At 33.5% G+C, this 227,331-nt stretch overlaps 2 protein-coding genes across 2 annotated transcripts; one reads left to right on the forward strand and one right to left on the reverse strand.

Annotated features, from left to right (window-relative positions):
- Window positions 1–36,239: 36,239 nt before the first annotated feature.
- Window positions 36,240–196,824, reverse strand: LOC114329050 (actin-binding protein WASF2). Its single transcript, XM_028278062.2, has 8 exons — window positions 196,670–196,824; window positions 158,466–158,678; window positions 143,297–143,489; window positions 69,759–70,108; window positions 60,932–61,288; window positions 50,193–50,376; window positions 48,076–48,351; window positions 36,240–36,756 (listed from the first exon to the last, which is right to left on the reverse strand). The coding sequence occupies exons 2-8, from the start codon at window positions 158,606–158,608 to the stop codon at window positions 36,619–36,621; spliced, it is 1,641 nt and encodes a 546-aa protein (XP_028133863.1). The 5' UTR covers window positions 158,609–158,678; window positions 196,670–196,824; the 3' UTR covers window positions 36,240–36,618.
- A 4,850-nt stretch (window positions 196,825–201,674) lies between these two features.
- Window positions 201,675–213,946, forward strand: LOC114329051 (U3 small nucleolar RNA-associated protein 14 homolog A). Its single transcript, XM_028278064.2, has 3 exons — window positions 201,675–202,459; window positions 209,430–209,841; window positions 212,453–213,946. Exons 1-3 carry the CDS (start codon window positions 201,981–201,983, stop codon window positions 213,893–213,895), a joined length of 2,334 nt encoding a protein of 777 aa, XP_028133865.1. The 5' UTR covers window positions 201,675–201,980; the 3' UTR covers window positions 213,896–213,946.
- Window positions 213,947–227,331: the final 13,385 nt, after the last annotated feature.

Here is a 227,331-nt window from a genome sequence, read left to right on the forward strand (position 1 = left end):
CATATCATTGCGCCAACTCTTAATGTTGATTAATAACGGCGCAAATTGTTTCAAGTTTATCGAGCTCACATTTTTAAGTAGGTACATAAAAATGTCTAAAACGAACCAGTTGTAATGAGCAGAGAAGATAAAAAATACGAAGAGCTTTTATTTCGAACAGAAAGTGACGGTACCACGACAGATGAAAACGACAAGAAGAGAAAAGAGGAAGAATTGGAACGGGCTTTTAACAAAAGTCGAAAAATAAGCAGATCTCCCTCCTACAGAAAGGAGAAAATAAAGGAGAATATACAAAAAATTATGGAAATGATGGCAGGAGTAAGTCTAAAAATCGAGGAACAATCAAGAGAACTTAGCGAGATGCGTAGAGAGCAGAAAGAATATAGAGATGAAATAAGAGAGCTACGCCAGGAGAATGTAACATTAAGAGAAGAAAACACGAAACTAAAACAGGCAGTTTATCAAATAGAAGAACGGCTTGAAAGTTTAGAAAATCAAAAAAGGCGGAAAAATATAATTATACAGGGATTGAACATAGATACAAATGGGCCAGATATCCTAAAACATGCAATGAAAAATTTTATGCAGACAGAATTAGAAGTAGATGTACAAATAGAGAAGGCTCTGAAGTTAGGAGAAAAAGTTTGTCTGGTTGAGCTTGAAAGGGAAGAAGATAAAAGAAAAATCATGCGAAACAAAACCAAATTGAGAAATCGAGAAGGTCTAGTTTATATCAACGATGACCTATCAAAGAACGACAGAATTGTACAGAAACGTGTCAGACAAAAAGCGCAAGAACTAAGAAAGGAAGGGAGAAAAGTGAAAGTAGGGTATAAGAAAATATATGCCGATCATGAAATATGGCGCTGGGATGGAATGAACCAAACGTTGGTGGTAGAGACCAAAGCAAAAAACTAAGCAATAGCAATGAAAGGAAACAAATGACGACGAAAAATGCAAAGAATAGGATTACGAACTATGGAAATAAAACAAATCAAGACAGCAATAAAAAAGAAAAGCCGAAAAATGACAAGATACAGTTTGCAACAGAGATAAATAAGACGGAAACGACGCAGGCAATGGACAAGGCAATAAGTAAAGATAACAAAAAGAAAACTAAAGTCAACTTGGGTACATGGAATGTAAGAGGCACATACGAAACAGGAAAACTCAAAGAATTAATTAGAGAAATTAAAAGATATAATGTAGAAATAATAGCTTTACAAGAGACAAAACAATTGGAAACAGAAATAGTAGAAATTGAAGACGTGGTATTTTTTAAAAGCGGGGGAGAAACCAGAAGGTTAGGAACAGGTTTTATAATACAGCGAAAATGGAAGGAAAGAGTAATGGCATTCCAACCAATATCAGATAGACTATGCACAATAAGATTAAAAGGGGACAAACGAAACATAAGTATAATAAATGTACACGCACCGATTGAAGATGCCACAGAAGAAGAAAAAGATGAATTCTACGAGCAATTGGAAAGAGAATATGATAAATTACCAGTGTTTGACATCAAAATAATAATGGGAGACTGCAACGCCAAAGTAGGAAGAGAGAATATATACGAACACATAATAGGGAAATATAGTAAGCATGAGGTGTCGAACGATAATGGCCAAAGAATAATAGGCTTTGCAACAGAAAGGCAAATGGTGATACGAAGCACACAATTACGCCGAAAAGATATATATAAAGGAACGTGGATTTCCCCTGATAAGAAGACAGTAAATCAGATAGACCATATTTTAATAGAGAAGAAGCATGCAAACAATGTAATAAATGTAAAGAGCATGAGAGGAGCGGACTGTAACTCTGACCACTACCTGGTGAGAGCAGAATATAAAATCGAGCATAACATAAAGCGAAACAATAAAACAACAGAAAAAATTGGAAAACAATTTAACATAGGACTACTAAAAGATAACAACACACAGAAGAAGTATGAACAGGGAATAACCAACAGACTAATCAGGGAACAAGAAACGTCAAGCCCAGACAAACAATGGCAAAATATCAAAGAAGCAATCTTGGACACAAGTAAAGCAATCCTAGCGAAAACCAAAAGAAAACACAAAACAAAAGATTGGTATGATGAAGAATGTCAAGAAGTAGCAGAAGCAATAAGAAAAGTAAGACTCAAAAATCTCACAAATGACGAAGAAAGCACTAGAGAAGAATACAGAGAATTGAGAAAAATCATGAAAAGAAAATGTAGAAGCAAAAAGAGAAAATACAACGAGAACAAACTGAAAGAAATAGAAGAAAAATTTCAAAAAAAAGAAATAAGATCATTCTACCAGGAAGCAAAAAAAAATGGAAAGAGGATATCAAAAAAACAGCCCTAGGCCTACAAGGCCTGTTGCGCTTAATAAATATAAATACATAAAAATGTCATTCATAAATACTATTAAGTCTAGGTGCTCTTCAAAACAGCATAAACGATTAGAGCTTAAGCCGTTGTCATTTATTATCTACATATATTTATTTATTTACGGGCAAGCCCAATTCAGAAAATATTATTACAAAAAAAATATTACAAAGACAAAAGCAAAACCATAAACAGTGTCAACACAAAGAACAAATATTATAATATGTATTGGATAACCCTACACGAAAAAGCTAATAAGTTAAAGGAAAGAAAGAACATTACGATATAAAAAACAAACAAAGTTTAAGCTTAAAAAATTGCTGATAGAAATTATATCACTAACATTGTATGTTCAACAAGTTATATTCATAATAAGAAAATACCTGCAGAAGATTTATGGAGTAATGAATTATTAAATATTTTTTCTCTGTCTAACTTACCTAAGTACCCATTTGATTTTAGATTTATTTTTGATTAATTATTTATATGGGAAATAAGCCACAATTAAAATGAAAAAAAAAATGTATTAACGTTTCGACGCCCAAATCGGGTACGGTTGTCAAAATACAAAATATTGTATTTTGACAACGGCACCCGATTTGGGCGTCGAAACGTTAATAAAATTATTTTTTCAATTTAATTGTGGCTTATTTCCCATATAAATAATTAATCATAAAAATGCCACAAGGAAATAGCTTCAGAACAACATTAAGATTTATTTTTATATCAGTTTACGCCGCAATTAAGCAAAATTCAGAATTAGCGCAATGATATGAAATGATCGTAATTTCATGTAAATTTTATTGAATTTGAGTGACATATTTTCCATAAGGTGTGTGTGGTGTCCTTTACTTTTACTTACCCTTGTTGTAAACTCTCTCTTATTTGACCAAAAAAAAAGGAAAAGGATTAAATCATGTTAAAATGAAAATCAAATAGTTAACAAAATTTGTCGATTTTATTAACATTGCTCAAAAGAAAAATTAAATATAAAGGTTACAAAAAAGTAGGTTTACAGTTTGAATACCTTTTTGCTTTACTAAGCTAATTATTTGTTATAGTATGATACAGTTCATCCAGATATCCAAAAAAGGCATAACCCAGACCTCCAAAGTGAAAATTATCCTTCAACACCAAATTGTTCGATATTGTTCAGTAAAAAGTCACACCATTTTGAGTGTCGGGTTTGGGAGGTGGGGGAGAAGTCGGTAAATTAGGAGTTTATTACGTTTTCCGTCAATATTTCTAAAACTATGCGTTTAGCGTGAACAATGTTCTATACAAAAATGTTCTACATTGCATTTTAAACAGAAAAAGTCCTATGTATAAATCTTCTACAATGAACGGTTCCGAAGTTACGGAGGTAGTATAGTATAATTGGTCCAAAAAAGGCCTAACCCTGTCATCCTAAGTTAAAGTTTTCCTCCAACACCAAATTGTACTATACGGTCCACATATTGTTCAGTAAAAGTTACACCATTTTAAGCGTCGGGTTTTTAGGGGGGGAGTCGGTAAATTAGTAGTTTTTTACGTTTTTCGTCAATATTTCTAAACCTAAACGGTTACAATGTAAATAATATTTGATACAAAAATGTTCTACGCTAAATTTGAAACGAAAAAGGTCCTATGCATAATTGTTCTAAAATCAACGATTTCGGAATTACGGAGGGTGTAAAGTGGAGGTTTTCCATATTTTTTATATTGTTTGGGCAAATTATAATATTATTACTAAAGAAATTAATTTTTTTAACAGAATTGTGTTTTCTAAATATAATTTGATATTTCATTGGCCGGTAATATGCTACTGATCTGAACTTTCTATGGACAATGTCGCATAAATATCTTTCCAACAGTAAAATTTTCGTTTCAGATTTAATGTAGAACATTTTTGTATAGAATATTGTTCACGCAATACCGCTTAGGTTTAGAAATATGGATGAAAAACGTAAAAAACTACTAATTTGCCGACTTCTCTCCTCCGCCACCCCCTAAACCCGACGCTCAAAATGGTGTAACTTTTTACTGAACAATATGTGGACCATATAGAACAATTTGGAGTTGAAGGATAACTTTCACTTTGGATGTCTGGGTTTCAAACCATTGGGGTGTATACAGGTCGCCAATGGTGAAAAAAAATGTTTAAATGTATGTCAAAAAAATTCAACATGCTGTATCTCGGAAACGAAGCATTTGCGTACATAATATGTTTATAAAGCAAACGGTCATTATTTTTTAATTCAGAATTATCCCTTAAAGTTTGTCGCAGTTATTTAGAAACATCCTGTATTGATGAAGAACATGGATAGTTGTTAAAGTACCTATTATACCTTTTTTTATTATCGAACATGCAAGTTGAGTCTATGGTGGTTCTTTACCCGTGCGTCTTCATTTAAAGCATACGAAATAAGTCGATGATAAGTCGGAAATTGAAATTTACTAGACGCAACAGCAAGTGACAGTAAGTAGTTACTGCTCCTATCACGGGTTAAAATTTGAGTTATCAAATATGTGTTTTATCTCGCTTGGTATTATTGACGCACGGGTAAAGAACCCTGGAATCAAGGGTAAGCGAATGAATAAAAAACAGACTATTAAGAAAACCTGAGGCTATAATTTTATAAGTGCTAGAATATTTCACAGGGTGTGGTGAACTTTGAGAAAAAACACAGTTTGATTGGTACACCCGTTATAAAATGACAATGTATATGTCTAGCAACAATATTATTACACCGATATTTTTATAGAATAAGGCTATAACGGGTCTAGGACGTTTCATCGCCGGCCGATTCATCGCCAGTCATTTAATCGCTAACTGATTTATTTTCGACAGTTACATTTATTATTTATTTTTAATATTAATTAGAAATTCTAGGAAATGACCTAATAGGTCTGGATCCCGCGTATGAAAAAAAAGTTGATTAATAGCAAGCTGAAAATTAGTTAAAAGCTTAAGGGTGTCTAGTCGGACAAACTTTGGTATTCGCGGTGTGCAAGTACTTGGAAGGGAAACGAGAAACGACCGTGCGCGAGTCGCGGAGAAATATTGCAACTATCTTAAATAATTCATATTGTCAATTGAAATTGTCAAATTGACGTATATTTCATACCTTCTGTCATTGAAGCAGAAAAATTATATATTGCTCCACAATATTGATATGATATGCAATTATTATATAAAGGTAAATTTAATTAATTGTATTTTGCTTGCAGTACTGCATTTTAATAACTAATTTTATTTACTACATACAATTGTTTACGTTTTGATAGCATAACCTGAATCTTATTTTTTCTTATTATTTTTTGGGCTATGGCCTTGACAATTATCCAGTAACCAGGACTAATATAATTGGCCAATATAATTAAAAGTGCGAATAAAGTTGCAGAGCGTAGAAATAGGGGTTGCTTTACCGAACTTGCACGGTCCCAATATGGGAACACTGGAAAAGGGGAAGTTTTAATTGTGGAACAGGTTAAAAATTTGGGACGGTCAGACCACGAAAACGCCACATGTATTTTGTCCGACAGAACAGACTTAGGGCCGGTTGTTCGAAGGCTAATCAACAATGATCACTATCAAATATTTAATTACTGTCACAATTGTCAATGTCAACTTTGGTTGGGTTGCTGAAAACATAATTGACCATAATTATGAGACTAGTTAATCAATTAACATAACAATTATTAACATAATTGATTAACTAATTTCATAATTGTAATCAATAATTATGTTTTCAGCAACCCAATCAAAGTTGACATTGACAGTTGTGACAGTAATTAAATATTTGATAATGATCATTTTTGATTAGCGTTCGAACAACCGGCCCTAAAACTCTCCGAATAGAGATCAAACTCTCATGTAAAAATCAGACTGCTATTTATCACCACATGGGCGTTTTAATGAGTGGAACGTTTAGAATATGTCAAATGACAGGTGATAAATAGCAGTCTGATTTTTGCATGAGAGTTTAATCTCTGTTCGGAGAGTTTAAGGGCCGGTTGTTCGAACGGTAATCAACATTGATCACTGTCAAATATTTAATTACTGTCACAACTGTCAATGTCAACTTTGGTTGGGTTGCTGAAAACATAGTTAATTATAATTATGAGATTAGTTAGTCAATTAACATAATTCATTAACTAATTTCATAATTGTCATCAATAATTATGTTTTCGGCAACCCAACCAAAGTTGACAGTGACAGTTGTGACAGTAATTAAGTATTTGATAGTGATCAATGCTGATTAGCGTTCGAACAACCGGCCCTAAGTCTGTTCTGTCGGAAAAAATAAATGTGCCGTTTTCGTGGTCTGAGCGTTCCAAATTTTTAACCTGTTCCACAATTAAAACTGCCCCTGTTACAGTGTTCACATATATCAAAGTTTATCCGACTAGACACCTTTAAGCTATCAACAATTTTTTTGATTTTAATCAACTTTTCTTTCATACGCAGGATCCAGACCTATAACCTAATGTAACACTACATAAATTTAAACATATATATTTCTAACAAAATCAGTGGGAAAATCCCAGTAGCTGGCTGTATACCATAATTAAAAATCATACAGAAGTAAAAACTTCGTTTGTACAGTGGCATAGCCACCTTTACTTTACAAGCCATGAAGAGAAAAAGGCAACGTCGCAATTGATGACGTCGGTAGTCTGACTTTCGGACGACCGCTTTCGAAACTACGATTTTAAAGTACAAATTCTGGTAAAATTTATAGTATTTTTTGAGTCGAACAAGAAAATATTATTAATTAGAAGTTTGTACAACATAATATTAAAAGTAATTGCTTGTAAGTAACGTTTATTATACAAAAAAAAACCAATAACAAGAATATAAACGGGATTCATTTTTTTCGAATCCTAAGAAAACTAATAAGTATTTTTGAAAAATTTAAACGCAGGGTTAAAGATTACGTTAGGATCGAGGGCCCAAAGTCCCTGAAAAGTTCTATGTTTATTTTAATAAGTTACAGGGGTGAAAAACTAAGAAAATTTAGTGTGATTTTTAGTTTCAAATATGTCATTAAAAAAACCTTTTTATTCATTCTAAGGGACTTTCGGCCCTCGGTAATAAAGTAATCTTTTATTTTGCGTTTAAATTTTTCAAAAATACTTATTAGTTTTCTCAGAATTCGAAAAAAATGATTACATTTAAAATACAGGCGTCAAAATTTTGCAATTTGTTCCTTTCCCCTTAAAGTTTGTCGCACTTATTTAGAAACACCCTGAATTGATAAAGAACAAATCTAGTTGTTAAACATAAGCGAATTAATCAAAAAAACAGAATGTTAAGAAAACTGGAGTCTATAGTTGGGTTTTAATTTCAGTATTTTATAAATGCCCGGTACACCATAAAAATTTAAATGGTTAGTAACAATATTATTACAGCGGTATTGTTAAAGAATTAGGCTATAACATATTAAAAAAATCACTTAAATCTGCCAACAGGTTTAGGAAATATTAAGACATTAAAAATGACAACATTTTTAAGTGGACGGATTTCTATATGCACGCAAGTTTATATAAAAATATATTATATTGAACTAAAATCATCTTAATAACATACCTTTTAATGTTCTTTATAATTTGGAGCACGAAATATTGTAAAATATTTCAGTTTCTCTGTAAATACAGTGAAAATTATTTAAAAACAAATGAGAACTGTCAGAATTAATCGGTCTACCAATAGATGTTGCCAAGTTTCAACTTCATGGCTTGTTAAGTAAAGGTGGCTATGACAGTGGTATAAAAAGAAAAAAAAGTTTTTAATAGTTTCTCAATAAACTTTTTATACCATTGTACAAACGAAGTTTTTACTTGTGTATGATATATTATATTTCTACAAAGGCCATTTAACACTACAAATTTAGTAGGTACTATTTAGTATAAAATTTAGGGGAAGTAAAAATAGAACAGTAAATATAATATTTTTTATCTTTTTAATCGTCATAAGTTTTGAACTGAATCTAACATCGTGTCGTGTTATCTCTATTTCCCATAATACAAAATCAACTGGCGATGAATCGGCGGCATCGATGAACCAGCGGTGATGAAACGTCCCATTCCGGCTATACCATTAAAAAAACCACTTAAATCGGACAACAGGTTTAGGAAATTCGAGGCATCAAAAATAACTCATTTTGTGGGCTGTCCATTTTCTCTGACGCGCAGTGTATTACTATCTCTGGACGAACTGAAAAAATCCAACCACCAAAATATGTAACATGATATGGATGGCGACATACACTCTTTGAAGAAAGCTAAGGATGATGAAACCGGTTAGAGTGTTTGTGAAGCTCTCTGAACGAACTGAAATATAAGATGTCTCTTGATTTCTTTTTGCAGCGAAATTATTATTTTTTTTCGACCAGTACTCGAATCTACGTATAGATTTACGATGTTTACGAGGAGGCAACATCAGCGCGCGGAAAACGCGTTCGAAGATTGCAGCTTTAATTTTGAATATTTTGTCGAGATATTTGCAAACATATTCGTAATATAGTAAAGAATTGCGGTACAGAGTCCAATTTGAAAAATATGTTAGTATGTGGAAATTACTCTAAATAAACTAAATAAAATATTACAAAAACTAGTATGTACCGCCATTAAGAAGAACAAAAAAATACACTTTCTTCAAATAAACTTTTTTATCCCATGCCTAAATTTTGTGTCCCATTGGAATTACTAAAAATCGATTATCTATAACAAGAAATCGAACTTACTGGCTTGGCAACATTTAGCGCGCTTATGAGGATAATGATCATTGCTATCACAATAGGGCTTTTCATCGATTGTCATTTGTTTCGAGCTTCTGTCATGTGTCACATAATATTAATATATCTACGTCATACGTCTTTGGTTTGTATCATTGGTTATATCAATAACGTATGACGTAGATATATTAATATTATGTGACACATGACAGAAGCTCGAAACAAATGACTGTGAATGAAAAGCCCTATATTGTGCCTTCGTTTTTGATAGTATAGTCACTGTCGTACTGCCGACGCACTGTTGCCGTACTGTTGAAAGTTCGCAGAACTTTCGAAAGAAAATTATTGATGACGCGCTTATGTACCCTCTTAAATAACGGGAACACGATAAATCTATGGTGCTAAGGCAAAACCCGATATGTCAAAAACGTGATTTTTCTGTAGGCGAGTTTTAAAGTTTGAGGTGTTGTAATTAAGTTTTGATTTATAGGAACCTCAAAATCCTACTAATGTGTTTGTAACCAATTACTATTTATCTTTTGTGACAGATAGCTGTCAAATTTTCAAGAAAAACAAAAATATTTAGATAATAGGTACATATCGGGTTTTGTCATCTTCAATTTTATTTGTAAGACTGACATGTCTGTTATGAACACTCCATATCGCATCGGTATTAGCTACGTAACTACTGTTAATAGTTCAATGTCGATTTTATTGGGTTCATACACCTATATTTAACACAAAAAAATGTGTTGAGTTTGTTAAGGGTTTATTAAAAATATAATACAAAAAACAATAATACTTTACTTAGTTGTTTCCTCACAATCGTCTTCTAGTAACTCAGGTTCATTGGCGTTTGTTTCCAGTGTTACATAAAAACTGTGACACTCAGAAGGAATCAATGGAAGACGACTGAGAAGATCCCTTTTCTTAAGAGGGTTGATGTGGCCCATTGTAACATTGGGTAAATATACAGTGTGTAACAAAAATACGAACGCTAAGTGCACTTAGCGTTCGTTGACTGCGAAAAAGCATTTGACAGCGTGGAAATGTGGGCAATAGAAAAAGCTATAAACAACTGTCGAATAGATTCCAGATACAGAATGCTAATACATAATATATATAATTAATTATTTATATGGGAAATAAGCCACAATTAAAATGAAAAAAATAATTTTATTAACGTTTCGACGCCCAAATCGGGTGCCGTTGTCAAAATACAAAATATTACTAAAATAAACAAAAGTGTTGTTGCTAAGCAAAAAAATTCTTCTAATAATTTATTTAATCTCACTCATTTATATTGGCAATTCAGACATATATTATACATTTTAAAGTAGAAGACTTTAAAATGATATTGCCAATATTTATGAGTTGCGTTCCTGGGACGACTTACTGAAAGATAGTTCATTCGATTACATGAAATTAACCCCAACTCAAGAATATCCGTCATAAAAAATTATAGCATGTGATATGTCTTTAAAAAGACAACCAAATGCAACGACAGTAAAATTCTCGAGTTAGAGATTTCATAGTAAATCACAAGGGAAAACCAGGAAAAACCCTGTGATACTATCCCGACATCGTAAGTATTTGGTCTTACATTAATTTACTCTCAAAAAATAATACCAAATTCTGACTTGTAACATGTTTAAATTATAAATAATATTAATAATACTAGATATATAAGTAATACTAAAATATAAAATATGTACTAGCTCGATTTATTGACTTACTAATCTTGGTATTTTCTTTCTATTGACTTCCTCTTTCAGTATGGGTAACCACATCCTACTGCATTCTACCGAGGAATTTGCGACACAATTGGTTTCATTTAGCATAATTAGAGCCGCTTCTTTGATTTTTCTCTTTTTACTATCTGATTCTTTCAGGACTATACTTGAATCTCTCCACTGAAAAATCAAAGAAGCGGCTCTAATTATGCTAAATGAAACCAATTGTGTCGCAAATTCCTCGGTAGAATGCAGTAGGATGTGGTTACCCATACTGAAAGAGGAAGTCAATAGAAAGAAAATACCAAGATTAGTAAGTCAATAAATCGAGCTAGTACATATTTTATATTTTAGTATTACTTATATATCTAGTATTATTAATATTATTTATAATTTAAACATGTTACAAGTCAGGATTTGGTATTATTTTTTGAGAGTAAATTAATGTAAGACCAAATACTTACGATGTCGGGATAGTATCACAGGGTTTTTCCTGGTTTTCCCTTGTGATTTACTATGAAATCTCTAACTCGAGAATTTTACTGTCGTTGCATTTGGTTGTCTTTTTAAAGACATATCACATGCTATAATTTTTTATGACGGATATTCTTGAGTTGGGGTTAATTTCATGTAATCGAATGAACTATCTTTCAGTAAGTCGTCCCAGGAACGCAACTCATAAATATTGGCAATATCATTTTAAAGTCTTCTACTTTAAAATGTATAATATATGTCTGAATTGCCAATATAAATGAGTGAGATTAAATAAATTATTAGAAGAATTTTTTTGCTTAGCAACAACACTTTTGTTTATTTTAGTAATATTTTGTATTTTGACAACGGCACCCGATTTGGGCGTCGAAACGTTAATAAAATTATTTTTTTCATTTTAATTGTGGCTTATTTCCCATATAAATAATTAATCATAAAAATGCCACAAGGAAATAGCTTCAGAATAATATATATAAGAAAGCAACAATGACAGTACAATTGGAAGAAACCACAAAACCCATACCAATTAACAGAGGAGTGCGACAGGGAGATGTTATTTCTCCTAAACTATTTACATTAGCACTGGAAGATATTTTCAAAACAATGGAATGGACAAACATGGTAATAAACATAAATGGAAAGAAACTAAACCACCTAAGATATACAGACGATGTAGTAGTCATAGCATCAAGTTTTGAAGAACTACAAACCATGCTAACCGAACTAGCAAATGAATCCGAACAAAGGTCTAAAAATGAATTTTGCCAAAACAAAAACAATGACAAACACACAAGACAATAGAAACGTAATACTAAACGACACCACAATAGAAGCGGTTAATGATTATATATATTTGGGACAGATTATAAAAATAAATAAGGAAAACCAAACAGCGGAGGTAAACAGAAGGGTCAGATTAGCCTGGGCAGGATTTGGAAAATTAAAATGGGTCCTAAAGAATAAAAAAATACAACAATACTTAAAAACAAGAGTGTTTGACCAGTGCATACTCCCAATTCTCACATACGCATGCCAAACATGGACCTTGACTAAGGCAAACATGGATAAAATAATAAAGACACAAAGAGCCATCAAGAGAGCAATGTTAGGAGTAAAATTGACAGACAAAAAGCAAAACAACTGGGTCAGAAATAGAACAAAAGTCAAAGACGCAGGCCAACATATAACCAGGCTAAAATGGATCTTCGCAGGTCATAACGCTAGACAAATGGACAATAGGTGGAATAGCACGATACAACAATGGAGACCATGGACAGGAAAGAGAGCAAGAGGACGACCCCAGATGAGATGGGGAGACGACATTAAAAAGATAGGAGGAACGCACTGGAAACAGAAAGCACTAAACAGAAGCGAATGGAGGAAACTGGGGGAAGCCTATGTTCAGAATTGGACTAATTAAAGGGCAAAAGAAGAAGAAGAAGAACAAAAATACAGGTCATAAATTTAATCACATATTCTGGGACCAAAAATAGTTCGATTGAACCTAACTTACCTTAGTACAAATGTGCACATAAAAAAAGTTACAGCCCTTTGAAGTTACAAAATGAAAATCGATTTTTTCCAATATATCTAAAACTATTAGAGATCTTTTATTGAAAATACACATGTGGCATTCTTATGGTGGTGGTATCTTAAGAAAAAATTATAGTGAAATTTGGACACCCCATAAAAAGTTTATGGGGGTTTTGTTCCTTTAAACCCCCCCAAACTTTTGTGTACGTTCCAATTTAATTATTATTGTAGTACCATTAGTTAAACACAATATTTTAAAAACTTTTTTGCCTCTTAGTACTTTTTCGAAAAGTCATTTTTTATCGAGATATTTTGAATATTTGTCAAATCCACCACATATTTGTATATGGCTAAGTACGATTATGGAGACTAGGAAGTAATATGAAAATTTATTTATGATTTACATTTTTAGGTATATTTTGAACCATATTAAAAAAGAAGTAATATCTCGATAAAAAGTGCCTTCTCGAAAAAATACAAAGAGACAAAAAAGTTTTAAAAACACTGTGTTTAACTAATGGTACCGCAGTAAAAGTTTAATTGGAACATACACAAACATTTGGGGGGTTTAAAGGAACAAAACCCCCATTAAATTTTTATGTAAACGTATTAAAAAAGAAGCCGCAACTCGATAAAAACGGCTTTATCAAAAAAATACTGAGAGGCAAAAAAGTTTTAGAAATATTGAATTTAACTAATGGTACCATAATAATAATTTAATTGGAACGTACACAAAAGTTTGGGGGGGTTTAAGGGAACAAAACCCCCATAAAATTTTTATAGGGTGCACAAATTTCACTATAATTCTTTTTTAAGATGTTCCTGCAATAAGAGTGCCACATGTCCATTTTCAGTAAAAAATCTCTAATAGTTTTCGATATATTCGAAAAAATCGATTTTCATTTTGTAACTTCAAAGGGCTGTAACTTTTTTAATGTGCATATTTGTACTAAGGTAAATCTGTGGCTTGGTTCTAAAAGGGCCAATGTCAATATTTTACTTTTTTGTACAGCTTTATTTAAAATTTAATATTGACCAAACAAAACGCAAAAAATTGACATTGGCCATTTTAACACCAAGCCACAGTATCTCATTTGGTGCTAAAATGGCCAATGTCAATTTATTCCGTTTTATTTTGTCAATATTAAATTTTAAATAAAGCTGTACAAAAAAGTAAAATATTGACATTGGCCCTTTTAGAACCAAGCCACAGAAATTAGGTTCATTCGAACTATTTTTGGTCTCAGAATATGTGATTTAATTTATGACCTGTATTTTCGTTACACCCTGTAGAAATAGGTCGTTTTTCCATTTTTAATTTTCTTAAATTAAGTGTTCTAAAGTTTTCTTCATCCAGTGCTGTTTTGAATTGAATTAATACAAACGCTTTTTCGTACCCAAACCAATTAATTTCAAGCCAGCTCTTCTGCCGTCAGTGTCAGTGTTTCTTCGTATTAAGTGATCATGAACAACTTTTGAAAATGAGAATATGTGATTTTGTGTCATCTCGTGAACCTGAAATGGCTTTTTGCCCCTGACAGTTCGAATAAATTGGAATCAGTCTCGAGGCACCATAATTGGAATCTCAGTATTTTTGCCTTTTAAGACCTTTTAATACGAGCAAGATCTGCATCGCATTATAGGTGTGCATTGTACATGTCCTGGTAAAAGAAACTTCTGATCTACACAATTATGGCTGCTTTTACTGACGAAATAAAAAAACATAGTGGCCATGTTCATGTTTCTATTTTGACCCCCACACGTATCTGATTAGGTAATATCGAGGTTCACAGTTTGAGGCAGGGTTTTGAGTTTTCTTAAAATACAAGAAGCAATTTCTTCAGATCCTCTTCCAACTGCTTCATGCCACATATAGGAACCAGTTATTCCTCCATCTGAAGTGCAGTCACGGATCGTCAAGTTATAAGTTGAAAGGAGACGCTTATACAAAGAAACGTTAGTCGTCAATGAAGGTGTGTCCAAAACTTGCTTCAAATCAAATACCAAGATTCTTGTTGCGACTTCTTTAGCTTGGCTTTTGTCAATATCTTTTAGTTTGTATCCTAGGTCTGCTATGTTCTTGTGTTGGTTGTGTTCATTGGTTAACTGAATCTTTTCATTTGCGTTAGTGCTTTGTTTCATCTTTAATATGAAAGAATCACACGTCTTGCATATACCGACATGCGGTTATTTAAACGAGCACTCTGTCGATTTAAAAACTTCACGGAATAAATCATAAGAAGCTGCATTTGGCTACTCAGTTTTATATTCATTATATATAATTTTTATATTGAGATGGCTCTGTAAATACGATTTTTGTGATGCATATCAGAACATGCTTCAATACCTGGTAATTAATAAATTAATTAAAAAATGAAATATACTTATCTATAACAACTTACGATTTAATGCTGTGTACTTATCTATAACAACTTGCGATTTATTGGCATGTTGAAAAGCTTACTCGCCGTGGTATTTCCAAACTTTTTATTAATTTTTTCTATTTGTAATATCCTCGCAATGATGTAAAAACTCACCATTTGAATACAAACTACTACTAACGCTGCTTATGAGAACAATACAATTATTAGGTAAGCAACTAAATTTTAAATCCCGTTAGGATTAATGTTAAGACGGTTGGAGCCAAACGTCTAAGGCCGATGCCACATTATGCGTTTTGACCGGATGCGTTTCCGACGCATCCGGTGAAAACGCATAGTGTGACAGATCGGTCCGGTTGCGTTGGAAGCGGATGCGTTTTGAGTCATCGGTACGCGCTTACTACCTGCACCAGACTAAACGCATAGTGTGACAGGTCGGTCCGGTTGCGTTGGAAACGGATGCGTTTTCACCGCATCTGTTCAAAACGCATAATGTGGCATCGGCCTAATCGGATAAGTCAAATCTTTACTTATTGGGACCGTACAAGTTCGGCAAAGCGACCCCTATTTCTACGCTCTGTACTTTTATTCGCACTTTTAATTATATTGGCCAATTATATTAGTCCTGGTTGCTGGATAATTGTCAAGGCCATAGTCCAAAAAAATAATAAGAAGAAAAAATAAGATGCAGGTTATGTTATGCAAACGTAAACAATTGTATGTAGTAAATAAAATTAGTTATTAAAATGCAGTACTGCAAGCAAAATACAATTAATTAAATTTACCTTTATATAATAATTGCATATCATATTGATATTGTGGAGCTATATAAAATTTGTCTATCTTCAATGACAGAAGGTATGAAATATACGTCAATTTGACAATTTCAATTGACAATATGAATTATTTAAGATATTTGCAATATTTCTCCGCGACTCGCGCACGGTCGTTTCTCGTTTCCCTTCCAAGTACTTGCATAAAGCGAATACGCAATATAATTCGTAATGCGTATACAATTCTATACGCTCCGAGCGTTAACAAAGTGTCAAAGCAAAATCGACCGACCTGCTCATGGTGGCGGATTTTTGAAATTTTATCAGGACGCTTTGTGTATGTTCCAATGAGACATTTAAAAAAAATGCCGTGTCACGCTAGTGATATTATGTATTAATATAAACAGAAAATAAAAACGCACTTAATGTGATATAAATTCTTCACTTTCCAATATTGATTATCAGTTTGATTTTGTATACATAACCTCACTATCGCATTTTATGTCAATAAATATTTATTAACGAAAAAGAAAATATTTTGTTGCACTATAAATTACATTATAAATTAATAACTAATGAATTCTAACAATTGTATTCGGTTATTATCACTACAAAATAAAATATTCAAGTTTAACAAAATAATCCCATAAGACTCAATGTTAAAACGTCCTGACAAAATCTGACAGCGTGTCACGTGACTGTAAGTAGAGGGGAGACGCACGGAGCCAATAGACGACGCCAGAAGCCGATATGTTTTCATATCGGGTTTTGGCACCAACCAAATGCAATGAAACGGACATATCGGAAACTAATTTTATCATCTATTGGTTACATGGATGCGTTTAGCCATGTAGGGATTTGTCATCATATTGTTCATCGCTCAATGTACATATTAGCATTAAAAACGAAAAATCGATAATTTTTGACATATCGGGTTTTGCCTTAGTACCACAGAAATAATACATTCTATAATAGTATATTATGCAAAGAGATTCTATAATAGTATATTATGCAAAGAGCTTTTAATTATGGTCATTATGAAGCGAATATTAGGGATACGAAACGAGCCGCCTAGCGGCAGAGTACGAGCTTCATAATGATAATTAAATGCAAGTTGTATACACGATTTTTTCTATGATCATTTACAACAAAAATGTATTCAAATTTATTAATTTTGTAACGCAAACAAATTAAGTAGTTTGACAGTTTGTTTACATATTGAGAACTGTCAAAGCATATGTATTTGACTCGCCATTGGTCACTGCTCGTGCGCCACTTTTATTGCGAATATATCGCCACCATATCGCGATTCTATTGGTTAAAAATCATCTTTATGGTACAAGTAGTGAAATCATAATTGATATAGTATGAGAATAGAAAAAATATACTTACTAAACACTTGTCAAAGTACTCAGAAATACCTATCAATTGAGCCCCAAAAGGAGATGGTGGCATCAAAATTTATGCTACAAAAATGGTTCCTAAAGTAGCTTGTTCAGGTTTTTGAAAGTTTGTTTGATGAACTCGTATAAGTCTGAAAGCTGACGATCATCATGTAACATTATTATACTTGACTCTTGCATTATTTACTCTGGTCTCTTTACAATGTTGATTTTATCGCCTAATCTTTTTGTTTTTACAGCTGATCAATAAAAATTCACTTACCCGTAGAATTATGCACTAACAACCGTATGTTACAGATATCTCCTTCTTTAAGTGCCATTTCTGCGACGGAGGGCGGCAATCATCATAGCTATTCGAACTTTTTACATCCGAACCATTCTCAGATTTCGCAACCACGATATTTTGCGTCTCCCTATGCTTCTTCTTCCTTTAATCTTTTCCTGCATAATCAATTGGAGCAAGTTATATCTCTCTCTACGGGTAATATGTCAAGAGATATTCTAATTTTCTTGTTTTGATGCTATTTAAGATTTCCATTTCTTTATTCACCTTTCTCAGAACCTTTTTGTTGGTGACGTGTTCTGTCCACGATATTTTCAGAATTCTTCTGTACAGCCACAGCTCTAACGATTCTAGTTTTTTCATTGATGACGAATTTTCAAGGTCCAAGTTTCCATTCTATAAAACAAAGTCAAAAAACGTAGCACCTAGCCAACCTAACTCTTAGCTCTAAGTTCAAACCTATCGTGCAGAGCTTTTCTCATTTTCTTAAAATTTGCTCTAGCCTTTTCTATTCTGTTTTTGATTTCCTGGAAGTAATCACCTGTGGAGTTGATCATTGTTCCAAGATATGCATATTGGTCGATCGTTCGACGTTGTCTTGATATTTCTTATCGTTTTTTTTTTTGTTCTTTCTTTCTATGATATAACGCAGTACCAATATTTATGGCTCTGGAGAATGGGAATAGGGTTTAGATAAAAACAAGCTATTAACTTATTAATTTAATTTACCCATTAAATATTTTTACAAACATTCTCGACGTGTATTTGACTGCAGGTAAAGTATTAAAAGAGTATTAGAATAGTACGAGTTATATATAACTATACATCTTATAATAAAAATAAACAAAGCTGGTACGAACTTTACAAAATTTTTCATTCATTACATTATGTACACAATTTATTTCTAAAAAGCTCTACAACTTACACACTCATATCACCAGTGGAAATATAGTAAACGTAATAGACCTTTGGTTCTTTTTAATACAATAATAATATATCTATATTCTTTATAACCTTTAAAATTATTCAATATTTACGTTATAGTATAAAATTATTTATTAATTACATATTTGTACCAGAAGGTTGGATGTTTAGATGTTTTTATTATTGTTTCCAGCTGATGTACAATAAATATTTTGGCTATACTGCGGGAGATACTGGAGGGTGAATTAACAAGATTAAAAAAATAAAAATTAAAAAACTAGATTAGACTAAAATGAGAGAATTTAAGTTATGACCATCAGGACAATTTCAACGCCAAAATGATATCTAATACGAAAAACCTAACACCAAAAATCGTTGAAGTTTATGCAGAAGTAGGAAAGGAATAGGAAGGAAGAACAGGAAATTTCCTTCAAAACGACAGCGGGCAGCTTATCACTGATGACAAGGAAATCCTAAAAACCTGGAACTTAAATCCACAAACATGGACATAACTGAATTACAAGAGATTGGATAGATTGGAGAAGGCACACTAAAAATTAATAAATCCGTAGTATTTTCAGCTGAAGTGAACAGGAGCGCCAATTCGGCACTGGCTTTTTAGTCAAGGAAAGTCTTGTGGGGTCAGTCTTAATATTCAAACCCTTTAACGAAAGGCTCTGTTATATCAGATTAAAAGGACAACTATAGTATTTTTACTACAAAAGCGATATTACGTAGGTCAAAATTTTTGACGTAAGAGAATTGTCAAAACATTAGAATGTGACTTTTCATTATTGCCATGTTTATTATACTTGGCACTTATACTGTTTATAATAAACATGGCAATAATGAAAAGTCACATTCTAATGTTTTGACAGTTCTCTTACGTCAAAAATTTTGACCTACGTAATATCGCTTTTGTAGTAAAAATACTATACATAACTATTCCCTAGTTGCTGCCCATGCACCAACAGAGGAAAAGGAAGAACATGTAAAAGATAATTTCTATGAGAAACTAAAGGAACTGACAAATAATCTCCATGTCAGCAACGATAATGGAACAAAGTTAATAGACTACAGCGTCCCACAACCTACTAATAAAATCAACAATGTTCGGACACAAGAAAATACACAAAGGAACGTGGGTCTCCAACGACGGCATCACAAGAAATCAGATCGATAATGTTCTAGTAGATGCCAGGAGAGGTAGTAACTGCCTAGACGTAAGAAGCCTAAGAGAGGCGGATGAGAGACGGATCATTTTCTGGTAAAAACGAAGAGAATAGCGTCCCAAAAAATCCACAAGAATATATCGACACTGGGCAGCTTATCACTGATGACAATAAAATCCTAAAAGCCTGGAAGGAATACTTCTATCAACTGTTAAACGAACAATCTAGCAGAAATACATCAAAGATAGAAGTACAAACAGCTTAAATAGAAGACCAATATCGCACCAGGTAGCGATGGTATACCCGCAGAGTGCTAACAGGGAGGAGAAGCGTTATACAGTTCTATATTATAAGCTAATTCAAGACATTTGGCGAGAAAAAACAATGCCAAATGAATGGAAAGACGGGGTTATTCTAAGGGGCTAAGGGGTTCTTCTAAAGAACCAAAACATACACAGAAGAAATCGTTGGGGGTTATCAATGCGGATTTAGACCGGGCCGCTTTACTACTGATCAGATATTCACAATAAAGCAGATAATGGAAAAATGCTGGGAGTTACAAAGGGATAGGGTAACAATGTCCGATTATTTTAGTAATCGTATGTTGACCAATAATCATCTCGGTCAACATACAATTACTAAAACAATCGGAAATTGTTAGCCTCTGATCATTTTCCTTGATTATGTAAAGTGTAAAGTAATGTTCTTATCGGTTAAAGTTAGGCCACTCTGGTTCTCACTACCATTTGACGTTCACAAACTGGAATTATAGGTTCCTTTAGTATTGGCTCCACACTGAATTAACTGAATATATCTGTGCTCTGTGCGTAAAGAGAGTTAAGTCCTAAAACACCGTTTCGAGATAAACGCGTTTAAAGTTTGCAACGTCGCGTGGTGCACAGAGAGTCAACTTAATAACTCATTAGTCTTCCTGTTTCTTAAGTAATCATGTGTCTAAGTTCAGGACTTAACACGCTTTACACATATTGTTTTTCATTTGTGAAAAATGAATATTTCAGTTTAGAAATGCAATTGGACAAATTATACACACATGTAGATATCAAATTCTAACATACAGATAGTGCATTAGCTAATTTCGACCATTTTTGGACTTAAATCGCTTTACGCATAGAGCACAGATATAAGTGCCTTCATACACGGGCAGCTTAAAGCGGTCGCGGCTGGGCGAACTGCAGTTTGTAAACAAAATTGTATGTTCGCCATACACGTAGCATTCGAGTAATTCAGCAGCAAGAATGCAGTTGATGTGCAATCGAATTTTGGCGTGCTGTTGGCAGCTTGGAGCTGCCGAATCCACCATACACGGAGAGCTCAAAGCGGTTACCTCCGCTTTCTCTCTTCGTGTACCCCTCTCGAATGCAGATGGCACCTCGTCCTTGTTTTGGTTATTTATCGATCACTGTCGTACCGTTCAAAATGAATTTGGAAAATTTTGATAAAGAGTTTTAGACCCGCCATACACGGGCAGCTTGATGTTGTCGGTGCGGGCAGCTTGATGTTGTCGGTGCGGGCAGCTTGATGTTGACGGTGCTGACATCTTGAAGCTGGAAAGTTGCTATTGAAGTCGACCGCAACCTTGCAACTTTAAGCTGTCGCTTAAAGCAGCTCGACTGCTTCAAGCTGCTCGTGTATGGAGGCTCTAAGTGGCACCAATACTGAGTGACTCATAAGTGAGTGGCAGCTAAAGTGTTTAAGTGTCAGTAGATGTGGAACGCAGCTAAGCTTTTGACTCCAAATTTTCTCATATATATTAAAAAATATTACCGAACCGACATGATTTCAAAATAAAAAGCAGTGATGTAGTTAAATCAGCTGAAGCTCTCCATTGAACCTCAAAGGTATGTAATAACTACATTATTTTAAATTTATATAACAAAATAGGCTAAATTTTTGGTAACAAGTCTAATACTATAAAATAAGGGTTTTAAAAGATATGCAACATTTTCTATATTTTCACTGGGTGATTCCTTTGAAAAAAAAATAGGTAGCATAATACTGAAAGTTTGGCATTGCTCTTGGAATATTTGTTTAAACACTATTTGATTTTAGGAATTGTTTACTTTATTTATATCTACAATAAAATACGGAGGTCTGACTGTTTTATAACATTTAGTAAACATCTATGTCCTAAATATGTTAAAAGGGTATTTTGATTTTATCGCGAAATGTACATCTTTTTTTTTTTCACAAAAAATATATTTTTTATTAAAATGTTATGCAAGCGACTTTAAATAAGTTAATAAATATTATATCTATAAAGGATTAAAACAAAATGTACAGAATAACTGAAAAATTTTATTTTAAATTGGTCCACTATATACGAAAAGACTATTTCAATTTATTCAAATGTTAAGAAAACATTGTTTGGTGTAAAAATTGCACGTTAGTGAAAATGAAACGTGGCGGTATAATAAAAGAATAAGACATAAGTAATAATAAGGTAGAGTAAATGAGGGGTCTACATTCAAAACCGGACATTTCCACTTTATGTCATTTCGAGTAAACTGAAAAAAACAATTTACAACTTTACTGTTCCCTATCTCAAATTGGAGGAAAAGTCCACTTTTGCATCTGAACCAATTCTTTCACACTGAATTACTACTAGGAACTGTCCAATTTTGTTCTTTATCAAATTGTTAATATATGGATCTTTAATCACAGATTACAGAGGTGTATTCAACTAATTTTGACCAAAAAGTGTAAATGTCCGGTTTTGCATCTAGACCCCTCAAATAGTGTCACATCATCACCTACATCGTCTTACCTACAACTTTCTAAATGCACGTATCTATTTGAAAATCGACTTTATGAAACCGTAATTTCCTGTCCGTGAACACGATCGTGTAAACTACACTGTGTACAAGAAGAATGGCAGATATATATAAAGTTTTACTGTTTCAGTCTAAGTTGATGCGTTGTATAGTCTGATTTATTAATTACAGAGTGGTGCATACTAACCGACATGTGGTGACTGTCCAAAAACTTACATTGGTCAAACTGGCAGAACCTTTAACAAACTTATAGCAGAACACAAAAGGTATTTCACCTTCTAGCTAGATCATAATGATTCGTTTAATAAAGAGTTTTAAATTCTTCATATTCAAAATAAACTTAATATGAGAATATCAGTAGAAAAAACTAAATGTATAAGTAAAGAGCCGCGTAGATGCATGTTAGAAATAGACGGTTAAATTGTAAAACAAGTAATGAAATTCAATTACCTAGGAGTCGAGATCACTAGTGACAGGGATATAAGAACAGAGACCACAACACCAGCAACAAAAGCGGCAAGAGTAAGTGGTTGCCTTCGAGAAACCATATGGAGAAACAAATATCTGACCACGGAAAGCAAAATAAAAGTATACAAGACAACAGTAAGACCTATCCTAACATATGCAGCGGAGACAAGGACCGATACAAGAAAGACGAAACAACAAATCAACAATATCGAAATGAAAGTATTAAGATCAATAGCGGGCATATCATTAAGAGACAGACAAAGCAACAGAAGTATACGAGAATGATGCAAAATTCAAAATATTAACAAGTGGATAAAAACAAGAAAGAAAAACTGGAACGAACATGTAAACCGAATGGAACCAGATAGATTAGCGAACATCTGTAAAAACAACAAGCCGTATAGCAGAAGACCCAACAACAACTGAAACAAAATAAGAGGCAGGCAAACAGGAGTAATCCTAGTCGCGCGAGAAAGACCAACTTGAGGACAAACAGCTCTCGACTCCTCAACCTATTCAGTAAAAGAAATTAAAGTGCAGACACACAAAATACATCACTGGGACAGCACTCTGCCGAAACAGCTATAGTGACATTAACTTATAAATAGAGCAACTGCTGCAGTCAAAGGGGTGTATTCTGTAACACATCCGCTAAATTTTAGAAGCCTCTAAAATTTTAGCGCCCGTTAAAAATATTTTGGTATTCTGTAAATCATACATCCGTTAAAATCATAACCTAAACCGTTAAAACTCCCTCTAAATAAAAATATTTTAGAGGATGTCAAAACGTACCCGCTAAATTTTTAGCAGTCCGTTAAATGTGGTTTAATTATTTTTGTTGGGTTATGTTTGTATGAATAGTAGTTTATTCTTGTATTATACTGGAGATAAATATTTAAAAATGGCAAATGGCTTTCTATAATGTATTTGGTGAAGAAGTACTTAATAAATAATAATGAAAAGTAAGTCTCATTTTACTTTACAATCGACAAAGTACACCTATAAGCAACAAAATTCAAATTTTTGTTTCTTTTTGTAGAGCTGATTTTAGATTACAACAAAAACAAAAAGTAATTGACCTAAAAGTAACTACAATTACCATTTCAAAGGAAGTAGGTACCTATCTACCTAGAAATGTGATTGAAAAAGTGGTGGAAGTCAAAGATGTTTGTCAAAGCAATTAAATCCTATTAATGTGGGTAAAATTATTTAAAGTTATTGTGGAACATTACAAAACGTACCAAATGTTTATAAAGGTGACGTTTCAGAAGGTTTATAACCAGATACAGATTAATAAGATGACCTTACTGTTATTGAAAATAGACCATTTGACCAAAATTAGTGTCGGAAGGGGAGAAGAAATAAGATATGCAATTTTTCAGCAATATTTTAATGTAGGTATAACTTTATAAATAAAAATGTTTAATTGGAAAATATGAGTTTTACTAAAAAATAATTAAATCCAAAATCCAATAAATATTATTTTCTAGGAAACTGTCAATTTCTTCTTCTTCTTAAGGTTTTTGGCCTCGGTCAATTTCTAGGTTAAAAGTAGTTCAAAAACGATCAACGTGCAACGTTGCCGTATTTGTTCCAAAACCTTTTAGAGGATTCCTCTAAAAAATATTATTTTAGCGGTCCTCTATAATATGTGTTTACAGAATGTCAATCTAACCCAAAAGTTTTAGAGGACCGTTAAAAGTTAAATTTTAAAGGCCTCTTAAATTTAAAGGAAATGTTACAGAATACACCCCATTATGTGCTATTACAACAAAAACATATTTCCCTTGAAGAAGGGTATCATGCAAGGAAAAAATAACTGAACAATTATTGGACTCAACATAAATCGGTTGTTTCTTAACAACTTGAGGTTTGTAGATGACATAATCCTTATTACAGACCGGGTAGGTAATGCATGCCAACTTTTTCAAGCTCTACAAACTTATGGCGAAAATCATTTCAATGAATGGAATGCAAATTGAATAAGTGTATACTTATAAGGATCTAGGTCACTAAATGAAATTGAAAAGAGACAACCAAATAACAGAGTTAAATGGGAGAATAAGACTAAAATTAGCAACTTACGGAAAACTGAGGGATCTAGATTAGGTATTCCCATGTGCTTGAAAAGGAGGTCTTTGACCAGTATGCTTTCGGTTCTAACGTATGGAGAGGTCAATATTGAATATATCCCCTAGAGACAGAGTTTCAAATCAAACAGTTACGATAAAATCTGGTGGTAATGGACAAGTGATAACAGTTAAGAGATTTCAACGCTGAAATGAAACTGAGCAGTCCATGCTGCCAGAATCAGAGGTGAAAGATGGACCATGAAAATTTTAGAATGGAGTCCTACACACAATGCTTATCGTAATCGAGGACGTCCTCCGACAAGATGGTCGGACGACATCTAGCACAACTTAATGGCAGCTATGTACGCCGTTGCTCCCGCTTGGCGGCGCTAGTATACTTGGGAGTCAACATTTTGTCAATTCGTGAAGTTTGTATATGGTGTTTTTATTTACGATTTAATAAATAATAAATTGTGACAGAAAAATACGGATCTTGGACTGTTTGTACGTTGAAAAACGAATTGAGCAGAAGAAATGCGAGAGTTACTGGAAAAAATGAAGCCCTTTAACAGCCTCCACTGTTTATATAGCCATCTATTTCCTAACTGCCCTGTCCCAGTTTCTTAGCCTCTTGTTGCCACAAGATCAAATTTATATTTTTGGCTTCGTTTACTAGATGCTTCAGTTCTCCTTCCTGGAACGATCCTCTTATATTCCACGTCGCTATTTTAACTAGTTCTTCTTTATTGCCATTATCTCGTTTATTATTTTTCGATTTTTGTTTCCGTTTTCTTTACCGGGTCATCTTTGTTGGGTCTCCTAATACTGTATTAAATTCTAGTTTTTGCTCTATTCTTTCCAGCTGCTCCTTTTCTTTATTCCATTTCCATAATTGATTGTTTATTGTCAGTGTTTGGTATCCTGTTGTTGTGCTATTTCCTTTGATTTGCTCTTCCTTGGCAATTCTTCTTATTTTGGCCATTATTTCCCTATGTATATTATTTTTCTCAGTTGCTTAGGTTTCATCTTATTTTGCATTACTTTGGTCTTTTCTGTCTTGCTATCCATCTCTACCAAATATATTTTGTCTCCCAGCTTTCTTGCTTCATTACCGTTTACTTTTACTCGCATTTCCTTTTCTATAAATTTTTCTACCTCATTCGCTAGCAAGAGTGGTTGATCGTTGTCAATCTGCAGCCCTTGAATCACAATATTTTTCCTTCTTCCCTCTCTTTCTAATTTTTGTACTCTTTCGTTGGAGATCTTTAATTCATTTCGTAATTGATTAATATCTTGAAGCGCCTTTTCATTAATAAGTTTCAGTTCTTCCATTTTTTTTCGATATTCTTTTGCTGGAATGCGAGACTTACTGGAAAAAAGGAAGCCCTTATCGAAGAGTAAGCTATATTAATCATCGTCTTAATATTATATTTCTATAGCTCAGATCAAAATAAACATATTTATGTTTATCTGAGTTTTATAGTGAAGTATTCGATTTTTTACAGTCGAATCCAGGGGCAATACGTAATATGTTTCAACAAAATGTTTATTGCAGATACATGCATTTATTGTCAGAAGATATTTATCCCTTCTCATTGCTACAATCCACTTTTTCTCATCAGAATATCTTTGGGAAACCTGTATCCTGATGTTCTCAATAAGCACAAAGGCACAGCACAACATTGAGGCATTTTATTTTCTCAAATTAAATTCACACAGCGAAACAAATATGCAATATTTACTTAGAAATAGATTGATTTGAAAGTTGACGTAAGTTGACGTGACCTCCAACTACACAAGCGCCATCTACGTTGAGCTTTCCAGATTAGCTGCCATTCATTGTGTTCAAGACCGGAAGCAATGGAATTACTTACGGTAACCCTATGTTCGAGATGTGGTGACTAATGTTCAGGTCCTCCATAGAATAGGCAAGGAATGCGAGATAATTAACACCATCAAAGAGTGCAAACTAGAATATCTTGACCATGTTATAATTAATGAACAGAGATATGGCTTGTTGTGACTCATTCTCCAGGGCAAGGTATTTGGAAAGAGGACAAGGGAGAAGAATATCTTGGCTTCAAAACCTGAGAAAGTGGTTTAATACATCGACAACCGGACTATTCAGAACAGCAGCAAGCAAAGTTAGGATAGCCATGCTGATCGCCAACGTCCGGAACGGATAGGCACTGTAAGAAGAAGAACCCTATGTTCAACAATCGACCGCCAACGCGCTACTGATGATGACCACAATTACCTCAGCCATTTTACAAATGAATGATGATAATCTTTTAAAAGAAATTACATCACATGCATAGCACAAAAATTTGTTTTCATGGTTATTACGGTTTTCTATTTTTTACCAATGGGGATTACCATAGCTCAACATATCTCTGTTGCATTTTGAGTCAAAGGCGCTCTGTTACTTTATAACTTTCTTTCCTTAGTTTTAATCTATTTTGTACAAAATATATATCAGTCTTAACATTTTTCGGTAATCCCCATGACTCACAAATGTGAAAATTGATCAAATATAAACCGAGATTTTGGTTTACTGTCATTTTGTATATAATGCATTTATTAGAAAAATTCGGTTTATATTTGATCTGCCGCTATTACTTAGAAGACAATTTTTCCTTGTTCTTTTTATTAGATTGCATATAGTGTTACAAGTCAACTTGTAATCAGTTGTAATGTTTTTGTGGTGGAAAGATTGTCTAATGTCACAGTAAATTGCCGACATGTGATTGAAATTTATAAAATAAACGACTTTTTCGACATTCGCTGTGAATGGTAGCGACTACTGCACAAATGACTGTTGGTGTATGTTAAAAAAACATTTCTTTTCATACATGTTGGACCAATTTAAAGATACATTATTAGCTACTAATTATCATACGGCGTGAAACTATTTTTCAATTATTATTGCGGCATCTCTCTATAACTAACTTTCTGGCTCAAATAATCGACGCTTTCTATTTACATTATCTCAGAAGTGAGAAGTTAAATACATTTCTTATTGATTTCAAAAGATATAAACACATAGCATAGTAGGTATTATAAAACTTCATTATTTCCAGCAAAAAAATTATAAAAGACTTTAATACAGTTTTCTACAAATGAGGATTTGTTTATAAAATAACGAGTAAACTTCTCTTATTTTAATAATAAAATCTCAGGTTGTCAATTAGAGTTGATAGCAAAACATATTATTTTGCAAAATTATATTTTCGGGTTTTTAGGCAAGTCATATTTTCAAATAATCACATAGTAGAAATATCCCAGAACTTGTGTTTCATCCACTTCGAGAAGGCATTCGACCACGCACAACACGATACACTTTTCGATTGCCTGCGGGCAGCAGTACTTGGCCGAATATAAGACTTGCGATAAACACTGCTAAAATCCTTATATTACAATCAAGTACACACTATCCAAATTGGAGATAGTCGTACTGAAAAAAACTACCTCTAACGTGGAGTATGAAAGGGTTGTGTCTTGTCACCCAGTCTTTTTAATCTATACTCTGAAGAATTTTTTATGGATACATTGAATGACAGACAATAGGGAATAAGACTAGGCGGATAAGTAATGAACAATATTAGATATTGTCCTTTTCATGAGCATTTTTCAGTGCGTAACAAATGATAGGAAAAAGGGTAAGAAGTCCGTGATAATACACATTTATGACATTTATTCTAACATGACATTTTAGTTATCTCTGACAGTTGTCACATTTTATTTTCAATTTGGAATAAAAACAAATCAAATGTGTTCCTTGCATTTATAAAATGGTATTTTCTTTGATTTGTATAGTCTTATAAATTATACATATTATATGTGTAATATTATTATCTAATTAAAAAAAATATTATGTTTTTATTATGGCGCCATCTATCGACAACTAGAATAACTAGAATAAATTTTGTAAATGTCTGTAATCACGGACGTGCCTTTTTTTCTGTCACATACAATTTAATGCGTTAGAAAGAAATCGAAAAACTGTGACGCACTGAAAGATGATCATGAGAAAAAGAATACGCTGACGATCCAGCTGTTCTTGCAGAAAATTTACAAGATCTCCAGATGTTAACGTGTAAATATTTTAAATACCTTGACAGCTGGCTAAATGAAATTGTGGCTCTGACAAAGAGAGAACTAGGATCGAAATTTCACGAAACGCTTTTATAACCTGGAAACCAGTTGCATGTAACAGAAACCTACAAGGAAAAGTGGGAAAGAGATGGATTGGCTGAAAGAAATTTTGGCTTTGGAAAGAAACTATGGCTACATAATATTAGACAATGGTATGGTATCACAGCAGAATTATTTGGCGCAGCAGCCGATAGGGCATTGTTTCTTTCAAGAAAAATGAAAACGTAATGACGATCAACGTCTGAACATGGACACGGACACGGCACATAAAGAAGAAGAAATAACCCAGAATATCAAAGAAGAGCATAAAGTATTTTGTAAATACAACTAACTCATCTGAAAACAAACCGCAAAGATTCAAGAATACACAGAACAGGACATATTATTATGCGAATGATACCTACTGTTGTTAAAGCAGTTCATTTTTAAATTGACAATATATTTTAAAGAAAGTTATATGGTCTCTAAGTGTTTTTTAAATTGAATTCATTTGCAGTTAGTTCTAATTAGCTTTACCCGATTCAGTATTTCAAATTAGAGCTTTCGTTTTTTTATAACATATCCCATACTTGCTTTTAATCAGCTACTAATATTGGTAATTTTTAAACGCCGTAGATAACGTAACAATAAACGTTAAAGCAAAATACTGAAATTTTCCAAAATATTTTAGTATATTTATCTTATCCCATACTTATTTCACAAAAAAAATGCGACGGCTAAATAAAAAGTATTGTTAGTGTGTTACAAACAAAAAACTAGCGCGTCTTTTCTGTCTTTCAGTAAAAATTTGCTACTTTAATTTACGTAGTGAATAAATAAACTATAAAAACATAACAAAGAAGCCTTACCATGAAATGACTCTGATTAGTTTGAAAATGACATTTCATTCTGTGACGATGTGATTTTTTTTTCTTGCTTGGTCTTACCGGTTTTACTCGAACCTGACATTTATAAAAAAAATTGACTTGTTTACGGCTGACCATCGTAGTTCTGAATAAACATCACATTTTCAAATATGTTCAAACATAAAGATGGACAATCGAGATCTTTTCGTTCTTATATGATGGAAGTAATTATTGACTAAAAAAAGGAACATAAGGAACAATATGCGTTGATATGGCAATACTAGGGCGGTCTGATAAGTACTTAGCCTCACCGCCCGGTGGCGCCACTATCACAAGAGAAATATACTATTGGCTGTGAGTTTCGACGGTAGCGCTATCTCGCGGTTTGAAACTTATACTTTTCTGATAAAATTTATGTATGTGAAATATACAAAACGAGAAAAATAGATACTTATCTAGAAAGACACAAATTATGAACTGAAATATTATTGTTACCTGATTACTAAACGAATACACAGAATTAATAGTAAAATTAATTATGTTTTTTTATTTTATTCATTATAATTATAATATTTAATATATAAGTTCGTGAGACTGGATGACTGCTTACGCAAGAGACCATTGAGAAAAAGAATAAGTTTATATGAATTATTTAACATTTTAAAGGTTACCTCTGTTTATGTTTGTGTGCTTACTGCTTTGATTATTAAAATTTGCAATTTGTATGAATTGTAATTTGTTTGAATTCTATCAAAATGGATATTAAACATTATACTGGATTCAGTCTTATTTCCCATGATATCCAATTTCAATCAGCAACACCAAAAAAGGAAAGGATTTAGTTGATACAGGACATGTACGCAATGTTTCCGAATATAATAACTGCATCCAGTACTGTTATATTCAATATTTTTACATGAATCAATACAACAGATGCAATATCTTGTTTTCTTTTTTGAAAAATCCATATTACCCGCCATTTCAGTTTGTGAAGTTTATCAAATGCACAAAACAAAACTGCCAACTGCCACTAACACAGCGTTGCCACATTTTATTTATAAAATCTACTGTAAGTTTAGCTTACTAAAATCTACTTATCAAAAACTAAAATATACTATAAAACTTTATTAATATATTTGTATATAATTTATGACTTTTTATAATAAAAATAACAGCTGACTAACTAGAAATTTTTTTTATTTAGCTAATGCCTCGACAACTAATGGGCATTGGCATGGTGATGGTACAGTGGATTTTATCAATTAGGTAGCTAGTGTTAAGTCGACTTTACATTACATGATTTATCATGTGATTTGTCATATGATTTGGTCATGGAGTAAAATTTACATGTTTACACTGTGTGATTTGTCATATGATTTTGCCATAAGCATTGTGTTTTATCATAAGCATTGTCATGCGGTTCGTCATGGGCAAAATCATATGATAAATCACGTGATAAATCATGTAGTGTAAAGTAGACTTTATGTGTAGTGTGTGTGTTGAGTAAGTGTCTTGTTACTTTGGAAAGTCGATGTCATTGTCTTTGCAGAGACGCTAATTGTATCCGAACGTCTGCGGTCCCTCCGGTGGGTACCGATCCCCCAAGGATAGAAACTATTTTCATTTATTAATTTATAATAAACGAAAAATTCTCTACCCTGGTGAAATTCAAACTCACGACCATTCGGACCTTTCGATCCAAAAGTAGGCGCTCTTACTACTGAGCCACAGAGGGAGTTTAACTAGAAATTAATATGACTGTTTGTAAACAAAAACCAAACTTTTTTATATTTTAACTGGGGAACAAAATGACCAACTATAATTAATTTTTATCAGTTTCATATTTAATATTTATATATAATATTTTGTCATCCACTGATTTTAACATCTGCATATCTGGATCACATTCTTCAAACAATTATTTCGCATTTTACATTAGAAACACGCAAACACAACATTTGTTGTTTTGCAAAGTTACATATATTATAATTAGGCCCGGTCTTTTCACCTCCGAATAAATATTTATTAGGAAGTTTATCCGGCAGATTACATGTAAATCTGTCAAATAACCTCCGAATAACTTTTATTCGGAGGTGAAAAGACCGGGCCTTAGATATTTTAGTTTTCCATCGTTAGCTTCTAACAGGCTCACCGACCACCGAATACCAGAACTCTTCAATAACACCTGAAATAGGTACTGATTGCACTGCTACTTGAAATCTGCAAGTTTGTTACACCAGAATCCAGTTTCATTTCTGTTTAATATTCATCATCTACGTCCTGGGGCTAGATTCCGTGCACTGTAGATATCTACACTTCGCTTTCTATCGATGTCAATTGTCGTGAAAATATTTGAATTTTTAGTTTTAATTGAATTATTTTCTAGTTTTGCTAGTTGATGCTGAAGTGACACTTGTAAAACAAGAAAATATTTGAATTCAAACTAAAAATTCAAATATATTGACATTGATAGAAAGCGGTCGGCGGTAGGTTTGTTCCAACATGAACTTTTGGACGGCCCAAAAACCGTCACGAAACTGCTTGTACCGTTTGTTGTGCGCATGTTCGTAATTGTATCGCCCAGTTATCGTCCCATGACGGTAATCATATATTTGTCATTTTTGTTGGTGACAGCTTGTGTGCTTTTAGTCGATCAAAGGCTCAAAAAATTTAAAGAATTAAATCCTAGTGCTCAAGTCAGTCCAACCAGCACATTATGCATTGCCCGATTACTGAAATGATCATCACGAAACCGTCACCGAAAGATCACAATTCTTGTTGGAACAGTGGGAAGGACGATCCGATGACGATCATATTTTTGTTGGAACGGATTTTCTTTACTGCGCAGGATCGTTACCGTTTCCTGACGGTTCTCGGTCGTGTTGGAACAAACCTGGTGTTAGCGATTGTACACAGAATCCCACCCCTGAATCTTATTTTCGGTAATGACATTGGGAAATTGTAACAAAATGTCTAAAAATTAATTTAGAAATGGGGTAAATACTATTAAAAAGCAAATTTTATTTTAGTCATAAGAAAATGTTGAAATATACCAAAAATCTACTAAAAAATATTGCCTACTAGAATTTTTTAAAAAATATCAAAAATCTACCAAAAAAGTAGAAATCTACTAAATGTGGCAACGTTGCACTAACAGCTGTGGCGAAAACCGTCAAATCCCCTCTCCTCTACCCATGGCGCGCCATTTAAATTTATCAGATAAATGCACAAAACTGCCACTAACAGCGCTGGAGAAAGCTGTCAAATCCCCTCTACCCATCGGCTCATGGCCAATCGAGGAGTATTTTCTAACGAACTATCTAATAGACGAAGAGGCAGCGCTGAAAAATCTCTTTTAATTTACTAAAGCTAAATTTTTCACAGTTGATTACTGTGATTGTGTAGAGAAACATACTGCGGTCGGTCAAGCGAAACGTAGAACAGGGGTTACCGAGAGGGTATCAAAGTTGCTTTCCTACGAAGGTAATTAAATCCATTTACTAAGGCTGAAAATCAGTACACAGATTCTAAATTGAATATAAATAAAAGTTATTATAGTCGGTCAGCTGTATGACGGGACAGAGCCGGTCGGTCGGCCCCAATGAATGTACAGGGTTATTCACTATATTTTGACCCCATTGTAAACTGCTTTATTTACAGAATTAGAAAAAAATGTAAAATACAAAAGTTATTCGATTTTTTAATTATGATTTTTTGACATATATATCCTACTAGTGACGTCATCCATCTGGGCCTGATGACGTAATCGACTATTTTTTAAAATGAGAATAGGAGTCGTGTGCTAGCTCATTTGAAAAGTTACTCAATTCTCTATACAGTACTATAAACATTAAGATCATTATTTATACAGGGTGTCCAAAAAAAATTTGAATTATTAATTAAACAATTAATTTAATTTAAAAAAATTTTTGGACATCCTTTATAATTAATCATGCTAATGTTTATATTACTGAATAGGGAATTGAATAACCTTTCAAATGAGCTAGCACTCGACCCCTATCCCCATTTAAAAAAATAGTCGATTACGTCATCACGCCTAAATGGATGAAGTCACTAGTACGATATATATGTCAAAAAATCATAATTTAAAAATCGAATAACTTTTGTATTTTACATTTTTTTCTAATTCTGTAAATAAAGCAGTTTACAAGGGGGTAAAAATATAGTGAATAACCCTGTACATTCATTGGGGCCGACCGACCGGTTCTGTCCCATCATGCAGCTGACCGACTATAATAAGTTTTATTTATATTTAATTTAGAATGTGTGTACTGATTTTCAGCATTAGTAAATGGATTTAATTACCTTCGTAGGAAAGCAACATAACCTCTCAGTAACCCCTGTTCTGCGTTTCGCTTGACCGACCGCAATATGTTTCTCTACACAATCACAGTAATCAACTGTGAAAAATCTAGCTTTAGTAAATTCAAAGAGATTTTTCAGCGCTGCCTCTTGGACTATAAGAGAGTCATTAATATTCAGCTGAGCTGGTGCTATTGTCTGAGTTGTGAAATTCCATAAACAAGGGATCTACCTGTTTTATGAAATGATCCGTCGTTTATATAAATTTCACAACTCGGAAAATAGCACGTTGCTCAGCTAAATATTAATGACTCTCTTATGTACTTTGGCAGACTCTACATTCTTGTAGACAGCTACTGTCAAAATGTTAGCCGAATCAGCTGAAAAAGCCGAAAAAGAGCAATAACCGTAGCCAAATCATAGAGAGCTTGGTTGCTGTGCAAGGTGACTCCTTTCCTTCGATGACGACCGTCAAAAATTGGTTTAACGAATTTCAACGAGGTCGCACGTCGTTTTTTGATTAGCCACGCACAGGTGCCTCGAAGACGGTTACCAAGGAGGATAATGTGACAAAAATCCACGATCTCTCATTGGTAGACGTCCAGTGCAGATACCCAAGAGAGTAGTGTCAGTAGGCATCTTAAAAGACCGAGTGGGCCATATCCTGCATGAAATTTTGAACATGACAAAGCTGTTGGTGCGATATGAGCTATGTGTGCCTACTGAACGCAACCGTGAGATCAATTCAAAGTAGTATTTGACGCTGTTTAATCGCAATCTGAAGGGGTTTCTGCGTCGTTTCGTGACCGTCGATGAAAAGTAGATCCACTGGTGTACAACAGAGACCAAGCAACAGTCCAAACTGTGGACTTTCGGTGAACATACATTAAAAAAGGCGAAGATTGTTCTACCAGCCGCAAAAGTGATGACCACTTTTTTCTAGGATTCACAATTCGATCTTCATCGACTATCTAGAGAAGGACAAAACGGTCACAGGGTTCTAGTATGCCGAATTATTGCGCTAATTCCACACCACATTTGGCAAAGAAAAACATGATATTTCACCATAACAACGCACCCACCCATACTTTCGCCGTTATCACGGCCAAATTGGTCGAATTGGGATACGAACTCATGCCCATCCTCCGTATTCTCCAGATTTGGCTCCGTGTGACTTATTTTTGTTTCCCAACTTGAATTAAAATCACTCGCCGGGTTGAAATTTGACTCGAATGAAGAGGTCATCGCCGCCAGAGATCTACTGTACAAACTTCGAGAAAATTTATTTTTCACATGGGTTAAAGAAGTTAGAGCATCGCTGGATCAAATGTATGAGCTTTAGTCTTATCGGACTTAGGTTAAGTACTTAGGCATGACTCTGTGTACAATTAGTCGTATGAAGTTGTTTCAATTAGTAAAATATTTATGAAATGAAAACAGAACTAAAGGGACCAGCCCAACAGGAAACTTCACACGAAATACATCTGAATTCCCACGCCAACAGTAATAACGGTGATATGGCTGTTGCCTGGAATTATTTTTTATTGAAGTTTCGTCTGTAATTGCGGGAGACATTATCAAAAGCAATACAGTAACAGTTTGGACTATCTTCTCCCATAGTTTAAGACGCAACGTCAGCAAGAAATATTTCCATGCCACTGACTACACATCCTAAATATTATCAATATAGTAATACAATTATGTAAGGGTTATTTCACTACCGTGATAACTCTGGATATAATCTTCTGGAAGACAGACATTAAGAAAGTATCATCGGCGGAATACAAAAATATATTGCCTGGAAAGTGTTTTATTGGACAAGGACAGTTTTATATTTTATGCTTTAAAAAAGTTACAAAAATCTCGATATCCACGATATCCTTTGAACATTATTTTCTATTACAGTTACAGTTTTGGCGTAGAATGCAAATTAAACATTTTTTAATAACAAAACAGTTCGACGTTAGTAAAACCTACAAGACACATGTTTAAATGACATAAAAACATTACCAGTTCTTTCTCTCTCTGTCCATTCATCAAAAATCTCACCATCTCTTCCTTTCCACATACGTATTCGTTGTCTTCGAGACCAATCAGCCAATCCAATCGAAGTCCAAGTGATCCAAACCGACAATCAATACACCTGGCTAGCAGTGCTAGCCTTGCGTCTGTGTCACGCTGACGTCTCGTTCTCGCCCCATCCCTCGCTGTCGCATTCCGAGTCGCTACCAGATTCGGAGTCGCTGAATTCCACCGCTACTCGCCTGGCTAAGATGCTGGCGACGTCGTGTAAGCCGTTGCCCCTTTCGACCTGTCAAGAGAAAATGGATTAGGCACTGTTTATCAAACAATATGTTACAAAATACAGAGAGGTCCTAAATTATGGAATAAATTCATTTTCTCTAAAATGGACGACTATAGAGAAAAATCCTGAAACAGGTCGATTTTTGTTTTTAAATTAGAACTTTTTGGCATATATTTCATACTAGTGACGTCATCCATCTGAGCGTGATGACGTAATCGATGATTTTTTAAATGGGAATAGGGGTCGTGTGGTTCCTCATTTGAAAGGGCGTTCAATTCTCTATTCAGTAATAGTGTAGGAAACAGAGGTTGAACCTTGCAAAATGGACACTAGTCCGGTTTTATTTTTTTTTCTGTTATATCAAGGGGTGCTTATTATAAGACTAACTTTTTCTGAAAAAATTTCGCCCCGGAACCCCCATTTTCACCCCTTTAAAGGGGGTAATTTGTGGTTTTTGCGGAACGTAGCCCTTCCTGTACCTTTTACAAAAAAAATTTTTTATAGAAATATGAAGAGGACTATATTTTCTACGATTTATTTCCCGACAGCATATGTCTATCATCCACCGTTTAGCGGGGGTGGAATCCCAAAGTTGACAAGTTTTTAAAAAAGATGTTTTTAAAAAAAATATATTTTTCCCTAACTGTAACGGAAATTAAGAAGAAACCCTGCGACGATTATTCACAAATAAGTAACTGATTTTTTGGTATAGGTTTGACTTAAGGGTAATTGCCCTATTTTTAATTAAAGGGTGTTACATTTTAAAAAAACCCCTTTTTATACCATCTCAACCGTTTATGCTAGAGTAAAAAGACTTTCAGCGATTACCCATATACTGGTGCTATTTACAAATTTGTATAACCCATTCCCATTTTTCCCGGAACCACCCCAAAAAAAGAAGAATTAATAAATAAAGTGATTTTCTTGGGATCCTTCACACACAATGCCCTTTATTAATATGCTTCATATATAATTTTGTGCACGATATTATTACCCATGCAGAGACATCAAAAGCGATTTCCTAGTGCAACCCCTGTAGCCAAAAAAAAATAAATAAAATGGGGGGTTGAATTTTTTTTTTGTTTTTTTGCTTTTTGATCCATATGGGCATATGCTTCAGCAATAGTGTTTTTCAAAAATATATGATTATTGCAACATCCCTGCGGAAACCACCCCTATCCTTGAAAATATACTGCAGAAACTACCCCTATCCCTTGGCGAGCATGTTTTTACGATTTTCTCATTACCTATGCATTCTTTTTAAACAAAACTTATACAAGGTTAAAGAGCACTATTTACTCTAAAATTAGGTCCTATTCATTTTTTTCGTATAAGCAACCGTTACTGCGCAGTGGCGCCGTTAACCTCATATATGCTTTGGCGGGCTCCAGTTTTTGTTTTTTTTTTCGTCACCTGTTCGTTTTCTTAATAAAGTACTTATGTAAAATAAAACAACACAGTGTAACCTACAAATTATGACCTATGCACATTTTACATTCTTTGCGCCCCAAAGCCACAGTGGTGGCCCAAAATCAATTTTTGCATATTTTCGCCACCTACTCGCATTTTATTGCATTAATGTTACCTTAATAGCACAATATTCACCCTTAAGTGGTCTCTAAGCAGTGGCGGATCCAGGGACGGGTGATCGGGGCGATCACCCCCCCCTCTCAAAACAAGTGATATTCTATTTTAAGATTATAAAACTATTCATTTATTTTTATAGAAATACTTTTATTATATTATTATTTTTAAAAGAATGGCGTACTTTTTATGCTTTAGCGACAGTGGCGGAACCAACATCGTTAAGAGGGGGGTGCCAATTGGCTAAATTTTTATAAAAATAAATGAATATTTTTATAATCTTTAAATATAATATCACTTGGTTTAAGAGGGGGGTGATCGCCCCCATCACCCCTCCCTGGATCCGCCACTACTCAGTGACCACTTACGGGTGAATATTGTGCTATTAAAGTAGCATTAATGCAATAAAATGCGTGTAGGTGGCGAAAATATGCAAAAATTGATTTTGGGCCACCACTGTGGCTTTGGGGCGCAAAGAATGTAAAATGTGCATAGGTCATAATTTGTAGGTTACACTGTGTTGTTATATTTTACATAAGTACTTTATCAATAAAACGAACAGATGACGAAATAAAAAACAAAAACTGGAGCTCGCCAAAACATATATGAGGTTTACGGCGCCACTATGCCGTAACAGTTGCTTATACGAAAAAAATTAATAGGACCTAATTTTTAGAGTAAATAGTGGTCTTTAACCTTGTATAAGTTTTGTTTCAAAAGAATGCATAGGTAATGAGAAAATCGTAAAAACATGCTCGCCAAGGGCTAGGGGTAGTTTCTGCAATATATTTTCAAGGATAGGGGTGGTTTCAGCAGGGATGTTGTTATAACCATAAATATTTTTGAAAAGCACTATTGATGAAGCATATGACCATATGGATCAAAAAGCAAAAAACAAAAAAAAATTTCAACCCCCATTTTATTTATTTTTTTTTTTTTGGCTACAGGGGTTGCACTAGGAAATCGCTTTTGGTGTCCATGCATCGGTAATAATAACGTGCACAAAATAATATATGAAGCATATTAATAAAGGGTATTGTGTGTGAAGGATTCCAAGAAAATTAATTTATTTATTAATTCTTCTTTTTTTTTGGGTGGTTCCGGGGAAAAAATGGGGGTGCATTATACAAATTTGTAAATAGCACCAGTACATGGGTAATCGCTGAAAGTTTTTTTACTCTAGCATAAACGGTGCAGATGGTATAAAAAGGGGTTTTTTTAAAATGTAACACCCTGTAATTAAAAAAAGGGCTTTTACCCTTAAGTGAAACCTATACCAAAAAATCAATCAATTATTTGTGAATAACTGTCGCAGGATTTCTTCTTAATTTCCGTTACAGTTAGGAAAAAATATATATTTTTTTAAAACATCTTTTTTAAAAACTTGTCAACTTTGGGGCGCGACCCCCGCTAAACGGTGGATGATAGACAGATTCTGTCGGGAAATAAATCGTAGAAAATATAGTCCTCTTCATATTTCTTTAAAGGAAATTTTTTGTAAATGGTACAGGAAGGGCTACGTTCCGCAAAAACCACAAATTACCCCCTTTAAAGGGGTGAAAATGGGGGTTCCGGGGCGAAATTTTTTCAGAAAAAGTTATTCTTATAATAAGCACCCCTTGATATACCAGAAAAAAAATAAAACCGGACTTGTGTCCATTTTGCAAGGTTCAACCTTTATTTCCTACACTATAATACAAACATTAATATCATTATTTATACAGGGTGACCAAAAAAATAATTTTTGAATTAAATTAATTGACGAAAAAAGAAGAATGTATGCAATTTATTTAACTCAAAATACATTTTATCGCTGTTACAAAATAGAAAAAAATGTTTATTTGGCAAATAAACCTTGCTTTTCGCTTAAATTAAATGTTCAAACTGCCAAGTGGTAGGTGGGAGGCTGTTTGTGATTTAATTTAAGCGAAAAGAAATGTTTATTTGTCAAATAAACATTTTTTTGTATTTTTTGGTCACCCTGTATAAATAATAATATTATTGTTTATATTACTGAATAGAGAATTGAAAACCCTTTCAAATGAGGTGCCACATAACCCCTATTCCCATTTTAGAAAATCATCGATTACGTCATCACGCTCAGATGGATGACATAACTATAATATATGTCAAAAAGTTGTAATTTAAAAACAAAAATCGACCTGTTTCCGGATTTTTCTCTATAGTCGTCCATTTTAGAGAAAACTCTAACATTTACTCTCTGTATAAATGGTTAAGAAATAATAATAATAATAATAATAATAATAATGAGATCAAGTCCCTGATGCAGGTCTTGATGAGCAGATTCCTGAGATTCCTATAGCAGAAACTCAACCTGACAATACAGAGCAGGAAAACAACGAGTTGCGCGATAGTCTAGCAAACGAAATGGCTCGTGCTGTACAAGAGTTTAATGGAACAAATCCACTTAGCAGACCACCGCTACCACGAATAAACTCTTGTAAGAAACTAGGTGCGCTGTTACAAATTGTAAACACTGAAGTCCTACCCAACTATGTCGTAGAAGCCCACTCATTGGAATATCTGCATATGCTAATCTACTGTGCAGCAACAGCAATTGCTAATGTAATGGGCGTTAAGATCAGAACAAGACGGGGTACTAATAACGGAAGGACTTGTAACAGGACTGCGCCTTGGGAAAAAAGACTTCTCGGAAAAATTGAATTACTGCGTAGGGATATTGGTCAAGTAACAGAATATATAAGAGGTGTAACAAGTAGAAAAGTCATTAAGAGAGCTGAAGAAATAATGCGGAGCACTGCAAGACACTCGAGATACGATCCGGAAAATAACACAGCCCAACAGTGTCTGGATACATTAAAACAAAAACTCTCCGTCTATTCAGGTCGATTAAGAAGGTATAAAGTTAGTAACAACCGAAAATGTGACAATGCACTTTTTGAGAACTCTGAGAAGGCGTTCTACCGAAAACTCAATTCCACCGTAGAAAGTGTCGACAAGTCTTACCCAAGCCAAGAAGAGATTCATGAGTTTTGGGGAAATCAACTTTCCACACCAGCTGCTCTTAACAACAATGCTGGCTGGATAGAAGATACGACGCAGAACTGTCGCCACTATGTCACAGCTAACTACGAACCATTCACTACCGATGAGGTCTCAAATATCATCAAAGAGCTTCATAACTGGAAATCTCCTGGACCAGACGGAGTTCAGAACTTCTGGCTTAAGAAGTTTTGGAGTATTCATGAGTGCTTGTCAACATTAATTAATCATGTTATTTCTAACCCGCAGGAAATACCATCATTTCTAACTCAGGGAACCACTTATTTAATACCGAAGGACCAAAAGAACACCCAAGATCCAGCCAAGTACAGCCCAATTACTTGTCTTCCAACTTTGTATAAACTGGTCACATCCTGTATAACCCGGCGTATCTACCAACACTGTGCTCTAAACAATATCATAGAGCCTCAACAGAAAGGATGCGCTAAGGGTTCTATGGGTTGCAAAGAACAACTGATCATCGACTCAGTCATTTCTAACCAGGCATTCACCAAAAAAAGGAACCTCTTTACTGCCTTTATTGACTATAAAAAGGCCTTTGATTCAGTGCCGCATGAATGGCTTATAGATATATTGAGAATATACAAAGTCGATGATAACATAGTGACTTTTTTAAGGCATATAATGACAAGTTGGAAGACTAAAATTCACCTCCAAATACCTGGTGAAAACAATATCGAAACGGAAAATATCGCAATCAACCGGGGCCTGTTTCAAGGAGACTCGCTGAGTCCATTGTGGTTCTGTTTGGCTATGAACCCTCTATCACAGCTATTAAATTCCACTGACTCAGGTTTTAGCATTAAAAACAACAATACTGTAGTAGCGAAGCTTAATCATCTGTTGTATATGGATGATTTGAAATTACTGGCTTCTACTCGAGATAATCTAGAAGAAATGCTAAAAACAGTAGAAACATTCTCTAATGATATTAATATGCACTTTGGACTAGACAAGTGCCGCGTTTTAAATATAGTCAGAGGAAAGATACAGCCCGGTGGATTCGATATGCAAAATGGCCAGAACATCGAGGCCATGGGTGAAAATGATATATACAAATATCTTGGAGTAAAGCAGGCGCGGAAAATTGACCATAAGCAAATGAAAACTGAGATAACTACTGAGTTTATACGAAGGATAAAACAGCTGCTTCGTTCACAGCTTAACAGTAAAAATTTGTTTAAGGCACTAAACACCTACGCTTGTTCCGCGCTTAGCTATTCATTTGGTATTGTTAAGTGGACAAAAACAGATATAGAAAATCTTCAGCGAAAAGTACGAACACACCTCACAAAGGCACAAAAACACCATCCTAAAAGTGCAGTAGAAAGAACGACTTTACCACGGAATCTAGGAGGAAGAGGACTTATGGATATAGGTGAGCAATTAGATAAACAAATTGCTAATTTAAGATCTTATTTTCAGATGCAAGCTGAGACATCTACTCTACATCGCGCTATTTGCGCAGTAGATGACACAACACCGATCAAACTGAGGGAACCAGAAATGCGCATAAACCACCTCACTAAAGACGAAAAAATGCGCGCCTGGATGGGTAAACCTCTGCACGGGCGACATCCCAATGAGGTCAGCCAAGACTATGTCGACAATACAGCGTCGAACTATTGGTTGACAGCAGGAAAGATGTTCCCTGAAACGGAGGGTTCATTACTGGCCATTCAGGATCAGGTTATACCAACCAGAAATTACCTGAAATATATCATCAAAGACCCTCAGGTTCAAAACGACAGATGCCGATATGGATGTCAAGCCCAAGAAACCATCCAACATCTTACAGGGGGCTGCCAGGCATTTGCTGCAACTGAATACAAGGAACGGCATGACGCAGTTGGAAAAATACTTCATCAAGAGATAGCTATCAAGCTGGGACTTCTCCAAACGGACCATCTCCCGTATTATCAATACGTCCCCGAGAGTATGCTTGAGGATGGCAACTACAAGCTATACTGGGACCGCACTGTGCTCACAGACCAAACAGTGGCACATAATAGACCAGATCTCGTACTAGTTAATAAATTAACAAGACAAACAACACTAATTGATGTGGCGATACCTAACAACAATAACCTACGTAGTAAATTTACTGAAAAGATCGCCAAGTACAGAGATCTGGAAATTCAAATACGAAGACAATGGAGAATGCAAAGTACCCAGACGATACCTATTATTATGTCTACTACTGGAGTCATTCCGAAGAACCTCCTCGAAAGCATAAAAAGGCTGGGTCTAAATGAACATATTTACAAGACCATGCAGAAAGCTGTACTACTCGCAACGGCCAGATGTGTACGAAAATTTCTGGGAGATACACCTGCATACCAAGTCACCTAGGGCTCGATAACACGGAAAGAGTCCCACCAGAGCTCAATCCTTTTGATACCGTAGGTATCTGGGATGAGTCAATTTTCCCCTTAGAGGGAGTGTGAGCCGTATGGCTAAATCTGGATAATAATGGAGTTTATTCGTAGCAAATAAATTATACATATAATAAACTCAGTTCCTCACTGAAGTTGTACGTACAACTTGTGCGTGAGGGTTCAATTTTGATTGTCTTAAACAACACTAATTAATTTTAAAATTTACAAAAAGGAATCAATTAAAGTTTTTTTGTTCATTTTTCTCGAAATTTGGGCTCCTCTTCTCACTAATTCAGTTACTATTACATGTTGTTTTTCGGACCTACGAAAATTTCTCATAAAATTCAAGAAATGATTGCAAAAATTTTTCTATGGGACTTCTCTGGTGGGACTTCGTTTTTTATGAGAATTATCATTACTTTTTTAATGTGTTTTATCTATTTTTACAATAATTTTTACAAATTTAACACTTATAAGTGACATTTCAAAAAAATCATTTTTGACAAATATCATTCAATATATATGACAAATATACAGTAAGAGCACAGTATATAGAGGTTCCACAGTAAAATCAATCTTCTGTCGGCGCTTTGATCTCAGGAAGTAATAGCGGCAGTACGCAATTGGTAATTCACCAGTGGTGGATGCGGGTTTTCCCTGTTAAAAGCCATACGTTTCTATGCGAATAGCAATGAGAGAGTGGGGCAAAAGCGACTGCCAACATTGCGCAGTCGCCATGCGCGACTACAGATTTTACTTCCAATTTTTCGGAGAGTGGTTCTACTGTCCCTCTTTATACTGTGGTAAGAGCATAAAGTCTTACTTCCGCCTGTCAACTACTTTATTTTAACGATAAAACAAAATGCTCGGACACGTCGATTTTCATGGAAATTTTGTTATAACTTTTTAAATGCCCAGTATAATAAAACATAAATATGTAAGTTTGTTTTCTTGTACTGAAGAGGTGAAACGGATTTTAAATTGATAAAATACAGTGTGTTTCATTAAAAAAACATATATTTGATGCGGTACAGTGTTACGAAAGACTATATTTATAACTAATTTTAAAATATGTAGCCTATAACTACCCTTATTTTTGTAAATCACTTTTTTGGCATCTTTTTTGGGAACAGGTTGGTTTACAGTAAGAGGGGAAAATTACAAGGTCCAGATAAAAAAATGAAGATATTGAACAAGTGGACAAAATGAAATACTTAGGAGTGTGAATTACGGAAGATCTAAATCCGAAATGAGAAATTCGATCAAGAACAGAGCAATCAAGAGAACTTTTTTGAAGATAAGGAAATTTCTGAGTAGCCAAAGACTCAATCTGTAAATCCGAGATATCGGATGGTAAAATGTAATATCCACTCTATAGGGCTTTTCATTCACAGTCATTTGTTTCGAGCTTCTGTCATATGTTGTATTATCCGTGTATATTAATATTATACACAGAATATACAACATATGACAGAAGCTCGAAACAAATGACAATCGATGAAAAGCCCTATTCTTCTTTATGGTGTCGAAGCCTGGACTGTTAATTTTGACTTAATAAGAAAACTAGAAGCTTTTGAGATGTGGCTTCTTAGGAGAATTTTGAAAATACCATGGACCGATCATATTACAAACGAAATGGTGTTGCACAGAGTGGGAAGACACAACTTTTGACAACCATTAAAAGGCGAAAGATAGCATATTTTGGGGCACATACTTAGAAATGATACGTACGAGTTATTGCAGTTGATTATGATGAAGGGGAATATCGAAGGAAAAAGGGGTCCTGGTAGATGACACGTAATATCTTGGCTGAAAAACATTCGCGACTGGACCGGGTTGAACACATAGACGCTTTTAAGGAAAGCAGAAGATAGAGAACAATTTTCAGTGGTTATAGCCAACCTTCATTAGTGGAATAAGCACTAGAAACAGAAGTTATCTTTTATAATAACAGTGTTACAGACTGTCACAAAAGTTGATCACCCTGTATAATATATATTATTGTGTAACATATTTATGAAATCAGATTTTTACAACCTATCATAGGAAGTGTCACATGACCCCTTTGATTTAAAAAAATGAGAGTGAGGCTGTCACCTGAAGGTGGTTCATCGAAATACCGAAACTCTGATACCATCAGATATTAGAGAGAGTTTAAAAATTGATGTATTCAAGCGATTTTAATTTATTGTTAAGATAAACCAGTTGACGAGGAATAAGACTTTATCTAAATGTATAAACAAACAATTAATTCCTACATGCATGCAGTTTTTTTATACTGAACACCACTGGAAAAAACTTTATTGTAAGTATATATTTTACAGTAGTTTTATCCTAAGACAATATGTCATTAAAAGTTGCTGTAAATTTATCTACGCCGGATACTTTTCTCTTTTCTTTCATAGCTTGCGTACCTTCTGTTGCGTATAGACAGTTTCTGAGCTATATGTATTTGTGATTGTTCTGTTCTTTGATCGCTCGTCAAATATATCTTTCAAATACTCTTCCTCTATTTTTTTCGGTCTCCAATTAAATGTTTCTGTTTTTATTTGCAACGATGTATTATTCGAATATTTATTTCTACAGCGTTTTTTTATGGCATAGACTTGGGTGTCAATTAGCCAGTCACAACTTTTTGTTTTCTATTCATACATACAGAAGGCAATGAGGTCCTTAAAGTTCCATAGCAAACTCTTCCACAGCTCTCTACTCAGTTCAAAAGCTGCAGCTGGCCGCTATGGACTGTCCAAGTTACTCACCACATTTTCTTCCATTATACATCTTCTTCTTCTTTTTTCATATGTACATAATATATCAAATTATCAGGATTAAAAGTTTAGAGGTTAATTTTAGTTTCACAGATAAATTTCATTAAACAATCATATATATTTTTGCTATTCAGAGACAATAGATGGGATACATTGAAAGGTAGAAAAACATTACATTTTATTAAATCTTCGATTAAATTATAGGTGTATGGAATGTATTTTGTGCACTCAAAGAAAGTGTGATTCAAATCACCCACTTTCTGACATTCAGTACAAAGATTTGAATCAAAAACTTTAATTCTTGATAGATGAAGAGGGAAACAAGCATGTCCAAACTTCTTTCTAATTAATGTTGTTATATATCTTCGAGGTACTACATAATTTTTAAACCAATATATATTTGGAACAGAAGGTTGAATCAGTGAATACTGAGATTTGGATTGTTTACAAAAATCTCGCCATGATTGACTCCACTGATTTTTAACTCGATGCTTCTACATTTTTAAATCGATTCTACAGCGTTAACCAAAACTGTTTATACACTAGAAGGAGTAAACTCAAAAGACAAATTCACACCCAATAATGTCACTAGAAAATCACCAGATTCATCTTATTTTTTGGTTGATCTTCTGGTTGCGGCCTTCGACGGTAATCCATAAATATTATATTATATTAATACGTCGCTAAAGACTTCTAAAAACAAATGTTTTTTTTATATAAATGCAGACCAAAAATCTAAAAATTAAAGGAATCACGTAGAAAATAACGAGCGATCCACAATTATTGGGATCAAAGCTATCCGTGCAAAAAATTACGTATGTCTTGTTTTAATTTGAATTAGCGCCGGAGTGTGACGTCACGGCCAACTGCGGCTATATTCAGTGTTGTTATGATCACTTTTCCAAACAAAGAATACAGATTGAAAACACGTTGAAAAGATACCCAATCTCAAGACCTTTTAATTCGTATAAAGTTAAAATTTTGCTTCCTCTGCTACTTTTTATGTTCAATTATAGTGTTTTTTAAGTTGACGTAGGTACACTGACAAGTATCTGTCAAAGTTGATGTAAACTGGAAAGTATATTTGAATTAATAAGAGACATGCACTGTATAGCTCTATCTCTGTCGTTCAGGGCCAGCATGGTGTCCGATACGTGTAAAGGTGGGAAACAAGCAATACAATGCAAATTTATAGGTTTTTATCGCTAAATTTCCCACCTCTACAAGTTTCATCTCTTTTTATCTCGCAACTTAATATGTTTTCCATCTTTTGCGTTATTTTGCCGGTTATTAGCGCCTCATCACTGTATTTCTGATGATAATATTTTCAACTGAAATTGTGGTCAATTCCCACTATAGATAGTAAATAATATAGATATTAGTAAATAATAGCTTCCGATGAATAAGTTCTGATATCATCATATATCTGAGTTCATCTAGGAGTTCCTGAAGTTTGATTCCAGTAATGTATATGCGACTTTTCACAGATTATGCTATTACAAAACAAAATTACGTCTCAATACTAGCTAATAAAATAAATCAAAACTTACCTCTTTTTGTTCGATCTTTTCTACTTTCCTCAATTTAATTCCATCTCTAATGGCTTTCAAAAGATCGTTCCTAGGGTCGACCATCGGCGGCTTATTCATCGGTCGATCTTTGACAGGTGTCAATTTTGGTGGCGCGGAATTCAGAATTTTGGCTAAATCTCCATTTAACATCGGCGTCGGAGTGGACGTCGGACCGTTCACCACCATCGGCATCGGCATTGGTGGTGGAGGAGGCGGAGGCGGTGCAACAGGCGTTTGTTGTTTTGGTGGAGAAGCCTAAAATTTGATATTTTATAAATAATCATATAAAAGTAAGTGATATATTAATTGTAATTCGGATTTTCATAACACAAGGTAGTTTCATAGCCATAGCTCATAAAGTAGAATGTCACTATGACGCAGGATCGGAGTTCGATCACCAATGATAGTGAAAATATCTAGATATTTTCAACGAAAACTTTTCGTTTATAAATTTGCAAAGTATGTTCGTTCGTGCGTCGCCGCCCCTGCAATATTTAGATACCACCTATCGATGGATTCCTATGTAGTTTTGTCTTTGAATCCAAATCTGAAAACGGCATTACGCTATCTCTAACCATCTTCGAGATATCCGACCTCAAAGTCGTCATTGTGACATCACAAGCCTCTTTAAATATTTATTTTCTTCCGACATAGAAACGTCAACTCAACTCGTTTGACGTAACTAAACGTCAACATAAAATTGAAATGTCAAATAAATAAATTTTATTTATTTATGTTAAATTACAGTTCACTATTTTCAACGAAAACTTTGTTTATTTTGTATTTATTTATTTTTTTAATAAAATAATTTAAATATTAATTTTCTGGCAAATATTTATATAAATAGATATAAATAATATGGTATATCCGCTTCAACATCACATTCGGCTATAAACGCCTGTAGTCGTAATCATCACAGCCTGCCTGAGATGCTTGTTTTATTTGAGCTGTCTACTCAATGATATATATGATATAATATGTAGTATAATATTTATTTATTATTATAAATTAAGTCTACTTAAGTTGGACACATATTATGGGAAACTTTTTTATTTTTAATTTTACGAAAAAGTTATTCTTCATAAAAAGTTCTGTATGGTCTAAAACCGAATATTCAACCATCAGATATCAAATATATATTAGGTATACGAGAATGTCAAAAAATATGAAGATCGATCAAGATTAAAAGTATCTTTATTTTTCACAATATTGAAAAGTGTTATTATAAAAAGTTGTTTGGAGTTAAAAACTATGTTCTAATATATGCAATTACTTGCACATCCTTCTAACGAAAAAAAAAAATATTTGAAAATTTTTCTCAAATTACGGATACCAATATCATTGTCATATATAACTTTTATTATTAATTTTACGAAGAAAGTTTTATTCTTCATAAAAAGATCCGTATGGTCTAAAATCTAAGATGTAATCATCATATATCAAATTTTATCAATTTTATTCGAAGTATGTCAAAAAATATGAATTTCGCTCGAGAGTAGAGTACCTTTATAGTTCACAATATTTAAATTAGGATATAATTGCATATTAAAACATAGCTTTTAATACTAAACAACTTTTCATAATAGAAATTTTCCTTATTATGATTTTAAATACGTAAATAAACAAAGTTTTCGTTATGATATTGCTCGCATTTTCAGCTTATTAAAATATAAAGGCCCCAGGTCGACTCAGCCTGAACAAAATGAGTACTTTTGGTAAAATCAAGGGTGATAATAGGAGTGCGAAGCATATTACTGGACCTGTTACTAAGATGACTGAACTTCTATTGAAATCCAACGGCCTACTTTTTTCCTTTAAAAAAATATTTGTAAGAAGTCACTGTAAGATGTTAACCTGTTGACTCTCAATACAATTCTTTTGTTTTTCTTTTAAAATAAAAAATTCCAAGAAAGTGGAAACTGAACCACATCCTCTTCAGCATAATTCATAGTCTCTTCAGACTAACATCTACATCTCTCACTTAACAAATAATTTAAATATGGTGATTCTGTTTCTTGGGTAGACTAATAAATGAAAATGTGTTATGTTATAACCAATTATTAAAATACACAAGTTAAAAAATAAAATCAACTCACCTGTTTAACAGGAGCTGGTGGTGGTGGAGGTAAATCTTGAGCAGGTTCTGGTGTAGCTTGGTGTGAATGTGGACTATTTGACCGTGACTGGCTGGCCTGCCTGACGATGTGTGCTGGAATGCCGTTTGGTGGGGGAGGTGACATAGTCGCCTCTGGAGGTGGTGGCGGTGGTGGTAAATTATCCCTAAAAAATGTCGACTCATTTTAGAAATTTGTTCTCCGCATTAGTTCACATTCATCAATAATCCTTTATTTTAAATACTGCAAACATTTGTTCTAATGTAATCTAATGTAAATACGTGATTTTAGATAACCCAAAAGAAAAAAATCTAACGGATTAAGATACAAAGTTTCATGAATGTCGTCTTTTTTGTTTCAAAGATATTTATTTGGTTCCATATTCTATGGCAACCCTGCATATAAATTCTAGGGAAGCCAATTTTTTATTTTCAATTGAATTGTGTTTCTTAAAAAGTCCACTAATCATACGTGAATATCTAGGAGCAACAATCACTAATACGCCAGGGAAATAATGCAAAAATATACCATGTTCGGGACACTTGAGCAGCCAGGTTGCAAATAGGTTTTGCCTTCGTCACGAAAAATGCCCGTCACAGTTCGGACGAGAATATTAGTTATTAACAAATAAGGATCAAAAATGGCAGTTTTCTCGTTTAAATCGCTATAGGTAAAAATAGAGTAATTAGATATCTTATTTATAGTAGTCTTATTTATAGTACTACTCTATAGTAGTAGTCTAATACACCCAATACGAAGAATAGCTGAAGTGCAGATTCCTGGAAGGAGTAGGAGAGGAAGACCAAAGAAGACCTGGGGGGAGACGATAAGGCAGGACATGTTGGTAAAGGGGATTAACATTGATATGACCCAAGACAGAATTGTGTGGAGAAATGCAATTAGGGAAGCCGACCCCGCATAGAGATAAGGCAAAGAGAATGATGATTTATAGTAGTCTTCTTTTAGTAGATGATCCAAGGTTTAAAATGGTAGTTTTTTAATTTTAAAACTAAAAATTCGAAAATAAAAAAATTGCTATAAGTATCTTTTGTGAAAATGACCTTAAGATTTTCATATTGCACAAAAAGTTGAGTCAAACAGTCCATATGATGTCCAAAAAATTTTAAGACGATTCGTCAATTAGTTTAAATTTTACTCAATTTGTTTATCCCAAAGAGCTTATTTTTCGCAATGTTATTGTTTAGAAAATAATAATGATATAGCAATTCTGTGGAAACCACATGAAAGAAGAATAGTCATATTTTCAAGGTATTTAAAAAAATCATTTATATCACTCCGAAAACATTTTACTAAAGTAGTCATTTTTGGCTTATAAACAATTTGAATAACTTTGTTAATACTGACTGAAGGCTAAAACTACAATGATTTGAAAAATGATTTTTACACAATTTTCAAAAAAAGAACTTTTCGCCTAGGTTCATTTCGGTCAAAGTTAGCCATTTTTTGAAGTTATACTTTACGATCGAGAGTGAAATTTTATAATTGCCTGGCGCATGCGCACACATACAGTGTGTAGTTCGTTGCTAATCTTTCAAGATAGGTATGCATATATCAGCGCAAATAAGTCATTAAAAGAATATATTAGTGTTTTTAGTAAATATATTATTTATTATAATTTTTGTGTCTTTGGATTTGTCTTCCTCGGTAGTAAGATAATAAAATATCTAGGTATAACATTTTTATACTTCATTTCTTGATCTATTTGTCTTATAACCGTTGTGAATTCTCCGTTGTGTACTTATAACCGAGACGTCACTTGAAAGGGCTCGATAGCTCAGTTAGTAGAGCGTTGGACCAGAGATCGAGAGGGTCCCGGGTTCCAATCCCGGATGATTCATATTTTTTTTTTAATTTTTGGTTGTTTTAATAAAAAAAATTTGAAAGTGGTAGGTAAGAAAGTTAGTTTATTATTTAAATAAAATACAACTAACCTGTTAAGTATATTATTTATTTCGTTGAAATTATATAATAGAAGTATAACTTCTTACGTGCGTACAAAGTACACACACATTCTTTGTTTATTCAATTGACGGCTACTTTGTTTATAACAATTAAGTAACCTAACTAGTGCAATTTTGAAGATGAATGTATATAGTTTATGTGTACAAGTTTGAGTAAATTTTGAAGTTTAACAGAATGACGTCCTAAAGAAATCGATTCGTGGTAGGTGGAAGGGAATTATTAAAATCCGTGCACTCAAAAAACGAAACTGATTCTTCAAACATATGCTGCGATTAATATCTCCGGAGCTTGTTGATGGATTTTGATCATATTTTTTTTTAATTTGTATGTACTCGTAGTCTTATAGAGTATGTTATGTACACAGATCCCCACCTAACATTACAAAATGTTAGGGGGAACCCCCCTTATCACTCAGGAATATGAAAAATATATTACGACCGATTGTAAGGCCTACCAAATATACATATATAATTTCATAGCAATCCATCAAGCGGTCTCGGAGGAGTATGGCCACTTAGACTGTGACAGGAGAATTTTATAGATGTAAATATACAGGGTGTAACAAAAATACAGGTCATAAATTTAATCACATATTCTGGGACCAAAAATAATTTGATTGAACCTAACTTACCTTTGTACAAATGTGCACATAAAAAAAGTTACAGCCCTTTTAATTTACAAAATAAAAATCGATTTTTTCAAATTTATCCAAATATATTGGAGATTTTTGATTGAAAATGGACATGTGGTATTCTTATGGCAGTAGCATCTTAAGAAAAATTTTTTCGAAAAGTCAGTTTTTATCAAGATATTTCGAATATTTGTCAAATCCACCACATATTTGTATATGGTTAAGTACGATTATGGAGACTTGGTAATAATATGAACATCTATTTATGATTTACATTTTTAGGGATATTTTGATCCATATTAAAAAAGAAGTCACATCTCGATAAAAGGTGCCTTTTCGAAAAAATATAAAGAGGCAAAAAAGTTTTAAAAACACTGTGTTTAACTAATGGTACCGCAGTAATATTTTAATTGGAACGTACACAAACATTTGGGGGGTTTAAAAGAACAAAACCCCCATAAAATTTTTATGTAAACATATTGAAAAATAAGCCTCAACTCGATAAAAATTGCCTTATTGAAAAAATACTAAGAGGCAAAAAAGTTTGGGAGGGTTTAAGGGAACAAAATCCCCATAAAATTTTTATGGGGTGCACAAATTTTACTATAATTTTTCTTTAAGATGTTCCTGCCATAAGAATGCCCACATGTCCACTTTCAATAAAAAATCTCCAATAGTTTTCGATATATACGAAAAAATCGATTTTCATTTTGTAACTTCAAAGGGCTGTAAATTTTTGTGTGCATATTTGTACTAAGGTAAGTTAGGTTCATTCGAACTATTTTTGGTCCCAGAATATGTGATTTAATGTATGACCTGTATTTTTGTTACACCCTGTATAGATGGCTATTAACAAATAGGGGTTGGTGATAAAAAAAGTGAAAATTAAGGGTTGTATGTATTTTTTAATTATACATCATATAAAATTAACGTAAATAATTTTGTCCAAAAAAATAAAAAAAAGTGTCAGGGGGCAACCCCTTTATAACTTATGGGTATGAAAAATAGATTAAAAACTATACTCAGTCCTATATGATATAGGTGTAAAATTTCATAAAAATCGGCCAAGCCGTTTCGGAGTAGTATGGTAACTACCACTGATACAGGAGAATTTTATGTATATAGAAGTAACTGTGAATTAAATAATAAAAGTGGCTAACTTTGACCGTAATTAACCTAGGCGAATTTTTTTTAAATTCGTGTAAAAATACCAGCTTTTGAAATCCCAAAGAAGATTTACTCTACAGTCAAGATTAACAAAGACTATTTTTCTTTCACGTGGTTTTCACAGAATTGCTATATCATTGTTATTTTCTGAACAATAACATTGCGAAAAAAGCTCTTTGGGATAAACAAATTGGATAAAATTTAAACTAATTGACGAATCGTCTAAAAAAGTTTTTGTGCATTATATGAACTTTTCGTGAAATATGAAAATCTTAAGGTTATTTTCACAAAAGATATAGCAATTTTTTTATTTTCGAAATTTTAGTTTTATTTTACAATTTCCGAAGCAACAAATGATGTAACCAAAATTCAAAAACTGCCATTTTAAACCTTGGGTCATCTACTAAAAGAAGAATACTATAAATAAGATTATTTAATTACCCTATTTTGCCTTTAGCGATTTAAACGAAAAAACTGCCATTTTTGACCCTTATTTGTTAATAACTAAATTTCTCGTCCGAACTGTGACGGGCATTTTTGTATTTATAATGTATTAGGTATATAGTACCCAAAAAACCCACTTGCAACCTGGCTGTTTAAGTGTCCCGAGAAAAACCTTATTTCTCTGGGCTCTAATGATACCGAAACAGATGGAGAAATTGAAACACGAATAATGGCAGGAAACAGACCTTTCTTTGCAGTGTAACATCTAATGTCAAAACTTCTCTCACGAGGTGCAAAAATCCAAATATATAAGAACAACGAACAGCGATCGCATATGGAAGCGAAACGCGGACGCTAACAAAAAGAGAAGTAAATAAATGTGCTGGTGTGCGAACGTAAAAACCTTCAAATTATATAATATGACCATTGCAGAGACAGCGTGACAAACGAATGGAGGCGCAGATACAATAACCTTCAAAAAGGAAAATCTGTCAGATATAAAATAAAGGCCAATAGACTCAGATGGGCAGGGTATGCGATACGCAGTAACGACAATCGCCTTATAAACAATATGTTTTGGGAAAGGTCAGATGGGAGGTCTGTAGGACGGCCGAGAAAAGGTGGGAAGATGCAGTCAGAGAAGATCTGGAGAAAATGGGAGTGAGACAATGAAAAATAGTAGCACAGGACCGACAAACACGAAAGGCAATAGTAAACGCAGCAAAGACTCACGAAGAGTTGTAACGCCATTGATAATGAATGATGGATCCTACGTAGCAACTTGGGTAATAGAACTGACAATGCTACAATTTAAAAAAAGTTACAGCACATCATTGCTGTTGGACAAATGAAGATTGTGTCTCCATAGGGCAAGTCATTTAAGTCTAAGGATTATATTGCGCCAGTGGTCAAGAAAGTTTAATGAACTCCAAATGTTGGTTTCCAAAAACGTGCAGATTCTATTCACTTTTTGACTCATATTTCTACGACAGAACAACGTGTGTTAGGTCAGCTACTTTACAATAAAATTCTCGCACGATGGGGATAAGCATATTATCATCGATAAAAATCATTTTTTCGTCGATTTCTTCAAAGACACAATTATTCAGTGCGATTTTCAGAATTTATTTATCTCCATACGCAAAATGATTCATCACACTTAACGTACGTGTACAAATAACATTCTCGTTTACTTTTTCTACGTAATTTTCCAGTAGCTTGCCCGAAAAAGTTATTTCTTCTTCGAGCCACACATGTTCTGTTTCTTCTTCTTCAGAATGAGTTGTAGCTCGTTCTCGTCCTCCGCTTGTAGGTTCCATTTCCTGTTGTTAAAAGCCGATTCCATATTCTATCACTAGCCAAATAGTACCCGTCCACAAAAAGGAAGATAAACCTGTATTTAAGAACTGTTGAGGAATATTATGAATTCATACAACCTGCAAAGATATGTCGACTATTCTACTTCAAGATTAATTCCGTACGCAGAAGAAATAATATGTGATTACCAGTTGGCTTCCGACACAATAACAAGTTAGAGTGTTAGAGTGTCTCTTCGGAAAGGAAATTCTGGTCAGATATATAAACGCCAATAGACAGATGGGCAAGGTATCTAATACGCAGTAATTATAATATAAACAATATGTTTTGGGAAATGCCAGATGGGAGAAGGTCTGTAGGACCAATAACAGCCTAGAAAAATGTGGAAAGATGCGGTTAGAGAAGATCTACATTAAATGGGAGTAAGACAATGGGAAATAGTGGCACAGGACCGACAAACATGGAAGGCAATAGTTAACGCGGCAAAGACTCACGAAGAGTAATAACGCCATTGATGATGAGTTGGCTTCCGACCGGAAAGGTCAACAATAGATCAGATCTTTACCTTGCGCTAAATTTTAGAAAGGAGATAGCAATACAACAAAGATGTACATCAAATTTTTGTTGATTTTACACAAGCGTATGACTCTGTAGCATTTGACTGTGGAAGGTAATGGTTTGGTTTAAATAAACACTACATCAGATGAGTTTCAAATTGAAACGGGTCTAAGACAAGGCGATCCACTTTCCCCCTTTGTTATTAAATTTCGCTTTAAAGAATGCAGTTAAGAAAGCACAACCAGAATTAACAAACGGCTTCGCTACCCAGGGAGTGAAGGCACTGTTAGCTTTTGCTCAAGATGTCGGCATAATCGCACAATCCACCAGATATGAGAAAGAAGTTTTTACCCTTTTTGAAAGCGGGCCAGGCAAATTGGTCTTAAAGTCAACAAAGATAAGATTAAGTACATATATGGTAGTTACCAAAAATCCAAGACAAAGAATTAGACAAAACGTTTCAAAAAATGAATACAATTTCGAAGTTGTTAAAGAACTCAAATACTTGGGAGCATTGACAACAACCGAAAACAGTCATGAAAAAGATGTAGCAGCTACAATCATGTCAGGAAATAGAGTGACTACTCTAGTCAGGGGATATAATTATTCCTTAGTGACGCTACTTAAGTCAAAAATGCTCTTAAGGGCAGCTAAAACAAATGTATATAAAACAATAATTTGCCGCATAATAACGTATGACAGCGAGACTGGGACGCTGAACCAGCGTGAAACAACAAAATTATTGGTCCTCGAAAGGAAGATCCTCTGGACAATATTTGGGCCTTGTAGAGAGGAAATAACAGGGGGGTGGAGCCGAAGACACAACCAGGAAATTCAAGTACTCTATGGAGACGAAAACATTACGATACATCAAGGGAAATTGTATAAGATGGGCAGGACATTCACAAAGAGCGACTGATGGAAGATTACTACATAAATACTGGGAAAGGCCAGGTTGCAGGTCAGTTGGTCGCCCAAGAAAAAGATGGAAGAATTCAGTAACGAGTGATCTACGTAATATGGGGGTACAAAAACGGGAGGTTATTGCACATAAGGACAAGGTAAGAGGTTACACGCGGCCAATACTCACTTACGAGTTGTAGAGCCAAGTCAAATATAAGTGTAAAAATAAAAAAATAGTCAAACTCAAGACCGCCAGTTGTTTTAAATCTTTCCTGTATATACAGGGTGTAACAAAAATACAGGTCATAAATTACATCACATGTTCTGGGACCAAAAATAGTTCGAATGAACCTAACTTACCTTAGTACAAATATGCACATAAAAACAATTACAACCCTTCTAAGTTACAAAATGAATATCGATTTTTTCGAATATATCGAAAACAATTGGAGATTTTTTATTGAAAATGGACATGTGGCATTCTTATGGCAGGAACATCTTAAAGAAAAATTATAGTGAAATTTGTGCTCCCCATAAAAATTTTATGGGGTTTTGTTCCCTTAAACCCCCCCAAAGTTTTGTGTACGTCTCAATTAAATTATTATTGTGGTACCATTAGTTAAATTAACTATTAACTTAAAACTTTTTTGTCTCTTAGTATTTTTTCGATAAGGCAGTTTTTATCGAGTTGAGGCTTATTTTTTAATATGTTTACATAAAAATTTTATGGGGGTTTTGTTCTTTTAAACCCCCCATATGTTTGTGTACGTTCCAATTAAAATATTACTGCGGTACCATTAGTTAAACAGAGTATTTTTAAAACTTTTTGCCTCTTTGTATTTTTTTCGAGAAGGCACCTTTTATCGAGATGTGGCTTCTTTTTTAATATGGTTCAAAATATACCTAAAAATGTAAATTATAAATACACTTTCATATTATTACCAAGCATCCATAATCGTACTTAACCATATACAGATATGTGGTGGATTTGACAAATATTCAAAATATCTCGACAAAAACTGACTTTTCGAAAAAGTACTAAGAGGCAAAAAAAGTCTTAAAAACACTGTGTTTAACTAATGGTACTAAAATAATAATTTAATTGGAACGTACACAAAAATTTGGGGGGGTTTAAAGGAACAAAACCCCCATAAAATTTTTATGGGGTGTCCAAATTTCACTATAATTTTTTCTTAAGACGCTACTGCTATAAGAATGCCACATGTTCATTTTTAATAAAAAATCTCTAATAGTTTTCGATATATTGGAAAAAATCAATTTTAATTTTATAACTTCAAAGGGCTGTAACTTTTTTTATGTGCACATTTGTACTAAGGTCAGTTAGGTTCAATCGAACTATTTTTGGTCCCAGAATATGTGATTAAATTTATGACCTGTATTTTTGTTACACCCTGTATAAGATGTTCTTTTATATAAAATGTAAAATTTAATCTTTACTGTCTAAGAAATATAGTAAAAGACTATATTATCTGTTAAAACCAGGATTTTTGTTACAATGAACGACCTTAACGTAGCTCACAACAAATACTGAAACCACTAACTCTTCATAAAACATGACGCTATTTCGTTTACGTCGTGAACAGTAAGTTCACGATACACAAAAGATGAAAAATGATGAAATGACTTGAGAAATTGAGGGACACCACACTAATCAGCTCCGACGACTAAAAATATGTTCGAGTCATACTGTATTTTTTTCGATTTTTTTATCGTAGATTAAGAACAGAACAGAGTGTAAAACGGTATATACAGAACAACTTGAATACCGTTATTCAATCGGATATAATGGACCAGGAGATAGAAAAGTCGCATAACAGTTTCACAAGACATACGTGAGAAATTCCTCAAACCACCAAAAATAAAGAAGAAATCGTGGATGACAAACGAGATTTTAGATATGATGGAAGAGAGGCGAAAGTCCAAAGATCAGGACATGTCATTATACAAAAGAATAGATAAAGAGATCAAAAAAGCAATTAGAATAGCTAAGGATACACGGATAGCCAAGAGAACAGTGTGCGGAAATCCAGCAATTGCAACATAAACACGATTCATTCAATATGCACAAAAAAGTTAAAGAAGCTGCAGGCTTATACAAACCTAGAAGAGTTGGGTGTTTGGCAGATAACCAGGGCAAACCACTGTTAAGTGTGGAAGAAAAACTAGACACGTGGAAGAAATATGTAGAAGTAACTTTTGCAGATAAAAGGCAGAATACCATTGAAGACACTGAATGCCAAATAGGACCCCCGATTACAATTGAATAAGTCACGTCAGCTATTAAAACAACTAAGATTGTAAAGCTGTTGGGCCTGACCAATTTTATGTAGAATTCGTAAAACTTATGGATGAACAAGGAATAAAATGGATAACAACTGTATTCAACAAAATATACGTAACTGGAAAAATACTCCAAAGTTGGTTAAAGTCGACCTTCGTAACTTTAGCCAAAAAAATAACTGCCAAAACATGTGAAGACTACAGAACAATTAGCCTAATGAGCCACTTACTCAAAACGTTTCTGAAAGTGATACACGGCAGAATATATAAAAAATGCGAAGAACAGGTATCATGGACGCAGTTTGGATTCCGCGATGCCTTAGGCACCCGAGAGGCTCTATTCGCTGTCCAAGTGCTTATGCAAAGATGCAGGGATGTTGACTGTGACTGTGATCGACTACAAAAAGGCGTTTGATAGAGTAAAACATGATAAACTCATAAACATCTTGAAAGAAGCGGGAGTAGATGATAGAGACTTGAGAATCATATATAATTTGTATTACAACCAAACTGCCAATATTAAAGTGGATGACCAATTGACAGAGACAGTCTCCATAGATAGAGGAGTGAGGCAAGGATGCATCCTGTCCCCGGTGCTGTTTAATTATATACTCTGAATGTATCTTCGAGCAAGCGCTGGGAGAACTACAGGAAGGCGTATTGTCAATGGAATCAGATATAAATAGAGAATATGGACTTGATCTCAATACGAAAAAAATAAAGTACATGGTAGTCAATAAGCGCGAAATATTAAATACACAGCTTTTGGTTAACCAATAACTAATTGACAGGGTCGACAGCTACACATACCTTGGTACCAACATAAACAGCCAGTGGGACCACTCAAGTGAAATAAAACAACGCATGGGAAAAGCCAGATCAGCGTTCATAATTCTTTTCAGAAGCTAATCAGCGTTCTTTTCACAAGCCACGATTTACCTCTTGCTACCAAAATCTCTATCATCAGATGCTATGTATTTTCTACGTTATTATACGGACTAGAGGCCTGGAAACTTTCCGAGGCTTCTTTGAGAAAACTCGAGGCATTCGAGATGTGGTGTTACAGGCGCATTTTGAGAATTTCGTGGGTGGATCGTGTGACTAATGTTGAGGTTCTACGTAGAATAGGCAAGGAATGCGAGATTACTAACACAATCAAAGAGCACAAACTAGAATATCTTGGCCATGTTATGAGGAATGAACAAAGATATGGCTTGTTGCAACTCATTCTTCAAGGCAAGGTATTTGGAAAGAGAGACCAGGCAGAAGAAGAATATCTTGGCTTCAAAACCTGAGAAAATGGTTTAATACATCGACAACCGGACTATTCAGAATAGCAGCAAGCAAAGTTAGGATATCCATGCTGATCGCCAACATCCGGAACGGATAGGCACCTTAAGAAGAAGAAGAACCTTACCTTCCTGTGGACATACTCCTCCCTCTCGTTGGTGTACTAGCGGAAGGTGTGCTGTTATTGCTAGGGGGCGCAGGTGGTGGTTGAGAAGGTCGTATTTTCACACCTCTCGTAGGCGTTCCACCCGCATACAAAGATTCCGAGCTCAACGGGCCTTGCCCATAGAGGCCGTGTTGGTAAGGATTTTCTTCGTAAGGAGGATAAGCTGGTGACATGATACCGTCTGGAACTTCTTGTTGGTAAGAGCGACGAATTTCGATAGAATTGGGTCTGGGTGGTCGCGGTTGCATTTGCTGTTGGGGAACCATCATTTCTTCAGGTGGCATCTGCTGTTGAGGTTGTTGCAGTTGTTGAGGTGTCCTACAAGTGTAATCATTTCGTATTAAGTTTTGATTTCGAATAATTTTGTCATTGTTCATTTTATTTTAAATTCTTAACATTAGGTAAACAGGGCTGTTACATTTAGAAGCCTTTTAAAAGTGAATGGTTCAAAACTTTGTTTACTACCTGTACTTAATCTTGAAAAATTAATTGTTTGTACACTTATAATTTGCTATGTATATGTTACTTGGGAATGTATTCGACTTCATTAGACTCGTAAGTTATGTCTGTTAACGTATATAGTTATAAATTTTGATGAACTTTAAAATTTGTTGAAAATGAATAATGACAAGTGATTTGTAGTACTTAAATAGAATTATTTGACAATCATACAATGTCAGTGTGACATAATTTTGGGCGTTTTTAAATGAGTATTATGATAATGTGTATATCACGTCATATTCATTACATTTTAATATATTCTGTAATAAAACCTTTACGATACAGAGGTTACTGGGATCATACCCATTAGTGTAGAAAACAGAGGTTGAACCTTGCAAAATGGACACAAGTCCCGTTTTATTTTTTTTCTGATATATCAAAGGGTGCTTATTATGAGACTAACTTTTTCTTAAAAAATCTCGCCCCGGAACCCCCCTTCTCATCCCTTTAAAGGGGGTAATTTGTGGTTTTTGTGAAACGTAGCCCTTCCTGTACGTTTTGCAAAAAATTTACTTAATAGTAAAATGAAGAGAATATATTTCCTACTATTTATTTTCTGACAGCATATGTCTATCATCCACCGTTTAGCGGGGGTGGCGCCCCAAAGTTGACAAATTTTTAAAAAAGATGTTTTTAAAAAAAATATTTTTCCCTAACTGTAATGAAAATTAAGAAGAAACTCTAGGGAAATTAATCACAAATAAGTGACTGATTTTTTGGTATAGGTTTCATTTAAGGGGAATTGCCCATTTTTTAATTACGGGCTGTTACATTTTAAAAAACCCCTTTTTATACCATCTGAACCGCCCATGCTGGAGTAAAAAAACCTTCAGCGATTATCCACGTACTGGTGTTATTTACAAATTTCTATAATGCACCCCTATTTTTTCCCGAACCACCCCAAAAAAGGAGAATTAATAAAGAAAGTGATTTTCTTGGAATCCTTCGCACACCATCCCTTTATTAAAATGCTTCATATATCATTTTGTGCCCATATATCGTTCTTATTGCCCATGCATGGACAACAAAAGAGATTTCTTAATGCAACCCCTGTAGCCAAGGGTTGAAATTTTTTTTTTTATTTTTGACCCATATGGACATATGCTCCTTCAATAGGGTTTTCCATAAATATACATCTATCTTTGAAAATAAACTGCAGAAACTACCCCTATCCCTTGGAGAGCATGTTTTGCCGATTTTCTCATTACCTATGCATTTTTTAAAACAAAACTTATACAGAATTAAAGACCACTATTTTCTCTACAAATAAGGTCCTATGCATTTTTTTCGTATAAGCAACCGTCACGGCACAGTGGCGCCGCAAACCTCAGAAATGCTTTGGCGGGTCCAGTTTTTGTTTTTTTTTTTCGTCACCTATTCATTTTATGGATATTGTACTTATGGAAAATAAAAGAACACACTGTCTGCTACACATTATGACTTATGCATATTTTATTTTCTTTGCACCCTAAAGCCACAGTGGTGGCCCAAAATCAATTTTTATTATTTTCTTTATTAATTCTCCTCTTTTTTTGGGGTTGGTCCGGGGCAAATATGGGGGTGCATTATACAAATTTGTAAATAATACTAGTACATGGATAATCGCTAAAAGTTTTTTACTCTAGCATAGGCGGTTCAGATGGTATAAAAAGGGGTTTTTTAAATTGTAATTAAAATTAATTAATTAAAAAAAATTTAAAAACTGTAATTAAAAAATTTGCAATTGCCCTTAAATGAAACCTATATAAAAAAATCAGCCACTTATCTGTGATTAATTGCTGCAGGGTTTCTTCTTAATTTTCATTACAGTTAGGGAAAATAATTTTTTTCAACATCTACAGTGGGTGATCATATTATTAGAGCCACCTAGTAAAATTCAATGTTTTAGAGGAAGAGTATATAATTGAGCTGTATCATATATTAATGTATTTGTTACCATTTGGCTGTCTTGTTACACTTTATGAAAGTGCAAGAAATAGTTTGACAATAGTGGCAACACGCATGTGTGCATGACTCAGATGTCATTGTTTGTCAGTGCTGCCCACCCTAGCTTGTAACTCGTGTGCCTATTATTTAGCCATTGACACCGTATAGGCCAATACCCTAAAACCGATGTGTCAGCGCCTGAACTATGGTCGACCTTATTTCCAAACTGCAACTTGTGTATTATTGCTTATTTTTCAAATGTGTAATGTATTTCATTTCATTGATTATAATTCAGTCTGATATATTTCTTTGTAGAGTAAAGTCGCATTTTTTACATTGTAACTATTAGATCGCAATAAGGTCACTTTCTCGCACTTGTATTTTTAAAAATTGTTTTTAAAAATCGTTCCGAAAAGGCAGAAACTATTAGTCGCGTTCGTTACACTAGTGGTACCAGAACATCATGGAAAATCCAAAGACATCTACCAAGGAAAATAGCAGAAATAAAAACTTTAATATTCACTACTAATCACTCCAACAGAAACAGCATCCATTTCTAAAGTTTCAAAGGCAACGTGGACCGTATAAAGAAAAAAACTTACATACCATTATTAAACAAAAGTAAAATTTTCTGAGGTGGCTCTAATAATATGATCACTTACTGTATTTTACAAATTTGTCAAGTTTGGGCGCCACCCCCGCTAAACGGTGGGTGATAGACATATGCTGTCGCGAAATAAATAGTAGGAAATATAGTCCTCTTCATTTTACTATTAAAGTAAATTTTTTGCACATCGATCCAGTTATTGTGAAATTCAGTGGCGGCTCGTGATTTTTACAATAGGGGAGGCTATACCTAACTGTAAAATATCTAGACAAATTTGCACTAACAAAAAAATGCGCCAAAAAATGTAATTTAAGGCCCCATCTTTTGACCATTTTTTATTTACATTTCATAATATCATCCTAATTCATAATTTCATGATATCATCATTTTAAAAATAGTTAGTCTAATAGTAAAAGTTTAATACCAAAGTTTGTGTCGTTTATTTGTTAACAATTCCATCTATTTGTAAATAGATACCTATGCATATCAAAATAAATACAGATTTGAAGTTTTGCAGTCCATACATAATGAAGCTTCAAATTTTTTAAGATACTCAACTGAATTTTTTTAATTCTAAACGCGGCCTACTGCGAATTCAAAAACACGATAAATTACCGATATTTTGCTTTGAGTTAGAGATATCGGAAAAAGTTATTTGAGCAAGTTGTTCCAAATATTATTATAACCCCACATACCAAATTTCATAACAAAATTCGCACTTTTAGATTTTTAATTATTTTTAGTCAGGACCCTAAAATTCGTTGTCCCGAGACGCACCCAACCACCCAACGGAGCTGAGAAGATATTCTGCCTCCCTTGGTATATCTCCAGGCAGCGTGTGATGGCGCCGTAGATGCCACTGTTAGGAGACCGGGTCTCCGTAAACGCCTGCTGCGCTGCACGGAGCATTAGCAACGGCGAATGCTGGGCTTCTCGGCTCCGTTCGTGCATCTCGGGATAACCCAGGGTCCTGCCTACAATAATATGTAATAAAACTGAGACGTGATCATGCGTTCTAATGCTAATGCTCCGTACGTATGGATAATTAGTGATAATATGGAATTTACACGTTGTATAATAGTGAGAGTAATTGTTGTTTTCGCGATTCATGATAAACAAAACAGTATAGTGTGTAAAAAATTTATGGGGAGGCTGAGCCTCCCTTGCCTCCTCTGACGAGCCGCCACTGGTGAAATTCGTTAAAGTGCAGAGACTTAGATGGGCTGGACACATTGCTAGGATGTCAGATCACGAATACACTAAGAGATTAACATTTTCAAAACCAGAGGGCACAAGAAGTAGAGGATGACCACGAAGAAGATGGATTGATGATGTGGAAGAAGACCTAAAGATACTAGGGGTCAGAAGATGGAGGGAAGTTGCCACTAATCGACAGGAGTGGCGACTTCTTTGTGAGTAGGCCAAGATCCACAACGGATTGTCGAGCCACTTATGATGATGATGATGAAATTTTTTGCAAAACGTACAGGAAGGGCTACGTTTCGCAAAAACCACAAATTACCCCCTTTAAAAGGTTCCGGGGCGAAATTTTTTAAGAAAAAGTTAGTCTCATAATAAGCACCCAAACACAGCAACACCACAAATCGTAGAAAAAATACAGGATGTGGTATTGGAAAATCGACGGGTGCCTGAAAGATATATAGTACAAGTCCTAGGCATATCATTGGACAGTGTAAGCAATATTTTGACTGAAATATTGGGTTTTAGAAAGCTGTGTGTACAATGGGTGCTGCATTCGCTAACAACGGAACAAAAACACATTCGAATGCGACTTTTTCAGCAACATTTAAAGCGTTTTCGAAAGGATAAAGTAGATTTGGTGAGTTGATTTTTCACTAAGGATGTGACTTGAGTCTATCACCATGATCCTGAATCAAAACAAGAGTCTAAATAGTGGTGTGAACCTAGTTCTTCGGCTCCGAAACGAGTTCGTATTCAGAAATCGGCCAAGAAGGTGTTAGCATCAGTTTTTTGATATGGGAGTGGAATTTTATTTGTTTGTGGATTATAGACCTTGATCCCGCGTACCAAAAAAAGTGTATTAATAGCAAGCTGAAAATTTGTTAATAATTTAAGGGTAAGAACAAAACAAGTGGGTCGCGGTGGAGGTGGAGGTAACGGTCGATGTCAATATCCATGTAAAACAAACGCATTGTGTTGAATGGAAGAGAACAGAGCAGGTAAGTCGCGGTGGAGGTTTAGCGCGATGCCATCTAGGAGGGTTACATCGATGCTTTTGAAAATCAAATGAGTTTGTTTTACATGGATGTCTACTGCGCGGCCTACAAGGATGCTTCCCTGTGATTGGTCCGTTCGAAGCCAAGTTGTCATTACCTGCGCTATCTGAGTTGATACTTTTTATATAATGCCTTTTTTTGTATTCAGTTTATTTTTGAATTTCTAAAGTAAATAAATTCAGTAAATTTTTGAAATATGAAGGAGGATCTGATTATTTACAGCTGACATTTCATCACTATCATCACTTGACTGACACAACATCGCAAAAGCACAGTCTTTTTGTCATTCAAATTTCATTAAACTACTTCATTTGATAGTGGTTGTAGCTGGACTGACAGAGCAGGTGACCTCCTTGCTATGTGCTGTTGACATCGACCGCGACGTAACTAGTAGCATCCACCGCGACCTACACCTCCACCTCGACCCACTTGTTCTGTTCTTACCCTAACGATGTCTAGTCGGACAAACTTTGATGTACAGGAACACTGGAACAGGGGAAGTATTAATTAATTGTGGAACAGGTTACAGGTTTCGAGTGTCAGACTAGGAAAACGTCCTATGTATTTTTTCGGACAGAACTTCCAATTGATTTGTTACCCTTTCATTAAACTCTCACACAAAAATCAGACTGCTATTAACCACCAACATAATTCCTGTCATTTGACAGGTTCTATTTGTCGGACTTTAAAATGCCTAACATATTTGTCCGACAAACATTTTTTCATATGTTATATAAACTTTGCTATTGCATATTAAAAACAACCTGCTAGTTTTCACAATCATAAACTTGTCAGGATGACACGTTCCACAATTAAAACTTCCCCCGTTCCAGTGTTCCCATACATCCAAGTTTGTGCAACTAGACACCGTTAAGCTATAACCAAATTTTCAGTTTGCTATTAAAGTAAAAGGGCAGCAACAGTTCTGGCTATTTGGTGGAGGCGCCCCATGTTATTTCTTATGGGAAAACGAATAAAATCGCCAAGGTCCATTCTGGTCATTTTTTGAGCGTTTTGTGGTGGAGGCGCAACTGCTCGTCCGATCGTGGCATAAGAGGGCTCGTTGGAACGGGGAGGGGGTAACGAATAGGTTAACACAAAAAACAAACGCAAATATGTTGCAACAAGGCAAGCCAAAATCGCATTATCACATCTTCGTTGTTATTAGTCTGATTCTAATGATTAGAACGTTAAATGAAAGAGGGGGTAGCGAATATGATAACATAAAAAACAAACATGACAACAGTGCCAAAACGTCACTATAGGATCCTGGACACTCCATATAAAAGCATGAAAAACTTAGTCCACCTTGGACAGTGGAGTCCTGTGGTGGACATTTAAGTTAACCTTGGACAAAAATTCAATACAAATTAAATGAGTCAATTTTGTGTTAGACATTATAGAGTCTAGCTTGGACTGAGCTATTCTAAATAAAGTTTTAAGGATTCTCGCATGCAAAAAGTGTTTTTATGTTACAAAATAAAACATCAAGATGTTCGTATTATTTATTTGAAAAACTATAATAGTTCTAATAATTTTAAAATTGTTTCTCTTTGCAGTTCTGCCTTTTTATTTAAACCTATATTCATTAGGTCACTAATTATTTTACGTTTCTGAAGCCTTTTTTCTTTGTATGATTTTCGTATCGCCATCCCACGTTCAGTTTTGTAAAATTTTCTTCTTTCATTTGCTTGCAACTTTTTTTCTAATACCTTCCTCTCCTCTTTCACACTTGCACGTTGATTTTACGTGTAGTTCATGCTCTGACACTTTTTGAATGCGAGAATCCTTAAAACTTTATTTAGAATAGCTCAGTCCAAGCTAAACTCTATAATATCTAACAGAAAATTGACTCATTTAATTTGTATTGAATTTTCTCCAAGGTTGACTTAAATGTCCACCACAGGACTCCACTGTCCAAGGTGGACTAAGTTTTTCATGCTTTTATATGGAGTGCCCAGGATCCTATGATTGACTAATGAAATATAACAAAAGTTTCTCTTTGTGTATTGTCATTGTACACTACACCATCCAGTATTTTAAAATGTTCTTTGCAAAGAGCAATCTATAATTGCAGGGAGATCCATGTACTCAATCAGAGAAGATAATATCGAGGATGTGTGTTGGTTTGGCCATACTGTAAGAATGGTATATGTTATTTGATTTGTCATATTCTATTTCTAGTAATACCTTACACGCTGCTGTACGATATATCGTTTTCAGCGACACCTCGCCTGTATCATTCATGAATTGTTTCGTGTGTGAGAGAGAGAGAGAGAGAGAGAGAGAGAGAGAGAGAGAGAGAGAGAGAGAGAGAGAGAGAGACGAAGCGATATGCTGAAGGAGTGTCTGTTTACGATGGCAGATAGGTGCTGGATCACTTGGACATAGTTAAAGGTTGCAGCCGGTAGGGGGCATGATTAGGCGATTTGTTTGACTTTCTGACTACACCCTGTATATTTTAATTTGCAATAGACGAAATAAAGAGGCGGCCATCTTGGGGACGGGGCTTTGTGACGTAGGTGGGCATGCGAAGGCGATTTGTTTGACTTTCTGACTACATCCTGTATATTATAAGAAGAGACAGAAAATGAAGAGTCGGCCATCTTGGCGGGCGGAGCTTTGACATACGTGGGCCTGGCTGTGTTCCCATTGGTCGTTGGGCGGGGCTTTTGGTGAGCGGGGCTTCGTTCTCATTGGTCGGTGGGCGGGGCTGAGTTCTCATTGGTCGGTAGGTGGGGCTGAGTTCTCATTGGTCGGTGAGCGTGGTTGTGTTCCCATTGGTCGGTGGGCGGCAAACATCAAAGGATGCCGCTCTTTCCCACGGTTGGCAAAATTTTCCCAGGCTCAACCGGCCCATACTCTACTTATTAATAAACTTTTTTGGTAGGCGGGATCCAGGCCTATAACTTTTGCCTTTTCGGCAAACCGAAGGAGAATATTCGTGAAAAAAGACCTGGTTTGCAGAAGAAAAAAATCCTTATTTATAAGGACAATGTACCGTGTCGTATGAGGATTTTAAATTTGTCTAAACTCTATGTAAGTTCTGATTATTGTAGGTTCCACCGTATTCATCAGATTTGGCCCTTAGCTACTTCCACCTTCTTCAATACCTAAAAAATCATGCGTAGAAAGCGTTTTTATCAAATGATGAGGTCACAACAGCTGTGGAAGCGTATATTGCAGCCATTCCAAATTCTCACCCAGGGATAGAATTTATAAATTGGAATCTCGTTGGACCAAGTGCAATGATGTTCAGGGAGACTATACTGAATAATAAAGTTAATTTCAAACCACAAAATTGTGTTTTTCTTATTGAACCGCAAAACTTAATGAACAGCTTAGTATGTAATGAAAACACGATAAATAGCTATCAAAATTCGTAAGGGATAGTTTCCTTGATCCCAATATGATTTAACCTCATTCTGTGCATAATTTTAAACGATTCAGTTAATCGTATTAAAATGCAAATCTACTAAAACCATAAACGACCTACCTGTAAATGGTATTTTGCGGCATAATATACTCTCCGTGATCTCTAGCTATCTGCTTCTGCCTCTCTCGAGTATTATGCGGCTGCCTGACTCTCCTCTTATGCCTATTCCCTTGTCCGCCATCCTGGGTGCGGGGTCTGTGCCGGGTCTTCCCCCTGTCGTGCATCACCCTTTCGGTATCATTCAACATCTCTTGTCTCCACAATTCGAAGAAGTAATTAGGATCCGTGTAGAATTTGAGGCCGTCTTTGCCATCGTCTCGGTAACAATTTAATTTGTCTAAAGGTGGTGGTTTATCGCACACGTTGTACGTTTCTAACATGGCGGTGGGCATCGTATCTCGAGAAAATATCTGCAAAATAAAAATATGGCTTAGATAATTAAAAAAACAATATCTCGATATTTTCAGCAAGAATTTGTTGACAAATTTATATTTTTATACTATTATCTTTTGAGTCAGTCTCATTCAATTACCAGATTTTTATTTTGTTTTTTTTTCTAATTAGTTCGGATCCAAACCCATCAGTACAGTAACGGCATGTAAGCAAAATAAGCAGCACCGAAAGATCAGAAAAAGTTATAGAATTGGCACAGTGGAGAAGGCTGGCGTTTCGAAATCATATTAAGGGTGAAAAAACATACGTTCAAGATAAGACCGGAAATGGATAAATTGCCTAATTTTAAGCAATTTTTGTTCTATACAGTTTTTTACGTAAGTCAATACTATTTGAGTTATTTGCGATTGAAAATGTTTATTTTTCGACAAAAAAACTACGTTTTCAGACGGTTTTTTGCAAGTACATAACTCAAAAAGTAAATATTTGATCGAAAAAAAATATCGTTAGCAAAAGTGTAGCTTATAAAAAACTGACAAAAATGGTGTATCAGTAAAGTAAAATAAATGGTCTATCAATCGAGTAAAAGCAAAGTTGTAGCTCATGAAAAATACGTTCTTATTTTTATTGCACATTTTTTGACATACAATTAAGAATTTAATATTCACCACCAGCGCGCATACGTGTAATATGACCGATCATATTACCCGTATGCACGCTAATGGTGAATATAAAATTCTTAATTTTATGTCAAAAAATCCGCAATAACTATCTCTTAAAACCTGACAAATTGCATTTGCATGTCGGAACTGGTTTTAAAGCAATAAATAAATCGTCAGTTTGTAAGAAAAAATTCAACATCCCGTATCTCGGTAACGAAAAATTTGCGGACATACTTTTATAAAGCCAAGTGTCATTATTTGTTTATGCAGAATTAAAGTTTGTCGCACTTATTTAGAAACACCGTGTATTGATGAAGAACATGTCTAGTTGTTAAAGTACCTAACTTTTTTATTATCCAACATAAACGAATGAATCAAAAAACAAAATATTAAGAAAACTTGAGGCTTTAGTTGGGTTTTAATTTCAGTATTTTATAAATGCTAGAATCTTCCACAGGGTGATGCGAACTTTAAGAAAAAAGCACAGTTTGACTGGTACACCCGGTAATGCCCGGTATATAATGAAAATTTACATGTTTAGCAACACTATTATTACAGTGGTATTGCTAAAGAATCAGGCTATAACATGTTCAAAAAATCACGTAAATCGGCCAACAGGTTTGGGAAATATGAGACATCAAAAATGACCAAATTTTTAAGTGGGCCGATTTCTATGCACGTAAGTTTAGTACCTTAACGGCTCGAAATATTTTTTTAAAAATAATACGTCGCATACACACTTATATAAATTAATAAGACTTAAACTTTAAAGTATAAACCTGAATTATATTGCCATGTATACTTGGATGTGATTGGTTAAAACGACCAGTTTTGTACAAGAAAAATATAGTTAAGTTCGGAAAACTTAATTGTTTTTGATAATTGATGGTCATTTAGTGACAGGCTACGTCCACTCGCACATCGCCTTCGATAATGTCGATGTCTGTCGCAGGACGAAAGATAAATTCCAGATCACGGCCTACAATATCCGAATATAACTACAAAACACACGGTCTACACTCTACACAGTGCTGGGTAAAGCGCTGGTTTCCTCGAAAGCGGTGCCGACAACCTGCGATCGTAACACTGCGATAAATGACGTCATAAAAAACTGTACCATGCAAAATAATAGCGTTGGTTTCCAAGGATGCGTTGGAAGCCACCGCTTGCTGAGTTTGCACATTCCATTGCCCCAGTGAAGAAACCTTGAATTTATCACCGTAATCTGACGTAATTCATCGCAGTGCTACGGTCGCTGTTTGTCGGTGCCGCTTTCGAGGAAACCCAGGCTTTAGACCATAGACTAAACACAACATTCTGATTGTGTTCATATTGAAATGAATAGCAGCAGGTTGAACAGAGCAAAGAGCACCATAGAAATGAAGCAGGTTGAATAAGATATTTAGGCGTTCAATTACATCCTAAATTAAATTTCTGTACCCATTTTGAATATATTAACAACGACGCATTTAAAATATTAAGTTTCATTATAAGAACTTCTCGATATTTGTATAACATTGATTTCATTGACGCTGATTTACATTTATCTAGTTAGATTTATTCTTGATTATTACTCGGTGGTCAATCATCAAATACATATGAAATCTGCATTTCCAATCTCGAAGGAGTTCAAAATAAATTTATTAAACTACCTACTCATACATACATGCGTAATTAGAAATACATTAACACGTTCGCTGCATACAGAGAGAGTCTGTAAAGTGGAATAAATTCAATATCTCAAATACTAATTGTTTTTTTGGAAAATGCTCAGACCCGTCGATTAGTATTTCAAATTGTCCTTTTTGACATTCAATAAAAATGTATACAGGGTGTCCCAATTTAGAGATATGACGTCATCGTCGATTTTCTTAAATGGCAACACTGTCATTTTGATAGCTAATTTGATAGGGTTTGTAAAGTTATACATAACTGCAAAATATCAAATTTTTATTCTCTACCATTTACAAGATAATAGAAAATAACAAAGTTATATCTGTAATTTGGAATATATTCAATAATTAAAATACTAACTGTTTTCTTGAAAAATGCTCAGACCCGTCGATTAGTATATCAAATTGTCATTTTTGACATATAATAATAATGTATACAGGGTGTCCCAATTTAGAGATATGACGTCATCGTTGATTTTCTTAAATGGCAACATTATCATTTTGATAGCTATTTTGATAGCGTGTGTAAAGTTATACACATCTGAAAAATTTCAAAATTTTATTCCCTACCATTTACAAGATAATAAAAAATAACAAAGTTATGAAGAACAAGAATGAATCAAATAATAATTGAATTTATTTATTTCAATTAAGCAAATGCTCATAACGTTGGCCATTGACAATTTGACAATAATTGAGGGCAACATTATGAGTTTTTGCTTAATTTATTGAAATAATTAAATTCAATTATTAGTTGATTACTTCTTTTTCATAACTTTGTTATTTTTTATTATCATCTAAATGGTAGAGAATACAAATTTGAAATTTTGCAGTTGTGTATAACTTTACACACCCTATCAAAATAGCTGTCAAAATGACAGTGTTACCATTTAAGAAAATCAAAGATGACGTCATACCTCTAAATTGGAACACCTTGTATACATTATTATTGTATGCCAAAAATGACAATTTGAAATACTAATCGACGGGTCTGAGCATTTTTCAAAAAAACAATTAGTATTTTAATTATTGAATTTATTCCAAATTACAGATATAACTTTGTTATTTTCTATTATCTTGTAAATGGTAGAGAATAAAAATTTGATATTTTGCAGTTATGTATAACTTTACAAACCCTATCAAATTAGCTATCAAAATGACAGTGTTGCCATTTAAGAAAATCGACGATGACGTCATATCTCTAAATTGGGACACCCTGTATACATTTTTATTGAATGTCAAAAAGGACAATTTGAAATACTAATCGACGGGTCTGAGCATTTTCCAAAAAAACAATTAGTATTTGAGATATTGAATTTATTCCACTTTACAGACTCTCTCTGTATATTTTTAAGTACTTCTCCCAGGACCGGAGATGGAAACCGAATGTCGCCTATGAACATACTCATCGAACGTGTTAAACCTTGCTAAATTGTTATGCTAAGACTTCTGGTGCTTAAATCATAGCCTAAATTTCAAAGCAATTTATCAAATAGTTTAAAATTATTTAATTTGTTTATTCCAAATTCATTTTTTTTGTAACACTAAGTCAGAAAATGATAAAGTTACAGTAATACTTTGGATAGTTTATGAAAGAAGAAGATTTACACTATTAATTTAATTAAAAAGAAAATGACAAAAAATAATCCTAAATATTGCAAAATTATTTTGCAAGAACATGTGATTACGTATTTTTTATGGGAAATAAGCCACAATTTTACTAAAAAATGAATTTATTAACGTTTCGAAGCCCAAATCGGGTTTCAATTATATAAGTATAGTCCTGAAAGAATCAGATAGTAAAAAGAGAAAAATCAAAGAAGCGGCTCTAATTATGCTAAATGAAATCAATTGTGTCGCAAATTCCTCGGTAGAATGCAGTAGGATGTGGTTACCCATACTGAAAGAGGAAGTCAATAGAAAGAAAATACCACGATTAGTAAGTCAATAACATATCGAGTTAGTACAAATTTTATATTTTAGTATTACTTATTGTATATCTATGTAATATTAATATTATTTATAATTTAAACATATTAAAGTCAGAATTTGGTATTAGTTTTTTGAAGGTAGATTAAATGTAAGACCAAATACTTACGATGTCGGGATAGTATCACGAGGTTTTTTCCTGGTTTTCCCTCGTGATTTACTATGGAATCTCTAACGCGAGAATTTTACTGTCATCGTTGCATTTGGTTGTCTTTTTAAAGGCAGATCACATGCTATGATTTTTTTGCGACGGATATTCTTGAGTTGGGATTGATTTCATGTAATCGAATGAACTATCTTTTAGTAAAGTCGTCCCAGGAACGCAACTCATAAATATTGGCGATATCATTTTAAAGTCTTCTACTTTAAAATGTATAATATACGTCTGAATTGCCAATATAAATCAGTCAGATTAAATAAATTATTAGAAGAATTTTTTTACTTATCAACAACATTTTTTTTTTTTATTTTAATAGTAGGTATTTTGTATTTTGACAACGAAACCCGATTTGGGCTTCGAAACGTTAATAAATTCATTTTTTAGTAAAATTGTGGCTTATTTCCCATAAAAAATACGTAATTATAAAAATGTCACAAGGAAATAGCTTCAGAACAACATTAAGAACATGTGAATTAAAAAGGGGGGGGGCTAACTTCGTCCCTAATTGTCCTAGGACAATTGTTTTTTTTTTTCTAAATGTGTATAAAAATTCAGTCTTTCTAAATATGACAAAAATAATTTTTCTACGGGTAACGGTTAAAAAGTTATTCTAATTGTTTATAAGTAAGCAAAAATCGACATGTTTTTGCAAAATAATTTTACACTGTTTAAAATTACTTTTTGACATTTTTTTAATTAAGTTAATAGTATAAATGTTCTTCTTTCATAAACTGTCCGAAGTATTACTGTAACCTCATAATATTGTGACTTATAGTGTTGCAAAAAAAATGAATTTGGGATAAACAAAATAAATAACTTTTAAACTATTTTACCAATTGATTTGAAATTTAGGGTATGATTTAAGCACCAGAAGTCTCAGCATTCCGTGTAATAAGAAGGTTCTAAGTTAATTTTTACATAAGTTATGAATATTTATAAAAACTCAAAATTTATGATTTATTTTGCAATTTTCTAAGCAACCAATAAGGATAGACATATTCAGCGAACGCCATATTGAAGTTTTTTATACGATTTATGAGTTTCTTACTCTCAAATTTGTTTAAAATGCTTAACTTTTTGGTAATAGACGAAAAAAGCGAAAATTTACCGTTTTTTGATCTTCATTTGTTTATAACTATGTATATCATCAAAATCGGCTGCAGGAAACATATAGGTTATTAATATATATGTCCATGTTACTCAAAAAATTTGGTTTCAGCCTGGAGGGGGATGTGTCACGAGAAAAATCTTATTTCTCTAGACTACGATTTCCAACCAAATCACCCTAACATAAGCGGGTTCGATACCCGATGCAAATTTTTCTTTTTTTTATACATTTTATGAATTTAATATTTAAATAAAATATAAATAAACTGTTTAAAGTATATTAATTTCGTTGAAATCGTATAATAGAAGTATAACTTCTTACGTGCGTACAAAGTACACACACATTCTTTTTATGTAATATATTTTTATTGTTACTTTAACTGACCCAGGTAGAAAAATGCTCCTTGATAGACCTATTGGTCAGAAGAGGAAGATCCAGAATAAGGTTCCTTGATAATATCGATGAAGACATGAGAAATATGGGAATACGTGCTTGGCCGAGAAAGAGATGGATAGAGATGACTGGGAAGAAATTCTTGAGGAGGCTAGACCCCACACAGAGTTGTAGTCAGAATGATGATGTTACAGGTGATGGATTTTGATAAGAGCTATGACTCATAGCTCTTGCCAAAATCCAATATTTTGTATTATACTATTTTTTTATGCAATGTATAGTTTTATAGTTCTAACACTTTCGCTGCGGATAACGTCGAACGACGTCATTCGTTTTTTAAGTTACAGGCGGATGACGTCTTTCGACGCCATCCGTCGACACGCCGACGTCTTTAGAGTCATTAGCAGCGAAATGGTTAATGTTTTATGTGTATTTGATTATGGAAATATCTAGAGGAGGCCTATATTCAACAATTGACAAATCAGGGCTGATTGATAGTGTATATTTGAGTGGTACTTGTAAATTAATTTTAAAAAAGAAGACCTATTACTTTAAAACACTTAAAACTAAGCCCGAAACAAAAAGTCAAGTTAGCAAAATTCGCATTTTTCGAAATGATCGAAAGATTTGCATAATGCAATGGACATATGAATAATATTTTTCTTACACGACAATATCTTAAAAAAGAAGAGAAAACTGATTTAAAATAGCAGTTTTATTATTACAAAAACAATTTAGATACACGATGTATATTTAACAGGATGAATTTGAAAAACCATATTATGCACTTAACACGCAACTGTTTCTAATTACTTAATAATAGTTAATGAGTGTACTTATAGTTTACTTTTTGCGTTGTGACGTGAAGTTTAGCATTCACTCTCTTCTTCGTAAAGTTGTGATCAAATATAATTATATACAAGCTAAGTTTTCTATTCATTATTCATGTATTCTTTGGTTTGTTGAATTACTCACAACATTAAAATTTATAATATACTTTCCAATTATTTGGAATAAAGAAAAGAGCTAACTGTGCATTTTTGAATCAGTTTAATGATTCTATTGTTCAATCCTTTATGAACTTATACTTCTCTTGTACTTGCACCTTCTCTTAAAGAGGATGATGAATACCCACACGAATCATTTAAACAAGACATGGTAAAAACCCGGAATACAAAAATTTCTAATCACAACTAGGGATGGACTCAAGCTGAGCTTTTGACAATTTGACAAGCTTGAGCTCGGCTCGAAATTTCGAGCCGAGCTCGAGATAGAAGCTCGGCTTGAACTTCGAGCTGCAGGTTGAGCTCGTGGCTCGTATCGACTCGGCTAGAAATATTAGAGCCGGGATCGGCTGAAACTTATTTCATATTTTACGGACACACTGTATATTGAAAATACATATTTGTAGTCTGAATTACATACTTCATGTCCCACTGGTATATTATTTGACAAATAATGACATGATTTCGCAGTTAAATAATATAATGCCATAGGGCGTTATTTTGAAAAATAACGCCCTTAGGCGTTAAATTTAAATAACTAGTTAAATACTGTCAAGTTGAAAAATAAAACTCTAAGTAAAACTATGGTTCCCACAATATTACGTTACGACTATTGCTGCTAAATTCATTCAAATTTTTTTTCATATAGGGTGAATCCAAGCCAAGTGGACCAAAGGTGGTTGCTTGACTATTTTTAATATTTTTTATTTTTCTACCTTTTAAACTTCATGTTGTTCTGAAGCTATTTCCTTGTGGCATTTTTATGATTAATTATTTATATGGGAAATAAGCCACAATTAAAATGAAAAAAATAATTTTATTAACGTTTCGACGCCCAAATCGGGTGCCGTTGTCAAAATACAAAATATTACTAAAATAAACTAAAGTGTTGTTGCTAAGCAAAAAAAATTCTTCTAATAATTTATTTAATTTCACTCATTTATATTGGCAATTCAGACATATATTATACATTTTAAAGTAGAAGACTTTAAAATGATATTGCCAATATTTATGAGTTGCGTTCCTGGGACGACTTACTGAAAGATAGTTCATTCGATTACATGAAATTAACCCCAACTCAAGAATATCCGTCATAAAAAATTATAGCATGTGATATGTCTTTAAAAAGACAACCAAATGCAACGACAGTAAAATTCTCGCGTTAGAGACTTCATAGTAAATCACAAGGGAAAACCAGGAAAAAACCCTGTGATACTATCCCGACATCGTAAGTATTTGGTCTTACATTAATTTACTCTCAAAAAATAATACCAAATTCTGACTTGTAACATGTTTAAATTATAAATATTATTAATAATACTAGATATATAAGTAATACTAAAATATAAAATATGTACTAGCTCGATATTATTGACTTACTAATCTTGGTATTTTCTTTCTATTGACTTCCTCTTTCAGTATGGGTAACCACATCCTACTGCATTCTACCGAGGAATTTGCGACATAATTGGTTTCATTTAGCATAATTAGAGCCGCTTCTTTGATTTTTCTCTTTTTACTATCTGATTCTTTCAGGACTATACTTGAATCTCTCCACTGAACTCTATGTTCATTATCCCATGCGTGTTGACATATTTGAGATCTCTCAAATTCTCTATTTTTAATATAAGATTGATGTTCACTTATTCTAACGTCTAATGGTCTTGATGTCTCACCTAAATAAAATTGTTCGCATTCACAAGGTATTTTATAAATGCAATTTTTTGTTCTTTCTTGATCATTGTTAGGTTTAGTTTTAGATAGAATAGATCTCAATGTGTTTGTTGTTTTGAATGTTGTTGAAATGTTGAATTTATTTCCTATTGTTTTAAGTTTCTCGGATAGTCCTTTTATATATGGTATTGATATTTTCCTCGTATTATTTCTGGTGAATGTTGTAGGATCCCGTTCTAAGTTGTTCTGTTCCATTCGATCCAATCTTGACAATTCCTTATTTATAAACGATAAAGGATAATCATTTTTTAATAAAACAGATGTTAACAATTGTTTTTCTGCTAAAAAGGAATTTTCGTTAGAACAAGTAATTTTGGCTCTATCATATAAGGATTTAATGATTCCCTTTTTAACGTTGATGTTGTGATTTGACTTGTAATTGAGATATCTGTTGGTGTGTGTTGGTTTTCTATACACTTGAGTCTCATATCCAATATCCTTCTTTGAGATCAAAACATCGAGGAAAGGTAGGCTGTTATTGTATTCCTTTTCCATTGTAAATTTTATTGTCTCTTCTTGATCGTTTATAATATTCAGGAATGTATCCAACAATTCTGATCCATGAGGCCATATTGAAAACACATCATCTACATATCTCCACCATACTGTGGGTTTTAAATTTTGTTTAGAAATAATATTAGTTTCGAAATCCTCCATAAATATATTAGCCAATAATGGAGATAAAGAAGAGCCCATTGCTAGACCAAAATTTTGTTTATAGAATTCATTGTTTAGTTGAAAATAGGTATTATGGGTACATAATGTCAATAACTCCATTATAGCTGATACATTTAGTCTTGTCCTAGTTGCCAATGTATTATCATTCTCTAATTTCGTTTTGATTATGTTTAAAGTTTTATCTAATGGTACATTTGTAAATAAACTGTTTATGTCAAAACTTACTAAAATATTATTTGGATTAAATTCAATAGTTGATAATTTGTTTAAAAAATGTTTTGTGTTTTTTATAAAAGTGTCATCATTATTAGCAAATGGTTTTAGAATGTTTAATAAGCATTTTGATAGTTCACTACAAGGAGAATTGATGGTACTACAAATGGGTCTAAGTGGTATGTTCGCTTTATGAATTTTCGGCACTCCATAAAAATGTGGTGTCTTACTGTAGTGAGGTGTCATTAATTTTCTTTGATAGTATGTTAGATCATTTTTAAATTTGAATAAAGCTCTATATATTTTGTTTTCCAGTGTCTTCGTTGGATCCTTCGTTAATTTGCTATAAGGTCCATTTGTAATTAGATCTGTAATTTTGTCCTCATATTGTATTTTATTCATTATTACAGTTGCATTGCCTTTATCCGCTGGTAGGATTGTTATGGAGTCATCATTTCTTAAAGTTTTTAAAGCCTTCATTTCCTCTTTGCTGATGTTCTGTTCAATTTGATTAGACTTTTCCAATTCAAGTTTACATAGTACCCTATATTGTTCTTTTTCATGAGTTGGTAGGCACTGGGATATTTTCTCCACTGAGCTGATTATGTCTAATTTTGGAATAGATGGATGAGTAACAGCATAGTTTAAACCTTTTGACAATACCAAATTTTCCGTTGCATTTAAATGTCTATTTGATAGATTGACAACTGTCGTTAATATGTCATTATTTCTATTTAGGTTATCAAAAGTATGTAAACTATTTTGTTCTAAAAGATTATTAAATTTATTTAAATGTATATTTCTTTGTTTCTGATATGAATTTTCATAAATTATATGTAAACTAAAAATAATTCGATCAAAATCAGAATTTGATATCATTCCGAAAAGTAAATCTTCAATACTTACGATGTCTTGTTCGATAAAAAATAAATTTGACCTGTGAAATTGCAACCTTTCCCGGATCATCGACAAACTGGCTCTATGTAGAATATTTTGAAGTCTTCTGCTTGAGTATGCTGGCCGTAACCTCAAGCCCTTTGGTATTATGTTGTTATTTCTACATCTTCTTAAAAATTTTATTGAATTTTGACAATGTGCCAGTTTCTCGTAGAAGGTTTCCAATTTCCTAAAATTTTGACACACGATAGGCCCATACCGGTTTCTTAATGTTGTTCTGAAGCTATTTCCTTGTGGCATTTTTATGATTAATTATTTATATGGGAAATAAGCCACAATTAAAATGAAAAAAATAATTTTATTAACGTTTCGACGCCCAAATCGGGTGCCGTTGTCAAAATACAAAATATTACTAAAATAAACTAAAGTGTTGTTGCTAAGCAAAAAAAATTCTTCTAATAATTTATTTAATTTCACTCATTTATATTGGCAATTCAGACATATATTATACATTTTAAAGTAGAAGACTTTAAAATGATATTGCCAATATTTATGAGTTGCGTTCCTGGGACGACTTACTGAAAGATAGTTCATTCGATTACATGAAATTAACCCCAACTCAAGAATATCCGTCATAAAAAATTATAGCATGTGATATGTCTTTAAAAAGACAACCAAATGCAACGACAGTAAAATTCTCGCGTTAGAGACTTCATAGTAAATCACAAGGGAAAACCAGGAAAAAACCCTGTGATACTATCCCGACATCGTAAGTATTTGGTCTTACATTAATTTACTCTCAAAAAATAATACCAAATTCTGACTTGTAACATGTTTAAATTATAAATATTATTAATAATACTAGATATATAAGTAATACTAAAATATAAAATATGTACTAGCTCGATATTATTGACTTACTAATCTTGGTATTTTCTTTCTATTGACTTCCTCTTTCAGTATGGGTAACCACATCCTACTGCATTCTACCGAGGAATTTGCGACATAATTGGTTTCATTTAGCATAATTAGAGCCGCTTCTTTGATTTTTCTCTTTTTACTATCTGATTCTTTCAGGACTATACTTGAATCTCTCCACTGAACTCTATGTTCATTATCCCATGCGTGTTGACATATTTGAGATCTCTCAAATTCTCTATTTTTAATATAAGATTGATGTTCACTTATTCTAACGTCTAATGGTCTTGATGTCTCACCTAAATAAAATTGTTCGCATTCACAAGGTATTTTATAAATGCAATTTTTTGTTCTTTCTTGATCATTGTTAGGTTTAGTTTTAGATAGAATAGATCTCAATGTGTTTGTTGTTTTGAATGTTGTTGAAATGTTGAATTTATTTCCTATTGTTTTAAGTTTCTCGGATAGTCCTTTTATATATGGTATTGATATTTTCCTCGTATTATTTCTGGTGAATGTTGTAGGATCCCGTTCTAAGTTGTTCTGTTCCATTCGATCCAATCTTGACAATTCCTTATTTATAAACGATAAAGGATAATCATTTTTTAATAAAACAGATGTTAACAATTGTTTTTCTGCTAAAAAGGAATTTTCGTTAGAACAAGTAATTTTGGCTCTATCATATAAGGATTTAATGATTCCCTTTTTAACGTTGATGTTGTGATTTGACTTGTAATTGAGATATCTGTTGGTGTGTGTTGGTTTTCTATACACTTGAGTCTCATATCCAATATCCTTCTTTGAGATCAAAACATCGAGGAAAGGTAGGCTGTTATTGTATTCCTTTTCCATTGTAAATTTTATTGTCTCTTCTTGATCGTTTATAATATTCAGGAATGTATCCAACAATTCTGATCCATGAGGCCATATTGAAAACACATCATCTACATATCTCCACCATACTGTGGGTTTTAAATTTTGTTTAGAAATAATATTAGTTTCGAAATCCTCCATAAATATATTAGCCAATAATGGAGATAAAGAAGAGCCCATTGCTAGACCAAAATTTTGTTTATAGAATTCATTGTTTAGTTGAAAATAGGTATTATGGGTACATAATGTCAATAACTCCATTATAGCTGATACATTTAGTCTTGTCCTAGTTGCCAATGTATTATCATTCTCTAATTTCGTTTTGATTATGTTTAAAGTTTTATCTAATGGTACATTTGTAAATAAACTGTTTATGTCAAAACTTACTAAAATATTATTTGGATTAAATTCAATAGTTGATAATTTGTTTAAAAAATGTTTTGTGTTTTTTATAAAAGTGTCATCATTATTAGCAAATGGTTTTAGAATGTTTAATAAGCATTTTGATAGTTCACTACAAGGAGAATTGATGGTACTACAAATGGGTCTAAGTGGTATGTTCGCTTTATGAATTTTCGGCACTCCATAAAAATGTGGTGTCTTACTGTAGTGAGGTGTCATTAATTTTCTTTGATAGTATGTTAGATCATTTTTAAATTTGAATAAAGCTCTATACAGGGTGGTTCATCTTATTCGCCTCGGTCTCTGTACAGAAAACCACTTGATATTTTAAAAAAATTTCTTCACAGAAATATACAGGGCCTTTAATACTACAACCTAAAAATAATGTGAATTATACAGGGTGTTCCAAAAAAGAGTGGTATATCAAAGTTATATTTTTTCTTATGGAATGCCCTACATCTGATGACATTAATGAATTGACCTTAAAAAATAAGCTATACTTTCATAAGGGTTACCTATACCTAAATACAGGGTGTTTTGATTTATTCCGATTTTTATAAAAATATAAGGTTTTAGAAAAAAATAAATATCTACGAATCTAAGAAGCAGTAACAAATTCTTTCTTGGATCTTAATAATAAACTATTTAGCATACTTAAACAGATGCTTATTGCAACAAAATTTCTTACAGGGTGGTCAAAATATGAGATTGTTCTATTAACAAATTCAAGCTGTAATAACTTACTTATTTTAAATGGAACACCCTGTATCTTACTAGTCTATCGCGTAGAAAATTTACTTAGCTTTCAATTTGTACTAGGGTTTACTATACCTATCTTTTTACAGGGTGGTCAAAATATTAGATTGTTCTATTAACAAATTCAAGCTGTAATAACTTACTTATTTTAAATGGAACACCCTGTATCTTACTAGTCTATCGAGTAGAAAATTTACTTAGCTTTCAATTCTTATTAGGGTTTCCTATACCTATCTCCCTTTATTTTTTAAATATTTAAAGATTTCCTACTTTGTAAGCTTTAAAAATTAGAATTAAGTACCTATGTCGTGGTTATGTACAACACATCACCAACACCGGCAATATACTTAAATTTCTTAGTCAAGATAGTTTCATTAATAAAATTCACATTTTATCATTTAATCACACAGAGTGTTCTTATTTTAAATGACACACTCGATATTCTATTCTTTATAATGGAAGATATTTAAAATCTCTTCAATTCCATGTTAACATTCTCAATATACATGTTATTCTGTAGATATAAATTCCCATGTTATTCTGTAAATACCCATGTTTACATATTTTTGTACAATAGGCTCGTTTTCGTCAAAGTAGCCGTTGCATTTAATTGTTTGTAATTGCGATTTAAAGATTCAAACAAAAAGTGGCGTTCTTAAATTTACTTAATAACCGTTGGGGTAAGATATGGAAAATACTTATAAGGAATGAAATATAATTTAAATATTTTCCAGAATACGGCATCTAATATATGGTATGCAGTTTAAAATAAACGTATTATTCAATTTCACATGTAGGCCAAAATCAACTAAAATAATACAACACTCTGTGTGACTACATGATAACACTGAAAATTTCATTAATGACAGTATCTTGTCTAAGTATATTGCCTGTGTATTGGTGATGTGTTGTACATAAACACGACATAGGTACCTACTTAATTCTAATTTTTAAAGCTTACAAATTAGGAAATCTTTAAATATTTAAAAAATGAAGGGAGATAGGTATAGGAAACCCTAATAAGAATTGAAAGCTAAGTAAATTTTCTACTCGATAGACTAGTAAGATACAGGGTGTTCCATTTAAAATAAGTAAGTTATTGCAGCTTGAATTTGTTAATAGAACAATCTAATATTTTGACCGCCCTGTAAAACGATAGGTATAGGAAACCCTAGTACAAATTGAAAGCTAAGTAAATTTTCTACGCAATAGATTAGTAAGATATAGGGTGTTCCATTTAAAATAAGTAAGTTATTACAGCTTGAATTTGTTAATAGAACAATCTCATATTTTGACCACCCTGTAAGAAATTTTTTTTGCAATAAGCATCTGTTTAAGTATGCTATATAGTCTTTTATTAAGATCCAAGAAAGAATTTGTTACTGCTTCTTAGATTCGTAGATATTTTATTTTTTTCTAAAACCTTACATTTTTATAAAAATCGAAATAAATCAAAACACCCTGTGTTTAGGTATAGGGAACCCTTATGAAAGTATAGCTTATTTTTTAAAGTCAATTCAATAATGTCATCAGATATAGGGCATTCCATAAGAAAAAATATAACTTTGATATACCACTCTTTTTTGGAACACCCTGTATAATTCACATTATTTTTAGGTTGTAGTATTAAAGGCCCTGTATATTTCTGTGAAGAAATTTTTTTAAAATATCAAGTGGTTTTCTGTACAGAGACCGAGGCGAATAAGGTGAACCACCCTGTATATTTTGTTTTCCAGTGTCTTCGTTGGATCCTTCGTTAATTTGCTATAAGGTCCATTTGTAATTAGATCTGTAATTTTGTCCTCATATTGTATTTTATTCATTATTACAGTTGCATTGCCTTTATCCGCTGGTAGGATTGTTATGGAGTCATCATTTCTTAAAGTTTTTAAAGCCTTCATTTCCTCTTTGCTGATGTTCTGTTCAATTTGATTAGACTTTTCCAATTCAAGTTTACATAGTACCCTATATTGTTCTTTTTCATGAGTTGGTAGGCACTGGGATATTTTCTCCACTGAGCTGATTATGTCTAATTTTGGAATAGATGGATGAGTAACAGCATAGTTTAAACCTTTTGACAATACCAAATTTTCCGTTGCATTTAAATGTCTATTTGATAGATTGACAACTGTCGTTAATATGTCATTATTTCTATTTAGGTTATCAAAAGTATGTAAACTATTTTGTTCTAAAAGATTATTAAATTTATTTAAATGTATATTTCTTTGTTTCTGATATGAATTTTCATAAATTATATGTAAACTAAAAATAATTCGATCAAAATCAGAATTTGATATCATTCCGAAAAGTAAATCTTCAATACTTACGATGTCTTGTTCGATAAAAAATAAATTTGACCTGTGAAATTGCAACCTTTCCCGGATCATCGACAAACTGGCTCTATGTAGAATATTTTGAAGTCTTCTGCTTGAGTATGCTGGCCGTAACCTCAAGCCCTTTGGTATTATGTTGTTATTTCTACATCTTCTTAAAAATTTTATTGAATTTTGACAATGTGCCAGTTTCTCGTAGAAGGTTTCCAATTTCCTAAAATTTTGACACACGATAGGCCCATACCGGTTTCTTAATGTTGTTCTGAAGCTATTTCCTTGTGGCATTTTTATGATTAATTATTTATATGGGAAATAAGCCACAATTAAAATGAAAAAAATAATTTTATTAACGTTTCGACGCCCAAATCGGGTGCCGTTGTCAAAATACAAAATATTACTAAAATAAACTAAAGTGTTGTTGCTAAGCAAAAAAAATTCTTCTAATAATTTATTTAATTTCACTCATTTATATTGGCAATTCAGACATATATTATACATTTTAAAGTAGAAGACTTTAAAATGATATTGCCAATATTTATGAGTTGCGTTCCTGGGACGACTTACTGAAAGATAGTTCATTCGATTACATGAAATTAACCCCAACTCAAGAATATCCGTCATAAAAAATTATAGCATGTGATATGTCTTTAAAAAGACAACCAAATGCAACGACAGTAAAATTCTCGCGTTAGAGACTTCATAGTAAATCACAAGGGAAAACCAGGAAAAAACCCTGTGATACTATCCCGACATCGTAAGTATTTGGTCTTACATTAATTTACTCTCAAAAAATAATACCAAATTCTGACTTGTAACATGTTTAAATTATAAATATTATTAATAATACTAGATATATAAGTAATACTAAAATATAAAATATGTACTAGCTCGATATTATTGACTTACTAATCTTGGTATTTTCTTTCTATTGACTTCCTCTTTCAGTATGGGTAACCACATCCTACTGCATTCTACCGAGGAATTTGCGACAAAATTGGTTTCATTTAGCATAATTAGAGCCGCTTCTTTGATTTTTCTCTTTTTACTATCTGATTCTTTCAGGACTATACTTGAATCTCTCCACTGAACTCTATGTTCATTATCCCATGCGTGTTGACATATTTGAGATCTCTCAAATTCTCTATTTTTAATATAAGATTGATGTTCACTTATTCTAACGTCTAATGGTCTTGATGTCTCACCTAAATAAAATTGTTCGCATTCACAAGGTATTTTATAAATGCAATTTTTTGTTCTTTCTTGATCATTGTTAGGTTTAGTTTTAGATAGAATAGATCTCAATGTGTTTGTTGTTTTGAATGTTGTTGAAATGTTGAATTTATTTCCTATTGTTTTAAGTTTCTCGGATAGTCCTTTTATATATGGTATTGATATTTTCCTCGTATTATTTCTGGTGAATGTTGTAGGATCCCGTTCTAAGTTGTTCTGTTCCATTCGATCCAATCTTGACAATTCCTTATTTATAAACGATAAAGGATAATCATTTTTTAATAAAACAGATGTTAACAATTGTTTTTCTGCTAAAAAGGAATTTTCGTTAGAACAAGTAATTTTGGCTCTATCATATAAGGATTTAATGATTCCCTTTTTAACGTTGATGTTGTGATTTGACTTGTAATTGAGATATCTGTTGGTGTGTGTTGGTTTTCTATACACTTGAGTCTCATATCCAATATCCTTCTTTGAGATCAAAACATCGAGGAAAGGTAGGCTGTTATTGTATTCCTTTTCCATTGTAAATTTTATTGTCTCTTCTTGATCGTTTATAATATTCAGGAATGTATCCAACAATTCTGATCCATGAGGCCATATTGAAAACACATCATCTACATATCTCCACCATACTGTGGGTTTTAAATTTTGTTTAGAAATAATATTAGTTTCGAAATCCTCCATAAATATATTAGCCAATAATGGAGATAAAGAAGAGCCCATTGCTAGACCAAAATTTTGTTTATAGAATTCATTGTTTAGTTGAAAATAGGTATTATGGGTACATAATGTCAATAACTCCATTATAGCTGATACATTTAGTCTTGTCCTAGTTGCCAATGTATTATCATTCTCTAATTTCGTTTTGATTATGTTTAAAGTTTTATCTAATGGTACATTTGTAAATAAACTGTTTATGTCAAAACTTACTAAAATATTATTTGGATTAAATTCAATAGTTGATAATTTGTTTAAAAAATGTTTTGTGTTTTTTATAAAAGTGTCATCATTATTAGCAAATGGTTTTAGAATGTTTAATAAGCATTTTGATAGTTCACTACAAGGAGAATTGATGGTACTACAAATGGGTCTAAGTGGTATGTTCGCTTTATGAATTTTCGGCACTCCATAAAAATGTGGTGTCTTACTGTAGTGAGGTGTCATTAATTTTCTTTGATAGTATGTTAGATCATTTTTAAATTTGAATAAAGCTCTATATATTTTGTTTTCCAGTGTCTTCGTTGGATCCTTCGTTAATTTGCTATAAGGTCCATTTGTAATTAGATCTGTAATTTTGTCCTCATATTGTATTTTATTCATTATTACAGTTGCATTGCCTTTATCCGCTGGTAGGATTGTTATGGAGTCATCATTTCTTAAAGTTTTTAAAGCCTTCATTTCCTCTTTGCTGATGTTCTGTTCAATTTGATTAGACTTTTCCAATTCAAGTTTACATAGTACCCTATATTGTTCTTTTTCATGAGTTGGTAGACACTGGGATATTTTCTCCACTGAGCTGATTATGTCTAATTTTGGAATAGATGGATGAGTAACAGCATAGTTTAAACCTTTTGACAATACCAAATTTTCCGTTGCATTTAAATGTCTATTTGATAGATTGACAACTGTCGTTAATATGTCATTATTTCTATTTAGGTTATCAAAAGTATGTAAACTATTTTGTTCTAAAAGATTATTAAATTTATTTAAATGTATATTTCTTTGTTTCTGATATGAATTTTCATAAATTATATGTAAACTAAAAATAATTCGATCAAAATCAGAATTTGATATCATTCCGAAAAGTAAATCTTCAATACTTACGATGTCTTGTTCGATAAAAAATAAATTTGACCTGTGAAATTGCAACCTTTCCCGGATCATCGACAAACTGGCTCTATGTAGAATATTTTGAAGTCTTCTGCTTGAGTATGCTGGCCGTAACCTCAAGCCCTTTGGTATTATGTTGTTATTTCTACATCTTCTTAAAAATTTTATTGAATTTTGACAATGTGCCAGTTTCTCGTAGAAGGTTTCCAATTTCCTAAAATTTTGACACACGATAGGCCCATACCGGTTTCTTAATGTTGTTCTGAAGCTATTTCCTTGTGGCATTTTTATGATTAATTATTTATATGGGAAATAAGCCACAATTAAAATGAAAAAAATAATTTTATTAACGTTTCGACGCCCAAATCGGGTGCCGTTGTCAAAATACAAAATATTACTAAAATAAACTAAAGTGTTGTTGCTAAGCAAAAAAAATTCTTCTAATAATTTATTTAATTTCACTCATTTATATTGGCAATTCAGACATATATTATACATTTTAAAGTAGAAGACTTTAAAATGATATTGCCAATATTTATGAGTTGCGTTCCTGGGACGACTTACTGAAAGATAGTTCATTCGATTACATGAAATTAACCCCAACTCAAGAATATCCGTCATAAAAAATTATAGCATGTGATATGTCTTTAAAAAGACAACCAAATGCAACGACAGTAAAATTCTCGCGTTAGAGACTTCATAGTAAATCACAAGGGAAAACCAGGAAAAAACCCTGTGATACTATCCCGACATCGTAAGTATTTGGTCTTACATTAATTTACTCTCAAAAAATAATACCAAATTCTGACTTGTAACATGTTTAAATTATAAATATTATTAATAATACTAGATATATAAGTAATACTAAAATATAAAATATGTACTAGCTCGATATTATTGACTTACTAATCTTGGTATTTTCTTTCTATTGACTTCCTCTTTCAGTATGGGTAACCACATCCTACTGCATTCTACCGAGGAATTTGCGACACAATTGGTTTCATTTAGCATAATTAGAGCCGCTTCTTTGATTTTTCTCTTTTTACTATCTGATTCTTTCAGGACTATACTTGAATCTCTCCACTGAACTCTATGTTCATTATCCCATGCGTGTTGACATATTTGAGATCTCTCAAATTCTCTATTTTTAATATAAGATTGATGTTCACTTATTCTAACGTCTAATGGTCTTGATGTCTCACCTAAATAAAATTGTTCGCATTCACAAGGTATTTTATAAATGCAATTTTTTGTTCTTTCTTGATCATTGTTAGGTTTAGTTTTAGATAGAATAGATCTCAATGTGTTTGTTGTTTTGAATGTTGTTGAAATGTTGAATTTATTTCCTATTGTTTTAAGTTTCTCGGATAGTCCTTTTATATATGGTATTGATATTTTCCTCGTATTATTTCTGGTGAATGTTGTAGGATCCCGTTCTAAGTTGTTCTGTTCCATTCGATCCAATCTTGACAATTCCTTATTTATAAACGATAAAGGATAATCATTTTTTAATAAAACAGATGTTAACAATTGTTTTTCTGCTAAAAAGGAATTTTCGTTAGAACAAGTAATTTTGGCTCTATCATATAAGGATTTAATGATTCCCTTTTTAAATACCAACACACACCAACAGATATCTCAATTACAAGTCAAATCACAACATCAACGTTAAAAAGGGAATCATTAAATCCTTATATGATAGAGCCAAAATTACTTGTTCTAACGAAAATTCCTTTTTAGCAGAAAAACAATTGTTAACATCTGTTTTATTAAAAAATGATTATCCTTTATCGTTTATAAATAAGGAATTGTCAAGATTGGATCGAATGGAACAGAACAACTTAGAACGGGATCCTACAACATTCACCAGAAATAATACGAGGAAAATATCAATACCATATATAAAAGGACTATCCGAGAAACTTAAAACAATAGGAAATAAATTCAACATTTCAACAACATTCAAAACAACAAACACATTGAGATCTATTCTATCTAAAACTAAACCTAACAATGATCAAGAAAGAACAAAAAATTGCATTTATAAAATACCTTGTGAATGCGAACAATTTTATTTAGGTGAGACATCAAGACCATTAGACGTTAGAATAAGTGAACATCAATCTTATATTAAAAATAGAGAATTTGAGAGATCTCAAATATGTCAACACGCATGGGATAATGAACATAGAGTTCAGTGGAGAGATTCAAGTATAGTCCTGAAAGAATCAGATAGTAAAAAGAGAAAAATCAAAGAAGCGGCTCTAATTATGCTAAATGAAACCAATTGTGTCGCAAATTCCTCGGTAGAATGCAGTAGGATGTGGTTACCCATACTGAAAGAGGAAGTCAATAGAAAGAAAATACCAAGATTAGTAAGTCAATAATATCGAGCTAGTACATATTTTATATTTTAGTATTACTTATATATCTAGTATTATTAATAATATTTATAATTTAAACATGTTACAAGTCAGAATTTGGTATTATTTTTTGAGAGTAAATTAATGTAAGACCAAATACTTACGATGTCGGGATAGTATCACAGGGTTTTTTCCTGGTTTTCCCTTGTGATTTACTATGAAGTCTCTAACGCGAGAATTTTACTGTCGTTGCATTTGGTTGTCTTTTTAAAGACATATCACATGCTATAATTTTTTATGACGGATATTCTTGAGTTGGGGTTAATTTCATGTAATCGAATGAACTATCTTTCAGTAAGTCGTCCCAGGAACGCAACTCATAAATATTGGCAATATCATTTTAAAGTCTTCTACTTTAAAATGTATAATATATGTCTGAATTGCCAATATAAATGAGTGAAATTAAATAAATTATTAGAAGAATTTTTTTTGCTTAGCAACAACACTTTAGTTTATTTTAGTAATATTTTGTATTTTGACAACGGCACCCGATTTGGGCGTCGAAACGTTAATAAAATTATTTTTTTCATTTTAATTGTGGCTTATTTCCCATATAAATAATTAATTTTAAACTTCAGTCTATTAGAGAGTACAAAATTGCATTATTTTATTTTTAAAAAAATTAGTTTGCCGATGACGGCCATTTTTGTTAAAGCGTATCGATCATTTTCACGGAAAACATGGCTTCACTCTTTAGCCAATATTTTTACTGAGGTTTGTCCTAGAACAATAAATCAAAAACCAAATTTTTAGAAAAGTACTCTAAAAAAATTGCCTGTAGCATTATTTAATTTCAAACTACCCTTAAGTCCTTAAATGAACCTCAAAGTTTGAAAAGGTAAACTGATAAAATTCCATTTTCAGCACTTTTTAAACAGCATAAGGCAAGCCGGTAATGGTTTGTAATTTTTTATGCAAAAGACATACGTACATTCTTTAAGTAAAAAAAGTTTGAGCTTTGAGACTTACGCAAATTTTTTCAAAAAAAAAATCTCAAAAATGTAATTTTTTGAAAAATCCCAAAGTTTGGCCCCTTATATCCCTGACGGGCACTAATGAACAAATTTGAAATTAGGCTGAATGTTAGCCCCTAGCATGTAGAATAAGAAGTAAAAGTTTGGAGTTGCAGACTTACGTCATATAGGAGTACAGGCCTGAAAAAATGGTCAAAAATCAAAATGTTCAAAATTTGAGCGTTTGCATGCAGGGTAATTAAAATTCAAATAAACTGTCTAATGAAATAAAAATTAATGTATTTTCACCAGATTTCACAACGAATACAAATTTATACAGGGTGTGCCAAAGAAAAGAGTCCACCTCGATATTTGGCAATAGTTACCTATTAGATTTTAAGGAAATGCTAACATAGGTCCATTTTTATTATATTGCAACTTTTTGGGATATATTTCATACTATGTGACTTCATCCATCAGAGCGTGATGACGTAATCGATGATTTTTTTAAATGGGAATAGAGGTCTTGTGGCAACTAAAAATACATTGTACTGCTATCAGAAAATAGAAAAAATGTTTAATTCACGAATAAACATTTCTTTTCGCTTAAATTAAATCACAAACAGCCTACCACCTACCTCTTGACAGTTTGAACATTTAAGCGAAAAGCAATGTTTATTTGTCAAATAATAATTTTTTTTTTATTTTATGACAGCAATAAAATATATTTTGGGTTAAATAAATTACATACATTCTCTTTTTGTGTCAATTAATTTAGTTCAAAAATTATTTTTTGGCCACCCTGTATAAATAATTATATTACTGTTTATACTACTGAACAGAGAACTGAACACTCTTTCAAATGAGATAACATACGACCACTATTCCCATTAAAAAAATCATCGATTACTCATCACGCCCCGATGGATGACGTCACTGACGATGACACGTCATGCAGACGTATGAAATATATATAAAAAAAATTGTAATTTAAAAATAAAAATCGACCTGTTTCGGCATTCCCTTAAAATATAATAACTGCCAAATATCAAGGCGAACTCTTTTCTTTGGCCCACCCTGTATAAATTTGTATTCATTGTGAAATCTGGTAAAAATAGATTAATTTTTATTTCATTAGACAGTTTATGTGAATTTTAATTACCCTGCCTGCAAACGCTCAAATTTTGACCATTTTTACAGGCCTGTAACTCCTATATGAGGTAAGTCTGCAGCTCCAAATTTTTACTCCTTATTCTACTTGCTAGGAGCTAACATTCAGCCAAATTTCAAATTTTTTCATCCGTGCCCATCAGAGATATAAGGGGTCAAACTTTGAGATTTTTCAAAAAATTATATTTTTGAGATTTTTTTTGAAAAAATTTACTTAAGTCTCAAAGCTCAAACTTTTTTTACTTAAAGAATGTACGTATGTCTTTTGCATAAAAAATTACAAACCATTATCGGCTTGCCTCATGCTGTTTAAAAAGTGCTGAAAATGGAATTTTATCAGTTTACCTTTTCAAACTTTGAGGTTCATTTAAGGATTTAAGGGTAGTTTGAGATTAAATAATGCTGTAGGCCGTTTTTTTAGAGCATACTTTTCTAAAAAGTTTGGTTTTTGATTTATTGTTCTAGGACAAACCTCAGTGAAAATATTGGCTAAAGAGTGAAGCCATGGTTCACGTGAAAATGATCGATACGCTTTAACAAAAATGGCCGTCATCGGCGAACTAAATTTTTTCAAAATAAAATAAATGGCATTCTGTAGTCTCTATAGACTGAAGTTTAAAAAGTAGAAAAATAAAAAATATTAAAAATAGTCAAGCAACCAACTTAATTTATATTGGACCACTTGACATGGTTTGACCCTATAAAGAAGAATTTAGTCGGACAATAAACGTTGAAGGCAACACGGGTATTATAGATAATAACGCTTTCGGTCAACGTATATACCTCAAGCGTTATTATCCTTATAATAACCTGGGTAAATACCTTAATAACTATATTCTCAATTAAAAGTATCAGTCTAGCAGAAATAAATGAATTAGAAAAAGTATTAGAGTATTAGCTAAAATAATGACAAGATCGTTAAGGAAGGCTCGGCTCGTTTAGAATTCAGGTCGGTTCGGCTCGAAAAAAATTTGATTCGGTTCGAAGCTCGGCTCGCAAGAACCAAACCGGGTTGAGCTCGAGTTTGTGACCATCCCGAAGCACAACCATAGGTTTGTTCCAACTCGATACAAAACCCTTCTTGAATCGTTACGCGCATGCGCAATGGCGCATAATTATGTGCAGTAACACATTTTTCGTTACTGCGCATACTCGTAACCGTTCAAGAACGGTTTTTGTGATGGGTTGGAACAAAATAATATAACATCTCGACAAAATATTCAAAATTAAAGCTGCAATTAGTCATTCAAGATAAACCTCGGACAATGCCTTCCTTTCCATTGACAACTGATCAATCTACAGTATCTTTACAATTCTGTGGATCACTAAAGCTGTCAAAAATGTTGACCATAATTATTAATCATTGAAGAAATTAATATTTTGGAACAGTTAATAATTTGAATGAAATCAAGACGCCTACAATTAGTCATTCAAGACAAACCTCGGACAATGCCTTCCTTTACATTTACAAATGATAAATCTAGAGTATTTTTAGAATTCTGTAGACCACAAAAGCAATCCAAAATGTTGATAATAAATAATCACTGACGAAATTCATATTTTTGAACAGTTAGTCGTATGAATGACATTATGGCACACCTGCAAAGAGTCATTCATTATAAACCTCCTCTTCTTTCCATTGACAACTGGTCAATCTAGAGGATCTTTACAATAATCTGTAGACCACTAAACCTCTCCAAAATGTTGATCATTAATCATTGGCAAAACTAATATTTTGGCACAGTTAATAATTTGAATGAAATCAGACGCCTACAATTAGTCGTTCATGATAAACCACAAACAATGCCTTTCTGTACATTGACAAGTGATCAATCTAGAGGATCTTTACAATTCTGTAGACATCTAAAAAGTTGTCCAAAATGTTGATCATATTCAAACATTGGCGAAATTAATATTTTGGCATAATTAATAATTTGAATGAAATCATGACGCCTACAATTATTAGTCCTTCATGATAAACCTTGGATAATGCCTTCCTTTACATTTACAAGCGATCAATCTAGAGGATCTTTACAATTCTGTAGACCACAAAAGCAATCCAAAATGTTGATAATAAATTTAATCATTGACGAAATTAATGTTTTTGAACAGTTAGTAGTATGAATGACATCATGGCACACCTTCCATTAGTCATTCATAATAAAGTTCTGACAATGCCTTCCTTTCCATTGACAACTGCTCAATCTAGAGGATCTTTACAATTCTGTATACCACTAAATCTGTCAACAATGTGGTTTTTACCGAAATAGAGAGTATTATCATTATTTTAAATAATGTTGGTTAAAAGTGCCGGACATAACGTATTTTAAACTTACGTACAAACATATTTATTTATATTGCTTAATATTACCTCAACAACAGTAATTATCTAATGGACAACCACAGAGTGTTGTAGTTGATATTCAAAAGACAACATTTACTTTCGTATTCATACCAAATACCGAACACCTGCACGTAAAATGTATTACAAGGACTGTTCTATATATTCTTAGTTAAATAGAAGTACATACTTATTATTTTATAAAAGTAAGTTTTGTTGTTGTTTTTTTTAATATCCTCTTTTAACCATTCTCTCAAATCAGTTTTAAGTAATTGGGATCGGTATGACAGAGTAATGGGGAAATAGATGGAGATACATGTAGTAGAATTAGGGTGGAGTGGATTAAGTAGAAGGAAGGAAGTGGTGTGTTGTGTGACTGAGAGATTCCAATGAAACTTAAGGTCGCTGCATATTATCATGCATGTAGCGTTTCCAGCATATAGCGTTTAGTTTCCGAAAAATATGATTTTACTGAACGGAAACGTAAGGTGTCTGATACGATACGTTCCAGATAGTGTGAATTGTTCATATTTAAAACCATTAAATCATATTTTTCGGAAACTAAACGATACGTGCTGGAAACTCTACTTGCATAATAATATGCAGCGACCTTTAAACGTTAAAAAGAACTATTAAGGGTAACTAGCCGAATAATGGGTGGCCAACTGAAGAACAGGAAAAGGACAATTTTGAAGTGCCCTTGATTACGAGATGCTCAAGATTCCTGTAGACTGACTAAAAGTGTTTTATTTGAGGTGATTTGAATGGGCATATTGGTAGACAAAGAGCGGTAATAGATAGAGTTCATGGAGGTTGCTACCAGTGGCGTGCTGGAACTTTTCAAGCGGCCCGGTGATTTTATATAAAAGCGGCCTCCCATCCTCATTTTACCTTCTATTATCAGGATGTTTTATTCGTTATTTAAAAAAACAAAAAAAAACAAAAATATAAATTATTTTTGAATCAAATATAAAACTTCGAATTCAATGATTTTTTAATTTGCTGTATTTTTTCATTTAAGAATAATAATCTTACAAATAATAAATGACAAATAATAAATGACATGTATGACAATATTGTATGCAGTAACGTAGAAACCATAATTTCCTGAATAAATATAATATGAATTTGATGTAAATTAAGATAAAAGTAAAATAAAATTTTAAGAATTTTTCAATTATGTATTAAGCTCAATTTTAGTAAATTAATTATACAAGAGAGTACAAATGCAAGTAGAGTGCAAATACTTTAATTTAAAAATATTTAAAACGTTAATACAACGCAATAATCTAAATATTCTTTTGCGATTATTTTATAAAATAATTACTTAACTCTTGATCAATAATTTCCGCATTAATGTAGATTGTTGAGCAAATACGTCAATTATTCCATCATTTTTAAGCTCATACAAAGCTTCTTTTCCTATAGCCATTAGCATAAAAGTGATCTTGTGTTAAAGTACCTACTTCTTAACCGATTTTTTATGCCTTTCAATGTTGAAAAGCTTTTTTTGCAAGATACTGGTGTCACTGAAAGAGTTAATATAAATGCTTTATATTATATTATACTATTTAAATTTGGATAAGCACACAGCACACTGATATAAGTTGTACTTATGCAAAACAGCGTACTTAACAGCAAGCTATACAATCTTTACACTTTTTAGTACCACACGGAGGTGAAGTTTTCACGATATCAATATTGTCATTTGTTACTTCATGTTCATTATCACTTAGATTAATAATAACATATTATTATCATCCTTCATATTTTCTGTAGACTGAACATATTCATCATTAACTCGATCTTGTATAATCTCAGTATGTAATTTGCAAAATCCTATTTTTAATACAATCCATTTATCAGAAAATCCACGAGTTCTTCTCTAATAGCAGTCGCAGAAATGGTAGGATAAAAATTTCTTAATTTTTCAGTATACCATTTTTTATTGTATTAAAATTTCTAGGATGTAGAGTGCTTAGATCATCATAAAACGATTTGATTTGTCTTAATCAAATCGATTTTCGATACTTCCAATAATTCGGTCAAAAATGTGCAAGACGTTTTTCCATTTTTATTCTGCAGAGTACATACATGTTTGAAGGAAATTGGAAAACCATAAATATACTTATATGTATGAAAATAAATAATATTATCTGTAGCAATCTACTTATGTATATAGACTATAGAGTCTTATTCATTTACTTAAGCTGTATTTCACAATTAAAAAAAAAATAAAGTTTTTTAAAATGTTTTATTAATATTATCAGCAAAATTAACATCCGATTAGAAATTAAAATTTTTTTCGTACTTCCGGGCCTAAAGTGACAACTTCACTCCCTTGTGACAGGTACTAAAGTGTCACGTTTAATCCCTCCGGGATTAAATATTGACGAAACTCCCGGAACGATTAAATCACAAACAAACGAATTTAAGGGATATTTTATTGAAAAATATAATTAATTAGAATGGTAATTAACGTTAATATTCAAATTAATATTGTGACAGTTCGTCATATTGACCAGTCTTTCCTGGGTTAATGCAGCAGGTAACTGACGAGTAACAGATAGGTCCTTTTCATATTGAACTGGTGTTTGTTTCGAAGATCCTGCGGAAACAGGAAGCGAGAATGAGGACTGTGGCATAACTATAGTGGACGAATCGGCGACTTGACCAAATATTTTATCTGAAATTTTTTGTTTATTTTTAATAGACGATTCAATATATCCCTCGGCCACGTTGGAGGATTTCCATCCTCCATGTCTCTTCAGCACGTCTATTGTTGCTCCCGAATCAGCTAACAAAGACGCAGATGTGCGTCTAAAACAATGTCCCGTATAAGACGTCGCATTTTCTAATTTCAAGAAAGCTGCTATTTGCCGTGGAATTGTACCAAACATGTTTTTTCCTACTACTCGCGTAGTACATTCTTTGTTGATGTATTGAACAAAAAATTTTGAATGAGTTGTCCCTGTCTTTCGCAATGCCACATATTTCCGAAATATCGCCACAAAACTGATGGCACTGTTTTCTGAATTTTTGATCACAAAATTTCGGTCAATTTTATTTTTGGTGTTTCTAATCGCAATTAGGAAGGAATCGCCCAAATCTCTCACATCGTCGATTTCTAAATCAACCAACTCTTTTCCACGACAAGCTCCCGCAACGCCCAAAATAAGTGCAACCTACAAAAAAATTGATTTCTTAAAATTTCTGAATATAAACAAATTTCCAAATTTACCTTAAGCATTAAATATTTATCATCCGGAGCCTCCCGTAAGAACTGATCTACCTGCTCAGACGTGAGAATTCTTGACTTCTTTGGCTTAAATCCCTCATTTCTTCTCTTCAAAAAAGCTAATAATTTTGGAAATTTACTTATATCAATATCTTCTCTAATGTTAATAACCGATTTCAGCATTGAGTAATGTGCCCAGAGAGTTGAGGCACAAACCGCTTTTGATTTATCATCGAAGTAGACTAACAGCGCATTTTCAGTAGGTTGTCTCACATTTTTTAAGCGGCACCACTTTTTAAAAGCATCGTACTGCTGCTCGTATAGTTTTCTAGATTTCGGTGGTAACAATTCTTCACCTACTTCGGCTGCTCTTTTATCAATATCAGATACACCTTCTTCACTCATGATACCAATAATTATCAATAACAATGTTTCTTTACAATGACACTAGTAATGACAATGTTTCTAAATTATAACTGTCACAACGCAATGTTACTATGGTAACTTATTTTAAAGACAGTTTATTAAATGAGTTGAAGAGAGAAAAAACTGATTGAAATTATTGAAATAATTAATAAAATCATACCGGAAGTACGAAAAGTATCGTATATACCTTGCGACTGAAGTACATTTAATCCTTCAGGTAAATTATGGCCCTCCCTGCGGTCGGGCCATAAACTTTACCTTCAGGATTAAATGTACTACTTCAGTCCCGCGGTATATAATGTACTATTTTTTTATTACATCTAAAAATTTTTGTGAAAACCTATTTGACCGGCCTCAAGAGGCCGCGGCCTCTCGGTGATTGCACCGATTTATTTATATGGTTGCTACCTATAATAACGGGGGAAGGGAATGACAGATAGATTTTGTTCTGTGTAGAAGAAGCCAACTATAAAGTGATAAAGCGATAGCGTGTAGAAAAGAAACTTGGTGGTGGATCCAGGCACGGATCTAGAAATTCATAATAGAGGGGGGGGGCAGACTTACCTCAAACTCAAATATTATATTTTCCAGATTTAGCCGACTCACACTTACTCTAAGGATAAAATACACTATATAATCCCAGATACCTACGGTATCAAAAGGATTGATAGACAATTCACGACTATTAATCTCACTGGTCGTTCTTTACCATAAAGATTAACCTTTCTACCATCAGTGGGTAGGTACGCATGGATTATCTAGTAAAATACAAATTTTTATATGTTTATTGTATCGCAAATTCGAAACGTGACTTTTCATGAGATAAGGTTTATACCCAGTGTAATGTATTTGCATTTTAAAATATAATTTTTGTTATTCTTTGAATTGAGAAAAATATTTCCGTTGTTTATGGTTGTTCCACCGCACAGTGGTTCCAAATGCCGAAAACGTGGTCATGAACATTTAAAAACGTATGCTGTTTATACACTTAGGAGTTCTTAAGGGTTTTTGGCATCGCTGATTACGAATCTGACATTACTTTTTCTGAAAAACAAAATGGCGGATCCAACATGGCGGGAAAAAATTTAAAATATCAATCAAAACGCAAATTTTTTCGTCAAATTGTGTAGTTAAAGGACGCTGATTACAAATCTAACATTACTTTTTGTTAAAAGAAAATGGCGGATCCAATATGACAGAATGTATAACTGCCCATACATACTCAACAATGGCCAGAATCAGGTAATATGCGTCATTTCCCACTTTTGCATCCAAACAACAGCCAGAAACGCATAGGCAGTTATAGGCAGCTAAACCAAAGTGATTTTGTATCTTAATGCCATAAATTTTAAGATTAATAAACATTAGTCGCAGAAGTATGCAGAACTTTGTACTTTTTGGATGTATCTTTACAGAGTTTTGATTATTTCAAGTATATTTTCACTATTTATGTATTAACAAATTTAAGGCGTTTATTGTTACTAAATCTTAAGTTAAATTACACCTTACATTACTACATAATTAAAAAAAGAAGAATCTGCTTTACAGCAATAAAATTGATAAACCACAAAACGTTTTACAGCGTTTTAAATATATGCGTTCTTTTTCACTTTCTCTGCCTGTCAAAATAATCTTGGACAGGGCTCACTTGTTCCTGCGTTATAAACCAGAATACATCCAGTTCGATCCTTATACCTGCGTATTACGACTCTACGATAGTATCAGAAAACAACTGTAACTATGAAAATCCCTAGATAGAGACTTTTTTCCCCTTATTATGACCACGTTTTCAGCATTTGGAACCACTGTGCACCGGTACCCAAACAAATGCGCCTGCAGATTATTTTTCAGAGAAGGGTGTTTTATTAGATTTTATGGCTTCTTTAAATTCTTTGGAAAGCGGGTGTCGTGTAATTTAGTGTTGTACTGATGGCTTAAAGTTTAAGAGTTAACAGAAAAAAATAATAAATAATAAAAAAATACTTATAGACTAAATACAATAGGGGGGTCCATGGACCCGTTGACCCCCCCCCCCGTATCCGCGCCTGGGTGGAACGATGAAGTGCAACAGAAGGTTAGGTATTACAAAGAGGCTAGAGAGAGGAAGGCAGGTCTAAAAGGATACATACAAGATAGCAAAGAGGGAAGCGAAGAGCTCTGTATCTACTTCTTGCAAAGCTGTATGAAGAGCTGAAAACACCCGTGGTGATGATGAAAAGGTTATACAGCATTGCTAAAGCAAGGAACAAGTCATCAAAGCACCTGACTTACGTGCGGCAGATTAAGAGTGCGGATGGAAGAGTTAAGAGCCGATGTTGAAATAAAGCAAAGATGATATGAGTGCTTTAACGGGCTGCTAAATAATAAAGAACAGCAGAGGATAGGGAATATCATCATCATCATCATCATCATCACGTAATGCTACAACCCTAGGTGTGTCTTGGCTGACTGTACAACTTTTTTCCAATTTGTTCGGTCTTCCACCAACCTAGGGTCAAATGGAATGTTCATTTTCCGGAGTTCTGCTTGGATGTTATCTCTCCATCGCATTCTGGGACGTCCGAGTGGTCTTTTGCCTATAGGAATATCCTCCCATACCAGTCTTACAAGTCTCTCATTATGAAGTCTGTGCACGTGGCCTGTCCATCTTAGTCGCTGTGATTTAATTTCTTGGACAATTTCGGCGTCATTGTAGAGTGCTTTTAATTCCTATGCTTTTAATTTAACCTATACTGGTTTGTGGTGATATCGTGGTGAGGTCCGAAAATTGTTCTAAGTATTTTTCGTTCAAAACGTCTGAGCTTATCTTCGTTTGCTTTGGTCATGGTCCACGTTTCGCATCCATATGTTAGTACAGGTCTGACGATGGATTTATAGATTTTGATCTTTGAACTTCTTGAAAAACTTATAGAACTATAGAAAGATAAAGTTTTGTCGCATTCAATGAAAATTTGCAATAGAAGGTTAAGGAGAGAGTGATCTCAGATAAATTGTCAATTGTGAATGATTTTGTGTTTGTTCTGGTGGCAACCCTTAACCCACTAAGAAAAATACATAGAACAATCCTCGTATTGTGCATTTTGCCGCAAGCGGCATGTCTCAGGTGTGTAGCTGAGTCGATGTCAACGTCTGAAAATAGACAATTCCCCGGCACAATCACGGAGAAGAGACGCAGGTGATTTAGTCCTTCTTGAAATTAATCGATACCAGCTTTGGGATAGATACAAAAATAACACCGGCAACCGTCACGATTTCTGGCGCTGTGACAAATCGGAAATAAGAGTCGGTTTGTTTTATCGCTTGTCAGTTTATGTATTTATTACGCTCATTTATACGCCAAACGGAAGGTTTTAGAAAGCACACTAAGGTGTGTTAAAGGTTACGTTAACTGCAAGAAGCGCTGCCTTATAATAAATATTCACATTCATACCACACTACCACACAATAAACTTTTGAACTAGCTATTACATACATATTAGGGAATTTCTTAGTGTAGGTAAATAATATAATAAACAAGAAAGGGATTTTCGTGGAGACTGCGGCGAATAAATTTTAACCCTTGAAGGAAAAACTTTAACAAAGACATTAATGTATTTATAGTCGAAGCAATAAAGCACTGAACCTCCGAAAAAAAAAGACAAGACGGATCTAATTATTTTTGCATTCGATTCGTGAATGCGCCAGGAAACTTTGTGAACCGGAGCCATGATATAATATTGTAAAACTGCATACAAAAAATGGATTCTTAAAGTGCATCTCAAACAGACAATAAAAAAAATTCAGAACTCGTCAATTATCGGCGGAAATGAGTTCAATTTTGTTACACAAGGGTTTTTGGGATCGCTGAAAACGAATATGACGTCAAAAGTGATCTCCGGAGTACCTGGTGCCCAGGGTAACTACTGTGTACCTCGTCTTGTGGAGTTTTCGGCAAATTCATTAAAAATTAGTCAAAAATCATTACTCGGGGGTTCTTGGGGCCTCTAACGACGAATATGACATCGGAAGTAATTTCCGGAGTACCTGGTGCACAGGGTACCTACTGTTTACCTCGTCTTGTGGAGTTTTCGGCAAAAAATGTATTAAAAAATTAGTCAAAAATAATTACTCGGGTGTTTTTGGGGTCGCTCACGACGAATATGACATCGGAAGCGATCTCCGGAATAACTGGTGCTCAGGGTACCTACTTCTTATGGAGTTTTCAGCAAATTCATTAAAAAATTAGCCAAAAATCATTACTCGGGGTTTTTTGGGTCGCTGACGACGAATATGACATCGGAAGTGCTCTACGGAGTACTTGGTACCCAGAGTACCTACTGTTTACACCGTTTTCTGGAGTTTTTGGCAAATTCATTAAAATATTAGTTAAAATTCATTACTTAGGGGTTTTTGGGGTCTCTGCAAGGAACCCGCAAGGAATTATTTTCATTGAATATTTGAAACATGAGAAACAATCAACAACGATTACTATATTGATTTACATGAGCGCCTGAAGACCAAAATTGCAAAGAAAAGGCGTCATTTGTTAAAGAAAAAATTATTAAGTATCACAAGTCAATGAAAACGATGGAAAAAGCACGAATTGGGCTTTGAATTGCTTCCGCACCTACCTATAGTCCAGATCTGACCCCTAGCGATTACCACCTTTTTTCCAATCTAAAAAGAGGTCATTGGGAAGAGAAATCGCTTTGATAAGGAAATAATCGCCGAAACTGAAGCCTATTTTGAAGGCAAAGATAAATCGTTTTACAAGGGCGCCATCAAAAAATTAGAAAATGTTGCAATAATTCTATCTTCGCTGGAGGAGATTGTTTAGATAGATTATTTTCATGAATAAAGAATATTTTTGCAAGAAAATGTTGTTTTACTTTTTCCCGGGTTAGATACGTAATAAAAACTGCACTATCAATAATTTTTCGATCGGATTATGAAAACAATCTGACCAAATTACCGAAGTGATACTGGTTCTGTACTGGAACGACCCGTTTAATGCCTTAAAAATTAACTGCAATGGTTATGGACGTATTTATGATAGAGATAGATTAAATTAATAAATTTCCTTGGACATTTACCAACCAAAAATAACCTGAATACCTATGACCTATACCTTGGCCTGGCCATTAAATCATTGAATGTGATTAAGATGCAATAAATATCGCCATTATCTAATAAATATTCGCAACGAAATAAATACCTTAGCACAACAAATGTATGCAATCATCTAATGCATTTATTATTATTATTGCCAAGCTTGGCATTTAACTTCAATCAACATCTGTTTATATCATTACTGTACTCGAAAGAATGCTGCAAATGATTATCGGTTGCGGAAGAGAAAGAAACGTAAGTGCCAGTGGCGTACGATGAACAATAGATCGGTTTCCGGTTCTTTGCACGAGATAATTGTGAATAAATCAATATGCCGCTAGAAAATCAACAAGAGGTATTAGCTTAAGTCTGAGCATATTGAATTATTCACCATGATTAGACCAGGGCATCGAGCACTAAAAACACCGGAATAAATTGATTTGAAATACAGTACCTAGAGACTTGCAACTTTTTGCATTGTGTTTAGGATGATGTCAGGAAAAAAGTCTACGATAGAAAAATCGGTGGAAATGCATATTTGCATTTTAAAGTACATAAAATGCATCCAAAAGTGCATATACATGTCAAAATAAGCATATTAAGGGCCCGATTTTATTAATCGGGTGTTTTTGGGGTCCCTGAAAACGACTACGCCATCAGAACCGACCCCCGGAGCACCCCGGTGACCAGGTTCACTGCTAAAGCACGTCATCTGAAGTTTCAAGGGTTTTCAACACTAAATTGATGCAAACAGATTACTCGGAGGTTTTATGGGGTTGCTGAACACGTATACGTCATCAGGACCTACCCCTGGAACACCCTGGAGGTGTTCAGTGTCACTGCTTCACAGGCACGTCATCTTCTGGAGTTTCGAGGGTTTTTGGTATTAAATGATCATTATTAGTATTAATATTAATATTAAATTATTAATATTAATATTAATATTAATATTAATATTAATATTAATATTAATATTAATATTAATATTAATATTAATAATAACATTAATATTAATATTAATATTAATATTAAATGATCATTATTAGTATTAAATGAGTATTATTATTAAATGATCGAGGGTTTTTGGTATTAAATTAAATATTAAATGATCGAGAGACAGATCTCTCGGGAGGTTTTTGGGAATGTTGGAAACGAAAATGCCATCAGAACGACACCCGGAGAACCTAGTGTCTAGGGTCACGTCATCTTCTGAACTTTTTCAGGAGTGATTTCGGCACTAAATTGATCGAAACAGATTACAGGGCGGTTTTTGGGGTTGTTGAAGACGAATACGCCATCAGAACCGACTCCAGGAGCACCTGGTGCCCACGATCATTGCTAAGGACATCATCTGCTGGAGTTTCGAAGGTTTTACTATACGGATTTTGGGGTCGTTAAATACAAATACGTCTTTAGAACTGACCCCCCGGACCACCTGGTGCCCAATGTCACTGCTAAAGCATGTTATCTTCTGAAGTTTGGAGGGTTTGTGGGCACCAGGTGCACCGGATGTCGGTTCTGATCGTATTCTTGTTCAGCAACCCCAGAAAAGCCCCGAGCAATCTGTTTGGATCAATTTAGTGCTGAAAACCCTTGAAACTCCAGATGACGTGCCTTAGCAGTGAAACTCCTTAGATGGCGTATTTGTCTTCAGCTACCGCAAAAACTAAGTAACAAAATCTAGCCTTTAACCCGGGAGTAGTCGCGCTCACTTCTGTAACGTCGGTAGTCGCGTGTGAGATTCTCAAAATACGAATTTAAAACAAATTTTTATTTTGTACTATTTTTATCTACTTTTTATATTGAAAATATATATTTCTAACGATTTAATTAAAAAATCCTGCTTTAACGGCCACCTGCCAACATCGGCCACCTGTCCTAACGGCCAGTTTAAAAATTTCCCAAACAAATTATATGTAGACTACAAAAACTAGCAATAGCGGCCACCTTTCTTTATCGGCCAATCGTTCTTTCATTTTTAGTGGCCGTTACTGACAGGTTTTACCGTATTACGAAAAAGGATGAAATGTGAGATTCTATCTAACGGCGCGACTACTCGCGGGTTAAAGCTAATTGGCTCTCCCCAAAGCCATAAATTCCACAAAAAGAAGAAGAAAAAAATTCCTACGCATTACTACACCCTTCCTCGAGGCACTTACGAATTTTTTTCAAAATTGCAAAATTTTTTATCAAGTTATCGCGAAAAAGGATAAAAATTGAGATTATATCTCACCGCGCGACTACTCGCGGGTTAAGAAGCTATCCTAGTGTAAAAGTACGAAATTCATATACATTTTTTGGGAATTTCTAAAATAAAAAGTTCTATACCAATTATTTTGAAAATTTTCATGAGCATTTACTATAAAAAGAAGTACATGTATAACAATTTTCATAAAGAAATATTGAAAATATAACGATTTATGCGCCATCTACTGGCACCGTGAAAATAAAAACATGGCTCCACTGCTGTAGTGATTGGGGCATAATAAAATTTCAAAGTGATTATTGAAATATAAGTTATTTCCTATACCATCAACTAAGATTTTTGAAAAATATTAAAATTTAGAAAAATGACGAAGTGTTGAAAAAAAATTTTAAAATTAGCTAAAACATTTTCAGTTTCAAAAACTGCCAAACTGACATTTTTTATCCAATCAAAAAACGCCTAGTTGATGGTATAGAAAATAACATATTTCAATACTAACTTTTATGTTTCAGGATCTCTGTTAGTCCCAATCACTTCAGCAGTGGAGCTATGTTTTAATTTTCACATTTAAAATGCTCATGCAGATTTTCAAAACAATTGGTACAGTACTTTTTATTTTAGAAATTCCCAAGGAAGTACAGTAGAGCGTCGATAATCCGGACGTCAAAAATCCGGACCGTCAATAATCCGGATTTGTATCCAGCAAAAATATCTGATTCTTTTAAAATAAATTAAGAACTTCGCTGCGAAAAACGAACCTCTACCGCAGTTCAAAAATATTTTACACATTTTTTTAAAGCCCAAATAGTGTCTGATGTTTTTACTGTAGACATGGTGCTATTATAAATTAATTACAATACAGTGTTTAAACATAAAAAAATGTTTTGATTAATTTCACCTCTAGACACTTTACTGTACAAGAGAAAACATAAAATTTTAAAAAGTTTGTTGTACTTTAATGTGTATACTGGCCTTTTTTTGAGGTAATTTCGATAATCCGGATAATTTGATAATCCGGATGGGGTCCGGTCCCAATTAATCCGGATTATTGACGTTCTACTGTATATGAATTTCGTACTTTTACACTAGGATAGCCCCGAGATCATCTTGAACATAATGCAAGTTGCAAGTTTCTAGGTGCTGTATTTAAAATCCGATTTATTTTGTGCTAAATGCCCTGGTCTATATCAGGGACCTAGAGGGATAGAAACTTATTTGTATAGATATGCAAACATAACAGTCTTTCGATATCGGATAATTGATATAAATAAATCTTTGAAGCAGAAATACAGCAGAAATGCAGGTAACATGCATAAATAAATATACAATATATGTATGTTTTCATATCAAATTGCAGATATGCCACAGAGATTTTAATTAATATAATTTTCGACTTTCAAGTCAGAAAAATTACACAGCCTACAGAAAAAAACTTTTGTTTTGGTGCCGTGAATCTTTAAGCTCTGATTTTTTTAGGGGCGATAAATCGAAATATGGATTCCGTTCTTTTGTATCAGCTCTAGTTTTATGGATATGGCACATTCCGAAATTAGTAGTTTTAATATGTGAGATAATGAAGAATATGTTATTCAAAGGAATATACATTGTTAATTAAACTTCTTCCTCGGTATATTTGTTGTTCTAATTGTATTATGCTTTATTTATGCAAGAAAGAACATTATTGTCCAGTCTTTAGTCGAACCAGAGAAAATAATCTTACCACCCCTCCATATTAAGCTAGGCCTATGAAGCAATTCGTTAAGGCACTTGATTCTAATGGACCATGCTTCGCCTACATAGGAAGGAAGCTGTCCCTAGATAAGTACGGAAAAACTTAAAACTGGTATCCTTGATGGACCACAGATCAGAATTCTTACAAAGGATCCGTCTTTTGTGGGGTCAATGAATGAGGTAGAGAAAAAAGCTTGGCTTTCTTGTGGACATTATGAAAAATTTTCTGGGAAATCACAAAAGTGAAAACTATGCTGAGCTGGTAAACCGTTTGCTGAATAATTTCCAATTACGGATGTAATATAAGCATCAAAGTCCACTATCTTTACAGCCACCTGGACCGTTTCTCTGAAAACTTAGGTGACACAAGTGAAGAGCAAGGTGAGAAATTTCACCAAGACACAAAAACCATGGAGGACCCGTTCCAAGGAAGATGGGACACCCGTATGATGGCAGGTTTTTGCTGGAGTCTGAAAAAAGACTGTTTAAAAGTTCATTCCAGGAAATCGCGCAGGAGACTCTATTGTTACGTCAAGTAAAGATTTTTTTCTATTTTGTTAGTTTTTTTCTCAAAACTTATTGTATATCTGTTTCATTGTACAAAGGGTTTTATTGTAGTTAAATACCTTAAACTATACTTTTTTTCTAATTGTGTGATTTTTATTCCAATTTAGTAAATCCATATCAGCATATTTGTATTTTAATGCATCTTGAAAACTAGAGCTGGTAGGGCAAAACTAAAGCCATATTCGGAATCAGCACCCCAAATATACCTAAAATCAGCTCTAAACACTTTGGCACCAAAAACACTGTAGGCCTGTGTTATCATTGCAAATTTTACCCCATTGAATTTGGAGGCACCTTAACCCATTAACGTCTTCTTCTTAACGTGCCCTATCAAGTCCCCTTGACGTTGGCGATTAACATGGCGAAACTGTCTCTGTCTCGAGCTATTCTAAATAGGTGTTCTGCTTTCTTTATTCCTGTCCACTCCCGGATATTCTTCAACCAAGAGGCCTGCTTTCTACCAATTCCTCTGCGTCCTTCGTTTTTACTCATCATAATAAGTTGAAGAATATTATACCGGTCTCCCCTTACTACGTGTCCAAAATAGGCCATCTTTCTATATTTGATGTTATCAAGCAGCTCGCGGGTAGCATTTGCTCTCTTAAGGACTGCCACATTTGTCAGAATAGCCGTCCATGGTATTTTCAGAATACGTCTGTGCAGCCACATTTCAAAGGCCTCCAAACGGTTAATGGTGGATATTTTTAATGTCCATGCTTCGACACCATACAAGAGGATTGACCAAATGTAGCATTTAATCATGCGCTTTCGAAGTTGAAGTTGCAAGGTATCATTACAGAAGAATGACCTCATTTTTAAAAATGTCGTGCGGGCTATCTCCATTCTACATTTTATCTCTTTATCTGGATCTAGTTGTTCAGTAATATGGCAACCAAGATATTTAAAACTGGGTACTCTTTGAATTATATGACCATCAACATATAACCGTGAATCTTGATGGGCCAAACGGCTAAATACCATGTATTTTGCCATTAACGCCTACGGGTACCATATGGAGCCACCAAACATCGTACCCATCGGAGCCTATTTGCCATATTGTTAGGTAAAATTTCGCAGAGAGATTTAGCCTATTTTGTGGTTCAAGGTTCTTGAATGAACAACTCAAATTTAGTTTAACACATATTTTCCAGTGTAATAAGTTTTTGGATTTACGGTTGGTTTTGTTTGTACCAAAATATGGACATTCGTTTGGTGTAAGTGTTTTATTTATTACTTTTTTCACTAGGATCATCGTTTTTGTTTTTAAAAGATTTTCTACAAATAAACTTCAATAAATAAATTGTACAGGTTTTCATAATATTTCATTTTCTGTTGTTTTCGTAATTAGGTACGCCAAAAATATGTGTGTTCCCAAATGGAACCGCTAGGCGGTTTGCTGGATATGTCGTTTTCACTATTCCTTTTTTACTTTTCTTTTAGAGAAATTTCTTTGAAAGAAGATCTCGGTATAGCTTTCGAGGAAGCCGAAAGAAATGTTAATTTTGTGAGATTTAAATTACGTTTATCTACTAAAAATAGCATTATTAATGTATAGCGACTTATATGTAACAAAAGCTAGACATGTTGCAAACTTCTGTTTCTTAGATTTGTTGCTAATCGTTATAGTTTGTACTATTTTTTACGTTAAGACATTTTTTTAAATATGTGCCTACATTTATTTTGTACAATACATGTATTGAAAATACCTATAGTCCAGAAAGCCACTGCGCATCCGCTAGGAAAAATATTCTGATTCGGATTTTTTGCACAATCTTACTCAAAAAGGACACCTTTTAACAAATTTGCATGTTGCCAAGACCAAAAGGTGGTCAAACATTTTTTAAACGTTTTTTTCCTAAAATTATTTTTTTGCATGGAATAAAGTTTTTTTTAGGTGTTTTGGATCATTCCAAACAGAAAAGGTCTTTAGTGACTTTTCTCTAAAAATGACAGTTTTTGACATATAAGCGATTAAAAATTGAAAAATTGCGAAATCGGCCATTTTTAACCCTCAAAAACTATGTGAAAAACTGAAAATTTGAATGTTGCCAAGGTAGGTAGATATTCTTTAAACATCGATTGATGAAATCCCTAAGAGGTTTTTGCAATACAATATTCAAAACTCCTTTGTTTTTTAATTGCTAATCAAGCGTGCGCGACACTATTTTCCACCGACAGTATGGTGCAAATGAAAGGAATAAATTCGCTATTTCGTAAACCAGTGACTTTAAGAAAAAATCCCGAAACAGGTCGATTTTTATTTTTAAGTTATGATATTGTGCCATATATGGTATACTAGTGACGCCATCCATCTGGACGTGATGACGTAATCAATGATTTTTTTAAATGAGAATAGGGGTCGTGTGCTAGCTCATTTGAAAGGTTCTTCAATTCTCTATTCAGTAATATAAACATTTACATAATTATTTATACAGGGTGTCCAAAAAATTTTCATTAAATTGAATTATTTGACAAAAAAGAAGTAGAAGGACACCCTGTATAAATAATTATGTAAATGTTTACATTACTGAATAGAGAATTGAAGAGCCTTTCAAATGAGCTACCACACGACCCGTATTCTCATTTAAAAAAATCATCCATCACGTCATCACGCCCAGACGGATGACGTCACTAGTATACCATATATGCCACAATATCATAACTTAAAAATAAAAATCGACTTGTTTCGGGATTTTTCCTTAAAGTCGCCGGTTTACGAAATAACGAATTTATTCCTTTCATTTGCACCATACTGTCGGTGGAAAATAGTGTCGCGCACGCTTGATTAGCAATTAAAAAACAAAGGAGTTTTGAATATTGTATTGCAAAAAACTCTTCGGGATTTCGTCAATCGATGTTTAAAGAATATCTACCTACCATGGCAACATTCAAATTTTGAGGTTTTCACATAGTTTTTGAGGGTTAAAAATGGCCGATTTCGCAATTTTTCAATTTTTAATCGCTTATATGTCAAAAACTATCATTTTTAGAGAAAAGTCACTAAAGACCTTTTCTGTTTGGAATTATCCAAAAAACCTATAAAAAACTTTTTTCCATGCAAAAAAAAAATTTAGGAAAAAACAAAAAAAAAACGTTTAAAAAATTTTTGACCACCTTTTAGTCCTGGCAACATACAAATTTGTTAAAAGGAGTCCTTTTTGAGTAAGATTGTGCAAAAAATCCGAATCAGAATATTTTTCCTAGCGGATGTGCAGTGGCTTTCTGGACCACTAGTTGTGGCTTTAATTTGCGCTTTTAGTCGTTGGTGTACAGAATACACCGCGCACTTAGTTATGTCTAATGGACGGGCGCCCGTAGTTAACGATTAACTAATGAATATTTAACTTGTTTTGTCATCACAATCCTCTTAATATTACGCTATTAATTATTAAACGACTTAAACGCTGCCACTGATATGTACTTGTATTTTAAAAAATATCAAATGGTATAATGTAGTGCAAAAACCAGTTGTGGACATTTTAAATTAATAGCTGCACTCAAAACAGATAAATTAATGATCATTGAATAGTTTAAAACGGGTTGCATAGAAAACACCGTGACGATTGTAATATAAAATCACATCGCGACCACTTTCCCATTTTCTCTATTTAAGGTTGCTGAATTGGTCAAAGTTTATCTCGAAAGAGCAAATAGTAATAGAAATATCAAACGAAAGATCACGAATAGAGCAGATACTGATTTATTTTCTTTAACTGCAAAATTTGTTACATTTTTGAAAAAAAAATTGTTGCTGTCTGTGCCTGTTACGGAGCAAATTGCAATTAAAGTTTATCGAAATTACATTTTTGGAGTCCATAAAATGTTAGTTTACAATCATTATTGCTCTGAGTGCTATTCATAACAGCTTAAATCCCGCTGGGCCTAAGCGGATTAGTGAAACTAATCCGCTGATTTATGGAGTACCGAAAAACTGGGTATTTTAAAATATTTTTTCTCTCTCTAACTTATGTACCTACCCATTTGATTTCAGATTTATTTATATCAATTTCTGCTCTTATTTTTGAAAATAGAGAGTTGGCGCAATGATAAGATTTGATCGTTAATTTAAAACGAATCTATTGGTATAAATTTTATTGAATTTGAGTGACATTATATTTTCCATAAGATGTGTGCGATGTCCTTTTGTTGGTTAGTTACATAAATGAATTAAGTAAAAATGAAAAAATGAGTTATTATTTGAGGAAGGTGGAAAAACCATATGTATAACATGGGAGTAAAGTGCCTTTTCTCCCCTTGAATGATTACTGCCCTCCGCTACACGTCGGGCAGTAAACTTCATTCTCGGGAGGAAAAGTATCACTTTCCTCCCTTGTTATACAAATAGCTATTCCCACCTACCTCTACCGAAAGTATACTTTTCCGGATCTAATTGTAGGGAACAAAATCGTACTTTATCTCCCTAGGGAGTAAAAGTACTTTTCCTCCCTAGGAAGTAAAAGTAAAAGTGACGTCATGGTATGTCATTGATGAAATAACTTATTGACGCCTTATACAATATTCTGTTATCTATTACGTAAGAATCTATATATTTTAACGTTTATTTATAGAACACCTTGTATTTTGCAGAGTGAAAAAAAAAACAGGAAATTGTTATTTTGATTTAAAAATGTTTACATTATTAATTTGACTTATATTTGACAGTTCTACTGTATCTACTTGTTAGTTTTAGTTCTCTAATAAATTTTGTTAGTTACATAAATAAATTATTTAAAAATGAAAAAATGACTTGTTTTTTGAGAAAAGTGGAAAAATCATATGTATAACATGGGAGTAAAGTGCCTTTTCCTCCCTTGAATGATTACTGTAAACTTCATTCTCGGGAGGAAAAGTAGCACTTTCCTCCCTTGTTATACAAATAGCTATTTGTTGCCCTCCAATGCACAAGTATTCAGTTTTCAGAACACAGACAGACAACACCCTTGCTTCAATCTCTTTGATGTTACAAACCCTGTATTTCAGTTTTTTATTTTTGTTGTGGGTTTATTGTATCGTACTTTGACAGATTTGATTAATTCCGTACGTTTTCCGTAGGTCGACAAATAACATGCTTTTGCATATAAATATTCCTTTTCAATTGTATTATTCAAAATCTTCCCTATGTTCCATAATTTTCACCGTCTGAGCGGACTGGAACATAACAGACGCAATTGGAAGAAGATGAACATAACACAAAAGACAGATAAAAGAAAATCAAGGAACAACATATTTCTGAAACTTTTTTCTGGTCGTTTCCTAACGGTAAATAAAAACTTTAACAAATAGTTTATTTTATATGTCGTTTATACCAAACAGGAGAGATGCAAGAAAAATATTACTAAAACCAGTAGAAGAAACAAATGAAAAAAGAAAGAGAGCTAGAAATTAAATCAAATTACTTACACAAAAGTATTAAAATAATGTTGTTCTGAAGCTATTTTCTTGTGGCAGTTTTATAATAAATTACTTTTACTGGGAAATAAGCCACAATTTTACCAAAAAAATGATTTTATTAACGTTTCGAAGCCCAAATCGGGTTACAGTATTTTGTATTTTGACAACGAAACCCGATTTGGACTTCGAAACGTTAATAAAATCATTTTTTTGGTAAAATTGTGACTTATTTCCCATTAAAAGTAATTTATTAAAATAATATACAGTTGAGTCCGCGAGTCTTTACCCGTGCGTCATTAATACCTGGCGAGATAAAACACATACTTTTTATTTAGCATCATTCTCTTTCACGCGGGAAATTATTGACAAATCAGCTGCCGCCTGTTATTAAGTAAAGACACATGTTATTTTTATGAACGATTTAGACTCAGTGCATTGAAAAGAGATAGGTACAAAGAAAGACGATTGGGGATGTCTTCACATGTTTTAAGTACAATTTCCGAAGTTTTGGTTTGTTTACTTTTGTGGGTGTCAGTTTGTTGAATTTTTTGCTGTTATTTTGTCGAATTTTTGCATTTTGAAGTTTTTTATAGTATACTAACAGTTGTTTTCACAACTAATTTTATATTGGAGTTAGAAATGTTGTAATAAGTTTATGTTATTTTACGATAAATTTTGACAACGTACAAAGCTAACCTCATTGTTGACACAGTTGAATGCTTGTGTTTAGGGTTCCGCCAAAGTGAATAAAATAACAAAAAGAAAATATGTTATCGATTTTTTTTATAAATTGTTTATTTATTTATTAATCAATGATAATAAAATAATTTATTAAGCTACTTCAAATGTAGCTGTAATTATGCACCAAAATTTTAAAGCAAAACTTACATTTGACATTCTATTTATTTGATAACGTCAAATTTTATACTATAGCCCGTGATCGGAATAATATCCACGTGTCGTTGCGTTTAGTAAATTTCCGACTTATTTCGTATGCTTTAAATGATGACGCACGAGTAAAGACTCGCGGACTCGACTGTATTTTATAAAAAAAAAAACAAATGCTATGAATAGTTTAAAAGCATAAACATTAATTTAAAATGCCAACAATTTCAAACATTATTATCTCAATATAAATATCACGTTTATCACGTTGATATAAACGACAGTTGGAACGCAAAATAATTCTCCTTCTGTAAAACAAAATCAACAAATGATCAAAATTCGCCGGTGTTGAAAAACTGATACAAAAAATGCATTCAATTGCATAATATTATGATAATCTCCCGCAAAATCAATGTCCTGTATTGTATTTATTCCAAAATATTAGTAGTTCCCTGTTGACGTAAAAATATAACACATAAGACATCCCGTTTCATGACAATTTTGCATTTTATGTCAACAATGATATCAATTGTTTGTTTCGTAAATAAAATGATTTTGCGAATTGCCTGATAAAAGTACCATATTATTATAATTCAGTTCATCCTTTATAAAAGTAAACCGCGTGGTCGAACCAATTTTGTAGCACAGATGATTCCGCGTTACCCAGGTTATACAGGGTGTAACAAAAATACAGGTCATAAATTAAAGTACATATTCTGGGACCAAAAATAGTTCGAATGAACCTAACTTGCCTTAGTACAAATATGCACATAAAAAAAGTTACAGCCCTTTGAAGTTACAAAATGAAAATCGACTTTCTCGAATATATCGAAAACTATTAGGCAGGCCGCACATCAAAGAAACATGAAACGTAAATTACGTTTCATGGAAATAAACCACTGCTAAACAAATATATGTCCGGCCATTTATTAAACTCTCCGAAAATAAAAATGTGTCATGAGCATGAATCACACTCGTTTCATTGGTAGGCGGACTTTGAGATTTGTTTAGCAGTGTTTTCTTTTCATGAAACAAGTTTTTCGTTTCATGTTTCATGTTTTTCGCTTCATGTTTCTTTGGTGTGCGGCTTGGCTTAGAGACTTTTTATTGAAAATGGACATGTGGCATTCTTATGGTAGGATCATCTTGAAGAAAAATTATAGTGAAATTTGTGCACTCCCTAAAAATTTTATGGGGTGTTGTTCCCTTAAACCCCCCCCCCCCAAACTGTTGTGTACGTGCCAATTAAATTATTATTGTGGTACCATTAGTTGAATTGAATATTTTCAAAACTTTTTTGTCTCTCAGTATTTTTTCGATAAGGCAGTTTTTATCGGGATGCGGCTTCTTTTTTAATATGTTTACATAAAAAAATTTATGGGGGTTTTGTGCCTTTAAACCCCACAAATGTTTGTGTACGTTCCAATTAAACTATTACGGCGGTACCATTAGTTAAACACAGTGTTTCTAAAACTTTTTTGTCTGTTTGTATTTTTCGATAAGGCACCTTTTATCCAGATGTGGCTTCTTTTTTAATATGGTTCAAAATATACCTAAAAATGTAAATCATAAATAAATTTTTATATTATTACCAAGTCTCCATAATCGTACTTATCCATATACAAATATGTGGTGGATTTGACAAATATTCAAAATATCTCGATAAAAACTGACTTTTCGAAAAAGTACTAGGAGGCAAAAAAGTTTTTAAAACATTGTGTTTAACTTATGGTACTACAATAATAATAGAGGAGTAAAGTATGCTAAATGTGCAGTCACTCGAGCGCTTTGGGGACCTTTTGGGTTGTGATTATTAGGTCCTAAAACCAAAAAAAGTTAAGTAAAATTTTCCATTTTAGGGGGGACTTTCCATTTTTTAATTTAATTTTCCATTTCCAACAATCGTTTTTTCCAATTATAACGCCATCTATCCATAATTCGAAAAAATGTTTCGAATAAAAGTTACTTATTTATACGTAAGGAATCAAAATCTGCAATAAAAAATGGGGGCTCCTATTTTAAAATTTTAAAGTAACCCCCCACCCTACCTCCGTGGGGGGTTGTGTTTGATGCCATTCGATAGATTTTTCAAAAATATTAAATAAGTGTATTATACAGTTTTTCGGTCTGATGCTCATGTCGCGGGATTTGTATTTAAAATAATAAATTTACCCCCCATCCCTCTCCGTGGGAAGTCGTGTTTGGTATCATTCGATAGATTTTTAAAAAATATTGAGCATACATTTTGTAGTTTTTCGATCTGTCACTCATTTCGCGAAATATTCGCTTTTTTCTTGTGAAACTTTGGGACTCACCCATTTCCTTACGCCCGGTTCAGATCGTCAGATTTTTGAAATATACACTCTTTTGCATGTACTTAACTTACCTTATCTTAATCTGACAATTTCGAGTTTTTTTAAGGATAGATTTTTTTTTCGGTCCCCCCTTAACGAACTCCCCTGTGTTCAGAGCCAATATATGGTAGAGGTACATCTGCAGGGTACCAGGTTTCTCCCTATATGCTAATCTGACGCGCTCGAGTAACTGCAAAAATACCCGCTTGGGCTCCCCTACCATAATAATTAAATTAAAATTTACGTACACAAAAGTTTGTGGGGGTTTAAAGGAACAAAACCCCCATAAAATGTTTAAGGGGTGTCCAAATTTCACTATAATTTTTTCTTAAGATACTACTGCCATAAGAATGCCACATGTCCATTTTAAATAAAAAATCTTAATAGTTTTCGATATATTGGAAAAAATCGATTTTCATTTTGTAACTTCAAAGAACTGTAATTTTTTTATGTGCACATTTGTACTAAGGTAAGTTAGGTTCAATCGAACTATTTTTGGTCCCAAAATATGTGACTAAATTTATGACCTCTATTTTTGTTACTGCAAAATATGTGACTGAATTTATGACCTGTATTTTATGCAATCCGATACGGAAGTAATGGTTAAAATTCCTAAAATACAAAGGTATTTCATTGTGAAATAATCGATTATAAATTAAGATTAGAATGATCTGATCTTTCAAACTTTACAATAACAACAATAAATGCAGGGAAACAATTTTTTCTTAGGAAACCTACGATGATAGATTGATATTAAACTAGCCTTTGATAGATGGCGCTAATTGATACCAAATTGCTTTCGGTTTTGACATTTGTCATTCATGATATGACGTCTGTCAAAATTTAAAAACAATTAGTTTGGTTTTTTTAGCCGTCAAAAGCAAGCCAATTTTGTGTTTTCGGAGAAATGGGAAAAAATCGAGTATCGTTCGGTGATTAAGTTCCTTCACAAAAAGGGCAAAACGAATCTGCAAATCAAAGCCGACCTGGACGAAGTATATGGTGAGGTTGCACCTTCGTTAGCAATAGTAAATTTTTGGAAAGCTGAATTTGTTCGTGGTCGTACGAGTGTTTTTGATGATGAGCGTCCCGGGAGGCCAAATGAAGTCACCACGCCGGATTTGATCAACAAAGTCTATGGCATGATTATGGCAGATCGTCGGATTAAGCTCCGCGAGTTAATAGATAATATCCATGTGGTGAGACCGCTCCCGTCTGGAAAAATGTCTGATTCGGTTTCTTTGTGGATTCCTATTCAAAAATGTCCCCTTTAAACAAATCTGAAGGGTGCCGGGCGGAATTTTTGGACAGAAATTGTTTAAAAATATTTTTTTAAACAAATACAAAAGATCACGTTTTTTTGCTCAGGAACATATATTTTTAAGTTTTGTGGGTAATTCTAAACAAGAAAGATATTTTGTAAATTTTCTCAAAAATTGATAATTTTAGAGTTATAGACGATTCAAAATCTAAAAAATGCGAAAATACGCATTTTCGAGGCCTAAAGACTCATATTTAAATTAGTATTTTTGAGGTTGCCAGCTTCAAGATTCTGAAGAGTGATTGCGTCTAACCTTAATTTATACCGTTGTTTTTTAATTGTTAAATATGCGTGTTTATCCGATTTTTTTGCCGGTGCGGCGAGCCCTATTTCAAAAAAATCCTATTTTTCTCCGAAAAATATTTTTTCTAGTTTCTTTGGAATATTCTAAATAAAATAAGTTTCTTGACATTTTTCTCAAAAGTTAAAAATGCGTTTTTTATCATTTTTCGGATTTTAAATCGCTTATAACTTTAAAACTATTAATTTTTGAGAAAAATGTAAAGAAACTTATTTTATTTAGAATATCCCAAAGAATCTAGAAAAAATATTTTTCGGAGGAAAATAGGAGATTTTTGAAATAGAGCTCGCCGCACCGGCAAAAAAATCGGATAAACACGCATATTTAACAATTAAACAACAACGGTATAAATTAAGGTTAGACGCAACCACTCTTCAGAATCTTGAAGCTGAATGTTTAATCTTCAATTTAAGTATCTGGCAACCTCAAAAATACTAATTTAAATAGAGTTTTTAGGCCTCGAAAATGCGTATTTTCGCATTTTTCAGATTTTAAATCGCCTATAACTCGAAAACTATGAATTTTTAAGAAAAATTACAAGATACATTTCTTGTTTAAAATGACCCAAAAAACCTAAAAATATATGTTCCAGAGCAAAAAAACGTAATCTTTTGTATTTGTTTAAAAAAAATTGTTTAAACAATTTCTGCCCAAAAATTTCGCCCGGCACCCTTCAGATTTGTTTAAAGGGGACATTTTTGAATAGGAATCCACAAAGAAACCGAATCAGAAATTTTTTCAGACGGGAGCGGTCTCACCACATGGACTAAGAGGTCCTAAACATTTCCTACGAACGCGTACACAACATCATTTACCATCATTTGGACATGAAAAAGCTATACGCGCGATGGGTGCCGCGTTAGCTGACAATCGACCAAATGTGAAAACGTGTGACCACTTCGGAGACGCTTTTGGCGACGATACGGCGTGATCCGAAGGATTTTTTTCGCCGATTTATCACCGTTGATGAAACCTGGGTGCATTAAGAACAGTCGAAACAGTGGCGCAAACGTGGCGAAGGCCCGCCGAAGAAGGCAAAGAGTGCACATTCGGCCGGCAAAGAGATTGCGACTGTTTTCTGGGATGCGAAGGGCATCATCCACATCGACTACTTGGAAAAAGGAAAAAAAACAATCAATGGCGAGTACTACGTAGCATTATTGGATCGATTCGATGCCGAATTGCGTCGAAAACGCCCCGGTTTGGAACGCAAAAAAGTGCTCTTTTACCAAGACAACGCACCGGCTCCCCGATCGGCCGACGCCATGGCAAAATTACAAAAATTGGGCTATGAATTGGTTGAACATCCAGCGTATTCCCCAGATCTTGCCGCCAGCGACTTTGTCCTGTTTCCAAACCTAAAAAAATGGCTCGGAGGACGCCGTTTCGCAACAAATGGTGAAGTCATCGCTGAAACTTCGGTCTATTTTGAAGAGCTCGAGCGAAAGTACTGTTCGGATGGGATAAAAAATTGGTACATCATCTTAGTAAGTGTATCGAGCTAAAAGGGGACTATGTTGAGAAATAAATCGATTTAATCCCAAAAAACTTGTTTTTTCTATCAAAGGCTAGTTTAATATCAATCCACCCTCGTACACCTTTTCTGAAGAAATCATCTTTGGCTTGACAATCCTTTGTGGATCCTGATCCGCTCTAAGATTCGTCTCCATTCTGATTTTTAATATGCCAAGTCGGCTCAACTCGTGCTGTTCATGTGTTCCGTGTTGTCTGGCATTCGTAATGTGCCCAGCCCATCTAAAGCTGTATTTTAATGAACATAGTGACGTCTGGTAAATTAAAGATCCAGCCCATCTAAAGCTATATTTTAATGTAATGATGTCTGATTCATTAAAGAGTTGGTGTAATTCAAGTTATATCTTTTACGCCACCGCCCTTGGTTGTCTACAGCTCCAAATATTTTGCGAAGTATTTTACGCCCGAATATTCCCAAAAATCATTCATCTCTCTGCGTTTTAAGGATCGTTTAAACACAGCGATATATCAAACAACTTATCAAGGTCAATCGAGTTGTTGCAACTTATCATTGTGTGTAAACGGTGCATCGCACGACTTATCAAAGTTGGAGTTGGGTTGAGGTTGGTATCAACTCATCACAAGGATCGAGTTGTTTTAATTTATCGTCGTGTCTAAACGGTACAGCGATTTATCATTGGACTTGGGTCGTATCAATTTAGGAGAATCTTACCGTATTAGAATTTATTTACATATATAATTAAATAATGTACAGGGTGATTGATTAGTGGGGTAAAGCTACGTAGATCCGTTATAGTAATAGATAGCAATAAAAGTTAATAACAAAAATTGTAGCCAACTTTTAGATTCACATTTATAAAATTAATTAGAATGTTACATAGGGTGTTCGATAACATAGTGGCAGAAATCATAGAGCAAAACAGCGAAACCAAACAAGTTTGATTTCTCCGCTCGCACTCTTTGTTATTTTTCCGAAAAATGAATCTCGATGTCCTGATATCGGAAGTGTTTCAAAGAAAGCTGTTTTTGAATCAGTAAGATTCCCTATTCAGATGACGACGATGGCTTTTTAAATTTATAACTTTATGCAATTTTATAATTAAATAAATATTATGTAACTTAATAATTATTATTAGTTCTACGTTCTACAGTGTGGCAAAATCAAATGGAATAAATTCATTATTTCGTAAACCGACGACTAAAAAATCCGGACATATTTTTAAATTATGATTTTTTGGCATTTACATACTAGTGACGTCATCCATCTCGAAGCTGAAATAAAAAATATACATGCGGACCAATGTAAAAAAGGTCATTTCATTGTTGTCTTCTTACCGGCGTGAGAAATACAAAATAAGATTTACTATTTTATTTGGACATAAGTCACAATTCGAGTTTGAAATCAAGTTTACTTGACGTTTCGAGTTTCACTTCGGAAATCGTTATCAGTATATAAAAAAACATTCATAAATTAAAAATTTAACTTTTGTTTCTGGTGAAGCAACGCAGTTGGAACAAGCAGAATATTATAATTATTGTCACCGGAAAGCGAAAAAGGTAACGCACAACTTGAAAGAACTTATATATTTCTAACTTCGTTTCTGGTGAAGCAACGCAGTTGGAACAAGCAGATATATTATAGTTGTGTCACCGGAAAGCGAAAAAGGTAACGCACAACTTGGGAGAACCTATAGATTTCCAACTTGGTTTCTGGTGAAGGAACGCAGTTGGAACAAGCAGATATATTATAATTGTGTCACCGGAAAGCGAAAAAGGTAACGAATAACTTGGAAGAGCCTATAGTTTTCTAACTTCGTTTCTGGTGAAGCAACGCAGTTGGAACAATCAGATATATTATAATTGTGTCACCGGAAAGCGAAAAAGGTAGTCCCTGAAAACTATAGGCTTTTCCAAGTTGTGCGTTACCTTTTTCGCTTACCGGTGACACAATTATAATATATCTGCTTGTTCCAACTCGTTGCTTCACCAGAAGCGAAGTTAGAAAACTATAGGGTCTTCCAAGTTGTGAGTTACCTTTTTCACTTTCCGGTGACACAATTATAATATATCTGGTTGTTCCAACCCTGTTGCTTCACCAGAAGCGAAGTTAGAAAACTATAGATTCTTCCAAGTTGTGCGTTACCTTTTTCGCTTTCTGGAGACACAATTATAATATATCTGCTTGTTCCAACTCCATTGCTTCACCAGAAACGAAGTTAGAAAAGTATAGGTTCTTCCAAGTTGTGCGTTACCTTTTTTGCTTCCTGGTGACACAATTATAATATATCTGCTTGTTCCAACTCCGTTGCTTCACCAGAAGCGAAGTTAGAAAAGTATAGGCTCTTCCAAGTTGTGAGTTACCTTTTTCACTTTCCGGTGACACAATTATAATATATCTGGTTGTTCCAACCCTGTTGCTTCACCAGAAGTGAAGTTAGAAAACTATAGGTTCTTCCAGGTTGTGCGTTACCTTTTTCGCTTCCCGGTGACACAATTATAATATATCTGCTTGTTCCAACTCCGTTGCTTCACCAGAAGCGAAGTTAGAAAACTATAGGCTCTTCCAAGTTGTGAGTTACCTTTTTCACTTTCCGGTGACACAATTATAATATATCTGGTTGTTCCAACCCTGTTGCTTCACCAGAAGCGAAGTTAGAAAACTATAGGTTCTTCCAAGTTGTGCGTTACCTTTTTTGCTTTCCGGTGACAATTATAATATTATATCAGCTGCTTTTTCCAACTGTGTTGCTTCACCAGAAACAAAGTTAAATTTTTAATGTATGAATGTTTTTTGTTGATATTTTCAACTCAGGCGCTCCAAAACCAACAAACCACTCGCAAACCCGTCCAAATACGTATTGCGAACCATCAAAGCTTTTGTTGAAAAACCGACAGAAGTTGACGTGCCTGATCCCTTGATCACGCATTTTTAATTACTTTTTCTTTTGCGTAGACAGACGAATAGGGAATGTTGTATACAAATTAAAGTACGGTAATGGTACTTTTTAATAGTGATATAAGATACAGGGTATCCCATTTAAATTTTACTGAAAAAATAATGTACCTACCTACTTGAGTTTTAACTCACCCTTTATTAGATATAAAGTAAATTAGCAATATCAATCATTTTTAAAAATTTTGACAATAAATAAAATATGGCATCAATAAACCATTGCCGTTGTGCTTATTTTTATTTATACAGTGAGTTGAACTTGTTACGATTTTCATATAAAATTGGTTATAACTTTGTAAATACCCTGTATAACATACCCAACCTTTATATTTTGAAAGTAACAGGATCTATTTGTTTACGATCTAATTCATTGAAGGGTCTAAAAGGGTCTAATGTACACAATGGTCCCCTCTTCAACTTGTTGTGGTCAACTTATCGCAGCGTCTAAACAGCGTTTCAACCTCAACAAATCACAGCAACTTGTCATCATAACGTTTAAACACAGCGATAAGTCTAGCAACTAGTTGTGATGACAAGTTGCTGTGATTTGTTGAGGTTGAAACGCTGTTTAGACGCTGCGATAAGTTGACCACAACAAGTTGAAGAGGGGACCATTGTGTACATTAGACCCTTTTAGACCCTTCAATGAATTATAACTAGTTTTCATCGTAAACAAATAGATCCTGTTACTTTCAAAATATAAAGGTTGGGTATGTTATACAGGGTATTTACAAAGTTATAACCAATTTTATATGAAAATCGTAACAAGTTCAACTCACTGTATAAATAAAAATAAGCACAACGGCAATGGTTTATTGATGCCATATTTTATTTATTGTCAAAATTTTTAAAAATGATTGATATTGCTAATTTACTTTATATCTAATAAAGGGTGAGTTAAAACTCAAGTAGGTAGGTACATTATTTTTTCAGTAAAATTTAAATGGGATACCCTGTATTTTATATCACTATTAAAAAGTACCATTACCGTACTTTAATTTGTATACAACATTCCCTATTCGTCTGTCTACGCAAAAGAAAAAGTAATTAAAAATGCGTGATCAAGGGATCAGGCACGTCAACTTCTGTCGGTTTTTCAACAAAAGCTTTGATGGTTCGCAATACGTATTTGGACGGGTTTGCGAGTGGTTTGTTGGTTTTGGAGCGCCTGAGTTGAAAATATCAACAAAAAACATTCATACATTAAAAATTTAACTTTGTTTCTGGTGAAGCAACACAGTTGGAAAAAGCAGCTGATATAATATTATAATTGTCACCGGAAAGCAAAAAAGGTAACGCACAACTTGGAAGAACCTATAGTTTTCTAACTTCGCTTCTGGTGAAGCAACAGGGTTGGAACAACCAGATATATTATAATTGTGTCACCGGAAAGTGAAAAAGGTAACTCACAACTTGGAAGAGCCTATAGTTTTCTAACTTCGCTTCTGGTGAAGCAACGGAGTTGGAACAAGCAGATATATTATAATTGTGTCACCGGGAAGCGAAAAAGGTAACGCACAACCTGGAAGAACCTATAGTTTTCTAACTTCACTTCTGGTGAAGCAACAGGGTTGGAACAACCAGATATATTATAATTGTGTCACCGGAAAGTGAAAAAGGTAACTCACAACTTGGAAGAGCCTATACTTTTCTAACTTCGCTTCTGGTGAAGCAACGGAGTTGGAACAAGCAGATATATTATAATTGTGTCACCGGGAAGCAAAAAAGGTAACGCACAACTTGGAAGAACCTATACTTTTCTAACTTCGTTTCTGGTGAAGCAATGGAGTTGGAACAAGCAGATATATTATAATTGTGTCTCCAGAAAGCGAAAAAAGTAACGCACAACTTGGAAGAACCTATAGTTTTCTAACTTCGCTTCTGGTGAAGCAACAGGGTTGGAACAACCAGATATATTATAATTGTGTCACCGGAAAGTGAAAAAGGTAACTCACAACTTGGAAGACCCTATAGTTTTCTAACTTCGCTTCTGGTGAAGCAACGAGTTGGAACAAGCAGATATATTATAATTGTGTCACCGGTAAGCGAAAAAGGTAACGCACAACTTGGAAAAACCTATAGTTTTCAGGGACTACCTTTTTCGCTTTCCGGTGACACAATTATAATATATCTGATTGTTCCAACTGCGTTGCTTCACCAGAAACGAAGTTAGAAAACTATAGGCTCTTCCAAGTTATTCGTTACCTTTTTCGCTTTCCGGTGACACAATTATAATATATCTGCTTGTTCCAACTGCGTTCCTTCACCAGAAACCAAGTTGGAAATCTATAGGTTCTCCCAAGTTGTGCGTTACCTTTTTCGCTTTCCGGTGACACAACTAAAATATATCTGCTTGTTCCAACTGCGTTGCTTCACCAGAAACGAAGTTAGAAATATATAAGTTCTTTCAAGTTGTGCGTTACCTTTTTCGCTTTCCGGTGACAATAATTATAATATTCTGCTTGTTCCAACTGCGTTGCTTCACCAGAAACAAAAGTTAAATTTTTAATTTATGAATGTTTTTTTATATACTGATAACGATTTCCGAAGTGAAACTCGAAACGTCAAGTAAACTTGATTTCAAACTCGAATTGTGACTTATGTCCAAATAAAATAGTAAATCTTATTTTGTATTTCTCACGCCGGTAAGAAGACAACAATGAAATGACCTTTTTTACATTGGTCCGCATGTATATTTTTTATTTCAGCTTCGAGATGGATGACGTCACTAGTATGTAAATGCCAAAAAATCATAATTTAAAAATATGTCCGGATTTTTTAGTCGTCGGTTTAAGAAATAATGAATTTATTCCATTTGGTTTTGCCACACTGTAGAACGTAGAACTAATAATAATTATTAAGTTACATAATATTTATTTAATTATAAAATTGCATAAAGTTATAAATTTAAAAAGCCATCGTCGTCATCTGAATAGGGAATCTTACTGATTCAAAAACAGCTTTCTTTGAAACACTTCAGATAATAATAATAATAATAATAATAATAATAATAATCAGCTACAGCCCAACAACAACAACAACCACAAGCGAGCCAAACAACAGCAAGAGCTCCACCCGCTGAAGGTGCTGCGCTGGAACATCAGCCGGCGCTCACTCAAGCGGGACGACCGAGGCAGCGCATGAAATGGACTGTGTCCATTAACGAAAGCATTTTGCGCTCCTATTATAAGGTGACAAACTTCGGTCAAGAAACGATCGGCTACAGACAACAGCTGTATGCCGAATTTTGCAGGGAGTACCCAGATATTCAAGTATCGGAGCAAAGAGTATCAGATCAATACCGGGTAATCATAAGAAACAACCTTATCCCAGAGGCTAGACGCAATACGATCAAAAGCGAAGTCGAACGGGAGATTAACAACCAAGGGCTAGTTTTAGATCAAGTCCCTAATGAAATACTTGATGAGCAGATCCCTGAGATTCCCATACCAGAAACTCAACCTGACAATACACAGCAGGAAAACAACGAGTTGCGCGATAGTCTAGCAAACGAAATGGCGCGTGCCGTACAAGAGTTTAATGGAACAAATCCACTTAGCAGACCACCGCTACCACGAATAAACTCTTGTAAGAAACTAGGTGCGCTGTTACAAATTGTGAACACTGAAGTCCTACCCAATTATGTCGTAGAAGCCCACACATTGGAATATCTGCATATGCTAATCTACTGTGCAGCAACAGCAATTGCTAATGTAATGGGCGTTAAGATCAGAACACGACGGGGTACTAATAATGGAAGGACTGGTAACAGAACTGCACCCTGGGAAAAAAGACTTCTCGGAAAAATTGAATTACTGCGTAGGGATATTGGTCAAGTTACAGAATATGTAAGAGGTGTAACAAGTAGAAAGGTCATTAAGAGAGCTGAAGAAATAATGCGGAGCACTGCAAGACACTCGAGATACGATCCAGAAAATAACACAGCCCAACAGTGTCTGGATACATTAAAACAAAAACTCTCCGTCTATTCAGGACGATTAAGAAGGTATAAAGTTAGTAACAACCGAAAATGTGACAATGCACTTTTTGAGAACTCTGAGAAGGCGTTCTACCGAAAACTCAATTCCACCGTAGAAAGTGTCGACAAGTCTTACCCAAGCCAAGAAGAAATTCATGAGTTTTGGGGAAATCAACTTTCCACACCAGCTGTTTTTAACAACAATGCTGGCTGGATAGAAGATACGACGCACAACTGTCACCACTACGTCACTGCTAACTACGAACCATTCACGACTGAAGAAGTCTCAAATGTCATCAAAGAGCTTCATAACTGGAAATTTCCTGGACCAGACGGAGTCCAGAACTTCTGGCTTAAAAAGTTTTGGAGTATTCATGAGTGCTTATCAACATTAATTAATCGTGTTATTTCTAATCCGCAGGAATTACCATCATTTCTAACTCAGGGAACTACTTACTTAATACCCAAGGATCAAAATAACACCCAAGATCCATCCAAGTACCGCCCAATTACTTGTCTTCCAACTTTGTATAAATTGGTCACATCCTGTGTAACCCGGCGTATCTACCAACATTGTGCTCTAAACAATATCATAGAGCCTCAACAGAAAGGATGCGCTAAGGGTTCCATGGGTTGCAAAGAACAGCTTATCATCGACTCAGTCATTTCTAACCAGGCATTCACTAAAAAAAGGAACCTTTTCACTGCTTTTATTGACTATAAAAAGGCCTTTGATTCAGTACCGCATGAATGGCTAATAGATATATTGAAAATATACAAAGTCGATGATAACATAGTGACCTTTTTAAGGCATATAATGAGAGATTGGAAGACTAAAATTCACCTCCAAATACCTGGTGAAAACAATATCGAAACCGAAAATATCGCAATCAACCGGGGCCTATTTCAAGGAGACTCGTTGAGTCCATTGTGGTTCTGTTTAGCTTTGAACCCCCTTTCCCAGCTATTAAACTCCACTGACTCAGGTTTTAGCATTAAAAGCAATAATACTGTGGTAGCGAAGCTCAATCATCTGTTGTATATGGATGATTTGAAATTAATGGCTTCCACTCGAGAACACCTAGAAGAGATGCTAAAAACTGTAGAAACATTCTCTAATGATATTAGTATGCAGTTCGGTCTAGACAAGTGCCGTGTTTTGAATATAGTCAGAGGAAAGGTACAGCCCGGTGGATTCGATATGCAAAATGGCCAGAACATCGAGGCCATGGGCGACAACGATATGTACAAATATCTTGGAGTAAAGCAGGCGCGGAAAATTGACCATAAGCAAATGAAAACTGAGATAACTACTGAGTTTATAAGAAGGGTAAAACAGCTGCTTCGTTCACAGCTTAACAGTAAAAATTTGTTTAAGGCACTAAACACCTACGCTTGTTCCCCGCTTAGCTATTCATTTGGTATTGTTAAGTGGACAAAAACGGATATAGAAAATCTTCAGCGAAAAGTACGAACACACCTCACAAAGGCACAAAAGCACCACCCTAAAAGTGCAGTAGAACGAACGACATTACCCCGGTATTTAGGAGGAAGAGGGCTTATGGATATAGGTGAGCAATTAGATAAACAAATTGCTAATTTAAGAACTTATTTTCAGATGCAGGCTGAGACATCTACTCTACACCGCGCCATTTGCGCAGTAGATGACACAACACCGATCAAACTGAGGGAACCAGAAATGCGCTTAAACCACCTTACTAAGGACGAAAAACTGCGCGCCTGGATGGGTAAGCCTCTGCACGGGCGACATCCCAATGAGGTCAGCCAAGACTATGTCGACAATACAGCGTCGAACTATTGGTTGACATCAGGAAAGATGTTCCCTGAAACGGAGGGTTCATTACTGGCCATTCAGGATCAGGTTATACCAACCAGAAATTACCTGAAATATATCGTCAAAGACCCTCAGGTTCAAAACGACAGATGCCGATATGGATGTCAAGCCCAAGAAACCATCCAACATATTACAGGGGGCTGCCAAGCATTTGCTGCAACTGAATATAAGGAACGGCATGACGCAGTGGGAAAAATCCTTCATCAAGAGATAGCTAACAAGTTGGGACTTCTCCAAACGGACCATCTCCCATATTATCAATACGTTCCTGAGAGTATGCTTGAGGATGGCAACTACAAGCTATACTGGGACCGCAGTGTGCTCACAGACCAAACAGTGGCACATAATAGGCCAGATCTCGTACTAGTTAATAAATTAACGAGACAAACAACACTAATTGATGTGGCGATACCTAACAACAATAATCTACGTAGTAAATTTACTGAAAAGATCGCCAAGTATAGAGATCTGGAAATTCAAATACGGAGACAATGGAGAATGCAAAGTACCCAGACGATACCTATTGTTATATCTACTACTGGAGTCATTCCGAAGACCCTCCTCGAAAGCATAAAAAAGCTGGGTCTCAATGAACATCTTTATAAGACCATGCAGAAAGCTGTACTACTTGCGACGGCCAGAAGTGTACGAAAATTTTTGGGAGATACACCTGCATTCCAAGTCACCTAGGGCTCGATAACACGGAAAGAGTCCCACCAGAGCTCAATCCTTTTGATACCGTAGGTATCTGGGATGAGTCAATTTTCCCCTTAGAGGGAGTGTGAGCCGTATGGCTAAATCTGGATAATAATAAATAATAATAATAAATGTCTTTATTAGTATTCCAAAAATTATACAACAAAACAAAAATATTAATTGGTCTGTAGGGCGAGGTTCAGCTTGTACATCACTGAAGGACAGCAATGTACAGCTGCTCTTCCACCTAACCCCCATTTCCTAATAGAAGGGCGAAAAACTATATTTTGTATATACATATACTTACATATACTGATACTACTAGATAGTATGCAAATTAGGTACTCTAAAAATCGTAGGCTTGGCATTACTGCTCAGATAACAAATATTTAAACATTTTTTCCTTAAAACTATGTCCGGATAATGTACGAATATCATAATCAAAATTATTCAAATGACTCGCAATTGAAAAAGAAAATGAGCGTTTGAAAAAATGCGTTACGTGACGTGGTAAAGAGAGAGTGTTCCTATGTCTTAGATTAAGGTTATGGACATCAGTTCTATAAGTTATTCTATTGTATAGGTAAGGAGGTACCCCTTCCCGAAGAATCTTATGGTAGAAACATAAAGCATGAAGTTTTCTGCGGTCTTTCATGTTTAACCACTTATTTAAAGTAAAAGTATGGCTAATACTTTGATACTTTCTAATTCCAAAAATTAATCGCAAACAGGAGTTTTGTAATTTCTGTATTCTCCTAGAATCAGTCTCAGTAAGGCATGAGTTATAAAGCACATCGCAATAATTTAATTTTGATAAAATTAAAGATTCACACAACAAGGATTTGGTAGCACTGTTTAATATATTACGACTTTGGTATAGAAGCTTAAGTACCCCGTATGCTCTTTGTAAACAAAGACTAACATGGTGTGTAAATCTTAAGTCTTCATCCAACCAAACCCCCAGGTTTTTTACCTTTTTGCTAAAAACTAAGTTACCATTTTCTAAAAGCAGTTTATTTGAGTAAGTTTCTAAAAATATTTTTCGATGAGAGGATCTACCAAAAACAATAGCCTGAGTTTTGGACGCATTCAGTTTTAGGCAATGATTTTGAGAAAAAATCTGCATATTTAATAAATCATAATTTATTGCATGAACTGCTTGTTCACACTCGTCTAAATTAAATGACATATAAAGTTGTGTATCATCAGCATAGTAGTGTTGAGTGCAAGACAAAAAAGCAGAAGGAAAATTTGATGTATACACAGAGAATAAAATGGGACCTAGTATCGATCCTTGAGGAACACCATTGTTAAGTTCTAAAAAAGAAGAAATTTCTTGATGAAGTTTTACAGCTTGATATCTATTTGATAGATAAGATTTCATTAACTCGACTGCTCCTTCATCTAACCCAGAGAACTGTAGAATATAGGATAATAAATCATGGTTAATTGTATCAAAGGCTTTCGAGTAATCCAAAAGAATTAGAATTGATATTTTATTTTGATCATAAGCTTTGAAGATGTCATCAGTAATGTTTACTAAAGCAGACAGACAACTATGCCCAGACCTGAAACCGGACTGTATAGAAGGAATAATTTTATTCTTATTTAAGTGAGTACTTAACTGATTTTCAATTACCTTTTCTAGAATTTTGGATAATGTTGGCAGAACACTTACAGGTCTAAGATCATTTAAACTATTAGGAATTTTAGTTTTAGGTAATGGAATAACATGCGCACGTTTCCAGTTATTAGGAAAAACAGAATGTTTTAAACAAAAGTTGATAATATGCGTGATATACGGAAGAAGATAGGGAATACACAACTGTAATGTTAATATGTTAATACCATCATGTCCAACAGCTTTACTCTTTATCTTATTTATTATATATAAAATATCAGTTTCAGAGACTGGTTTAAAATTAAGCAATTTGTTAAAATAAGTTTTAACATTGTTTTGATAAAACATTTTTGTATCTAAGTCCTCTTTCATTTTTGGTATAACTTCAATAAAGTGTTTATTAATGTCATTTATATTCCATTTGCTACTTACATCAAAACTTTTCTCATGCTTATCGTCATTTATCAAATATTTTAAATTGCTCCACATATCTTTGGCAGATCTAACATGAATATTTTTAAAAAATGATTTTTTTTCTTTTATAGTGACTGCTGATACTAAATTACGTAATTTTTTGTAGTTATTCCAATGTGCAATATTTTTAGAAATTTTGTAACTTAAAAATGCTTTGTCCCTATCCAGCATTAAAGCTCTAATCGTATCAGTCAGCCATGGAGCATATTTCTTTGTAATCCTGTAAGTCCTAATTGGGACATGAATATCAAGCAATGTAACAATATTTTCAGACAAAAAAGTTACTTTACTATCTACATCTGTGAGGTCATAAATATTTCTCCATGGTATGGACTCCAGATCAGATTTAAATTGATTATAATTTAAGTTTTTAAAGTTACGACCAGTAATAAATTTTGTTTTATTGGTTTTAACCTCACAACTTACCTTTAACATTATCATTTCATGATCACTTATTTCAGGAATATGTTTTATTTCAACTGAAATTATTTTATCCTCACTTGATGTGATCACATAATCCAGTAGGGTGGATGTAGATTTTGTGATTCTTGTTGCTTGATTTACCAGCTGTTTTAACCCAAGACCATTTAATAAATCAATAACGAATTGTGTAGAATAATTGCTAAAGTTTAATAGATCAACATTAAAGTCACCCAAGCACAGTATATGATCTACTAAGGGCAATATTGAAGATACAACTGTTTCAAAAGAGTCGAAAAAAGTTTTATAAAATATTTCATTGGGATTATAGCACACACCGATTGCTAATGTTTCATTTTTAAACGAAAGTTTTAACCATATCTGTTCTATTTCATTTGTTGATTGTATAATGTTATACGTTATATTACTCTTTAAATAAACTCCTACACCTCCACCCGTAGTATTTCTATTTCTATCAACTCTTACAAACTGATAACCAGGAATATCAATAATATGATTAGAAACACCTCTACTTAACCAGGTCTCACTTACACCTAATACGTCCAAATCATTATCCAGAACAAGCCTTTTTACATCATTAAAATGAGCAACTAAAGATCTAGAATTAATGTGAGCACATTTTAGATTATTCATGATTTGCTTAAATCGGATGCATATATTATATATTTAAATAACATTTCTTACAAATAGTATCAGTGGCTGCTTATAAATTATAATTAACAAAAAATCTCCCCAAATTACCTGTACTAATTGTAGTAAATAATAAATCTCTGAAATGTAAACAAGTATACGAACCTAAATAAAACAAAAAGCAAACTTTAACTGCCAGTAACAATACCTACTTAAAATTAGCAACTAATGCCCAATGTATCAATTAAATTAGAAAAATACTATTTTAAATACAGCATAGATACAAAAATACATAAACAAATAGATAAATAAACAAATCAGATTGAGATTTGTCAAGCTCCGAGCAATTGTCCCATGTAAATTTAATGTTTAATTAATTGCATTTATAAATTACTATGTCGAAAGGTCATTTTCAGATGATATGAGTTTCCTAGAACCATTTTGAAAAGCATAGATTTTACCTTGAAATGTCAGGACATCGAGATTCATTTTTCGGAAAAATAACAAAGAGTGCGAGCGGAGAAATCAAACTTGTTTGGTTTCGCTGTTTTGCTCTATGATTTCTGCCACTATGTTATCGAACACCCTATGTAACATTCTAATTAATTTTATAAATGTGAATCTAAAAGTTGGCTACAATTTTTGTTATTAACTTTTATTGCTATCTATTACTATAACGGATCTACGTAGCTTTACCTCACTAATCAATCACCCTGTACATTATTTAATTATATATGTAAATAAATTCTAATACGGTAAGATTCTCCTAAATTGATACGACCCAAGTCCAATGATAAATCGCTGTACCGTTTAGACACGACGATAAATTAAAACAACTCGATCCTTGTGATAAGTTGATACCAACCTCAACCCAACTCCAACTTTGATAAGTCGTGCGATGCACCGTTTACACACAATGATAAGTTGCAACAACTCGATTGACCTTGATAAGTTGTTTGATATATCGCTGTGTTTAAACGATCCTTTAAGGATCGTTTAAACACAGCGATATATCAAACAACTTATCAAGGTCAATCGAGTTGTTGCAACTTATCACTGTGTGTAAACGGTGCATCGCACAACTTATCAAAGTTGGAGTTGGGTTGAAGGTGGTATCGCATTGAATCGCAGCGTCTAAACAGCGTTTCAACTTGTCATCACAACTAGTTGCTGTGACTTATCGTTGTGTTTAAACGACCCTTAAGGCTTCACGTTTCTGCGCCATATATGCGAACAGGCCTCAGCAGTGTTTTGTATATAATCAATTTACTTCTTTTTTGGATGTTTCTTGACTGGGGAATAAGAGAGATCAATACCAAGAAATCGGGTATAAATACCAAGTGATTTCTTAAAACTAATCAATGGGTGCGTTCGGACGACGACAGCGGCTGACGTCAGCACAAATGACTGAGTGGTTGTATCCAGCGCTGATAGGGAAAGCTTAGTAAATCTCTCAGCGGCTGACTTCCAGCGGTGTCGTCTAAACTATATCGCTTACTCAGCTGTCCAGCCGCTGTGGTCGTCCGAACGCACCCAATGATAATCAATATTGATATTTATGGTGGCATTATTTAATAAAAACAAAAAGAATGATCCATGATCAGCTTTAGTCTCAATCTTAATCCAATCAAAAATATAAATATGGTCCTGTATGGGAAGCTGAATTCGCGCTCGGGTTTCTCATACTAAAACTTGGGTGAGATTGACTATAATAATATAGTGGATACGACATAAGACTATAACGGTTTTAAGAAATAATCATTTTCTTTTTTCTTAATGCCATAAGTGATGTTTCTGTGTAAACTGCGAATGTCTTATTTACATTTTTAATGGTTCTGCTTACAATTCATCATCAATCAGCCAATCGCGTCCACTGCTACTCTTTTTAAGTTGTCAGTCTATCTATTCGGTGGTCATCATCGGCATCTTTTATAGTTTCTGGGCCTCTATTCCATGATTCGTCTTGTCCACCGTCCATATTGTGTTCTAGCTAAATGTCCTGCCCAGTTCCACTTAAACGTCGTGATTCTTTCAATTAGATCTTGAACTCCTGGTCTTTGCCTGATTTGTTGGTTTGTTATGTGGTCTCGAAGGCTCACGTCCAGTATTCCATGGCTCGTAATGTAACTCTTCGAGTTTATTTGCCTCTTACAATTACATAATATTATATGCTTACTATATATAGTGTCTGAAATAAGTGAAAGAAAATTGTAACGAAAGTTGAGTCATACAACAACCTTTGCAATATAAGAAGAATGTGGAGTGATTCACCGCAATAAGCGAATCAAGGAGCTCTAAGAAAATGCGGCAAATATTGCATCAGGAATGAAATGCCTTGTGATGATTATGTATACGTATAGGCTCTATTAACGCTATCGCAACATCGGAAAAAGGTATACTACCTTACATCATCAAATGGAACCAATCCATGCTCAGAACTATGTATATAGGAATATATAACACTACCTAGAAGATCAGTCGGCCACTGTAAGCGCAGTAAAAGGTTACCTTCAAGAAGTGTTATCACCTCTACTGTTGTAGATACTGGTTGAAGATTTTTTAACACAGTTAAAGGAGAAAGACTTCGCACTCTAGCAGTGAGCAACAAAGTAACTTTGCTGTGAGCACCAGATCATACAGGAATTCTTGGTAATAAAATTGCTAATAGTCTTGCAGAAGCTCCTTTTATCGGACCAGACTAATTCAGCAGCGTACCAAAAACCCGTTTACTGGAGGACGTTCGAAAATGGGAAAAGGCACTTGATGTAGCTGACTGGGAAAATATTCCAAGCCACGGACAAGCAAAAATTCAGATTCCATTGAAAGCTACAATCTTACACCTATAAACCTATATACATCTGCAATTATTAGTTTCTTTTTCATCGAGTGATAGGCGTGTATAACATCGTATAGTGCATAATATTCTCATTTACCTACCGTTTCAGTCTAGGCCTCTAGGCTGTATTTAGAAGACTATTTTCTGTTACTAATCTCTCTGTTCAAATCTCAACCTTTCCGTTTCAGAAAAATGTATATTTTTAATGTGTAATCAGTAGTGTATCAAACAACTTATACAGTGGTGAGCGCGCTAATAACCGGCAAAATAGCGCAAAAGATGGAAAACACAATACATTGCGAAACAAAAAGAGATGAAACTAGTGGAGATGGAAATGATCGTTATAAACGTAACATTCCATTACATAATTTCCCACCTTTAGACGTATCAGAGGAGTATGACAACTGTCACTGTGACAGTAGAATTTTATAAAATACTCATGTCACAGACGTCTAAAGGTGGGAAACTATGTAATTTATTTATTTTATTTATTTATTTAATCAGTTAAACCCATTCGTACCTTTCGGTGTTGGGCTGTTTACAACTAGTTCAATATCTACATTTCAATACATTTTAATAATTATACAATACTTTTATTTTAACAATACAATTTTAATGAATACAAATTACTTATTTGACCCATCTTTCTGTCCATATGTTTTAATCTTGTGGTGCTTCTTTGATACTTCATTTCCATGTTGTTCTATTTTGAGCTAATTGTTTTGCCATACTCCATTGCAGTCCTCTCTTCTCTGCTTCTTGTCTAACTTGTTCTTCCCATCTCATTCTTGGGCGACCTACTTTATTTTTCCCTTGTACTCTGACTTCATATACTTTTTTCGTTATTCTTGTGTCGTTTAGTCTGTGGATGTGGCCCAACCATCCTAACTGTCGTTCCCCTATAATTGTCTCTATGGGTTTTATCTTTAGAGCTTGAGTTATTGTGTCGTTTCTTATTTTGTCTCTTCGTGTGACCCCTTCTATTTTTCTCAAGAATCTCATCTCTGTAGCTTTGATTTTTCTTTTGTTGTTCTTTGTTAGCGTCCACGACTCACTCCCATAGACGATTGATGGTCGAACCACTTTTTGGTACACTTGTGTTTTGACCTCTTTGGGTACCTCTTTCTTTCCAAAGAACGTATTTCTAAATGTATTATAAATTGTCCTTGCTTTTCCTATTTTATTGTTTATTTCTTTGTCTATTTTACCATCTTCTTCAATAATTGTACCTAAGTAGTTGTAGCTGTTTACTTGTTCCAACACTTGTCCTTCTACCTTAATTTTTATCACTTTTTTTGTAGTTGCCATAACCATTGTTTTACTTTTATCGGTGTTTATTTCCATGTTCATTTTTCTTAGTTCTTTTATATAAGTGTTTATTATTTGTTGCAGTTTTTCTTCCGTGTCAGCTAACAATACCATATCATCTGCAAATAGTAATTCTTGTATTTGTACATTGTTCATTTTCCATTTTCCCAATATCATGTCTTTAGATTTCTCCTTGCATTGCTTTATTGCGTCATCTAGTACCATTGAGAAAAGTAATGGACTTAGTACGCAGCCTTGTTTTAGTCCTATATTTGCCTGGAATTTATCAGATTCTTGATTGTGAGTCCTTATTTTTATTTTATTATTTTTATATAAGGCTTTAATTATTTCTATCATATCCTTTTCTATTCCATTTTTCTTTAAACATTTCCATATATGTTCCCTTCTTATTCTATCAAAAGCTTTTTTCAGATCAATAAAGCATATATGTATCTCTTTGCATTTTATCAATAGTTTTTCTCCTATTTGTCTCAATATGAATATCAGATCTTGGATCCTTCCTTTTCTGAAGCCATGCTGGGATTCTTCTAATTTTATTTCTAGTTTTTCCCTTGGCCTTTTTTCAATTATTCTATTAAATATTTTGGCAGGAACGCTTGTCAATGTAATACCCCTATAATTTTCGCAATTTCTTGCGTCTCCTTTCTTAAACAGTGGTACTATTATATCTGTTTTCCAATCAGATGGTATTTCCTTTGCTGTGATTATTTCATTTAGTAGTTCTCGGAATTTTTCTTTTGAATTTTCACTCATGTACTTTAACATTTCAGCTGTGATTTCATCTTGGCCTGGAGATTTTCCCAATTTTAATTTGTCAAGGGCTTCTGCAATTTCCTCTTTTGTTATTTGTTGCATTTCCTCTGTATTTTCGATCATGTCTTCCTCTCTTTCATGTTGATATTGTTTCCATTCTGTTAGTTCTTCAAAGTACTGCTTACATTGCATTATTTCTCTTTCTGTAGTTAATATATTTCCTTCTTTATCTCTTATGTTTCTTAATCTATGTGTTTTCTTTTGTCTTAGCTGTTTCAATGTACCATAGAACAATTTCTGGTTATTAAAATAGTTTTCATTCATTTTGTGTCCAAAATCTTCCCAAGACTTCTTTTTGCCGTTTTAATTTCTTGTTTAATGTCGTTTCTGGCCATTTAGTATTTTTCGAAATCGTCCTCCGATTTGGTTTTTAGATACTTTTTCCATACTTTTTTCTTTTCTTTCACTTTACGTTGTATTTCTGCTGTCCACCATTTACTTTTCTTCGAATATATGTTTGTGATTTTAGTTGTTCCGCATACTTCTTTTGCTGTTTTCAATATGATTTCCTTAAATTGCTTCCATTTATTTTCTATTCCTGTGTTAATTGCCTTTATAGTCTCGAACTGTTTGGTTAACTTCTTCTGGTATTCCTCTTTACTATCTATTTCTCTTAATTTGTAGCTTTTTATTTTTTCTTTAGTTATCTTCTTTCTTTTTTCTGTTGTGTTATGTGTGTGCACCCTTAGTTCCATTATAAGCAAGTAATGGTCACTGCTTATTTCAGCCTCTCGTTTTACCTTTACGTCTTTTATCATCTTTAGGTCTTTTCTTTTTATTAGGAAATAGTCTATTATGGATTTTTCTTTTCTCGGTGAGATTTCTTTAGTATATTTGTGTATGTCTTTGTGCATAAATTTTGAATTCGTTATAACCATATCATTTGCTATACATAGGTATATGATTCTGTTTCCGTTATCATTTTTCATTTCTTCTCCATGTTGCCCTAAGTATCGTTCAATCCCTTTATTGTCTCTTCACACTCTACCATTTAGGTCTCCCATTAATATAATGTATTCTCCTTCGTTATCCATCTCTGCTTGTAATATTTCAAAGAATTCGTATCAGAGGAGTATGACAACTGTCAGTGTGACAGTAGAATTTTATAAAATATTCCTGTCACAGACGTCTAAAGGTGGGAAACTATGTAATATAACATTAATTTATACGTTTATAACGATCATTTCCACCTCCACTAGTTTCATCTCTTTTTGTTTCGCAATGGATTATGTTTTCCGTCTTTTCCGCTATTTTGCCGGTTATTAGCGCGCTCATCACTGTATAACTGGTCGATACTCGATCATAAGATCTATTGCATTCAGTCAGAATATTTTGAATGATATATGTATTAGCTTCAGACAGAAACGCTTAAAAAACGTAGTTATCGACTAATAGAAATTTCTACTTTATAAATCGCCTGTCGTATTATATCGCGACTTTCGTTTCTTCGAAAGTGCGTGACTGTGACTAAGAATAGGGATCAAATGGATTACGGTCACAAATCAATTTTACGGGGGTTTGTTATACAAACGAAGGCATTTCCATGTTTGTTAAAAGCATGAATAATTCCATGAAATTTATGTGGTCTGTTTTTAACGAAATCGTTCTTGAAGATCATTTCAAGTTGGATTTTTCAATGTTTATCTACATTGATTGAGAAATGTCTATATTCGTCTCAACGTAAACGAAACAAAAATTCTAATAAAACAACATTGAAAGCGTTTGCGTTGAAAAATATGTATAACTATTAAAAGTTTTACTTTTCCAAATTTATAGTCTATTCATTCATTCTCTCTTTGCCTTATCCCTATGCGGGGTCGGCTTCCCTAATTGCATTTCTCCACACAATTCTATCTTGGGCCACATCAATGTTAATCCCCTTTACCAACATGTCCTGCCTTATCGTCTCCCCCCAGGTCTTCTTTGGTCTTCCTCTCCTACTCCTTCCAGGAATCTGCACTTCAGCTATTCTTCGTATTGGGTGGTTAACGTCTCGACGTTGAACATGACCAAACCATTTTAACCTATGCTCTCTCATTTTGGCATCAATTGGTGCCACACCTAGACTTCCCCTAATATACTCATTTCTAATTGTATCCTTCTTTGTCACTCCACTCATCCAGCTAAGCATTCTCATTTCCGCCACATGCATTCGCTGTTCCTCTTTCTTTTTCACTGCCCAACATTCAGTTCCGTACATCATAGCTGGTCTTATGGCTGTTTTATAGAATTTTCCCTTCAGCTTCATTGGAATTTTTCTGTCACACAACACACCACTCGCTTCTTTCCACTTCATCCATCCAGCCCTAATTCTACTACATGCATCTCCATCTATTTCTCCATTACTCTGTAATACCGATCCTAGGTACTTAAAACTATTGCTTTTTACAATCATTTCACCATCCAAAGATACCATTTTATTTGTAGTAGCTCCATCTTTAAATGAACATTCCAAATACTCTGTTTTTGTCCTACTAAGTTTTAAACCTTTTTCCTCCAGAGCTTGTCTCCACTGTTCCAGTTTTTGTTCTAAGTCTCTTTCACTATTTCCTACTAACACGACATCATCAGCATACATTAAGCACCATGGAATGTTACCCTGTATTTTCGCTGTTATCTGGTCCAAAACTAATGAAAATAAATACGGACTAAGCACAGAACCTTGATGCAATCCTACTTTCACATGAAATTTATCAGTCTCTCCCACACCTGTCCTAACACTAGTCGTTACTCCCTCATACATATCTCTCACAATCTTTACATATTCACCAGGGACTCCTTTCTTATTGAGTGCCCACCACAGAATCTCTCGAGGAACTCTATCATATATGCTTTCTCAAGATCAATGAATACCATATGAGCGTTTGTTTCTTTACTCCTGTATTTTTCCATCAACTGCCTTATAATGAAAATTGCATCTGTTGTTGATCTACCCTGCATAAAGCCAAATTGATTCTCGGATATTTCGGTCTCTTCACGTATCCGTCTATCAATTACTCTTTCCCATATTTTCATGGTGTGGCTAAGCAGTTTTATAGCCCTGTAGTTTGTACATTGTTGTATATCTCCCTTGTTTTTGTAAACAGGTACCAGTATACTGCTTCTCCGTTCGTCTGGCATTTGTCCAACTACCATAATTCTATGTTACCATAATTCTAAATTTATAGTCTATTATATAAGTTAATTAAAAAAATTGAATGTTAAAGAAATACCTTATACAACGAGAGGCAAAGTTATGAAATATATTAATTTTTTCGAGAATAGGCAGCTTTCAGATAGACGAGACGTTTGAAATGTTCTCGACCCTAATTAACTGTAAACATTGTTAAAAAAGGGGTCCGAATGAAGGTCGTTGACAGGCCTTTTTGGCAACATTGCCCCCTCCTTAAGAGATGGTTCCTCCTGGAACCTGGGCGGGACGGGAACACCTCGAACTTTCGGACAACCCTCGAATCTAATTGGCGGCATTCTATCTTTGGCATGGCCAACTTTTGCACGTCGGACTCACAACACGTGCTCTCTCAATTGAATTAATGCATCCCATACATCTTGGTATGTAGGTAGTAGGTAGGTAGGATGTACAGGTACAGCATCTTTTGTTATCAGATAGAAAAGGTAACGTGATGTATCTTGGAGTTTCAACCCTCTGCCAGGAGCTGGCAGTTAGCATTTAAGTTCTGCAACTCGACCAAACTTCCTTCGAAAGGCGGATGCCAACCCTTGTGCGTCTTTACTGGCCGGGATGATGTGGGCCAGTGAGTAATCATCGGGAAGTGCAAGTAGGTCTTGCTTCTCTTCAGTGGTAACACCCTGTCTCGCTTTACCGGTACCTCCATAGGCCCCCGTGAACTCCTCAAACGTGAGGAGGTCAGGGACTTCTCGGACTTGGTTCACTTCCACTTCTTCATCTACGACGTGGTCTCCCTCGAACGGCGCCAATCGGTTATGGTGGACTATCATCGGCTTTCCCCTAGAAATCTTGCTTATTCGGTATTTAACGTCATTAATCTTCTTCACAATGAGGTACGGATCTTCTTAGAACTGCTGCAACTTGGGAGAACAACCGTTCGCTTCTTTGGATTATAAAGCCAGACTTTGTCGCTTTCCCTGAAACTGTTTTCAACCAAAGTTGGTCAACCAATCTGGCTCGTGAAAGCGCATCTTAAGCTAGTACACAAACCCTATTCTTATTAAAAAAAATCATCCAGTACATCATCACGCCCAGATGGATAACGTCAGTAATACGATAAACACGCTGAAAAATCATAATTAAAAAATAAAAATCGACCTGTTTCGGGATTTGTCTCCAAATTCGCCTATTCTCGAAAAAATACAGCTAACGTAGTAATTTAAAATTCTAAGTGGATCTGCCACTTAGACTTGAATATACTGGCATATCGGATCGACATAATATGGATGAGCAGTACGGCAAGAGAAGAGGCTTGCGTCTCGGTGTTACTCCTCTATAGATCTCTACCGGAATAGTGGGTAATCTTTATGACATAAAATTCTAAGTTTTGAATAATTTACACATTTGGGTGAAAATTGTTATTAACTCTTTCAGTTCTTGATTTTATATTCATTAGAAGTTATAACCCATGCGCACTGTTGGCAAAAATGACGATGTCATCGGCATATTTAAATGATTTGTTCGTGCGTCATTTAATAGTCTTGTAGGTGTTTTTGAAAAATTGCCGGTAGGTGTGCTTTGAATATGAGAGGCGATAATATACATCCCCACCGGACTCTCCGTAGCACTTAGCTGGTCCAGAGAAAAAATAATACAACCACTACCTCAAAAAGTTGATTTTGCGTAAAACTATAAATTCTTACCTGTTGGTCGAACACCACACTGCTCTTAAAGGCTTTCCTCATGTGAATGTCTTGAAGCGACACCTCCTCCACGGTACTATCTAATTGTGTTACTTTTATTGCTAACCTATCGATTCTAGCTTGCAAAGAATTTGACCTATCGTAGAGCTGTTGGGCATCTCTTGCTAATTCGCCAAATAAATCTTCAGCATGCCTGAAACAAAAAGAAAAAAATGCTAAATTGTAAATCTAATATAAAGCCCAAAACAAATATAATATATCATCGTGATATGACCATTATTACCTAGCACCATTACACCATTATACCATAGCATTATAGTCTACGTAAGAAATCAAAAGGAAGCAGATGCGGAGTCGGATAATTTTTTTGTAAAAGTAAAATTATTATTATTTCAGATTTAGCCATACAGCTCACACTCCCTCTAAGGGGAAAATTGACTCATCCCAGATACCTACGGGATCAAAAGGATTGAGCTCTGGTGGGACACTTTCCATGTTATCGAGCCCTATGTGACTTGGTATGCAGGTGTATCTCTCAAAAATTTTCGTACACTTCTGGCCGTCGCGTCGGCGTCACGAGTAGTACAGCTTTCTGCATGGTCTTATAAAGATGTTCATTGAGACCCAGCTTTTTTATGCTTTCGAGGAAGGTCTTCGGAATGACTCCAGTAGTAGACATAATAATCGGTATTGTCTGGGTACTTTGCATTCTCCATTGTCTCCGTATTTGAATTTCCAGATCTCTGTACTTGGCGATCTTTTCAGTAAATTTACTACGTAGATTATTGTTGTTAGGTATCGCCACATCAATTAGTGTTGTTTGTCTTGTTAATTTATTAACTAGTATGAGATCTGGTCCATTATGTGCCACTGTTTGGTCTGTGAGCACAGTACGGTCCCAGTATAGCTTGTAGTTGCCATCCTCAAGCATACTCTCAGGGACGTATTGATAATTTGGGAGATGGTCCGTTTGGAGAAGTCCCAGCTTGATAGACGTCTCTTGATGAAGGATTTTTCCCACTGCGTCATGCCGTTCCTTGTATTCTTATGTGAAATCCCCCCACCCCATAAGCAGGCCGAGGTCCTAGTCAATCCTGCTATATGCTGACGATCTTCGCAGGTACCGCTCAAGGACGCTGAGACATCCCTCTGTATTTGATAAAGCTCAAAACCAACTGAACAAAATCGTGAGGTGGTGCAATAAATGGAGAGTTATACTCAATACTTCTAAAAGACAATTTATCTTATTGAGATATCCTCATAGCATCCGACACGAGGATGCAAAAAACCAGATAGTACTCCTTGGAGAAAGACTCGAATTCAGACCCTCGGTGTCTTATCTACCGTGTTCTCACACATTAAAAAATCAATATAGTCTATTGCAAATATTGCAAAAAATTGTAATAGAACGGGGAGTTCGAAAATGCTGAGAAAACTTAAAATATATCGTATTGCGGATATAATTCATAGATTATATGTTCTAAGAATAAACTATTAAATCGCGTGCATTTCGATTATTGAGCTACAACCCCTTCGCAAGAAAACTACCCCATCTTCCCGGCTTAAGAGAGAGTTGTACTTAAGGTGATACAGTAGCGATCAACAGGTGGCAAAAAACGCGGTCCAATATTGCGAAAGTTCTGCGAACTTTCAAAAGTGAGGCAACAGTGCGTCGGTAATTCGACACTGACAGTGACGTTTATACTATCAAAAACAATAATTTTTCTACACATAGGCGCGAAATGTTGCCAAGTCAGTCACGTTCGATTTCTTGTTATAAAAAAATCGATTTTTAGTAGTTCCAATGTTCCACAAAATCTAGGCATGGGATAAAAAAGTTTATTTGAAGAAAGTGTATTTTTTTGTCTTTCTTAATGGCGGTGCAGGCTCCTTTTTTCCATATTTTATTTAGTTGTAGAGTAATTTCCACATACTGACATATTTCTGAAATTGGGCTCTGTACCGCCATTCTTTATTATATTACGAATATGTGTGCCAAATATCTCGACAAAATATTAAAAATTAGAGCCACAATCTTGGAACGCGTTTGTTGCTACCTGTTGATCGCTACTGTTTCCTCTTAAGGCTATGGGTACATAATTCGCAAATATTTTACGTGTATCCCTACTTTTTCTGTCTTTACACGGCAAATTACGCGTAGTAAAATTCACACTGGTATGGATATGTAAATATTACTAGAATGTCATTCTACTTGAAAATGTCATCATTAATTTAAAGAGATGGGTTTTGAATGTTCTTGGATAACTGTTATTTTTATAATTGGAAATTATTAATTCAGTTAATAAATGTGATAATTTTTCACTAACTATGTATTCAGTGATTGTAATAATTTATTTGTACAACAAAGACTAATACTCAATCGAGAAAAGAGGAAAAGTGTTAAAGTGATTTTTTAATAATATATTGTTATGGAACGCTTACAATTTTGAACATCTTTAACAACAAAATATTTGGATCACAGAATATATTATCCTGATATATTCTCTGCTTGGATCTTCCACAAATAATACACAATAAATAACTTTTTATTAAGTTCACGTCTTAAATCAATTATTTATCAAATACACTATATTTCAATAATATTTAATCAATAACTCAACATATTCCCGATGCAATGTCAAATATTTAAAATTGTCACTGATTGTCAGTGTCTGACTGACAATCTGACAATATTATATTCGGCTGAGTGCGTTGTAAGACAAAGATAGATTTGGAAAATGTTACCACGGCATTGTGTTAATTTTTTTCGAATCCTGAAAAAACCAATAAATATTTTTGAAAAATTTAAACGCAGAATGAAAGACTAAATTATTACCGAGGACCGAAAGTCCCTTAGAATAAATAAAAAGTTTATTTTTAATGATATATTTGAAATTAAAAATCACACTAAATTTTCTCTTAGTTTTTCACCCCTGTAACTTATTAAAATAAACATTATAGAAGTTCTCAGGGACTTTCGGCCCTCGCTAATAACGTGATCTTTCATTCTGCGTTTAAGTTTTTCAAAAATACTTATTAGTTTTCTCAGGATTCGAAAAAAATGAATCCCCCTTTGAATAGCATTGCAGCCGAAAATACGTACCGATCCTCTTAAAATGCATTAAATTAATTATTTGGCTCCACATATCATTTAATAATTTATGAGCTCCCAAATTACGCGCATTTAGATCAGTAAATTGCAATCTATTTTGTATAGTGCAGTCACTGAAGGTAAAAATCAACGATTACCTTCAATTTCGGTGAACCTTCATCGATTTTCACAAACATTGGTCAGTGGTTAGGGTTAGAGGATACCTCAAGAAGCAAAGGCGACATGGTGCCACCTTGCGCCTTTACCCTGAGGGTGGATACCGCACCTTCTCGGGGGTGAAAATTATTTTATAAGAAATAACTGCACAAATCAATAAAAGGACAAATTATACGCAACATTTGTTATATAAAGATATTAAAATAAGTCAATGCTTTTTAAGTATTTAAAGATCAAAGATTTTAATTATTCGTGAAAAGAATGCATGTTTTGAAGCGGTTTTTCGTAAATCACTAAAAAACTGTAAGTTTTGACAAAAAAGTTAATAGTAGTTTAATTCGTATAGTTTATATTCTAAGAATAAACTCTTAAATCACGCGAATTTCGATTATTGAGCTACATCCCCTTCGCAAGAAAACCATCCCATATTCCCGGCTTAAGAGAGAGTTGTACTTAAAATAATTTAAATTAATTATTTGGCGACTACATATCTTTTAATAATTTATGAGCTCGCAAAATATACGCATCTCAATTATTGAATTGCAATTTTCTTTCTATAGTGCAGTCACTGAAGGTAAAAATCAATTATGAACTTCGATTTCGTTAAATCTGCATTCATTTTTACGAAAATTGGTGAGCGGATAGAGGATACCTCAAGAAACAAAATTAACAATTTGCAGTTTTAGCCTGGGGTATATGTCACCCCTTCTCGCGGGTTAAAATTACTTTATTAAAAATACTCCCACAATAACAGAGTTATTAAAAAAAATCATTTTTTTGGAAACATTTTTGGAGTATAAATTTTGATGCTGTCAACTTTTTCTGGAGCTCATTTGATATGTATTTCTAAGTACTTTGAGAAGTATTTAGTAAGTGTTACATAAAATGCATCTGTTTCCCGTTATTTAAGCTTGAATCCTTAGATTTGAATAGTCGCAGAAAAAATATACATTTAATTACCTATAACTTACTTTAAATTAACATTATTTTTAACTAAGCAATTTATTATATTTTTTATTAGCTTTAATTTTATTGAAAAACTTAACAGTTTTTGAGTTATTTATGAAAAATCGCTTTAAAGCATGCATTTTATTTTACAAAAATTAAAATATTTGATCTTTATTAACTCAAAAAGTAATGATTTATTTTAATAACATTATATAATAAATTTGGCTTAGAATTTTGGCTCTCTCTATTTGTGGGGGTATTTTTAATAAAGTAATTTTAACCCCCGAGAAGGGGTGACATATACCCCAGGCTAAAACCGCAAGTTGTTTTTGTTAATTTTATTTCTTGAGGTATCCTCTATTCGCTCACCAATTTTCGTGAAAATGAATGGAGATTTAACGAAATCGAAGTTCATAATTGATTTTTACCTTCAGTGACTGCACTATAGAAAGAAAATTGCAATTCAATAATTAAGATGCGTACATTTTGCGAGCTCATAAATTATTAAACGATATGTAGTCGCCAAATAATTAATTTAAATTATTTTAAGTACTACTCTCTCTTAAGCCGGGAATATGGGATGGTTTTCTTGCGAAGGGGTTGTAGCTCAATAATCGAAATGCGCGTGATTTAAGAGTTTATTCTTAACTTTTTTTCTATTAACTTTTTTGTAAAAACTTACAGTTTTTTAGTGATTTACGAAAAACCGCTTCAAAACATGCATTTTTTTCACGAATAATTAATATCTTTGATCTTTAATAACTTAAAAAGCATTGACTTATTTTAATAACTTTATATAACAAATGTTGCTTATAATTTGTCCTTTTATTGATTTGTGCAGTTATTTTTTATAAAATAATTTTCACCCCCGAGAAGGGGCGGTATCCACCCTCAGGGTCAAGGCGCAAGGTGGCACCATGTCGCCTTTGTTTCTTGAGGTATCCTCTAACCACTGACCAATTTTTGTGAAAATCGATGAAGGTTAACCGAAATTGAAGGTAATCGTTGATTTTTACCTTCAGTGACTGCACTATTCAATATTCCTATTTTTAAGTAGTGGGGGGCTGACTCAGCCCCCCACTAAAATATTAGATTCCTGCTCAAATTTTTTAATTTGCGGATTATGAGAGCTCATAAATAGCTCATAAATCAGGGCTATTTGTTTTTTAATTTTTGCAAGTTGGGGGGGGGGGGCAGCTCAACACGGGTATCAAAAGCAGCATTCGTTAGAATGAGACCCATTTTCAACAGTCGAGACATATATATCAAAAACAAAATGCCGTCTGTTGAAATGCTACATATTCACAGTTCTGCTCTGGAATGGAATGGAAGCGTGGACACTAACTGTTTCTTCTATGAATCGGCTCAAAGTTTTCGAAATGTGGTGTTACAGGCGCATCTTACGTATATGTATCCTGGGTTGACCGAATTACTAATGTAGACGTCCTGCGTAGAATGGGGAAAGAGTGTAAAATTCTCATGACCATCAAAACTAAAAAATTAGAATATCTAGGACATGCAATCAGAAATCGAGAAGGCTACGGCCTTCTCCAACTAAATCTTCAAGGGAAGGTAAATGGTAAAAGAGGACCCGGAAGAAGACGCTTTTCCTGGCTTCAAAATGTACGAAAGTGGTATAACACGACTACAACTGAACTGTTCCGCGCTGCGGTAAACAAAGTCACGATAGCCATGATGACCGCCAACATCCAAAACGGATAGGCACTTTAAGAAGAAGTATAGTCATTTTCTAATATTATGGTAGAACTTATTTAACAACTTTTTATGTACAATCTATACTAAATTGGATGTCATTTATACAGGGTGTTAGTAAATAAGTATGAAAAATTTTAAGGGCTAATTCTATATGAAAAATTAATACCAGTTTGCTCAATAAATATATGTCCGCAAATGCTTAGTTTCAGAGATACGGGGTGTTAAAATGTTTATTTCAAACTGCCAATTTATTTATTGCTCTAAGACCAGTTGAGCTATGAAAATGAAATTTGGTGAGTTTTAGGAGGTAGTTATTACGAATTTTTTGACATACAATTAAGAATTTTGTATTCATCATTGGCGCGCCTAGGGGCAATAGCCTGAATTTTTTTAAAGAAAAAAATAGTACGCCACTGTGATATTTCGAATTAAAAATTATTTTTAAATTCCACGTCTAATTTATGATAAAAAAACCTTTCTTGCCTTTTTTTCATATGATGCACGTTTTTTATGCAGAAAAATAAAACATCTTGGCGCGTATTTTTCATTTCTTAATACATCATCAAGAACTATCCAATATAATAATATTAAACTAGAACAATAACAGAAAATATTACTAATAAGATTTCAACTAGGTGCAAAGCTGCAAGAAATGTTTAAAATGATCTCCTTTACAGATAACAGAAGAATTTTATATTCATCATTGGCGCGCGTACGGGTAATGGTCTGAATTTTTTGAAGAAAAAAAATGTACGTCACTGAGATATGTCAAACTAAAAATCATTTTTGAATTATTTCTCGTTCAATTTACGACAAAAAATCTTTCTTTCCTTTTTTTCAGACGAGGCGCCGTTTTTATACAAAAAAAATAAAACATCTTAACGCTTACCAAGTATTTGAGGTAGTTTCCATATGTTCAAATACTTTGTAAACGTTAAGATGTTTAATTTTTTTGCATAAAAACGGCGCCGCATATGAAAAAAAGGCAAGAAAGATTGTTCGTCGTCAATTGAACGAGGAATTCAAAAACGATTTTTAGTTTGACATATCTCAGTGGCGTACTATTTTTTCTTAAAAAATTCAGACTATTACACGTACGCGCGCCAATGATGAATATAAAATTCTTCTGTTACCTGTAAAGGAGATCATTTTAAACATTTCTTGCAGCTTTGCACCTAGTTGAAATGGTATTAGTAATATTTTCTGTTATTGTTCTAGTTTAGTATTATTATATTGGATAGATCTTGATCATGTATTAAGAAATGAAAAATATGCGCCAAGATGCTTTATTTTTCTACATAAAAACGGTGCATCATATGAAAAAAAGGCAAGAAAGGTTTTTTATCATAAATTAGACGTGGAATTTAAAAATAATTTCTAATTCGAAATATCTCAGTGGCGCACTATTTTTTTCTTTAAAATAATTCAGACCATTGCCCGTAGGCGTGCCAATGATAAATACAAAATTATTAATTGTATGTCATAAAATTCGTAATAACTACCTCCTAAAACTCACCAAATTTCATTTTCATAGCTCAACTGGTCTTAGAGCAATAAATAAATTGGCAGTTTGAAATAAAAATTTCAACGAAACTAAGAAATTGCGGACATATGTTTATAGAGCAAACTGGCATTAATTTTTCATGTAGAATTAGCCCTTAAAATTTTTCATACTTATTTACTAACACCCTGTATATTTTCTGTTTCTATTTTCCATAAACAAACGAAAGCAATTAACTTTTTTACTAAACCGCATGTAACATTATCAAAACGACCTCAAACAGGTTAAACGTGTGCATAACATCTAAATAATTTAAAAAATGGCCTATTTATAGCATTTCACAGTTTTCACACAGTGATACGCTACATTTCCCGAAAACAATGTATACGCGGCACATGATAACGTCGCATATTCAAAGCACAGCGCCAGACAGCGAAGCTATTATCTGGAGTTGTCACAGAATTAGAGCCATGCATACAAACTGAAAGTTCTGCAGATTTAATAAAGGAGTATACGTATACATTTCACATTTGGATACTAACGCTTCTGGTAAAATTTGTTTCTCTTCCCGTTGAAGACTGGTGTTCCTGTTATGTGATGTACACTTGCGATCATAAAAAGCGGGTCACTCGATGAATTATTCAAGTTAGATGTCTCCAATTTTCTAAACCTGTTGTCCAATTTGAGTGATTTTTTAGTATGTCATAGCCTTATTCTTTAACAATATTGCTATAATAATATTGTTGTTAGATAGGTAAATTGTCATTGTATACCGGGTGTAACAATCATACTGTGTTTATTCTTCAAAGTTCGGAACACCCTGTGGAATGTTTTAGCATAGATAAGATATTGAAATTAAAACTCGATTGTAGCATTAGGCTTTCTTAACATTTTCATTTTTGATTTATTTGTTTATGTTGGATAATAAAAAAGTTAGACACGTTAACAACTAACCATGTTCTTCATCAATACAGGGTATTTCTAAATAAGTGCGACAAACTTTAAGGGGTAATTCTGCATAAAAAAATAATGACCGTTTACTTTATAAACGTATGGTCGCAAATTCTTCGGTTTCGAGATACGGGATGTTGAATTTTTTCTTACAAACTGACGATTTATTTATTGCTCTAAAACCGTTTGAGAAGTGCAAATTAAATTTGGTCGGTGTTAAGAGGTAGTTATGGCGCATTTTTGATATACAATTAAGAATTTTATATTTACCATTGGCGTGCATATGGGATGTATCTAAAATGTTTATACCCGTATGCACGCCAATGGTGAATATAGAATTATTAATTGTATGTCAAAACATGCACAATAACTGCCTCTTAAAACCTACCAAATTTCATTTGCATATGTCTACGGGTTTTAAAGCCATAAATAAATCGTCAGTTTGTAAGAAAAACTTCAACATCCCGTATCTCGAAAACGAAGCATTTGCGGACATGTGTTTATAAAACAAACTGATATTATTTTTTCATGCAGAATTACTCCTTAAAGTTTGTCACACTTATTTAGAAACAGCCTGTATTGATGAAGAACATGGCTAGTTATTAACGTGCCTAACTTTTTTATTATCCAACATAAACAAATAAATCAAAAAAGAAAATGTTAAGAAATCCTAAGGCTATAATTGAGTTTTAATTTCAATATTTTATCTATGCTAAAACATTCCACAGGGTGTTCCGAACTTTGAGGAATAAACACAGTATGATTGTTACACCCGGTATACAGTGACAATTTATCTGTATAGCAACAATATTATTATAGCGATATTGCTCAAGAATAAGGCTATAATTACGGTGACCATATCTTTTTAAAGAAAAATAAGTACAAAAAAACAAAAATGTATTAAAAACGCAAAATGTATCTTGTTATTGGACAAATATAACTTTCTGGCATTAAAAATAAATAAACTATGTAGCTAGACATAAACAATTATATCAATTAAACTAAACATAACACATTACATTAACTTTGAAAAGTTGCAAGCCTGTAATTAAGAGTTTTTAGATGAGGGACCTGGAATAGCCTCATCTTCTTCCGGTTTTTTGCATCATTCATATTTTTCTGAACTTAAAATTAATTTAAGAAGGTCCGGCTTCGACTGAAGTGAACGAAACATTTCATACAAGTCTCATCAAAATTTGCGTACACCAGCATCGCTGCCTTGAGAGTGGATATGGACATTTGTAACTTTTCCGACGTCCAATAATAATTATTTATTACAGAAAATAAATGCTCGATATCCGCACTAGTACTCGGAAGACCAAAAATAAATTCGCATAATATTTGTAAGTTTTTCAGTTTGAATTGATCTACACACTTAAAAACTTTAAGCCATCGATCCTGACTATTTTTTTCTTCTCTGTTCCACTCAACAATTTTTTCACTTGTAGCCACGTCTTTCAAAATTCCCAGTTCGTCAAAGAGTTGATCTTCGTTTAACATGGTTGCCTTGATATACAATTTAAAAGCTTCGAGAGAAGAACAAACATCGTTTCATGTTATTTCACTTCTTATGCGAGCTCCACACTCTCGCCGAAGTCGATCGAGGTTCAACAAGTACGAGAGTGTAGACGGCCACCTTGTGTAACTTTGCCTCACTTCGTTCTACTTCCATTCTCTGTTGGTCTGGTCAAAGGGATCTTTGTCGGTATCGCACCGCTCTTTGTCGGTATCGCACTTCCTCGCGAAGTAGAACGAGTGTGTAGAGAGGGTACTTCGAACTTCGGTCAACTTTGGCGAAGTAACTTCGCCGAGAATGTGGAGCCCGCTTTAGATCTATGCTTTTAAATAGTTTAAATTCATAAAAATTTGTACTCCAGTTTTCTAGGTAGGTTACACATTTTGTGTAAAAATGTTTCACTTGCGCAGTGAAGTTTTGTGTGCGACCACCGCACCATAATCCTGATGTCTCACACACTTAAAATGTTTTTAAAGATCATTCATAAACGCATTTACCAAACACTTGATATGGATATTGAAGAAACCCACTTTGGATTTACACTACTAATCCAGAGATGCTTGGATGTGAACCAGGATATGTACGTCCGTTTCATAGATTACAACAAGGCTTTCGATAAAGTCTGCCACAAAGAGCTAATGGACGACCTCAAAGCAAAACAATTACAATACAATGACCTTTGAATTATAACAAATCTATATTATAAACAGAAGGCACACATACGCATTAACGAACACACATCAGAAGAGTTCGAAATTAAAAGAGGAGTGCGACAGGGGTGTGTATTGTCACTACTACTATTAAATGCATACTCTGAAGAAATTATGAAAAAAGTTTTTGAGGGAGAAACAGCAGGAATAAAGGTACCTAAATGGAACGCCAATTAACAACATTAGATATGCGGACGACACTATCATAATAGCGGACAACCTCCAAGACCCCCAAAAGCTAATGAACAAGATAGTTGAGTATGGAGAACAATATAGATTATCAGTAAACATCAAGAAAACTAAATTTATGAGGCTATCAAAAACCCAAAATAATGATAAAAGCCTGACAATTAAAGGTAAAACTTTAGAACAAGTTGAAAACTACAACTATCTTGGCACAATAATTAATCACACAAACGATTACTCCAAATAAATCAAAGTTCGAATAGAGAAGGCAAGAACCAACTTCAATAAAATGAGAAAGGTAGTTTGTGCAAGAGAACTGAAATAATTAAGACTTGAGAGTTAGGCTGGCAAGGTGTTATATTTTCTCGACTCTACTTTACAGGATAGAAGCATGGTCAATTAACGCGTCGACTACTAAAAAGTTGGAAGCATTTGAACTGTGGGTGAAGGTACCTGAAGATAGCATGGACCGAGCCTGTAACAAACAACGAATAGGTCTGGATCCCGCGTATGAAAAAAAAGTTGATTAATAGCAAGCTGAAAATTTGTTAATAGCTTAAGGGTGTCTAGTCGGATAAACTTTGATATATGGGAACACTGGAACAGGGGCAGTTTTAATCGTGGAACAGGTTAAAAATTTGGAACGGTCAGACCACGAAAACGGCACATTTATTTTGTCCGACAGAACAGACTTAAACTCTCCGAACAGAGATTAAACTCTCATACAAAAATCAGACTGCTATTTATCACCAAATGGGCATTTTAATGAGTGGAACATGTAGAATATGTCAAATGACAGGAATTATGACAGGTGATAAATACTAGTCTGATTTTTGCATGAGAGTTTATACTCTGTTCGGAGAGTTTAAGTCTATTCTGTCGGACAAAATTAATGGTCCGTTTTCGTGGTCTGACCGTTCCAAATTTTTAACCTGTTCCACAATTAAAACTGCCCCTGTTCCCGTGTTCCCATATATCAAAGTTCATCCGACTAGACACCCTTAAGCTATAAACAAATTTTCAGCTTGCTATTAATCAACTTTTTTTTCATACGCGGGATCCAGACCTAGAAGTCAGGAGAAGAGTCAACAAAAGAATGGAAATATTGGAAACCATCAAGACCCAAAAGCTGCAATACCTGGAACAGTATACAAAGAAATTTGTTTAAAAGTAGTAAAAGATAAAACGATTCATTTTTTAGAAAAAATAAGTACATTCGCGTGTCCTTAGAAAGGTTTTAAAGTACATTAGGACAATATTTAAAAATAAGTACTGTCCTACTTAAATAAGTACATATGGTCACCGTAGCTATAATGCTTTTTTTTCTAAAAAAAATCACACAAATCGGACAACAGGTTTAGAAAATTCGAGACATCTAACTTGAATAATTTATCGAGTGACCCGCTTTTTATGATCGCAAGTGTATTTTACCCACAAACTAAAACTAAACGAACGAACAAAAGATAACATTATTCGAAAATTTATTACAGAAAACAAGTAATAGTCTAAGATCTAAATATAGGTCGACCTGCACCCATCTGCTTTCCGGATGAAACATTTTTTTTATCAAATTTCATACATAGACAAATCTTTCTAGCATGGGTTGCCTATCAAAATCGTGTCATAGCTATCCTTAAGGGGGGCCGGGCCGTAGGGGTTGAAATCAATATTTCAAGCAGATTTTTTTTTGAAAGTATGGTACAATTATTTTATTTTTAAATTAAATAGGCATATTCAGTACAATAATTCATAGATTATTCAAGAAAAAATTCAAGGAAAAATATTGAAAAATAAGCCAACAGTGGCAAATTTTTAAAAGACACCTCAAAATACAATGAATTTGCGGTGGACATCAGACCTCATCATTGGATCATGGTAAACAAAAAATTCAAAAAGATTTTATTAGCTTATGAGTTTTTCGAGGTAACGCTGTCGAGTATTTGAGGTGTCTTTTAAAAATTTGCGATTGTTGGCTTATTTTTAAATATTTTTCCTAGACTTTTTTCCTGAATAATCTATGAATTGTACTGAATATGCCTATTTAATTTAAAAATAAAATAATTCTACCATCATCATCATCAATGGTGCTACAGCCCTATGAAAGAGCCTCGACCTTCCCAAGTCTATTACGCCAGTCAGTCCTATCTATTGCCAACCGTTGCCAGTTTGCTGCGCCTATTTTTTCCCATCCTCACCCACACAATCCTTCCATATGAGATTTGGTCTACCCCTATTTCTACTTCCCACAGGTTGTGACATAAGGATTCTTCTAGGAGGGTTGTTCTGCTGTGATCTGACTTTACACTGTGTGATTTCTCATATGATTTTACTTATACAGTGCGCTGGAATAAGTGTTCCCCCCCACCCTTAACTTATTTATTTTTAGCACCTAAGCAAAACTCTCGGACAGGTCGATTTTTAAAATAATCAAAGTATATTATAACATCAATGTTTCGAACTTTACGCGATCCCTCTTCAGGTGACAGGCACAACTTTGATTTTTTTAAATGGGACAGTACATCATGTGACAGCTCGTTTAAAAGCGTTTGAAATAGTGATTCCAAAAATGTATAACACTTTAATCTTTTCTGAGAGCGCAGGTGCAAAATTTCGATCGAATTATTTTTAAACGCATTCGGCTTCAATGCTATTTAAATGGGATTCATTTTTTTTTAATCCTGAGAAAACTAATAAGTATTTTTGAAAAATTTAGATGCAGAATAAAAGATTACATTATTACCGACGGCTAAAAGTCCCTCAGAATAAACAAAAAGTTTCTTTTGAATCGTATATGTATTTGAAATTAAAAATCATACTAAATTTTCTCTTTTTCACCCCTGTGATTTATTAAAATAATCGTTATAGAAGTTCTCAGGGACTTCAGACCCTCGATAATACTGTAATATTTTATTATGTGTATAAATTTTTCAAAAATACTAATTAGTTTTCTCAGGATTCGAAAAAAATAAATACGATAATAGACACACGAAAACTTCCTTCCAGTACGGACTACACTTGAAAACGAAATGAAATTATTCGGCACTTCGGCAGAGGTAACAGAGAAGCTCGGGGTATCACGATAAGGAAAAGCCGTTACATTTCAATTGGTCAAGCAAAACATTTATTGTTTCAACAACTGTGTTTATTGTTACCATGAACGCACTGATTGTGGTTATTAAACGCAGTAGTAGATTAATTAATGTATTCGTTGTCACAACAATCAGTTTACATCTATAGAATAATCAAATATTACTCTATATTAACAACATTTGTACATTGTTTTAAAGAAATCTGTACGTTGTCACGATAAACCAAGGTAATTGCTTATCTACGAAATCAAGAAAGTGAGTTGCTGCCAGAATTAACATTATTTATTAAATATACGAAACTAACTTATTGGCTGAATAAATTGAATGTTAGATATTGATTAATGTACTCTAGTTATTTTCACAATTATTATTCAACCATTGTGACAATAACCAAATACATTCATCAATGTCTAAAAGTTCGTTGAAACAAAAAATTAAATTGTTGTTACAACGAAATACTATTCAATAATCACTGTTAATCAATATTACTAACTAAATTTTTTTGAGTGAATTATTAACAATATTTTCCTCTGTTGTCTATTTGGGCATCTCTGACCGCCTTTTTCAGAGCTATGTTAAAAAGGAGACACGCCAGCGCATCTCCCTGTCGCAACCCAACATGCGTTTCAAACGCCTGTGATTGTTCGCCCTGTATTTCGACTTTGCAAACAACTTTACGCATTGTAGCCTTAACCAATCTTATCAGTTTATCAGGGATGTAGAATTCATCCATGTCTTCATACAATTTATTTTTTGGACACATGGTATGTGTCTATATTGAATTCATTGGTTTTTTCCAGTATTTGCCTTAGCACACAGATCTGGTCTGTTGTTGATCGACCAGGCCTAAAATCACAGCGATATGCATGTTAAGCGGCCTCAGAAACCTCGGGATAACAAGTTTCAATGATTTTCATAATGAATTTCCATAAAACTCCAGAAGACGACGTGAATACCGGAATACCGGGCACCAGCTACCTCTTACAGTTTCGCTGACCCGATATTCCAAAATCCTGTCCAAAGTGCATCTGCGTGCTGACAACTTATTACAAAGGGTTATTCGTACATGGACTCAGCGCTGACTCCGAAAACCAGCGTGTACCTTGGACGCACCCTAAAGTCGTCGACAGATCAACTGTTTTCAGGTAACAGTTTTTACAAGCAGCTAACGGAGAGAGTGTATCGAGTACACTAGGCTAGTTTACGAGCTGCTTGTGAAAAAGACGGCTTTTAAATTCGCCCATCCCCATGTATTTTAGCCTTAAGCATTGAAATGAAACTTACCTAGATAATGAAGAAAGTTGTCTAACAGTGTTGGCTAGAGTTCCGTTGGTAACAGCTTCGAGCTCCGACGGTAAGGGATAGTCTTCCGGTAATGTACCCCTAGTGACGTAAACGGGCTCTATCACCCGCTTCGGTAAAGGCATTTTGTGCGACGCTCACACTTTATCACTAACGCCTTTTCACTTTGGCCAGTTTTGGGTAACCAGAAACGTGCTGAAACAAAATGAAAATCATGAAATTTTACAATAATCAAAAATTTACGAAATTACTTTTCACTTTCTCCTTTAAGATTGCTTGAATCAAGAATAGCTTAGACTGTTTAATGTTTATGATAAGACCACAAACAAGCAACGAAACTAAAACCTTCGAACTAGAAATGTTATTTCCTAGTTTGTGGTGTATTCCCAATTAAATATTTACGTGTCACAAAGAATTTTGGAAAGACCAGCATTTTGCAAATTAGTATGTAGAAGAAATAGACGTATGTCGTATGTCTTTGACAAGTATTACTTTGGATTAAGCAAACACCCCAAAAACATAAACCTGAGCCGAAAAATAATTTATATAATAATATAATAGTACATTATATACCGCGGGACTGAAGTAGTACATTTAATCCTGAAGGTAAAGTTTATGGCCCGACCGCAGGGAGGGCCATAATTTACCTGAAGGATTAAATGTACTTCAGTCGCAAGGTATATACGATACTTTTCGTACTTCCGGTATGATTTTATTAATTATTTCAATAATTTCAATCAGTTTTTTCTCTCTTCAACTCATTTAATAAACTGTCTTTAAAATAAGTTACCATAGTAACATTGCGTTGTGACAGTTATAATTTAGAAACATTGTCATTACTAGTGTCATTGTAAAGAAACATTGTTATTGATAATTATTGGTATCATGAGTGAAGAAGGTGTATCTGATATTGATAAAAGAGCAGCCGAAGTAGGTGAAGAATTGTTACCACCGAAATCTAGAAAACTATACGAGCAGCAGTACGATGCTTTTAAAAAGTGGTGCCGCTTAAAAAATGTGAGACAACCTACTGAAAATGCGCTGTTAGTCTACTTCGATGATAAATCAAAAGCGGTTTGTGCCTCAACTCTCTGGGCACATTACTCAATGCTGAAATCGGTTATTAACATTAGAGAAGATATTGATATAAGTAAATTTCCAAAATTATTAGCTTTTTTGAAGAGAAGAAATGAGGGATTTAAGCCAAAGAAGTCAAGAATTCTCACGTCTGAGCAGGTAGATCAGTTCTTACGGGAGGCTCCGGATGATAAATATTTAATGCTTAAGGTAAATTTGGAAATTTGTTTATATTCAGAAATTTTAAGAAATCAATTTTTTTGTAGGTTGCACTTATTTTGGGCGTTGCGGGAGCTTGTCGTGGAAAAGAGTTGGTTGATTTAGAAATCGACGATGTGAGAGATTTGGGCGATTCCTTCCTAATTGCGATTAGAAACACCAAAAATAAAATTGACCGAAATTTTGTGATCAAAAATTCAGAAAACAGTGCCATCAGTTTTGTGGCGATATTTCGGAAATATGTGGCATTGCGAAAGACAGGGACAACTCATTCAAAATTTTTTGTTCAATACATCAACAAAGAATGTACTACGCGAGTAGTAGGAAAAAACATGTTTGGTACAATTCCACGGCAAATAGCAGCTTTCTTGAAATTAGAAAATGCGACGTCTTATACGGGACATTGTTTTAGACGCACATCTGCGTCTTTGTTAGCTGATTCGGGAGCAACAATAGACGTGCTGAAGAGACATGGAGGATGGAAATCCTCCAACGTGGCCGAGGGATATATTGAATCGTCTATTAAAAATAAACAAAAAATTTCAGATAAAATATTTGGTCAAGTCGCCGATTCGTCCACTATAGTTATGCCACAGTCCTCATTCTCGCTTCCTGTTTCCGCAGGATCTTCGAAACAAACACCAGTTCAATATGAAAAGGACCTATCTGTTACTCGTCAGTTACCTGCTGCATTAACCCAGGAAAGACTGGTCAATATGACGAACTGTCACAATATTAATTTGAATATTAACGTTAATTACCATTCTAATTAATTATATTTTTCAATAAAATATCCCTTAAATTCGTTTGTTTGTGATTTAATCGTTCCGGGAGTTTCGTCAATATTTAATCCCGGAGGGATTAAATGTGACACTTTAGTACCTGTCACAAGGGAGTGAAGTTGTCACTTTAGGCCCGGAAGTACGAAAATTTACATATTATATCCTGCCGGCCTACTTATTTATATCATCCTGTCAGTGCTGATGTATGATTGGCAAAACACGAACTATTTCTAAAACAGCTGCAATTAATTTACTTATCTTCGAACAAATATTAAAATAATAATAAACAATAACAACACCAAAAGCCTTGCGAGTCTAAGATTTATGTCTTTATAGATCTTTAGTAGTTTTAAGAGAGATTTTTATTTCTTGAGCTATTGATTTTTATGAAAAAAAAATAACGATGTAAAGGTAGATACTATACACCTGAGAATGCATGCCTCGCCCCTTAGGGCTTGTTTAAATGCAGGCGGTTTGCCAACGTCCACGTCGCGGTTTACCTGAAAAACCCAATCGTCGCGGTTCAAGTTAACATAGAAACAAATGCAACCACTCATCATCGTACATATGCAACCGCGAGTTTTACGCGGTTTACCAGCGTTTAAACAGGTTAATCGCGACGTTTATGTTGGCAAACCGTCCTATCTAAACAAGGCCTTAGGTTAAACGCTACTACTTCACACCATTTAAACAATTTATTATAAGTTTTAGGTCATCCAAAAGAGGACAGAAATTTTTCTTTTTTTCCCGAGCAAGGTACCCCTGGTGAAGCAACCGCGATTCCTGAGCATGGAGGCGGAGGCCCTGTACCCTTAGCGCTTGTATATATTATATGCAGGCAGTCATGGTTGCAAAAAACATGTTTTTTTTATTTTATACAAAACACATGTTTTTTTTTTGTTTTAAACGTTTTTTTTTGTTTTAAACATGTTTTATTTTGTTTTTAAATTTCATGTTTTAAACACATGTTTTTTTTTTATTTTAAACATTCTTTTTTGTTTAAAACATGTTTTTTTATTTTAAATTTTGTTTTAAACAAGTAAAACTTAGAAAAAAACATTGTTTAAATCATATTTCCTTAAACATAATATTAATAACTTGATTTTATCTTTTCTTTAACATAATAGATACGAAAACCAATTAATTGTAATTAAGAGCTATTGCCTGGGGGAATCCACACTATTTAATTATTCTAAATGGGTAATAAGCTACAATTTAACAAAAAAAAAAGAATTTTATTAATATTAATATTTTGTTTTTTGACAACGACGTCCGATGTGGAGGCGAAACGTTAATAAAATCATTTTTTTTTTTAGTTAAATTGTGGCTTATTTCCTATTTAGAATAGTTAATTACAAAACTGTTCCAAAGAAATAGCTTCAGACAACACCCAGACTATTTACTATTTATTAATTCGCATTGCAAGTTGGCTATTCCAATAACGCCTACTGTAAGTTATTTTGTGGTGTTTAGTGTTTTTTTGAAACATGCAAATGGCGAATTTTGGGTACGTGATACGAAGGAGCGTATGGAAAAGGCTTTGACCCCAGCTCATCTTTTGACAAATTTGCTTGATAAGCGCTTTAGTGGAAATAAACTAATCATCCGTCCATTATAAATTATAATTCAGAAGGACTGCCAATTATTATTAATTACCAGCCAAAGTGTGTACCCTTTAGACCACATTTCTTTGTTTTCTGAACATTTAATTGAGAATGTAATACCGTAGACATGGTAGTGTTCTATGAAAAATATAAATACTACAGCATTGGAACTTGCTCAACATCTCCACACAGCTAATGCATTGTCAGCCAACAGAGAAAGACTTCTCCTCAACATACGGTTTACCATTCCAAACTACGTAATCGGCTAGGCAATGTCAAAGCTGCTAAGCTGGTTTCAATTTTTAAAGAGCTTGATGACGTGACTGATTAGATATCAGATTGATAATTTTTGATTACAAGATTACTATGAAACTGAAACAGTTTTAAGAAATTTATTAACTCTTTTATTCAAAATGATTTAAGTTTTCCAATTTTTGTCAAGTTCCGGTTATTAAGAAATAAATATGTATGTTAAAAAGTTCGTATAATGTATTTGAGAATTTTTTTCATATTTATTACTTTAATAAAGAAATTGAAAAAAAACCCGCTTGTTTAAGGTACTAGTACACTTTAGAAGACCAAAAATAATCATTTTTTTCAAGAATTTTTTTCTCAGAACTTTTATTAAAAATGAACATAAAACTTTTTATATATTAATATCTAACTTTTAGAGAGTACAAAAACTATATCTTTTTTCATTTATGCACGTATACTAATATAGTAGAGGGCGAAAAAGTCAAGGCCTCGAAAAATGATGGAGGACAGTTAATCTCAGGATTGGGATATCTGAAATAAAAAAATCGTACTGCATTTGGAAAAGGAAGGTTTCTTACGTGACAATTTACCACAATTTGACCAAAAAATAAAAAATAAATATTTTTTAACCATGAAAAACTGAAAAAAAAATGGGTGATTTTTTCACAAAATTTTTCAAATTTCCGTAAAATCTTTTTTTGAGGAATTTTTCACTAATGGTGGTAAATTGTCACGTAAGGAACCCTCCTTTTTCAAATTCCGTAAGATTTTTTTGTTTCAGAGATCCCAATCCGGAGATTAACTGTCCGCCCTTGGAACTACTTTTTTTCGAGGCCTCGACTTTGGCGCCCTCTACAATATTAGTGTACGTGCAAAAATAAATAAAAATAAGTTTTTTGTATTCTCTATGAATTAGATATTAATGTGTAATAAGATTTATGTTCATTTTGAATAAAGGTTCTGAGAAAAAAATCTTGAAAAATTCTTATTTTTGGTCTTCTAAAGTGTATTAGTACCTTAATTTAAGTGTTTTAAACAAAAACTGTTTTAAACATAAACAAATGTTTAAAACAGTTGTTTAAAACAAAATGTTTAAAACGAAACAACCCTGCAGGCAGTTAACCAGCGGTTAACGCCTCGCGGTTAACGCCTCGGTTAGCCGACATTTGTATCGTACCATGAGAGCGGTTGACTGGCGGTCTCATTCCTCCCCTAGTAACTTACAACCGCCGCCGTTTGACGACGGAGCGGTTGCATGTGTACGATTCCGTTTGTTCCTTGGCAACTTGAACCGCGGCGGTTGGGTTTAGGTTGGCAAACCCTCCTCGTGTGGACGAGCTGTTAGGCACGGGCTTACCGGTCAGATCCTCCGGGGGGTCGACTGGCGAGGTATTTAAGCAAACACCGTTTGCCAAATTAAGGCCCATTTATACATACCCGGGCCGTGTCTGTTCCGGGTCAGTGCCGAGTCCGGGTATTTTTATTGCGATATTCACATACAACCGGGTTGTGGCAGTGTGCGTACCGGGCCGAATAAGAGAGGAAAATGTTATTAAATATCTCTGTGTAAAAGATAGTTGAAAATATTTCGGCTTGGATAGAAGATCTCACCTCACAATATCTATTTCTTGTCTGTTTTCCAGCAGTCGCGTTCACAAAACAATAAAATCGTGTTTATACAAGTCCCTGCGATCCGTGTCATTTTCGTGCATCGCCAGTGCCGACAGCAAAAATATCGGCTGGGATTAATTTCAGACCGGGCCCCGTCCGAGAAACGCCAATGTATAAACACGCTCATAAGAGTACATATTGTTTTTTTTTTAGACCGGGCCCTGTCTTAACACGGAACGGACACGGCCCTGATATGTATAAATGGGCCTTAAAGGCCCATTAGTAAGGAAAATCGACAGTCGATTTTCCGGCACACTCAAAACCCTAGTGCAGAGAGCCAGTGACCAAGGTTATTGGCTCGCTGGATGAACACATTTTGAGAAGCTGTTCGTGATTGGGAGAAGGGCCAGTGGTAGTATGGGGGGGGGGGGGTCAGGGACCAGTGGTAGTTTTTGGGTACCATCTCTACGAGGCGTTACCTTTTTGATCTTTGGACATGAGAGCACCCTACTCCGGAAATATCATGTCATTTGGAGTTGGGATTTACTTTGTTGTGTGTGCGTCGTTCTTTTCCTGATGTCATCGATCTAATTAATACTTTTTCCAACTTCTTCGCTAGCCATCTTCAACATTTTCTTCCAACTATTTGTCTTAGTAGACTTTTAAAACATACTACTTTGCGTTTTGTTTAACCCGGGAGCAGTCGCGCCGTGAGAAAAAATCTCGCATTTTATCCTTTTCAGTGATAACTTGATGAAAAATTTTTCAACATTGCTTTCCACTCGTAAGTGCCTCGAGCAAAATCGTAGTAATGCGTGGCAATTTTTTTTTATTTTTTTGTGGAATTTATGGCTTTGGTGAGAACCAAATAGCTTTAAAATTGTTAGAAATAGATATGTTTAACATAACAAGTAAATAAAAATATTATAAAATGGAAATTTGATTTAAATTCGTATTTAAATCTATATTGTGAGATTTTTCTCTACGCGCGGCTCTATTTTTCTCTACGGATTTTTCTCTACGTTACAGAAGTGAGCGCGACTGTTCCCGGGTTAAGTTTATGGCATCATTTTTTAAATACTAAATGTTAATTCGAATTTTGTTGGCATTTAAATGTTTTATTTTTACATATTTCAAATCCAAACTTTCTTGTCAGCTGTCTGATTATAACTTTCAGAGGGAGTGGTTATTGATAAAAACAATAAATAGATAAATAGAAAAACGTTCTTACTGATCCTTCTGTTCTAAATAATTACGTGTTCTAAATATATCAGTGAAGTGTTTACTGATAAGTAACAAAATAAGATTGTGAGTTTCTACATTTTTATCCCCAACTCATTTACAAAAAAGTAGATTGTTTTGTAAATATACTAACTGTTTGAATTGTTTTTGATTTAGAAATGTTACGCATCGTTGCCATGTCAAAATAAATTTTATCTCTTAAATAAATATCGACATCTAGCAAATAGACCAAATTATAGTACTGTTACTTTTAAATTTCAAGATTATCATTCAATTGTTTTCAATAATAATTGTGTACACGCCATAATAATATAATACACTACAGGCCCATGTCAAAAATGGATGGGTCATATAAACCACCAGGTGACGTATATAGGACGATATAAGAGCATAAAATAATAAGATTCAGCACTATGCCGTCACTTGTAAGCAGTCCAACCGAGTGCTGGTGAGAATTCAAAAGTGCAGGTAGAGTGGGTAATAATGACTCAGACGAGAAGAAATATAGTCCCAGAAAACATTATACATGAAGATGACATTGAAACGGTTGAAAAGTTTACATACCTGGGAGTAGAAATATATGCCGACGGATCAGAAGATGGAGAAATAAGGAAGAGAATAACGCAGGCAAACAGAGCTTATTTTGCCCTCTCCCATATATTTCGGTCAAAAAGTGTCCACCGAAATACAAAGATGAGAATCTATAAAACCTTAATTCGACCAATAACATGCTATGGCAGTGAAGTCTGGGTGCTGAAAGAAACATCCAAAAACAAACTCGACACATTCGAAAGGAAAGTACTTAGGAGAATACTAGGACCTGTGAGGGAAAACGGAATCTTCAGAAGTCGATACAACAACGAACTTTATCAACTTTATAAGGAAACGCCCCTGTCAGACTTCATTAGATTACAAAGATTGCAATGGGCCGGACATGTGATAAGAATGGGAGAGGATAGGCTACCAAAACGAGCACTGAATGCTAGAATGCAAGGAAAGAGACCGGTTGGGAAGCCACGAAAGCGCTGGGAAGACACAGTAAACAGCGACGCACAAGCCCTTTTAGGAGTCCGTGTATGGAGAAGAGCAGCCACAGACAGGCAAGGGTGGAGGCAAAAAATAAAGGAGGCCAAGGCTCAATTTGGGCTGTAGTGCCGTAGAAGAAGAAGAAGAGGTAGAGTGGGTACATTTTGGTCATATATTTTTGTACGGCATTTTTACCATCGATAGATCGATAAATTTTTTTGATTTTCTGACAATTTCCAGGATAAAATTTGGTCATTTTATTCTGTACGGCATCAATTTCATACTGTTTCAATACAACTTCTAATCCATTATTCTGCAACGCCGTACAAAAATCATGCGACAAGGGCAAAAAATCGAGGGTTGCAATCCCCTCTCTTTCCGTGGTCCGGGGGGTGATTTGAAAAAGTACGGCTTCGGTTCCAAAACATTATCTAGCACTCAAAAGTACTATTAAAAATAATGCCGTCAAAAAAGTATTATTCATTTGAATGTATATTAATAATTATGTTAATTTATGGTATACTTGATTTATAAAGCTAAAAAAATCATTTGACTCTGTACGGCAACTTTTTTTTTAACATGATATTGTAAAATAAAATTGTTATACCGGGTGTCCACTTATATTTTCCCCCATTTTAACTGCCTATAACTTCTAAACGGCTCAATATAGAAATATGCGGTTTTCACTGAAATGTTTTATTTTAGTAAAAGTTTTGTTTGAATGGATTGAACTTTTTATATCGCTTTCAAATACAAAAACAAAAATGGCGGATTTTTGAAAAAAAATTTGTTGATTTTTTTTAATGGAACACCCAGTAGGTATATTTTTCCGTAAATTGAAAGAAAGGTCCTTCACCTATCCAGCGATATAAAGTTTTTCAAAATCGGTTGTCAAATCACTGAGTAATTAATTTTTAAAATGAGAGGTGCAACATGGATATCACATAACATAATATCAATTTATGTGATTTCCACATTGCATCTCTCATTTTAAAAATTAATTGTTCAGTCATTTGACAACCGATTTTAAAATTTTTTATATCGCTGAATAGGTAAATAAACGTTTTTTCAAGTTTTTAGGTAAATGACTATTTTTTATAACGCTTTTAAATAAAAAATGGCGGATTTTTGAAAAAAAAACGTTTTTGACTTTTTTTATTAAAACACTCAGTATACTTTTTTTTAGCTTGAAAAAATGGTCATTTACCTATCCAGCGATATAAAAATTTTTAAAATCGGTTGTCAAATGAGTGAGCAATTAATTTTTAAAATGGGAGATGCAATGTGGAAATAACATAACATAATATCAATTTGCTTAGTCATGTTATTTAGGTATGTGATATCCACGTTGCACCTCTCATTTTAAAAATTAATTACACAGTGAGTTGACAACCGATTTTGAAAAACTTTATATCGCTGGATAGGTGAATGACCTTTCTTTCAATTTACAGAAAAATATACGGGGTGTTCCATTAAAAAAAGTCAACAACGTTTTTTGCAAAAATCCGCCATTTTTTTTCGTATTTGAAAGCGATATAAAAAAATTTAATCCATTCAGACAAAACTTTTGCTAAAATAAAGCATTTCAGCGAAAACCGCATATTTCTATCTTGAGCCGTTTAGAAGTTATAGGCAGTTAAAATGGGGGAAAATATAAGTGGACACCCGGTATAGTATTGCCGTTTAAAAGAAACTGTTCTAAAAAAAATATAGAGAAATACAAAAACATAAATTTTTTAAATTATTGCAAAAGTTTAAATATTCATAGATTGATAAAATATAGTAATTTTCTACATTTATTCTTTGTTTTAAATAGTATTAAGATAAATAAATTAGGAAAAAATTATGCCGTACATTTTAATGCAGACCATATTATCTTTTAGGCTGATGAAAATGACACTACCATTTTAAAGGTGTAGTACTTTAGGGTCATTTGATACTGTACGGCGTACGGTATTAACATATTTTTGAAGAGAACAATTATTGATAATATGATAAAATCATTATGACGTTTAACTGAAGTTAAAGGGTGTGTAGGGATATGTATATAATATAATATCCAAGAATTGAAACTGTAAATCCTAGTATCAACGGTTTTGTATACTTTTTGGTTTAATGTATACTTCAAACATTATTGATACATGTATATAATTGATTTGTTTCATTGTAATGATGTGAATAAATAAAACAACTATTTTTTAGAAAAATTACTACTAGAAAACGACTACTTAGCACACAGTACAGTATTATAGGCACGTGTAGTATATGCCTACAAATGCTAAACGTCGTAACAGAACGTTGCTCGTTAAGCGATATATGTAATGTAAATTATATTTATTTAATATTTTTATTACTTTTTCTCAATATGAATTTTCAGATTTGTACGGCGTTAACTTTTTATAAATTATTACATTAAGTACAAATGAACTATCTAAATGCCGTATAAAAAAATATCGTCATAAATTTCACCTTACATTTCGTTATATGGATTTTTCTTACATTTCATTCTGTGGATTTTTCCTTGAGCTTTTTTATCCCTACAAACCTTTGGACCCACGAAAATGTACGGCATGTAAAATAATGTTATCTATGCATAAAATACTTTCAAAATAAATTAATTTTATGTTGTTTCAAATCACCCCCCGGACCACGGAAAGAAAGGAGATTGCAATCCTCGATTTTTCCCCTTGTCGCATGATTTTTGTACGGCGTTGCGGAATAATGGATTAGAAGTTGTATTGAAACAGTATGAAACTGATGCCGTACAGAATGAAATGACCAAATTTACCCTGGAAATTGTCAGAAAATCAAAAAAATTTACCAACTTTGTAACTCACCATTTTTTTTACGACACTGCGCGCTTTCTTATTATTTTTCATGGACCTATCGATGGTAAAAATGGCGTACAAAAATATATGACCAAAATGTACCTACTCTACCTGCACTTTTGAATTCTCACCAGCACTCAGTTGGACTGCTTACAAGTGACGGCGTAGTGCTGAATCTTATTATTTTATGCTCTTATATCGTCCTATATACGTCACCTGGTGGTTCATATGACCCATCCATTTTTGACATGGGCCTGCAATCTATAAGGTTATTCTAGATCAGGGCATTTAGAAAAAAATAAATCTATTTTTAAATACAGCACCTAGAGACTTGCAACTTTTTGCATTATGTTCGGGATGACGTCAAGAAAAAGTCTACAATAGAAGAATTGGTGGAAATGCATAATGCATAATGAAAAAGAGGTGGAAATTTGTGGACAATGGATTGCAAAATTATTACGCAAAAACTATTAAACCGATCCTAACCAAATTTGGCACATGTTTCAATAGTATTACAGTGGACTCTCTCTATAACGAAAACGGATATTACGAGGTTTCGCTTATAACGAGGTACGCTAGATGTCCCATGAAATTCCTATTGAACTATAACAACTCTATAACGAGGCATAATTGGTTATAACAAGGAAAAATGAAATCCAAGAATATGTTTTTTACCTGTCTTTAGAGAAGTAATGGCTATAAATAAATACCCCAACTGCTTGTATATGGAAATTCCCAACATCTATGTTATTATCGAGGCCAGTGGTGTAATAAACACCGCCTGCAATAAACTTCTTTCTGTTTATCTATTGACCGATATTGAATACATATTGTAGGAAAGTTACAATTTGCGATGGTACGAAGTTTCATTGTTCAGATCGACCATCGACACCAAATAAACTACGTAAGAGGCATCAAAACAGTTCAATATTATTGTTGTCTGCTATAACGAGATCCGCTTATAACCAGGTAATTAGTCCGCCATTTCAGTTCTCGTTATAGAGTGAGTCTACTGAAGCTAGGACAAATAATCCCGGACAAAAAATCCCCACAAATTATCCCTGGACAAAAAATCCCCGGACAAAAAATCCCCACAAAAAATTCTGGACAAATAATCCCCACAAATTTTTTTTGGACAAAATATCCCCACAAAAAATCCCCAAGAAATATTTGCTGTCGAATAGTTCTCTAAAAGTTTTTTCTGAAATTTTAACAAATTTTGAATTCCAATTCCATGCTGAAAACGTCAAATTCTGCATGACAAAAAAGTGTCAGTTTTTTCAAAGATTGTGGAAAATATGGGGAATCAGTTAAGACCCCGTTTTCATGACAGGCGCTTAACGCGCGATTACAACTACATACATTTTATGGTAGGAGAGCCCAAGCGGGGATTTTTGCAGTTACTCGAGCGCGTCAGATTATCATATGGGGAGAAACCTGGTGCCCTGCAGATGTACATCTACCATATACTGGCTCTTAACACAGGGGAGTTCGTTAAGGGGGCCCGAAAAAAATCTATCCTTAAAAATACTCGAAATTGTCAGATTAAGATAAGGTAAGTTAAGGACATGCAAAACAATGTATATCTCAAAAATCTGACGATTTGAGCTAAGGTAAGGGGGGTGGAAATGGGTGAGTTAAAAAGTTTCACAAAAAAAAAGCGAATAATTCTCGAAATGAACGTTAGATCGAAAAACTAAAAAATATGTGTTCAATATTTTTCAAAAATCTTTCGATTGATACCATACATTATCCTTCTCAGTCCATAGGTCCAGCCGGCTGGACAATGTTTACTAATTTATTACACGGTTACTATTCGGGTTGGGCATCACTGCGTCCTATATTGCAGCATATTGGACTTCCTATTTATTAGTCAAATTTACTCATTTGAAAAATTCGACAACAGCGCTTACCTCGGTAGTTTGTTGTTACATGTGGTGAAACTTTTTAAGTTATGATGGCGGCTTCACAAAAATACAGTAAGTTGCAGTGTTTTTCTGTACTTTAAAGTATTGATTGTTTTTACTGTATGTTACTTGATGATTGGACGTATTTGTGGTAAATATATATTTGAAAATAATTACAACTGGACACGTTAGCGGTCCTCTAAACTTCTTGTCCAGCATTTTGGACATTGGGACTTAGTTAGCCAAATATGTTACCATACTCACATTTTTTAAGTTTAGTTACAGATAGTAAAAGGATATTGATGGAAAGTGCATTGGAGGCTATTTTGACAGATAACGATTTTTTCGTCAGTGAAGATAGCGATAATGATCGAAAGAAATGGATTTACAGGAATTTAAGCTGTATGTTGGAAGGCCACTAGCTCTAGCTCTAGGTGATAAGCCTGAAAGTGGTAGACAAGCTAGTGCGTCTATTCCAAGAAAACCGGAGACATCTGAAGATGAGGTGCCCATAATTCCTGTAAAAAGATCTACAGTTTTCCAGTTACCGCCTATAGATGCCACGACCATTTGCCAATATGCTGTGTCAGCAATAGAAATTCTTATCGTGTTGCTTAAACCTCTTGGATGAACTAAGAAGACGAGGTTCTTTGGTACAGAATGCAAAATGTGTATGTGTATTTCTCCTGAACCAGAATGTTTTTTCAGTTTCATACTTAAATTATATGAAAGCTAAGTCCTGATGTCCATTATGCTGGACATGTCATATTATGTTTGTCAAATAATGTTATTATAGTTTTTATAGATTTTCGTTTATTGTTTTCACAAATGAGGAGAGAAAATAGAAAATATTGTTAAAATAATAAAAACTTTTTTCTTGGGGCTGAAAAGGTTATACATGACCCCCCACGGAGAGGGGTAGAAAAACTGTAAAATACACGTAATCAATATTTTTGAAAAATCTATCGAATGGTATCAAACACGACCTCCCACGGAGGTGGGGTGGGGGTTACTTTAAAATCTTAAATGGGAGCCCCAAATTTTTATTCCAGATTTGGATTCTTTACGTAAAAATGCCACTTTTATTCGAACATTTTTTCAAAATATGGATAGATGGCGCTATAATCGGAAAAAACGATTGTTGGAAATGGAAAATTAAATTAAAAATAGAAAGTCCCCACTAAAATGGAAAACTTTACTTAACTTTTTTTGGTTTTAGGACCTACTCTTCACAACCTAATAGGTCCCCAAAGCTCTCGAGTGACTGCACATTTAGCATACTTCGCTCGTCCCCTACTATTACTTGAGACCGTTCACATGCCAACGCGCGTCTTAATGACCTAAAACGCGCGTTAGCATGTGAACGGTCTTCAGTAAAATGTATGTAGTTGTAATCGCACGGTATCAAAACGCGCGTTAAGCACCTGTTATGAGAACAGGGCCTTAGCTCATTCCCCATATCTTCCACGATTTAAAAAAAAACTCACACTCTTTTGTTATGTATAATTTGAAGTTTTCAGCATGGAATTGGAATTCGAAATTTGTTAAAATTTCAGGAAAACTTTTAGAGAACTATTCGGTAGCAAATATTTCTTGGGGATTTTTTGTCCGAGATTTTTTGTGGGGATATTTTGTCCAAAAAAATTTGTGGGGATTATTTGTCCGGGATTTTTTGTGGAGATTTTTGTCCGCGGATTATTTGTCCGGGGATTTTTTGTCCAGGGATAATTTGTGGGGATTTTTTGTTCGGGATTATTTATCCGGGGATTATTTGTCCGGACCCCAGTCTACTGTATAAAGTTTCTTAGCCGGAATATTAAGGCGGTATGTTATATTAGAGGGGTCGAAAAAATTTAAAGGAACAACTCCATGTTTTGCACTTTTTTCCCAATTATTGCTATTTTTAAACAATAAACAATTTTTTAAACAATAAACAATAAACTTATAATTTCTAGCTAGTCAAATATTATTTAAAATTGAAAAACGAATCCTGTTCCTTCTATATTTTTTTGTTGGACCTATGTTGGAGAAATATCTCTGAAGTATTTGCACAAAAAGCAAAAAATTTTCGATTTTTTTCATATCTTGTTGAATAAAAAAACTTAGCACAAAGTTTGCGACTAGCGCGTATCGTGGTTATTGATACAAGGTACATACCTACATTCTGAAGTGGAAAATATGCATTATGATATGCTTTTCGATAGCTCCCAGCTTTATTAAGTATAACTACATAATATGTTATAAATAATGTGATCATCATCTTGCATTATTAGTTTTTGCTCATTCTTAATGTTTTGTGATACAACTACTAATTTTAGATAACCTTCACGACTTAGTAAGCGAGTACCTACTTTAGTTCCAATAATCCAATATGTAAACTTTTTTAGTATGATTAAAGAAGATACTTGTAAGTGTACTTTGTAGTGGGTAGTGGATGCATTACTCAAAAGTGACAAAAAAAATCATAGAACGGTGTTAAAAATAACCAGTTTCCTTCTTTTAACCCGGGAGTAGTCGCGCTCACTTCTGTAACGTGAATAGTCGCGTGTTAGATTTCATCTCACAATACGAATTTAAATATGAATTTACAACAAATTTTTATTTTATAGTATTTTTATTTACTTGCTATGTTAGAAATATTATTTCTAACACTTATTACTAATTGGCTCTCCCCAAAGCCATAAATTCCACAAAAAGAAGAAGAAGAAAAAAACCTACGCATTACTACACCCTTCCTCGAGGCACTTACGATTTTTTTTTCAAAATTGCAAAAATTTTTCATCAAGTTATCGCGAAAATAAGTTAACTTGCGGGTTAATAATACTCGAAGAACTCGATCGTGTGAATCATATGAAAAAATGCCTTGAAGATGAGATGGTATGATCTATTAAGCCGGGTACACATAATATGCGAAACGAACTGTTTGTGAACTGCTCGTATACATTTCGTTGAAAATATATTTACAGCGAGCTCATCACAAACTCATCACGATTCATGGAAAGCGATGAACCAACTACGAACCAACTTGTGCGAAGTTTAAAGTACATAAATGACTAATTTAATTTTTAATTTTATCTCAAAGTCATCTTCTAAATGTAAATAAAGGCAGCAATTATTTGTTTATATAATACAATAAAAATTAATTACATTGTGTTTCTCACGGAAGGCAATAGTAAACGCGGCAAAAACTCACGAAGAGTTGTAACGCCATTGATGATGATGATGATGATGTTTCTCACGTTTCTGATCTCTAGGAACACGTCATTCACACAATCTCGATTCGACGAGACAATATCGCTGCGTACGCCGTCCAAACTGAACTGCGAAAATCCTTTGTGCTCGTCCCAAAAACCGACAGGCCGTGATTCGCGACAAGTGACGTATGAACAGCTTGCAAGCGGTTCGTCCTGTCGTACAAATTATACGAATATAGCGTTCGCACACAGTTCGGCTCGCATAATATGCGATATAGTGAAGTCACTGAAGGTTTTCATCTCTGATTTCGTTGAACATCCATCAATTTTCATGAAAATTGGTGAGTAGTTAGAAGATACCTCACGAATCAAAAGTGACATGGTGTCAACTTGCGTTCTTACCCTGGGGGGTGGATGCCACCCGTTCTCGGGGGTGAAAATTATTTTATTAAAAATAATAACATAAATCGATAGAGGAACAAATTATAAGCAAAATTTGTTATATAAAGTCTTAATTTAAATCGATACTTTTTGAGTTATTAAAGATCAAAGATTTTATTTTTTCGTAGAAAAATGTATGTTTTAAAGCTGTTTTTCACGTATAACTCAAAAACTATGAGCTTTTACAAAAAAGTTATTATTACCAAAATTGAAGATAATAAAAAATTGAATACACTCTTCACTTTAAAGAACTAAACTAATGTTAATTCAAAGTGAGTTATGGGTAATTGAATGTACCTATATTTTTTTCGACGAGTACTCAAATCTAAGTATTCAAGTTTAAATAACGGGAAAACGATGCATTTTATAAAATGTACCTGCTAAACACTTGTCAACGTACTTCGGAATACCTATGAGGTCCAGAAGAAGTTAATATCATCAAAATTAAGTAAGTTATGATGAAAAATGAGAACCCTTTCGAATTTTTTATGAAAAAGTGAAAAATAAAACATACGCCATTTCCACAAAAATTAAAATTTATGGTAATCCTGATAGTAATTTCATTGTATTAGCATAAGTAATGATTTTAACAATTTTCGCTGGTTTAGAATGCATATTTTTGAAAAAAAGATAATTTAAAAAAAATCAGAATTTTTAAAATTATCGTCATTTTAATTTTCTTTCGATAATAACTCCAAAAATACTTAATATACGTAAAAAATGATATATAATCAAATTTTAGTTTTTTCTATATCAAATATTTTAACTTTTTTACTATTTCTGTAGGGTGAAAATAACCGAGATAGAAACGTTTAAAGCTTTAATTTTGCTGCGAGAACCATGCAACCGTGTCCATTTAACATTTGATTTTTAAAACAGTAATTGGTTTAAATGATTAAATTCAACGTGTTTTAATAGCCTTTGGAATTATCTTTCAAATCGTTTTTAGGTGAACCTGGTATCATACAAATTAACGGAGTTATTTAAAAAAAAAGATAACATTTTTTTGAAAAATTTTTAAAAAAAGTTTATGAAATTTTTGGAGCATAAATTTTAATGTTATCAACTTGTTCGGGATCTCATTTGATAGATATTTCTAAGTACTTTCACAAATGTTAAATAAGTTTATAGGTCTGGATCCCGCGTATGAAAAAAAAGTTGATTAATAGCAAGCTGAAAATTTGTTAATAGCTTAAGGGTGTCTATTCGGATAAACTTTGATATATGGGAACACTGGAACAGGGGCAGTTTTAATTGTGGAACAGGTTAAAAATTTGGAACGGCCAGACCACGAAACCGGCACATTTATTTTGTCCGACAGAATAGACTTAAACTCTCCGAACAGAGATTAAACTCTCATGCAAAAATCAGACTGCTATTTATCACCTGTCATAATTCCTGTCATTTGACATATTCTACATGTTCCACTCATTAAAACGCCCATTTGGTGATAAATAGCAGTCTGATTTTTGCATGAGAGTTTAATCTCTGTTCGGAAAGTTTAAGTCTGTTCTGTCGGACAAAATACATGTGCCGTTTTCGTGGTCTGACCGTTCCAAATTTTTAACTTGTTCCACAATTAAAACTTCCCCTGTTCCAGTGTTACCATATATCAAAGTTTGTCCGACTAGAGACACCCTTAATCTATTAACAAATTTTCAGCTTGCTATTAATCAACTTTTTGAAGTTATACTTCTTTACCGGCGATAGAGGGTAAATTTTTATATGGGAAAACCTAGCGACCGGGCGCATGCGCATTATAACTTTGTTCTGATTGGATGTTCAAATGACATGTCAAAAATTATTCAATATGGTGGCTGTGGCACAGCTGTAGTTAGATTATTTATGGTTGTTGTGTTTTAAAATTTGTGTGAAAAGAAACAACAAACAAAAGTTAGTTAATAGTTATACTGCCTTTTTAAATAGTTTTCATATACAGTGGAACCTCGATAACTCGGATTAATCGGGACCGCGGCCGATCCGTGTTATCGAAAATTCGGGTTAGCCGGAGAGCATTGTAAAAATTAATAAAATACGGTATACTTATAGATAAAGTCCGTTATAAATAAAACAACATGAAATATATATGCATATTACACATCTACATACATACATACATACATAATCGGTTGCCTCTTTTACCATTAGGTGTCGAGGATAATTATATTACACATCTAACTTACCTATTATAGTTGTAGTATAGACAGTATAGATAGAGTATTGTTCATTTCTAGGTAAAAAAACTCAGTCAGTTTCGGTTGTGTCAATTTCGTCTGCCATGCGATGTTATGTTATTTAAGAACAGTTGCTCTTTCATTGTTTAAAGTTTAAAAGACCATTGTTCTAAAAATAATTTTTTAAAAGACAGTTGAAAATAAATAAAGGAATAAAAGGTGCCTGTTGTTTGCGATAGCCCGATAATGGATAATGAACGTTCTGCCGCCGTGTGCCATGAGTCATTTTTACATTATATTATGGTCAAAGCCAAGTTTTATCAATGAAACTCGATATTTTTAAGACATTCCAGAAGCGGCTACAGATAAAATGTTTTAACATACAGTAGGAAAAATGAAAGAATACCCATGAACGAACAAATAAAACACGCTGTATTTTCCTGTCACCGTGTCACACAAAAAATTGGCCAGCAAAAATAATTAATAAAACAAAAATAATTATTATTAGATGTAATTGCGCTGGGCATTTTTGTTTGTGACACCTTGACAGGAAAATACAGCGTGTTTTATATGTTCGTTCATGGGTATTCTTTCATTTTTCCGATTGTAATACATACATTTTTATTGTTGAAATGTTTGTCTGATGAAAATCGGTCCGGGTTAGCCGGACTTCCGGGTTATCGGGGGCCGACTTATCGAGGTTCCACTGTACCTATATTTTTGGACTTTTGGACTATTTTGGACAAGGAAAACTCATTCTAATTTGGTAAGTACCTAGTTTTTATTATAATCATATTGTAATTATACATTTGGATTAGGTTGAAATACATACATTTATTTTCTCAAGAATGCGGATTTTAGAGAGAAATCCCAAATTAGGTTCGATTTTTATTTTTAAATTATGATTTTTTGGCGTAGATTTATTTATCTAGTAGGTATGTAATGCTTTGATTTACATACTTAATTTGATTACCAACAAAAGTTCTACCAATCTTCATCTAATATATTGTTTTCTTACTGTTTTGTTATATTTTTATATTTTCTTCCACAAAATTTAAACTACATAATTTTCAAAACAATTGTCAAACAGTAAAACGTTCAGTTACCGTATTTTTCCACATGATAAATAATGTGCGATTGGACGAGTGAGTCTACGCTTCGATTACGAGTCAAAGCGGCACGAAATTCAAGGGTTCAATTCCCGATGCAAGTTTTATTTTTTTATGCATATTATGATTGTAAGTATATTTGTTATATAATTTTTTTTTCAGCAAATGCGTATTTAAAATTTTTGCCAACAATTATTATCGTCCAGAAATCATTTTTTCTTTGTGGCATTTTTCAATGTGTTTGTGTGCGTTTTATTCTTTTATTTTTTTAAATTTTTGGTATAGTCTTAAAAATCACATAATATGTAGTAGAAGTATAACTTCTTACGTGCGTACAAAGTACACACACATTCTTGTTTTTCATACGCGGGATCCAGACCTATAAAATGCATCATTTTCCCGTAATTTAAGCTTGAATACCTAGATTTGGGTACTCGCCGAAAAAAATATACATTCAATTACCTATAACTTACATTTAGTTAACATTAAAAGTTTTTTTTAGTAAGGAGTTTATTTCATTTTTTTATTAGCTTCAATTGTCAATAATAACTTTTTTTGTAAATACTTATAGTTTTTGAGTTATTTATGAAAAATCGGTTAAAAACATGCATTTTTCACAAAAAAAATTAAAATCTTCGATCTTTAATAACTCAAAAAGTTTTGATTTATTTTAATAACCTTATATAATAAATTTTGCTTAGAATGTGTCCCCCTATCCAATTGTGGGGTTATTTTTAATAAAATAATTTTCACCCCGAGAAGGGGTGGTATCCACCCCCAGGGTAAAAGCGCAAGTTGGTACCATGTCACCTTTGTTCCTAGAGATATCCTCTAACCACTCACCAATTTTCATGCAAATCGATGGAGGTTGAACGAAATTGGAGGTAATAGCTCATATCCACCTTCAGTGACTGCACTAATAATATGTGTACCCTGCATAAAGATTTTAAATGTATGTTGCGGAACAAGACTCTTACCATTAAAATAGTATTCAAAATGATATTTTATAAATGTCTTTGAAAACATATTTAAATAAAATTTCACACATTTATCAAACTAACACTGTCGACAATACAACAAAAAACATTAACGGCATCTCGAATGTGAAACAGATCAAGACGGCCATGCATGAATGCTTCCGATGTTCTACATTTGAATGTTGAATGCCACTGCCACAGCACCTTGAGCTTTTCTAGACGCCTAGGCCTAGTAAAAGGAAATGCAATATTAACGCCCCTCTTTAAACAATTCACACCAAAGTGACGGCGCAGGAAGATAGTTGTTGTGGGGTCTAGACAAAAATATTTATTATTATCATGTTTACGCCAGTCAATGGGAGCAAGAATAGGATATTACCTCCAAATTCTATCCTACTGCACGGATTTTAATGAAATTTTGGGCCTAGCCTCTACTTATCTCCTAATTCAAAGTCTACCCTATGCCGATGTGTGCTTTTATCTTGGGGGTGGTTCCCACCCCTTCTCAGGGGTGGAAAATTTTTTGTTTAAAATTTCCACGGAATTCGCTAGAGAACCTATAGACCAGTAAGTATCTGTGAAAAAACGTCTAGTTTTGGATGTGAGAGGTGGCATTCGGATTTTTGCAGATAAAGTTAGGTGACACCTTCAGTAATAATAATTGACTTATGCTCCTTCTCAAATATGCCCGGAACATTAATAAAAAAATTAAAATATTTAAAAATTTCGAAAAACATCGATTTTTTTCCGCTTTCTTTGCTTATAACTTTAAAACGATTCGTTTTGGAACAAAGTCGTAGAGAAATAAAATAAAGATAATTGAATTTTGTATGATATACGACTGGTCAAAAATGTCTTACTGTATTACCTTTTCTGCAATATAGCAATAAATACAAAATAAGGGGGCAAAATACGCCTGTTGTTATTCAATGTTTTTTAACCATTTTGGTGGCACTTAGAACCTTAGTAATTCGCTTAGGAAATTCTTTGTGACATACTTAAACCGTGTACCAAATTTCATTAAAATCGACCTAATAGATTTTGCATAATAAATTTGCAATCTAAATGTTTTTAAAAAAGTTCAAATTTTTTAAAATCTTTCTGAACAAAAAGTAGACCATTTAGAAGTTGTCTAATTTTTTTACATATAAAGAGGTGCTCTACCTATCTAATACACTTTACAGAATTAAAATCGGATTATTTAAGGGGCCTCAGCAATGTTTTAAAATTATAAACAATTTTTTGGCTTATAAACAAAAAGCATTGTTTAATAATAAAAAAATTTATTTTTAACAATGCAAATAATTAAAACCGGTATAATTTGACTTAAACTTTCAAATGCTGTCAGCAGAATTGCTATTTTATTTTGTTAATCAAAAGTTATTCGCGTTAAAAAATTGCAATTTTTCGATTTTTTGAAAGTTCCACCGCGTTTATCTCGAAAACTATGCATCCTACGAAAAAACTTGTAAGAACATTTTTTGCTTAGAATTACCCAAGAAATACAAAAAAAATGTTTTATTTTGCGAAAATCGATGTTATGTAATTCCTCAAGTTCTTTGTTTATAACAATCTTATCGACAACCGGATCAACTGTTACCCAAAAAATTCGTGTTCTACGGATCAAAATACATAAAAAAACTTGGGTAAGTCCGTCTAAATAAAGGAGCCCGTAGCACCCCCTCCTGGCCACAGCACTAATTTGTTTATAAGCCAAAAAATTGTCTATAACTTTAAAACACTACTGAGGCTGCTTAAATAATCCGATTTCAATTCTGTAAAGTGCATTAGATAGGTGGAGTGCTTCTTTATATGTAAAAAAATTGACAAAACTTTCTATGTACTAGTTTTTGTTGTGCAAGATTTTAAAAAAATTTAATTTTTTAAAAAATGTTTAGATGAAGTCAATTTTAATGAAATTTGGTGTACGGTTTTAGCACATTACAAAAATTTTCTAAGCGAATTAGGAAGGTTCCAAGTGTAACCTAAGTGATGGAAAATCATTGAATAAGGACAGGCTTGTTTTGCCCCCTTATTTTATATTTATTGCTATTTTTCAGCAAAAGTGATAAATTAAGACATCTTTAACCAATCGCATCTGATAGAAAATTTAATTATCTCTGTTTTATTCCTATACGACTTTATTCTAAAGTCGTTGTTGTTTTAAAGTTATAAGCAAAAAAAGCAGAAAAAAAAACGAAATTTTTTGAAATTTTTAAATATTTTATTTATTTTATTAATGTTCCGGGCATATTTGAGAAGGAGCATAAATCAATTATTATTAACGAAGTTATCACCTAACTTTATCCGCAAAAATCTGAATGCCACCTCTCACATCCACCTAAAAACAGGTCCTTACTGGTCTACTATAACTATAACCTATCCTATAGAGATCTATATAGACCTATAGAGAACCTATAACTAACCATAATTCTAAACAGAAACTGTTCTATATTTTTTATGAAAACGCAATACTTTTTGAGATATTCGTGGTTGAAAATTAGCCATTTTCATTGAAACATAATACCTTTTCGAACGATTTTTTGCGAATACCTTAAAAACTGTGCATCTAACTAAAAAAACTATATTAAACATTTTTGTAGGTTATAAAAAAACAAAGAGACACTTGCCTTCATAAATCTTCTAGTTATAAAACAAAAAGAGATATGGTAGGTGAAAATAGTTTGTTTTTTGGTACATTCCCAAATTGGTGTATCCAACTTGAAATAACAGAAACGGTCGATTTTAGGTGTATAATGCTACTAATACCTTTTGTAGTGCTTGAAAATACCTTTAGGGGGGGGTATGGTTTGAAGAAATCAACATATCAAGCACATTTTTGTGAATTTTTTTCGAAGTTATGGTACAATTATTTTATTTTTAAATTAAATAAACATATTAAGTAAAATTCAAAGAATATTTAGAAAAAAATTCAATCCAAAATATTGAAAAGTAAGCCATTGGTGACAAATCTTGACAGGCAGCTCACAAAAAAATGGATTTTGCGGTGGACATCAGAACTCGTCACTAGATCATACGAAACAAAAAATTCAAAAAGATTTAATTAGCTTATGAGTTTCACGAGGTCACAACGTCGAGTTTTTTATTTTTAATGGTTTTTGAATTTTTGGTATCACTCAAAAATCAAAAAAATTTAATTTTTTGTAAAAATTTTGTGAAAATCAACAGATTTATTATTGTTGAACAAAAAATAAGCAAAAAACAGAAAAATATCTCGACGTTGTTACCTCATGAAATGTCTCAAGAAAATCTGTGCAAAATATCAGGTAGATCGGCCAAGTAGTTTTTCAGTTACAATGTCCACCGCATTTGAAAAAGCAGTTTTGAGAACAATGCGTTTAAAGTTTTGACAACTGCATCTTCATCTTCTTATTTGTCTGCCAAATCGTAAAGTGATGCACATTGGAATATGTTTTTTGAATCGAGGAGTAATCTACAAAAGAGAAGGCGAACAGTTGTTTAACGTTTCTCACTACGCTCAAGCATGCTGACGAGAAGTCGCGGCAAAGCGAGTCGAAGGTAGAGATATTCAAGACGCTGTATCTCTGGTAATTTTACTCAGATTATTTTGAACTTTTCAGAGAGTATTCTTGGAAGTATGCACTTTTATTTGAAATATTAAAAAAAATTAAATATTTCAAACCATACCCCCCCCCCCCCTAAAACGAGCTATATTAAAGGTCCATTACATTAAAACTAAGCGAGATATGCTGCAAACAAAATTGATAACTAATGTATTTTAAGAAAAAATGAAGTAATTTTAACCCCCATTCACCAAAATGTAAATGCATGGTTTTCCTTCTACAATACCTTTTATTATAGTGTTATTTCTATGTTCAAAAAGTTGGAAGGGTTTAAAATGAATGGTTTTTGAAAAAAAAAAGATCAAATTTTAGAGCGCATTTTTAAATTTTCTTAAAAATCTTCCTTTTTCTCCATGTAACTTGAAAATGATAATGAAATACAGTAATGAAAAATAAAAGGGAAATTTTTATCTAAAAAAGCCCCACATTTTTGTGTGATATCTTTTTTTCCTATCTCTTATCTTTTCTCACTACGCTCAAGCATGCTGACGAGAAGTCGCGGCAAAGCGAGTCGAAGGTAGAGATATTCAAGACGCTGTATCTCTGGTAATTTTACTCAGATTATTTTGAACTTTTCAGAGTATTCTTGAAAGTATTCACTTTTATTTAAAATATTAAAAAAAATTAAATATTTCAAACCATACCCCCCCCCCCCCTAAAACGAGCTATATTAAAGGTCCATTACATTAAATCTAAGCGAGATATACTGCAAACAAAATTGATAACTAATGTATTTTAAGAAAAAATGAGAAGTAATTTTAACCCCCATCCACCAAAATGTAAATGCATGGTTTTCCTTCTACAATACCTTTTATTATAGTGTTATTTCTATGTTCAAAAAGTTGGACGGGTTTAAAATGATTGGTTTTTGAAAAAAAAAAAAGATCAAATTTTAGAGCGCATTTTTAAATTTTCTTCAAAATCTTCCTTTTTCTCCATGTAACTTGAAAATGATAATGAAATACAGTAATGAAAAATAAAAAGGAAATTTTTATCTAAAAAAGCCCCACATTTTTGTGTGATATCTTTTTTTCCTATCTCTTATCTTTTTCGAGTTACATGGACGAAAAGAAGATTTTTAAGAAAATTTAAAAATGCGCTCTATAATTTGATCTTATTTTTTTCAAAAACCCAAATTAATTTTCATTTTAATCCAGCCCAACTTTTTGAACATAGAAATAACACTATAATAAGAAGTATTGTAGAAGGAAAACGATGTATTCTGATGGATGAGGGGTTAACTATACTTCTCATTTCTTCTTAGTCATTAAATTTTTGCAGAATATCTCGCTTAGTTTGCATGTAATCGACAATTAGTATTGCTCATTTTAAAGGTCTTTTCAAGCACTACAAAAGTTATTAGTATGATTATACATCTAAAATCGACAGTTTCTCTGTTATTTCTAGTTGAATTGAAATAACGATTGGAGTTATAACTAACTAACGATTGGAGCATGCAGCAAAAAAACAAACTCTTCTTACCTACCATATCCCTCTTTGTATTTTAACTAGAAGATTTATGAAGGAACGAATCTTTGTTTTTTTTATAACCTACAGAAATATTTTATAGTTTTTTTGTTAGATGCATGGTTTTTAAGGTATTCGCAAAAATCCGTCCGAAAAGGTGTCATTTTTCATTGAAAATAGCCAATTTTCAACCACGAATAACTCAAAAAGTATTGAGTTTTCAAAAAATAATCATAGACCAGTTTTTGCTTAAAATTTGGTTCTCTAGCCTTTTCCGTGGCTATTTTAACCAAAACATTTTTCACCCCCGAGAAGGGGTGGGAACCACCCCCAAGATAAAAGCGCACATCGGCATAGGGTAGACTTTGTTTCTTGAGCTATTCCCTACTTACTGTGAAAAAATCAAGTAAATCGATGTAGTAGGATGGAATTCGGAGCCAAATACCCTCATTGACTGCCCTAGTTTGTTATCTTTTGATTTTAATCAATGACCTGAAAATGTTACTGTGAAATATGTTAAGCCGTAATAACACTTAGTATAATGATAATGACTTATCACAGAAAATATGTAATTACAAATAACAGTGACGTCAGGAAAAAGTCTACAATAGAAAAATGGGAGGAAATGCATTTTAAAGTGCATAAACATGTCATTGTCAAAATCAGTATATTAAGAGATTTAGTTATTCAGTGGCTTTTTGGGGTCACTGAACACCAATACGCAATTAGAACGGACCCCCGAAGCACCTGGTGCCCAGGTTCTCAAGGCACGTCATCTGGAGTTTCGAGAGTTTTCGTCACTCAGTCAATGCAAACAGATTACTTGGATCTCACAATAAAACATTTGTTTTCTATACTTCCACAAAATTTATTACAACTATGTTATTACTACAGCTGTTTCGGCAAAGTGCCTTTCTCAAGTGATATATTTTACAATGTGTTTGAGGAGTGGGGAGCTGTTTGTCTCGAGTTGGTCATTCAGAATTATATCTGTATTTTTCAATTTATTAATTTCCATTGATTCTAAAAGTGATACCTTAAGGCCTTTATTTCAAGATTACTTGGAGTTTTTTGGGATCGCTGAATACGAATACGTCATCAGAACCGACCCTGGAGCACCTGGTATTCAGAGTCACTGCTGAGGCACGTCATCTTCTGGAGTTTCGCGGAGTTTCGACACTAAATTGGTACAAACAGACTACTTGAGGGTTTTTGGGGTTGCTGAACACGATTATGAAATCAGAACCGACCATTGGAGCACCTAATGCTCAGGGTGACTGATATGCACGTCATCTTCAGGAATTTCAAGGCTTTCCGACATTAAATTGACGTAAATATATAGACGCACTCGGATGGTTTTTGGAGTTGCTGAACACGAATACGCCATCAGAATTTCTTCGAAATTCCAGAAGATGACGTGCATATCAGTCACCCTGGGCTGGGCACTAGGTGCTCCGAGGGTCGGTCCTGATGGCATATTGGTGGTCAGCAACCCTGAAAAAAACTCCGAGCAATCTGTTTGTATCAATTTAGTGCCGAAAACCCACGAAACTATATAAGATGACGTGCCTCAGCACCAGGTGCTCCAAGGGTCAGTTCTGATGACGTATTTCGTGTTCAGTGATCCCAAAAGCCCCAGGTAATCTGTTTTCATAAATTTATTTAGTGCCGAAAACTTTCGAAACTCCACATGACGTGCCTTAGCAGTAACCCGGGCACCAGGTACATTACGGTCAGTTCTGATTGTGTATTCGTGTTCACTGACCTAAAAAAACCCAAATAACAAAATCTGGCACTTAATATACTAACTTTGACATGTTTATGCACTTTTGGATGCATGTTCTGTACTTTAAAATGCAATTATGCATTTCCACTCATTTTTCTATTGAACACTTTTTTTCGTGATGTCATCCTGAACACAACGCAAGTTTCTAGGTGCTGTATTTAAAAATCGATTTATTCCAGTGTTTTTAGTGCTAAATGCCCTGGTTTAGTAGTAAGAAAAAGAGATATGTCAAAATGTTGCTAGATGCAGGTACCATCTGCAAAAAGAGGAAAGAACTGAGGAAAGAACTACTATTAACAGTAGAAGGAGATTATATAATCTCTTTCTACTGATTAATGGCGAATGCAATGAACTTAGAACACCAGAACAAATAAAGCATCAAAGATCATTAAGGGAATGTGGAAACAACATAAAGATCTGCAGAGATGAACCTGAGTCCAATGGAGCAGTGGAAATCCTGTTACAAAAACCGTTTAACAGAAAATAGGAGAGAATTTCTAAATATGTAACTCTGAAAGCCATTCAAGCAATAACACAAAGTGAACAAGTAATAATAGACTGAGCAGATGTAACTAAAGCCTTTCATCAAATAAAAAGCCCAGGGTTGAGAAATATACCAATAGAAGCTTTAAAGGCAGCTCCATCCAAATTTTTGTAACGCCAGATTGAACAATGTGCATGATAGCCCTGGCGTAGTAGTGTTTCATATATTAGTTTTAAATGGGTCTGAAAACGTTTTCTTGTATCCACACTTTACATTCGACTTTCCTCATTGTCATTTTAGTTAATTCTACCAATCCTTTTGGTATGCTGCCTTAAAGTCTGTGAAGATGTAATGTCAGTCTATGTTGTACTCCGTTATATTTTCTAATATTTATCTGACGGATAATATGTGATCAATGGTAGTTCTCTTTTTCAAAAAGCCTCTTTGGTAGGATCCTATTATATTGTCAGTACACTGTGCCAGTCGAGTATTGAGAGTACGAAATTGGAAAACCAAGGCAAATGATAGGAAGGAATGGAAGCTGACACTGGAACAGGCCAAGACCCACCATGGCTTGTAGAGCCAAGGATGATGATGACACTGTGTCAATTGAGTGAAAATAATTTCGACCACGAGTCAGAATTCTGTTAACCGAGGTACAATAGTACCAAGCGGCCCCGCTAGGAGAACACTCCAATAATGCGTCTCAGATTACTTTAATGAAACGTGGTCATTTTGTACTCTAAACCGAGTAAGGTATGAAAAAAAGAAAAGAAAATAATCGTTTTCGTTTTGATTCAATTCGAGTCTCTTGCCATCCTCTGACATCGTGTTTCGGGGTCTACCCTTTTTCAAAGAGGCTTTGCAAGGAGACTGAATTGAATCATAACGAAACGAAGAAGAACTGCAGATATTAAAATATTTGCAGCGGAGTGTGGTTAGACTGTCCTCTAACAGGGAATGACGAAATGAGTGAAAATAATTTCGACCACGAGTCAGTATTCTGTTAACCGAGGTACAATAGTACCAAGCGGCGCCGTTAGGAGAACACTCCAATAATGCGTCTCACATTACTTTAATGAAACGTGGTCATTTTGTACTCCAAACCGAGTAAGGTATGAAAAAAAAAAGAAAAGAATTGAATCAAAACGAAAACGATTATTTTCTTTTCTTTTTTTTTCATACCTTACTCGGTTTAGAGTACAAAATGACCACGTTTCATTAAAGTAATCTGAGACGCATTATTGGAGTGTTCTCCTAGCGGCGCCGCTTGGTACTATTGTACCTCGGTTAACAGAATACTGACTCGTGGTCGAAATTATTTTCACTCATTTCGTCATTCCCCATTACAGGACAGTCTAACCACACTCCGCTGCAAATATGTTAATATCTGCTGTTCTTCTTCGTTTCGTTATGGTTCAATTCAGTCTCCTTGCAAAGCCTCTTTGAAAAAGGGTAGACCCCGAAACACGATGTCAGAGGATGGCAAGAGACTCGAATTGAATCAAAACGAAAACGATTATTTTCTTTTCGTTTTTTACTGTGTCACTTGTTTGTTAAGTATCAGGAACAAAATTGTGTATGCCGTCTTAAGAAGGGAAATCCTACTAAAATTGGAACAGTCAAGTACATTCCGTTTTTGTGTGTAGGGTAGTTTTTATAGCACATCAACTCGATTCTTCTTCTTTTCAACTCCTATATGACTTTCCAAGCTTCTAAATTACCATAACCATATTTAAAGATCAATAAATAAAAAATAATCTACACCACATATTTGCTAATTCTCCACATGTAAACACTTATCTACATAGGTCCACAAGATGCTCACATATTATGTTTACTTAAAACTTATTACATTTAATAAAACAAATAGCCTACTATTTACAAAAATCATTAATTTACAGCGTTACACATGTCAAAACTTTTCATATTGGGGTAAATTATGTAATGTTAACAAATTACATGTACTAGTTATCATGATTTGTAGGTCATATAATGGGATATAAATGGCAATTAATTAAATTGACCTGCTTTGCTATGAAACTTTTCTTTTTTCTGAATTATACTTCGCTATTTATAGTCCAGTCTGGATCTGAATAAAAATGGCGTAAATTTGTTGTCGTTAATAACTTATATGTTATAATAACATTAAATAGAAATCTGAAAAACTACAAATTTTATAGACTCCTTAAACAATTTATCAAGCTCTCCTAATTACCTAACAGAATTTAATTTTTCAAAATGGCTTTGAAAGCTTTTTTGAAGCTTTGAAAGTGAATACTTTTTATCACTAGGTAGGTTTTGCACTGGCTCGAGATCCTATTTAGCATCATTCGAAAAATCGAGACGCATACAGTAAACTTGCAATATACAGTATACCGTATTATACATAATAGTACATACACACACACTTATTATAAAAGTACATAAAAGTACATACACATATACTTATTATAATTTTATGTAATATATTTTTTTATAACAACTTGAGAATGACTGGATTAATTTGGCTAATTTTGATTTGAAAATATTTATATAAAATAAAACAAATTAAATAGAATTAAATAAAATTATATAAAATTAAATAAAATTGTATAAAATTTAATAAAAGTATATAAAATTTAAAAAAATGAAATAAAATTGAATTTAATTGAATCAAATAAAATAGACATAAAATTTCTTTAACTACATATTATAGCAATAGCAAGATACAGTATTTCTCATGATCATTTTTCAGTGGGTAACAAATGATAGGAAAAAGGGTAAGTCCGTGATAACACACATTTATGACATTTATTCTAACATGACATTTTAGTTAAATCTGACAGTTGTCACATTTTATTTTCAATTTGGAATAAAAACAAATCAAAAGTGTTTCTTGCATTTATAAAATGGTATTTTCTTTGATTTGTATAGTCTTATAAATTATACAGATTATATTTGTAATATTATTATCTAATTAAAAAAAAATATTTTTTTATTATGGCGCCATATATATCATACTATTCTTTACAAACCATTTACTAGACATTTTTAGTTGTTTCATAGTTATTATTTGTTGTCATTTCCATGACAATATATTCAATGACATTCAAAATATTTGTATTATTATTCAAAGAAATTAGATATAAAGAAATATGTTGTTTTATGCAGACTATACAAGCAGGTGCTTAAGCATGCATGAAAATTAAACAAAAAACAAACCAAAAATTAAACCTAAGTTAATACAAAAATATATAATATCAAATCAGAATTTAATTATGTTAAACTTTAAAAATTATTAAATAACCCACACAAAGATTTAATGCCTTGTATTTTTTTAGGATGTTTTTCCTGCAAATGTCAATATACCGATGTTATTCTGAATAGCTCAAATTATATATCTTCATGTACATATCTTACATATCTAGCTCATGGGTTTATAATTTAAAGATTTTCAAACAGTTTTCATAGAATACAGATCAAAACAGACCAATCTATATAAAGCTAAACAAAGTTTAAAAAGTGTAGGTCTTTATAATATAAGAAAAACCCATAAGACTTTATTAATATATAAGATTATTAGATAATATTAATATTAGATAATTATTAGATATTAGATTAATTAATTATTAGATAAAATATTAATAGATAAGATATATTATATATAAGATTTTATTGACAGCAATTACTAGTTCCCCTTGCATCCTACCCCACTGACATAATTATTGCATATTACTTTGTTTTACATTGAATTCACTGTATTTATCTTCTATTCTACATATCTCTTTATTTTATAACTATATGGTGGACCTTTATTTTATTTAAGTTTTCTCTTCACTAATACCAATTCTAATCTTTTTTAAACATTTTTATGAAGATTTTCGTTTTATATTTTCTTATTAAATCTTTTGTATCTTTTCTTTTCTGTATTTTTGTCATTCATTTATTTGTTTTGTTTTTTCAATTAGATTTCTATATCTTCCAGTTTGTTTTTGTTTAGTTAGCATTTATGTCTTATGTTTTCACTACCATATAGTCACCAATTAAGGGCAAACAGTAGCGAGCAACAGGTAGCAACAAACGCATTCCAAGATTGAGGCTCTAATTTTGAATATTTTGTTGAGATATTTGGCACACATATTCGTAATATAATAAAGAATGGCGGTACAGAGCCCAATTTCAGAAATATGTGTAATCCCGTGCCTAGATTTTGTGTCACATTGGAACTACTAAAAATCGATTTTTTTATAACAAGAAATCGAACGTTCTTGATAGTATAAACATCACTGTCAGTATCAAATTATCGATGCACTGTTGCCTCACTTTTGAAAGTTCGCAGAACTTTCGCAATCTTGGACCGCGTTTGTTGCTACCTGTTGATCGCTACTGTGTGCTCTTAAGCATTGTGGCATCTTCTCCAATCTCCTGTTATTTCATCTCTTTGAGGGTCAAATATCATGCTGAAAACTTTATTTCAAATATCAGCAGCTTATTTATTTCCTGTTGATTGAGTGTACAGGTGTCACTGCCATAAGTAACAACTGGACGGATAATTGACTTATAGAGTGTTCGATTAGATTATTAGATTGTTCTTTTTACTGGGTAGATTTCAATAATGTTGAAAGATGCTACATTCTCTATTACCTGCAGTTGTTCTTGCTGAGATCTCTTTTTCTACTTCAATGTTGTAATCATTAAGAGTCATGTTCTGTATAATATGTATGTTCTGTCATATCTTTATTTATTCTGAGACCCAAATTACCTGCTTTCTGCTCCATTTATGATAACACCATGTCTCTTGTAGAATGAGTGTATCTATGTCACAGTATAAAGAGGGACAGTAGAACCACTCTCCGAAAAATTGGAAGTAAAATCTTTAGTTGCGCATGGCGACCGCGCAATGTTCTCAGTCGCTTTTGTCCCACTCTCGCATTGCTAGTTGCATAGAAATGTACAGGTTTTAACAGGAAAAACCCGCATCAACCACTGGTGAATTACCAATTGCATACTGCCGGTATTACTTCTTGAGATCAAAGTGCCGACATGGAAGAGGTTTTACTGTCCCTCTTTATACTGTGTCTATGTCATAAGCAAATGCCAACACAAGCTTTGAACCTTGATTGGCAAAACCCTCTATCAGCTCTGACGATATTTTTCTTATTGCACATTCCAAGGCAAAATTAAACAGCAACAGTGACAAGGGGTTTCCTTGTCTAAGTTCTGATATTAAACTAAATGGAGTTGATGTTTTGTTTCCTACTGTTTCCTATCTTTACCTGTGCATATGAGTTTGTCACACACATTCGTGTTACCTTCATTAATTTTCTTGGAATTCCCATTGTTAGCCACAGCCTGCCTATTTTTATGGATTAGATACTTTCTGGAAATCGACAATGATTTGATGCACATCCTGGTTAAATTCCTATTTTTTTCTGATATTTGTTGGATTATAAACATTTGATCATTCTTTGATCTTCCACAAAAACCACAAAAAATTATATTTTTCTTATTTACTTATTTTAAATATCCGATCCTCTTTTTTAATTATTTGATCCATTTGAAAATTAAAAGAACAAGTGTCAACGAACTGGTATCAACATAGAATATTTTACACATATTTATTTAATACATTACTAACTAGCTTGATTTTATTATCTATTTTTTCTTTTTACTGTAACATATGAAGCCCAATAGTAATTAGCTTACACATTTTCAAGTTTTCTTTTGTACTTTGAACTTCAACATGATTATGTAAATATAAATATGTATTATGAGATAATTAAATCATTAACATTTAAAAAAACGTTATTCAAAACTTTTGTATTGGTGAAACATAAACATAAATTTAAGTTTTATACTTATATGGGCCACAATTATTGATATCATGAAAATTACATTTTTAATTACTTCACTAAGTAATTTTAACATTTTATTTTGACTAACGAAAATCATTCTCAAAAAAGATTATTTTAACTTGTTCACTGCCAGAGTATTCTGTGTAGTTTTTTACATTCAGGCCAGGCAGTATATTCTAGATGAGAAAAAATGGATGGCTCAAGCTGTACAGTGGTAGATTTCCACGGACCATGGATAATGAAGTCTTATGACAGAAATTTTAAAATTTACATCACCTATATTATGAAATTCATAGAAATGTGTCTATGACATGAAAATGAAAAAAACATTCTGTCATGTTGACCATGCTGGCTTGTGTGAAAGCTACTTTCTCGGTCATATTGACCCAGGCAGCAATGAATGAGTTAAAAATTATGTGAAGACTAGAGAATGGAAATTGATATAAAAAAAAGAGGAAAGAATGGAGAAATATTATAGAGGAAAGTCACAACCAATTGTAAACCAAAAAATTAATGCAGACTGACTCCCCATGACAAATGAAAAGAAAGGGCTTAACCCTTTCAATGTGGAAAGCTTATCATTTTTGATAAAGTGCGAAAGGCACACAAGTGTGCTCTTATCACATTAACTTTTTATATAAATAAAATATGGCCGCACAGGGCAACTCCCTACTATTTTACACTGAAAGGGATAAAGAGGGCAGCAATATTTTCATAGGAAGTAGGTATTCGCTCTGTGCATGACTGACGTGACACCCAGCGTAGTCGCCTGAAATTTTTGGTGGACACAACTTGACGTTAAACATAATATGATACACATATGACATACTTGATGTTAATGTAATGTTTTTATTTACCATTTTTGATCAAATTTATTATCCAAACAATAAGTTTCAACAAGTGTCAAATAAACGGCAAATTAAAAAAGGGATATTTGGAAGTTATCTGAAGAAAAAAATCTTTTCGAAAATACATATCTAGTCCTGACGATTCCGAAAATCTGCAATATCAATTAAATAAAATACAGGATTGGTGTAAAGAAAATGAAATGGAGCTAAATGTCAAAAAGTGCCATAAAATTAGTTTTTATCAAGGTAGAACGTATATTCCGTTTGAATATAAACTTGATAACACACCACTAGATTGTGTTAATACAATAAGAGATCTTGGAATACTGTTTGACAAATCGCTAAAATTCGCAGATCATATTGATTCTATTATTTAAAGGCATTACAGATGCTTGGCTTCATGAAACGAAACTGCTATGATTTTAAAAGTTCCAATACCCAAAAATTGTTATACAGTTCTCTCGTTAGACCTCACTTGGAATACTGTTGTAGTGTTTGGTCACCTTACTATAATGTTTACGCAGAAAAAATTGAAAAAGTTCAAAATAAAATCCTTAGGTTTTTGGGATTAAAAATTAGAGAATTATTAATGGGAGTAACAGGTTTTACAGTTATGACGAAATTAGAGTATTTATAAATATCAACACCCTGGAAGAACGTCGTTATCACCATGATTTGAAAATTCTGTATAGTTTGTTAAATGATACAGCAAATAGTCATTATTTATTGTCTAAGGTTGGTTTTAAAGTTCCTTCATACAGTACTTGAAATGCAGTTGAAACCACTTTTCATGTACCATTTCATCGATGTAATTATGGCCTCAACGAACCTATAACTAGAATGTTACGTCTAGCAAATCAAAATACTGAGAGGCTTAATTTTAGTTCCATACCTAACCAATTTATACACGACTTGCAACAAATTAATATTGCCTCTTAATTGTTTTGTCTTGTCCACTTTTACCAGTCTGTTTCTAATTTGTTCTGTATGTAATTTATTTCTTTTAACTATTATATTTTATGTGTTATATATGTGTCGATACATATCAAAAATGCCTAAGTCACGAATAAACGTTTTTGAGATAATGAGGTTTTTCTGTGCGTATGATTTGAAACGTGCGTGTAACTTAGGTAGGAGTGATAAAATCGATCAACTTCTGCGCATAATTTCTTTAAGAAGCCGAGGACTTAGGTAGTATTGATATACACGAAAAGAATCGAAATTTCTTACTGAATTTAACAAATAAATAATATCTTAAATGAGCAATACTGGACTTGGGCGAGTTTGATATCTATCGACACATATATATGACTTATATTTAGTAGGTATACTAAATTGTTCCAAAATTTGTAAAAAATTGTAACTGCATTAGGCATGTCCCGTGGAAATAAAAAAACAAAACAAAATATCTTAAGGGTTTTTCTTTACTTTTTCATTATAGTTTAGTTGTCAGTGTTAACATTAATTAAGTGTACATCGAAAGCAATTCGGCAGTGTGAATTATTATTACCAGATATTAAGATTAGCTGTGTCTATTGAACTATTACTTGTGTGGTGTGTATAGTCGGAAAAATGAAAGAATACACGTTTGTTATAGAAAAAGACAGCAAATACAAAATAAGTGATTGATGTCATCGTTCATGGATATTCTTTGCCATGATGCATGGTAAAACAATGATGAATAGTAAAACAATTGATTTGTTTGCTAATTATTTTTCTAGTTTCCTGATGTACAATTAATAAAGAAATTGAATGAACTGAATTCGTATATAAATCATTTAGTCAAATTCATATCCTGTCACTAAGATTTCTGAAATATTTGAAAAGCCCAGTCATCCCCCTAATAAATTGATAATTGGTCTGTGTAGACATGCATGATCTCTACATTTTTATAAATTATATAATATTTATCTATCTACTGATTGTTTCACATTTATGGAAGGACATGGATTATCTCGATATTTACATAAATTATTCAACTCGTTCCATACAACTGAGGTGCCGAACCTCATAATTGTTCATTTAATAACGCAATACAACTACTGACACTTGTGTGTTGTTGGTATACTTGATAAAATCGTTGTGCCAACACACTATCTGCATAGGAGCTGAACGAGTTAATGTGTATCTATCTACTGATTTTTTTTAAATATATGGAAGGACAGTTCTATTTCTCCTATATTTAAATCATGTTTAAGAAATTACATAAAAAATTAACACGTTGACAGACAGTGCGTCAAATATATAAGCTATATCAATGGAAATTAGATGTCTATAGACGTTCTGTCCGTCAACATGTTAATCATTATTGAGGAGCAGCCAAGATAGGTCACTGTAACACATACACTGCAGCAAATTTCTCATACACTATTATAGTAAACTGATAGGCCCTTTGGAAATAGGGTGTAAAAATAATGCAGTATATACTCAGTTCTTCTAGACATTTAACAGAGAAAAATCGTTTATTGTTAATTGAGAATCTTTAAAAAATAGTTTTTTTGAGTTTTCTTAGTGATTAGAAATGACTATATAACAGATCGATCTACTGTCTGACGTTCTGGAATTGCAGACTAGAATTAACAGGTTGGCTGCCAGGCGGTTGTATACGACTGACAGTTCAATAAGTACTTCACACCACAGTGGTCGTATATGACCGATTTGATACAGTCTGTGATATATTTCCTGTTTTGCTAGAGGTCGTGTAGAAAAGCGAATTTATTGGAGCATTCGACTGCTGTGGCATACAGTAGTCACATATACATATCAGTTTTCATTTTGGCAGAATAGGGGAGAGGAATGGAAGTATTTCAGTTTGTTGCCAGATGCACTTTTTTATTGTGGCACCATGGACTTTTTTAAACATTTTTTATGGCAGTCAACCTGTTAAAGATTTTTTTGTGCTAGAGGGCGTCTTTAACATCTCTTTCATCGGGAATGTCGTCATAAATAATGTTTGCAAGGCTATATCATACTAAATATATCAATAATCATAAACATTTCAAATGTCATTCTTTACTGTTTATTTTGCAGCATACTCTAGAAGAATCAAATGAATTGCGTGCTATAGTTTAAATATCAACCTTCTGTTTACAATGATTTAAAAATATTCAGTATGTATAATTATACTCTATTTACTTTGTGAAAGATATCTTCTGGTTTATATTAAATGCAATGAGTAACAGGAAATAAAAATTCTTTGATGTTACAAACAAGATAAACAAACAAAAAAAAGTAAAAGCATATGGCCAATAAATTACACAATAAACAGCATGGAATTATTTCATTCTCAGTTGAGGTCTACCAGAATAAATGAGGAAGTGACTCATTAGGGGGAGGCTTTGAACACTATTTCACAGATTTTATCAAAATTAAGATAAATCACTCACTCACTGCTAAAGAATTTTTAAAATAAACCCACGAACTCAAGCTGTAACTGATAGAATCCTTTCTAAATTTTGTTCACTCATAGAAAGGTGTTTTATTTTTCCTTTTTTAAAGGAGTGTCTTGTTTTGATTCCGGTGGTCAATAATGACGAAAGTCTAGGACTTTACACGGCAATAACAGACAGAACATGGGAGAGGATATGAGATTTATCTCATCAAAATTGATAAGTGTATCGCCAATTCGCTAATTAATTTTTTTCACATTAAAATGTCAAATGGAAAGGCCAACAAACTTTTTAAATGTCATAATCATAGTGACTTCAGCTTACCTTTTTAGCACATAACTTCATATTTTCACTAACAACAGTCTATTGTTGAACTAACTCACAGTAAGCACATTAACTTTAAAAAATTGTTCTTATTTTTATTAAAATATTGATAAAATGGCGAAGCGGTACACCCAACTGCGATTTCACTAACACATTGTCACCACTCCTTTAAATTTTAATTTAAAAATCACTAAAGGTTGACAGTTGACAGAGCAGCATAGCCAACAACAAAACTACAAACAAAACATACAAATATGTAAATGACATTTGGCATAATACATGGGACATGAGACCATCAACTAAAGCTTCATTTACACTTGGTAAGTTACTGGCTGAATGTACTTGCGGCCACTTAACTTTCTTGCGGTTTTCCGTCTACATATTTTAAAGTTTATTTGCTACAGTTGGAAAAAACTATGGCTCCAAGTGCCGTAGTGCGCGCAACGTGCAGCATGTTTATGTTAATATTTTCAAATTGTGTTTTGTTTTGTAACTCCTTTAAAAGTTAATTTATTCATGTTATATTTAATTTTATATAGTTGTTTAAATTGTTGTTTCACACAACGAAAACACTTAAATGTTTTGAAAGTAATGTTAAAACTTTGAGTCTCTTTCATTGGGAGTGATGAGGATATGTTTCAGCCCGTCGCGTCATTCACGCACTTTTGTTTATTGTACGGTACGGTACGGTTCTTCTTATGAGCAATGTTGCAGCTCGAATGTTTAAGCTCCCGCATTTGCTTATCGTGTGAGGACCGTTCTTCACGGAGTTACTGAAGCGACAAGCGACTCTCCTACTTTAGGATATGCAGGTGTAGATATATTGGAATACCACGTTGCCACATCAAAAAAGGCATTTAATTAAATAAAACGTAAGAGGGCGTAAACACCACTTATGAAATTTTGACACTATTATTGATATTTACGAAGTTTTGACACTATTGGCATTTTATAGGTTAATTAAGTCATATTGGCCATGAGCCGATGGGTAGAGGGGATTTGACAGCTTTCGCCAGCGCTGTTAGTGGCAGTTTTGTGCATTTATCTGATAAATTTAAATGACGCGCCATGGGTAGAGCAGAGGGAATTTGACGGTTTTCGCCAGCGCTGTTAGTGCAGCGTTGCCACATTTAGTAGATTTCTACTTTTTTGGTAGATTTTTGATATTTTTTTAAAAATTCTAGTAGGCAATATTTTTTAGTAGATTTTTGGTATATTTCAACATTTTCTTATGACAAAAATAAAATTTGCTTTTTAATAGTATTTACCCCATTTCTAAATTAATTTTTAGACATTTGTAACAATTTCCCAATGTCATTACCGAAAATAAGATTCAGGGGTGGGATTCTGTGTACAATCGCTAACACCGCCGACCGCTTTCTACCAATGTCAATATATTTGAATTTTTAGTTTTAATTCAAATATTTTCTTGTTTTACTAAGCCCCGTATTCATAGTCGGTACTCAAGTCTGAGTCGATGCTTAAGGTCGACCTTGAAAAAATTTGTATACAAATTTGTATAAGAATTTGTTCAAGGTCGGACTTGAGCATCGACTTAGACTTGAGTACCGACTATGAATACGGGCCTAAGTGTCACTTCAGCATCAACTAGCAAAACTAGAAAATAATTCAATTAAAGCTAAAAATTCAAATATTTTCACGACAATTGACATCGATAGAAAGCGAAGTGTAGATATCTACAGTGCACGGAATCTAGCCCCAGGACGTAGATGATGAATATTAAACAGAAATGAAACTGGATTCTGGTGTAACAAACTTGCAGATTTCAAGTAGGAGTGCAATCAGTACCTATTTCAGGTGTTATTGAAGAGTTCTGGCATTCGGTGTGCCTGTTAGAAGCTAACGATGGAAAACTAAAATATCTATTATAATACATATATGTAACTTTGCAAAACAACAAATGTTGTGTTTGCGTGTTTCTAATGTAAAATGCGAAATAATTGTTTGAAGAATATGATCCAGGCATGCAGATGTTAAAATCAGTGGATGACAAAATATTATATACAAATATTAAATATAAAACTGATAAAAATTAAAAATAGTTGGTCATTTTTGTTCCCCAGTTAAAATATAAAAAAGTTTGGTTTTTGTTTAGTCATATTAATTTCTAGTTAAACTCCCTCTGTGGCTCAGTGGTAAGAGCGCCTACCTTTGGATCGAAAGGACCGAATGGTCGTGAGTTCGAATCTCACCAGGGTAGAGAATTTTTCGTTTATTATAAATTAATAAATGAAAATAGTTTCTATCCTTGTGGGATCGGTACCCACCGGAGGGACCGCAGACGTTCGGATACAATTAGCGTCTCTGCAAAGACAATGACATCGACTTTGCAAAGTAACAAGACACTTACTCAACAAACACACTACACATAACACTAGCTACCTAATTGGTAATATCCACTGTACCATCACCATGCCAATGCCCATTAGTTGTCGAGGCATTAGCTAAATAAAAAAAATTTCTAGTTAGTCAGCTGTTATTTTTATTATAAAAAGTCCTAAATTATATACAAATATATTAATAAAGTTTTATAGTATATTTTAGTTTTTGATAAGTAGATTTTAGTAAGCTAAACTTAACAGTAGATTTTCTAAATAAAATGTGGCAACGCTGTGTTAGTGGCAGTTGGCAGTTTTGTTTTGTGCATTTGATAAACTTCATAAACTGAAATGGCGGATAATATAGATTTTTCAAAAAAGAAAACAAGATATTGCAGCTGTTGTATTGATTCATGTAAAAATACTGAATATAACAGTACTGGATGCATTTATTATATTCGGAAACATTGCGTACATGTCCTGCATCAACTAAATCCTTTCCTTTTTTTGGTGTTGCTGATTGAAATTGGATATCATGGGAAATAAGACTTGAATCCAGTATATGTTTAAATCCATTTTGATAGAATTCAAACAAATTACAATTCATACAAATTACAAATTTTAATAAGCAAATCAGTAAGCACACAAAAATAAACAGAGGTAACAAATAATTCATTTAAACTTATTCTTTTCCTCAATGGTCTCTTGCGTAAGCAGTCATCCAGTCGCACGAACTTATATGTTAAATATTAAAATTATAATGAATAAAATAAAAAAACATAATTAATTTTACTATTAATTATAGGTTTGTTCCAACACGACTGAGAACCGTACATGTAACGATCACCGTCCTGCGCAGTACCATGGAACGTATTATTTCGTTCCCATGGAACCCATGGAACGTTAATTATCTAGTAACGAAACGGTAATCTGACGGTTCTTGGTCGTGTTGGAACAAACCTTATGTGTATTCATTTAGTAATCAGGTTACAATAATATTTCAGTTCATAAATTTGTGTCTTTCTAGATAAGTATCTATTTTTCTCGTTTTGTATATTTCACATACATAAATTTTATCAGAAAAGTATAAGTTTCAAACCGCGAGATAGCGCTACCGTCGAAACTCACAGCCAATCGTCGATTTTTTGTGTTTTCTGCGTAATTCCTTTTATTTTTAGATTTTTTAACGACCTATTAGTATAATATAATCGCTGTGTCTAGGTACACGCTAACGTGTACGCAAATAAAAAAGTTAGGTACACGCTTAAACGTCATTAAGTCAGTGACGTCATTATTTAGCGTGTACTATGACTGGGCTTTTTGGTACACGCTAATTTGAGCCGCGTGTATGCTGTGGTATTAAGTATCTGTAAGTATCGCGAGTCTCAGAGTGTGGTTAGAATTTGTCTAATCGCGTTTATGTTTACACTTTAATATTGACTTATAAAGAGTTTCTTTATTTTTTACTTGTTTAGTGTTTTTTAATTAACTATGGAGTGTGGACAATTATTTAGTTCTTTTAATGAGTTTAACAACATTCTAAAACAGTATGAAAAAGATAAAAGACAAAAATGCGTGATTAACGGTAGCAGAAGTAATAAGATAAAATATACGGGGCGATTGATTAGTGTGATAAAACTCAGTAGATCCGCTAGAGTAATAGATAGCAATAAAAGTTAGTAACAAAAATTTTAGCAAACTTTAAGCTTCATATTACAAAATTACTAAAATTAGTTAAAATGTTACAGGGCGTTCGATAATATAGTGACAGACCAAACTTATGTTTTTTAAATGGAACACCCTATATTTTATTTTATGTTCGAAATCTTCTTAACTTTCATATCCATATCACCAAAATATAATGGTTTATTATGTTATACAGGGTATTTACAAAGTTATAACCAATTTTCTATTAAAATCGTAACAAGTTCAACTGTCTGTATAAATAAAAATAAACACCACAGGAAAAATAAACACCAATATAAACTTACGTATAAAAATTATTTTAGCAGTATTTTTTATATATCATGTTAACTAATATTTATTTTGCTAACCTGAATATATACTTTTATATACATATTGTTTTATTACAATTAAGTTTAAAACATCTGAATAGTTTTGCTTCCCTTCCACTTCCCTTAAAGGCCGCGTCCCACCATCAAATAATTTGATCAAACTGGTTTGAGCAAACTGAAAGTGACAGTTTGTGACGTCACATCCTGAGTGTTCATTGTGGATAATAATGAAAAATTTCAATTTTAAATAAAGTACAAACAGGTTAGACAACTCAATACAAAAAATTTTATCAAACTAGACTGATAGTGAGAGCACAGCTTTTTAGAATTTCAAAAAAACTGCAATTGTGACGTCACTTTGACGTACTTCCGGAGTTTGCTCAAACTGTTTGATCAAATTATTTGATGGTGAGACGCGGCCTTAATAAAAATATTTTCTATCAAACAAACAACAAACACTAAACATATCAAAATAGCGTGTACCAAAATATAAAGTCATTGGGCACGCTAAATAATGACGTCACTGGCTTGATGAATTTTAATTCGCGTGTACCTAACTTTTTTATTTGCGTACACGTTAGCGTGTACCTAGACACAGCGTAATATAATATTTATAGATTTCCGTCGAAGGCAGACATGATCAACCAAAAAAGAAGATGTATTTGGTGATTTTCTAGTGACTTTCTTGGATGTGAGTCTTTTTAATGTAGTCCTCCCGGTTTAAAAACAAAGCATAGTAGACTTGCCAAGTGTAAATGAGGCTTAATATTTAGATATTCAATATTCAAAGCACAGAAAACTCCAACCACCCCCAACCAACTTGTTGGTTGGGGTATTCTGTGTTCAAACGAAAAAGAAGAGATGTGCGTGCAACTGTCAAATATAACCTTAAATACTATTTATTTACATGTGTGTCTTGTTTCCATAGTTTTAGCTTTTTTCTTTTAATTTAAAAAGATGAGTGACGATAGTGATAACTTTGAATATGTAGACGATGAGATAGATGATAAAACTCACAATAAGCTAGTGGATAACGTTTTAAAGTTAAATAAAGTTCAGCATGTCAAAAGTGCACATAGAACTGAAGCTGCCACTAAAGTGTCTGAATTTAATCTAGTAAAATCCCTTTCGAATAAAAATTTAGTGCATGTTAATGAATTAACGAGCGTTTTAAAGGGAAGGAAGTCTCTTCAGCTGTCTAATAAAATTAAATCTACAAGTAATATCAGCAAGACATTGCCTAAACCTCTAGAAAAGCCACAAGCTGAACGTATTAAACGAGCTTTAAACTATGAGAAAGCGAAATTAAAATTGGATAGATGGGAAGCTCTTGTTCAGGCTAATAGATCAGCTGCACAATTATCGTTCCCTTTAAATAGTGATGAGAAAGTAAAGGTCATTGAGAAACGGGCCATATCTTACCCCTTATCTTTCAGGTAATATAATTTTTAATATATAAAGAATTTATGCCTGGTTGCACCTCCAGATCTTAAGCTTAAGAGGTGTCTTAAGCTCAGCTTACGAAACATATGCATTGCACCATTGAGTCTTAGATCAATTTTCAGTTTGCCACGTGGATTGTATCTTAAACTTTGTCTCAGTTAAGACATGCTTAGATAAGAATCGAGAATTATAGTGCAACGTGAGTTTTAAAGGAGCCCTATCTATAAGATGAGTTGAGCTAAGCTGGAGCTTAAGATTTGTTGGGGCAACTAGGCATTAGAGAATTTTAATATGGAGAACTCCTGTTTTTAACTGGTTTTTTTTTCATTTGTTGGTTTTTAAAGAAGAGAATAATGTAATCTTGTTGAAATTACTCTATTCTTTTCCTTTACCCAAGAACATGGAATCACACAGAGATTAACCACGCTCTGGGCCCATAACATTTTGTAAATTATGATTAGGAGTGAATGATTTCACTTCAATAGTTCTTTTTTCTAAGGCTATCAGAATTTCTCTGCCAGCTGATTTAATATTAGTAGAGGATTAAAACTCTTCATAACAAAATATTCTGGTGAATTGGTCACATGTCTTGTTGCTCCAGTGTCCGTGGTGTTCCAACCACCAAGCATCTTTTTTATTTACAATATCAACCCCATATGCTTCTTCTGAAACTATCATCAGGTTTATATTGTTAGCATTTTCTTGGCTGAATTCTGGCTTTGTTTTTGGAGGTCGTCCATCAGCTGCTATTACATTTTTTGCAAACTTTGACCCAATAGCCTTTCTTTTTCCAGTAATTGCAGAAACAATAAATAGATGTAGAGGGTTTGTTTGGTTTGTGGTAAACCACTAGAGCTTTCTGACAATCATTCTGGGTAAAATTTGTTTTAAATGTACATAGTTGAGAAACCATCAAGAGTTTTGTCTTTATCTTTAGTTAATAGCATCCAACATAGACTTAAAGCTTTTATACTGACTAGGTAAAATATGTAGAATTTTGTACTTATCTGTACTCATTGTACTTTTGTAGAATCATTTCATCTGGTACCTTACTTAGTTGCTTCATTTCAAGTCCTTTATTTAGCTTATTGAAATTTATTTTAACTTTGCACGTCATCTCCAACATTCCACAATAAAGAAAATAAGTCTGAGCTAAGTTTAAACAACTGATCTTTGAAGGAGACTACAAACTGTTGCTTAAGAGCAAGCTAAGCATTAAAAGCTGACTCTTTGTCCATAATTTTCTGGTAAACATTGTCACTGATAGCAGTTATCAAACTTTTTGCTTTTGTATAGAAATCAGTTTTGGCTTTATACTCTTTCTTTTCAGCTTCAGTTCCTTTATCCGCTATAGGATTAGGTTTTACTAACCTGTTATCTAAGCAGCCTTCATGGTAGTCCAACATGTCGTGCATTTTGCTTTTCCACATTGGCCATTCTGATTAGGGTGTCAAAATAATGCAGCGTATACTCAGTTCTTCCAGGCATTTAACAGAGAAAAATCGTTAATTGTTAATTGAGAATCTTTAAAAAATAGTTTTTTTGAGTTTTTTAGTGATTAGAAATGACTATATAGCAGATCGATCTACTGTCTGACATTCTGGAATTGCAGACTAGAATTAACAGGTTGACTGCCAGGCGGTTGTATATGACTGACAGTTCAATAAGTACTTCACACCACGGCGGTCATATATGACCGATTTGATACAGTCTCCTTTGAAGGAGACTACAAACTGTTGCTTAAGAGCGAGCTAAGCATTAAAAGCTGACTCTTTGTCCATAATTTTCTGGTAAACGTTGTCACTGATAGCAGTAGTTATCAAACTTTTTGCTTTTGTATAGAAATCAGTTTTGGCTTTATACTCTTTCTTTTCAGCTTCAGTTCCTTTATCCGCTATAGGATTAGGTTTCATTAACCTGCCATCTAAGCAGCCTTCATGGTAGTTCAACATATTGCACATTTTGCTTTTTCACATTGGCCATTCTGATTTTCCATTAAGTTGTTTAATATTATGGACAAAATCCATATTCTCGATTTTTTTCAGCCTTTGTGTTGAGAGGTATTTTCTTAGTAAAAACTTTTTACTATTTTTCACTCCACAACTATTTTATCTACAAAACTGTGGTGTCTGGTCTGGGCCCATAACCTGTTGTGGATTATGGATTTATTGAAGATAAAATAGTCAAATAATTTTAATAAAAATGTCATCATTAAAAGTTCAGATTTGCCCATTTTATCTTCAATAAATTCATAGTTCACAAAATTTAAGCCCCAATTTTTTTTCTTTTAGGTCAAGTTAAATTTTCTGGTTTTCATGCTATTTTAATAGAGAACTTCATGTTTTACCATTGTCTACATTTATCTAATTTTCATTACAATAATTTTCGTACAATACTGTTTGTTCATGTTAAAAATATATAATTTTGAATAGGGATTGCAATCCAGCAGCATTTTCAATCCAGCTGGATTTTTGCAAGATTGGCCTGAATCCAATTGGATCCAGCATGGATCTGTATTCTAAATTTTTAAATTTCTAAATTTTTAAACATGAATTATTAAGTTTCTTGGAAGTGATACCTTAAAAAACATTGGCCTAACCTTCTTTGCACAGAACTGCACGTATAACTGGTTGTGGAGAAAGCCCTTCTGGCCTCTGTGCTGGTCGGTTTGGAGGTCATCAAGTAGTCATAGACCATTGACAAATGATCGCCTTCCACTCCTTTGGTCTCATAAACAGCCATTTCCTTTTCCAAAACCTTTTGGTAATCTTTTTGAGAACCAATTTTTTTTTTGGTTATAAAAGTTTTCTTTTTCTCGTTTCAATTCAATCTCAGGTTCTTGTTCCAAAGTAAAATTCACAGGCTCCGGATTAGTTGGCCCATCTTCTTCCATTATCTCCTACACTGGTTCCACAGTTACTTGTTTATTTATATGAATCAACAAATTTTTCATCTCTTGTCGCATTGCATTCTTTTTCGGCATGGGGAAATAACCAGAATTTATTTATTTATTTAAAACACGGGATAACCCCATTAACAGTTAAATTACAATACAATATCAGTTAGGTTTCAAAACATAAATTACCTATAGTGTAAAAACAATAACAAAAGTTACATTTAAAATGTTCACTACATACTAAAAACATACAAAATATAATAAGAACAAAATTCAACAATACCATACATATATATCACAAAGCATATCACAAAGCAAGAGATCTTTTGAACCGAGATAAAGTTAAATTGAAAATATCCTAATCAAATTCATTTAATAGCCCCATGTATCTATCCAATGGGTTATGAATGCCATATGTTGTTCTGTGGAAAGGAATGTTGAAAACATTGTGGTAACGTAGAGCTTGGTTTGGAACATTAAAGTTAATGTGATTTAACAGGTTTGGACAATCAATAAATCCATGTATGATCTTATATATAAATATAGCACCTGATATATCATGACGGTTCTTAAGTGGGGGTCAAGATAATTGTTGTTCAATATAGGAATATTCATGATTTCTAATGGCAGTGAGAACATGGTTAGCACAATATCTCAAAAATCTATGCTGGACTCTTTCCAATGTATCAATATTATTCTGAAAATAGGGTGACCAAACAACTGAGCAGTATTCTAAAATAGATCTAACTAAACAACAATACACTAACCTTGTTGAATTAATGGAGAAGTACTTGCAATTCCTAGTAACAAAACCAAGAAGTTTAGATGCCTTTATTGAAATAGTGTTTATGTGGTCACAGAAAGTAAGTTTCTCATCGAAAATAACACCCAAATCCCGAATAGAAGAAACATAATTCAATGGCATATTGTTTTAATAGTATAACTTGTTTCGATTCTATTGAATTTACGAGAAAAACTTATAAAACAACATTTTTTTATATTCAAGTGAAGTTTGTTCTGATTGCACCAATTTTGTAATCTGTCTAAGTCATCTTGCAACAGAGCTTGGTCTTTTAGGCTATCTATAACTTTCCAGAATTTCAAGTCATCTGCCAACATTAGGCATTTGCTATTTAGGAAACAGGAAGTGATGTCGTTAACAAAGATATTAAAAAGAAGTGGAGAAGTGTGGCCACCTTGAGGAACTCCAGATGTTACTGAAATACTGTCAGGCAGATGACAACCTATCTTGACTCTTTGGCTTCTACCATATGTACAGTTTTTAATCCATTCAACAAACGTGTCATGAAAGCCTACATTAATTAATTTGTCCAATAGTATTTGATGATCAACACGATCAAATGCCTTGGAAAAATCTGTGTATATAGAATCTACCTGTTTATGGTTTTCCATTTGAGATAATATATCAGATTGATAACAAACCAAGTTGGTTGCAGTGGATCTTTTGCTATAAAATCCATGTTGAGATTGAGATATTAAGCCTTTACAGAACCAAGAAAGTTGCTTTGCTATAAGGCAGTCGAAGAGCTTAGGGATTGCAGATTGTATACATATACTACAATCATTTTCAATGTTGTCTTTCTGACCATTTTTAAATATAGGAACAATATAACTTTCTTTCCATGAAGAAGGAAACATAGAGGTTTCCAGAGATCTGTTAAACAACATAACAAGCGGCATTACAAGGGTACAGACACACTTTTTTAATAAATAATTAGGCACTCCATCTGGGCCAGCAGTAAGCTTATTGGGCAGTTCACATATGCCATTAAAAATATCGGTTGTGGTAATCTTCGAATGACAAATATTAGTACTAACGTTGCTGTTTAATGGATGGATAGGTACGTAAAGATTATTGCTATTAGGTGAATACACAGTTTGGAAGAAGTTCATAAATAAATTAGCTATTTCTTGATCATTTGTTGCTGATTGGGCTTGATAAAATAATGAGTTAGGTAAGCTGTGATTAGATCGCTTATCATTTATATACTTCCAAAATGATTTTGGATCATTTTTTATGCCAGCATCTATCCCTTTGATATAGTTGTTGAAACAAATTTCAGACAGTTGTTTACATTCAGCTCTTAGGTGGGAAAATCTAATATAGTCAGCATCCGAACGATTATATTATTAACATAAATATAGTGAGCATGTTTTTTCTCCCGAGTCAGATTGTTTAGGCTTTCTTCATACTTATTTGATTTTGTAAGTACACTAATGTACCTGTAATTTCAGAGAGATACTGTTCCGCGATTATGTTGCTTATTGCTTCCAATAGATTGGAATTAAGGCTAGAGTCCTGGCTATGTAGTTTGTCTAAGGCCAATGTCATGGTTGTGTCGGCCGTTATCAAAGTGAACTCTCTTCTGCAAAGAGCTTCTACAGCCAGTTTTACCGGTCAGATAGTGGCCATCAACTCATTGATTATTGACCACTCGCCAGCAGAGAATTTTATTGCAGAATCAATGTCTATCAATGCTTTATCAATGCAAACTTTTAGGTTGTAGAAACTTTCCAGCATACTGAGCTACTCCTAGCTCGATAGAATGGCAAGTTGCTGACTCACGGCTTTGAATAAAGAGGCTAATGAAGACATTCAGTAACTTATTTCGAATTTGACACTTTTGTGGATCCGCGCTGCTGGATCCAGAAAGGTTTACTGGATCCAGCATGTAAAAAAAGCGCTGGATCCAGCTGGATTGCTGGATGCTGAATCCGGCAATTGGAATCTCTAATTTTGAACAAGTCAAATATATATACAAAATCTAAATTAAAATTATGTTGTGGATATTCACAAATTGTATAAAAGGCATTTTTTAAATTTCGTTTTCAAATTCCCTTTCTGTTTCTAATATTCACAGGCAGAACATTAAAACATTTTATTGCCCAATGCCCCAATATTGGATTTGAGTTGTTCATTACACAAATTAATTATCTCTCTGTCAATTTGCGTTATTAGTTTATTACTTTTTTTCAATTTTGTAATATGAGATTATTAAGAGGAAACAGTTTCCATCAACAGGCAGCGAAAACGCGTTCCAAGATTGCGGCTGTAATTTTGAATATTTTTCGAGATATTTGGCACACGTATTCGTAATATAATAAAGAATGGCGGTACAGAGCCCAATTTGAAAAATATATTAATATGTGGAAATTACTCTGTAATTAAATACAATATTAAAAAAACGAGCCTGTACCGCCATTAAGAAGAACAAAAAAATACACTTTCTTCAAATAAACTTTTTTATCCGATGCCTAGATTTTGTGTCATTTTGGAACTACTAAAATTTTTTATTTCATTAGTAGTTCCAAAATGACACAAAATCTAGGCATCGGATAAAAAAGTTTATTTGAAGAAAGTGTATTTTTTTGTTCTTCTTAATGGCGGTACAGGATTGTTTTTTTAATATTGTATTTAATTACAGAGTAATTTCCACATATTAACATATTTTTCAAATTGGGCCCTGTACCTCCATTCTTTATTATATTACGAATATGTGTGCCAAATATCTCGAAAAAATATTCAAAATTACAGCCGCAATCTTTGAACGCGTTTTGCCTACCTGTTGATCGCTACTGTATCACCAAGGCGGATCCACATCAATAAAAATTTGTGTGTGTGTTGTATTTTAAAATACAGAAATATTTGCGGCACAAATTTAAATCTGGTCAAGTACTTTACGATGTAAATATTTATTTTGTGTGTTGTATTACCGCTGAATCTACTAATGACAAGTGGATAATCAATCCACATCAATCCACAAACACTACTGTGCAGAGAAAATTTCTTTGAAGTCGACTGAAAAACCGACAGAACAACGGATAGCGTGCGTTGTTTGTCACGAAAATATTTTTGCATAAATTCATGCGGCACACAGTGCACATCAACAAAAAGTTCAACGCACACAAGCAAATTTGTGTCAAATACAACATACAACATAAATTTTAATTGATGTGGATCTGGCTTTAGGTTTGTGCAATGAATAGCTTATTTGAGAATTGTGTCACAATAACTATTAAAAAACTTAATATCTGAATTATTGTAGGGTTAAATCGGACCTTCAGAAAAATTTGGAAAATATAGATTCACAAATAGAAGAGTATCACATAGATACAGTAGAAAAGAAAGAAGATGAAGACTATCCACTTACACTAGAAGAATTAAAGGAAAAAAGAAAAGAACTAGCCAAACTTCGTGCACACCAGAGTTTTAAAGAAGCAAAAGCTAGACGCCAAAATAAAATTAAAAGTAAAAAGTATCATAGAATATTAAGAAAAGAAAGGATAAAACAGCAACTTAAAGAGTTTGAACAATTGCAAAAGGTAAATCCTGAAGAAGCATTAAAGAAGTTAGAAGATATTGAAAAGGCAAGGGCAGAGGAAAGGTTTAGTTTACGGCACAAAGGAACTGGTCAGTGGGCCCGAAATAAGCAAGTTAGAGCCAAATATGATAAAGAGGTAATGTTCAGATTATATGAATACTTCAGAAATCAAACGGTGTAAGTCAAGTTCTCCCTAAAAATGATTTATGAGATGTAACATTAAAGAATACACCAACGACAAATCCTTGTTTTGTCTATGAATATAATACTTATATTATCGTCATTAAAGCAGTTTATTTATTTTAATGGCTCCTCAACTATTTTTACAAACATCTTATCTCATTTCAAACATTTATTGATTTACACCGGTTGGCTTCTGAGGCATCGATATATCCTATATGTAGACTATATTTTTATCATTTTATGTTTATATTGGATTAGCTACAGTTAAGTTGTAATGACAATTACATATTTTTACATAAAATACTTAACATTTCGATTTCCAATTTGGAAATCGTTGTCAAAGGATATTAAGAACAATAATTTGTTAATAAGGTGTGTGCAATCACAACCGCCAAATTGTTGTTATTATTGAGGTTGTGTCACACTCCTGTCAACAAATGATTGTACTTTGCCTATGATGGTTGTAGGCAATAGACAGCTATGTCTGGATAGGTATGAGATGAATGTTTTTATGCTGTGTGATACATCTAATTCTGATTATTTTGTGTATTTGTACAAAAAGTCAGTATGGTATGTGATTCTGTGTTTGGTACTGATTTCAAGAGATCAGTACCAACTGATCTTCGGCAGTTTTTCTTTCTTATTAGTATTTTATGCGTATATTTTATACAGGGTGTTTCAAAAAGGTATGTCATAACTTAAATCACGCATTCCGGGGACAAAAATAAATTGATTGAATCCAACTTACCTTAGTACAAAAGTGTACACAAAAAAAGTTACAGCCCTTTGAAGTTACAAAATGAAAATCGATTTTTTTCAATATATTGAAATCTATTGGAGATTTTTTATTGAAAATGGACATGTATGATTATTATGGCAGGAACATCTTAAAACAAAATTATAGTGAAATTTGTCCGCCCCATAAAAATTTTATGGAGGTTTTGTTCCCTAAAACCCCCCCAAACTTTTGTGTACGTTCCAATTAATTCAGTATTGTGGTACCATTAGTTAAACACAACGTTTTTAAAACTTTTTTGCCTCTTAGTATTTTTTCGATAAGCCAATTTTTATCGAGATCTGGCTTCTTTTTTAATATGTTTACATAAAAATTCTATGGGGGTTTTGTTCCTTTAAACCCCCCAAATGTTCGTGTACGTTCCAATTAAACTATTATTGTGGTACCATTAGGTAAACACAGTGTTTTTAAAACTTTTTTGCTTCTTAGTCTTTTTTTGATAAGTCACCTTTTATCGAGATGTGGCTTCTTCTTCAAAATATACCTAAAAATGTAAATTATAAATAAATTTTCAGATTATTAACAGGTATATCATAGTAAGGTATTGTACTCTCGGAGATCCGTGGGAAAATTTACACCCAAAATAACAAAATTCAGTTTGGCAACACTGTGTAAATGTTGATAGTAACATATCCCTTTTAAGATAAACAGAACTGTAATTTAGTCCAGACAAATTAATATATTTTTTTGCCAACAAAAATGTGATTTTTCAACCAAATAAGGTTTCAAATATGATGTGCAAAATAATTTTGAATTGGGTTCTGCTAATGAGCTTGCTTTTTTGTCATAAAGTAGAAAAAACTTTAAATTTATTCTTTATAATCATTATCGTCCAGTTCTCGTCTTATTATTTTCACTGTACTAATATCCGTCGACTAATTTACAATGATTAATGCCATGTTAAAACGTTTTATCGTTAACGGCTTCTGGAGTGTCTTAGACATATCTCATTTCATTGATAAAATGCGCAGTCCCACCGATTTCCACTTGAACCATACTTAACCATATATAAATATGTGGTGGATTCGACAAATATTCAAAATATCTCGATAAACACTGACTTATCGAAAAAGTACTAAGAGGCAAAAAAGTTTTAAAAACATTATGTTTAACTAATGGTGCCACAATAATAATTTAATTGGAACATACACAAAAGTTTGGAGGGGGGGTTAAGGGAGCAAAACCCATGGGGTGCACAAATTTCACTTTAATTTTTTTTTAAGATGTTGCTGCCATAAGAATGCCACATGTCCATTTTCAATGAAAAATCTTTAAGAGATTTCGATATATGAAAAAAAATCGATTTTCATTTTGTAACTTCAAAGGGCTGTAACTTTTTTTGTGTACACTTTTGTACTAAGGTAAGTTGGATTCAATCAATTTATTTTTGTCCCCAGAATGCGTGATTTAATTTATGACATGCCTTTTTGAAACACCCTGTATATTTTGTTTATTGTATGTATTTGAAGAAAAAATAAGCACGTATCAATTATTGACGTCACCCCCGAAGAATGACGGGTTAAAATTGTTTGACCTTACCTTTGAAGAATATCAATACAGTCAGAAATGGGAATAAATGGTTCACAGTTACTCATTCGGTTTGAGTGAGACAATTAAGATGCTAGAACAGAGAAAACATACAATAATTTTTATGTACTAAAACCTTAATTCATTTGTCCATTCATCTGTTCATTTCATTTCATCAGTGATTATTAAACGAAATTCATGTTTAATCACAAATAAAAAAATAATCTGTTTTTATTTGTAGAGTCGTCAAGAACTGGCTACACAGCTCGCCCTTAGTAGAGAACTCACACAAAAACTAAAATCAGTCAACAGTGATTCTGAAGATGAAGGTGCAGTTGAAGACGAAACCTCGCCAACAAATCAGAAAGTGGATGAAAGTAATCCGTGGGTTAACGGCATAAAACCAACAAAAGAGGTTGCTGATTTTGTTAGTGGGTACAGAAAATACTGGAATGAAGTTAATAAAAACAATAATAAAAATGAGGAAGAAGCTAAACAAGCGCAAACACCGAACAGTTCAGACACTGATGAAAGTGATATCAAAAATAATAATATGATTGACCAAGAGGATAATAAACGTGTTAAGAAAGTCAAAAATAAGGGAGAAAATAAGATCAAACGAAATGAAGTTAGTTCCAGCACTTCCTTTCTCAAAAACGAAAAAGCGAAAAGTAAAAAGAAAGAAAAAATAAAGAAGGAAAATAAAACGAAAGAAAAAACAAATATGAAAGAAAAACCAGATAAGAAAGAGAGCAAGAAGAGAAAATCATTAGACATGTCAGAATGGGAAGTTAGCTATAATAAATCTGGAAATGATGACATTGAAGATATGTTTGATTCTTTAGAAGACAAGATGAACAAAAAAATTAGCCAAAAAGTCACTAAAATTAAAAAACAAACCATCACAAAACCTCGTAAGGAAAAGAAAACGAAACTCTCAACCAAGAAAAAGAAAATTGATTTGTCTCTTCCTCTACAAAAGAAGAAACAAATTTTAGATGAAAGGATGATGGAGGAGACAAGTGACTTAGATGAAAATGGTACTATATCAGAAAATACTAACATAGATGCTCTAAAAAAGATAATTGATGCAATACCAAGTGCCGAAGAAGAAGAGCCTGTAAATATAAATCCTGATAAATTTATGAAAGTGAAAACAACCCATTTGAATACTGCTATACCAGATATCTCAATGACAGATGAAAACGAAGAGCCTGTTAATCAAAGAGATCTCGTCATGGAAGCATTTGAAGACGATGACATAGCAGTAGATTTTGAAAAAGAGAAGGCAGCAGAAATAGAGAAAGACACTCCCAAAGATATTGATCTTAATCTACCTGGTTGGGGCAGTTGGGCAGGTGGAAACATTGATCCTAGCAAAAGAAAACGGAAGAGATTTATAATTAAAATGCCTAAGAAAATTCCCAGAAGGGATGATAATAAAGGTTCCTTAATTATCAATGAAGATGCTCAGTCCAAGATCACTCCTTTGTTAGTATCTGAAGTACCTTTTCCATTCAAATCTGTTAAAGAGTATGAAAATAGCATTAGAGCACCAATTGGAAACACTTTTGTCCCAGAAAGAGCTTTTAGAAAGTACATTGAACCTTCTGTTGTTACTAAGATGGGCTCAATTATTAAACCCATTGATAACGGTATACTCATGGGTGTTAAACAGGTTTAAATACATTATTGTAAATAATTTGTAAAACAAATATATTATTTATATTGTAAATGTCTTATTTTCTCAGTTTCTTTCAAAGAATAACGAGGTCAACCAGCATACAATTTTTTCTACTCTAAATGACATTTTTCATCATCATCATCAGTGACGTTAGAGCTCTTTATGAGCCAAAGCCTTCTTCAGAACAATCCTCCATTCGCCCTTGACTCTGGCATTCTCTAAGTTGTCTTGGTACCTACGTCTCGGTCTTCCTCTTGCTCGTTGTCCTATCGGCCCTCTTCGGTCAAAAACTTTTCTGACTATGGCATCTTCCTCTCGCCTGATTACATGCCCTATCCATCTAAGGCAATGTTTCCCAAAGTGTGGGTCGCGACCCCCTGGGGGGTCGCAATGAGGTACTAGGGGGGTCGCCGGAAATTTCCAAAATAAGACAAAAACACTACTTTGTTAAATCATGTATTTTTATTTTAATAAAGCCGTAAATAAAAATTAACAATTAATTATCAAACGAAACATAAAACTAAATATTAAAAGTCCTTAAAAGTAAAAGAAAAAAATAAAGTCAAATATTACAATGTTAATGAGACCCATGCGCCTGTTTTTTTGAAACTAGTCTTTCAAATCTAGTCTGTATATTTGAGACACACACAATTATATCGTTTTCAAGTACGAGACGATTTCTCACTTTTGTTTTAATGGCAGTCATAGACGACAAACTTAACTCACATAAATATGATGTTACAAATGGAACTAAACATTTTACAGCTTCATTCGCCAACTGAGGGTATTCCTGCATCTTTTTGGTCCAAAATTCGTCCGGGTTCTGGGAAAAAAATTGGAGCTTCAACATTCCATCACTTGATATTTCAATAAGTTGTTCTTTCATGTTTATTGGTATTTCAGCATGTTGAAAGGAATCGGCTAAAAACGGATTCAGTATCTATCTGCAACTGTCGTAACTGTTTTGAATTTCTTCGGGGAAATAATCACAGAGCTGTTGTTTTAAATTAAGCAAAGTAACTTGCATGCCTGCATAAACTTGTTCAAAATTTGTAGCACTGTAACATACATTTTCTATAATTTCCTGAACGCACTGGAATGAATCGAGCTGCTTTTTGCCAAGTGAAGTTGACCATAAATCGATTTTTCTTATAAACCCCTTAATTTTATCTGTGGCTGTAATTATATTAATGTCGCGACCTTGCAAATTACTGTTCAAAATATTTAATTGTTCGAATATATCAGCAAGGAAACCTAGTTTCAAAAGCCAAATAGGATCGGAAAATAGATTTTCATATGGGGACTTCTCATCTTTCAAATACATTAAAAGCTCTGCTCTTAAGTCAAATACTCTTTTTAAGACGTTGCCCCTTGAAAGCCACCTTACTTCGGTGTGATAAAGAAGATTTTGAAATATAGCACCCATGTCTTCGCAGATTTTTCGAAAAATACGGGTCTGTAAAGCTTTTCCTTTAATGGAATTTACAACTTTAATGATGGATTTCATAACACAGTCCATTTCAGGAGGTAAAGCTTTTGACGCCAGAGCTTCTCGATGTAAAAAACAATGTCTCCATGTGGCATTAGGCATTATTTCTTGTAATCTGACGACAAGACCAGATTGATGTCCTGTCATAGCTTTAGCGCCATCTGTGCATATAGCAATACATTTTCCCCAGTCAATAACATATTTACTTGTGCGTTTCACAAAACTGTCGAATAAACATTTTCCAGTGGTATTGGTCTCCAATGGGGAACAAAATAAAATATCTTCTTAAATGCCATTATTTGTATCATATCTTACAAACGTAATAAATTGGGCACAGTTAGATATATCCGTGGATTCGTCCATTTGAAGAGAGAAGTACGTGCATTTATTAAGATTTTCCACAACTTGCGCTTGAATATCTTCTGCCATATCACTAATTCTTCTTTGGATAGTATTATTTGACAGAGGTATTGTTTTTAACTTTGCAGACTCTTTTTCACCAATCATTATATGTACCATTTCAACAGCTGCTGGCAAAATCAGATTTTCAGCAATTGTGTGCGGATTACTAGTTTTGGCAACGCGATAAGCAACTTTATAACTTGCTAATAATGCTTTTTCGTTAGTAGTGGTTGCCAATTGAAAAGTATCTTGCTGTTTGTGAAGGACGTTCAGCTTTCTTTCAAAGTATTCTACGGGTTTGTCTTTTTTATCTGGATGTTTGCTATTTAAATGTCGAAGTAACTTTGATGGCTTCATGCTTTCGTTTGACAATACTTCTCCACAAATAACACATTGTGGTTTATTGGAAATAATGGTAAAACCATATTTAAGATATTCATCACTGTAAAGTCTGTTTTTCTTTTTATTACTGCCACTTTCAGACGTAGATGGTTCTGCACTTCTTTTTAAAAACTTGTCCATAATTTGTAATTTATCGTAGACGTAAATACGTAAACGGAAATACGTAAGTCGCAAAATATTTACTCATTCTTACTGCATTCGCCACAACGTGCTGTTTCGAACTGAGGTCTCATTGCACATCGCCGCTTATATAAAGCCAAAACGAGGCTACGAGAACGTTCCAGAGTACCATCTAGTAGCGAAGTAAGGAGTAGAGCCTTCGCGAATATCATGGAAAAGTATTGCGATGTAGACACAAAGATGTCGCGGTGTACAATGTGCAGTCGACTTTTTATTATTTATTTTTATTGTAAATGCTAGTCTGGCAGAAGTACTACTAGTGTACTAGTGGGACAGATCGCAATTATTAAAATAATTGTTGAATTTTTTAAATGTATTTAGTTTGAATTTAAACAGTAAAGTAAAATAAAATTTGAAAAACCATCAGTTGTAAATTAGGCACGCTATTTTTGTCGCTATTTTGGTTTGGGTGATGAGTAGGGGGTCGTGAACAATTTTTTTAACAAAAAGGGGTCGCGCTTTAGATAAGTTTGGGAAACACTGATCTAAGGCGTGCTACATTAATGAATTTTACGTCAGGTTCTCCAAAACTTCTATACAATTGAGGGGATTAGATGCTAAGGGGTACAAGTGACCAAATATTGTAAATTGAGTTAAGTGCATAAAATAATACTAGATATGGTATGATACAATTGATCCAAAAAATGGCATAACCCAGACATCCAAAGTGAAAGTTATCCTCCAACACCAAATTGTTCTATATGGTCCACATATTGTTCAGTAAAAAGTTACACCATTTTGAGCGTCCGGTTGGGGGGGGGGGAGATGGGGGAGAAGTCGGTAAATTAGTAATTTTTTAAGTTTTTCGTCAACATTTCTAAAACTATGCTTTAGCCTAAACAATGTTCTATACAAAAATGTTCTACATAAAATTTAAAACAAAAAAGGTCCTATACATCCTATACTTATAAAATCAACAGTTCCAGAGTTACGGAGGGTGAAAAGTGGAGGTTTTCGATACTTTTTATATTTTTTGGGCAATTGATGATGATTTTGGGTGGTGAGGTTGACGTTTCTTCAAGGGCTTATCACTAACATATCATCGGCCACCGAAATAGCAAATTTTATTTACAAAACACAATCCTGTTAAAGAAAATTTCTTTCATCAGTAATTGCCCAAAAAATATAAAAAGTATCGAAAACCTCCACTTTTCACCCTCCGTAACTCTGGAACCGTCGATTTTATAACAATTATGTATAGGACCTTTTTTGTTTTAAATTGTATGTAGAACATTGTTTACGCTAAAGCAAAGTTTTAGAAATATTGACGAAAAACTTAAAAAAACTACTAATTTGCCGACTTCTCCCCCATCTCCCTCCCAAACCGGACGTTCAAAATGGTGAAACTTTTTAATTAACAATATGTGGACCATAGAGAACAATTTCGTGTTGGAGGAAAACTTTTACTTTGGATGTCTGGGTTAGGCCTTTTTTTGGACCAATTGTACTATACTACCTCCGTAACTTTGGAACCGTTCATTTTAGAAGGATTATGCATAGGGTCTTTTTTATTTCAAATTAAATGTAGAACATTTTTGTTTAGAAGGTTGCTCATGCTACACCGCATAGTTTTAGAGATATTGACGAAAAACGTAAAAAACTACGAATTTACCGATTTCTCCCCCCTCTGCCCCAAACCCGACGCTCAAAATGGTGTGGCTTTTTTCTGGACATTATGTGAACCATATAGAACAATTTGGTGTTGGAATTTTAACTTTCATTTTGGATGTCTGGGTTTGGGTGTAGTTATACCATTATAATACTAAAAGTTTAGTGGCAAAGAGATACGGGTGAATTAAACTACTGGTGGTGACATATCGCAGGTTCTAGTTTAACTACTTACGAAATATTTAAAAAGAGTTTGCGGCAAACAGGTATAACTATACTTGTATCCCTTTGCCTGTAAGGTGTGGGATACTATTTTTAGTGAATCGTTAGCATCTTTGCAAATCAAGCTCTTAAACGGTAGGTATTTAAAATAAGTGAAACAGTGGCGACGCGTGACTTTTCTAAAGTGTTACCAAAACCAGATACAAGAAATCTTATTTAAAAAAAAATGAAAAAAGATATGGCTAAATGTATATGTATATATATATATATATATATATATATATATATATATATATATATATATATATATATATATATATATGAAACTTAAAGCTAAAATCAATATCAAAAAAAGAATTAATATTAAAATTAAACTCACCAGGCTTCCGGGTTGAACCGCGTCGTTGGTTTCTAGGCCGAGCTTTCGACGTCCTCTCTGACGTCATCTTCAGGGCTTCCGGGGTCTCAGTCTCCTGAGGCTCCAGACACTACACTCACTACTTCACTACTCACTGCAATACTGTTGTTGCTGACGCTGGGGCGGTCATTTATACCGTGGACTGATGTGACTGACGTGGCTGTCGATGACGTGGCGGAGTGGGAATTAGCGCGAAGACTATTTGGAGTGGCGCGAAGATTTTTGACGGCTGGAATTGTATTTGTAGATGGAGCGGACGATGTTTTCTTTAGGAGGGGTCTCCAAGTCGAAGGTAAACGGATGCCGTCATCTCTTTTATTGAGACAACTTGGCCGTTTTTCGATTTCTATGGCTTCTCGGATAATCCTTTGTTTATAGAAGCGGATGGGGGCTATGGTTCTGGAGTTTTCAAAGTCAATTTTGTGACCTGTATGAAGATGGTGTTGGCCTAGGGCTGAAACTGAATCGGAATTGCGAACAGATATGGAATGTTCATAAATCCTATTTTGGATTCTACGATTGGTTTGTCCTATGTAAGATCGGGGGCAGTCTGCACAAGGAATTTCATAAACTCCGTGTTGTTCATTTGGAATGTTGTCTTTGACGGATCGGACAAGAGATGAAAGTTTTTGTTGGGGGGTAAATACTGTTTTTATTCCTCGTGGTTTAAGAATTCTGTCGATTTTGTCAGTAACACCTTTGATATAGGGAAGAAGAGCTTTCGTATGATCAGGATCTAACTCTTTGGGTTGTGATTGAGCGGGAGATTGAAGTTTATGGATGCTCCTATCGATGTGATTTTCGCGGTAACCGTTTTGGATGAGGGCTTGTTTTAAAGAAGAGAGTTCAGTAGATCTACTTGCATCATCGGAAAGACGGATTGATCTGGAGACAAGAGTATTAATGACTGAATTAATTTGAGAAGGTGGGTGATGAGAGTTGCCATGCAAGTAGCGGTTGGTATGGGTGGGTTTTCGATAAACAGAGTGATGAAAACCTTGTGATTGGTTCTTCTTAATAAGAACGTCGAGAAACGGTAAGGATGAGTTAGTCTCCATCTCCATCGTGAACTGGATACTGGGATGTATACCATTCAGATGGGTCTGAAAAGACGCTAAAGCATCCCTGCCGTGGGGCCAAATGACGAATGTATCGTCAACATATCGTAGCCAACATGTGGGTTTGAGCGTAGATGTGGATAGTGCTCGGGTCTCAAAATCTTCCATAAAGATATTAGCAATTACTGGAGAGAGTGGTGAGCCCATTGGGGCACCATTTATTTGTCTGTAGAATTGATTTTGGAAGATGAAATAAGTGTTGGACATGCAATGTTTAATGAGAGATAAGTGGTCTTGCTGGATACTGTGTTTCGTTTCCAGAATATTTAGGGTGTCATCTATAGGAATGTTAGTAAAAAGTGAAACGATGTCGAAACTTACTAGAATGTCTGAGGGTGAGATAGGATATTGTTTGAGAAGTTCGATGAAATGAAAAGAATTTTTGACGAAAGATGAGGCATTTTCGGCGAAAGGTTGTAGAGTTTTGGCTAGATATTTTGCCAAAGGTTGTGTCGGACAGTTGTATGCACTGACAATGGGGCGTAGAGGAAGATCGGGTTTATGAATTTTGGGTAGGCCATATATTCGAGGTGTTCTAGAAGACTTTTCACGAGGAATTAAAGTTTGTTTTACGGCAAGAGGAAGAGAAGTTTTATTGATGATGGTTTTTGTTGTTTTTTCCAAATAGGTTGTGGGATTATTAGACAAACTTTAATTCCTCGTGAAAAGTCTTCTAGAACACCTCGAATATCGGTAATTTATGGTGTTTTTGAATTCGCAGTAGGCCGCGTTTAGAATTAAAAAAATTCAGTTGAGTATCTTAAAAAATTTGAAGCTTCATTATGTATGGACTGCAAAACTTTAAATCTGTATTTATTTTGATATGCGAGGTATCTATTTACAAATAGATGGAATTGTTAACAAATAAACGACACAAACTTTGGTATTAAACTTTTACAATTAGACTAACTATTTTTAAAATGATATGATATCATGAAATTATGAATTAGGATGATATTATGAAATGTAAATAAAAAATGGTCAAAAAATGAGGCCTTAAATTACATTTTTTGGCGCATTTTTTGCTAGTGCAAATTTGTCTAGATATTTTACAGTTAGGTATAGCCTCCCCTATTGTAAAAATCACGAGCCGCCACTGGGTACTGTAACCAAAAAATCTGGTAACAGGGCTATTGATATACACAGCGCTCTTAAGCCGTCGCCCCTTCAAAATTTTCAGACACTAGCCGGTCCCGAGCGATAGCGAGCATATTATATAACCATTGTAACCACAAATGAGACCGGTAACAAAGTATAATAAAGTGCAACTGAGTCACATAAACTCGCCAATATTTTCGTTTGTCTACGAGTAGTTGACTATTTACTGAATTAGGTACTATTAACACATAATATAATAATATATTTCTATTGGTAAAAATATTGGTAAATGGAATTATTCATCGTCATAAAATATTTATTTGCAAGATTTTTAACGGTTACCAATGGTAACAGTGGTTACATGGCCGCTTCGCCAGTGAAGTGAAATAATAACACAAAATATACCAAGTAATTTTTCATAATTAAAAACTTTTAATTTTTACGTAATTTTTCTTTTATTTTACTTTAAGAAATTCGTAAGGTACTTAAGTGCAAAGAGAAACAAGTGCAAAATTTGAAGCAGAGGGGTACAAGTAGATACCAACGTTTTTTCAAAATTTTAAATATTTTGATTGAAAATAAATACTAACTTTATAAAAGCTTTTACAATTAGATAAATAAAATGTATAAAATTAATTCAAAATAAATACATAAGTGATTAATTCGCTGTAGAATGTACTATGTAAATTTAACTTTGACTTCGTTTTTCTCAACTAAACCATTTTATCACTGTACCCCTTAGCATCTAATCCCCTCAATTCAAAGTTGTAACGCCTGCGCCACAAACCTGGTTGTTTTATCCCTCCATATATTCTTAGGATTTTTCGATCAAAACGTTTGAGCAGTTCAACTAAAACAGATGAATCCGCTCTGTCGATTTTTGAATGAAAGGTGCTACGTAAGATATTCGGAGCTGTCTGTGAGAACGGAATATGGAGGCGTAGATATAACTTTGAACTGCAGAATATCTACAAGCATACGTTTGGTGGAAAAGATATTATCACTATAATTAAGCGAAACCGCCTGCAGTGGGCAGGACATGTAGCCCGGGGCCCTGAATCGAACATGATAAAAAAGATTCTAACAGCGCAACCCGTGGGAATGAGAAGACGGGGTAGACCAAAGCTGAGATGGATGGACGGGGTAACACCCCAGGCAACCAAACGACGTTTTTATAACGTAGATAACACGTCATAAAAATGACCAATTGACTTGTTTCTATGACGTAGTACCGACGTTGAAAATCACGTGTATTTGTCTCATCGATTTGACGTCATAATTGTGACGATTTTAAAACGTCTAAAAGGTGACGACTTTAAAACGTCTAAAAGGTGACGGCTTTTATACGTCGGTAAAATCACGTCTTTAATACTTTCAAAAAGTGACCTCTTTCAGATGTTTTAAAATAGGTAGCATAAAAAATAGGTAACATGAAACCTATAGGTCTACGTCCCATGTGTCGATGAAGATATACTACCATTAGTTTAAGATCGCTTGTGCATTAGAAACAATCTAACATTATCTTAGTACCAGCCCTCGCATTATAGAATTTTCACTATTTATATAAGTATACCTACTTACTGTACCAAAACTGAAAAAACATACAAACTAATAAATAATTTATTAACAAATTACTCGATAACACATAATTAGTTTATTAACAGAAAATAAACATAACCTCAAACAGTTCTCAAGAAGAATACTGCATTAAACTAACTCACTGAGCAAAAACGAATACAAATCTCTTAATTAACACGTTTCTTCAACTAAATATCTAATTGAAAAGTCTTATTTTATCACACAAGACACAAATCACGTAAACAATAAATGAGAAATTTCTTATGAAAATTATTTAACTAAATTGTTTGGAGTAATACAAACAAGCTCCTCCCAATTTTGTGACGTCAGACTTAAACTGTCTGAAATGAAAACGTTTTTTAAACGTTATTTTAACGTCATTAATCTTACGTATTTAAAATCACCTACAATAGACGTCTATATGACGTAATTTTCAAACACGTGTATATATTCAACCAAAACTCACGTTTCCTCGACGTTATATGACGTCAGTTGGTTGCCTGGGACAGGATGCCGAGAAGATCGGAGTCGACAACTGGAAAATGCAAGCAAGGGACAGAACAGAATGGCGTATAAAGCTTGAGAAGGTGGAGGCCCTCTAAGGGCTGTAGCACCAAGATGATGATGACGTTTGAGCAGTTCTTGGTCATTCTGTGTAAATGGCCAAGTTTCTGAACCATATGGTAGCACTGGTCTTATTAGTGTTTTGTAGACAGTCAATTTAATTTTTCTAGGTATTGTCGAGGCCATATCTGTCTTCTTGCGATATAGTAACACTTATTGGCGAGCACTATTCTTTTAATTGTTATCTTTAGTTAGCAGCGAGCCTATAAGTATATGAAGCTGTCGACACCTTCCAGTTCTAGGTCGTCAATTATTATTCTTGTAGGTGTCGGGCTGCTTGACCTAGTGCAACACATATTTGGTATTTTTAGACATTTATACATTTAGTCCCATTCTCTGTGCAGATGCTATTAAACGACCGAAATGCTTCAGTCAGAGATTCTGTGGACCTACCTATGATGTCTATGTCATCTACGTATCCGACAATTTGTACGGATTTGTTAAAGATAGTACCATTCATATTAATCTGGGACTCTAATTATTTTTTATAATGCCACGTTAAATGAGAGACACGATAGTGCATCACCCTGTCTTAGTCAATTTTTGCAATGGAATGGTCTTGAGAAATTGTTTTGGATTTTTATCATGCTCTCCTACTCCTGTGGCGAGTGTATACGTATACGTTCAGTTAATTGGACAAGCAGACATGTAAAAACTGCAATTTGTAAAGTTCATACGAATATATACAGAGTCGGTATTTTGTTATCGATGGTATGCGCATTTAATAAGAGCAACAAAGAGACATGTATTTATTATACATTTAAAACGGGTTAGAAGATGTGGGACGGTCGAACGTGGCGGAACTGGGAAGGGTCACCAAAAAATTTCGGGTCGTAGGTAATGGCTTTGTCAGACAGTGTTGCCAAAGTTGGAAATTATCAAAAGAAAATATTAAAATAGAAAAAATAATATATTTAACTTTTTGTAATCAGATATAATAAACAAATTATTTAAAAGAAAAAAACTTAAGTAAAAAAATATTGTTTTCGCCAATTTTAAAAAATGTGAAAACGTTGAATTATATTTCAACGTTTATTTTTTTATTAATTTTTTCTTTTAAATAATTTGGTTAGTACCTACACTATTTGTTAACAAAAATTAATATAATATGTTTTCTACTTTAATTATGCAAGTTTTTCTGTCCCAGAGACTTTGTAAACACAACTTTTCCGTCATAAGATCAGACAGAAGGACAAATGAAAGCTCTTAACCCAAGGATGTTATTAAAGTGAGAAACTTGATAGCACAAGTACTATTTTAAAGTCGCCGAAATAGTACAAGCGACATATTATTCGACGCGCCGTAGCGACATGCTTCCGGTATTAGTCAAGTCCGACAAAAAAATAGAATGACAAATTATGTGTCGAATGAGAGCTTATAACCCAAAGATGGCATTAGAAGTAAGAAATTTGACCTCGGACTTCCGTTTATAGAGTTACAACCGGGAGTACGGTTTTAATGACGCCGAATTAATACAAGCAACGTATTATTTAACACGCTTTAGCAAGACGAAAACAAATGTATTGTACTATTTCGGTGATTTTAAAACAGTACTTCCGGTTGCAACTGATACCATCTTTGGGTTATAAGATCTAATTTGATACCTTGTCTTCGTATTGCTAAAGCGCATCGAATAATATGTCGCTTGTACTATTTCGGCGGCTTTAAAACACTACTTCCAGTTTCAACTCTGCAACCGGAAGTGTGCACCACCACAACTCAGCTTTAATACCATCCTTAATTCGACACCTCATACTTACTACGTACTACGTGGCGTTACAACCCTTCGTGGGTTTTAGCCCACTCGACAGCATGCCTTCACTCTTCTCTGTCTTAGACAATCTCTGTCCAGTTCTCCACGCCCGTAGCTTTCAGGTCTCCTGCTATATTATCTTGCTACCGGAGTTGAGTGTTTTAATAACGTAGGAGTTATATTCGATAGACAGACGGACGGACAGACTTGCACAAAGCCGGAAAAATATAATGGTTTTCGTCTTGCTAAAGCGCGTCCAATAATAAGTCGTTTATAATATTTATTGGGCTACTTTAAAATAGTACTTCAAGTTTCAACTCTAAAACTGGAAGTGCAAGGTCAAATTTCTCACCTTAATAAGATCGTTGGGTAATGAACTTTCATTCGACAGCTCATTTGTCCTGTCTTATCTAATGACGGAAAAGTTGTGTTTACAAAGTCTCTGAGAGAGACAGACATGCGTAACTATCCATCAAAGTAGAAAAAAAATAATACAGTGATGAGCGCGCTAATAACCGGCAAAATAACGCAAAAGATGGAAAACTTAATACGTTGTGAAATAAAAAGAGATGAAACTAGTAGATGTGTAAAATTATCGATAGGAACCTATAAGTTTACATTACATCAGGTACCTACATAGTTTCCCTCCTTTAGACGTCTGTGACAGAAAACATTTAGAATTTTATAAAATTCTCCTGTCACGGTTAGATTTGTTATACTCCTCAGATATGTCTAAAGGTGCGAAACTATGTAATGTTATGTAAATTTATGGGTTCCTATCGATAAGTTTACATCTCTATTAGTTTCATCTCTTTTTATTTCACAACGTATTATGCTTTCCATCTTTTGCGTTATTTTGCCGGTTCTTAATAGCGCACTCATTACTGTACCTATATTATTTTTTGTGAACAAATAAGTACATGTACTAAACAAATTATTTAAAAGAAAAATATAAGTAAAAAAATAAACGTTGAATTATAATTCAACGTTTTTACATTTTTTTAAAATGGGTGAAAACAATATTTTGTTATTTTTAAATAATTTGTTTATTATATCTGTTTACAAAAAGTTAACTATATTATTTTTTCTACTTTAATATTTTCTTTTGATAATTTCCAAATTCGGCAACGCTGTCTGACAAAGCCATACCTACAACGCGAAATTTTTTGGTGGCTCTTCCTACTTCGGCCGCCCAATATCTTCTAACCCGTTTTAAATGTATAATAAATGCATGTCTCTTTGTTGCTCTTATTAAAAGCCCATACCATCGATAAGAAAATACCGACTCTGTATATATTGGACAAGATGACATTTTTCACACTATATAATAAACAATAAGCTGAACATGCGAGCATTATCATAACGAAAATTTTGTTTATTTACGTATTTTAATTCATAATATGGAAAATTGCTATTATGAAAAGTCGTTTAGAATTAAAAATTATGTTTTAATGTGCAATTATATCATTCTTATTTAAATGTTGTAAACTATAAAGGTACTTTACTCTTGATCGAAATTCATATTTTTTATATACCTCATAAAATTAATAAAATTTGATATACCTATTATGATGGTTGCATCATAAATCTTAGACCATGAAGAGCTTTTTATGAAGAATAACTTTTCTTCGTCAAATTAAAAATAAAAGAGTTATAAATGAAAATGTTGTTGGTATCCATAATTTGAGAAAAATCTTCAAATATTTTTTTCCACTTGAAGGATGTATTTGCACATATCAGACCATAATTTTTTATTCCAAATAACATTTCATATAGCCGTTTTTCTACAATCAGACACAACTGGCTTGTGTCTGAGTTTAGCGAACCGACTATAATAAATAATAACAATTTTCATTTCATAACAAATGGAACAGTCCATTTATCGTTAGGTACTCCCATTAAAGGGGAGGCCATATACTCGTATAAACCTTTTTAAAATTTTAATAAATTATTGCTTTCAAAATATACTCAAATTGTATTTTTGAACATATCGCATTTTTTTTCTCTGATTCTGGCCTTGGTTTAGAACTAGAACCTTTAGCCACGTAATTGTATAACTTATCACTAACTCAGGTGTAATGTGAAGTGTGTGTGTGTTGAGTAAGTGTCTTGTTACTTTGCAAAGTCGACGTCATTGTCTTTGCAAAGAGACACGCTAATTGTATCCGAACGTCTGCGGTCCCTTCGGTGAGTACTGATCCCACAAGGACAGAAACTATTTTCATTTATTAATTTATAATAAATGAAAAAATTCCTGACCTTGGTGGGATTCGAACTCACTACCATTCGGAACTTTCGATCCAAAGGTTAGGCGCTCTTACCACTGAGCCACAGAGGGGGTTTCGTATTTATTTTATATAATATCGTATTTATTTTATATAATAATTAAATTCACTATCAAATGTCATTGATATCTTATTAATACTTTATTTAAAATTTAGTTTGACATTCACGAAGTGTCAAACTCAAATAATGTAAATAACCTATGCTTTGCTTAACAAATTCAGATAAAAAAACTAGCCTACTTACTAGCAACAATTTCAG

Source organism: Diabrotica virgifera, chromosome 7, assembly GCF_917563875.1.
Source record: "Diabrotica virgifera virgifera chromosome 7, PGI_DIABVI_V3a".
Lineage (NCBI taxonomy): Eukaryota > Metazoa > Arthropoda > Insecta > Coleoptera > Chrysomelidae > Diabrotica > Diabrotica virgifera.

Excerpts from the sequence above, each read along its gene's own strand:
- LOC114329050 (XM_028278062.2), bottom strand. The coding sequence starts at position 158,608 with ATGCCTTTACCGAAGCGGGTGATAGAGCCCGTTTACGTCACTAGGGGT. Across the intron at positions 143,490-158,465 it reads CAACTTTCTTCATTATCTAG|GCATGCTGAAGATTTATTTG; the intron begins GTAAGTTTCATT and ends TTTTTGTTTCAG. Across the intron at positions 61,289-69,758 it reads CCGCAAAATACCATTTACAG|GACACCTCAACAACTGCAAC; the intron begins GTAGGTCGTTTA and ends TTACACTTGTAG.
- LOC114329051 (XM_028278064.2), top strand. The coding sequence starts at position 201,981 with ATGAGTGACGATAGTGATAACTTTGAATATGTAGACGATGAGATAGAT. Across the intron at positions 202,460-209,429 it reads TCTTACCCCTTATCTTTCAG|GGTTAAATCGGACCTTCAGA; the intron begins GTAATATAATTT and ends GAATTATTGTAG. Across the intron at positions 209,842-212,452 it reads GAGCCAAATATGATAAAGAG|AGTCGTCAAGAACTGGCTAC; the intron begins GTAATGTTCAGA and ends TTTTATTTGTAG.